We start from the raw sequence: 223,016 nt of genomic DNA on the forward strand, positions 1-223,016 counted from the left end.
TGTTGGTAATGCAGGCATGCTCGCAACAGTTACTCTGCTGTGATAATTTTAATTTTTGTGTGTTTCTTTTTCTTTTTGATTTGTCACTTTTTTACTGCATTATAATGAGAAGAAATTGTGTAGGGTCCTATAGATTCACTCTAGATCCCTGACAATGGTCTGTAGCAGTCATAGGGTATGGTCTGTGACATTTCATAACATACCAACCTACAAAAAACGAATTTTTTGTTTTACCCTTGCACATATAGACTATGTATGCCTCTTGCCCCTCACCCCTGTGCACCCACCACCAAATGTACACAAATATTGCCCTCTTTCACTCCCTCTCAGCCTCTCTCTGTTTTCACAATAGTTCCGTTCTCTATCCTGTGGATCTATGCAGAAGCCCATTCCTTTTTTGGTTGTAAATATGTTCCCTAGTATGCTGAACAATGTATGTCTTTGCGTCCAGGTTTCCTTGTGTATTTTGAGTTGATGTCATGCTGTTACTTCCTTCTTCTTCTTCTAAATCTTTTTTTATTTTAAGCGTCTGAAATCATTGATGTTAAAAGAGAATGTGGTGAGGTTTAACCAATAGACTTGTCCTCAGCTTTGCAACCTTATTGTGAAAGGTTCTGGCTCTGTTTGTGTGAAAGCGAAAGATTTATGATTATAGAAATGAAAAAGGTTCAAAGTCATATAGAAGTATCATTGCGATTATGATTATTATGATTACTATTATACTACCAGTATATTGTAATATTATAGATGCTTTAGTTCAAGTAACTTCTTTAATTTTTTTACAAACAACTTTGATGAAATGATTTATAAAAGTCTCACAAGTCATGATCTTTTCGAAAAGTATGAAAACTACTGCTACAATGATTAAAATTGTGTTCTGATGAAAATAAATACAGACATATAATCTGTTCCTCTGTTGTGCGTTTGTATGCTGTGACAAAGTTCCACTTTCAAGATGCAAACACAGCATTGAAGCAATAATATCTCAACATCTGACAAGTGTAGCATTCTCAAATTATGGACTCTGCTGTTTGACAACAATGATGCCATGTTCAGCAAAGGCAACATTATGGTGACAAGAGAAAGAGTAAAAAAAAAAAAAAAACTGAGAAATTGCCCCGCTTTAAGTAAATAACCTTAAGTGATATATAAATGAATAATCAAGAAGTTTTACTGTTGAATCAATAGATTATATGTTTGTTAATATTTTGTGCCCCTTTTATAACAATATTTGCTTTTCAATATTGGAGGATTTGCCTTGTTTTAGTCTGAATATGAAGCATTCAGTGGTGGGGCAGATCAAACAAGAAGAGGAGGGTAGTTCCACAGTTTAAGCCAGCTACAGACGAAGCACCCTTATATATCCCATAGAAATGCAGTGGAGGAAAGTGTCATAATCAGAGCTGTTCCTGACCTCCATGGGGCCCTAAGCTGACCCATGAACTGACCAGACAGCCACTTAAACCACTTTCCACACAGTCACACTGCAGTGCTTCTATTACAATCCCTCCTCCTTTCAAACAGTTCCTTGGTTGAAGAATGAGTAAGTCTATATACAGTGGTGGATAGTAGTGAAGTACATTTACTTGAGTACTGTACTTAAGTACATTTTTTGTGTATCTGTACTTTACTTGAGTATTTGTTTTTAGGACACTTATTACTTTCACTCCACTACATTTCACAACAAACAAATATTGTACTTTTGACTCCACTACATTTCTAGGAAGGTTGTTGTTACTCTTCGACTAAGCTTTGAAGTCAGCTGTTGGTGTTTTTTCTTTTCTAAATTGCGATTGGTCACAGGCTGTGTTCCTCACAGGAAGAAACCAATCACAGTCGCTCCTCTCAAATGGGATTGATGTAAAAGCAGAAATACGTCCAGGCGCTCTCTGTAACAAGAAAAAGCAAGCTCTCCCTCTTTCATTCAAACAAAAAGCGGTAATGGTGATGGCAGGAGAAAGACAAAATTAAATCTCAAGATATTATTATAATTATTCATTATTGCAGGTAGCTTTTAAAGTTGGATTGTTTTTATCAGGGTGAAAAATACAACATAATTCATGTATATACTGCCTCTGAGGACAGAAAGAAATCTCAGTTATTTATAAGACTTGGAGAACTCCTTACAGTTAACTTCAATCTAATTTTATGATGTGATTTTAATACAGTTACATCAGAAAATGACAATAGCTGTCCTTTTTGTTTTTGATTGCGTTTCTATGCTGAAGTTTTTATAGGTGTTTCTACAGGCTTTGTGTAGCAGAGTGGTTCTACAAGCAGGTCAGTGCATCATTAGATGGTTTCAGAGAGTTACAAGCTTCTGTAAATGCATCATGAAAACAATACAGCATGTATTGATATTAGAAAATGTACTTTGTAATCTGTACTTTTTAATACTTAAGTATTTTTAAAAACGTACTTTTGAAAACTTAAGTATTTTTAAAAGCAAGAACTCTAGTACTTTAACTGAAGTAAAATTTTGACTGAGCAACTTTCACTTGTAGTTGAGTAATATTTGACCAGGAGTATAGATACTTTGACTCAAGTACTGGGGTTGAGTACTTTGTCCACCACTGGACCTGCTGCACCAACAATGTTGAAGCCTTCCTCTAACTTAGACCAGGCGTGAATCCAGTCAGAAACAGCCATACAGGCCGCTTTTATTTATTTATTTATTTATTTATTTATGTATGTATGTTTATTTATTTTATTATTCTTTTTGCAGGGTGCCTAATACAGAACAAGGTGCCCAACCAAATAAAAGGGTTGGCCTGTTTTATTATCTCACTGATGATGTTACAGTTCACCTATTTTTTTTAGGTTATCTGAGCTCAGAGATGATGTCACCAGTTCAAAAGCATCAGCATGTGCTGTGACATCACAAATGATGACATCACAGATGATGACATCACAGATGATGTCACAGCTGATGACATCACAGTGATGTCACAGGTGCAAAAGTTAGTATATATAGGTCAAGCAGATGATTATAGACTAAGTTCAAGCCAACCCGCTCCCTTACAGGATGACTTGGGGGGCGGGTTGCCAACAGGCCCCGTGGCTACGATGGTTGTACTCGTAGCCTGAGTGTTCCGTGTAGAACACTCATAGGGGCCTGTTGCAGCAGGAAGGTCTAAGCCTTCCTCTGGCTGAACGCAACCCGTTCCCTTACAGGATGACGGTCAAGGGCAGGTTGCAAAGGGGGGTCTTAGGGTAAGATGGGACCTGCTGCACCAACACTGTTGAAGCCTTCCTCTAACTTAGACCAGGTGTGAATCCTATGCCCAGTCAGAAACAGCCATACAGGCCGCTTTTATTTATTTATTCATTTATTTATTTATTTATTTATGTTTATTTATTTTTTTGCAGGGTGCCTAATACAGAACAAGGTGCCCAACCAAATAAAAGGGTTGGCCTGTTTTATTATCTCACTGATGATGTTACAGTTCACCTATTTTTTTTAGGTTATATGAGCTCAGAGATGATTTCACCAGTTCAAAAGCATCAGCATGTGCTGTGACATCACAGATGATGACATCACAGATGATGACATCACAGATGATGTCACAGCTGATGACATCACAGTGATGTCACAGGTGCAAAAGTTAGTATATATAGGTCAAGCACATGATTATAGACTAAGTTCAAGCCAACCCGCTCCCTTACAGGATGACTTGGGGGGCGGGTTGCCAACAGGCCCCGTGGCTACGATGGTTGTACTCGTAGCCTGAGTGTTCCGTGTAGAACACTCATAGGGGCCTGTTGCAGCAGGAAGGTCTAAGCCTTCCTCTGGCTGAACGCAACCCGTTCCCTTACAGAATGACGGTCAAGGGCGGGTTGCAAAGGGGGGTCTTAGGGTAGGATGGGACCTGCTCAGTGGTGGATAGTAGTGAAGTACATTTACTTCAGTACTGTACTTAAGTACATTTTTTGAGTATTTGTACTTTACTTGAGTATTTGTTTTTTTGGAAACTTATTACTTTCACTCCACTACATTTCAAAGTCAAATATTGTACTCTTGACTCCACTACATTTCTACGAAGGTTGTTGTTACTTTTTGACTAAGCTTTGAAGTCAGTTATTCATGTTTTTTCTTTTCTAAAATGTGATTGGTCACATCCTGTGTTCCTCACAAAAGGAAACCAATCACAGTCGCGCCTCTCAAATAGGATTGATGTAAAAGCAGAAATACGTCCAGGCGCTCTCTGTAACAAGAACAAGCAAGCTCTCCCTCTTTCATTCAAACAAAAAGCGGTAATGGTGACGGCAGGAGAAAGACAAAATTAAATCTCAAGATATTATTATAATTATTCATTATTGCAGGTAGCTTTTAAAGTTGGATTATATTTATTCGGGTGAAAAATACCACATAATTCATGTATATACTGCCTCTGAAGACAGAAAGAAATTTCAGTTACTTTACAGACTTGGAGAACTCCTTACAGTTAACTTCAATCTAATTTTATGATGTGATTTTAATACAGCTACATCAGAAAATGACAATAATTGTCTTTTTTGGTTTTGATTATATGTCTATGTTGAAGTTTTTATAGGTGTTTCTATAGGCTTTGTGTAGCAGAGTGGTTCTACAAGCAAGTCAGTGCATCATTAGATGTTTTCAGAGAATTACAAGCTTCTGTAAATGCATCATGAAAACAATACAGCATGTATTGATATTAGAAAATGTACTTTGCAATTTGTACTTTTGAATACTTAAGTATTTTTAAAACATGTACTTCTGAATACTTAAGTATTTATAAAAGCAAGAACTCTAGTACTTTAACTGAAGTAAAATTTTGACTGAGCAACTTTCACTTGTAGTTGAGTAATATTTGACCAGGAGTATCTATACTTTGACTCAAGTACTGGGGTTGAGTACTTTGTCCACCACTGTTTATATAGCGTGGGAGGAGGTACAAAATAAATAAATATATAAATAAAAAGAATATTTTTGTGTAGAACCTCAAGATAAATGAATATTGATGTTAAAATAAATAAGACATTTTAGAATATATAAAATATATAAAATACTAAAGTATTATAGTGGCCTGGACAATGACTTAATAAACCTGCAGATATATGGCCAATACACTTGGCAGTATGTAATAATAGATTATAGGCTTTATATGTAAATTTACAATTAGATTTTGAAATTAGTCAAACAGGATAATGTTGACAACTCAAAATGTATACTCAAAACTAATTAAATCTGCAGTCATTAGTGAAAAACTTTGGTTTGGATAACAGCAGACTGACTGCACATGACTCTACAACAGGTGTGAACCACTCCGAAATTGTTTTCATATCTAAAAGAAAATACGAGAAAATTGGCGAATGCCACGAGCTCTCTTAAATCACTTGTACGTATCTGTTCGTACGAGCGGTTTTTGCATGAGGCCCATTGTTTGCAATTTGTTATCATCAAACACAAGCTGGTTAAATATAACATAGTACATTTACTCAAGTATTGCACTTGAATTTGAGGTACTTGCTCTCATCTCATGCAACTTTATACTTTTACTTCACTACACCTCAGAGGAAAATATTGTATTTCCCCACTATATTTATCTGACAGCTTCAGTCACTAGTAATTTTTCAGATTACAATATTTCATTCCCTTTCTGTCCAGTGACGACCATGTCCAAATTTGTTGATTTTTAATTAGGTATTTCTGATAAATGGATGGAGAAAAATTCTTGTTTGATTGTTTTTTTAAATTGAATTTTCAAGTAAACAGTGTCACATTTTGGACAACAGTTTAAACAACTCCAACATGTATAAACTAATGAACTAAGACACTAACACAAAATTAAATTCACATAAGCACACAAAAAGCAAAACAAACAAGCAAACAAATAATAAATAAATAAATAAAAGTATATATATTAAAAAATAAAATAAAATAAAACAATCAAATATCAAATAAATACATTTGTATACACCATAATCAAATTCACAGTCAACAGAGTAATTCTCAGACCCATTAAGAATGTCAGTATTTGCATGGTGTGTTCATTACTTAAAGGGTGGTCCACAGCGTACTCCAAATAGTCTCTCCACTTCGCCATGTATTTCTCAGTCCTGTCCTTAAAGTTGAAAGATATTTATTCAAATGCTGCCACTTTGTTAACTCTGTGAATCAGTCCTGAAAGGAGAGCTCACCTTCCTTTCTTCGGTTTCTCATTAGAATTTGCTTTCCCACCATCATTGTGGTTTGAATTAAGGCCTTGGCTCCATGGTGAGATGTCATTGGTGGGTCGCTGAGAACGTAAAGTCTTGGACAGAAGTCAAAGTTGGTTCAAGTAATGTTTTTATGCCATCATGAACCTTTCGCCAATAGCTCTGGATCATGGGACATTCCCAGAGTAGGTGAGTAAGAGTTCCTGCAGAGCTACAGCACTTCCAACAGTCAGCACTGTCCCACAATTTAAGTCTGAACAGCCTAGAAGGGGTCCAATAAAAGCAATTAATAATTTTAAACTGGATTAATCTGAGTTTGATGTCTCTTGATACCCTCTTAATGTTTTCAAATATATGATCCCACTCTTTCTCTGTGACGTCAATGTTCAATTCTGCTGGCCAAGTCAAATTAAGAGTATAAGATAAATTAAAATTCTCATATTTCTTAAGCTTAATAAACTATTTAAAGACCCTCTTGCATTAGCTGGTAAATGCATTGTCAGAAGGCTGTTTTCTGACCTCAGGAAAAGTTGAGTTCATAAAATATGATAAGTAAAATAAAAATGTTTATGTTCCTTGATTATTATTGGTGTGTCATTGGCTTTGAAGCTGTTGTAAAATATTCTGCAAACACACACCTGCGCTTATTGTGCCAAAGAAATAGTTTTAAAAGCATGAAAGATATATCATTCACCAGGACCAGTTTACGAAACACACAGTTACAAAATATACTTAAAGTATCAAAAGTAAAAGTACTCATTATGCAGAATGGCCCATTATTGATATTTATGTGATATAGTGATGGGTAGCCTGTGAATTGAATTGTCTAATCTTAACCTAATAATACATCATAATTTGTGGTTAACTATCAAAGTAAATAGTAACCAAAGTTATCACAGTAATGCAGTGAAGTAAAAAGTGCAATTTGAATCTGAATTGAGCTAAAATAGAAATAGAAAATGGCATGAAAACAAAAGTCTCAATAAGCACCAAAACTGAACACAAGTATAGTACTTGTACAGTACATGTACTTTCTACCACTGGTTTTATCCATTATTGTATATAAGAAATAACTGACATATATAATGCATGCAGTTCCACTTAAAACCATGAGATGGCAGGATCAGCACATTAGAAGGAGTGAAAGCAAGAGTACAAAAACACAGCAGAACCACGGAGAACATGAATGAATGCTCAGTGGGCATTTGTTGACTCAATTGTGTGCTTTATCTTGACATCAGCAGAAGGATTAGTGTATACAGTATCCACCAAGTGGTATTGATCTGTATTTATATACAGTATACTACACAGTTTAAGTATACTCTATACTGTCAGTCTGGAAGGAGAGATAAGCCAGAGGATTAGATATATCTTCCAGTCATATAATTCTGAAATTGCTGACCAAGGCCTGCTTAGGCCAGTTAGGTCAATTGCATACACACTCACCTTTAAATATTTAATGCCTCTGCACATACATTTATTCAGCAGTTTATCAAGCATCACTGACATTATGGAGTGAGTCCTGAGTTTGCATAATGACGTGTGAAACTCTTGGGAAGTGAAGCCATGGCCCATCAACTGTGTCCACCCTGCATGGATTAAATTATTGTGGGTCACTGAATTGGGCTGCCTGAGCTTTATTTTTAGGCTGTATTGCATACAGACAGACTCAAAATTCTGTGCTATTGTAACATTGGATTACAAAACTGAGGAACAATACAAATTGCATATTCGCATTCTCCTTCCGCTCTGTGCCAGCGGCCCTTCCACTTCGGATTAAAGCCCTCATTTCTATTTCAGCTTGTTGGGGGGATGATGTGCTCATCTGACTAATCCTCAACTAGCCCGCCAATAGTAAGCATCCAATATTCCACCTGTCATTCAGACCACATGCACTGTGTGTGTGTGTGTGTGTGTGTGTGTGTGTGTGTGTGTGATATATAATGATATAATGTAAGTAGATTGTTGATGATGATTTTCATCAACAATCCAATAATACAGTATAGGTATTTTTACTTTTAGAAATTTATGTCAGGATATTGTGAATGGGAAAAGGTGAGAAGACTCATAATTTCAAACCAACTGGCTTCACTGTTTTTTTTTTGTTTTTTTTTAGTTTTAAGTCATATTCAGAGTCTTAAACCTAAAAAAGTTTTGCTGACTTCTAATGTTTTGTTGCAATAATTTACTTTTCCTCTTTAGATAAACTTGAATCTTTGAGTTCTAGAACCCCACAAAATTATGCATTTCAAAAACTGTTCACAGTGAGCTGGGGTGCTTGAAAATTAAATGGTTGTAATTGAAAAGATCAAATTATTAACCATGATTTAATTTCACTTCAATGAGTTGGCAACAATTGTTTTTGTTTCTAAAACTCAAAGATTCAAATTTATCTAAACAAGTAAATTATTGTAACAAAACATTATTTGTAGGTACAGCTTTTTCAGAATGTAACACTTTGAGTTGGGCACAACACTAAAAAATCTGTTGAAGTAAGGCACCTTGAAATTTTGGTTCTTTTCTGTTTTCACAGTGCGTGTCTTAACTCTGTGCTGCTCTATACCCACCAAGAGAGGTCAGCACTGTACAGGTATTAAAGGAAGTGTGACATCCCATAAAAATTAAGATTGGCCTCAGTTATTAAAAGGAAAAATGTCTTTTACACACAACATGGGCCTTGGAAACAATAACTGCTAACTGCTGAAAGCGTATATGTGTTTTTGCTTAAAATCCCAAACAACCCTGGAGGCAGAAACTGGGCTGTGTAGTTGTGAGCAGAATCACTGAACCGAGCTGAGCTGAGCTGAGCTGAGCTGAACTGAGACATGTTTTTCTTGCATGCATGTTGCTGATTGGTTACAAGCTAATCCTTCAGCCATTTGTCAGTTCTGCAGGGAGCTTTGCCGGTGTGAAGAATAGCAGAAATAAAAAAAAAAAAAAAAAAAAAAAAACATTTTACACAAGCTTCAAATGCTTTTTTCACCATACAGTTTTGATTTAGCAGCAATTACTCACATTTCTCATGGGGCTGTTGCTACTTACATGTTTGTCATGTAGGTTTCTCTTGTGAGAGGAGAAATGTCATCCTGGTTTAATGTTCCACAAATTTAAAGCCTCTGAAGTTCTTATGTAACAGTCCCTCGTAATGTTTTTTGAGCCAAGTCTTTGGCGCATCCGTCTGTTTTTTTTCCCACTTGTTTTTGCAATAGACTGTTTGCACTGTGTATGTTAAGGTTTTATAACAAGAGGGAGGGGAGGAAAGCAACATTAGGATGGGGATTTAAGAAGATCATTTGCCACGGTGGAAACTCAAACCCGTCAGATGTAGCAGTGTCATTCACAACACTGCTGACATATGAGAAAAATGGTAGCTATTGATTGTGCTGCAGAGTTTCCTAGAGCATCAGTTTTGGTTACGGCTTAATGGATACGGTATAATTAAACAGATGCATAAAGGGATAGTTTGGATTATTTGATGTGGGGTTGTACAAGGTACTTACCACTGATCAGTATAAATGCTGACCAGCTGGCCACAGTTTGGAGGAGCCATGTGCTTCTGTCAGCAACAAAGGTTATAGTTACATCAATATAACTTTAAGTGTACAATATATTTAGAATATTTTCAACACTGTCAGACAGCCTTTCTAACAAGAAACCCAGACTCCATAGACAAAATCAGTCATTTTACCTCGCAGAACACAGGAGTTGCAGGTCTGCTGCTGTCTCAAACTGTTCATATGTTTGTGTTACTGTGCAAATTTGGTGAATCCAGACTATCCTTTTAAAACACCAACATCCCAAAATAATCAAACAAACTAACAGATCGAGGCAGCAGTACACCAGCAACAATCAGTATTCGGCAAGGCAAAATGGCTAATTTTGCCTCTGGGGTCTGGTTGGTCTGGAGAGAACAACATTTCAGTCATATAATGATGGTCTCCCATCAAAAAAGGCTGTTTGGCAGCAAGGTAAAGTGGTGAAAATATTCTTTAATATAGCATACACTTGAACTGATATTGCTTTTATAGAACAACCATTTTTTTTAAGAGGCTAAAATACTTTTTATTGCTGACCCTGTCCACAGTGGTACATTGCTTAGCTTATGTGCTGGTGCTCCTCTCTGCTTCCCCCAAGTGAGAGCTGCCAGCTAGCATCTACTGTACACTGACTATTGATACATACTTCAGACAGCCCCACTTAAGTATAATCTGAACTATCCCTCTCAGCATTGTTGATTAGATAAGCAGAGTTGGCCACTGGGCTGTAAATGTTGCTTACGACAACAGAGTGAGTGCCATTGTTGCAAGTGTCAGTCACAGGCAGAGAAGCCCAATTAGACACTAATTGTTTCTTATCGTTCATCAGATACTGATGAGGTGCATCCAATCTGTAGGTCTCCCTGGATTTTACTCAGGAAGGAGAGGGAAATCACCACTGGCAGCTAAACGTAATGACCTTAATAAAACCACAAGGAGCTACCTCGAGAATACCTGCCATTAAGTTCACTAGTGCATTGTTTCTGTAATTGGAATATGCATTGCTTATTAATATGAAATGACAGATGTGCATTTTTTACAGCACCAGGGAATGCAGAGTACAGTTTTCTAGGGTCATAGACTGCCAAGAGGTAATATAATGCAGGAGCTATTTACAGTACATCCCTTGCACTGCTCCTGCGTAATGCATCAGCAATGCAACCCTGACACCTTTAATCCTCGGAGGAGCTGCTGTGAGCTATCAAACTGTAGAAATCACAGGGCAGCCTTGCAGTCGGGTCTCAGAACAGAGAATGACAGAGGGGATATGTATTAATGCAGCTGAAATGAGAATACTTCAAACATACAGTCCAAAGCATTTAAATCCAGGGTGGATTATATGCATTGTGGTTGCCAGGCAGAGGAACTCTCTCCAGCATGCATCCCTCTCATATCAGCTGAACATACTCTGTGTACCTCACACCTCACATGTGCCTGCTGTATTCATCCCCCCACTCAATTTAAATCCTTTGACGTATAAGGAGAAATAATTAGATGAACCCATTTATAACTTTAGAACATGCTGGTTTTCATGCTGGTGCCACTTTTTCTCTGCACAAAACTGTACAACTCTCTAATTTAAAGAACATAATGTATTGTATTTTTATACTTTCTATAGTTTATTGTTAATCTTATATTTAGACTTCTTAAATTGCCGTACTTGCTCTCTTTATATTTTTCTGCTTACTATGTTTATTGTCATGCACAAAAACACAGACGCCACCATTGCACATAGGTGTAAATCTACTTGGCAGTAAACCTTATTCTGGTTCTGATCATCATTGGTCTCCATCTGGACCCATGGACAATGTCAAGTTCGGCCCTTGCATTTTTGATCCTAAACAAGATTTTGTTTGTGGCCCTAAAACACTCCCAACTGCAAAATGTCGCATACTGTTCATAACTTAATGAATGCACACACTTTGCTTGTTAGCTACGCCACTAATACAGTTATCTTGCAACATTAATGTTGTGTTTAGATTTTGAATGTATTAAACTGAACATAGCCACATTAATTTTAAACTGGCAAGTATTATTAAGTTTAGCTTGCTAACTAATTTGAATTACCATGGCAACACTTTGAGTTATTACCGTAAGCAAGTCAGCTTAACGTGGTACAAAATGTGAGTAGAAGGCCTGAAATTTCATTATTTTAGGGGCAAGATCACTTTGGTGTTGTCAAGTAAACACAAAAAAATTTAACTTCAGAGCTGAGGATGATTTTTACAACCATACTGTTTTAGTATTTCAAAATAATGAGAAACTTTCTCAGAAGATGTTGATTGAATGTTCACATTGAGACCACTTATGAATGGGATTTGTGACTATGGCATTTGTGACATTTGTCAAACTCTACAATGTGCAAATCATGGCCTATTATCACTTTGAAGTTTGACTAAACAAGCGCATCAAAATTTTTCAGTTGAAAGCCAGAAAAAGAAATCATCATTCACAGGACCTGAACAGCAGTCACCTGAATGAAAACACTGTTTCTAACCCAGTCAACCACCACATTCTGCTGATACCAGTGGTGCCTTTGTCTCTCTTTATACTACATCCTGCATCATGTGCCTTTGAAGCAGCTGGAACTGTAATCAATATGCCTTGTACATGCACATTAGCTTACAGCAATAAGCACAATAATTTCTTTATTAAGAACTTTTCCCTTTATGATGCCCTGGAAGCATCTTGGTGGCAGCAAATAATCTGTATATTTCATATTTATGACATTTTATATGAAACATTAAATGTGTTAAAATTACATCTTTGTGCAGACCACATTTCACCTACCAGTGACATATGACTACGGAGAAATGCCTTCAAACTAATCAATATCATCTCTCTTTCGGCTCATAACTGAATAAATTATCAAAACAATTAAAAAAATTTGTGTTTTGTGACATGATGTTGCTGTAACCATGTTTTAACTGGTTGAAAAGAGGGCAAAAAGAGGTCATGGACGACCAGACCGAATATCAACCAGTTTGCAATTAGAAATCAATGTTGAAATCCCGGTTAGTGCTCACTGAGTTATTATCAGATACTAAGTCATTATTTTCAGATAGTTACTCATTACCTTGAAAAAGTTTGTCCTCATAATCACTAATAGGATCTTCGTTTTTCATCACATTGGCAGAAATGAACTTCCACAGAGAGAGACAAGACAGACATGGAGAATACATAGAAGAGAGCGGACAATGCGGATATAGTTGCTTGTCACTGTTAACAGCAGAGCCAGCTGGCCCTATATGCACAATATGCATGTGGCATAGGGCCACAATTTTTATGAGAGGATGAAGCAGAACTAAAGGAAAAATAACATATGGAGAGGGAACAGGGTGAACAGTAATCAGGTAAACTTGTGTTTCCTCCTCTCCAAATTTGATATTATTCATGCTTTTTTTTTTTTTTTTAATTAATATTTTTGCTTTAATGTTACTGCTGGTGGCTGCTCTAGATTTTTTAAGATTGAGCCCATTTTAACTACTTTATAGGCCACTGCTGGCTAGTTTAATCAACAGCAATGCATCATGGTCTATAAGACCATCAAATGTCTGTAGTATCACTGTCCTGTGAGAGCCATGTACCTTTAAACATCAGAAAACAGCCTTTTTTCAGCTTTATGGATTACAAAGCACAGTATTTGCCTCTGGGATGTAGTGTAGAAGCATGAAACCCAAGTAAAGTACAACATAAGTACAGTATTTGATGTAAATGTACTTAGTTTACAGTCCACCACTGATTACAACTCTGAACTAATGCAAGATGAAAATTAATGACATTCACTGATGACTGATTCAATATGGACTTTAAAATCCATTAACTGACTTATTACCAAGCGGGAGACCCAAAGCTCAGTGTTATGTTTTGGCTTTTCTATATTTTATATATTCTACAATTTCTTATTTTTTTAATGTCAATATTCATTCATCTTAAAATTCTAACCAAAAATATTCTATTCCATAAATACTGTTTTTTCTACTTCATTTTGTAGTAATATTAGGCTTAATGATCAACGAAAGGTTATATAACCTCCTTGACATCTGTGACAACAGTACCCTTCTTACAGTTGTCCACATGAGCACTTTCTCATTCCCTCTCTCTTGCTCTTTCTGTCACACATAAAGAGCTAGTTTTCCAGCAGTTCATACCAGGCTTGAAATCTCACCCACCACTGGTTATACTGTACTCGATGTTGCAGCATAGTCAGTCATCCACATTGAAACACACAGGTTAGGATACCTCCACATTGGTAGCCAAATCTGGGCACAAGATACTAACAGTGGACAATAGCAAAGAAATATGCAGTGAACAATGGATATGATGGCGAAAATTTAAACGTGCAATCAAACTGTCAAATCAGCTATTGTTGTATCAGTGGAGACATGCATTTTGCCAGTGGATCTGTCACCTTAGAATGAGGTTTAAACTGTAATTATGAATAACATAATGAAGCTTAGAACTTCATGGTATTCTATTTATATACTTTGTCTGCCTTTTCCAACAGTAAAAGATTACTGGGGGCATTCTTTCAGTTTTGCCATGACCTCTGTGAGCCAATCATCCCTCGGGCTGTCAAACTTTAAAACTGTTCCTTTTTCTGCTGCCGTCAGTGGACATTTCGGTGTCAGATCGATGTGACCCTCCTCCACCCTTCCACCTCCAGTTTTCATCACATCTAGTGCCTGTGTGTTCTTGCAGTGAGCTCATTAAAAGTCCTGCTCCATATCACATCCATCCAGATCTTCAGCCACCCCTTCACCACCATCATCACCAGTAGAGTCTAGACTCCATGGGGGGATATCATGGAAACATGCTCACTTAAAATAATGATGTCACTATGGGGTCTAATCACCAAAGACTCAGCTTTCCTATTATGCACTATGATAAAAAAAAATAATAATTTAACTTCTCATCATGCCTCTTTTTCAATTAAGCTTCTCCTGATTGAAATGATAACTGCTTGTCATTTACAGGAGTAATACCAGCTTCAGGAGCTGCTCATTAACATTGTCAACCTGGTTGGAGCAGTCATTCCATTTAGCCACTGCCCTGGTGCCATATAATGCAGTCTTCATTTGTCACATGCTTACTTTGACATCAAAGAGGATGCTTGCATGGATGGTGCTGATGTCTGGTTTAATATCCATGTGGGTTTGTGTGTATTGTGCTCATACTCACTGGTTTGATGGCAGGACTAGCAGCCTAAAGCCTTTTAAGTGTCTGTCATTGAGAGTTTGCTTGGGTGGACTGAGACCCATCCATACAGACATTCCAGGCTTCTTCATAGTGCATTTGTTAGGTTCATATCTGAATCTGAAAGTGCTGAAACCAGTCTGAACAAACCAAATCAAACAAATGTTGAATGCGATCAACACATTATACAATCTAAACTAATGGACCTTCAGAGGGAAAATAAGCTTTTGTAGATACAGTTAATGACACCTAGCTAATTTATAATGGCACGTCTATGGTCCTGTGTGTTTAGTATGGCAAAGCTACCAAGAAAAAAAATAAACAGCAAGGGGGCTAAAAACACAATAGAGTATTTGCACCAACATCACAGTTTGGTCAGTGACCCATGCACGGTCATGTCGGAGATACTGGGATGTAAACAGCAGAATGGATCAGACACTGAATATTCAACTCCAGTCAAGTTCAGGATGTCTAAACCACAGAGAGAAGGACTTGGTCAGCAGGAAAGGCCACAATATTTTGAGAAATGAAATTCAATGCGTGGTGAAGATCTGTATGAGCTTACTTCCCTCTTGAATGACACACAGCTAAAGACCTTAAATGTCATAAATGTTTGGAAGCCACCAACCAGAAAGTGTGTGGGTGGCTGAGAGAGGTACATTTTAGACATTTAACTAAACATCTATCAGGATCATTCAGGATTTTCGTCTACTAGAACAATGACTCGAAATGCCGATCTGTCATAAACATATAAACAATTAAAACATCCCTCTTTGACCAATTTATTGATAAAGTCAGTTCATGAATTACTAGTTTCTTATTCTTACAAGCTAATATCATGTAGTTGATCAAAATTGACCATTTTGTGCTACTTCCTTCAAATGGAACTCATAGCATGTCTCATATAGGAACTCAGGATTGTCAGAGAATTTCCACTTACAAGGTTGTGAATACCAGGAGTGGGCATTCATATGAATTCTTCATGTGAACACGGTAGATGTGACCCTAATTGAAAGCAGCTAAAAATCAGGAACATTTGCGAGTTAGAATGCATTATATATAATCAGTACCACCAACATGGCCGACCTCTAGATTTATGAAAACACCACCATGAAAACACTCTATGGTGCACTTGCCTTAGCTACAGTCACTCAATAAAGATGATGAACAACAAAAAACACACAGAGACACACAAACACACCATTTGTTTCTTCTCGCTGTCAAAGACTTTATAAGAGTGGCTTGTGAGGGTATTCAAGCAAAGTATGTTCATATTTAGTAGCACTTAGATGAATGAAAGTATTTTATATTCACAGTTCTTGTTTCCCATGGCTACTGTCGCTGTGACTAATAGCAGATAGAATCAAACACTATGTCATGTTGGAAAATCTTGTGTATTTATGAACATGTGCACATAAATAAATCATTTTTAAGGGTGACACTGTAGTTTAAGGAGCAGTTAGCATGCACATTGAATCCATCCAGTGTGAAGGTCTGTTATTGGAGGAACAAGCAAATTCTTCTTCTTCACATCTGCTACAACTGGAGCCACAGCAGGAACACCTCATCATAAAGAGCTTACTGTTGTGTCCCATTTATTATCAGACATCAGCTGGTGTATGGGCTAGAAATCTGTTTCATAACTGGGTAGTTCAGTTGATTTGATGGGATTATCAAAGGATGGCACAAAGCCATTGAGAGTCAGTGGCATTATTACTGTAATAAACCAACATCTCATTTCATTTCAGGACTCTATTGATGAATGGCTAGGAGATACATACATTATAGACGTAGTGAAAGAAGCTTAGGGGTACAGATGCTAATGTGAAGAGCAAGTATTCAAAAAAAAAAAGATCAAATGATCAAAATGAGGATTGTGCATGTTTGCTTAAAAAATCTCTCCCTGTAGCCCCTGTATTTAGAAAATGACAGGCAAATCCCATCAAAAATGAGCTACCATGCTTTCTCAAACGTAGATTAAATGTGGTGAAGCCACATACTTGACAGGCCGACTGTGTCCATGAGACAATGGTGGACCAACCACACACACCTTGACACAGGTACACACACACACACAGCACAATCTGGGTGTCATTCGTCATTCTCATCATCTCATCACCATGGTAGCACCTCAAAGAGCTGGTCTGAAGCTCTGATTTGCGCTAAAAGATTCTTAGAGACTCACCATGAAGATGGGGGTCACAAAACACAGACAGATTTTAAACATGTATTTGCATTTTTCCCAAGATCTAAAATCTTTCTTATTTTAGACCTAAGAGAAGATTGTGTAGCTAAGTGAGTGGACACTGTTTCCAGACTATATGCTTCCACTCTGCTATGTTTGGAGACAAACAGGAGGAGACCCGGCATCAGACCCAGTCGGGCAGGCTTCAAGGATTATGCATCTCAGAGCTGTGGAAGTGAGATGGAGAAGGTTCCTGGAGGTGAGTAAAACAATTTAAAGCTTTGATAAAAAACCTCTGTCCAATCACTGAGATGTTGTATATTCCCCTATTTCTCTTACTTTCTGTCAGTTTTGGGTCACATAAACATGAAAAAATAGATCACTGAATCAAATTTTATTTTGATCTTTGAACTATTTCCCTACTTTTCCTTACTACACTGCTGATCGATGAATAAGACATTTTAACGCTGATGTCCGGCAGCAGTTAATTTTGTGATTACTTTTATAGCTAAGCAAGTGTGCCCGCTGTATCACTGTAGAGGTCACAGGCCACACAGATGGGATGGACAGAGGACTTAAAAGTTAGTGGGTAATGAGGTAAAATACTTTCATCTGTCTAGATCTCTGCTGCGGGATGGCTAGTTTTAGAACAGACTAATCCTGTACACACACACACACACAGACACACACACACACACACACACGTATATATGCAAAAAAAAGACACATTGCCATACCAGTGTAACAAGCAGTTTTTAGTTGTCTTAACAGGAGTAGAGAGATTTTATTTGCTGACACATTCAAATAAACTCAACTGTCTCTCACGCCTGCATGCGCATGCCCAGGTCACATAAAGCATCAGTGATTAGACCCAAATGGAGCTCATCGCTGACTGATAGCATCTGCTTCTAATGCCATCTGTCGCAGACATCAGCCATTGGCCCAAAGCATTCACAGTGAGACTTGCATAACGTTGTCTCTGCAGTGCAGAAACATATGAACGCATGTTTGCTTTGTTTTTGTTAACTCAAGAAGCAAAACTGTAAGATGGTTCCTAAAGACCCAGCACCAACACAGGTTAGGTGGTTTCCTAGTGTCACTGGGTTTTTCATGTCACAATAGGAAAATGCAGTTGAAAATAATAAAATTAATGATGGCTAAATTCTATTTAGCTGCTTCAGTTTCAGGGTCCAGGTATTGTGCATGCTGGCTCACTGTCATGCATACTGGGACACTTGAGTCATTACCTCTGCCTGCCATAAACCTGGAGGGGATCATGCGATTGCTTGCATGTGTTTGCATGCGTATGTGACCAATGGACGTGTAGCTTGTCTGCAGCTAATTTTTCATGCTACTGGACCAATCAGCCATTTTTTGTGTACATTCATGACGGTATGGGCAGTAAGGACGGTAAGGACCTCTGTGATTAACATTTTTGAAAAACCTTGAAAATCCTTTTTTATGGCTCCACACTAACAACAGCTGTGGCCAGAGGCATTATCTATTCACGTATTCTCATCCCACAAAATGTCACCGCCCCTCGGTGTCGGATACCCACATAGTCAGAAAGATGTTTGTGTGGCACAAAAAAATGCTTGGTTAGCCTTAGGATATGACCATGTTTAGAGTTACCATCACAAAAGTCACATGTCACTGAGCTGACTGACAACACGAAAGTGACATTCGTAAGTGATGTGTCACTGATGCAACTCAGGACACAAAAGTCACATAAGTAACGTTATGTACCTTACAACTTTCAATGACGTTTTGGTTTACCGTGGGACATGAACCCTGGCCTTCTGGGTGAAGTTCAGGAGTTTGTTTGAGACATCCATCCACCCAACCTCATCCATGTGTGGACTTTTTCCCCCTTTATTCTGTGTCAACAGCCCAGTGTGTCTTACACAGCTGCAGATGAGTTCATATTGAAAGCACCTGAAGAGCCTGGTGCGTCACTTTCAGACGGTTACCATCAGCGTCTGTATGAGTTGTCGAGAGGCAGTCACATTTTGTCAGTATGTTTCGGGTTGGGAGTGAGACAGGGCTGTTTCAGGCCATCCCATCCTAATGAATGTTTTATCTGAAGGATGCTGTCAGGGAATTACTTCAGATTTTGCGTAAGTGACCACTTTGACTCAAGTATGAACTGATTACATTTTGGTGGTCAAAGGTCAATGATCAAGATCTCTGTGATCTCATGTCCCGGCGATATCTCAGGAACACTTGGAGGGAATTTGGTCTCAAGGATGAACGGATAAGAATTTGATGATGAAAGGTCAATGTTACCTCATATACGTTCCATTCTTGCGAGCATGATAAATATGATAAAATCATGAACACACTGAGGGAATTTCATCTAATTTTGGGGTTGTCTGTCAGTGATCTGCAGTACTGAGTGCACTCTTCTAGTTGTTCATGTTGTCACTTAATGCTATGACAAGTTAAGAGAAAATGGGACGTTCACACAGGCTGGGGACAGAAAAATATACAACAATAAGCTAAAGCTTATGAGGAGATCAACATGAGGAGTTGTTGTGATAAATGGGACAAGTTACAAAAGTCATAGGTCATGGTAAAATGTTGAATATCCAAAAAAGAGAAAAAAAATCTTGGAATACAGGTTGCATGTTCTTAGCTATTTGCAACTAGTGATCTGGTCAGAGCGCTGACTTTATTGAGGTTTTATTTACATTAACCAAGAGCAACACCTGCATTTCTAAGTTTTTTAGCCTTCACTACAGTCTTGATATGGGATATGGACATATTATTAGTCTCTTGTTCTGGTAATTCTACAGTTAAACATACAATCTTCATTGTATTCTAAAGATTTGTATCACCAACTGAACATCCACTGCATTGTTAATGTATTTGATTGTTATTTTTCTTTTACAAAACAGCATTGTGACTCATTCCTTTTTCTGAGTCACTGTTACAGAATATCTTTAGAAACATTCATAACAACTTGATTTCCTCTCAGGACTTCGTCAACCACCTCAGATGGTAACCTGAAAAAAAAAAAGAAATTTTGATTTGTTTAAACACACAGGGCTCCGTTTCTCAGAATATTCTTAACACTACGTGCATCATAAATTGTACCTTAAGGTCTCCCTTAAGCTTACAGGCTGTTTCCCAGAGTTTTCTTAGGTAAGGTATACCTTCTGAAAGGTATATGAACCACTCGTAAGCTGTCCCTTAGTGATGCGCTCCATTCGCCAGGTCACAGTTTTAGCTTTATTAGGCCAACATTCTGCTTTTCAAATGACTGTTGCAGTATAGTGCACATCTAGGCTATTTGCACAAATTAAATCATTAGACTAAATTAACTTAATGAAAATTAATGTTTCTGAAAACAACATTTCTGTGCAAAAAACATCATAAGAATGATTTCATTTAATATGTGTATTCTTATCATGATGGTTGCCTAAAATGTAGAACCTATCCATAAAAATAATCCAATTGGTGAAAAATTGTGGCATTTTATTCTATTTTTTTATGTAATGGAGGTAACTGAGGATATGGCCTTTCTGACTGCCTGGTTAGACTATAGTGGCCTGTACCCTAGACTGACCCTGAGAGCTGAACACTACCAGCAGATGAGCATAGCGCTGACACAGACCACAAACGCAGGCATGAATGCAGACAAACACACGCACGCACACGCACACACACACACACACACACACACACACACACACACACACACACACACACACACACACACACACACACACATACACACTGCTGCTACAGGTGCCTATTATGCGACGACAACAAATTTGTAGTAGACATTTTGTTAGTATGAGAACAAAATCATCCACCCATTTAGTTATGTCATTTATTCCTGGCCTGTGGCTTATGTCCCAATTCATTGATGTTAGCAGATCTTCCTTAAGGGCACCTGCTAAGGGACAGTCTGGGAAACTTGTAGGAAAAGAAGCTCCTGTAGAATGCTAAGGTACATCAAAACTAGGAAACGCAGCCCTGGTCGGTACACGTGATTCACTTATAGCAGAAAGCTTGACTGCTTGCATGGTTTCATTAGACCAGCCACAGCTCTCGTGCTGTGTAGGCTATACACTGTGGCTGCTCAGGAACATGCCTAAGGGACGGCTGCCTCAGAAGTAATCAGCATCTGTGGCCTCAGGGGAACTGGTTCCAACAATGAATCACATACTGTAAATAACACAGCACACCAAGAGTGTAAGTAACCATCATAATAGGAAATGAAACAATCAGTCATGAATTTAATGGTTGCTCTGTCATGAACGTTTAATGATGATGTTTATCTTTCATCTGTCCTGACTTCCTTTCAGCATAACCATCCGCCTGAAAACCCTCACACATTCACATGCCAACAAATGTGTGTACTTCTCAGACTTGTAGCCTTCAACAGTTGATAACAGGATATTAACCTAATCATGGGGGTGCCACGGCAGAGCCTGATTAATTCATCAGCAAAGGTTGAACCTTCACCTTAGATCGAGTCATGACAGGTGTACAGGAAAGAGGGAGCATGACACTGAATATGACACGATGTGTAGAATGAGGAAATGTCCTATTATACATCTACAGTACTCTGGACATTTCCATATACCTACAAATTATGTCTATCCTGGTCAGCGTGTGATCTATGAAGATATCACATGATGATGACACTTTAACAATATTGCAAGTGTTGAATATGATAATGTTTATAAGAGGATACGGCTGTACAGCTTTTGATAATATCGACATTATCCAGCTTTAATTAGCTCATTACCATGCTACAGAAGACATAAAGGGATAATTCGGATTATTTGAAGTGGCGCTGTATGAGGTAGACTAATCCATACTCATATTAACAACAGTAGATGGTGATCATCATGCTCTCAGTTTGGAAAAGTAGCAGTAGTGTCAGAAGCTAAGCAATGTACTGTGATTGACCAGCAGCAAAACGTATTTCAGCCAGCTAAAGAAAATCAATATCAACTTAAGTGAACACCATATTAAGAATATTTTCATCACTTTACCTTGCTGTCAAACAACCTTTTCAGATGGGAAATCACTGTTATATAAGCCAAAGCTCCCTTCAACATTACCAGACTCCTTAAGCAAAAACTGTCATTTTACCTCGCAGACCACGGAAGCTGCTCATCTACCGCTGCCCCAGTCTGTTAGTTTGTTTATTGTGTTACTTTGGTGAACACTGATGTCACAAAATAAAAATAAACAATGATCGAGGCAGTGGTAGGCCAGCAACTGACTGTTTTTGTCAAAAGAATCTGGTGGCTTTGGAGAGAGGAGTATTTGGCTTGTATTATGGCAGTTTCCTGTCAGAAAGTACTGTTGTGTTGAAATCCCAGGAAAAGGTGACTGAGTACAGATGGCTTTCATGTAAGGATGGCCTCAAAGAATGATGAGTTGTGGATTTAGGGAGGGGCCCATAGGCAATGCTTGTATATGCACAGGGTCCAGAATGTTGTGTTATGGCCATGTAAAAGGCTGTCTGACAGCAAGGTCTAAATATAGTGTAAAGATTGGTTGGTGATGGTTAGTTATTCTTATTTGTGCCAGAAAAAGAAGACCTATGCTGTCATTTATTTTATTTAGTGCCATTAATGCCACTCTGAGCTGCAGATGATGCCGAAACAGAAAACTCTGCCCCTTAGTAATGAACTGTATCTTCAAACAATAAAGAAGAAGCAATACAATGTTCTGGTTTGTAAAATACAATATAATCATAAAAATGACAAAGCTGAGAAAACTAAAAATTTCAAGGCAGCAATTTACAATTTAACTTAAATTCTTAGGTTTACCTTTGAGTTTCAGGCTTGGAATTTTGCCTTGTTAAAGGTGGGCTGTGCTGTTCTAAAGAAAGCTCATTTGTATCTGAGCTCAACCAACAAACAAATCCTCCTTCAGAAGAATTATCGTCCCTTTCGCTCCGCCTCTCCTTCCCCTTGTTCTGTGTACAAGCATAAATGCAACCTGTTGCTGATCAGCTGGAATAGTGTGTGCTTCAGTCTGTGTCACTTTTGGTTTCCCATTTACTTAGACATAGACTTAGACATTCTAAAATGGTTTCAGTGTGATCATTCAAGTTAGCTTGGAAATTACAAACAAATTATTAATTAATGATAAAAGATGACTGACTTAATCTGGCAACTGTACTACAACTACAGCTGGATAGGCACCTTTAAAGCCTCATGTCCTGTATTTTTAAGACCCTGGATTAGACCTGACAAACCTTTTCTCTTTCATTTTTTCCATATACCCACAACTGTTCAGTAAATCAATAGGACATGGCCTCAGTGGACATCAAGAAGCATAATTTGTGATGCATCATCACTATCTTTCCTGGTGCAAGCCAACCACTAATTGCCCTTGTCCTCAGGACAGACATATTCATTTTCAATTTGCTTCATTTGATTACTGCTGTGTTACATTTTCTGGATTATTCAGCCTCTGCCTTCACTATGCATGTAGATGCAGTGAGCCACAACTTAAAGGTAGAATAAGTAGGATTTGTAAGTTGCTGTTTGTAAATGCATGAGACATATAAATGATTGTTGAGTCTCATATTGATGTTTTGGGTTGGTAAAAAGTCCCAAGAGCAGCCAAATAATAAATAATAGTGTATTATTTTTTGAGAAGGTCCTGCATAGTTTGCCTTTAAGACAGGAGTTGAAACAGCTAGTTAGTAGCCTGCTGCATAATCGATAGCTTTGTTAGGACTAAACCAACCTCACTGCTTCAGAATAGCCACAATAAACAGAGTACATACACAGGTAATGGAGAATTTTTACAGTGTGGAAAATTGATCCCTGTTTGCTTGGTCACAAATCTGGCAAAACTGAGGACGTAACAAGTAAGAGATAGTGAGTGGGCCACTGAACTAAACCTCAACAGGGTGGTGCAGGTCTTAAATGAGGTTTATTTTGCAATAATGACCCCATAACTTTACATTATTCTGCTTAATACATGGCTACCTATGTTTAAAATAATAATTTGAAACAAAATATTAATTTCAACATGGTTTTATCAATTTCTGAAATGATTTTATTGTTCCTCCAGAGTCTGTAATAAGAACTGGGTCCATAACAACAGTCTGTCGTACATAGCAATGGTCTGTTATACATAGCAACGGTCTGTTATAGCAACAGTCTCCTATTCAGAAGTAACAGGCCCTGAAATGCTGTAATCAACCAATCAGAATCAAGTATTTGTAACAAGGTCAATTAAGCTGCTGAGGAACCTGTGATGCCAGCAGTGGTTGCTGCCAGAACAGAATGTTAAACTCAATTTAACTGCTAGCAGAATGATGTAATGACAACGACACAGAAAACATAAACATAGTTATTCTGCTTCACTTGAGTCCCTGAACTCAAGAGGAATGGTAGCAGAATTGCTGTTTTCTTAATGCAAAGAAAATCTAATACAGAGAAAGCAGAGAACGTTCTGAATTCAGAAGCAACAATAAAGCCCTAAAGTTTGGTTCAATCAGGTTGATTGGGTTTTTTATTTTTCTTCCCATACATCACCTTGACAGGCAAGTGATTGTTGGTATTATTTTCCGATCTTTGGTGTTTTGATATCATTACATTACAGGCATTAGCTACAGGGCGGACTGGGGATGGTAGGAACCCTTTGAGCATCAGTAACTCAGCAGTTGCTCATGCTAGATCTTGCAAACTTAGATACACGAAAGCCATATTGGTTTATTCCAGTTAAATCTCACTTGAGCATATACTACACAATCACAGATTATTCAAATTAATGTCAAATACATTACCAAATACACCCCACTATAGGGGCAAGTTGTAACACTAACTGGGGAGATATCTAACAATGAGAGGTAATTTGCTGATTTGAAGATTCACATTATCCAATTTATGATAGATCTTCATTTAGGAATAAAGACTGTTAAAATAAAATGAACAATTTGAAGTGACAAAAACACTTTTTATGTGTCTGACTGTATTCCTGACTGTGCATGTGCCACATATGTAGGAGGCTGCAGGTTTTGTTGGCCTAGAACTAACAATGAAGACACTTGACCCACACTTATTTTTGCATTGAGTTGAAATGCTCATAATCTTAAAGAACTGTTTCACTTGAGCAGCAAGTATATAGCTAACTATTTTAGCTTGTGGGCTTAAAGGTAGCATGAATGCAAAACATCAACATTATGTAAATCCCAACCCTTGCATCTAGAATAGATGGTAGATAAATAATAATAATATTAATAATAATCTTGAACTTTCTTACCTGAAAATCATTATTTGGTCATAAAATCCAAAAGAAAGCTCAGGACAGGGACAGGGCTTTTCTGATTGGTCAAACTGACAGTGTTGCAGCTAACCCTGTGTTACAACACTTCCCACTCTTCCCAATTTAATGTCAGGCCCCAACAAAGAAAAAAAAAACAAAAACAAAAAAACACAAAATCCATGATGTATGATTATTGAATTACAGTTCAAAACACATCACTGAAAGTTAATGCACTCTGAACAGAAAGCGCTTTAGCTCTCAGTGGTGTACAAAATAAAAAGCAGATATGTTAAATGCAACTGCTGGCAAACTGTCACACAGCTCTACAGATAGACAAGCATATGAACAGTTGACAAGAGGCAATGACCAATATCTTAGCCAATGTTAAAGTTAATTCTGTGGGCATTAAACAATAGCAAAAAAGGCCCTTACATGTTTCAAACGTATCCAGGGTTACCAGACATGAGACACTCAAAACAGATTCTAATTGCACACTCTCACATTATACCTTTTAACACTTTGCAAAGCTGCAGTCAGTATTTCTTTTTCATTTCAGCGGAATCTGGACACCAACAGCCGTTGATCTGAGTCAGACTGAGCTATTTGCGGCATGTTGTGTTCACGTATATTAATGACGTAGTGTAGCGCAGACAGTCACTGCTTCACTCTATCTGACAGCTGAGTCTGGCAGCGCTCTGACAGCAATCGGGAGAGAATAGCAGCAAGTGATGATGAAGAAATGGCTTGCGCAGAAATTAGAAAAGCTGATTCTGTTTGAAGATCACAGTTTGATGACATTTGCACTGCACAAACTTAAAGTCCTCGACTCTGTCTATGTGACAAAAAGAGCATGTGAGAATGAAGAAATCTTGTTGTCAGTATGAACAATACAATATGCTCTCAATGTTAAATCCAAAACAAACTACATGTACACCCAATAAAAATAATTTATATTGGCTCAGCTTTGTGTGTTTAATACACCCAAACATCAAGACTATTAACACAATGAGGTCTGGAGTCAGTGCATAAATAACAATGGCAGAACTACTCTCAAGAAAACTCTCAATCCCTCCTCACAAAGCAAATGTTTGGGTTCACATTGGATACTTTACAATTGTCTACTTGTTTAACCAGCAGTCTGCTCTGCTGGACGGGCTGATGTGATTGTAAAAGAGGATTTTGGAGGCTTTCGGGCAGAGAGACCAGAATGGCAGAGCAGGGATTAATTTGGTGTTTTCATCAGCACGGCACTGCAGAAGAACTCTCAGAAGAGGCTCAGACTGCCAGCAAGTGTCTGAGCCGTCTTTTATTTAGCAACCAATAGGCTTTAAGTCTGGTTATTATACCCCACTTGATGGTAAGACTCTTGTCAAAAAGCAATGGGCACTAAACACTACTTCAGTCTCTCCTTTAATTGAAAATATCATTTCACAGAGAAATCTGACTGGAAAATTCTGTAAAGCATTTTATGATACCTGTGGCTTGTTTCGCAAACGAGTCCTCCTAATTAAACAAAACAATACGCTGCGTCCATGTCCAAAACATCATGTAAAATGTTTTCTCATCTGATGATCTCATCAGCAGGGCAACATGTTTTGTCTGTGCCTTCTAAAATGGTTTCAGGCACTGTTGAATAAAAAAAAAAATAGTTTGATGATGCGATAACACTGTAGGTTAGGTTTAGGAACACTAACAACCTGGTTTGGGTCAGTAAAGATCATATTTTGGATTAAAACAGGTACTCTGATAAAGATTAGGGAGCCATTGTGGTTTTTGTTACAATGATTACTTCATATAAGTTAAGAGAGTTTCACTGTTATGGATACAATCACAGGGGTGGATTTAGTCATTTTAGGGCCAAGTGCAAACACAGACGTTCTCCCTCTTTTTCTAATCCTTGACTCTATAAGCCAGGAAAATAAAGTTTTATTTTTGGAGGAGTGTGGAGGATGAATTGAGGAGTCTCACAGCCTGAAGGAGGAAACTTTTTTTCAGTCTGGTGATAAGGCAGTGGATATTTCTGTATCTCTTGCCAGACGGCAGCAGGGTGAACAGGCTGTCTTTTAGTATCCTCCCGCTGCCTCCTTTTTTACCACCAAAGTCTGTATGCTGTTTGAGTATATATATTGGAAGTAACTCACAATTACCTGCCTAAATAAATAAGAATATGTTTCTGTATTTTCTTAGATAATGGTTAAAATGATTAGTTTTTGTCTCTGAAATATAAACATCGACATTCAGTCCATTAAAAAGAGCAAACTGAGTACAGTCTTGAGGCAGTTTTGTGTATTCATCCAGACAACTATAGGAGAGCTCCACTGTGGTAACATGTCGACCTACATAAAGTAGTTAGCAAGCTAACGTTAGTATGCAGGAACATGTTCATGTGTTGCTAGGAAACAGTTCAGTCTCAGTCAACTTGTGGAAATAATTGTGTTGGCCAAATAAATGAGTAAAAAAAAAAAATAATAATAATAATCTCTTGTCACTTATTACTGTTAACTAATAAATGTCTCGAGGTCATGCATTCTTCCTTGTGTGATATTGCTTTAATTAATTAATCCTAAATTAAATAACTAGAAACATAACAACAACCCTGTATTTTGAAAGTGTTGCAAGTATTGCCAGTCCCACTGACAATCAAGCTCCACTTTGCAGCTCTTTGTTGTTTGTGTCGTTGAACCACTCGAGTGAAGCATGTAAAGAAAATATAATATCAAATAAGCTGAGGGATCCATGTATTTGTCTCAGGATTGGTGAGCTAAACCAGAGATAAAATGCAAGCAAATGCTGTCCTTCAACAAGCAGTGAGACAGAAACCTATGTCCATGTTGTTGTTTTTCTGTAAGGACTGGATACACTGATAATTTTGACCTGTCATTTTCATTCATGTTTTTGTAATTCTTCACAAACAAAGACAGCTCAAATTAACTGCAGACAAATAGGAAAAAACTGAGAGACGCACTTTAGCAAACAACCACATGATCCCTCAACCTAAACTGTAGTTCATCCTCAGAACAAATTGAATTTGAAAGGAGGATGACTGAAATAAAACAGATGTTTGTGCAGTGGTGTAAAAATATGAACTGATGTTATGAAATACTTATAAGCCGCTTGGTGAGTAAAAATAGCGACAAGTGTGTTTGCTTTGACCCCTAATGTGCTCAAAGTGCAGTCCTCCCCATCCCAAACATCCGCCAAATATCCGCTCTGGCAACACAGTTTGACTCTCTCCCTCATTCACAGCAAACATTCAGTTCATTATTCCAATGCTAGATTTTAGATCCATAAAATCTGCTGGTTGCTAAAATGCTCTCAGTATACAGAATATTTAAAAAACACATTTTGTTTAAAATACACAATTTATTTGAAATAAAAATCAGCCTACTTAAATGTTTTGGCCTTCGAGCCCTGACAGCCTTAAATGTAATTCACTTTTCTGTAACATGAAACAATGAGAGCTCAAAAGGAATCTCAAAGATTCTTACTTACTGTACATCCGTATTAACCATACTAACTGTTTTTATTTGCCAGTCAGGTGAATCTAATCAAAGCACATCATAAATCCAAGAACTGTGGTCGAGGCAACTTGATGTCATCCTTTTGAGAATTGACAAAAACAACTACAGCAGACTTAAAAACACAAGCAAACATATTCAACAATTATTTATCTTTATCTGGTCAGTGAATGGACCCCATATGCTCAAAAATCTATTGGATGCTACAGATTTGTAAGCCTAAGCCTCCCTGATTCGTTGGCTTTTGGAGGTGCACTTTTAATATACAATGGACTTTATATCCCAAAACAAATGGAAAAACAATGGAATCAAATTTGTTAAAGAAGGATGAGGTGAGGAAGATTGGTAATTTCTGAAATAGGTTAAAAAACCTGAGAATGAGACACATTTGGGGGTATCTTGAGTCCTAAATATGTAAAATGACTCCTTACTACTTTAAATGGTAAAGTGTTAAAGAACTCTGAGTCCATATTGTCAGATAGAGGCATGAATTTGCTTTTATCCAGTTGATGGTGTAGCCAGAGAAGTGATTCAACAAAATCTACCAAAGGAGTTACAGAGGTTTCTGGGTTGGATAGGTATAATAATGTATTATCAGTATAAAAACTAACAAGACTTCTCAGTTTTTCTATTTTAATACCTCTAATAGTGGGGTGACCCCTGATTCCTACTGTCTCCCTGTCTGACCCTGTGGTGCAGGTAAAAAGGCTCAGCTTTTTTGTCATTGGTGAGAATGGAGGATGATGGGCAGAAATATAGCATTATATAAAATATAATAAAATATAGCCAGACACTTTTAAAACTTAAAAAATCAGTGTCCATAGTTCCCAAACACTTAATGAGTATCCTTAAAAGAAAAAGTGACATAACACAGTGGTAAACCATCTTTTTTTTCCCAACATGTTGCAGGCATCAAATTCAGAATGAGTGTATATTCAGAAAAAAACAATAACTAAGTTTATCAGTTTGAACATTAAATATCTACTGTGTGTGCACTGAATCCAATTTAATAGAGGTCGAAAAGTATTTGCATTCTGTTTTTATATACGTCTTACACAGTGTCCCAACTTTTTTGGAACAAGGGTTTGTGCACGATGTGGTATGTGTGTATGTGTGTGTGTGTGTGTGTGTGTGTTTGAATATAAGGCAAAAGGCACTCCTGGATATGTTCCTATTTCTTGTGCTTGCTGTATTGAGCCACCAGTTAAGCCCTGTCAGATCAGTACGTCAACAGGGGATTCCAGTCAGTTAAGCTGCTGTGGGTGGACGCCTACCCGTCAAGGCTGAGCATCATCTGTGTCACGCACTTTTCCATCCAAAAGTGGAAACTTATTTAGTCCTTATCAAAGTCTGCAGTGTCACTATCAGTGTTTTCCATCAGACGGGTCGATGAGAGGTCCCAAGGCCAGGCTATTGTGTTGAGTAGTGGACAGAAGGTGGAGGCTGTGTTACAGTAAGTCTCCATGGTAGGTGTCTTGATCACCTGGGACACCACTAATATTCATGTCCTCGAAAAGCTGAACACTAAATACACTTATCTCCCATTTAGCTAAATGTAAATACAAATCCCGCTAATTCTGTCCTTATCAAATCATAGCAGAAGGAAGGAAAAGCCACAGTATACATAGCATTTATTATATGCATTTATTTATTTAAATTATCTATTCAACCAACTGTATTTATATCTGTTGATGTGTGTACAATTTTATATTAAAAAAATATTGAAAGCTTAAGTCTATGGCATTGCATATAGAGCACATAGAGGCCAGATTAATTTTTTTTTATTAATTTTATACACTTAAGTGAAAAACATAAGAACATAAGGAAATCCATAAGAACAACAGTAACAAAAAAGATTGTGCTAACTGCACTGTTCAGCTAACAGCCTGCCACCAGCAGGTCTGCACCTGAACTGAACCAATTTTCAACTGCAAAAATAAAACTACCTATAGAGATTCATCTTGCTTTTAAACATGAAGTTCAATACAGCCACAATACCCATCAGAGAAATTATTTTAAAAAAAACTTTATTTTAGCAACTGCAATCACACAAATTATAATAAATCTAGTGAGCAGGTGAACAGGACAAAAGCCAAGTGCAAGAAAGTGAAAACTTGCAGCAGTGAAATCAAATCAAACAGAAGCAGGAAGTGAGGTCAAATGGGTCAGAAATGGAAAATGCGGAGTCCAAATGTACAAACGGGGCAGACGGGAGGCAGAAAGATGAAAAACTAAGAAGTCACCTCAGCAGATGGCATCATCCTTGCTGCTTTTGCATAAGTACTCTGTTTTATTTCAGCACTGATTCTACGTCAAGTGAGAGGCACTGAGGGGAAGCCAGCAATTAGCGCTGCTGATAGATTTGATTACCTGAGCTGTCAACCTGCAGTGTGACTGTAAAAACAGCCTCCGGTCATCCATACCTATAAATGCAAAAGGAAAGGGGCAGAGGAGATGAGGAGCCCCAAGGTTAATTGATGGTTTATGAGCTCTTTCATGCCTGAGGCAGAAAGCACATATTAATGGTTAATTAAAACAAAATACCCTGGCCCTCATGCCAGTGACATTCATGGCTGGTCTTTGCTGCAACACATTGAGTTAATTTGTCTGGTCTTTGCTCGTGCATAAAGCATCATGAGCCCCATTTTTAAGCATCAGAATACAAACTTTTGGAGTCACATATTGACTCATATATTGAACTACTTTTCATTTAGTTTTTATGGCGAAACAGAGTTTGGATTCACTTTCTGTCACCAGGTAATAGACAAATATATCTAAAACCATTTTCACATATGAGTTCTAAACAATGTCTCTGCAGACTGTGACAATATCCCACTGTGTCCTTACACACATGTTGCACACAACAGGAGACTGTCTACGTCAGACGTGTTCTCACATGTCGGAAATGATCCATATGGAGGTGGTGCCTGCAGAGCGTGCAGGCGGAGGATGAGGACGTCTCATCTGTAATAATGACTGTTTTTGCGTTGATATCAGTACAGTCTAAGTCTCAAACTTAACTGTGATGGAAGTGGAGAAGGCAGTGACTCCAGCCTGCCTTCCTGGCAGGAGAGTTGCTCTGTGGTGTGCTATGATTTGCAGGACCTAGTCTTTTGTTTTCACACCACAGATGATGAATAAAGAAATGCATTAAAATGTGAAAAAGTGATACTCATGAAGGCTGATATTAATCGGCAGATAGTCTGTATGAAAACAAAATGATCAGTTAAAGAGTGGAAGGTCGTATACAGGCGAGCAGAAAAGAGACAAAACAGCTGCGCTGGGCAATAAACAAGATGAGATAACATAAGATTGGTTTGGGAAATTGTGCTAGATTATTTGTAAGATAAAATCTAAATACATAAAATGAGGAATTAAATCAGAAAAACCATAAAACTGCCATTTACTTTCCATAAAGAAGCTACATAAGTAAGGATTGAGCTGATTTTCTGTTTGTATGTATGCATTCCAGAGGGTCTGGAGAGTCTGCTCATGTATTACCTGTATTAGATGATGCCTGCATGTTTTGCTCAGTGCTAAATTAACTACTGATTTCCCTTAGGTAGAGACATTCTCACACTTTGATTAACATGTTAGAATTCAGCTTTGTCATTGCCATTTATCAGAATCCCACAGGCTGAGACAGAGACGGAGTCGATCCTGAACACATCCAGGAGTGCTGCACTTGCTTGTTCCTCCGTCTTCCTTTCCTCCCTTCTCTTAGACTACATCAGTCATCATTAGGGACTGAGGTGCAGGTGACATTGGTAATTGCATTTTAACTACTTTGATGAGATTAATTCTATACTAAGATGAGGATTTTCAGTGTGTTTGTGTGTCTGCACTTAAGCAAAGGCAAATATGGAACCATTTAGGGTGTGTGTGTGTGTGTGTGTGTGTGTGTGTGTGTGTGTGTGTGTGTGTGTGCACCTCTCTGGACACTAATTAATTCAATGTCAATTTAATCGGCTGGTTTTCACTATAATCAAATAATCTCGCTTAAGAGTCAGAGTTTCATTTATTATCTTTTATGTTTTAACCTTAAAGTTTGACTTATTTGATAAGGAACCTGACCCCTCTTTAAGTGGTATAATGCAGACATAGGAAATGAAATCAGCCTAACATTGTTTGAGCTGTTGCAACATCCATAGTGAATTTGATATTTCTCAATCCATTTACAAGGAAATGTCTTCCATGTAACTTTACTTGCTCCACAACAAAACTGTTCTATAGTGTTTTCATATGTAAATGTTTGTGTGGTGTGGGTACTATAAAGCAAACTATATGCTCAGGCAGTCATGCGTGATCAAATAGTTGAATATGAGAACTAGACACTGATCTTTCACACTATCAAGTTAAGCTAAACCACCTTCTTCACTCTGGTTTGCACATTTATACACATATATGTATACACATTTTTCCCAGTTCAGTTTTATATATGAAAATTCTGTAATCTGTCATTTTGTGAACATTTTTGTGAAGAAAACAATGAAAAGCATTAAGAGATTATTTATTTAGCTCACACTGTTGGTTTATCCAGCCTGGTAAGTAAGCTAGAAGAGTGCACTTAGTAGAGTGCAGATCCCCGCTAGGCAACAGATGGTGAGGCACCTACTGCAATGCTACCATAACAGCCAGATGCAGCCAGCAGAGATTTGCAAAGTTTAATATATTATTTTTTTGTATAGTGTAATGTGCATGGTTTCTTGTATGCAGTGTTTTTATCAGTGTGTGTATAGCATAGTCTCTGTTTAGTCTAAGATGCATAGAATAGTGAAATCACTACACTAATTGTATTTGAGTGCGCTGGGCTCATCTAACATCTAACTAGCCGATTTAAAAAAGAGTGGTCAATAAAATAAGTTTTTGTGTATAGTGTGAATCACTGCAACCACGAGAGGTCCTTAAGTTTACACACGGAGGAGACAGTTAAGTTGAAAAAAATAAATCCTTTTGGAGTGTGAAGGCACTAGTCATCTAATTATAGACAAATTCACAAAGAATCTAGCAACAGCTGTTGCAACAAGTCTATAATGCAACAAGGATATGCAAATAAACAAAAACGTACTCATCACTAATCCTGTCCCACAGCACATCAGAAAAAAACTATACCTATGACACATTATATAATTTAAGTAAATACCCATGATTATGTTTGTTTTTAAGGAGAAGTAATTTTAATGTATTGTGCTGCAACATATGAAGGCTGCACATGCCATTACTGATAGAAAAACATCCAAAAAGAAAGAAAAATGGTTGAAACGTGGAAACGGCTTCGGTGACACAAGAATTTCCCAATTTTGTGAAACTGTCTGTGGCAAATGAAGGTCTCTCACATGGCTGCCTTTTGGTGGCAATACGTGCAGCATGCCTAATTTAATTAATGATTAAAATCAGTGCAAAGATACAGATTTTAAAGGTGTGTGTCATTGTTTAATTGGTAATTTAGTTTACCATGATTTGAGAAAACCACAGTGCTGTGTGAGAGTTAAACCCCAAGTGTTACCATTGTGTACCTGCGATTTCAAAACTTTTAATTATCTTATTTATTGTCCCTATAATCAGCCTCTCCATCACATTACATTACTGATGATGGCAGCCATGAGTCTAATGCACTTTACCTTTCTCCCTGTGGAGATATCCTATTAGCATGATGAAACAACCTAAAGGTCACCTGTCTGTCTCATTGGCAGCTTTGCGTAAAGCCCTCCTGTCCCTGAGACTTCCTTACAACCCCCCCACCCCCCAACCCCCATGAGACAGCTGCCACTGCTTAATAAGGCAATGTTAGAACATGCCATGATCCCCACTCTTTACTTTCACAAATTATCTGGAAACCTGGCATACAAACATTTAAATTAACTCATAATTGAAGAAATATTATCCTCTGAGTATCAAATAATCACCCTCTTGAAAGGTGGAAACTTGTGGTCAGATGTTATAAGTACCTTTTTGAGCACCAACATCATTTTGCAATTGTTCCTAATGAGAAGAGAGCGTCCGTGGCAGTATGTAACCACCTAGAGAAAAGGCGCTGTGCCAAGTGTCTTTGTCCTGAAGGTTGATTGTTGATTGATTGTTATCCACAGGTACAAACTCTGCCATGCTAGGCTCAAACACTGAGTCAAACCAATTCAAACCAAGCAACAAATGTGCATGGAAATGAGCCAAAAAGTTACAAAAGTTACAGACAGAGGTGAAAAGTCTTCATTACCTCCACCAGAAAAGGGGCGAAAATTTCCATCACTGCCGATCAAAGTTAGAGTCAATAAATACCCCAGACTAGTGCAGAGTAATTTTATTCTTGGGGGGGGGGGGCTGTCCAGTGTAAATGGGGTATATTGTTGGCACAGAAACATGTGCAATGTTCTTTTGTCTTTTTTTTCACTGTATGCTTCATCCCATGGACATGAGGTCTAATGAATTCTAATGCAATCCAAATATTTTAAACCATATCAAAATGTTGACACTAAATTCAAACTATTCATGCAGTATACCACCAGTTATTCATATGTTCAATAGGTTCAAATACTCAAAGTTCAACAGCTAAAAAAAACATGGTTTCTATGTTGCACACCTTCTTAATGTTCTTAATGATGAAATTAGCATGTTTAGGGATTTACTGATGCAACTGTGAATATTTTGAACTTACTTGACACCCACTTGGTCTTTTCAACAAAAATATAACAATAATACATTTGTTAGCATTCAACAACTACGTCTCCCATGAGGCCAGCAGTGGGTGTCAGAATCTATCACCAAACAGAGGAGCTCAAGCACAATCAATGTGTCCAGTTTTCCTGAACAGGCAAATACTGTTATATTTATAGAAATTGAATCAGGAGATGCAATTGCCACCACAAAATAGCTCAGGCTATATTTGAATTTAATGACAAGAGATGCAGTAAGCATACAAATATGCCAAGCCCATTTACTCCTGCTGTTTATAGCACTTTGTTGCTGTAGAAGACTGAGGTAACATGATGAATATCACTGGACACAGCTGACCAAGCTGCTACAATATGTTTGTGTCAGTTGTAGACCTGTGTGTTAAGCCACTCAATCACCTTGCCATCCATCTTACTTACAGCTATTGATCCAGCTTAGATAAGTGAATTTATTTTTGTTTGGGGGTTTGCTTTGCCTTCATCCTTGAGCAGATGAGAGAACAGTCAGTTGCAAGCAATTTATTACCACAATTTACATGGATGTGCTGCAAGCTGCTCCTTTTTATTGATCAGATTTAACAGGTGTATAAGCAACTTGGGAGACCGCACAATTTGTATTTTTGTGACAACATGTTGAATGTGCCGTTGTCAAAACACTTAGCAGGTCTGGATTTGTTTGCAGACACATTTTCATTGCCCCTTTAATCTGGCAATTCATAAAATTCCACCGGTTTGATTTTAAAATACATATGTGCTTGTTTTATTTCCCAAATCCCACAGAATGCAAACTTTTTGATCAATTAAGTCAGCATATGACAGTCAGTGGCTGCCAACTCAATCTGAGCCATCAAGACTGACCAGGTGGCTGAAATAGTGATCTGAGTCAGTAGTCTAAATAATAACAAGCAATTGTTCAGATATTGTTCTAAGTGTTGCATGATTTCTATTCAGGGCAGTGCAACCGCATCTACAACAGTTCAAACAGATGTTAATTGAAACTAATCCACTGGCAAAGCAGAGGGATATGGCTTCACCTTGTCTAATGTTTACAATGCAGATCACTGACATTAGGTCTGGCAATCCAAGTAAATTTATTTAGTGCTGATAAAGCTAGTCAGCACATGAGAAATGAAGTTGATTGGAGGGATGTCAAAGTTTAAATCTGATCAAAATCTTACCCTATTGTCAGTGGTAATGATTGCTTTGCAGGTAAACCTATTAAACCCCTAAAATAAATAAAGAATAAAGAAAAGAATGAAAATCTGATGTTTTCATATCACAGATGACAAAGAAAGGCATAAAAACATGTCTTGCTAGTAAAACACACTCACATACTATTGTTCAACATACTTTTGTACCCCAGAGAGAGCAGTCAGGGAGAGCTCCTGCTGTGGCTTCCAGCCTCCCAGATGGGTTGTCTGTCACAGTATGATGTAGTTTTTCGGACACACATTGAACTAATTTTAGAAAACATATTACACCTAGCAAAATGAAATGCTACTTACATTTAAACTGAAGTGTTATTAACATTACAGTTGCCTTGGTCACTGACTGCCCCTTTGTCTGTTATGTTGTTGATGACACTACTGCAATGCACTGTGGGATATTTAAGCTGGTGTAGTGTCAGTGTTATAGTATAGTGATGCATACTGTTTTCCCAGAAACAGCATGGGAAAAGTGCTCACCCTGGATTTGCACACCTCTTTTGGTGATCTATGAGGCAGATCTGGGATCAACTGTGTATCTTTGCACTCTTAATAAAGTTCTACAAAGTTTATACAGTGTATCTAACATTTCAGGCAGGTATTTGAACCACCAGGAGTTCTGGGGTGCCCTTTACATCTTAAGTGAAAACTTGGCCAACTAAATTAAACTAATAACATGACACAAAATTGTCCATTTCCAAGCGGTTTCCTCTGTTCTGATATTCTTTGTCACAGATGCTTTCTTTGCACTGTTTCTCAGAGGTAAAGGATGTACCTTAGTCAACTGTGGAATCAACTTTCTCATGTTGTATTGAGTCAGTGAAGCCTCAGAGTCACTTTGCATTTTTCCCAACACACACTTTAAAAGAAAATTTGTCAGTTACTCAAATAATGTAATTTTGTACATAACCTATTGCTATTATCTACATTCTAGGCAGGAAATGCAAGGTTCCATAATGGATTTTTAAGTAGTAGGTGTGAGTTCACTTCTCTGTCAGGTAGGCTTTTAGCCATGTGGTAATATCTACATGGAGCTATATCCGGTCTGTAGAATCACTGTGCTCTGCATTAAAACTCAATCTTTTCTCTATTTCTGTGGCTCTCTTGAGTGCCCTGTTCATTTTTCCACCATGTTTTTAATGTGCTGATTAGGTAACAGAAGATGTGCATGAAGAGTTCGGGGCTAATCACCCCCTATGCCCCTTTTTCCTTTTTACAGCTTTGCTGTCTGTTTATTATAGGTTCCAGCCGTCTGCGACCCTTTTTTTCCTTTTCTGTTCCTCCCCAGTTGAATTTCCAAGTATGATGGCTGTATTATTCTCTTGTCACGTCTTGGTATAAATGGAAGAAAAAATCTGAAAAATATTCATGTACGAGCATCAAAGTCCAATTTAAGTGATACTGTCTTGCAATGTACTTTTTAATACCTTTAGGTTTTAAATAAGTCAATCATTATGTTGTTCAGCTAAAAAATGATGTTACAATTCCTTTACCACTTTGAAAATGTGGAGAGAACACGACGAAAAGTAAGAAAGTGAGATAACTTTTTCACACACAGCCGCCATGCAGTATATGTAATGATCCGATTACCTTGCTTTGCTTCATCTTGACTGTCTGTGGTTGCTATTTTATCATCATCATTTATTGTGTAAATCTGGCGTTACATTAAAAGTTAGTGCCCAGTCGCCGTTGTATGATGTCAGATCATTGCCTACTTTCTGAGTAAATAACAGTGTCAGTGGTCATCGTTATATCATATCATTATCATTTATTGTGTAAATCTGGCTCTCCTATATGAATCAGTGCCCAGATGTTGTTGTATCATATTTGTGTATAGCCTATTGTGTGTACTGTTACTCTCAGATCACCACTCTTTTTGTGAGTGTCACTGCTTTGTTTTATCATCACCTGTTTTGTCAACAGCATGTATAGTATCAATCTGGTTTTCCTTTATGAGATATATGTGCCAACCCACTGTTGTATGCGTGTTACCTATATTTTGTGTGTTTTCTTACATAATTATTCCTTTCACTGACAAAAATTAAGTGTTTACCCATGCATGCAAGTTATTTTTTGGGGTCATGATCATGTAAGAAAACATACAATGTACATTTTACATCATATATTATTTAAACAGATCTTTCTTATATGGGTAAAACTTGTGCATGTGAAACATGTCCCCACAGCTATCATGCCTACTTATACAGTTTTTTGTAAAAGCTTGTAAGTACACCCATTCAGCACCACCTTGGTTTCAACTGTTTTAATGGGTGACATCATAAACAAGTTTCCTCCATACACAGCTCTGTGTTGTGAATAAATTATATGTGGCTCACCCAGTTTTTCTTATGCACACCCAGAGACTTTTTTCTGGCTTCGCTAGTGCTGGAGACGTGTATGTGTGCTTCAGCCAAACGCAACAGTTGCTATCTTGTGCAGGCAGACCTATTGCACCACAGACTTTGTGCTTTGACCAGGATTCAGCCGGTCTAAGGCACAAGTGGTTTTGACTCAAATGCGCTATGCAATTTAAAGAAGGAGGAAAAATGACAGCTCTTGCAAGTTTACACGAGAATTCCAGTGAGAAATAGTGCCAGTGCGGCAACAAGTGGGACAAGTGGGAGGTCTAAAACTGAAGGCAAAAAGAAGGCGTGGCCAGACGCCTTTGCTATCTTATTGGCACATTGGAGTCAAAACCATTTGCGCCTTTAACTGGTTAAAACCTGGTCAAAGCATTAAGTCTGCAGCATAGGTCTCCCTGCATGTAATCAATCTGTCTGTAATTTTCCACATGGGTTATCAGACTTCAAAAACACTTTCTGATTCTGTTTCCTCCCTCCACAGTAGTGTTAGCAGGAACAAGGAGTGAGGATGGGAGGAGGAGATGAGAATGAGGTGAAAGAGGAAAAGGAGCCCAGGCAACAGCGAATCTGCACCTCACTCCAGCTCAGGTGGGTGTTCAGCTGGATTCACAGCCAGTCTCAGTCGTCTTGCCTCATAAAATACGTAAAATACGGTTCATTTATTGTATTACTTTTAACAGGCATTAATCTAAAATGAACAATTTACACATGAAGCATCCATGACGCTCTGCTGTCTCCATATATTGTGCACTCTTGCGCTTTGACTTCTTGAACCAGGAGATCTATCTCCTTGCTTGAAAATTTTTTCTCTTTGTTTCTTCCTGGTAAATCCGCTGTCATGCTGCCAACACCTGCACTCCTGGTGAACCTGCTTCTTAAAGGTGATGAGAGCCAACTTTCTGATTGTTTTATTACATGTTCAGCATGAATCAAACAAGTCACTTTGGTACAGCTGATAGGAGTATCCAGCTGTGCACTGCTGGTGCAAGGGGCCTGACAGGGAAGGATACCCCTCTGCTCCTGGCACAAGACAGCAAAGGTGAATTTGGACACACTTTGAATAAATTAAATCCACTGTGTCTTGTGCTTTCAACTTGTGCTTTAGATAGGGCCTTGAGAATCTGGGCCTCCCCACAGACAAAGCTTGGAAAAAAAGTAATTCTCTCTGTAGTTTACTTGCTTAGTTTCACTCAGTTCCTGGATAGGACTATAATTATGTATGTTATTTGATCCCATAGACACTTAGCAATTGACATAACATAGCATCATAGTGCTCTTTGACATAACTTCAGACTACACCAAATACATAAAAAAGAGTTTCTGATTTTAGGAAAGTGGTAAAATGAACAATGATGCATTTCTTACCGTATGCTTTTTTTTTAATGAATGGCAGACATAATGCACATGCTCTTTTATTTATCCAAACTGCCAAATAATTTTCTTTGCCTGGTAAGAAGCTTGCATCCCACCACACTGACGCAAACAAAAGATGTCATTTCCCTCTTTTTATCACAGGGCTAGTTGCTAAGTTACTGAAATCAAATAATGAAATGTTCCATTCAAAACCAAGTCTGCTGAAAGAAAGACTTCACAAAGCGCTTTGTGTTTCTCCTTTTTGTTCTCTGGGTGGTCTTGTTGTCCTCACCCCTGTAAACTGCAGCCTGCTATGTCAAAGTGATGTGAATCAATGTGTTGCTTTGTATGTGTGTCTCTCAGCTTGCCTGCCATTTAGAATCCACCCTGTGTCCATCAGCATGACTACCTGTCGGCATTTTTATACATGAATATCTTGTGGCTGTGGCAGCTAGTTATTTATACTGCTGGCCAATATCAGCACTAAAAGTAAAAAGGAAATGTATTTTTAGTGGATGTTGTTACTGTTTAACTTTACAGGATTACATTATACTTTATTTTATATTTTTATATAATTATCTCTTTGCTTTCATTGTCATAAGAAACTTTTTGTATCTGATGAACACCATTTTGTCAACTGAGGGCCAGTCAGATAGATGATTAAGATCACTGTTACTAAGAGATACCCTGAGACACAAAGTCTCAACAATTTCTCTTAACAATCACAAAGGCGATCAGTGACCGATCACAATCACTTCATAGCAAGAACAAGTGGGTCTGTAGCCTTTTAGTTGGTTTACTGCCGTCGGTTCTGTACACAAGAGTCTTGACATGTTTCAAAGAAAACAAATTCTTCATTCTTCATTCTGTACTTTCAGCTTTTTGAATCAGTACAGGGCACAATTATTCATTCATTATTATCTCTGCTAGGCGTAAGCAATGTGTCATATGTGTGCGTGTGAGTGTGTGTGTGTGTGTGTGTGTGTGTGTGTACGTGCGCATGCCTAACAGGGCTGGAGCTTGTACACAGCTAAATTCATGTCAACCATCAGTACTGTATGTTATTATGTGTTGTGAAATGTTGTTGTGTCTTGTCATTGTTGTTGTGTAGGGGCCACTGTACATCAGCCTAAAGGTTTTTGTGCACATGTATGACTGAATGCTCAAGGACATCTCGTGGTTGCAGTGATTCACATTTTTGAAAACCTTGAAAAACCCATATAAAACTTTTATACAACCTATACCACCCACCGACTCTTCACTAACTACGAGCACTGTTGAAGAGTAACTAGTTACATGTAACAAATTATGGTTGTCTGGCAGAGTCTTGAAAGAGGACACAACGCTGTGCTGTGGCAAAAGTTAAGTCCATTAACGTATGGACAACATGCCATCTCCCCAAAAATGAAGCCAAAACATCTTGATTGCCCCCTGCTGTCTGCAGAATAAGTCATGATTCATCACCCACTCAATTTTAGCAGATAGGACTAAATGATCAAAGTACATGTCAAATAAATCTTTCTAAAGAATGTTTTCTGTCATTTTAGGGTCAGCTGGGTGTATGGGCGGGGCCTTGATATTGCAGCTCCAACCTACTGCACAGACTATGTAATCAGCAGAAGATGGCGGCCCTTGTAGTATGGTATTTTGGATTCTTTTTTGTACAGTGGGAGGAAATAGGGATGCGTCATCCATCTCTATTTTACAGTCTGTGGTTGAGCCAGGTTCAACTTTTTTGTTCAACCTTGTGTTTTTCTGATGCAGCCCCCTGTGTTGTCACTCCCACTGTGTTGCTACACTGACCTCATTCAAATGAATGAGGAGGCTGTTTTTTTTTCCATACAGGGCTGCTGCCAATGTGAACACTGTCTCAGCCTACATGGCTATTGTAAAAAACAGACGCATGATGCCAAAGAATGAGAAGCACGTGTATGATACACAAATGTCCCAGAGGCGCTGATGAAGACCCCTGGGATGAAGTCTGTGATGATGTAAAGATGAGTGTGAGATGGAAGGTAGGCAGATGAGAACACATTAAATTGAATATATTTAAGAGGATTTTTGAGACCCTAATGAATAAATAAAACATCTCCACAAAGTACCATAACATCAGCTTTCTGTCTAATCATCCATACTAGCTGTGAAGAAGAGATTCATCCTATTGTCACTACACCATATGAGATAAGGCTCTTGTTTTGTGTAGATTTTTAAGTCTGGCTGAGGCGCCTATGAGGCTCCAACAGACCGAGTTCACCAGACCAACTCAGTATATCTTTGTCCAGGCAGTCTTGAGAAAGTTTATTGCAAACTGCCTTGGCAACAAAATGCAAGTACAGGGACTAGTAAGGCTCTCAACATGCACATGGACAAGTTAGTATTGTTTTAAGGTGGTTTTGAAAAGAAAATCAAACATATCCTTTAAAGCAGGCTTCATGTATGTAAGATGCAACTTATTATTACTTATTATATATTTTAGGATATGTATGCTCAAGTTCTCATGGGCTTCACAGCAAATACAATATCACACGTTCTGTGAGATCACTATTTCTATGCTCATTAGATGTCATCGGTGTGTATCTGATGTGTTATATATTTTTTTTTTCCTCTCTAGGTTAGCATTTTACAGTGTCCCTCAATACATCCTGCTTATATGGAGTTCACACGCTGTTTTCCAAAGATGTGTCTGCAGCCCTCATTTACAGCCAAGGTGTTAAGTTTGTCCTGTCATTGTGCAGATTTTCTTCTTTCCAGTGAGGCAAAGTCTGAATTCCCCTCAAACTCACAACATGCAATATGTCCAGAGTACACGGAGGGCTAGCGGGAGGAATTATTTCTGTCTCATGACATGCCCCATGGGACACACAGGGTCATAGAGGAACATGATTGCTCATCAGCCCCTTTTCACACAGAATAATGGACAGTTCTGCTCTTTTTTATTTAAATAACTAAACTGAGGCATTGTTTAGCCCCTTGACAAAGTCACTGCAAGGGTGTGTGATGGTGTGGACATGTTGCCACAGGATATAGAATAAAATGCAAACTAGGAAGTTAAAGGCTTTTAAGAGTCAAGAACACTGCTTTTATACTCCTTTGAGGAAAGATTGTGCAAATCTGGAAAATGATCAAGGCATCACTGTTTTCTCTGGATTCTTGTGAGGTTCTCAGTCAAATAAGCACAAAGCTACAAGCTGCATGCAACATAAATGTCAAAATCCAGCCCCCTAGACCAACACATAAAGTAGAGAGTACCAGCAGCAACAGGCTTGCCGGACTTTAAAGGGATATTTCACCCAAAAATGAAAATTCAGTCATTATCTACTCATTGTCATGCCGATTGTCAACTTAGCATGTCGGGGGTTTAGGCAACTTGGATTATACCAGACCAGCAGTATGGAGGCATGTTATGTTTTTTTTTTTTGTGTGTGTGTGTGTGCGTGTGTTTGAAAACTGGTCACCATTCACTTACATTGTTTTGGAGATTCTGCAATGCTGTTTTCCTGTGAAACCCCAGCAGTGTTTTGTAGATTTTTGAGGGTGAACTATCCCTTTACCTATGTTATCTAAATCTTACAACATATACCAGGTGACATCATGCTTGTGGTTTACTATATTTGTTTAGTTAGGTTTAGGCACAAAAATTACTTGGCTCCATTTGGGCAATAAAAATACTTGGATAGACTAAACCTCAGTCTCCTCGGTGAAAGTCTTTGTTTGTATGAGCCATCCATCCACACCACCTTCTCCATATGTGGACTTTCTTCCTCCTTATACTTCTCCTGTCATATTTATATATATTACTAGGTGTACTACAGGGTGCCACCTAACAATAACATATCAGTCACAATAAGCTGCTTGCATAATTGACCAACATGCAGGTTTTTCTGGTGAGGACAGGCTGCCTGTAGAATTGTCATGAAGATGGATATTAGTGATTGAGACCAAAATATATTTTTTTTGCACCAGGCTGTAAACATGTTCATTTCTGTTGTCAAGTTGGACAATTTAATGTTAAGGTTTATGGGGATTGATCTGCAGTGGCCATTCAGTGGGCTGCAGTTTTTCACATTTTTGTGTTGGCTTCATTGTCATCATCCATTTGTCACATGACTTATGGTACTTACTAACATATGTAACTTACACAACTTATGTAAATTTTGTAACCAACTTAACAAAACGTGATGTTTTCCTGAACCCTACCACGCAGTTTGGTACCTAAATCTACCCAAACTGCAATGGTTTCACAATGCCAACATTGCCAAAGGCTACAGTTACAGATGGTGGTATTGGTGAGCTGGGATGAGAACAGGTTGGCACATTCACATAAAAGGAGAAGTGCTTTCAGTATATTTCAGACACCATTGTAACGCAGGATTAATCCTGTAGTACAGTGCCCCAGCCTTTAGAGTGAGCTCTCACCTTACAGAAAAATAAAATAATAATTACAAGCCCACATTTCAATTTTCACTGTTCTCACATGGAGGAGATCATTTATGCATGAAATGTGACTCAGACTGGTGTAAGTGCCAGGCACAGCCAGTCATTGCTTTGTTGTGACATTTAATTTGGGAGTATTGTTGGTGCAACAGGTAGGGGCAAGAGACATTCAAAATCTGGTGATGTAATAATAGCAGTGATACATGCATCTCGTTCCAAAGCAATCTGCAAGCACAATAACCTGAAAGTGATGTTTCTGATAGTAATGTTCTTGGGTGATGGATACAACTGAGTAGTGAGACAAAACACTACACTGATGATGGTCGCAGGTTGTGTTCTTATAAATGCAGCAGGACACAGCTGCCAAAATACCACACTGACTACTCTAAGTTATATCCAAGTTTAATTTCTATAGTATTCTCCCTTGAGAAGATATAATATAATGGTTGATGAAACATGAAAGGTGTACTCACTTTTGTGACATACTGTATTTAGATTACAACAGTCACAGAATCAATTTTAAGATTTTGCTCACTACCGCAGATTCCCCAGATTACATTGCCCAATGAAATCAGATTAGACAAAAATTTTAAGTCACCTCTGAAAACATGTTTTAATCGACAGCCTATTTGTAAAATTCCATTTCATAAAAGTCAGTTATTTGTTTGCCATATACACATGTTTAATCACCTGTAACATTTATATTGTGGTTTACTGATCTCACTGTGTACATGTTGTTTTGTTTTGTTTTCATTTTTCCTTGCAATACAAACAATATTATATTATCATTATATTGTCTCTGTGTATTGACAACAACCCCACATACTTTAGAGGAGCGGCATGTTGGTCCATGGTATTCAGAGAGTGTGCGACCTCCTTGACCTTTGAGCCTTGGACTACAAAGAGATGGTTATTGGAGGATGCACAACAGGAGGTAACTGCTCCTCTAAATGTACTGCTTTTAAGCCACAAAATGACCCTCCACAAGTGTGGTAATATCTGCATTTAATGATTCAAGGAGAGATCAATATTTTTTTATTTCATTTGAGATGGAGACAGTAGCTGCTGCTGAGGAACCTGCAAATACTGCCATACAGGTGTTTTTATGCAAGTCAGACTGTGTCTGAATGACTGCAGCAGACAAGAACACTGTAATTTTATTGACTTGGACCTAAAAGGATTTGTGTCATTATTCACAGGTGATGAAATCCCTCTAATTCCACATTGATTTCTGCACTGAAAGCTCGTCCATTAATGAATTAGCCAGGCAGCGCTAATCCTCATCAGAGACACTGTTTTAGTAACAAGCACTACTTTCATCAATAGTCATCCATCACACAGAACCTTGCCATCTCTAATTCTATTCAATTATACACATACTGGTATCATCAATTTTAAAATCATATTTAGTTACTGAGTAGGGCTACTGTTTGAATTAATCTAATCTAAACATTCCAGCTGTATTTCTGTGGCCAATAAAGTGCTCTGATTGCAAACACGCCAATGCAAACTATGACATACTGACAAACAACAAACAAACAAAAAACAATGCCGCTGCAGGCGAGGAGTTTCAGGTCAAGGAGAATAGAGGAGTGACACAAAGTGAATCATTGTGTCACATATTGATTCCAACAGGCAGACGACATCTGCTCTGTGCACTTAGTCTGCTCTGTGCAGCATATAAAAAATAGTATCAGTGTGTACTTGAAGTTGAGGGGAGCAGAGAGACGCTTCTGGGACGTACCAAGGCCCTGCTGTTGGAATCACAAACACTGTGTAGAATGGCAGTGATCAGCTCCAGCTGACGTAGCACAGCTGCACCACGACGCTGCCATGCCTGGTGGAATATAGCCATAACTGCCGCCCAGTTTTTGAAAATGTTGAAAAATGTTGAAGGCCTTTGGTCTACAGCAAAGCACAAATATGTCCTCCTATAGCCTTGGCTTCTCTGGGAGATGGAGACAGGACAGCTGCACTGGACGGCCCACAGACATAGAGGAAGCAGAGATAGTTGAAATATGCTTTTAGGATTTGTAACTGACCCCAAACTTGATCTTGTAATACTACTTTTAGCCTAAAAGTGGAAAATACCTTCACAGTATCTCTTATAATTACAGTAAAACGCTGTCAATAGATTCTAAATGGAGGGGACGGTCAGGCTAAAGTTGCCAAATCAGTAAATCTTTGCTTAACTCTCATGCTTGAGCTCTTTCACTGTTGTGTGCGATGGAATGCTTTTGTCATAGTATTTGTATGTTTTACTGTCCATTAAAGCCAAGTGGTTGTTTCAAAGTACACAATATAGATTTATTTACATTTTATGTGCTGCTGGTGTTTTCACTGCCTATACAGGAGCTGTGTAAAGAGTTGCTATAAGCCACCATTAAGCTTCCTTTTGATTCCATTAAGACCACTCTGAGCAGAACTATCAAGTAAGCAAGAGAATGAGTGAGTGGCAACGCCTGTGCACTTTATCTTCTCAAGTTTCAACGTGGCCTTGTACTTCACTTAAAGTGCTCACAGGAGCTGGAATGAGATGAGGCTGCATGAGTTTGTTGTTCTTGTGCTCCCAGTTAAATGGTCAGTGAAGTACATTCAACAAAAATATAAAGGAAAAACTTTTGTTTTTGCTCCAATGTTTCAGGAGTTGACGTGAGACATCTAAGACATTATGTGCACACAAGTTTATTTCTCTCAAATGTCATTTGCAAATGTGATCAAATCCGTGTTAATGAGCATTTCTCTTTTGCCAAGATAATCCATCATCTGACATCTGAGGCATATAGCTGCTGATAACACAGCATGATGATTTCACAGGTGTACCTTGAACTGGTCACAATTTAATTTATTTCACATAGGGATACAAATACCAATTTTTTTCCCAGGAGGGCAAAGTCCTGCTCTGGCTCTGATTGGCTAGTACTCGGCTTGCTTTGGTCAATTAGGTTTAGGCATGAGGAGTGATTGGTTAGAGTTGGGGTCAGTATATCAGGGTAAGCCAATGAGCAACAGAGAAGAAATGGACATGAAATGAAACAACCATAGTTCACTGCCCAATAAATGTTTTTCTTCAAGATAAAACTTTCAGAATGGCCTTTTATTGTGACCAGTCCATATATATATACAGCATGTAGTAAATATAATATATAGTATATATAAGCACACAGTTCATGAATTATGAAAGGGGGCGTGGTTAAAATATAGGCAGCAAAACAAACTCTTACTTAAAAAGAATCGACTCCCACAACTGCCTAAAGCAAACTGGCAATGAAAAGGGCATGTCTACAGAACTGAACTGCCTGCTGTGACCAGTTAAGCCTCCCACAACAATAGAGTATGTCAAACAGTTCATGAGTTTTGTCATGTTACGTTAATCTTTTTAGAAGTTGTGCACCCTTTTGTAACAGGCCACTCCTGCTGCCATGCTACCTTTTTTACCATTTGGCATGAATATATAATTATACTGTTTTTTGGCTCATGACCAACTTTTCCAGTAAATCTATGAATCCATTTGGAAATTATGCATCTTTTTGTGATTGGCCACTCCCATTTTCACACCTCCTTTTTAACAGCTGGCATGAATACAAATAAACACCTTCACACAGACACACACTTGACCGACATGCCAAATTTCAGCCTGCTAGGGCAAAAACCGTGGCCATCAAAGGGTGGGAAAATTTTGTGCACTGTCCATCCAGTGGAGCAATCCACAGAGCTGCTGGTCACAGCTAACAAACCTTTTTGTGTACACAGAAGTCTTTGTTCTTTTACTTCAACTCATGAAAAATGGGAGCAAAAACAAATGTTTCACTTATAGTTTTGCTAAGTGCAGTTTTGAATTCATGAAAAGCATCCAAAGCACACAAAAATATTTATAATTAAAGCAAAACGTCAATGAATACATGAGGACATTTGGTATAATTTAACATAGAGACTTTATTAGAATGAAATTACATTGCACGAAAAACTAAAAGCATACAAAAAAGCAGTCATACCAGCTGGATAGTCAGCCAGTTGTACATACATACTTGTGTGTGTGTGTGTGAGATAAAGAGACAGAGACACAGAGACAGACATGGACAAAATGAGCATCTGTCAGATAGGAGGATCACCAGTTCAGTACACCAGCATAAAATCTCAGAGATCACATGTAACAAATGGCACAAAATCTGCCTCTACTTTGTGATGCCGGCTCCTTCTCTGACACGCACACATATACACACATACTCACACTTTCTATACTAAGAATATACAAATGCTATCCAGATGATCCTCGTGCCGAGAGATAGCACATCTCTCCCGTCAGCCAAGTCAGAAACAACGGATACTGGCTGTAGTGACAATCATAATAGCAATGAATCTGCGCTGTCATAAGGGAGGTAGACCTGTTGAACCTCCTCCATCTAGAGCATAAACCAGAACGGAAAAACTAAACATTCCAACCACGAGTAAACACCTAAGGCCTTATAGCGTCATAGCAGCACAAACATACTTGTCAAGATTACAGCATGGACACCAGCCAAGAAAACCACATTGACAATTTTTCACAGATTGTTTTCTCAAAGTTGTCACTGTTTCAGAAAGGACAGTAGTCACAGTAAGCTCTGTTATGGGAGTAAGTCACACATGTGCAAGTCAAAACTAAGTCTCAAGTCATAACCTTCATGTCTCAAGCAAGTCAAATCGAGTCCCAGCTGTAAGTCAGATAAAACTAGTCAATTCATTTCTCAGGTCAAGAAAGTCACAAGTCAAGTCATCCAAACTTCTGAACCGAAATTTTACATTCAGATCAGTTCAAGGAGAGCGGTCATGAACACTTAAGTTTTATTTTCAGTATTAACAAAAGTTGAAAAAACTGTTGCAGCCCACTCACATCTTCTAAATCTTATTGATATTTGACATTTTGTGGCAATCGGTAACAAGCCTCCTAAATGGAGAGTGGGGCTTTCAAATTAGAATACAGTTGTAAAGATATAACCTCTGGTCTAGACCGCAAACATCACATCAGCATCATGCTGATGTGATGCCAGCTTTCATGCCACATTGAAGTGTCTGTCTAATTGGGCTCTGTATTGTCCACACATTTCAAAGTGTCTAGCGACAGATGGGAAGCCACACTCTATGCAAACTGCAGTTTTCCTTTGATATGGGTAAATATTCTTGGTCTGGTTTTCAATCGACACAGTGAATAAGCACTGCAGTGTGTGTGCATGCAGTGGGTGTGGACGAAGATGTGAATGAAGGTGCTGGTGTGCTCAGAGCAGACAAATGTTTGCTGAGGGATTAAAGTTTAGCAATTAAGATGTCTAGTGGCAGTAAATGAAATGTTTGTCCATGAAATGACTGCAGAGAAAGTCCAGAAAGTTCCTTGCTTACCAGCTGCTGGATAAGGGGAAAGGAGAGTCAGTGGTTTTAAACCAGAGCAGGATGAACAACTCTCTGGCTTTGGAGCACACTCTGCTCAGGTTACAAAATGTGGAATTAAATATGTTCTCAGTGCCTTTTCACTGGGCACTAGCATCACGTTTATACACTTGTCTTTGAAAACATAGACTTGAAGTCTAAATGAACGCTTCAGCTCGCACGGGACGCACAACAGCTGCACTGTTAAAAATGAAAGCATTGTGTCACATGTGGAAGTAAAAAATGGGTCTGACTTGCTTGCAGTTGAGACAAGGGGTAAATATGTCTTTCTAGCTAATGTCTGACCAGCCAATAAGTTTGCTAAAGAGATGTATTTATGTACTTTTCTTTGTGGGTTTCGTAGTGATGGATGAAATTGGATGTTGCGGTGGTCACGTCACTGATTTCTGACCTGAAGACATTGCATACCACTGTTCTTTTCTCACCGCTGTCATGGTTTTTGAATCAAAATTTTTGTGTTTTTAGACTAGCACTGTCCATGATAGCTTACCAGATTTGCACACATCACACTAGAAATCACCCAATCATGTTTCAAAAACAAAATGTACCAACCAAAAAAGATACGTATATTTAATTTAAAAAGTCAGGTCCTTTCGAGTAATCTGTCTGAAGTCTATGTCAAGTCTCAAGCCATGTATACCCTGCCAATGTCTCAAGTCCTCAAATTCTTGACCAAAGTCTGAGTCAAGTCATGGGACTCAAGTCCCACACCGCTGCCATTTATCCACAGACAGTTGATGACGTCACGCCCAAACATGTCAGAATCCAGATTGGTTGCCTTTACCCATGTACTTTTCCATGGATGAGGAAACAACCCTGCCAGATGCATTCATCCACAGCTCTCATTTTGCCTCAAAGAACAGTGACTCATGTATACACACAGTAAATGCATGAAGGACACATGCGTACGCACACACACACACACGAACATACACATACTGTACACTCAAAACGCACTTAAGGCAATGGTGGCCTGGCAACTGTGACCGTTGGAGTAGATCTAAATGTGCCCTCGTATGCTTCTCTAACCCTTCATCCCTGTTCATCCCATCTGAGCCTACGGCCTGAACAAGCTGCTTAGAAACATGGCACACGACTACATTATACATCACAAGATCAGCTCTTTCCTTCACAGAACACCACTAAGCAAACTTATAAGAGTAGTTTCATATTTTTGACACCAGATTTCAGTACAATTCAGAATAACATGTATATTAATAAGGATGCAGATGAGCGGGTGTGGGTGCAGACATGGAGCAGATGCACTTTATGTTTGCATGTTATTAAAGAAGGCTTGTGTCTCCACAGTGTTGCTGACATTCACAGCAAGATGGCTGCACTAATCCAAAATCCGCCCCACAGACAGTAAACATCAACACTAATGAAACAATTCCCAGATGCTTGATATAACTCTCAGACGACACTGTCTTTAATCCTCATCATTATGGTCAACATTATTATTTCTACACTCACTCCACATGGATCATATTGATATGATGGCTGACATGACTAATATATCTTCATTACACTACAACCCTGAAGACTAGTGAAACATAACTCATGCTGCAATTTGCTGCGCATGTGCATGAGAGCTGTCAAATCTGTTCATCCTGAATACTCAACTAAGATGCTTGAGACAGGCTCTAAAAAGAAGCTACATTTTGTTTTTTCTATTTCCTTTCAGGGATAATGAAACCTTTGTTGTGCCAGAAATGAGATTCTCATTTAAGAAGTAAATATGTACAAGTAATTAAAAAGAGCAAGTCTGGATTAACAGGCTGGCAAAGCTGGCAGCTATCCCAGGGCTCCAGACCTCCAGGGGACCCAAAAGCCCCGAATTCACTGTGTTGTTTTGGTAATTTGATTAATTGCAAATATGTAAATTAATTTGCACCACTGAAGTACAATATCAACACCCTGCAGTATTACCTTATGTTGTGCCCATTTTGTAGAGTCAAAATCGAAATCTAGTTTTTGTTAGTGGTCAGAGGGGACCCAACAACAAATTCTTTGCCCTGAGGCCTCGAGACTGTCCTCCCAAGAAAAACGATAGCATCAGTCATTTCAGTGAGTGCCCCAGTGCAACATATGTTTACGCTCAAGTGACTAAGCCCTGTAGCAGCTGCAGTAATTTTGTGTAGATATTTGCATTATGGAAGTTGTGGTGGATGCATGGGTCAGGAAAATGTCAGACTTTAGCAGGGGAGACTGCTGTTAGTTTCCGATTGCAAACCAGCAGTTAACATTGTTTTTCATGAGCGTTTTTAATCATGACCACAATCTTCCCTTAACCAAGCATTCATTATTGTAACCATGACGATGAAGGTCCCTGAACCTTAGAGAAATAGCAATAGAGCTCAACAGTGACTGCCCAGCTTTGCGTTCATTCACTCCATGCAAAACTCACCACAACCCTGTATGTCTTGTCTTTCATGCTGGCCCTCACAAGCACTACACTCTAGTTAATGGCCTGACTTGTACTGATTTACACTTCTCTGTTTTGTGGTAAATGTAACATAAATCATTGTTGTCTAGGTAGAAACTCACTAATCATGTGCAGGTGTGGTAAACTTTTCCATGGTAACCACTCAGGATGTCGCTGTTACCCTTTAGGACTGTGGGTAGTGTAGTTCTTAAACATGATATGCAAGGTTAATATGCTGACTTGTGGCTTCTACAATAGCATATGCAATAATTTCACAATCTCATAGTTCGTGGTAAGTCTGCTTTGGTGGTTACAATATTACAGCTCTTAATCACAGTCCTCGATTCAGATGAATGGGATTTTCAGTTCCAGAACTTCATTATTCAGCTCTATTTTAACCCACACATGATCTTTTCCTAAACCCAGCTGAGTTGTTTTTGAACCTTAGCCTAACCAAACATTATCTATAACCTTGTCACATCATAAAACTGATTTGTAACAATTTTGGAAGGCACAGACAAATAATGTCTTGCATGGCCAATATATTTTGTCTTTTAATTTGGAGTATTTGTTGGAGGACCCCTAATAGGTTAATCCAAAAGTAAAAGGGACAGAGTAAGATTAGAATTTATGACTCTACAGCAAAAATAATATCAGGTCTCCAACTTTAAAAATAGCTTAAATTATCAAATACCTTCGTCCTAAATGGAAATATGAAACTGAAACTACCCCATCACATTACCAACCATTGCAATTACACTAGTTACAAAAGTTAAAATTCAGTTGGGAATCTGTATTTTACATTGCTGCCAACTCCACCCACTCAGGTGAGGAGCTGTATTTGCCATTCGACTTTTCCTTCTTGACACTGATGATCGAATTTGTCATGTATCCACCTGTGCAGCCCTGCCAGGCAAATTTACTCCTCAAATACTGACTTTTGCTCACATCAAACAATTATGACCTTGGCCAAACTGCCAACCCCCGTGCCCCCAGAGACTGCCTCTGCAACACCTGTTGACAGTGTCCTTATCATTCATGAGCGGTGCTCCCCCTGAGCGCAGCTGCACAATTTGTCAGTGACACTTGTGTCAAAGCATATAGGATCATTTGCTGTTACGCTTTATTTGAATGAACGGGCTCTAATCATGAGGGTGCTCTGCAACTGTGAGAGTTTAAGTAGTGGAGCCAGTAAAGCACCCAAAAGCCCAACAGACAGATCACTGAGATATGGGTACACATAATGCTAAAGGTAAGAGATGCCATCGTCACGGTAATAAGGTGCTAGAACAGGGGTCGGGCATGGTGGTGATGGGAGAAATCAATCAACACAACTGGTAACAGCTCAGTGTCGTTTTTGTGGAGAGCAGTGGGTAATTTAACCAGCAGCAGGGGCATAATAATCACAAGAATGAGTGAGGGCTTGTCACTCTGTAAAGGCCACCTCATTGTCTTGACTGATTGATTACTTGTGTGAATGTGAGGGGAGACTCTGATAGTAATCAGTCAACAGTTTGCACAGTTTGTAGTAGAGACTCCACTAACAATCTGTTGTATATTTACACAACACAGGGTTAATTACAACAACAGACATTTACATCAGTATATTTGTTCTCTTGCCGAAATCTCACTAAACCTTCTGCAAAATTGACATGCTCAGTGACAATGGACAGAGTGTCTCATTTGGATTAACTGAATATATATATTTTAAAAAAAACATATTTTCTCAATTACATTTGGTCTCCTCTAGTTTAAGTTTAAACTAGTTTAGTTTAAGTTTAAGTTTTATTAATCCAGCTTTTGAGATATCTAAGCTGTCTGTGGCATTTCTGTCTCTGAGATTTCTGCTACCACTGCAGTGCAATGGAGGCCGATGGAACGCCTCTTGTGATGCTAAATCATTGATTTTTACTTTTGAAAAAATCTGCATCAGTGTGTTTTTCTAGAAGCAATATCAGGATTTATTTATTTATCATTTTTTTTTACAGATAGAGAGGGTATTCATGCTGGAATTTGTGACTGAGATGACAAAGAGTTAAAGAAGCTAGCTCTGTTTTAGTCTCCACCAACCACTGAGGGAGACATCTTGGTCTTATACAGCTAGAAGTTCCTCCATTTTTACCAGCTAGTCACTAACTTTTTCTGCTGTTTGGCACTCAGCAGACAGTGTACAGATGGTTTATTTGCTGAGGACACCTGTCTACTGCAGCTTATTGATGAGACCAAAGTTATTGGCTGAAAAATCAAAACTATGATCCAAATTAGGCAAAAACTCTCTGTGGATTTGAGGGGTAACTGCAGAAATGGGTGATAATTCTGTGGGTTTGTCACTACAACTGAACATTTTCAAATTGCACATAGTAGTTTGATCCATTGTCAATATAACAATTATTATCATGAACATATTATGCCCTTGATGAATAACATTTCTTGATTTATGACTTTCTCGTATGTGTGATTTTGAAGAGGGTTTTTTGATCACATGTTATTTCATTGCATACAATATGGTAGCATTCACTAGTAACCTTTATTACTTCTGTTCACAATGACATTTATCTATACATAAGTAAAATACACCAATTAGATCCAACCACTTCCTTCTGCATATCTCTCATCAATGTTATTTTTAAATTGAGCTGTAGTTTTCATGCCAGAACCTATTATGAGCATCTATCTGTAATTGGTCAGGACCAAGTGCATAATAACCTGTTTAAGCTAGAGTGTGTGTGTATTTGTGGCGACTGGATGAGATGGTGGTGTGCTGGGGAGAAAGTCATAATGTCAAAACGGCCTCTGCGACACCGCAGGGAAATCAGTCTCTCATAGCTCTCCATAAAAAAAAAAAAAAAAAACACTTTGCCTCTCATAAACAACAACACAGACGGATATTGCAGTATTTTACTTCGTAGAAAAAAGTTAGCAGACACATAAATACCTCCTGGCTGTCGTATACTGCAGGAGAACTTCATTGACGTTAAAAAATGCCTGCATTTCCAAGGTTAAACAGGAGGACTGTGAAATCCGACAGGTGTGTCCAACCACAATCTCACTTTGATCTCCTGCATGTGCATATTTAAGATCAGAGCCATATGTACAGAGGCCTGATGCTCCTGCAACAAGTGAGATAAGAGTCATTTTGTCCTCCTCTCTACACTGGATTAAAGATGCAATATGTAGGAATTAAAATTTGAACTAATATTCCAAACAAATAGAGGCAGCATATCACCAGAGTAACGGCTAGTTGTAGCTGTCATTAGCTAGTTGGGTCAGTTGACTGTGCAGCTGATTAGTGGTCCTATTAGCTGACTCAAGTCTGCCTGGACAGGGAGGTTGGAGCACTGGGGGACTGTGGGTGTACATCACTAGCCCCCCGACAAGGATGAGGTTTATAGTGGGGAATGCTTCCAGGGAGCAGCATTTACTATACTATTGGACTATTGCTTGAAGTATGAAGTGGTATTTAAAGATAGGACAGGCTGGAGCTAGCTGGTTAGCATCCTAACTTCAATAGATATCTCTGCAACACAATACAGATGTCTTTGACATGAAGTCAAATTGTTGATGATGTTATTTCCTTTTTTGAAAGGAACTTTCATATTTTGTTGATTTTGGAGGCCCCTGTGGACAAAAAGTGTTTCCACAATAATAACCACAAAATATAATGTCAAACATAAAATTATCTAAAGAAAAATCTCCCCCTGCTTCTTTTAAACTGGGTAATGTACTACTCACTGTAACTTTGCCTGAGAAAATGTATCAAAGGCTTGCTTCATCTGATTTCAAGAAGAATCTGACTCGGTGGCAGCAATAATAATAATTACACAGAAACTAATCTTCTCGCAGATGGTCTCATTAATGTATGTAGGTTAAATAGAGGCAACACTAATAAAGTCACCAGTTAAAAACTCCTTGTAGTAGCTTTTAACGCTCTGAGGTTTCAGCTGAAAAAATCCTCTTACTGTCGTTTATTCTTCTGTAGTAATGCGTCACTATGATTTATATTGTGAACACAAAGGGAACGGTGCACACAATAAGCCACAAAAGCTGCAGGCCGATCCAGAATCTTCCAAAAAAAAATGCTCACAAAGGCAGCAGGCTATACATCTATTAGTTGAGAAACTGACAGCATTGTGGTTTGGTGTACTCAGTGAAATATGCTCATCCGTTCAGCCTGGCAGGGTTGAGGCTGTAACACAATTAGTGTGAGGTGAGCAGGGGAGCCAGAGTCAGGCACGCTAGACAGGACCAGACAAACAGACACCTCTGAAAACATGGCTGCCATTTTGAAGCCTGCAGGTGAGCTCAACAGGGACTCACTGAACTGAACTAAACTTAATTCTCCTGTTACCTCCGTCAGTACATATTGTAAGGCTGCAGTGAACTTCCATAGTGTCTTACAGTACATATATGGTGAACTAAGGTAAGCTACACTCATGTTTGATGTCACTGTAGGTAAAATTATTTGCTGGTTATATTAAAATCATATTTTGTTTTGTTGTCACCAAGCACTATATTTAACACAAAAACTACAACACAGTAGTTTCCATCACTGAAATGCAACAGAATAAAAAGGACCTATCCAAAACTATTATTCAGCCATATTGGTATGACTAAGGTAAACCACATACAGTAAATGATTTGGTTTATATCATTAGTTAAATGATGTATTCTTGACAAACACTAAACTTGCTCTTGTCCCCCCTCTTTACTTGGACATATTTTAAGTGGTCTTGAGTGTAGTACAGTGTCATAAGTTAGCTTGTAAGGCCACTGGTTGTAGAGTGGTAAACCTGACTTTTACTTGTGGTAAACTTGACTTGATTGATTTGACTTAGCAAAGGGTGCTGAGGGACTTCTGAGCTGTGGTTGGTTGTTTGTGCATTGTGCAAATCTGAGCCATGTCCTACTGATACTGTAATATGAACGTTTATCACACCATTAGTATACCAAACTATGGTCACTTACTATGTCATTTCAAATGCTGTGTGCATTAATATCAGTAAAATAAACCAACTTACATGTTCTAATAAGTGTCAGTGTGATATATAACATGTGAATATACAGTATTTCTTTATTATGCATTATGTTTATCTGTCAAAATTAAAGGTTTTGTGCTTATATGTATAGCAATATTCAGTGCTACAGTATCGGTATTCCATACCTTTAAAAGGACTGTCTGAAACAACTCAGTACCAAGTTGGATTGAAACTTCACCAGTCAAACAATATCCGCATTCAGTCCTTTATGTATGTATCTATTTATAAAGTTGTTGACATGTGACATGTCAACCCCCTACCACAGGAGCAACACATACAGTCTGTGTTGTGGTGGAGTCATGCACAATGATTTGGCAGAGTTGAGAGTTCAGTGTGCCAAGATGCCAACAAAACATTCAAAAGTGTGGCAATACTGCACGTCTGTGGTGTCTGAAAAAAATAAGGCAGATGCTATTTGCACACAGATTGGAATAGCCAACGTGCCAACGAATAGCCAAAGTTGGTATTTACACCTTGGTATATATATGGCCAAGCATGGCAGAGACAAGCACCCAGGCGTCCCCAACCACCCACACTATTTACACCTGGCGTGTAAATATGATGACATGATCTTTCCCTAAACCTAACCAGGTAGTTTTGTTGCCCAGACCTGACCAAACTGCAACTGAAAACTGAAAATAATAACTGTAACTAACAGTTATGTCACACTATCATACATTCGTCAAATAATAGTTGTTTAGGGCAAGAGTCACACCCCACCCTCCCCCAGGATAGCCCTGCACTTAACCCATTCATCCAGTGCAGCCTGTTATCAGCAGCTGGTCGCTCTTTATAAGGGGGTGAGGTATGAACAGTAATTCATACCTACAGATAGACATGTACAGACTGACACTCCATAAAAATCAATTCATACATCGCTGAAGGATTATTTTAGGAATGCTTTCATTTAAATGATGTGTATCAAATCAAAACTCAAATCTCCTGATATCACTCTAAGGGCACTGTTATCAGTGCTGGTGATACCAGCTCAGTGCTGTGGGGACTGCTAAATAGTCTCAGATTTCTATGCTCTCCACAAAGTGTTAAGTACTTATCAGCTAATTTTGTGCTGCTCTCAAACTAGAGTCCCTAATATGAGACACAAACACAATTCAAAGTGGCAAGTCACTGTTATCACATTTGCTACTCTGTTCACCTGCGAGAACACGATACAAAGATTGCAGCACACACAGAAAAAAACATCTCTGCAAACCTAAAAACACAAAGATGGCTAGCATCACAGTTTACAACCACAACACAAGGCTTCACCACTGCTCTGATCTAAGCTGTTTATACCACTGAAGTGTTTTCTGCGAACCGTGGAGCCATGTGGAACCGACTACCCACTCATTTGTTAGTTCCCATCTGGAGGAAATTCCTGTCTTCTAAGGAGGATTTTCAGTTTGTTTAAAAGATTATTTCCAGTGTTTAAACTGCACTTCCAAACCCCTCAGGTTACAATTTGCACATTACTTTGCTACATTATGGTGCCCATGATGAATAAAGCAAAACAACAGTAGACAAATATAACACAGTATTTAGAACCAGGCACTTAGTCCACAAGGCAACTGCATCACCATTATTAACACAGATAAACATTAACAGCTGACAGCAACATATAAAACAATTTCAAAATTACATAGCAAATGGTTCATCCTATTTTTTTATAGCTACACAATGACTACTAATTTATCAAACTGCTTCCCTCACATATCAAACAGCTCACCACAGCTCACATCCTCTGCTCTACTCACACTAACATGGAACCATTTATGCAGACAATTTGCCTTTGTCCAGTATGACAAGAAATTACTGTAGCCTCGTTTTTCTGTGCTTTCCTGTAAAGCTATGGAGGTATTTACTACTTGATTTAATTAAATAATCACTACATAAATGTACTCACAGTCATGGGTAAAGCTTCTATACTGTTACACTGTACGGCCTGTCTTCCTTCTCCAAATTACTGTTCCTACATGCACAGACTTGACCTAAAGATAGAAGATGTGGGGTGCTGTGTTGCCGTAGAAACTGTTTCTTCTGGACTGTGCCTGCATCCATCTGCCTCAGCATGTTCCCATGGTGCTGACTGTAGTGTAGCTGAACTTGGACATGGACGCTCCCGTTGCCATAACGTCCTCCTCGTTGTCCCGTAGCCCACGACGGCGACGGCGATGGCAAGGTGCGGCACAGCATGAGAACGTGGCGAGCAGGGCTTTGCGGAAACGCGTGTTCATGAAGCAGTAAATGATTGGGTTGACGCAGGCAGACGTGTAACACAACAAGTGGATAAAAGCGATGGGCGCCCCTGAGAGGGCCTGTTTGGCAGAGATGTCATCGAAAGCCCGCCAGGTGTTGGCACAGTACAGAGGCATCCAGCAGAGAAAGAATAGGACGACGATGACCACCAGCATGCGGATCACTCGCTTCTTGGCCTCCAGCTTGGCCTCGGACGTGTTGCTTCGCGGTCTCTCTGCCTTGACCGCCCGGCTGGATGCAGACATTGAGGACATCTCCATCGAGTGCGGCCGCTGAACAACAGTAACGTAGCAACCATCTCCATCATCACTGCCGGTAGACACAGTGGAGGTCAGTCCATTCTTCACATCTGCACAGGAGAGAGAGAGGAACTGTGAATCAAATTACACAAAAGTACATACTTTACTATTGTTTTTAAAATAGTAAAGTCAACTGATCCCACAGTATATAGGTAATATTTCCTTTTTGTGGCATATTTTACATTATTTTGAAGATATTGTGAGAGAGATAGTTTGGATTTTTTAAAATGGGATTGTATAAGGTACTCAACAGTTAGTGTATTATCTACACTACATGCTAGTCTACAGCAGAGAGGAGTATGAGCATGGAAGTTAAGCAATGCACTGTACTATGGACAGTGTCAGCAGCCATCTGTCCATCTTTTAGCCACTTAAAAAAAAGCTCCACCTGAAAAAATCAATATTTAGAATATTTTAACCGCTTTACCCAATCATCAGACAGTTTTTTCTTTTCTGTCGTCAAATATTGTTTTCTCTTGCTCAACTCAAAAACAGTTATTTCTCCTGTCAGAACACTATAGTTGGTGGTCTACTGCTGCCTAAATCTCTTAGTTTGTTTGTGTTATTATGTGACTTGGGTAAGTCTAACCTAACTACCTAACTTTTAAAACACTGAAGTTACTACAATATTGGTGTCACTGGTTTGTAAAAAAAACAAAAAAAAAACAAAAACAAAACATAATTGACCAGTAAAATTGTATCCTGCAGCCGGTTAATTTATGGAAATCTTTACAAACAAGCCAAAGCACCACAGCTCTGTGATTACACAAGCATCCATTGTGAGGTTTGTTCTGAGTGAATCATGGCTCCTAAAGAGCAGCAGCTCACCTTAATGGAAAGAAGAGTGACTGGCAATTTGTGCTGAGCTTCAGTAATCATCCATCAAGAGATATTGCAATTTACTGATAAAATCGAATAGTCCAGCTCTCCCTCTACAACTTACAATGAGTACATTAATAAAAGCCCTTAGGCAAGCAAATACAAACAGGAACTTGTTTTGTGGAGACTTTATACACAATTTGCCAAAGCACTTCTGGATTATTAAATCAAAACATTTTCTAAGAGGTTATTTTAGAAGTTCATTATCCTTTTCCCTCTGATTTTCTGCTTGTTTTTTGTTGTTGTTGTTTTGTTTTTTCACCACATGCTCTTTGTTTTGTTTTTTTAAACAATCTCTTTCTCTCTGAGACCAAACAGATGGTGATGTCCAGGCCTGCAGCTGCCAGTCAATCCCATCCTCTAATGGAGTCCCAGCAAACACACTGCATGCTGCTATCATCTCACACACACACACACTCATATGCTCACAAAAGGTTATGTTTCACTTAACCTGCACACATTACAATGATTGTAGCGCTAATGAAATCGTTGTCATCAAATTGAAATTCCTTATCGCTCAGATAAATCATGTGAAAGAAATGCAAATGCTGACATTAGGGCCTGGCTGGTGGCAGCTGAATACTGTGATTCAAATCAAAAAACATCATTAAAATCAAACATGAAATACTTCTTGATCAGACACACATATCTATATATTTATAATATGTACAAGTTATTGAAAATAAAAAGCTGAATGTCAGTGCAGTGACTTCTGTGTGCCTTGTTTTAAGCTGGTGTGTGCTGAGGTAACAGCATTACTACCAATAGCTTCCTTTACATGCACACTAATTTTCCACTAATATTCAGTAAATGGTAATATATTTAATATGGGTTATGTAAACAGCATATTCTGGTTTGATATTTTAAATCAGGCACTATTCTGAATGGAGCATAATCTAATTTAGACGTGTGGGATATGCTCGCATTATTCTGGTTTTAGGAGCATTCTTTGGACATGTAAACAGCATGTTCAGAATATGCGTCTCAGCTGGGGTTTTTACACCAGTTTGTGACACACAACCTCTTCTGCTCTGTGCTGTAAACAAACCAAATAGCCAACAGTTTGCAAGGCTGGGGGTAGAAACGCATGCACAAAAGAAAATCTGAAATTTGTGGTCGGAGAGAGAAACACACCTACTTTGAAACATTATTTTAAACATTTGGTATCAACATATTTGTATATCATTATTATTATTATCACTGACATGTGAGCCAAATTGCATTCTGAGACATTAATCAAAGCTGTACCGTGGTACTTTCTTCATGTTTTCTACATGTGATGTACATGGCCTCACCAGTAGAGTCTTTTTTGTGGCCCATCTCAAAGTGGATGCCTCTGTAAAGTTCCCTGGAGATCAGTCCATAGGCCACAATCATCACCAACCCTGGGATTGCAAACAGCACAAGCAGCAGCAGAATGTACCTAAAACAGACACATGAGAGAGGTTGAGATCCCAGTATCCTGGCATAAGGACAGTGGCGCATGTATTAATGTATAATCATTACCTGAGCAAAACTTTTTTTTTAATCTGATAAGAACAAAGAATATCAGCCAGTAAAATGTATTGTTGTTCTGAGGATTCTCCAGAGTTCTCAAAGACTGTCTACATTGAAAAATACCCTATCTATTATAACCCAAGTTGCAGTTTCTTCCTAATCCAAAACAAAAATGACATATGTATGTATTTGTTCAGTTTGTGCAATGTCAGTCAAAAAGATAAAGCTGAATGTTACTCATCTATTCTGATGTGAATATTTTATTTTTAGACATTTATACCTTTATTATGTTGTACAAAACATTATTTACTGTGGGGTTGCAACTTTGGAAACCGATTACACAGGGGCATCCTAGTGGCTTAGAGGTTAAAGGAATAGTTTAGATCATTTTAAGCAGAGTTTTATTTAGGTACTTATCAATAGTCAGTGTATTACCTACAGTGGAAGGAGAGAGGGGCCCCAGCATAGAAGCTACACAATGTACTGCTGTGGACAGTCAGAAACAAAAGGTATACTAGCCACTTAAAAAAGGTCCACCTAAAATAATTAATATCAGTTTGCACTACAATATTTTCACCAGTTTACATTGCCGTGAAACAGCCTTTTTTCCTACTCCTCTCTGCTTCTCCAACTACATTAGTTAATAAACTAACTACATATAGTAAGACTTTAGAGATTCTGGAATTACCTTCAGAACAGCTATACATATTGAAAATGTTTTTTGGTTTTTTTTCCCAAAGATTGCTGGGCATTTATTTTTCAGGGGAAAAAAAATGCTTTGCTCTGTGAGTCAGACTCTTAAGGTAAAATACTAGACACAAACTGAGTCTAGTACATTTTATATTCACACACCCATGAGGAAGCCTAAAATCTGATAAAGAGGTAGAATTAAACACAAAAGCCCTAACATACTGTACACACACACACACACACACCAAAACATTAGTTTCAACTGTGCATTCATACACACAGATAGAGTGAAATTACCCCACAGCCTGTTCCATCTAAAGTCAAAAACATAAAACACACTGAAACATCCGTCTGCTCTCTTTCTCTGCACAAATGTTTCCATGAAAACAGCCAATAGACAGAAAGTAAGAGCTGCTAAAAACAGGCTCCAGGTCCAAACATGGAAATAAAATAGATGATTCAGTGTAGCATGCCTTTCTGAAAGTACACACACACACACACACACACACACACACACACACACACACACACACACACACACCAGACACATAAAGTTTATGTGATACAAAACAACATATTGTCCAGGCAGCAAGCACTGAGAGAGAAAGAAAAAAACTTGCTGGCTGCAAGTTTTATGTTAAGTTGCATTTTATGTGCTGCTGTGTCCTCGGTTACCCTAGAAATTAAAGTGATAATGGTTACGTAAAGAAAAGAAAACAGCTGGTGTATTTATCCATTTAAATTTCCAACACTACCAAAGTGATTTATTTTCTTTTTGAACTGATCATCAAGAGGAAAAAACTATTCTCATTATAAAAAGATTGCTGTCAAGAAAAACAACCATGAAATGAAAAAATGAAAAAAATATATTCAAAATGAAGTAGTGTGGTGGCATTTGGTGAAGTGCCACATTATGTGTGCATGCATGCAGATGCGTGAAATGAAATGAATGAAAAACTTGTTGATTTTAGTTCAATATGTTTTTTTTATGTATGTCAATATGTTTTATTGTAAGTGCCCAGAATGCAGCCACCAGTTTCCCTGCAAAGTGGTGTCAGAGGGAACTTGTTTTGGTAAGAAACTTTTGCACACGGGGAGGCGAGTCCTGACATTTAAGTGTCCAAATTCCCACAAAAGTAAAGGTAATAGCTGCTAGCTTGTGTACCATTTGCAACCCTAATTTGCCATTTTCAGAGTGTAGATTGCTTTCTCAGAGGTTGATGTTGTTGTTTCCCCAGCAGCTTTGAAAACGTAGATAGCAGATGCTGGCTGAAACCGAGCAACCAATAGCAGGCTTACCTGCAGGGTGCATTCAGGGAGTCAGACTAAATTAATGTCAGTAACTCAAACAAAAACACTAAAAACATTAAATAGTTCAAATTGCACAAAAACATTTTCAGCTTTTTGTGCAGTTAAGTCTTCTGCCCTTTTTTTCATTTTACATCAACAGCTAAATATCAAATATTTAATTGTGATAAATATAGTGGGTTATACAGTAGCACTGTAAAATAAACTACAGTAACACTTTCAGGACAGTATAATTCTGTACTTTATTTTAAAGTAGGCTAAAAACTACTGCTGTTTGTTTTACAGTAATTTTACCTTTCTATGAAAAACATGAAATACTGCATACTTGTTGCCAGTACGTTACAGTTAATGTTACAATAAACACTTTAAAATGATTTTAACAGGAAAGTGTTACAACAATAATGGCTCGAGTTTAAAGCCTAAAGTGTGTGCGTGTAGTTTGGAGGGGCTCACTAATCTCTGTTTGCTCTATTGATTCATCATTGTCATTGGGATGTACTGAGCAGTGAATAACTCTATAGGATCATGGTGTGATGCACATTATAGTGCCATGTGTAATCACTGTTCAGCATTTTGCTGCTGGGGTTAACTAAAAGTACTTGAATATGTAGTACGTCATACTTGATGACCTTGAATTTTCAGCTAAACCTACAGTTTCCCTGATCTTCCTGTATGCAACACCCACTGACAGCGTGCCTTAATCCGGGAGTAGGACTTTCTCTCACGCAGCTTACTGTGACCTTTCAGTGGATCAATGACAAATGATCCAACAGCTTAGACAGTTTTTTTTTTTTTCTGTATTGCCCAATACATTTTAATATTAAACGTAATATACGCATACTTAAGATGCTTTATTGTCTGTTATGCTCAAAAAATAGCAAAATCTCACTATGTATCAGTCTAAAGCCTGGTATAAAACTAAATTAAATTATTTAAATGAGTCATATTCAGTCTCTCAGATATACCATTTTGTGTTTTCTCCATGCATATTTGATTTAATAAATAATAAAAATAAATATACTATTATTATGTTTAGTGCATTGAAGAGCTTTGCTGCTATATGTAGCCTTATTTGTTCTAATATGACTTATGACGGCTAATGTTAGCAAACCTTAGACAGATGCAGTGTAACTGACATTGATGAGTATGTTACTGAATTTATGGCTGTAAATTTACTGTGGATTTTCTTGTAATTACCATTCGCAGCCACAGTGGCTGCTGTTCAGTAAAAAAAATTTCATTTCAGTCTAAACAAATTGAGTTAAAGGACCAGTGTGTAGTGGTAGACAGAGTCCTGACAATGTGTACTTAAGTACAAGTGATACAGTAATACATCGCTAAAATATTATTCAATTACAAAGTACTTGTGTTACAAAAATACTTAAGTAAAAGTACAAAGTATTAATTTAGAAAACTACTCAGAGTGCTAGTTACTTTTTAACTACTGATCTGTAATGCATTATCAGTAGGGGTTTCTGTTTCTCCAGATGTTCAGTCTAAATTACCTTCAACTTGTTTACTGTTCTGCTCAGTGGTCACAGTCACCTCTCCAAACTAAGGTTTGAAAACTTTTTTGCATTTTCCTTAAACAGTATTTGAAAGTGCAAACAACTGATTAATTATTAATAATTTATATGATACAAGACACTTTTTTTCTCAGATTTTCAGGGGGAAGGGTGTTCAGTTATTACTGTCATAACTATTCAATAAATATCCTATACAAATTAATTTAATTGGTTAATTTCTTAACTGTGATTAATTAATTAATGATTGACCATTAACATCCTTACTCCAAACCTCTGCTGCTGCAGTGTTTTGTTTTGTTTTTTCTATCTCATGGTTTTCATTGGCTCGTTTCTAAGCAGCTACTAAAATGCACATGAAAGGTTTGCATATTAATTCAAACTGTACTCAGTACTCAACTATGATTTTAAAAGTAACTAAGTAGATTACATAGTGTAATAAAAGCTTAAGTAAAAGTAGATACTTGAAAATCTACTCATGAAAGCACAAGTGCACCAAAAAACTACTTAATTGCACTCACCAGGTCTGCTCAGCTGTTGCAAGGGGCCACTTGTGGCGACACTGGTGAGCGGTGGTGTTGTCGGGACGCTGAAAAGATTCCAAGTGACTGATGATTGGATAGGGGATCATGATGATGAAGGCCAGCACCCACGTAGCAGCAATCACCCGATAGGCATGGGACCGGGTTTGCCACACCCGTGACTTCAGGGGGTTGCAGATGGCGCTGTAGCGCTCAATCGCTATGGCAACCAGGCTAAATGTAGAGATGCTGACTGATATGCCTGTAGGAAAACAAAACAGATTATTTACTGTTAAAGGGAGGTAAACATGCATGCATGTGTGTTATCGGATATATTCTCTTTTGATGAATGAAACGTTATCATTGCTTTGTGCTCGGAATAGAATTTGCAACCATAACGAAAAGCAACAAAAACTTATTTGTTGAAGTGCACGGCATATCTGCAATAATAACAGAGAACAAAATGTGGTGCTCTGTGGAGATGTGCTTGCAAATTAATATAGTGCGAGGCGGGGAGGTGGGGATTGTTATCTGCGTCTTAGAAGAAATCACGTTGGGCTAGGCCACTGATGTGATCTGCCATCTCCCTCCTGACAGGGCAACACGGGAAATTACTCTTTACCTGCCTTATCCATGTCCTCACCGACTATACAAACTGTGTGTATGTGTGTGTGTGTGTGTGTGTGTGTGTGTGTGTGTGTGTGTGTGTGTGTCTGTGTGTGTGTGTGTGTGTGTGTGTGTGTGTGTGTGTGAGTCAGGACTTATGCGCTGTGTTGTCTGTCCCTATGAGAGCAGCGTTTGAGCAGATCCCGCTGAAGCAAAGAGCAATCAGCAAACAGTCTCTCCCTTGTGTTTGTCCACTTTCCCTCAGTGCATTGTTTTGATGGCTCTCCTTCACTCAGAGGGTCAGTGCTTTATTTAATCCGCCTTTTCTATTCAATTCTCAGGTGGGTTTTCTTCCAGGGTCAGCCCAGTATTCCTGTTTTGTATTTGTCTCTGGCTTTCACATGATCACAATCATGTATTGTTATTGTTATGTTGTTATTCTCTTTATTGTCTGTGTTTACTTCTCTTGCAGATTCTCATATAGTGCACTTTACAGTATATTTTTATCATTGCTTGCATTCCGCCTCATCAGTGAGTGCAGAATTTCATGTTTGTTGTGTTTATGGTGGTGGTTGTGGTTGTACATGTGTGTGCATCCCAGGAAAAATAGCCAGTGTTTAAGCTGGTGCTAATGAGGAACCTAACAAAGACATAAATACTAACAGGATCATTCTGCACAATGGATATTTTACTTTTGATACTTGAAGTACATTAAGATGCCATTAAGTTCAACTTCAATGTACTAAAAGTGAATATAGCAACTCTGAAACACTCAAAGTGGTATTTCAGCTTTACTTCACTGTATGTGTACTGTAAATTGTACATTAGTGTACTTTCATGGGTATAATCATGTTGTAATACACCATTATGATGTTTTATTAAAGTGTCCTTTAATTTCACTTCATTAGAAGTGTATTTATGTGTGCTCACAAAAAGTACATTTCATGATAAGCTTTTAAGCTGTACTTGAAAGTATTGCATGTATTTTGAAAAAGTAACTCAACTTAAGCACATACACTACACTCACTGGCCACTTTATTAGGTACATGTTAACGCAAATATCTAATCAGCCAATCACATGGCAGTGACTCAATGCATTTAGGCATGTAGACATGGTCAAGAAAACCTGCTGAAGTTCAAAACAAGCATCAGAAATGGGGAAAAAAGGTGATTTAAGTGACTTTGAATACCAGACGGGCTGGTATGAGTATTTCAGAAACTGCTGATCTACTGGGATTTTCACACACAAGCATCTCTAGGATTCACAGAGAATGGTCTGAAAAAGAGGAAATATCCAGTGGGCGGCAGTTCTCTTGGCAAAAATGCCTTGTTTTTTTCCAGAGGCCAGAGGAGAATGGCCAGGCTGGTTCGAGATGATAGAAAGGCAACAGTGAGTCAAATAACCACTCATTACAACCAAGGTATGCAGAAGACCATCTCTGAAGGCACAACACGTTAAACCTTGAAGCAGATGGGCTACAGCAGCAGAAGACCACACCTGGTGCCACTCGTGTCAGCTAACAACAGGAAACTGAGGCTACAATTCACACAGGCTCAGCAAAATTGGACAACAGTGGATTGGAAAAACGTTGCCTGGTCTGATGAGTCTCAATTTCTGCTGACACATTCAGATGGTAGGGTCAGAATTTTTCTGTAAACAGCATGAAAGCATGGATCCATCCTGCCTGGTATCAGTGGTTGGTGGTGGTGGTGTAATGGTGCGGGGGATATTTTCTTGGCACATTTTGAGCCCCTTAGTACCAATTGTGCATCACACCACAGCCTACCTGAGTGTTGTTGCTGACCATGTCCATCACTTTAAGACCACAGTGCTATTATGTCTATATGGACCAAAATCTCTGACGAATGTTTCCAGGACCTTGTTGAATCTATGCCACAAAGAATTAGTACTGAAGGCAAAAGAGGGTCCGACCCGGTACTAGCAAAGTGTACCTAATTAAGTGGGCAGTAAGTCTATACTAAATACAGGTCGTTTTTTAGGTATTTTATTTGCACTACATTCATTTTACATTATAGTAAATGCATTGTACTATTTGTACATTATAGTGTTTTTGCTTAAAAGAAAGGTTCAACATTTTTGGGAAATATGCTTGTTAGGTTTATTGTCAACACCATTACCACTTTCAGACATGACAGTGGTGTCGATCTTCTCATCTAACTCTTGAAAAGAAAGTAAATAAGTGTGTTCCCCAAATATCAAGCAATTACTTTCAGTAAAGGGTCTATAAAAGCACTCATTACCGAGAGGCATGACTGTCCCCTTGATGTAAACTCAGAATCACCTCTTACTCTGTTAAAGTGAAAGCACAAACACATCCCATTGAGAATCCACAACCTCCCGCAAATGGTTGAGATAATGAAAATGGTGTGTGGATGTGCTACTGTTCAGTGGTAATCTGTACCTTTTTGTAAAGGAAGTCAGACAACCTGTTAACTTCTTGATTGCTATTTGTTTCCACAGTTTTTGCAGCTCAGGTTCACAATTAAGGTAAATCAATAGAAGATGCATCTGAATAGCGTTTTAGTTCAGCAGCTGTGTAGCCCCCTTTTCATTTTCTATTGGATGCCAGTCGATAACCTCTCAAGGCAATATAGGATTAGCCTGATAAACAGACAGAAATGTCTTTTTTTTGTTTCTATTTACATCACATAAGAAGATGTAGGCAGCAATTCAGCTTTGTGAGGTTCGGGATAGCTGGTGATGCAACACCAGACTACATTTTTGTCTTTAACATTGATAAAAGTAACTAGTAAAGTTACTGTCAGATTGAGCGAATTTGCCAAAAACTGTAAAAGAGATTTGATGTTTTGATGTGCTAAGAAATTTTGGCCTTATAGGAGAAGATTGCACTCGTCCCCACAAGGAAAAAGATAAAAATGAGATGCTGCGTCCAACAAATCCATGAACATTATTGGATAAGATGATGAGTTCCTTTTTACATAATGCTTAATATTAAGCCATGCTTGTTTGCTTATGCTTATTCATGAAAATAAAACATGTAGGGCCCCAACTAACAAGGGTTTTTATTATCAATGAGTCTGTTGATTGTTTTTCAGCTGATTGAGAAAAAAATAATGGAAAATGTTTGAAAGTGTTTCCCAGAGTACAGTTCAGCATCTTCAAATTGTATTATTTTTTTCAAACTGGCAGCAAAAAAACAAAGATATCTTTAATTAACAATGATAGAAACAGTTTATAGCTCAAAACAGTGAGTTCACCAGTTAGCTCTCTGGCATGTTGTGTAGCTGTGTGAACTAATAATATGACATATGGTTGTAAATATTCATGAAAATGTTTCATGAAAGAGGTAATGGTGGATTCGCATAATTACGAGCTGCTGAGTCATAGTTATGAGATATGGAGGTTTTAAGATTAAAGTTTTTTTTTTGAGTGTCCATAGTTCTCTTTCTGTTGCTTGTAGCCTGCAGAGGAAAACAAAACCTTCTTCTCATTGATAGTATGAATAATAATAAAAGCCTGATTAAATTTACCATTTTTATATAAAATCAGAGTGTATCTTGGCATTGATCCTTGAAGGGAAAGTTCACCCCAGAATGAAAAATACGTGTTTGTCCTCTAGCCTATTGTACTATTTATCGATCTAAATTGTTTTCATATGAGTTATCTAGTTTTGAGGATATCAGCCATAGAGATGTCTGCCTTCGCTCCAACATAATGGTACTGTGCCAAATAAAACAACATTTTAAGAACAATGTCTCTCTCCAGAAATCATAACCCAGTTACTCAAAATAATCCAAAGACCTGGCCTTGAACAGTTTCATGAAGGAACTACTTCTGTTTCAACTAGAAAGAAAGTAGTTCCTACATGAAACTGTTCACACCAAAGTCTGTGTTTTATTTTGAGAAACCTGGTCATATTTTCTAGAAAGAGACCCTGGTGTTGATTTTTTTCAAATATATTTTTTGATGCTTTGAACAGCATAAGCCAAGTGTCATTCAGTTCCATTACATACGAGAGAATTCAGTCATTGCTATGACTGATGTCTTTAATTTATATTTTCCTTTTAAAATTACACCAAACATGTCCTTTCATATCTTGGCTGAAATTCCAATCAGCATGCTTACTTCAAACCTGTTGGAATCATATTTATTGTAGCAAATAAAGCAAATTTACACAATAATTACATGAATAATTTTACCCATATACTAAAATGCTTCTGTGACTAAGAATGACTAAGAATTGAAGAGGATGAAGATGAGATTCATCCTGCTTCTAGATTAAAACTAACATAGTGTTTGAGGAAGCAACTTTTACAATAGCTGTTCAGAAAACAATGTTATTGGTAATTTTCTTTACCTTTTTTATGTGAGTAAAATAAACTCTATAATAGAACACGTTCTTTCTTATGATTAGTTATTCTATATCCTCTGGGTAATTTATGCTTTCAATAAGATATCTGAATGAGTCTTCATTCTAACCACTTTTTGTTTTTTCTTGCCGTCTTATCACTAGTCAACCCTCCCTTTCCCTCACCACTCCCACTTCTCTCACCCATGAGGTAGGACACTATCTTGCACATGGCCGCTCCGAAGATGAAGTCCTTGAGGATGCTGGGAATGAGGGTGAAGGGCATGCAGAAGACAGCCATCATCAGGTCACTGACAGCAAGCGACAGCAGGAAACTGTTGGTCACGGTGCGCATGCGCTTATTGACCGTCAGCACCACAATGATGAGAAGGTTGCCGATGACACTCAGGAAGAAGATGAGTGTGTAGAGCAGGATCCTCAGCGTGTGGTCCCCATCTACAGACAAACACAGGAGACGAAGATTGTGTCACAGTGTGAACGTGTTCGCCCTGCTGACCCAACTCATCAGTTCTGTTTTACATGACGATCAATATGATCATGCTGTCCTTTATTGATCCTAACAGCCTTAAGCCGATAATCCTGTGTGTAACTATTTCTCACGGCTGCTTCTTTGTGTGTGTGTGTTTTTTTACTATACAGGTTGTGTTGCCCCTGTTGATGAACAGAGCCTGAGGTAATATGTGACACTACTCTGCTGCCTGCTGTGCAGTAGTACCATGTGGTGATTTCACTGGGCACATCACGTCTGCACCGCAGTTTTGATCCGTCCTCCACACAGCTTCATGCCCCACCAGTAGTGTTTGAGAAGTGAAGCCTTTTGCCTTTCTGATTATACTGACTCGCTCAGATTTTGAGGATTTGGTCATGTTTCCTTAATTTTTGTGATTCTAACGTAAATAAGTATGCTATGTAGTTAAATAGTGTGTTTGATGTCAGTTTTAATAATGACAAGTTTATACATGGTGTTTTATTTTGAAAATTGACCAGACTCTTAATGCTGTGTCTGTGTCTAACTTCCTGCCGCTCGATCTGCTCTGTGCAGCTTGACATCTGTCCATAGACTAGGCAAGTATTTGAAGCTGCTTCTGGGACGCTCTGTAATGCAGTGTTCGATTTTGACTACAACAGAGGAGGGTGTAAAGAGTTACAACACACATGGAGGAAAAAAAATCTGTTTTAAATTAACCAGTACATTTCATGGTCCTCTTTTTAAACTGTACTTCTACCCTTTGCTGGGTTAGCCTACATTTGCCTTTTAGATCTTATAAGGCTACTGCTAGTCTGCTCTAAATGCAGGGATTGGGTGTACAGGGGCAAAGCATGTGAGGAGCACTTCCACAACTTGCTGGCTGCCTGGAGGAAAAATAAACACCACCTATCTTTTCAACATGATGTGAGTCTGACGGAGCAAAACCCAGATTATAAGACACCTTCCAGCAACCATCCCTAATCGCACAATGTTACTGTACATGATGAAAAATACATATTTTTCCAGTTACATTTAGTGCTGTTAATCTATCTAGACTGTTTTGGTGTGAGTTGCCAAGTTTTGGAGATATAAGCCAGAGATGTCTGCCTTCTCTTGAATATAATGGGACTAGATGGCACTATACATTTTAAAAATCAATAGCAATGTCTCTCTCCAGAAATCCTGACCCATGCACCCAAGAAACTCCACAGACCTTGTTGGGAGCAGTTTCCTGTCAGAACTTCTTTCTTTCTGCAGTAGAATTTACTGGAACTGCTCACAACAAGATCTGTGGATTATCTTGAGTAAGCAGATATGTAATTTATGTAAATGTATTTTTTGACCCTTGAGCACCACCGAGTCGAGTGCCATCTAGTTCCATTATAATTGAGAGAAGGCAGACATCTCTATGGCAGACATCTCCAAAACTATCTAGGCAGATAGATAGCACACAGCACAGAGGGAAATTATGTATTTTTGTGGTGAACTATGCCTTTAAATTATCATATTCCTATAATATAACTCATTGTAACTCTTTGAAAAGGAACTTTTACCTGTAACAGAGTATTTTATCACTGTTTTTAGTTGGTACAAAGGCACTTCAACATAACAAATTACTATTAATTAGCTCTGTGTTTTCAATCCATCAGGGTCATTTGTACCAGTTCCTCTGCTGTGTATCAACTTCAGGTACCAGCATTCATATTTTCCATCCACTGTTTTTAATAAAAAATACTGTAAAAAACAAAAACTACAGCTTTCCAGCCGAAAGCCTGTCTGAGCCTTCAGCCATCAGCAGCTTCACTGGATCATATCCTGTAAAGTCCATGTTATCTGCTTTCTCTCCTATCTTTACCTCTCCCCGCGGTTAGACGCAACGCTTTTTAACGGGTTACCTACTGCGTCTGTTTCCCGGGGATTAGAGGCACCCATGTGCGCCATATCTGCAGGACACTAATCACAGCACACACATAAGCCCAAACTTCATTGACACAGTTGTAGAGGCATGTGCAACCAAAGACACTCAAGCTTTAATCCCCTGAAAATACTCCACCGACAGTTCCCTAAAGGCACTGCTAAATGACATTGACTAAAATCTGTAAATACATCAGGGAACATCTGTTCTATATTGCTATCTTTCTTTCTCCTCCTCTTTTCTTTTCGCTCACTACACTCCAGTTTCTATCAAGCTATTTTCACTGCGTATTCTGTCCTTGATCTTTACTCTTTTCCATCTCACATGTCTTCTGCATTTTATATTCTTTGCTTTATTTCTCCGCCCATTTCCTGTCCTTCCATTCTCCATTAAAAGCAGAGAAAAAAATAAACTGCCATGGCCATGTGCACATAGCAACAGAGCCAGCCACACACCTATGACTCATATTTAAAGAATTTTTCATCATTTATTTATTCAATCTTTTTTGAATCAGGTGATCTCATTAAGATTAAGATCACTTCTCTAATAGAGACCTGAGAGCAAGAAACAGCCACTAGAACACAATAAGCAAACTTTAAAAATACTTTCCACCACTTACAATTAGTGACTGATAATTCACAGTATTTTTGTGTAGTTCATAACTGTTCTAAATGGATCTAATCTGTCATCACACACTTCTAAAGACCATGTGTGTTTGTTATCACTGTGATACCATTTACTATGTTGATGCTCTGCCACGGACAACAGATCAATTTTACTACACCAGCATTTATATTCAATGTCAATGCAGTACTTGTTGATTTTGAAGCCCCCTGTGGACAAAAACAGTAGTTTGTTTGCTTGTTTTTTTTTTACCTTAAACTGCAAGAAAAAAAAAACCCAAATGAGTCACATATTCTGGATTTAGTACTTCAATGTCAAAAGAATGCTCCTAAAACCAGAATGATACCAGCATATCCCAGTAGAATATGCATCATTCAGAATTAGGCCCAGTTCAGAATATCCAGTCATAATATGCTGTTTACATGGACTTAATCAAATTCAGAATATTGCCATATTCTGAATATTAGTGGAAAACTAGTGTGCATGTAAACACAGCAACAGATGCAAATCATTTAAGGCAGTGGTCTTCAACAGGGGGTCTGTGACCCCTAGGGTGTATTCAGTTACTGCAGGGAGACTCAAAATTTTTGTTTGATCTATTTATTCCAAAAATATATTACTTGAAATTATGTTTGAAAATACACATCATCATTTTTTACGAATGCATACAAATGGGATATCTAAAGCTAAACAGAGATTTTACAAACAAAGATACTGTTGTAACATGCAGCTCACTTTCACATACAGTCAGTCTTGGATCACCTCTGAAATAATACAAATTACAAATTAATACAAATTATATTTGGTGTGTTTTGCTAGATGAGAGTAAAAACGATTTTCCTTCATGCAAATCACACCACCATTTACTTACTTTACTTTACTGTACTTCTTCAATATATTATAAGACAAATAACTTTTCTGTCTAACTTATTGCAATACACATACAGCTGATGATATGATTTTACTGAATCTCTAAAACCATGCAGACGATCCTGAAATCTGACATCTCTAATCAGATGGACCAGAGATCAACCAGGAAGTAAAAATGGAACAATGAAACTATCAGGAGAATATTTTCCGCTGCACTTAATGTGGACTGTGGTGGTTCTGCCCTTTTTTCTTTACATTCAATAAATAAATTGAAGAGTCTGCTCACTAAACTTGAAATACTAGATGGATGGAGTGAAGCCACTTGGGCCACACATAACATCGACCAAGTCATCCATCACAGAGAAAGTAATAAGCTTTTTTATACTTTACACACTTACACTTAGCACTAAAGGCTAGAGGATAAGGTGGTGTCCCCACCTAGGTTATCACCATAAGTCATCGCATCAGTGATCTAGGACACTGGCTTTTGTATGAAAACATCTGCTTGAAGTACCATATAGTTTGCCCACATGCTCAATTTGATAAAGTGATTAAAGCAATTCCCATATCAGTCAAACTATTAGTTCAAAACATAGATAGGCAGTCATGTGTGATAGATTTACCTGTGCTTTATTTTAATGGTCATCATTTTTTAACTGAGTGAAATTCAAATGAATTGATATGGAACCGCTTGAATAATGTACTGTACCCAATTTAATCTCACAGAAACTCTATCATTCAACTGTTTACAGACTGAGAAATTTAAAAAAAATGAAGAACCAAATATATCACTTACCCTATAAGTCCCAAAACGAAAGAAATACATTTTAAAATTCTAAATAATATTTATTCATCCGATGAAATGCTAAGAAAGATATTTAACATTGATCACAATAATTTTTGTTTTTGTGACACTGAAATTGAAACCACAGGATGTCCAGGGGTCAATGTCTTTACTCTATGACATTCTAGGAGGACTTGCAGGACTTGCTACCATCCAAAATCCCACTACATGCTCCTCTCACAAGAGAAAATATTGTGTTTGGTATTGATCTCAAGGACACTAAAGGTGACTTGATATTAAACAACCTTACACTCCTGGCAATTTTTTTTATCTACACATCTAAATGGAGGAAAATTAAACCTCACTTCTCAGTTACTTAAAGGGACCTTATGGCCAATCATCTGAGTGTTTTAAAATTAATGAAAGGAAAACACACCAAGTCTCTCCTCAAAACTTATGAAGAACTGAAAAAATTTTGTGACCCCTAGATCGACTTGATGCATTTTTCCTTTTCACAATTGATCTGCATTATAACATTAATGTAAAATTATTTTTCTATACCATGCCTTGTATGTTATTCCTCTATAATGTTTTTCTATGCCTTGTTGTAAATGTTTTTTTTTTCTATAATGTAAAATAATGTTAAAAAATTCAGTCAGCCATCTTGGAAAAAATATTTTTTTAAAAATGGTATCCCATAGCAATGACAAGATCAAAGAACAGAATGGAACCACGTTCTGATGATGTCAACAGTTCTGGAATGTTGAGAAGGCTATAAAAGGCCTCTCAGAACCAAACCTGCATCAGACACGATTTTCACTGTCGGGTAAACAGAGGAGGCAGAGGAGAAACAACACTGAGATCCAGCAGCAGACTAATCAAGCCAAGGATTTCGCCACCAGACGCCTTGATTTCTACCTCCATTCCCCTTGAGGAGGAAATAAGGTGCGAGTTTAAGGACAGCGAGGCAAGGCTGACCAGGGGTCGATCTGAGCAGAGGCTCCACTTGGACATCCACGTGGACTCACTGACTGCTCTCTTCAATCAGCTCCAGGACAAGCAAGAGGACAACAAGAGCAAAGAGCAGATGCAGAGTGAAATATGTAGACTGCAAGCACTGCTAGAGGAGGCTCCAGCCAAACATGACCACTCTGAACAGGAAGATACTGAGACTCTGAAATCATGTCTCAGGAAAATCTGCTTCATGCTGTGGATGGCTCAGAGCGACCTTGAGCATAAGATGTCCTACACCAAAGAACTTGAAGTCAAGGTGAAGGCGATGATGAAAAAGAACGAGGATCTTCAAAGTGAAGTCGAGGCCATGAAGTTAGAGGTCCGTGTTGAAAAACAGCTGTGTGCCATGGCTGAAACCAACATGGAGACGATAACTCATGGCAGCTATTTGACAGTGCAGAGTTTGAGGCACGCTCAAAGGCTGAACAGCTGGAGGCTGATCTTGTGTTTGAGCGGGATCAAGCTCAGAAGCTGCAAGCAAAACTGAACAAAATGGAGGATACTCTTCAAAAACAAAAAGAGGACGCAAAAAAGATGATGGAACGAGTCAAGGCTTCCCATCAGGCCCGGCTGGACGAAGAAAGAGCGCACAGCAGGAAGATTTCTTCTGCACTGAAAAATGCATAGGATCTTTTGGAGATTGAACGACTCCACTGGCAACAGGAGAAGTCCTCTCTGCTGAAGGAGGCGGAAAAATCAAAGACTTTCCATGCCGCTCAGCTGGACGAGCAGAAACAAGAAAACAAAACCCTTGTGGATGCTCTGCAGAAGGCTGAGCAGCAGTTGGAAATTCATCATGACCAGTGGCAGAAGGAGAATTCACCCCTCCTTCAGGCCAGAGAAGACCTCATAAAGACATCCATCCATCCATCCATTGTCTTCCGCTTATCCAAGTCATCCAGGTCATACAGAGACCGTACGGCCCTTAGCAGAGGGCCCCAAACTCCATACTCCCGAAGCACCTCCCACAGAATGCCACGAGGGACATGGTCGAATGCCTTCTCCAAGTCCACAAAACACATGTGGACTGGTTGGGCAAACTGAACATGAACCCTCAAGCACCCTGCGGAGGGTCCAGTGTTCCACGACCAGGACAAAAAGCGCATTGTTCCTCCGGGATCCGAGGTTCGACTATCAGCCGAATCCTCCTCTCCAGTATCCTGGAATAGACTTTACCAGAAAGGTTGAGGAGTGTGATCCCCCTGTAGTTGGAGCACACCCTCCGGTCCCCCTTCTTTAGTATTTATTTCATTTAGTAACTTTAAAGGTGTATGTCAGATTTTTTAAAGTGGGGTAATATTAGGGTTATATTCTTCTTTTTATCTTTTGGAAAGACTCAACAATCAGCTGTCTTCAAGCCACTAGTCCAAAGCGCCAGTAATGTGATTTAGATTAACTTCTAAATCAACTGTCTTACCGTTCTGTGATTGGCCAAAGTCGCCTGTCACAGATTAGATTCTCTGAAGCATGAAAGCAGAGCCAAGAGGAGGAGCTGAAGTCTAGTTTTCTCTCCCACTTAAATCACACTCAGTGCTTAAAGGTTATTATTGAACTTTTGCCAAGTGATGCAAAAAATAAACTGCCTATCGCACCCCACTGACTCTCCACATATTCAATGGCATTAAAGACATCAAACATAATACCCTTGTCTCTCTTTCCCAGTGTCACGTCTGTTAAAAGTAATCTTGAATCTGACTCATATTCATTTTCTGTAATCCACCTGGGATGTAAATATGGAAATTGTGCACAACTGGCACTTATCCATCTGTTTATCCATTAAGTTCAGTTCAAGGCGAGCTGTAAAAATTTGCCGCACAAGAGCTGGCGCGAAGTGTAAGAGGATGTCAAACATGAGATTTAGCATCTCCAAATCCATATGTGTAGATACGTGATTCATATATGAAGGCAGGATGATAACATGTCACTTCATTAATTTAATTCCCTTGCATCCATCCAGCCACTCTGAAATCTTTTTGTGCAGCTTGCGGGCCTAACAATGGATTTAGCTTGCTCAGCAAAAGTCAGTAAGCCAGTCTGACTTCCTCCGTCTTATTGTCATCTCTCAGAAACACATACAGTCGGAGTCTTGGCATCTAATGGCACGAGGCTTCACCATCTGTCTCTCACACTCCAATGCAAATAAAAAGCAGCAACCTCTAATGTGGTGGGTCCTGTTCTGCTGACAGAACATCAGGGTTTCTTCACCAGAACAGGCTTGCAAATAGCAGCAATTTAAAGTGTTTAATTTTGTGTGTGTGCGTGTGTGTGTGTGTGTGTGTGTGCATGCGCACATATATCTGCATGAGCATAATGAAAATGTGCAGACAGATGATTGGTAAGAGAGGAACCAACACTCACTCTTGCCTAATATGTATTACCCAGTCTCCTGCCTAATCGAAGCCAATTAGCTTTCCTATGTGCTCGCTAGCTGTGCAGGAACACTGATAACGCCCTCAGCACATTTACACAGTTCCTTCAGGCTAGCATTTCCAATAGCTGCTGCTGCTCATGTGTAGAGTGGAGACAGTCATATTAATCACCTTGCTCACCAATGCTCCACCTGCACTCATTAGACAATGTCACACAAATGAATATGTCTGCCATATAAAGTGGAGTACTCTTAATTGTTATGAATATGGCATCGGAGCAATGGTGCAAACAGAACAGCTGCACCACAACTATTTGACTGGGGGGAGCAAATGTGTGCTTTTGCATCCTTACATTTTGATTATCCAACTGCTTTTTTGAAGATGTGCAGCCACAGCTTAATAAAACAAAGCTTTAAAAAAAATGAACAGAATGATGTAACAAAATGATAGATAATGAATTAACGGTGTTATGAGTTAGTGTTTAATTCGGTGTGGTAGTGTTTGGTGAGAAATCATTCCACTTTTTCTCACACTAAAATAGCCTAGCTGATCAATGGGGACTGCTAGCAAGTTGAGGCAACAAAGTCCAAACTGTCAAGTGTATACAGACTTGCAGTTTATCTTTATTGATTATATTGATACTGAATTGACAAGAACACGGTCAACATATGATGCATTTTATTTTGTGTTTCTAGAGTTATGTATTTTTCCAGACACTTAAGAAACTACCATTTTCAGATTTTTAAAGGGAGTTTGGTGCAGTTTTTCACCCTCCAGATGAATTGTAAGAACTTGATGAGAATCTGACTTTTCATCTTGTGCCATTTAAATTTGTCAAATATTTTTTAGTTAATTACTAAATGCTTGCAAAATTAATGGGATTTCCCTTAGCCTCAGCTGTATCACAGGCATCGTCTACAGTCAAAGCAAAATATTTAAATCATTTGAATTGAGTTAAAAATAGTTTAAGATTAAAAATAAATAAATACTTAATACTTAAATACTTAATACTTAAATACTAATCTTGATGTATTAAAATAATTGATTGATTAAGGTCAATGAGATCTTTTTTTAACTAGGCTGAGGTAATAATGAAGCTGACTTTTTCCAAATAATAATGAGCAACTTTGGGATAGAAAAAATATCTGTTTTCATCACATTGTCTGGGCTTCCCTGAATAACTTATTCAGATTTGGGTGCATCCCAGGTCCACACACCTGCAGTTAGGCGTGGAAGCAGGAGCGCCGGTGTAGAACGCTAAGCAATGTACTGTTGTGGGCAGGGCAGCAGCAAAATATATTTTAGCCACTTAAACAATGTCCTTTTGCTGTTGGAGAAAGCTGTCTGACAGCAAGTTAAATCAGTAAAAATATCCAAAATATAGCATATACTTAAACTGAAATTGATTTTTCAGATAGCCCTTTTTTTTAAATGGCTAAAATACATTTTGCTGCTGTCCCTGACCACAGATTACTTAGCTTCCATGCTGACTATGGATAAGTACAGCCCCACTTCAAAAAAACCCAACTTTCTCTTGAAGTCGTTACAGAAACCGGTACTGTGGGTCATAGTTTCTAACTGTCACAAACCTCAGTCAGATAAAGGATCAATGAGTCAGATAGACTAGACTAACATATTCAACAAAATAGACCCTCTGCCCTTCAAAAAAAAGATGGTTTCACAAGGAGGTTAACAAGGGGGATGCATTTTGGTCGGACTTCCAGGACTTTCCTGCTTGCTATTATGTGATATAATCTTGACAGGACGGAGAATACTGATTCATTTTATCTCCATTCAATTTTATCTGCCATTTATGTTTAAATAGAGTGCACAACCTCCACATACTATCTCAGTCATGTATCTTCATTTTCATGTGCATACAGGATATCTGCTATGTTAGACTGTCTTGTGTATGTATGCTAAACATTTTACGTTAAGTTGTGCAAATGCCAACTCCATTAAAACTTTTCCACTTCATTTGTAACATATCATCGCTGATTTCACCATCCGTTTGAGTGTTGGATGTGAAAGATTTGCTGCTAACTGCTAACATCAAAATAAGTAAAGTTAACCACAGTGGAAGTGGCTATTATTAGATATGCAGTGAAATAGTGGATGAATTAATAATGAAGTTCGTACTCCACCCATGAATATTTAAGGCGTCACCATCTCTCTCAGACATTATATTGACTATGAATTAATCTCCCTGTCTCCATCTAATACATATGCATTTTGTGTCACTTTATATCCCAGTTGGACCTCTGTGTCGCTGCACCTATCAGAGACAAGCCAGCTCTGCGCCTGTAAGACCGCAGTATCGGTAAATGTCACAGCTAGTAGCTAATCCAGTATGGTAAATGTCATCTAAGCCTTTTCACTGAGCCAACTGCACGCCCGAACAGTTGATGGAGCCGCTAAACAAAACCACTTTCTGTTGACTACAGCAGCACACGAGCTACAGAGCCCCTGGACACGGCGGTCTGACTGCAAAACGACATGTTGCAGGTTGCTTGGCACACAGTGCAGGCATGTATTAAACACCTCGGTGCTCAACAGGCAGTGAGATGAGAGGGTGTGAGTGATGGAGGAATGAAAACCAGAGGAGGGTTTAATTTTTCGTCTAAATACTGTTTGTGGGGAATAAACTGCTTTGTGGTCAGGGATTGAAAATGTTGGAGGGGGTTGGTTTTACTGGAAACGACTGATAACTCCTCTGTCTTCATCATTTCCACAATAATGACCACCTACCAACTGACAGCACTTTTATTGAATCTAGAAATATATAGTCATTCAGCTGTGTCTTGTGCAGTAAACCAGGTGTGACAGGCTTCCTTTAAAGCCACTATAATATCAGATCTACAGCAGGAGTGTCAAACCATGTGCCATGAAGTACTTAGAGGGTCCGCAGGTTTTTCTTCCAAATCACCTGGGCTGCATCCTGTGTGACAACATTTTGAAAGGTGTTTGTGGTTGAACGACGAGTTTTTCCTCACCTCGAGATGTGTTCGCTCCATTTCAGTGGCTGTGTCAGGGGTAAATGCCAGTATCAATGGTGAAAATCTCACAAAGCAGTGGCATATTTAAACGCTGAAATGGTTCACAGACATATCAGTAGCTCATTGGGTGCATTTTGCATCATTAAAAGGGTACCCCAGCAATTAAAGGCTGCATTTCTATAAAGATAGGGGTCGTGGTCCAGACTGCGACAACAGTTGTGAAGGGAGGAGGTCAGGACCCAAAACCACTATGATGTTTCCCTAAACTTAACCAAGTCAATTTTGTGGCCAACAGCTTGGTTCTGTTTAACTTAAACATGAGAAGGACAGTACTGCTCATCTCCTGTTTGCAACCAATGGTTGTGTTATTAATGTTATTTATTTTTGGCCATGAACATCCCATAACCTTAACCACATAACAATGAAGTTACCCTTATGTTACTGAAGTATTTATTTCACCCCAAACCATGATCTCTGCCTTACCCTAACCATGTTCTGTTTGTGCCTAAATGGAACCAAACCTTAGCCATAAAACTCATTTATTTTTCAACAGTGCAGCGGTTTGTAATAATTTTGGATGGCATAGAGAAATTGTGTCTTTAGATCAGAGAATGCTTTGAGAGAGTGTGTTGTTTTAAAGGGCAATTACAAGCAATGTATGTTGTTGTTTAGATTGTTGGATTTTCTACATGTGAACATGACTCCTAGCTAATTTCATTGATTAGAAAACAATGTCATGCAGAGAGGAAGAATTAGCTAATTAAGAAATCCATATCATAAAAATAAAAACCTGCAGACTATACTGTATGTGTGGCCTGGAAAATTCATTTTTCTCCATGCCAGAAAAATGTGTGCGACTGAGAGTGAGTCTGACGGTGACAGAGCTCAATCAGTCAGCGTGATGGGCAGAGAGCGGAGATGAGAATAAAGGAGCAAACATGGAGAAGAAGTAATCAAATTCTTGAGTGACAGAGTGTGTAATGAAGGTGACAGCAGCTGTATGGGGTCAGACATTGTAATTTTTTCTCTTTAGAGGATGGGTGTGTGGTTGTGTTACAGAGATACAGTGGCAATGCTAAATAAAGAGAGACGAGGCAGTCACAAGTCAAACTGAAGATAAGTGATACTCTGTGAGTGACACTGTGTGTAAGTGAATGAACTAATAATGGTGCCGCATAAAAATGAATTAAGCTCACAATTTATCAATACAGCTGCAATCCTCATCAGACATCAGACACAGCAGTCTTGATCTGTACTTGTCAGATGTGTCGTCAGTGGGTTTGTAATTTGCAGTTGTCTGATTTAACTCTATACTTGAAATTAACTGCATGGCAAAGGTAATCAGATCCTTTACATTAGTAAAAGTACTGTATTAATACCACACTGTAGAAATACTCCAGTGCATGCAAACGTTCTCTAATGAAAGTGTCACTTAAGTAAAAGTGTGTTAAGTATGATCAGGAAAATGTATTTAAATTATCAAAAGTAAAGTGGTGTCTCCTTGGGAAAGCAGAGAGGAGTACAAGCCACTTAAAATAAGGCTTATCCTAAAAAATTAAGATCATTCTGAGTGTATGTTATATTTAGAATATTTCCACCTCTTTACCTTGCTGTGAGACAACCTTTTCCGACGGAAAACCGCTGTTATATAAGCGAATATCCACTCTCCAAACCAATCAGACTCCATGGGCAAATTCAGTAATTTTAGCTTGCAGAAAATGGGAGTTGTGGGTGTGCTGTTGCCTCATTCTGTTTGTTTGTTTGTGTTATTGTATGACTTAAATAAATCCTTTTAAAACAGCAAAAATCACACAATAACACAAACAAACTAACCTGTGTTCTGTGAGGTAAAATTAGTGTCTTTGCCCATGGAGTATATTTGGCTTATACTGGTGGTTTCCCATCAAAAAGGCTGCGAAACTGTGAAAATGATCTAAATATCATGTACAATTAAACTGTCACTCATATTTTAAGTGTCTTCTTTTAAGTTATTTTTTTCATTTGAAAAGTTCCTTATATGTTATATAAAATCTTAAAGACATACAATGCAGGTTTTTCTGAAAACAATGTAAAAATAATAATCCCTCTCAATCATCACTTATGACCCACTCGAAATTTGTGGTGGCTGCATACACAGTAAAATAATGAGGAAATAAAAGCAGACACCCAGCCCTCTGCTTTTATTTCCTCATTCATTTACTGTGTTTTGGACACTTTACCAACCCAAAATAATGGTATCTGACGACCTGGTAATGAGACTCAACAATAAATTTTGGTGCATTTACAAGCAGCAACTGACAAATCCTGCATATACTATCTGTAACGTGTAGCTCTCAGGAATAGTGGAGTAAGAAGTACAATATTTCTCTCTAGTGCAGCAGGAGTATAAAGTGTCATGAACTGAGAAGAAACAGGAAAAGTGCAAGTATCTCAAATTTGTATTGAAGTACAGTACTTGAATAAATGTACATAGTTTCATTCCAACACTGTAAATTCCTCATCGCTGGCAGGTGAATACAGTATCAACAGTGAAGAAGCTGTAATATGTCTCACTTACAATGTTTAACTGCAACACTCAGCAGCATAATGAAGGTGCTCAGTTTCTGTGTCTTTCACACACATGCACACACCTCATCAACACAGACTGACAAACAACTGTTGAGGGATTGAGTTGGATGAAAATAGCAGGTGTTGATTGATAAAAAAAAAAAAAAAAAAAAAGGTGGAGATTGAGAGTGAGAGGAAATTGCCAGAGTGGTGACGCACTTTAATGTTCCTTCATGTTCACAAGCTCAAAACAAGACAAGTCACTTTTATTAATACAGCCCAAGATCACAAATTTGCCTCACAGGGTTTTTTATGACACACAAACGCATCTGTCTCCCCTTTTCATAAAGTGCTCGGAAATGCTTTGGAAAAAGACAGATATTTAATAAAAACAGCAGGAAGCAGCAGCATGACCATGTGGCACAGTCTAGATATGAAGCCATCTGACTTTTCTTTTTTTATGAATAAATCCCCTGTGTGGGCAGGATTTGATTCCTGACTATGACACACACTCACTCGCTCTCTCTGCTCACTAAACCCTAATGTCACTGTATTTTCATTGATTTTCCCTTAATATAAAGCAAAAATAGAACAATACAACTTTACTTTGAAAAAGAGACTCAGTATCATATCCCTGTGAATTACTGAAGCCTATTCTGCTGTTAAAAGTATAATATGCAACATTTTCATAAAAAAAAACACACAATGGATAGACTCATATAAACATCATCACTTATGACCCACTAGAAGTGTGTGGCAGTGGCTGTATCAGAGACCATTATTTTGTTGTGCTCAGGACGTTTTACCAACCAACCTTTACCAAAATGACACTCAACAATCAACTAAATTTCTGGTGTGTTTATGAATGGCCCAAACAAATTCTACTGACTCTACCTTTAAGTGGAGTATCACAGTTTAAAGTTGACTTTTTAATTTTGAGACAAAATTCTTATTTTATCTGTAGCTGTCTGTTGGGAGTCCTCCCTTTCAGTTAGGAGATCATCTGCCTTTCAGCCAAGGAAAGCTGTGAGGAGTTAAAGGTAGAAGCAGTAGGATTATCATTTTGTGTTGGTACAGCATCTTGATCACAACAAAAAAATAAGGAAAAATTAGAAAATACAGGCAGAGGGTTGGGTCTCTGCAGATGTGGTTCCAGTGGGGAGAGGGGATATGATTAACACATCATTTTGCATATTATGTCTTCACAGAAGAACTCTGTGATATATTTGCTGTAATAAATCATATAATAATATATCATCAGAAATTGAGGAAACATGCTAAATTGAAATACCTGCTTCTCTGACAACAATGCTACAACTGTTGTGTCTTCCTGTGAAATTTATATTCCAGCTCAGAACTTAAGTTTTTGTTTGCCCGTTTTCAAATTAATGTTGAATGTTGCATGAAATTTAAGCAGAGTGTGTATTTTCAGAGCAGTGCCCGTTTGTATTCAAAACAACAGGCTGAGCTTCACTCTGACAGACAACTTGCAGTTATAAACAGCTGATCAACTTAAACTCGCCATCCCCTGTTATTGTCAAATTATAATGTTGCTCTCGTCTTGTATCCTGCAGCTGAGCTTTCCCGAGTCTGGGGAGGTCGGGGGGCTTCAAACATAGAGCCTTATATTAAATATAATTTCAACCTATTTAACATACAGTCTGTGGCTCCAACTTGCGGACGCATTTTTACCAGGCGCACAAATCCAGCACCTCTTAAATTACTTAATGCTCTTAAATCAGCTACAGTTGTGGTTACAGTCTCTCTCCACCCCTACACTTGTTGGGAGAGCTTAATGTTATGGTAAATTCTTTTGGCAAAGATAATCGTGTAGTGAAGATCTGGTATCGTGACAGTGACAATCTCAATAAACCTTCAGTATCATTTATTTAAAAGAAAGTTGGAATTAGTTGTCTTGCAGCAGAGTTGAGTTTTGTCTCCTTGGAGTTAAGTTCAATCAACATCTCTTCATAGTAAACGTTCCAATATTTAAGACAGACAGAAAGACATCCAATAAAAGCAGGTGATGAATGTTGTGTTCTCTGTGTCCGCTCACCTTTCTGCCTGACGCGCTGAGGTATGAGGAGTGTGGACACGTTGCCGTACGTGATGTCTGTTGTCTCAAAGCTCCCGTTACCGGCTCCGCTCTGCAGCGCGTCAGTCTGCGCTCCGATGCACTCCGGGGATGTGGCTGTCTCATTTCGCGCACAAAGCTCCATGTTTCTGATCTGATGTTGTCTCTAAGAGGTTACAGAAAGTTCGGTTCACACCTTCTGTCAGTTTTCGTCTGAGCCTCTGGTGTAGCAAAATAACTGGACTCTGCATCCATACTCCTTCAAGTCCTTTGACACCTGTCTCGGTCTTCAAAAAAACACTGTAGTTTGCTTCTCTATAGTTTATTTTCCGTTTTTACTGTGGATGAGTCTCACTTGGCATCACATCGGTGCGCACCAGGAGAGGAGCGCAGCGCACTGCTGCGCTTTGGCAAGTCAACCCAGAGTGAGAGAGACTGAGCGCAGAGTAAAGTGGAAGACTAATGTCATGTAGGGTGGGTGTTCTCTCTCTCCCTCTCTGTGCGTGCGCGCGCGTGTGTGTGTGTATGTGTGTGTGTGTGTGTGTGTGTGTGTGTGTGTGTGTGTGTGTGTGTGTGTGTGTGTGTGCGAAAGAGACGGGGGTGTACATCAATTCGATTAAAAACTACACTTATCCTATCGCATAGCCTACAACTACAAATGTGTAAGGAACATTGTTGTTTTTCTTTTCATAAAAATAATGGGGGGAAAAAAACATTTTTTTATATTTTATTTATTTATTTATTTGATAAACCCATATCTTAGCCCTATACTTAAGTCTAAACAATATTGTCATGTCATATCTAAATAGATGTAAGCTTCTTCCAAAAATAGCTTCTGCTCTATTATATAAAAAAGGGGCCTATAAATTAATGAGACTGTGAAGACTTCAGAGACATATGATGTTCGGTGTCCAGACATTCTTAACATTTTATCAGTCAGTTTTGCTTAAGTTAAATCAGGTCCAGGAACGTTTCCACTTTATTTGTGATCATCTCTGAAAACTGATGAAGAATATTCTGGGTTCTGTGTGGATTTTGCATGTTCCTCCCACTGTCCTTAAGCATGCAGGTTAATTGGAGACTCTAAATTGCCAGTTAAAGGGGTGATTGTGAGCGTGAATAGTTGCCCGTCACTGTGTCTCAGCCTGGCGACCTGACCTCTGGGATCACGCTCTCCGCCTCTCTCTCCCAGTCTCAGCTGGGATTGGCCCTGATGTATAGTTAATGGATGGATATGATGTCATGCCCCTTCTGAGAAGCGCCTGTAGTGATTTCACATGCGCACCGCCGCCCTCATGTGGTGTGCCAGTGTACCTCCTGTCCTGTCAATAAGTTGTTACAGAGACTGAGTGGATGAAAAAGCTTCTGGTCTGCAGAAAATATAAATACATGTCACATTCTTGTCTCAGTCCTTTGCAAGAGCACACGCTTATCTCGGGAATCAGTTCTGCACATTATATCTTGCTCATCGTAATCAAAATCATCATCACTATCCCATTAACTCCTCCTCTAGAAGAAACTAATTAAATCCCGTGATATTAAAATGCCTGCAATGGTTCTTCCACATCCTCTTGTAAAACTGTCTTCTATAGTCATTTGATTGCTCATTTGCTCACTCAGCAGCATTTTAAGGGTGATCTACTGTATTTCTTACCAACAGTCAAGGCTGAATTCTTTTAACCATGACTACAATCGTTTTCTCACTATAACCAAGTAGTTTTAGGCAGCCTAAACTTAACCAGGTAATACAATATTAATCAAAGTCATTTTGTTATGTCAGTCATTTGTGAGTATGTGTTTTGGAAGTCTCCATAGTGCAAATACTGCTGCGCTGAAGGAACTTTATACCAAGAAAAGGTGCATCGTTTTGAAAAGAAATGTAGCAAGTGCTTTCTTTCTGGTAGATTCTACTGCAGACAGAAATCCAACCTTCACCAAACTGCACACAACAAGGTTTACGGATTATTTTGAGTAAATGTATTTTTTTGGTGTGCTGAGCACTACAAGCTGATTGCCATGTAGTCCCATTATATCGGAGAGAAAGGGTAAACCTCTACAGATAATATCACCAAAACTTTGCAGCTCACACCAAAAAAATCTAGATGGATAAGTAGCACTTGTGCCAGAGGAAAATATTTATTTTTAATTTGGGGAATGAACTGTCCCTTTAAAGGATCTATTGGTGCTAAGAAAGCGACATGAAAGGAACCATATTATTATTATTTGCAATAAATACCTTTAGGAGGTCTGGACCCCCTGTTGAAAACCCCTGATCTATGGACTAGTGTTACCTTCATGATCAAAGTGACAAGTAGCAACACGTAGTCATGGAAGAGCAGGAGCATCACAGTAGTATAGTATAGAGCATATAAATAGTATGGTATTGTATAACTGTAATATTCTTATGATCATTCAGTGCTGTCTGTGCTGTTAAAAATACATCCCACTGACCCATTAAGGTTAAACCTAACCCTCTCATTGGACCATCCCACTGTTTAAAAATAATAAATTAAGACTGCCTATGCTAGAAAATGAGTTGGCCTCTATATGTGCCTCTGAATGAAATACTTAACAGTTCCCTGTGTATGTTTAGAGGTATTATTAGAGGTGTAAATAGGTACATTGAGTGACATAATTACACAATTTGAATCTAAACCAGGGTTTGGAACTGTTTCACCATGGATCTATAACTACTTTCTGCATGCCGGTGCACCACTGCACACAGCTGGTGCCCAGAATATTTTACCCCTGCCCCTCAAACAGCCTGAGTCTGCCACTGATAACTAGCACTGGCTACAGTTAGCTGTGGTTTGTGTGACTTACAAAATTCTGTCTAATTTCATCAGAACGATAAATGCAGGATTTTGTCCTGTCCTCACTGCACTCTCAAATCAGAAGTAATAGATGTCAGTGTGTTTCATGTTTTGGGAATAAGTGAGAAACAGCCAAAAATAATTCTATAAATATTGAGAGGAAGCAGGAGAACACCAATAAATTGTTAGATATGTTACCACTCTTTGTTGGTAAAGCACCCTGAACACAGCAAAATAATGAGAAAATAAGACCATGATAAAGGCGGAGAGCAGTCTGAAGATACAGCCACCACCCCCTCTTCTAGTGGGTTATAAGTGATGACTGAGAGGGATTAGGAAAATCCTGCAGAGTATACCTTTAAAATATTGGGATGATATTTTGTAATCCAGCTGTATTGAGCTGGAGGTGAGCCATAGACATAATATTTGTCTTGGGCCTGGACAGGTTACATAGTTGTTTTTCCTTCAAGGTAATGGAGGGACCGTCTCCTCTGTGCCACCTGTACATTTGGGAGGTTAAAATGTCACCGCTTTCTGAGGCGTGTTATTGCTGTGGAGAGCGGGGACCTTCGGCCTGGCCTCTGAATGCTCAAATGACTCCCAGAGAAAAAAAAAAAAAGAGCGGGCCATTATTTCAAGAAGCCCACCTCTAATCTTTCTCCTAGTCTAATTAGCTGGCTCAGGCAGGTCATGTGCAGAGCCACTTACCCCTGATAAACAAGCCATGTGAGGATGCCAATCAAGATGAAGAGAGACACTGGTGCTCCCAGTTGAGTGCAGTAATCACAAACTGGCATGACGTGTTGATTACCGACGCTCCAATGCAGATGGTTGGAGATAATCACTCCTGGGGTGGAACTTCACAGCTCACGCATGTATCTTCTGGTGTTATACTATATTACTATAAACAACACTGACATTAAGTTTCAAATCAAATAAACAACTGCAGCTCTGGAAGATTCCTCAATCCAGGCAGCCAGTGTCACGGAAATACATGAAACTCGTTCTTTTTCCTGGCAAACACAAGGTGATGACTGAAGGTAATGGATAGTAAATGCATCAGTGCTAAGCCGAGCTGAAGAGAATTTCTGTCTCCTTCCACTCACCTCATCTCCCCTCCGCTTGTGGCTCCTGGACCTCTGGGATCGATTGTTCAAACATGGCCTGAGGCCGGTAGTGAGTGTGGGGCTACCGGATTGAAGTGTGTGTGTGTGTATGTTATCATAGAGGTCAGAGCACCACACCATCAACAGTCATAAGTGCCTGGTCTGGACTCTGGAGGTACACACACCTGTATCCGAGTGTCTGTGTGTACAAGCAGAGTGACGCCCCCAGTCCTGCACAGATTCTGACATTTCCTGCTGTTGTTCTCAATTTGTGGCAAACACTTCAGCGGCATCATGTTTTTAAGTGCTGATTGAAAACAGGCATATTCACAGAACTAGGTGGAGTGTAACGAATTTACTCATTTTTTGTTCTTGTAAAGTGCTTATAATCAATATTTTTAGAATAAAATTGTATCAAATCACAATGAGAAAGGGGTACAGAGAATTATCACTTGAATCTGCAGCTCTTACAGAGCTTTACAGCACACTGCAACTGCAACCTGCTTGGAACCAAACAGCAGATAAACACAGTTAGAGACTAGCTGGTGAACACAGTGGAGCATATAGCAGGAAAAGAAGCAAATCAGGGAAATGAAAGAGAATGAAAATTCGACGTGCATTTACCAGGTGGCTGAATATTCCTAATCAATGATAATGTTGCTCCATAAATGCTTGGTGTGTAAATAAGCAACAAGTTCACCATGTCATAGAATGATGATATGTCAGACTCTGTTTACACGCTCAAAATATTCTGCTTTATGACCTTATTCTGAAAAACAAAATACGACTAAGCTGTTTACATGGCTGATAAAGATGAATATTGTTTACATGCATAGCTACGCTGATCACGAAAAAGTGGAACAGTTGGAGCCACGTGAGCCATTTTGCTTCTTTGCGTTACGAGTTTTCCTGCTGACCACAAACAGGCAAGAGGACAAGTGTAACAAGCTGAGGTAAAAACCCAGATAGAGATGCAGATTAAATACTATATACTCTATCAAGTTGAGAATATTGTCATATTCTTAATAATAGTGGAAAAGTAGTGTGTATGTGAACATAGTTTCTGAAAAAAATCAGTTCTTGCAGGTTTAAAGGTGGATCATTGTGTAGACTGATGTTTAATAAGAGGGTTCCTGCTCTATAAGACTGTGCAGCATCAGCATGTGGTGACTTGATACATATTTCTGCAGACTGAAGAGGACAGTAATGGATATCTGTCGATCTTTCCACCAGCAGTTATGTACATCTGTCGATATACATTACTGTTGGTGGCGGTAATACACTGTAAAAGGTAGCAGTGTGCCAAAAAGAGGAGGAAAAAATAATAGTGCACTAATGCAAGTTTCAAAGCATCAACTAAAAGGCTTTGCAAGTACTTTGTGAGGAAGGAAATGTTAGGTCTCAGATAAACACAATTTGTTTTTGTTTTTTATCAGAAACGCTAAATCATATTTTTTTAAGTACAATTTTGAGGTACTCAGTGCTGGAGAGTTTGGATTTTATTACTAAGATTCTGCGTTGAATTTTTTTTCTTGCAGTCATTAAAACAATCAGAAATAAGTATTCACTGAATAGAATTGCCACTGAGTGTGAAAATGTTAATGCATTCATGTGTAGACAGTGTTACAGTTGATCCAGGTGGTGCTCAGTCTGATTGTTTCCTGTTTACCTCTGAAGTAGCTAGTGACTATAACCAAAAACAGTGGAATATAAATAAAGTAAGCTCTGCCACAGCCTGTGGCTGCAGCATTTGTTTGTCTCCCTCTGGTCCTGATGGGCAGAGTCTATTAGTTCAACTGGGTGCACTGTAAGGATGATAACGATTAATCGATATTCAATCGTTAAGAATATGGTTGATCAAGCAACATTTAATCGATATACTCTAAAACAAAGATCTGAAATACAACAGATTATTTTTATGAGCTTGCTTCACATGCTATCCAGTATTCCAGTGTTTAATATGTGGGCCTTTACGCTGCAACATGTTTCATAGGTCATGTAATGCTGTCAGAGAATATGTGATATGTTGCTGTGAATTGAGGAGGAAATAACGCATTTGGTATTGCTTGGTATAAGCAAAATTTCTTTTTTTTTTTTTAAATAACGATTAATTGATTAATTGACCATTAATGTTTCCAATGATTGATTAAGGAAAGTGCTTGGAATTTGCAACCCTAGTGCTTATGGCTAGTCTATACAGAGTGCAGCTGCTGTAAGATCGGCCATCCGTTCCTGCTCTCTCTCTCTCTCTGATTCATCGCTGGCTCTCCATTTGCGCAGCATGTTTTGTTTTGTTTGGTTTAGTTTAGTTGAACTTGTCTTTATTTTACACCCTACAACACCACACAATTACACTTTCACACACACTGACTCACAAACACTACTGATCTACTGTTTCACCCCTCCATGTATTTCACTGATAATTTTTGTTTTCATTTATTGTAAAACCTTACTTGAATATGTGAGCTTTGATACTTTTTTCTTTTAGGAGAGCTGATACTTGTTCTTTTTACTTTATTTCATTTATTTGAAAGCTCTGGCTACTCAAGAAAGATTTTAGATCTGACATAAGATTTGAGATAAGCTGTTAAGTACAAAACTATTATGTACAGGTAGTACGGAAAACAGCTTGATGACAGTGTATTACATACCGAGATAAGTAACTTTAAAAATTTCTACAACCCACAAGCCTGTGATTCTTCAACTAGTCTCAATGCATTCAAATTAGATTATAATAACTTATTGCATATAGAGTTTTAAACCCCCTATAATGTAACAATCAGACTCCACCAATAACACAAAATACTGCTTACTGTACATGATAATGCATGATTTAAGGTTCAGAATAAGTCTGTTTATTTAATACTGAGGTACATTGCTGCTTGTACGCGTGTACCTTAAATATGCACACTTTTAATGCTGGACTCCTGTAATAGAGTATTTTTCTTCTGTGATATATTACAACCACTTCCCCATTGTACTGCACTGACTTCCTCTTCACATTCACTGTACACAGACTCGATGTGCATGCACACACACACACACACACACACACACACACACACACACACAAAATAACAAACACACAGACACAAAAAGTGTATGCATCATCAGACAAAATATAAAATATAAATTATTGCATTACTGCGTAAAAAAGTAAATAAATTGCACCTCTTCGACACAATGATATATTTTTCTAACCCAGGATGCATTGTTGGAGAATGTCCAGAGGTGACTTTCATGACGACAGTAGATGGCAGCAGCATGTCTGGCAAAGCATCTCGAGTCTCACTTCAACAGACTGCCATCTTTTAGGTCTTTAAATGGTTTCTCCTCAGTCCAGAGCAGGTACGTCTTTGTTTTGACTCTGTCTACTTGATGTCAAAAGTGTTATTGTTTTATGAAGAGAAGGTGAAGAACTGCTGATGACTGACTGGATCACAAAGTGCTGTTAGTTTTAGTCTGGTTTAATCTTTACTTTATTTGACAGCAGCAGTGCATATTAATAACATTTTTGAAAATATGCCAGTTAGACTTTCACTGTGTAAAGTAATGGCTTCCTCAGTCCAAAGACATGCATGCTAGGTTAATTGGTGACTCTAAATTGCCCGTAGGTGAGAATGTGAGTGTGAGTGGTTGTCTGTCTATGTGTCAGCCCTACGATGAACTGGCGACTTGTCCAGCGTGAACCCCGCCTCTCGCCCAATGTCAGCTGGGATAGACTCCTGCCCCCCGACACCCTTCAGGAATAAGCGGTTACAGAAAATGGATGAATGATAACTGAATTCTTTTGTGGAACTTTCTGAATGAGGAAATTGAACAAAGCAGTTTTTTTCAGAGGTTAATTGAAATATAATTTACAAACACACAGCTAACATCAGACAGACAGGCGGAGGAGCATCAAGTTGACGTTACTGTGAACAAATGATATCAAACTTGGAGAGGAGGAAACACAAGTTTACCTGATTACTGATCACCCCCTTCACTCTCAATATATAATTCCCTCTTACGTTCTGCTTCATCCTCTCGTAAAATTGACACTGACACCTGCTTTGACACTAAGGGGAGGCAGGGCCCTTGCGTACCTCATGGGGCCCTGTGCAACTTGCATAGTGTGCGTATACATAGGGCTGAGCACCTCTGCCCTCAGCACCTGACCTTTAACTTATACACAGTTTCTTGCATCTGTCCTTGCAATATCTGTATGCACATCGTTTGATCTATTTTTGTTACATTATGATCCTCTACTAAGACCAGATTTTACACAGTAGAGGTTTCATCTGTTTGCCTGCAGATGAACACCTTTACACAAGAAGCAAAACTCACCCTGTGTTCAGTCAAAGGACAGTCAGTAACCACAAAGAGAGAAACAAGACAGTGTATAGACTCAGAGAAATAATAAAAGTATAAACAATCCTTCACAGTGTACAATTATGAAACAGAGTCAAAGTCTTGTTGTAGCCATGAGCAATGCATAGTAATGAATTAACTTTTGCAGATTTGTTTTGCTTGGCTTTGGAGGAGTTTTGTCACCTTTGTCCCACCCAAGGATAGCAGTGTCATTATAAGCTTTTTTTTTTAAAATAACTAAAGGACTCTCCCATAGTTACCGATCGCAGAAATCATAAACTAAACAACACCTCAGCTGAACCTTGTGAACCTTGTAAATCTTTGTTTGAAAAATAAATCTCCATTTAGTCTCACTCAAGTAGACTCTTATTATTACTTTTGTATCATATTAATATGGAAAATGTGTTTTGCAAGAAATGCAAGAGGGCAAAGATAAAAATTTTGGTTTGCAAAGGTCTGTGGTTGAACTTTAAATGGTGTGCTTCCCAACTTATGTGTATCACTGCAACAACAACTTATGTTCATATTTCATCTGATATATCACCCCCTTGCAGTTATTGTGAAAATGGTGTGAAACACTTGTCCAGACAAATGTGCAGAACACACATGTCCGTTATGTAAAGAAAACTGACTAGTTAACTCAAAATCCCTCTCCAAAAATCAGGGGCTCAAAAAAGAAAAGCCAGTGTACAAAGGGAACAAGTGCAGAGAGGCAACATCCAAATTTATGGACAAAAACAAGTTTTGAACAAACAGGCAAAGAACAAAGTGACAAAGTTGAGGAGCAAAGCAGACATAGCAAATAAAAGTTTAGCTATCTTAACATTAACCTAGCACATTTACTTAACTAGATTTTTACGAAAGATGCCTCATAATGGCATCCTGCTGGAATAGCTGTGGATGAGGGGCCAAATTGGAAAAATTTTGTCCCCTCGTCCACAGTTGACCCCTCATTCAGCCCCTCTTCCAAACAGCAACTGTCCAATCGTAGATTAATGATAAAAAAATGCTGTGTAATCCCACATAAAGTGGGACACCTGTTCCTCTACATGTAACTTTACATATATCAGACCCTTTCATGGGTTGAAATGTTAAAAAGTCAACTGGAGATGGACTTCTCAGGAGTCATTAACTTACGTTAGCCAGCTACACTTGTAGCTTGTGTTTTGTTGGTACAAGAACATCCAGGATGTTTTCATGATACTGATAAGAGACACTGTAGATTTAACTGTTTGTACTCACTTTTGTTCCACTATCTTCAAATCAGATCTAAAGTACAATTAATGCAAATACATGTGCACATGATGCATTTCCCTCCATGTACTTACAGTAATAAAATAATTCCTGACACTGCTGATTTCCACCTGTGTCATGTACCTTTGATCACCAAACCCTGAGGACAGATCGCACAGGGCCGTCGCCTCCTGAGACATTCCTGACACGAGACACTGTTAAATAACTCAGCCTTTAGGCTCACCTTTGGCCTGTCAAAGTCCCTGCAGGCAGAGGGAGATGAGGAGGTGGAGGGAGAGGAGGGAAGGAGGAGAAGGAAGGAGGAGGAGGACAGGTTGAAGATAATAGTTAACAGCTAAGCAGTGACAGGTGAGCTCCTCCTTTGGACTGGGACGCTGAGCAGACGAGCTGGTGAGTTTAATTTAAGAAACATTTTGCTGTATGTAGTTTGACCCGAGATTTATATTCACATATCTGACAACTTTTGTATATAACGGGGGGGGGGAGTATATAAAGGCTCATTTCAGCTTGCTAAAAATATTCAACATCTCATACAACAGTGGCTCCTAATCAAGGGGTCGGCCTGAAGGGTTATGACATAGTGAGCAGGCAGGGAAACAGGAAAAACATATATTCTTTTATTTTTTTTTGAGACTTTCCTCTAATCTATGCTTTTTTTCTTGTAAATGACTGGATGATCAGATTGGGTCGGATAACTTGAAAATGAAGTCAGTTACTAAATACAAATTCTACTAGGTTTGTGTAGTCTGATTACATAATCCCGATTACATAATCCATTATTACCAAATTTCTGTTAACCACATCTTTGGGCACATCTTTACAAATTTGCATTGAGCAGCCGAGCACTGTTTAAGCCCACTGAACTTTATTTTAAATTCTTTCATCAGTTCATTTTATTTCAGTGTTGGGAAAATGTTTATAGGATCTTCTGTATATATGTATAAATTTAACACTAGAAGTGCCAGAATTCCCAAAACTGCTAGAATAGCAGTAAGCAGCCATTTTGACCTTTGGCGTCCAAACTCTATTATCTCTAATGATAAATACCAGAGTAAGAGATTAATTCATTTATTCTGTCAGTTTACCTTTTTAAAAATGAAATGACACCAAAATGTAAAGTTTGTAAAATGTATTTATATATTTATCAATACGCATGCCATCGCATGTAGTAAACCTGACTGCATATTTTCACAGCAGTAGGATAATAACCATTAGTGATCCAATTAAAATTTTAGATTAATCTAGAGTTACTCAGAGCAATAAACAGCTAAATGTATTAACTGTGATTTAATTGTAATTTTAACATTAGTAATAACAAATTTATACCAAAATAATATCTGAAAAAAAACAAAACCAAAAAGTGGAAACATTGCATTGACAGTAGGGTTACTTTCTTTTAAAATCTTAGCGCTTTAACACAAAAGAGTTATAGGTGCTGAGATTTTAAAAAAATGTTACAACCGTTCCTGGTCTTTATCATTTGTATTTTAGTCTCGGAAAATTGGAAATCAAGACCACTTGTGATGTTTTATTGTCAGAGACAATGATAATTGCTAAGCAACCAAGATGCACCTCCAACTATTCAAAAATAACAATAAAACAGGTTAAAAAATGATCATATTTTGTTTGCCTTATAAAAAAAAACATAAAAAAACAAAAATGCAGTGTTTGAATACATTTGTTGTTTAGAGTCAGTGTGCTCTTACAGAGCAGTAAAGTCTGTGTACTGAGGTTATTAGTCAGTAACAATAGTTTCTTTCTTTCTTTTGTTCTATTATTGTTTTGACAGCTTTGATGGATATTTGTCATAGTTACAGATTAACACATGAACACACACAGAAACAACACAGACAGAGCTGTCTGACACAAACATTCAGTATCCTACATTAAAATAATGTAACATAATGTCAGTCAGTCAGCACGTACACATCAGCTCACACACACCTGTCCACTTACCGGCACACACATCTTTCACAACTTTCCCGCATGGAAATTATAGTCTAATTAAAGGATTAAAGAGACATTCAAAGTCCAGTCTGTGTTTTAAAGGAGAGTTTGTCATGTCAGTCAGCTGCACCGGCTGCTATTAACCATTAACTTCCTCTAGTGCGCTGAGACATTGAAGATTAACTTTTCATCTGACGCTATCAGCACTTATATGACTCCTTTAGGTCACAGGTAATCTGTTACTTGTTTAAAAGGTGACAGTACTGACAGGAAAAGAGGAAGACAAAAGGTTATAAATAAGTCCAGCTGCAGAGTTGGACCCACAGGCGCAGCAGAGGACTCACAGTGTCCGTACATGGAGAAATGCTCTATTAACTGAGCTACCAGGCCACCAAATTAAAGACTTTCAGACTGTTCTACGACCACTGTAAATGTAATTTAAGGCCTGTTTCACATCCATAACTAGCCAGGGTTCAGACCTTTTAACCCACACACTCCAGTCAGTTGGCTGTTTCTCTAATGAAGTGTAACATGTCAGTCTGATATCAGACCAGTCCATGACCACAAAAAAGTACATGTATGTTTGCCTCAGTGTTTACTGGTTCAATGTTGATTTAATTTTGTAGTATACCATGATTTTTCCCTGACACACATTTAAAAGTTAGACTGAAGTTAATTCAACTTTATAAAAGTAACGTGTACTTCATGATTAAATTTTTACAACATTTCAAAATCCTAAGACATTTGAAGGCCTAAAATTCATTTTATTTGATTTTAGACATTTCAAGACTTAAAGGACCTCGTGTTTTTAATTAGGTCTATTTTATATAATCTTTTATTAAGATTTCATATATATGTTATATTTTTTTTATTTTAGATTATTTAAATAATTTGAATCCTTGTTTACTCTGTGTATGCACTCCTTACATATTTCTCTTGTATTATTCCTTCACATAATTAAGTGGAAGTGTAAAAGCAAATACTCTAAGTCAAAGTGAATTCAAAGGACATAAATGACAGGGTCCCCTGTATATTTTCTATCTTGTAAGGGGTCCTTGGCTGAGAAACCTTTGGTCTACTTCATATATGTTAAGAGTATTTTCTGTTTTATTACATAGATTTTGCAATTGATAGGCTATGGTAATATTTGGAAATAAATGTAATGACATCATCATCATCATCATCATCATCATCATCATCATCATCATCAAACTGTGTTGAATTTAATTTAAAATGCCAAAGGAAAAGAACATTACAACTTATTTTTTGTGTACGTTATTAACCCCCTCCTCCATGTTAGGACATGGCCGGGTACAAGCCGAGGGTGATTTCTCTGACCAAGAGGCCGGGTCATACATTTGGCTTCTTCTTGAGGGTGGAGCGAGGTGAGGAGGGTCACCTGATCCGCTGCCTGGAAATGGGAGGTCCAGCTGAACTGGCTGGTATGAGAGATGGAGACCGCATCCTGCGGGTCAATGGAACATTTGTTGATGGACTGCCCCATTCAGAGGTAATGTGGAATTACTGCAGTGCTTTAATTAAATCAATAAAAACTCCTGGACTGATATGGATGCCCTGAGATGACTACATGTACTGAAGCAAAAGGTTATCAGATGAATAAAAAAAATATAACTGAATACATCAATAAATAATGCTGTTAGTTAAATAATCAATGAAATGCAATGTAAAAAGAAATATAACACCTGACATTTTTCCATTACTACCAATCACTTGACAAAATAAATAAAATTAAAATAATACATTTCAGGTGTGGAACACATTTAATCATTTATCTAATCCCCATGCAAGATTTCCTTATCACCCCATTCAAAATGTTTGTCATATGATAATGAGATGAGCATATCCATGTTATTGGGCAACAACTTTAGCTAAGCACCACTACTTGGACCTTTTGTTTAGAATATTTGACATTAAGGGAAGAGACACGGTTACAGAATGACAGCCCAAGACTTATTTCCATTGTGGTTCTTAATGAAGACAAAAGACTTTGTTAGTGTTAGTTTGCTGGCCATTGCTAAAATGTTTTAGCTTCTATTACAAGAGTGGTGAGAAAAATTAATAACGTTGTGAGGGGAACTGCAGAAAAGATAAATGATTAAATATCTGTCGAGACCCAAAGGAACAATAACAAAACAGATGGGTTGAAATATAAAATGTGAAGCCATTATTATTCAATTCAAATATCAACTAATTGGTGGTGAAGGAAAAAAAAAAAGTGGATATATATATATATATATATATATATATATATATATATATACATATATATATCATGTCATTGTTATGATAGTGTCAGTCTTATGCACACTTCTTTATATTTAGTGTTACTAAGCTTTTTGCTTGTATTCATTTATTTGTTTATTTATTATTACACAGCTTTACTAAATACTCAATTCTGATTGGTCAATTCTAGTTGAGTTCTTTGGCATTCTAAGGCCTGCTATTTCTGTGTAGCACACTGTACGCAGTTGTGATCATAGACTCAACAAAACCATTTTGTGTATGTAATGATAATAATCAAAACCCCTCCGTTTTCCGTCAGGGTTCTACACCACCCCATCACTGCTTTATTTTAAATAAACCCCTGCTCACTGTGCATTATCCCTTGTCTGATAACTTTTTATTAAATTCATTGTCAGTTTTGGGGCTTCATAGGCTGATGGCATTATGCTGTGATAGGCATTGTTCTTAAAATCCATGTGTTTCTGTGGGACAGGTGGTGGACATGGTGAGAAACTGTGGAGCATCCGTCACGTTCCACATCCTGGATGAAACCTCTTACAAGCAGGCCAAAGCACAGGGAGTGAGCCTGTACGGCCCCAGCTCACCAGTGGTCAATGGTGTGGCCAAACACAATCCAAAACCCAAACTCTGCTACATGGTTAAGTCCAGCTCAGGTTTTGGGTTTTCTCTTCGCTCAGTCAAAGGTGAGCTGGCTGGCAAGGCGCCCTTTTTTAATAATTTATGAGTTGTAACTCATGCCTTTAGTAACATTTTCCATTTTTGAACAGATATTGTTAAATATCTTAAATACTGTTATCTATGAAATTTAAAATGGGAACAATTCCAGCTTGAGGTATTTTGACCATGGTCACTGTTGTAAACAATGGTGCAGATTGACTGATAAAATTTGGTACTGAGCAACTTTGTAAACCGTGTCAAAAAAAATCAGCGTTATAGTACCACAGTCTTTTCCTTCCTCTCCAGTCTTTAATGATATTGGTACACTATTTTATTTCAAAAACTTCATTCGGACAAATTAATTGTCAGTCTATGTAATTATACATTTACCTTTCCTCGTCTACCTCCTTCACTCTTTCTCCTGTCCAGCCGTCTTTAAAGCGGTCATTCATCCTTGTGCTGATGTGAGGATGGGTGAAGATCTCCAGTTCACAAAACACTCCCGGAGCTTCAGAGGAAAACAGCGTCCACTAGTTTTAAAATGTCTCATATATCTCAGGGCACGCTGCTTGGGCGAGAGCCTGTGTACCTGTTTCAGGCGTGTGGTGTAAATGGCGTCTTTTTGGGTCAAATTTTAATGTCACCGTTTACAGACACTTGGATTACACCACATGAGCAGTATAGAGACATTTTGGGTTTTTTTCTTTCTTTTTGGGTTCTTTTTTTACATTTTCAAAACTGTTCACCATTCACTTCAATTGTACTGGATTTGGCTGCAACGCTGTTTTCCGCTGAAGCTCCGGGAGTGTTTTGTAAACTGGAGATCTTCACCCATCCTCACATCAGCACAGGGGTGAGTAGATATTGAGTGAAATTTCATTTTTGGGTGAACTATCGCTTTAAGACAGAGTGGGGACAGGCCACCAAAACAGGGACTGTACCTGGATGTATGGTAAAGAGAAAAAAAGTGGCATATTGATAGAGGATGAAGAAAATCAGCCAAAGCAATTTACTAAACCTGATAAGCAAAAGATGTTCTTAACAATGGCTTATGAGTTATCCATCAAGTAGGAGAAAATTCTTTATTATAGAATGGTGGTATGATTGTTATCACACTTAATAGAACTGTCTCTGTAACCTCAGCTTAAATATCTGAATATTTGAATATATCTGCCTTTTTTTCTCCCTGTCTTCTATAACATCTTCTCTAGGCGAGCAGGGTTTGTTCATGTCAGAGGTGATCCTAGGAGGCCTGGCTCACAGGGCGGGGGTCAGAAACAACGACCGCCTGGTAGGGGTCAACGGGGAGAACATCGAAAACTCCACACACGATGAAGTAGTGGACAAGATCAAGCTGACTGGCAGCAGCCTAATGTTTCTGTTGGCTGATGAAGAAACAGTCAAGCACTACGAGAACAAGCGTATAAAGATAGGAGCATGGTTAGCCACGACCAAGTACCTGCCTCACAAGCCACGTTTGATCAACATCACCAAAGGATCTGACGGCTACGGCTTCCTGCTCAAGGAGGAATCCAGTCAAGGAGGCAAGGCTACAATCAATTATTACCAATAAGACATTATTTCACATAAAAGTCAATCATTCAAGTTATTACTTAAGTAAAAGTACATGAGTATTATAATTAAAATGTACTTAAAATATCACATGTAAAAGTATTTGTTCTGCTGATGAAATAATATATTTTACATTATTAGATTATTAATACTGATGAATCAACGTGCTAGTTAGTGGAACTAGTCTTAACTACCTTATACAGCGAAGTTCTGTAGTTTAGTCCAGTGATTCACAGCCCAGGGCTTGGGCCAGCCCCCTAAATTCCTATTAATATTTTAGACATTTTCTCTGGGATTTGATTTTTAGTGAAATATTGAATACTTTGATTTCTCTGGGATTCAAACTGTTATTTAAATTAAACTATCTGAAAAGTTTATGAGGGAAAAGTACTCAGAGGTTGTTGCTGTTTCCTGCATGGGCACTTTGAAAATACAGGCAGTGGATGCTATGATGCCACCTGAAAACAAGCATCTAATGACAGGCTTTTACCCACAGAGTAAATCCAGTGAGTCAGACTAAGTAAGTAAGTAACTAGTAAGTAACTAGTTACTACAGCTATCAAATTAATATAGAGGAGTAAAAACTACAATATATCTCTGAATTGTATGAAGGGGCAAAAAGACTGAGAAAAATCAAGTAAGTACTTCAAAATACAGTGCATAAGTAAAAGTATTTATTTACTGTCCACCACAGCAAATAACTGTTATTTTGACAAAGGAAAACCACAGACAGAAGGCTGCGTTTTAACGATGTGCTCATTAACTTCAGGCCACTTCATCAAGGACATAGACAGAGGCAGCCCAGCTGAAAGGGCAGGCTTGAAGGAAATGGACAGACTAGTGGCTGTGGACAGCGAAGAGGTGGAGAGCTGCAGCCATGAGGAGGTGGTGGACAGGATCAGACGGAGCGGCAACAACTGCTGTCTCCTAGTGGTGGACAAAGACACGGACCAAATGTACAAGCAGGTGAGTCAGGGTGCCACTGACAAACTCCAACATAGACTGCAGACAGGCGTCTATATCATGTCAATGCTTTGTCCCTCACAGGGGAAAGTGTCTCCTATGCTTTTCTGCGAGGAGATGCAGGATTCAAACTCACCGCCCAGTTACACAGAGGCCATAAATTTACCTGCTCCAGTGCGACCATCCACACCTGTTCAAGACAGGAGGGTGGAGGAGCTCAAGCCCAAACTGTGTAAGATGCAGAAGACCTCGGCCGGCTACGGCTTCCACCTAAATGGCATCCAGGGGGTGTGTGGACAGTACATCACTGAGGTAAAAATTACCAGAAGTGGTACCAAATACATATTTTGCAAATCACAAGTCAAGACAGACAAGTTCCAAATTAAGTCCTATGTCACGACAGGTGAGTTCTGAGTCAAGTCCCAAGTCCTAAACTTTGACATTTAAGTGTAAAGAAGTCATAATGTAACACTGAGTTTCCAGTGTCACTGATTGGCAAAGTTTTTGCGACTCTGCAGGTTTTTACCTGTTTTGCAAACTGCAGTTAGTTTTTTGTTGAACACCACATGTCTGAGTTCTTGCAGTGCAGTATTTTTCATCACTATTTCATTTCTATTTCATTTCTTAATTTTTGTTTGCAATTGAGTTTAATTTCAGTTATTTTCCAGAGGGGGCTTGCTTGTTTAAAATTAGGTTTTTTTTTATTGTTAAAAAAATAAGTTTAGTTTATATTAGTTTAAGTGTTAGTTCTAGTTTTTTAAATAATTATATGGGGAATATTTGTCAGGGACAGGCCTAAAGCTAAAACAAAAGACATTTTCTGTAGGCCTATATATTTTTTATTTTTATTTTAGTTAGTTTTGTAAGTTCACAAAATCATTTCAATTAGTTTGTTTTATCTTAAGTGTAGTTTTTAGTTTTATTTCTGTACAGGATTTTTTTTTTTTTGTCCACATCTAGTTTTAGTTTAGTTTTGTTTTTCAGGTATACCTGATGAAGGTCGTCCAGACTGAAGATATTTAAAAAATTAACAGAAAGCAAGACAGTGTGTGGGAGCTTTTTCTGTTTTTCTTCAACTTGAATCTTCCTCCTACGCACCTGTCATACTTTCAGGTGTGCAGAGACCTTTTTTAACAGTTTAGTTTTAGTTAACATTTTAGTTTTAACTTTGTTTCAGGTGGTGAAGAATGGAGCAGCTGACAGGGCAGGTCTGGAGAATGATGACATCGTGGTGGAGGTGAACGGAGTAAATGTGGAGCAGAGCAACCATGAAGAAGTGGTGCAGATAATCCAGAGCAGTGGTAGCTCTCTGGAGATGCTGGTGGCTAAGAAGAGTGTCTATGACCAGCTCAAAGCTAAAGGAGTGACCATCACACGCCTGCTCCTTGGGGAAACATCCTATGTTCAGGTCCACTCTGCAGCCACTCCTCAGATCAGCAGGGAAGAGAGGCATGAGGAAGAGGAGGAGGAGGAGGAGGAGGAGGAGGAGAAAGACAGACCTGAAACCCCCACAGCACCAGCAAGAGAGAGGGTGGGTGGTGCTTTTTAAAGGTCCAGGTGTAAGATTTCAGGGGATCTATTAACACGATATGGGAGAAATGTCATATAATATTCATTATATTAGTTTCATTAGTCTATAATCACCTGAAAATAAGAACTGTTTTCATTACATTAGAATGAGACATTTATATACAGAGGGTGCGGGCCCTTTCCCATGGAGGCTGCCATTAGGCACTGCCATGTTTCTACAGTAGCCCAGAACAGACAAACCAAACATCAGCTTTTGATAGAACCTTTGGCATTTTTCATTAAAAAAAAAAAAAATAGGTGGTCAATGTTATTAGTCACTGTTTCATTTATATTATTAGAATATAAATTTCAGCATCGTGTACCTGCACTGAAGTTGGGAATCTTAACTGGGAAATTCCATCCTATAATTCTGACTGGACTGCAGCACTAGTACAGTCTCATGGCTGCACACTCTTATAGGTGGCCATGTAGTTTACTAAGGGCTAGAATGATTGTATGTGTCATATCAATCCTTGTTCAACTAAAAGGTAGCATAGTAAAACTGTACATTGAGTAAGATAATTGTGATTTTATTTTTCCTCTCTTCCAGTCCTCATCATCCTCATCTGAAGACAGCGTTGACGAGAGACTCTAAGACCACCAAAAGGACCTGTTTCTTGATATGGCTTATGTCAATCTAATGTTGAGCCATTAATCTATCCAATTAATATTATAGGAGTCACAGATATGAAGGAAAGAAACAGAACAAAGACAGTAAAGACGTTTGAAATTCACTGTCAATATTTCAATCATAGCAGAATAGTTGCTTGTATTAAAGGGCTAAGTACAAAACATGTTCCTGATTACTTTTGTCTTCCTTTGATGTAAACAGTAGATCTACTCATAAATGAACTTGTGCAATGATCTGAGTAATGCCTTTCCCAAACCTGAGATTAACAATGTTACTAGGATAACTTAACTTACATTAACAATATTGATGTTGCCAGTAAATATAGTGGACTATATATATATATATATATATATATATATATATATATATATATATATATATATATATATATATATATATATATATATATATATACATATGTATTTTCTCTATGCAAAGACTGCTGCCTTTATTTAATGTTCAAAAAATATAACCTTGTTCTCATTTCTAGAATAAAAGCAAATGAATGACAATTTCCATGAACACAAATAAATGAACACATCTGAACTGACTTTATGGGTATTTGTTTTTGTTCCCAATTACATGTTATATTTTCTTACAAATAACAGCCGCTTCAGGACGGAGATCATGAGTCATACCATGATCTTTCCTTCATACAGTCCATCTACACTTCAGTGAAGTAAAAAAAAAAAAAAACAGGGATGTGCCGTGAACAGTACAGCTCCAGTGTGTTCAGACAAAACAAAGTAAAGATCATTTCAGCCAAAATAATAAAAATTTAAGAGCACAGAAAACAAGGTGTTTGCATTTTTGGAGTAAAATCAAATTCCCAATAGTACTATTTGTTCTGTAAATACTTTAATTCAAGTAAGTCCTCTTTCAAAGTTCTCTCATGTGCTCTGATAGTTCCCCATCCCTTAGATCCACAATTAGCCATTCCTGATTCAGGAACACACAGTCCATATAATCATGTCCCATATAAAAAGAAAAAGTGATTTCTGGATATCACAGAATTCCAGATTCAAAGTCACCCCAGGTGGGAAGACATGCAGTGAATCAGAGAGCCATGTGTTTCTCTGGTGCCTGCTTGTGGGCAAGATAAAGGAAGAGGATGCTGGACAGGGCGCTGACCAGGAAGATGACGTCAAACCAGCGGTGGTAGAAGTTGAACTGCAGCTCTCCCAGAACTTCTGTCACTATGGAGCGATACTCCAGCGGCATGCTCATACGCATCAGCAATACGGATGATACAAAATACATCCCCTGAGACACAGAAAGGAAGTTTTGCTTTATTGTTCTTTGTAGGTAATGTTATTAGACCATTATAAACAGGATGTGTCCAAGTATAAGTATCACAACTTCAATTTAAGACTTTTTAATGCCACTGTTTAATGACATTTAAGGCCAATTTTGTGCTAAAGGATATATAATATTAAAAAAAATAAAGATGCTTGCTTCCAAGTAAATACATACTATATGTGTTCAGTTCAAAATTATTAGTAAGGCAAAATGACAGTAACTATTGAGTTTAAGAACATCTGTCCAAATATGTTTAGTGTGAAAATAACATTTATACTATTTAATATCTCTTATTAAATACTTTGATTGTCAGAAATGAGGCTATATCAGGAAGAAGCCCAATTTCTATGCTAAAAGTCATTCAAACCCTTGTATTATTATTGTGGTTGTGTGTTTTAGTTTGTACATGGATTTTAAATAAGTGAATGGATGCTATCCTGTCTCCTTTAGCCTACAAACATTCTGTTATCATAATGAATCTAGTTGACTACCTTGTGTATATTAGACTTTTTACAGGTCATCTTTTTTCCCAAATATTTGCGGAGTTGGATTATTATTTACTCTGCAATGTTTTCTAAACATTATTTTGCCAAAACTGTCCCTCGTAATTATACTCTGAACAGAGAATACGTGAGGGATGTGCAATGCGAATCATCAGTTCAAGATGAAAGGTGCAACAACATGAACGAGACTTGCTCTGAAATACTGGAGATTAATGGTGAAACAGACGCACTGGAGAGAAGGTTCAAATTAGGTGGTAAGTAAACAGACACAAACTGAGTATAGCAAAAACCTAAAAGACTGTAACAAGCTAAGAGAGGCATTCAAATTCAACTCCTGTTGATTTCAACAAATATTAAATGTACTGGAATTCAAGACTACTTAATACTGTCTAAGGTATTATAATAGTCAATGTGAATTTCAGACTTCAGATTTCAGATTTTTTAAGGTCCCGAAGCCACCATATATACAGCAACACACTCACCATGATCTGAGCAAGGACAAGCACAATGACATTGGAGGACTTGCTGCTTGATATTGCATAGAAGAACTAAAAATGAGAAAGCATTAAATGTCGGGTTAAACAGACATCATTCAAAGAATTCTTACAGATTTATTAACTTCAAGCTCTGTAGGTATTTCAACATGTATGACGTGACAGTTTTACCTTTGTGAGGGTGATGAGTAACCCACGAATGGATGTAACAATTATTATTCCGACCAAGATGAAAGAGATGTGTTGGGACCAAAACTTTACCTGAGACAAGGGGAAGAAAACAAAAGAATATGAAAGGCAAAGCAATGAAAAATCAAGTTAAGTTTATTTATGGAGACCATTTCATACAACAGGTGTCAACTCAATGCGCTTCGGGGAAAAGGGAATTTATAGTAGGGACAGAGGATGACAACCATCAATGTGCATTCATCATTTATTCATTTAAATTTAACATTATGCCATCCCCTGTGAGTGTGAGCTATGAGAACTCAATCAAATAATTGGCTGCGTGGGGAAAAGATTAAAAGCAATCATGACCAGGTTTACTGCTGAGAGAGCAGGCAGAGAGATGATAATGGGCCGGCAATTATCTTTACAGGAGGCCATGCAGTGTGACATGTGACTATTTCTGCAGGTGCGTGCATGTGTGTGTTTGTGTGTGTATGTGTGTATGTGTGTGTATGTGTGTGTCTTACATCAAATTGGATGCCCAAGTAGTTCACTGTAATTTCAATTCCCCTCGTCACTGGATCCGTCTTTCCAACTCGGTCAAACACAATGTTTATAGTGGCCTATGATAGACAGAAAAGGGTTTTATTTTTTAGTTTTTAAATCACAAAAAACAGACCAAATATGATTACATAACAGGGCCAGCAATATCTGTGCGAGAGTGTGAGGGAAAGACACAATGCAAGAATAACAACTGTGAAGGTTCTCACCATGAAGATTTTCCAAACACAATAAATGGAGAAGAAGTAGCCGAGAAAGTTGAAGTATTTCCCCTGGAATGTCTTTGAGTACTCAATTCGCTCCTAAGATAAGGAAGGGTGGTGGTAAAGGATTAACAAATAATTTACTGTACATAAGGGCAAAAGGGTAAGTCCAAGTGAGTGTAGTGTATAGATAAAACTTTTTTTTCACTTATTGGTTCTCAGTCCAGGTCGCAGAAGACTCCTGCTTTCAGATAAACAATGTAATCAGGAATTAATTTGTGTGACAACCATTGATATATAAATGATATGAGTGGCTGAAAAAGGATATTTTCATCTGATCTGTATGAATTGTGTGATTAGCTGAGAGCAAACCTGACAGCATACTATCAGAATTTTTTAAATTAATTCTTAACTTTCTTTTATGACGTTATGTGATTACTATTATTAATATTATACTATTATATTGCTATTATTTATGTCACACATGATACCATATAGACTACATATTTAAAGAAGAATTTGAAAATGTAAATGCCAGTTGTCAGAACATAAAAATAAATATCTGTTAAGCTTTAAAAATCAATACTTGATAGTCTGTCAATGGCAAAGGCATCAGTGCTCCTCAGTGTGCTCTGACTGTGTCCCCGTTACTGGGAGGGCAGACCACAAACACAAACTGACTTGCGTGACAACTGAGGGGAAACACAAACAAGCATCCACACCTGTACCATGGTGAAGAGCTGATAAAGCCCCAAACTGATAACGGTCAGCAAGTGAGAATTTGTTTTGGGAGACGAGCCTCTGTTGACTGATAATCAGGAGGGACAAACAGTCCTTGGTAGTCAAAGAAACCACATTATACTTCAACTGAGCCTTTACAGGAGTCATAAAATAATCAGAGCTATCTCCTGTGCAAGTGAAGACCCATACAACAGTTTAAATACGCTTTAAACTGTGATAACAGATTTTGTTAGTTAGTTTGTTTTTTATTGTGTGACTCTGGCAAATCTAAATGGACCTTTTAAAACACTGGAGTCACACAATGACACAAACAAGCTAACTGAGTGAAGCAGAGACCTGCAACGTCTGTGTTCTGTGAAGAGTCTAGTTTGGAGAGAATGATATTTGGGTTATATAACAGCAGTTTCCTGTCAGAAAAGGTCTGATGGCAAGGTAAAGCAGTGAAAATATCCTAAATATAATGTACAATTTAACTGATGCATGCACATGTGTTACCTTGGTGGCTTGCAGGTCCACAGTCTCAAGAAAGAGTTGTCGACTCAGCTCCTCTAGAGCATCAACCTCCTGCTGGATCAGAGAGAGGTCTGGAGGGCAGAAGTTAAGGTTGACATCTACTACAAATACTGTAGATCAGTGTTTCCAAAAGTGTGGGTTGCAGCCCACCTTTTGGGCCATGAAGGCCCAAAGGGTGGGCCTTGAGAGAAAGAAAAATAAAATAAAAATACACTGTTTTTAAGTTCAGTTTTATCAAGTTTTACATTACCATAAAATACATATGATTCATTTTTTTAAGTAATCAGAACTATTAAAACAAAGTCATAGAATTTAAATTATGTGTTACTCTTCATTTAGAAGAACGTATCTTATATGTGATAATTGGTGTGATTAGTTTTGTGTGTTGATCAGAGATGTGATTAAAGGTTTGGGTGGGATGCAGAAGATTTCCAGATTTTAAATTGTGCTGTGGCATTCTTAGGTTTGTGAATGGCTGCTGTAGATAATTAGTACATAATTATCGACAGTTTAAAATGAAGACCTTTTATAATCACGTTCAATATTACTAATAAAAGATACTTTCACTGCCCGTTTGTGTAGAGGTAACACTCTTGATCATGCCCCAGAATCCTGTCTGTTTGTTCTGGTCTTCCCCACGCTGGTACATCTGCCTCCGTGTCATGGCAATTCTACACACACAGAACAAATTGTAGTGGCAAAATAATTTGTTTGATTCATTTAAGTAAAATAAAAAATAAATGCTCGTCTTTACTCACCGTTTCTTCTTGCTGACAATCATGTCCATTGTCTGAAGCAGACGTCTTTCCAGAGCAAGGATGTCACTGTCTGTTACATTTCTATGAAAGTAAAAAAGCGGGAAGCATCACCACAGAGGCAGCATGTGTCATACAAACAGGTATGCAACTGAGGATATTAATGTCAGACGCTGCTGAAGGTAATGTCAGAGAAAACACAAAACTGAGCTTACTGTACCTGAGAAAATAGGACATGTACGTGTAGGGACAGTTGACAGCACCAAACCCAGACAGCAGAGCCATGAGTGTGACTCCAATCACACCAACACGACTGATTAGCTGCTCAATGGACAGGATACCTGAACAAAAGACAACAACAGACTGAAAACAGCCACACTGTTCTTTTACTTTCTTTTCAACACTGTTGAATGACCAGGTAAAGAAATCTCACAATATGAGATACAGTAAAGGCATAAAGGAGTCCAAAACAGATGCGTGCTTACCATGTTTTGGACTCAGGATGGGGAATGGGTCTCCCAACTTCCAGAAGAAATACATGAAGGTAAACCACACCATACAAGCAAACAGAAGCCTCTGTCTCTGCACTACACAGACAAAAAGCAAACAACTTTGTGTGACATGATGTGTGTACTATCTGTAAAACAGCATCATTCATTTGTAGTTAGTGGGAGTAATTTATTGCTAGTGCTTAGCTAATTAGCTACACTCACACAGGCGTATGTTGCTGACAACAAAGTAACCAATGTAGAAAGGCACCACAAAGATTAGAACCAGCAGTATCACATACAGATTCAGCTTCCAGTGGAAATACCTGGAACTGTGGCAAAGACACAAGGGTTAAAATTCTTCATCTGCAACGAACAACAGTACAAATCTTCACTCTACATTTCACAGGAAATGTACTTACCTGCTACTTAAGGCACCCAGAATCTCAAAGATGATGAGCTCAAACATGGTACATGAAAAGGCAAATGTGACAGAGAAAACCACCTGGACGATGTATTGTCGCACCTGTCCACAAACACAAAAACAGACAAATCTTCCAGTGATTCATGTAGGACTACAGCTCTATATGTGATTAGCAGGTGAAGATGCACGCATGTGTTTTTCCTATTGAAATCATTCTTATGTCTGGGCAAGAAGTTAACACATCCATTGCAGTGATCATTCATAACTGAATGCCATGCGAGAACACTGTACCTCATAATCTTTGAACAGCTGTCTCATAAAGAATAACCAGCCAAATCCAAAGAACAGCACCTGTGCAGGATTAAATGGGAGTTATTTGGAGGCACATTATGTTACATTGTCATATTTTTTAATTTAGTAAATGGTCTTTACAAAATTACACTTCTTCTGTCTAAATTTCATTAAGCTAACAGGTTTGGGTAAATACAGAAATCAAATGATCTAACTAGAGTTTTTAAGCAACATCCGCAGTTTTTTTAATATAGGGATTTTTAATGGAAGACATTTTAACATGTCATGGTAGGAAATGCATTGGTGTAAATAAAATGAATGATGGCTAAATTCCATTTAGCTTCCTTAGCTTCAGGGTCTTTGTATTGTGCATGCTTGCTGACAGTCACATTGTCATGGCTTACTTCGACACTTGAATAGAACAGAGCCACTGGTGCTTTACCTACTATACTATAAGCAGTTAAAATGTTTGGTGTGAAAAGGCCTCTTTGTTACACACATTTTAAAATTCTGATATCACCGTTTTAAAACATCACACAATTCTCTTTACAAACTTGTCATCTGACACAAAAGTTAATCCCACATCCAAAATACACTAATGTAACCAAGGTACTACATACATGTCTTAACATTCTCCCACTAGAAAAGGATATCTGTGTCCCACCAAGAATACTTTTTCACTCATAACAAAATTACCTTAAAAGTACAGAAAATAATTAAACATTAGTTATTCCAGTAAACCTGTTTATATACATTAAATTAGGGATGCACACTAAGTATTGGGACCAAAAACTTATTGCCAAATAATGTGAAATTTATATTATTACAATAATTATTATTTATATTCTTAAAATTATAGCCGAGAAATAAAACTATTTTAGTATACGATGAGAGATTATGTCAAAGAATTTAATCTGAATTCTTAGACAAAGTGCTCTATAAAGCCAAAATGTATTAATGAAGTCTTCTGATGTCCTTTACAAGAGAAAATGAATTAACATTTGAAGGGTCATAAGTGATGAGAAATGGTGCGATGAGCAGTAAACACGGTAACATACTAGCTAACTGTTTTCAAGACGTCTTCAGCCAACTGAACTTATAGCAGACTTATTGAAACTTCTTGCAGAACAACAAGAACGCTGTACCTCGAGATAGTGACAGAACTGCGTAGATAATACTTAACATAACGTTACCTTATAACATGCCCTGGATATTCTTGTTCAGTAAAAGAAGTACAGGTTGCAATTTGTCAACTTTCCCAACTTATCATTACCTGTGAGGTGAACATGATAACTGAGTCCACCAGGAACGACATGATGATGTCTGTAAAACACCCTTTAGTCCACAAAAAACTGGTTTTACAGATGTTGCAGGGTCGACGACAGTTTCAGTTCATGCTGCTGTGAAAAAAACAATCACGCTTCAAATATTTTAAACGTTTGTTTTGTTGGTAGTGAGCTCATTTTAGTAGCATTTGTTATTCAGCTGTCATGTTCCAACGGCTACCCATGTAACTACGTCATCAAAATGAGACCAACACACAAACTTCCGTCGCGAAACTGTGACGTCTGACAAAAAAAACTGAAACCGAAGTGACATGCTTTGTGTGTTTCATACAGCACCATATTAAAACATTTCTAAATATACTGTGGAATCATTATAAGACATGAACATGGTTATTTTATTAGACGATGTGAGGATTTTTTTACGGGGTCGTTGTGACTACCAAGTCTAACTGCAGAGGGCGACAAAACAACAAATTACTGATTTTGCTATTTCTGCTTATCACCATCACCACCAAGAACAGCATTACTGCAACATGTAGTACTACTACCACTCAGAGCCAGTCCTGACCTCTATGGGACCCTTAGCAAAATTCTGCTCCTGGGCCCTCTGAACTGACCGGAGAGCAACGTGCACTATTTGCCACACAGTCACACCTGACACCCCAATGCTTCCACTACAATCCCTCCTTCTTTCAAACAGTTTGCTACATCTGTCAGTCAAAGACTAAGTATATCAAGAACAAAATGAGGTACAAAACAAAACAAAAACTAACAAACAAACAAAAAACAATATTGACTGAATAGAATATTTTTGTGAACAGTCTTAAGATAAGTGAATATTGGCATTAACATGAATAAGAAATTTTTGAATAAATAAAATATTAATACTGAAACATAATACTGAGCTTTGGGTCTGCTGTCTGGTAATTAATCAGTTAATTGATTTTAATTTCAATATTTAATTAATCAGTTATCATTGGTGAATGTCAGTCCATTCCATCCTGCAGTGTAATCCACCACTGTAATCAGAGGTGGACTTTAACTAAGCACATTTACTTATTTTATACTTTAGTTAAGTTCCATTTTATCCAACTTTGAGCTTCTACACTACATCCCAGAGGCAAATACTATACTTTTTAATCCACGCTGAAAAAAGGCTGTTTTCTGACTCATTAGAGATACATGTTTCTCACAGGACAATGATGCTACAGATATTTGATGGTCTTATAGACCATGATGCATTGCTTTAGATCTAACTTAATCAAGGAGGTGGCACTGTCCAAATCATCCAACCCACATGAGAAGCCAGACGTAGCTAGTTACTGTAATTATCCAGCAAAACAGAGACACCAGGTGCAGCTATATAAACGCAGGGGTGGGTGTATGGGGTGTATGCAGTGGTGGACAAAGTACTGAACCCCAGTACTTGAGTCAAAGTATAGATACTCCTGGTCAAATATTACTCAACTACAAGTGAAAATTGCTCAGTCAAAATTTTACTTGAGTTAAAGTACTAGAGTTCTTGCTTTTATAAATACTTAAGTATTCAGAAGTACATGTTTTTAAAAATACTTAAATATTCAAAAGTACAAATTGCAAAGTACATTTTCTAAGATCAATACATGCTGTATTATTTTCACGAAGTATTTACAGAAGCTTGTAACTCTCTGAAACCATCTAATGATGCACTGACCTGCTTGTAGAACCACTCTGCTACACAAAGTCTATAGAAACACCTATAAAAACTTCAACATAGAAATACAATCAAAACCAAAAAAGTTTCTGATATAATTGTATTAAAATCACATCATATAATTAGATTGAAGCTAACTGTAAGGAGTTCTCCAAGTCTGTAAAGTAAGTGAAATTTCTTTCTGGCTTCAGAGGCAGTATATACATGAATTATGTTGTATTTTTCACCCGAATAAAAATAATCCAACTTTAAAAGCTACCTGCAATAATGAATAATTATAATAACATCTTGAGATTTAATTTTGTCTTTCTCCTGCCGTCACCATTACCGCTTTTTGTTTGAATGACAGAGGGAGAGCTTGTTTGTTCTTGTTACAGAGAGCGCCTGGACGTATTTCTGCTTTTACATCAGTCCCATTTGAGAGGAGCGACTGTGATTGGTTTCCTTTTGTGAGGAACACAGGATGTGACCAATCACATTTTAGAAAAGAAAAAACAACAACAGCTGACTTCAAAGCTTAGTCGAAAAGTAACAACAACCTTCGTAGAAATGTAGTGGAGTCAAAAGTACAATATTTGACTTTGAAATGTAGTGGAGTGAAAGTAATACGTTTCCAAAAAACAAATACTCAAATAAAGTACAGATACTCAACAAATGTCCAAGTAAATGTACTTCACTACTGTCCACCACTGAGCAGGTCCCATCTTACCCTAACACCCTTTTGCAACCCGCCCTTGACCGTCATCCTGTAAGGGATGAGTGTTCTAGATGGAACACTCAGGCTATGAGCAGGATTGACGCCTGGTCACATCACTGTGATGTCATCAACCGTGACATCATCTGTGATGTCATCATCATGTCACAGTACATGCTGATGCTTTTGAACTGGTGAAATATTCTCTGAGCTCACATAACCTAAAAGAAATATGTGAACTGTAATGTCATCAGTGAGATAATAAAACAGGCCAACCCTTTTATTTGGTTGGGCACCTTGTTCTGTATTAGGCACCCTGCAAAAAAAAAAATAAATAAATAAAAATAAATAAATAAATAAAAGCGGCCTGTATGGCTGTTTCTGACTGGGCGTAGGATTCACGCCTGGTCTAAGTTAGAGGAAGGCTTCAACAGTGTTGGTGCAGCAGGTACCATCTTACCCTAAGACCCCCCTTTGCAACCCGCCCTTGACCGTCATCCTGTAAGGGAACGGGTTGCGTTCAGCCAGAGGAAGGCTTAGACCTTCCTGGTGCAACAGGCCCCTATGAGTGTTCTACACGGAACACTCAGGCTACGAGTACGAACATCGTAGCCACGGGGCCTGTTGGCAACCCGCCCCCCAAGTCATCCTGTAAGGGAGCGGGTTGGCTTGAACTTAGTCTATAATCATCTACTTGACCTATATATACTAACTTTTGCACCTGTGACATCACTGTGACGTCATCAGCTGTGCACATACACACATGTCACAGCACATGCTGATAAACCCTATATATATATATATATATATATATATATATATATATATATATATATATGTATATATGTGTGTGTGTGTGTGTGTGTGTGTGTGTGTGTGTGTGTGTATACATATATATGTATAAAGTATATTTGCAATAAAATTCTAGAATTACTCTAATGGCAATATTTAGAACACAGTGTGCCTTTTGTTCTGTATTATTATTGCAAAATAATAAATTATTCTAAAACTATTAGTAACATGACTAATGTTGTGATACCAAACAGAATCACGCCCAGCACCGTATAATGTAATATAATACGTTCATGTTCAACGGCGCTGCACAAACCCATGATACTGGAAGGTTCCACTGTTGTGTTGACGGTGTGGGTATTACATTCAAAAATCCGTATTTTCACCTACAAAGAGCCATGACACAACTCTTCCGGAGAGGCAAAATACCATAATTAAGTAAATCATACTTGCAGATATGTCTATTCATACCGCAAGTCACTGGCAGTGGTGTATTCATGGTTTAAGAAGTAAAAGCACCCCTACACATTACCATAATGTAAGGATGTGCTTTCCTGACGCGGAAGTGATTTCCAGCTGTCAAACAGATTCTGGTAAATCAGTTTTAGCCCTCGGTTGAAAGGAAAATAACTATCGACGTTACTTCAAAATGGACTGTCCACGCTGGCTGCCTCTGGAGTCGAATCCAGAAGTATGTATAAGTTATTATTTGCAAACTATATGGTTTTACCGAAGTCATTCATTCACGAGCATGTGAAAGCTAGCTAACCTACAGCTAGCAAAGAGAACAAAAGCTGAAGCCGGTGTGGTTGCTTTGATAAATCCAACAGCAGTTTGAATAATATTTTTCTGTCTTTTCGTTTCAGGTCATGACAAAGGTAAGCATTTTCTTGTGTGTTGACTGAACACCAGATTGGTCAGAAAAATCAACGGCAAAGCGACTTGCTGTGGGACAAGGCCTACCCAGCAGCGATGCGAAAATCCAGTGTAACGTTATCTTTCACGAATTCAAATAGTACAAGATTATGTGCTGCTGTCTGGTTAGTAGTGAAAGGTAACAGGCAACGAGGAATTCTACATAAGTATTAACAGAGTTTATTGCTAATTGGTAGCATGGTTAATTATATTGCTTAACATATGTATATATTTAGGTTTTTTTTAACCTTATTTCACGAGCTTCATACGTAGAACAAATAATTACATGGGGTTACATTTCATACATCTGCCCATAACATTTTCTATAATATCTACCTGACAATGTAGCCTCTGACCAGCAGGAAAGATTTACAACGTTAAGAACTCAACTGATGAAATCCCAGATCAATAATCACACTTATTACTGTCCACTGATAACAGTGTTAAGAGGTTGGATGGTTTCAAATGCAAAGGCAGTTCATTAGTTGAAAGTTGTCAGTCTCAATAGAGGACACTGGTTCTGCTGTATAGGTTAACATGAACTATGAAATTTGGTGCAAATTATGAGGATACATTAAAGCAATGTATGTTTGTTAAATTTCCAAATAATTAAGATTCACTGCAAGTGTATCCAATTATATACCGATCAGCCACAACATCAAGGCTAGGTATGGCTCGATATCACTTTTTTCACGTCTGATACCGATATTGATACTGAATCTTTGAGTATCTGGTCTGATACAAGTCTGATACAAATCAAAACCATCTTTTCCTTCTCTTAAACAACTAAGCTAATGACACATGTGATGCTTACTTAACCTAGCCATCTAAAAAACATCATGCTCATACTGTGAAACAAATACAGTTCCACATCCTAGCTACTGTTCACATCTCTCTTTACAGAATGTCACTCAAAGTTTGGTTAAGCATTTACATGATAGTTTAGGATAATGGATTCTTTTGGATTAGCCCCCCCCCCATTTTCCAATCCAGGAATTTTGGCCAGTATTGGACCGATACTGAGCATCAGATTGACTCATCCCTGAAAACCAGTGGCAGGTGAAGTGAATAACATGGGTTATTTCATTACAATGACATCTGTCAAGAGGTGCCATATACTAGGCAGCAAGAATAGTCAGTTCTTGGAGTTGGTGTATTGAAAGCAACAAGACAACACAAGGATCTGAGCAGCAAGGTCCTAATTGTGGTGGTTAAACTGTTGCACTGAAAATGTTCCAAGGAAGGACAACCACTTAACTGGTGACAGGGTCATGGGTGCCCAGGGCTCATTGATGAACACGGGGAGCCAATGTTGATAATGATAGCAAGTTGTTAGGACACACTGTGCATTGCAACTTGCTTCATATGGGGCTGTGTCGCTGCAGACCGGTCCTACTGCCAATGCTGATCCCAGTCCATTGCCAAAACTGCTTATAATGGGCAAGTGAGCATCAGAACTGGACAATGGAGCAATCCCAGAATATGGCCTGGTGTTTACAGAGGTTTTGTGGAGTCCAAGTTTCAACAGGTCAGAGCTGTTTTGTCAGCACAAGGGGGACCTAGACAATGTAAGGCAGGTGGTTTTAATGTTGTGGCTGATCGGTGTATATTCATTGTCAGTAAAAATCAGTTGGTAATCAGGAGCCAGCTATAACATACAACTTAACTTTGATTCAAACCTGTCAGATATTGTTAGGTTAGCTTTATGTCTTTGTATGCGTACACATTTACTCTTGGTTTTTGTGCAGTTTGTGAATTGTTTGGGTATGAGGCCAACCTGGCAGTTTGGAGATGTGTATGGACTGGATCCAGAGCTTCTCAGCATGGTACCAAGACCAGTTTGTGCAGTGCTACTCCTCTTCCCGGTGACAGAGAAGGTACTATTATTATTTTGGTGTAAAATGTATTAACCTTATGTTCATGAACCATAACGGCTGTTCCCACATTACGCATGTTTTGGCTTAAAGTTAATACAAGGAACTTTAATATTTTGCTGATTTTGGAAACTCCTCCACCATAACCACAAAATATAATGTCAAAAATAAAATTATCTTAACATGACTCTCCTTCTGCTTCCTTTTAACAGGCTAACATACTACTCACTTTAACTTTATCTGGAGAAAATCTAATTTCAAGGAGAATGACCTAGCAGCATGACTAACTAGAAACAGCCAATCATCTTGCCAATGGTCTTGTTGCTTATGTAGGTCATATAGAGACATCAGTATTAAATTGAGATGGTTTCAGAAGCATTTAAAGCATCCCTGTAGTTAGCTTTTAAGAATGCTGTGTATGCTGTTGTACAGAATCATGTCTGTGACATGAGAAACAATGTTCAACAAACATTTCTCTTCTTCTCTTTAATGTCTGTGCAGTATGAGTCATTCAAGGAGGAAGAGGAAGAGAGACTCAAGGATCAGCCACAGGAGGTCTCTCCTGACGTCTACTTCATCAAGCAAACTATTGGAAACGCCTGTGGAACAATAGGATTAATTCATGCAGTGGCAAACAACCAGGCACATCTGGAATTTGGTGAGTTTGTGTTACATCGTATTCAGTAGTAGGGATGTGAAAGATTCCTGCATTTACAAGTGCAGAGTTATAACTCAAGACTCATGACTGCAGAGTTGACTGTTTGAGGGTTAGACTTACTGTGAATTGACAATATAATACTATATTATTAGTATATCCATTAAACAAGGGGTTTATTGCATTTTGAGAGCAAAATAGTTAATGACATTTATCTTAACAACACAAGGGGCTAGTTTCACAAACAGGATTTAGATTAAGCCAGTAATGGGCCTTAATCTGTACTAAACCAGGCCATTTAAGTAGTTTTAATGAACATGGCTTAAATTTGGTGTAGTTGGTTTTAGACTGTATAGTCCTGGAGTCAGGTTAGTAACTAATGGAGCTCACAAAAAACCCAATAGGAATAGAAAACTCGACTGACTGACTGACTGCTGTGAATCTTTTGACAAAACAAAAGCAGAGGCAAAAAGAATTTGTTCAAAAAAACGTTAGTGAGTATGAAAAAAATAAGATTCAATTTTGCCCCACCAGTTGTTTCTAGCTAAAATAAATTTCATTTTTAAAGTTATAATATAAATGATTATTTATGTTGTTTTATTTGTGTCTGGTAAAATGCTCTGTAAGAACCACTCTGGTACCTCATTTGGTAGAGCGTGTGTGCCCCATGTACTGAGGCTGTAGTCCTTGTCGCAGCAGCCCAGGTTTGATCCCAGCCAGTGGCCCTTTGCTGTATGTCAATTCTTATGTCGACTCCTCTGTCTCTCCCTCCTTTCCTGTTTATCTACGCTTGTTCTGTCCAAAGCAGGTGACAGGCCAAAAAAAAATCTAAAAACTCTTTGAATATGTAGGGCCCCTAATTATTTTTCACGATCAGTCAATTGATTAAGGGAACTTGGCATCCTCGTATCATTTTGCAGCTTAATTATACAATACAATAAAATACAATTCATTACAACTGGTGTTTGCTTTAGGCCCATAGCCCACCATTAAGTTTCAGTTTTGTCCCTCCAAGAGAAAAAGTTTGAGCACCTCTGATTTAGATATTCCAAATAGTACACGTTCCCTCACTGACAGAAATGTCAAAGTTAAACCTGTCTCTTTGACGGATTAATTTAAGATTCAATTTAATCCTAGAACAGCTCTAATCCTCCCTCTTGCAGTTGGTTTATTTTAATCCAGAAGAGACAACATTTCTAATTATTTTACGATCAGTCAAGTCACTTTGAGTTAAGAACCTTAGACAGGCATTTTATTCTATCACCCAGCTCTAATTCCAAATACATGTTTGTGTGCCATTTTCTATAGATTTTACTGTATGCTGTTCTTTCTCCTCAGAGTCTGATTCTGCTCTTAAGAAGTTTCTTGAACAAACTGCTAAAATGACCCCGGAGCAAAGGGCCACCTTCCTGGAAAAAGATGAGGTAAGGAAAATCTTCTCTCAACGATGTGGCAATGAAGCGGTCAGAGATAGCCACACTCCTGAAGAAAAAAATAAACATTACATGAGGTAGTGGGGGTTTTTTAGTCAACTTTTCACAGAAAGGAATTAAGTGTTTGGGCTCAAAGGATACTTTCCATTCTTGTGATCAGTCAGGGGACAGATGAAAAAATGTTTTGGCCCCAGACCTTTATCAGTCACACAACAATCTGATCAGCATCTTATTTGTTGACTGAAGACACTGTGGAAAAAAGTCCTCCGAATCGCCTGTCAACTCTAGCATTTACAGTTTCATGTAACTGCAGTCTAGCGGTCATTTGTTAAATAATAATTGTGGCTTTGTATCTTGCATCAAAATAAATAAATAGATAAATGTGTAGGAGATTAATAAAATGACCATGAAGTAAAATATGAAAAAACAACTGTACTGACTGTTTACCCTGCAAATCATTGGCTTCTTTTCCTTCTTTCTTTTATAGAGTATACGTGTTACACATGAATCCAGTGCACAGGAGGGTCAGACTGAGGTTTGTATCGAGTTTTAGATGATCTGTGTTGTCTGAGGATACTATTGGCAGATAACACTACTAGTTTTGTGTTGAACTTTGATTATCACACAATCTAAAAGAGTATAACTCAATACAATGTTTATTTTTTGTCTGTTACAGGCCCCAAGTTTAGATGAAAAAGTGAATCTGCATTTTATAGCTTTTGTGAATGTCGGAGGACAGTTATATGAACTGGGTGAGTTAACCACTGCTGACGTATGCTCATATATAGACAATGTTGATGGTAACTACATCCCTGATTCCATAAAGGTTTGGACATTGTGTAAAACATTAAAAAACAGAATATAATGATTTCAACATAGTTTTTGAACTATATTCATTTATGGAGAATAAGACAAGATATTTTATGTGTTTTTTGTAAATATACCCCCATCCTGAATTTGATATCTGCAACATGTTCCAAAAGACAGCAGCAAAACAAGACTGGACAGATGTTGCATGCCCAAAAAACATCTGTTTGGAACACGCTGCAGGTAAACAAGTGACAGTATTCTGATTGGATCTGAAATGGCCACCGTTCAAATCTACAGAATTACTACATGAACTCGGGAACACTTTGAAACCATTGTTGGTAAACAGTTTGTCACTGCATCTACAAATGCAAGTTAAGACTCTACCATGCAAAGGTTCCATATATCAACAACATCCAGAAACACCACAGGCTTCTCTGGGCCCAGCCTCATCTGAGATGGACTGATGTAAGGTGGAGAAGTGTGCTGTGGTCCGATGAGTCCACATTTCAGATTGTTTTCTACATCATGGACATCATGTCCTCTGGGCTTAAGTGGAAAAGGACCATCCAGATTCTTACCAGCACTAACTTCAAAAGCCAGCATTCCTTCAGCATTTCAGCGTGATAATGCCACGCCACTGTCTGCACATGATACAACAGCATGTCTGCAGTCCAGACCTGTCTACCATTGTGGCGCAATGTGTGGCACATTATGAAGCACAAAATACAGAATGAATGTATATTTACAAAAAAAAAAGTAATCAGTTTGAACATTAAATCTATTGTCTTTGTACTGTATTCAATTGAATATAGGTCAAATTTTGCATTCTGTTTTTATTTGCGTTTTAAGCAGCATGTCAACTTTCTTGGAATTTGAGTTTGTAGAAAATATTTAGTAGAATTTGTCGCAATGTTGATGGTAATTTCTTTAATTCAATATTTAGCTGTGATTTGAAGCACATTTTCTTTTTTGTCTTCCTAGATGGCCGCAAGCCTTTCCCTATTGTCCATGGAAAAACTTCAGAAGATACTTTCCTGGAGGTAAGACGGCACAGAATAAAACAGAGAAATTGTCACTGAAATATGCTCTCAAGCTGAGTTTGCAAGTCATACTTTTTTCCTGATGTGTTTGATTGCACTGCAGGACGCTGTAGAGGTTTGTAAGATCTTCATGGCTCGCGATCCTCAGGAGGTTCGTTTCACCATCATTGCCCTCTCAAAAGATTCATACTGAGGAAACTCACCTGTCACCCCAGAAAACAAAGAAAACATGACTGCCAAACATTCTCAAGTGCTGACTTAATTGGAAATTTAGATTTTGCTTTTAAAATATTGCAAGTGAAGGAAAATAATAAAATGTCAGGGATAGCTTACTGAAGTAATGCTCCGTTTTTGTTATGCATCACTTGCTAAGACTTGGGTGAAATTCTAAGGGAATTACACTGCTGCTGTGCAACTAAAAGTATTTCTTGCTAATATCAAAACGTTTCAGTTCCCCACTGCTGAAACATCTCTAACTAAACTGCACTAAGGTTTGTTTACACGGCATGTTTGGCTTTCGATTTAAGAAAGAAATGTAACAAATTTTCCTCAACTCAGTCTCTTTTTTTACTCTGGGTTCAATGATAAATACTGTATGTAGTGATTTGTTTTTGATCATTTGTCTAACAACATGGTCAAAACCACCAGAAGAAACACGTTTTTGCAAGGCTTTAATTTCAGTCATAGCTTGATAGGACTAATGCTGTTGTATGCAGTAATGATGTTATGAAAAGCTTATCAAAAATGTCTCCTGTAAGTGAGGCTAGCTGAAAAATTCAGACTACATCGGTGTGGAAGGTGCCTACATTTTTGTAATAAGAATCGAAATTCTGTCAAATAAAAGGCAAATTTATTAAACATTTATCTTGTGGATCTTTTATGTAATACAAACATTTTAGTTGAAAGTATTCATCTGTTTACATTTCTGTAAATTTGACAGGTTTATTGTCATGTGTATACATCTTGATTCTTCTGAAAAGAATTTAAAAAATTTTCTGCCATGCTGTTTTAGAATCTCAGTGATGGCAAATAAAATACTATAAAGATATTAGAGAAGTCTGAAGTGTGAAACAGGCCTCTCCCCTGTGAAGACAAAAAGCTATTCATTTGAACGCAGCCAAGAATCTGTGCTTAAAGTTGCAAAAGATTCCTAATTTTACAGAATCTAATTTTCATTTATACAAGTTTATCCCATAAAATGGTCAAAACACCAGTTTAAGCAGTATATGTTTCCTCTTCTTGAAAAACTTAAAGGATAGATTAACAATTTTTGAAGTCTGTTTTAAAGCAATAGTCAGGTTCCTTCTTTTTCCATTAAAATATCCCTTCCTAATTCACTTTGAATGTAAATGATGTGGCACAAAAAATCTAGTTATCATTCTGTGAAAAAATACATTCCACAGTTTATCTGAAGCCAGTATGAGGCTTCAGCAGTCTGACTTAATCATATCAAGTGGATCCAAAATTAGTAATTTTGTATAAATGTCCCTGGACAGTGTTCCCTTGTTAAGCTGTGATTCAAGTTCGATTAATTCAGTGCAATGAATTCTTGCTCTTCGGCTCCCTCCAACAACGCTCATGTATAAAAGGAAAAAGATGCAAGTAAATCTAAGAAAGAGAATCCAAGATATATGGCATACAATGGGAAGACAAGAAATCAAAGATTGAATTTTATACCCACAAGTGTGGATTTGGTTCCTCATCACTCACAAAGGATCTTATCCATGCCCGTATGAGCCACAGGAATGATGACATCAGGCAAAACCTGTTTCAGTGCTTGTATGGACACCTGACTGTTGTTTGAAGACAAACTTCAAAATTTGTGAACTTACCCTTGAAAAACACTCATGATTTGATAGATCATTTGCCAACATTGTCTTGCATCTGAACATGAAACAAACTGCATCTAAAGTTCTTGACTTGTCTCTCTTTACGTAATGTAGGCCATCTCTGATGATCCAGAAACATTCTCAGTGAGACACAAATCATTATGGACACTTGACTGACGCAGTTTATATTGTAAATAAAACTTTGATCCGTCAATTTAAGTGTTCGTAGTTGGAAGATCATCCTACTTAATCTGTGATTCTCCTAAGTCTGTACTCAGAGCTGATATGATAGCAAGTTTAAATAGAAAAGTCTGCTCTTTGTGAATGTTTCTGTAGCGTAGATCTAAACACGTCTTTGTAATCATTCTGTACACAGACAGGTACTTGTTTGCCTTTTATTTATGTTGTGCTTCTCAGCAATCAACAGTGAAAAACAGAAATACTGTCTCTCTACTCTCAGTGTGAAATGTCTCTAATTAAGCCTGTAGAGGATGTAGTTCAAAACAAGAGCTGCATTATTCTCTCAAACTTTTTGTCTGCAGTTGGGTGCCCTGTACTTCTTGGGATAATGAAACCCTGGGAGGGAGTAGAGATGCTAGAGGGGTAACTGACTCATCCTCCTCCTGTTCCTTCATCATCACAGTCACTGTGGTGAACCTCATTCAAGGTGATCCTGCTGTGATGTGTTCAAATCCGCTTTAATCCAGTTTACACTGACTACAAATGTGAAATGAGTGACATGCTAGATTATACTGTTTTTATACAACAAGCTTGTTGTGTTTAACCATGTGGTCTCTAACAGCAGAGTGACACAAAGGGCTTTTCAGTCTGGTAGGACCATAGAGAGTTTCTGTCTTGTCCTCAGGCTTTTTACTTTGTTATATTTTACACAACAGGTTGACTTTTACAAACTCCTCATGAGTTTTTAATTATGTTAAATAATAGACAATAAGTAGATTAAAACTGGCATTATTTTCCTATAACCTACCCAGTGGCTACTGATGAAAGTTAGTTTATTATCTAATTATGGCACATTCAAATTGAAGTGTAAATGTTATTTAATGTAATAAATATGCAATAAGTATAGATTTCTTGAGAGGCTACTCATGGGCTTGGATGAATATTCAGATCCTTTAATTAAGTCAAATTAGAAATACAAAATATACTTAATTAGTCATACAACTAAAATTTTACTTGCTCATTAACAGCTAAATATTTAAGTATCAAAAGTACTCATTACACAGAGTACCCCCTTTCATTCTGTTACATGATACAGTATATTACATCTGTGGATTATCACTGATTTGTTAACTTGTAGCATGTAACAGTATTTGAATGTTGCTGGTCGAGTGAAGTTTAACAACTCTTTATAGCAGCAAATTGTCACATTTCTGAACCTGGAGCCATGAAATGTTTTGCATTTTTGCATTGAAATGATTATTATCAAAATAACCATAATTTTCAATCAGTTGACTAATAGCAACAAGCTGTTCAGCTTGTACTATTTTCATATGTTTTGTGTGCAAAGATATTAATCTGTCAAGTAACCAGTAACTAAAGCTGTCAGACAAATGTAGTAAAGTAAAAAGTATGTCTACCTTTGTAATGTACAGTGGCATGAAAAGACTCAAGTAAAGTACATGAAATTTGTCCTTGAGGAAATGTCTCAGTTACATTCCACCTTTGACTATAACAAGCAATTAAATGTAGCAGAGTAACGTGCATTTCCCTCTCAAAGTTATACTATATTGCTTCAAATACTTTTCTTACAATTAAAGTTACTGATACCACTTTACAATAAGACTACCTTTAGAAATTATTTATGATATCTTATAATTAGGTCATGAATTAGCTTGTAAACAACTGATAAATGAACATATCTCAATAGTCAAAAAGTTTAATCAAATTAACTTATCAAATTGTCAGATTCATACACTAAGGCTTTGGAAGTATTGTTTACCTTGACATTTTCATCATGCACCATTTTACACTTTTACATAGAGATCTTTAGAAATGCTGATGCATTTTCAGTAACTCATTGCTAAGATTAATTAGTAGTAAGTAGTAACTAGGTCTTGCCAAATAGTGAGCCCACACTGACATATGTAAGCTTGTGTTGGAACTTGTTCTGAACTCTTCATTAATGATTTATCCATCATTTATGAGGCTAGTCTTTTTGTAAAGTGATATATGAGGGGTTTCATCCCATACCTCTGACTATCATAGTCAAATAAATGTAGTGGAGTAACATGCATTTCCTTCTGAAATGTATTGGTGAAGAAGTACAAATGAGTACTGCACAAGTACAAGTAACTCATAGTTGTACTATAATTGCTCTCACAATTAAACTAACTGATAGTTTAATGTTGCACCATTTCTGCAGTGCAGACAAAGTGCCGCTGTGTGGCGCTGCAGGAAAGAGATTCGTCTTGAAAGGAGAGACGTACTTCTTCAAAGGACTCCAAACTTTTTTTTTTCACATTAATCTGGTGCTCAGCAGTCCACAGACTTCAAAATGATCAGATTTTGTCTTGAGGAACTGTAATGTGAGGATATATTGATGCTGGTTCTGAATTACACTTCTGTGCACACACTGTGTGCGCAGCAGTGGAAACCTGGGATCACAATAATCTTCCAGAGAGGAAAAAAAAAAAAAACACTACGAACTGGAGCTCGTGTTCACCTGGAAACCGCTCAGGGACCCGTGGGTGGTCCTCGGACTCCACTTTGGAAACCCTCCTACCAACTCATGCAGCTCAAAGCTGATGAAAAGAGAAGCGCCGGCCTCCACCGGGTCGACTTTGAAGACTTGTTTGATCGCTGCCAAGGTGGAGTAGACCGAGCCGCGCGTGAAGCCACCCAAAAGAAACAAACTCACAGGTGTGTCGGATGAAAGAACAGGTAAGAGGCAGCAGCAGGAACAAGATGATGCACCGGGAATGCGCTACTGTTACACCTTGCATTCATCCGGTGATGAGCTGATGGAAATGAACAATAGGACGCATATTTCATGAATGATGACTGTGATTACAAGTTCCTCCAGACTGCTTGACCAGTTTTCTCTCTAAGTGCGCTCATTGTGTTCATGTGTTTGTCTGAACTGGCCCACGTTTATGTCCCTGGACTGTTTAAATACGGGTCATTAGGAACCGATTTGGCCCGCGGTGCAGCTCGGATAATAAGTTTGTGTGATGGAGTGGCGTGAGCAGTCCGCTGTCAGCTGCGAGGAAGCCTACTTGGAGGCGCAGAGGTGGATTGAGGTGAGTAAAAAACTATTCAAAAAGTATCTCAGCGCTTTTCTTTACGCTTACTGACAAGACTACAGCAGCAGACCATCATACAGCAACACGGGGAAATGTGTTTTTGTGTGGATTTCTTCAGTTTAAATGCTGAAATGAGAGTATTAGGTTATTGTGGGTTTATGTAAGAAAGTCATGAGCAGATAAAGGTCAGTGGAATGTGACTAAACAGGGGAGACCAGGACTTCTTGCCACACTTGGTGCTTTCACGTAAATTTCTCAGTCTCAGTACATCACAGTCACTCATTTTTCATATTAAATTAAAAGAGGAGTCTGTCATAAATCTTAAATTATCATGATAGCTCATCAGAGATTAAGCAGACATACTAAATTGAAATACTTGCTGTTCTGACAACAATTCTACAGCTGTGTTGTCCTTTGAAATTTCTATTTTGGTCCATATCTTGTGTTATTGTTTGCCTGTTTAATGTTAATTGGAATTAAATAAAGGCTGAATGTTTGCTGAATGAGCAAGTATCTGTTTATGAGATGTAGAAAATGCCTTAATAATCTTTTAGAAGATGCAGATGTTTATAAAGGTTAAATTGAACAATATGTTAATGGACTGTGGCAGGCAGAGAGACAGTCACTCACTGAACTCAAACTCCAGAGTGTGTATTTTCAGAGCAGTGGGCCTTCATTTTCAGGAAAACAAGCTTAGCTTTACATTGACAGATGACTGACAAATATAAGCAGCTGATCACCTTCCAGGGTAGGACTCCTTGTTGTTATTCTTACTGTACAACGTTGGGCTTTTGCTCCTGCAGTCTTCTTACAGGCTGTCTGAGCTTCCTGGAGTCTGGAGAGGAGGGGTTGTGGGGAAACTACTCACTTCAGCAATATTTTCCACTTGTAGCATTGTGTTGGATGGTGTGCTGCCATTGTAGGTATTCTGTTTTTTTTTATTTTGAACCATTTTAACTGGCTTTCCTTTGTGCTTACTTTCTTCTTGATTTTCCTCCTTCTGTTTGCATCTCTACAAAAAGATATTTTATTAAATATCATGTATAGTCATGTTTTGACCAAATAATTTTTAACAAATTATTTACTTATTATACTGTGTGAAGCAGTATATCAACACAAAAATGTTTGTTTAGATGTTTCATAGCAACTTTAGCACCCAGCAAAGTTGACTTCTTCAGGGCCACAGCTGGATAATGCATACTGTGATGAATTGTCACATGTGATGATTTGCCCCAAAGCACTGAAACAACTTGAGTCGTGTGCTGCGAGCTTATCACGACATAGCTGCAGTACAGGACTTTGATTTAGGTTTCAAAATATACCTTTGCTCTTCTTTATTCTGTGCAAAATACAATAATTAAACTTATCAAAGTTTTGATACTAATAGTTACTTTTGAGATAACCTGCCGAAAAAAAGCTGAAAAATAAATAGCTAATCTTTTTGTTTATGATCTTGTTTGTTCATAGGCCTCATAAATGCATCAGTATTAAACTGAAACTATTTCAATTAAAAACTCCTTGTAGTACATTTAAGAAAAGGATCTGAATACTTCTTTCACCACTGTTAAAGGTATATTAGCCCACTACAAAGCTTCACTTTCCTTTCCAATATAGCCTTCATTTTTCCTTGAGTTTATGGCTGACAGCAGATGATCAGCCTCAGCTTCTTACCCCCAGGTTTCACATAATAATAACCTGGACCAGCAGATGGATGGAGGCAGGTGTCACCCTTGACCTCACCTCTCAGGTAGCTGGTTATTATTTCAGCCACTAGAAATCATGTGGCTTTTAACTACTGTAGGCGTTAGCCATGCCCTGTATCTTACCTGTGTCTCGCTCTTAAGAATACAGCTTCATGGACTTCACCCTATGCATTATTATTGGTTGCTTGCAGCCTCCAGACCTTGCCTAGACCTGCTCATAAGATTTTTCATGTTTCCCAGGGCTTTGAAAGCATGTAGCAAAAAATCAGCAGAGCAACCTGAGCCAAACTATTGTGCCACACTCCTACTGTAAGCACAGATCAACCCACATTGATAAATAGACTGGGTTTATGGTTTCCACCTTAATTACAGCACTTGCTATCAAGGATTTATTTTTAAACCTGAATAAATTATGGTTTAACTTCATGTTGCACTAAACCTCAAAACTACCTTGAAATTAAAGATATTTTAATTTTAAACCTCTCTTTGAACCTGAGTTTAGATTTTACTTTAAACCTACATTAAATTTAATTCTGTGGCCCCAAAAATTTTAAACTCCAAACCAGTATTAACTTTAAACTTCAACTTGAGCAGGTTTAACTTTTAAAATAGTTTTTTGTTGTTGTTGTTGTTGTTTGTTTTTTTAGATGAATTGAGAGAATAATCAGTTTCCTCAAAGAAACTTAAGGGACAGACTCAATGCATTTGAGTTTTATGTGTCTCTTCTTTCTTTCACTAGTTGATAATTTGCCCAAAGTTTTTCCCAAAGTAGGAGAAATTAGAGCTTCTTTGCAGAGCCATTTTGAGTAGACTAACTAGGCTGACTAACTTTAGCTATTTAGCTAGCGAACAATGTACTTTTTTAGCTAGCTAGCAAATATGTAATGTTTTCTTAACTTTTCAGCTAGCTAGCTACCAAATAATATAACATTTAGTTTATTATTTATTATTACTAGCTAATAAACAATACCTTTTTTAGCTAGCCAGCAAAGAATCTAACATTTTCTTAAAGAATACAGAGTAGCTGAAATGGTTTTTATGTCTACTAGGTCCCGACAGCACTCTTTTTATTTATTTATTTATTTATTTATTTATTTAATTATTTTGATTTGAGTAAGCAATCTCCATATTGACTGAACTCTATCTATTTTAAGTTTACATGTTTAAATTTGGACTTGGAACGGAGATTAGTTTTCAATTGTGCAACAGCGTTCTGCTTAATTTTAGTCCTTTTAAAACCAGTTTTGCTGAATTAAATTAATCACTGTTTGTGCAACCCAGTCCTAGCCATACACAGAATATTGAAATTGCTATTTGAAATGGCAACAAATCAAAACCTAAATGAGCAGTCACATGTTACAGCACATGTAATGTTTAAGACCATCTCTGGAAAAAGGGTTTCAACAAGATTCCAGCACTTTCAAAAGCAGTCCCTTTTTATTTCTAAAAGGTCAAATCTGAAGTTTCCATCCAACCTCCAGCCAGACTCTCATTCTTTCTTTTCTTTTTTACAAGCGACTAAAATTATGTTTCCTCATCTCGCAAATTCTCTTCCCAGCAGGGTGGCATGGAGCTGCTGCACGGCTGTAACTAAACAAATATTGTTCTAATTTCATGAGGGGTGGATCTGAATGCTTGTGATGTGACATCAGTGTCTCTCACACTTGCACACTGGTCCATTGTAGTGGCTCAGCTCGTGGACTTTGGTGGGGGCACGGTCTCAGGCAGAGGCAGGGAGATTAGGGAGGGTGAGCAGGAGCTTGAACAAGTTGAAAAGGTGACGGTATGGTCCATGATGCTGTTATTTTAACAGGAAAGGTATGAGAGGTTTGGCAAAGAGGAGATACAACAGTAATCAGAGAGCGGCTTCTGGCACGGGACAAACAGTTTCCCTTCAAAGAGAAAGTTTTGTGGCTATTGGATTCTGCCACTGAATGATTAACAAGCTGCTTGGCTTCACAGCACTTTAAACAGAGGCATGTGTGCACGGCGAGGTTGGTGGTATTGTTAAAAACTAGACTAAATGGTCTGGAGCCTGTCACATGGACGCATTCCTGCATTAGCTGCCATGGCTGTGAACATAGCCCCCTCAGAGCTGGCCAGCTGTCAGCACAGGGCGCTGCGTCCTACAACCACAGGGCCTAGTGGAATAATAGAGGTCCTTGTTAATTCAATAGAGAGGCTGTAAGTGTGACTCTTTGGACAATCAAGAGTAAGTGGCAGTGTTTATGCAACTTACAGGTCAGAGGATCACACATATGTGATATGTCTGTAAACACACACTCTTTATATAATCACGCTGGCTGCGTTGCACCAGTGAGGATTAATTTAAGCCTCTCTTTAAACCTCATTTTAGTTTTGACTCTAAACCTAGATGCACTCCAGTTGAAAATGTGATTTAGTATTAAACTTCAATTTGAGGTGGCTTAACTTAAAGTTAAGGGACAGATCAAGCAAATTTAAAGAGTTGTTAACTTTTTTGCTAGCTAGCGGACAATGTAAAGTGTTGTGAATTTTTAGCTTGTTAGCAAATAATGTAATGTTTTGTATACAGTGCAGCCCAAAGTTCCCTTCTCCTTCGTACTTAATAGGTATTTTATTTGCCTTACTTTTATTTACAAGCATCTCCATGCTAATTAAACTCAGTGGAGATTAGTTTTAATTATGCAACAGAGCTTTGCTTATGTTAAGCTAAATCTGGATTCACACATTTAACCTAGTTTTGCTGTATTTAAAGATTAAAACTAATCTTAGATTAAATAAGGCCTGATCTATACAACCCTGTCTCAGTTGTTTTGTAGTCAGCAATCTAATATTAGATTCTGTCTGTTTTGGTCCTTGTTTTGGGTTAACTGATGGTGATTTAGCAGAAGTTGGTTGTAATATTAATAAAACACAAGCGTACAGTTTCATGCCATTTTTTCTGTCGCCTCTTTTTTTTTTATTATGATTTTCAACAATTTGTTTTCTCAAAGAGTCTCCACTCAGGAACGTGCCACCAGAATACTTAGAATACCTCTTTAAACAGGTAGAGTCTCTCTACAGCCACTGATCTGCTTTGAGGTCATATAACAACACAGGCTTTTAGTCTGTATTAGATTTCAGCTCTGGTTTTGATTTGACTCCCCTGTTTTTGTGTGAGGCTGGTGGAAAAAGACTGTATTGTGTCCCACACACACTCAAGAAAGGTAACATAATCCTGTGGATTATTTGAAGTTTTGTTACTTATCTGGTTGTTGCTGTCATTTAACATTGACACCACTCGCCTCCTTTCGGTTTTGTTGTACTTTGTTTTGGAAATAAAGTAACACTATGCCACATTTTTGTAGTTGCATTGGATTACATCCTGAAACAGTGGAAAATTCCTATTTCAATATTCCAGAGCCGAACATTAAATCCTCAGATTTGTTTGTTTTGTTCAATAAACAGTCCAAAACTCAAAGATATTCCATTTATAATTAAATAAAACAGAGGAAAACAGCAAATGTACATGGTTAAGAAGGTGGAACCAGACAAAGTTGGCCATTTTTACTGGAAACAAATAGTCAGTTATTAAAATAACAAATATTGTGTTTATCAGCTAATTGATAAATTGACTAATTTTTCACCTCTTCTGAATTTTCTGAATGTTAATTACTCACACATGGGAGAGGTTCACCCAGATTACAAAGTAAAAGATATTCCCTGTAGTGTAATTAAAGCTCCATCAAGTAGTTCTGGAGAAAGATGGTTGATTGTTGACCACAGTGCGCTGGAGGCGAATTTAATTTTGTTTGTGGTGCTCACAAAACTGAAAAATTACGTTACACATCAACATAAAGATAAAACGGTCAGCATGACTCAGTACCAGTAGTTAGGAAATGTGTTTTGTTTTTGTTTTGGCTTTTTTGGCAATTTGGCACTTCTTAATATTTCTATCCATAACCGCTCGCTGTGAATTTCTGTTTGTTTTCCTCTACTTCAGCAACTTACAGTGGTCCTGCAGCCAGCGCTCATGAAGTGTCTTCTGTGACCTATGTCGCTATGTTGTTTTTCATACCAGGAGTTGTGTAACAGGGCCGATCATTAGTCACCACACAGCAGCGCCATTCTTGGTTTTTGACTGTTTTAATAGAGAGCAATTAGAATCTAGGACGCAGGCATTCAGATGTACTCACGTGAAGCAGGAGCTCATACAAGAGGCCATTCACTTGCAGTTACATATCGCTGTAGTTCTATTATTCTGATATGTTGATGCTGTTGATACTAATGGCTTCCACTGTGGGGTATTTTTCTCGAGTCGGATCATTGAATATTTGGATAATGTTGCAGTTGCCCTCTGACGACCCATGCCCTCGTCCTCTGCACTGCAGGGGGAAGAAAGAATTTTAGGAACAATTAGTTTCGGGGGTCTGCACCCGCACAAACCTTGAATACTGACTTGCCTCAGTGCCTTGCATGAATAAACAATAGCTAGTCACAAACCCAGAGACTCCTGGATTCCTCTGATAAATTGTGTTCTATTAGACACAATGTTTGGTTCATTGCAATAATAATAATTAATTTCACACATGCATCAGAACATTTTAAAGGGATAGTTCTGATTTTTTGAAGTGGGGTTGTGTGAGGTACTTAACTATAGTCAGTGTATTATTTACAATAGATGGCAGTCGGCAGGTATCCAGTTTGCAGAAGCAGAGAGGAGTACTAATGGAGGAAGCTAAATAGTATACTGCTGTGGACAGGGTCAGCAGCAATGTATTTTAGCCATGTAAAAATTCAATATAAGTTTAGGTGTATGCTATATTTGGCATGTTTTCACCTCTTTACCTGACCATCAGACCGCCATTTCTGGCAGGAAACCTCATTTACGTATATAAGCCAGATATCGTTCTCTCCAAAGCAATACTCCATAGGCGAAATAAATAATTTACGAGAGTAGCTGATCTACATCTGTTAGCTCGTTTGTGTCATTGTGTGATTAAGATAAATCCAAACTAATTCTTTAAAACACAGAAATCACAAAACAACCCAAATTAACTAACCAACTGAGGCAGTGGATGACCAGCAACTCTCATGTTCGGTGAGGTAAAAGTAGCAGTCTATGACAAAATGATATATATAAACTATAAAAACTATTCAGTTAAATTAATAATGTCATTTCTTTTGGTATTAAGGATGGCTGGGTAATATGTATGTTGATGTTGTCCATTGCCAAACCTTTTGATCATGTGACAATGCTATCTATGGTTCAGATTAATTTCTCTTTGACCTATCTAATTTCCCAATACAATAGCCTAAATAAATCATTAAACTATAAAATCCAACACATTTTTGGTAAAATATGCCTAATGGTATATCATAACTTGTAACTGGGGGCCGTCATGACTACCTTACATCTCTGAACAGTAGTTTCCCATCATTGAAGGATATCTGACAGCAAGATAAAGCAGTGAAAATGTTCCAGTTGTAGTTGTAGTAATTGTGCACATAAATGATATTCTGTAGGTAATACACTGATTATGGAAGTATATCATACAGCCCCGCTTCAAAAAAATCCGTACTATCCCTTTAAGAGCCTGTAATGAACTCTGAGGGCCACACTTCTATCTTTTACTGAGTAGGGAAAGTCATCATGAGACCTTCGACACGTACAGCAGTGCATTCTTGAGGGGAGCGAGGGTGGGTTTGCAGGAAGGCAAGCTGTTTTTGAAATCTCTGCCCCTGCCTTAAATCTCCCTGTTCAATCAGAGCAGCGGTATGTTGTTGCAGATTAGAGTTATTATCCCACATGGCAGGTTCAACAGGAGAGAGAGTGAGAGAGGGCACAGCAGGCTGGATCTGAGGGGAGTTAATACCTCTAATGATGACGATAGAGAGGAGAAAACTGTTCTGTTCCAGCCTGTTTAGTGCCAGCAGGTTGGGTGCCAGGGTGGGTCGCACCTTCCACACATGGATGAGGAGATAATATCTCAGTCATCCCATTCATTCTGTTAGGCTGATGTAACTCTGATAAGATGATCTGTAATCTTGGGGGGGAAACATCACAGTAACAAACAGTTGGAGTAAGTGCAAAGGAATCCAAAGTATTGTGCTGTTTCCAGTGGTGGAAGAAGTACTCAGATCCTATAATTAAGCGAAAGTACTGATACCACACTGAAATTATTTTGTCCTACATTCAAACTCTTACTTAATAAGATCATTTCACAATTATCAGCAAAATTGACTTAAAGTATGAAAGGTTAAAGTAGTCATTGTGCAGTAAAATGGTCGCTGTCTATGTTTTGCTATTATATCAGATGTTTTGGATCAGTATTTCTGCTGCATGAGTACATATGCTGCATTTTTCTGCTGTAGCTGTATAAGCTATTAAGCTAATTTTAACTGCTTTTAGACCACCGAGTTGTTTAATCTACAGCAATGCAACATAATGTAAGGTCATCATGCTTGGAGCTGTCCTGTGAGAAGTCAACCTTTCATGGTGTCAGAGAAACAGCCCTATTTACAGCTTTGTGACACTGCATTTCCCTGCTAATCCAAAACATCATTTTAAGCATCCGCTGTTTCTAATTTTAAATTTATTATTTTTTAATTCATATTGAATATTTTCACAGTTTTATCTTGCTATCAGGCAGCCTTTTCTCACAGGACACTGCTCTTCTCGTAGTCAAATATTGCTCTCTCCAAACCAACCAGACTCCAGTGGCAAAAACGGCAATCATACACTGCAGAACACTGGAGATGCAAGTTTACCAGTGCCTCGATCTGTTAGTTTGTTTGTATTATTGTGTGACTATGGTACTTTACAAGGTTAGTTCAGATTCACTGAAGTCACACAGTAACAAAAAAACCAAACTAACAGATTGAGGCAGCAGTAGACCAGAAACTCATGTTTTGTGAGGTAAAATTACTGTTTTATAGATAAAGCAGTGAAAATATTCTAAATGTAGTGTACACTTAAACCAATACTGATTTTTAGGTGGCAAAAATATGTTTTTTTGTTGATCCTGTCCCCAGTAGTACATTACTTTGCTTCCTGTGCTGGTTCCTCTGTCCACTTCCCAAACTTGAAGTGTATCAGCCGCCATCAACTGTAGGTAATACACTGACTATGAATAAGTACAACCTCATATTACATAATCTGCACTATTCCTTTAAGGAGCACTTAATCATTCAATTTAACAGAAAGATCAAATTCAAAATGACTACATTTGGAGATATATGGGTTCTCATTGAGCAGGGAGGTTATGAAATATTATAATCTAAAGCTGTCAGACAAATGTAGTTGAGTAAAAAGCACAATATTTGCCTGGGATGTAACTGAGTTGAAGTATAAAGTTGCATTAAGTTAAACTAATTAAGTAAAGCACATGAAAATGTACTTACATTCTACCACTGGCTGTCTCCACCTGTCTTGTTTGTTTGTGCGTGAATCCCGGCTGCTGGCCCCACACACATAGAACAGTAGGGGTCAGGATTTCATATGCCAACAGCAGCGCCTCACTGAGTATACACTGTACCGTAAAGTTTGTTTGCTCTGTGTGTGCGTGCATGTGTGTCTGCAGCTGTGTGTCTGTGTTCCTGTTTTGTGTTGTCAGTGTCTGGTTATGATTGTATTTTTGTCAATGAAGGGGGAGTAGGCCAAGGTCTGCGTCTGTTTAGTAAACAAAACAAGTATTCGCCAACAATAGCTTGTTCACACTGCAAACGCAGAAAGCCTGCAGACAGCTGCCGTGTCAAAACTTTAATCTTATTCATCTATTACTACATGGTCTAATTCTCTGGTATGATGGGTATTTGAGGATTTGGACATCTCAGGTTACCCAGGGCGTGGTGGTGTGAGGTGTAACATGGCTTTGTTTGAAAATAATAATAGTGTCCTCCACTCAGTCCATCTAATTGCTCCAGTCTCTCCTGCCATCCTCAAAATGATGGCCTGTACTTAACTATGGCAGTAATTGTCCCTGCTTTTGTCCCTTTCCCTTGAAAGGAAAAGGGACAAAAGCTTCAAGCAAGGCACACATCTGACCAACTTGGTTGGTAAGACTTGTTTGACTTGTTTTGCCTTGTGTGTGAGCGTGTGTGCGCTTTGGTTAATGCCTCCTGTCTTACCACACTAAATGCGTGCAGTGTAATATGTGTGCTTAGGTCCAGGGTGTAATATTTTCAGGGTTTTATTGGTAGAATATAGCTGAAAACCAATATAATATTTACATGTATGTTTTCATCAGAATATAATGATTTGAAAATAAGAATAGTTGAATTTTTGCTACCTTAGAATGAGCCTTTTATCTCGACAAGCAAACTCCATGGGCAAAATCAGTGATTTTGCCATGCAGAACATGGAAGTTGCTGGTCTACCACCTCCTCAATCTGTTAATTTGTTTGTGTTATTGTGTTGTGTGACTTTGGTAAATCTGAACTATCCTCTTAAAACACTAAAGCCTCACAAAAGCACAAACAAACCAACAGCCAGGGGGCAGTAGACTAGCAACTCCTGTGCTCTGAAAACTAAAATGACTGACTTCCACTATGGAGCTTGGTTGGTTTGGCCAATATTTGGCTTATAATGGTGGTTTCCTGTCGGGAGAGTCTGACTGACAGCAAGGTAAAGTGATGAAAATATTAGAAATATAATGTACACTTGAACTGATATAGATCTTCTAACTGGTGACATGCCACCCAGCATCTACTGTAGTTAATACACTGACTATCAATCAGAACCTCATACAACCCGAATAATCAAATAATCCAAACCATGCCTTTAAAATCAAACACATTATAGTATGTGAAGTTGGTGGAGCTACACAAAGTGTTTTCATGTTTCATAACATACTGTTTAGACCGAGCTAAAACCAATGCCTGTTGTCTAACACAGCGGTCCTGCAATAATGAAGAATTTGGTGCTGTTGCACTCTGTTGCATCACACAGAAAGTCATTTATTCTGTCCTCGTTGGGGTGGGCAACATAGTAAAAACACTTGTCAGTATATGTTTATTTTATTTAAGAAGGGATTATGCACATTTATTAACATGAGCATTTAAGTCCATCACTAAACTGTCTGAGACTTAATTTTCATGTGCAGTCTCTGGCAGGTTGATGGCCTATAAAAAACATGAAATAATACATACCTAAGCAAAACCAAAAGCAAATTGATGGCATGTAAAAAAAATAAAATAAACAATGCATACAAAAGTGCATAAGCACAAATAAAAACCACATCCAAATGGATGTTTGTGACAGGTTTGAAGAAATTCTTGAGTTCACAAGAATGGGACAGACATGAGGTCACTGTGACCTTGACCTTTAACCCCCCAAATTTCATCCCTGTGTGTGTCCAGCTGGTGGTACAGTAGTTCATGTATGCAAGAATCATGACATTAATGTACAAATGTGAGGCTACTGTATTTAAATTGTTCCTAATGTGTATAAAATTTGCAAAAATGATTTACTTTTTTCACTTGTGCAATACAGTATAATTCAACAACGCAGCAAACTCAGCCTATCTGCTACAATCTAAAAAATCATAAACTCATTACAGTGTGACTGCCAGTGTTGTCAAAAGCTCAGCCAATGAGGTTAGGTTTTCAGTTCTGTTTGTTTGTTTGGCTGTTACGGGATCATTTAACACGATATCTGAAAATCTGCTTCCAGTGAAATATGTTGGAAAGTTTGGCCATGGGTCAAGAAGCAAGTAATTTGTGATTTGTATGGATCCAGATCCAGGATGTTTTTAGATATTACAAAGCATTCATGAACATTGTGCTATTTACGTTAAGAACTGCACTCACAAAAATGCAAGAATTTTATGCATTCATTCTCCATAATTATGTATTTTGGTGAACATCAAGATGCAGACTAAATATTTTCTTAAATAATAAATATTTGGGATTGTGCAGAATTTGAATACACTCTCATTGATTTCTAATGTGACTATTTGTGTTACATTTAGTAGCTCAAGGATTGTAGTACAGAAACTTAAATCCTATATTGACTGTTTGGTAACCATGGTAATTAGGGATGGGACCTGGTTTAGGAAAAAAGCCTTTACAGATGAATAATTACTGTTCCTATACTAACTTAAAATAATATTACACAAGCATCCCAACTTCCCAAAATCTTACATAAACTCCAAACTTTAGATTTAAATTTAACTGTTAAACTGTCCCTAACTTTCACTTTTCAACATGCAGTTGTAGTTAACTTACTATCTAGCTAAAAGTAGTGTTCGCTAACAGGGGCTAACTGTAGTATATGCTAACAGTAACTAATGGCAGTGTTCACTGACAGTAGCTAATGGTAGCGTTAGTTAACAGTAGGTAAGAGTAGTTTTAGTTTTAGTTTTAGCAGTAGACTTAAGACACGAGGTTTATGTAATATGGCCCCGGGTACTGATAGGTTGAGTCACTGATGGTGGAAACAGTTCAGGAAACTCTGTTAAGGTGTGGCCATCAGCATGTATGTGATAACCCATAACAAAGTTCCAATTTCAAATGAAAACATAAGAAAAAGTCTTTTATTGCCTTTTAGAGGAAATATATATTGCATATATAAAAGGCTACAATTGGTAGACGTAAAAAATGTACAAACAAGTGTTATGTTTGAAGTCAAATATGTCGTTTGGTTGTGTGTGTGTACTGTATACGTGCATGTGTTTATGTGTGTAAGGCTGCACGTCATGCATGCAGTGTGTGGATGTTTGCCTGCATAATGACTCTTTGGTGTTCCTGCAGTAGTGGTTTGAGATCATGGGAAAGGCATGAGGCTATAACACGCTGTGTTCCCCTCAGAGCTCCAGATGCTCCCATAGCCTTGCGGCTTGGGCAGCCTGGCTCCAGCAGTGTTTTAACACAGCTCTCCTGTTTACCAGTGGCTTTTTTAGTGTTGAAGTGAGAAGAGCGGAGCTACTCGAGAGCTGCCGAGGGATACCTGAAGACACCGAGCTCAACTCTGTCTCAGAGACACTGTAGGAACTCAGGAGGAAATACCTCTGGCTTCCTCTGCTACTGTTCTCAACATCCTACCTTTCTTCTCCAGCCTCCCCACCCCACCGCAAACACACGCAGACCCTCCGCCTCCTCCTCCTCCTCTCCTCACCCAACCCCTCTCGCTATTTTTCTCAATGTTTTTGTATCCCTTTTTTTCCAGGCAGTAACCAAGAAAAAATTTGGGAGCAACGACTTCCGATCAGCGCTGGAGAATGGCGTTCTGTTGTGTGAGTAAGTACTCTGCTTTTCCCAGGCACCTCACTTAAGCCACTCATTCATATGGAAGCCCTCTGCTCTCCTCCAGGTCTGCACTCCAACGTAAGTGTTACTGATATTTCCCAGGCAGACCCCCTGCCGGGTCACTTGTTTGTTTGTCAGCCACATAAAGTGAGCCAGTGTTTCGAGGCAGTACAATAGAGGCTGTATTATGTAGTTATTTCCAGTGTCAGATCCTCCCTCTTGTTTGTGCTCTTGTTTGAGAATATGAAGTGTGATCTATTTCAAGAGGAGCAGTGTTGCTTGTTAGACAGATGTTACAGATCTGTGGACGGGCAGAGTGCCATCCTTACTTTAATGAGAGCTGTGTAGTGAATGGGAAGCCTCGAGCTGAAACCACATGGGAGAGCCAGGGCACCCTGCTTTCTCATTAGCTCCGGGTGCATGAGGAGTTTTGATGAGTTTGAGGAACAAATTTATCTACACAGAATTGCCTTTTGCATTGATTCACCAGAGTTGTGGAATTGTGGCTTTTCTCAGATCCGGGATGTGTTTGTGGGTGTGTGTGTGAGAGGGTTAGCATCATGTCCCTTTATACATGTGTATGTGGGCAGCCCCGGTGGATGGACACAGAGATGTGATTTGCACGAATCAGCAGGAAGCTGTAATTACCAGCAGCCCATGCAAGATCTTCCAAACCTCTATTGGCATCGGTTCAAAGAAGAAGCCCCTCATTCTGCTGATTTGAGCCTGACTCCACTGTTTGCTCACTCTCTGAGAACAAGTGAGACACTTTCATTTAGGGAGCTGTCTGTGTTTTCTCAGCATGAGGAAGAGGAAGACCGATTAAATCACTGTTACCTAGAAGCCTCCTTTCCCATTGTGTTGTGGTTATCACAACAGCTTGGAGAGGAATGTTTGGTGTGGGTCGCACACATGATTGCATCCTACTTGGCTCAAAATGTGTGTTATCTGATGAAATCATTACAGCTTTCTATTGTTTTACTGCTAAATGACTAACTTAAACGCGAATGCTTAACCCCTTATCCTATCCACTCCCAGTCTGTCTGCTGAGGATACACACTGAAAAACATCCACCTTAACAAGACTCAGTCGAGCTTTGAAGATGTTTGTGAAATATTTTTTTATTTTTTATTTCCAAGCTGTATGGATTATCTTGAATAACCAGGTCATGATTTTTTGAAAGTAACATTGCTATATTTATTTGGCACCACAAACTGAGCACCATCTAGCTCTATTATATTGGAGAGAAGGCAGACATCTCTAGAGCTGATATCTCCAATACTCTGCAACTCACACCAAAACAATTTAGATAGATAAATAGCACTACAGGCCAGAGGAAAAATGTCTATTTCTTTATTTTGGGCTGCATTGTCAGACTTCTTTCTTATACCAGTATTGGTGTCCCACCAATATTGGTATAAGGTCAGGCACTGCTAAATCTTTTGTAAATGTAAGTCAGGGGTTAACAACTGTTGTGTGGTGATGCCATTGTTATTACATAGGGGTGTAAATGTCTGAAAAATTAAAAGAATTGACAAGTTTTTCAAATCAAAAAGTAAAATACTATATATTTGTTCATTTCTGAAATTCATAAATTTTTTTGTGCACTTGTAGAATCATTGTGATCTATAAATTGTAATGCGTATGTGATGACAGTAGTCTGAATGTGGATAAAGTGAGACATTGTTGAAATTGCTGTTTTTTAATGGCTGGTTAATTAATTGTATACAGAACATACTTCTTGGGGAAAGTTTGGAGGCGCTATTTATAGGTTATTATGCAATGTTTTTCCTGGTTTTACTGGCCAACTTGAGATCAAATTGGGCTTTATGTGGACCATTAACTGAAATGAGTTTGACTCCCGTGGTTTAGAATTTTGATCACCCACTACTTTGACAAAACAATTCATTGTTTAAATCATTTTTCAAGCAAAAAGGCTAAACAATGGACTACTCCGGCTTCAAACTGGAGAATTTGCTGCCGTTTCTTGTCTTACATCAGTGGTCAGCAAACCTTTTCTTACATGCTGCCCTTCAGAAGACAAAAAAGTTCAGTTTTATTGAGTTTTTTGTATATTTCATGCATACAAATAGACAACTAAACATTTTCAACGTAATTGTCACACTAAGGAAAAGAAATAACACCTCTCGTTCTTACAGAAATAAAATAAAAACACATCTTAACAAACAAACAAATAAATCAAAACAGAAAACAATAACATAAAAACACACAGCTATTGGTGATTGTGAACCTTTAGACATGTTTTCAAATTCTCCTGCCTGGTTATGTAAGTCATACTCTCCAATACAATATAAGATGCCATCTTCTTCACCCATACATTTATCAAAGGTATATCTGTTTTTCCCCAAAGTAGCGCTGAATTACAATCTTTGATATGTATTTTTTTTTATATTGTTATGGAGATTTAGTCTTTTTTTACCTCTCAAAATCCTTTGAATAACACCAAAAACCTAATGTAAAAATAACCACTACAGTTTTTCTGAGCTTTTTCTGATATGTGTCAATTCAAGGTTTGTTTGGGGTTGTTTCGGTAGAAGCGAGCATGAGGACCCAGTGTGTTTACATCAGGGTGCAGCACTGGCCATTTACTAAACTGAAGCCAGGTGGCCACCATTTCACAAAGTCGTAAACACACAACACCGAGACTTCGCAACACTTTTTTTTTTGTTCATTCTGTGGTAGTTAGACCAGCCTAGCCAATGACCAAGTGCTTTCACTTACCCTCTGCTTTCCCTGATGTTCTCTCACTCTTTCTTTTGCTCACAGTCTGATCAACAAGATCAAGCCTGGTATTATCAAGAGGGTTAACAGGCTGCCCACTCCTATTGCTGGTCTGGTAAGTCTTCCTCTCCTTTTATTCAGTTTAAATGTGAGACATTAGATGTTGCATGTACAAACCTCAGTTCCAAAAAAGTTTGAATGCTGTGTAAAATGTAAATAAACACAGAATGCAAAGATTTGCAAATACGTTTTGACATTTATATATGTATATGTATTCAATTGAATACAACACAAAGACAAGATATTTAATGTTTAAACTGATGAACTTTATTCTTTTTAGTAAATGTGCACTCATTCTGAATTCGATGCCTGCAACACATTCCAAGAAGTTCTGACAGATGCATGTTTATTAAGGTTTTCCAGCTCCTTTCTTTTACACTTAATAAATGTTTGGAAAAATGAGGACTCTAATTGTTTAAGTTTTGAAAGTGAAATTCTTTCCCGTTCTTGCTTGATATACAGGTCTCTCAGGTCTCTGTCATATTTTGCACTTCATTATGCACCACACATTTTCAATAGGAGACAGGTCTAGACTGCAGACAGGCTGAACTGTAGTGGCCAAACTCTTTTACTAGAAAGTCACGCCGTTGTAACACATGCAGAATGTGTCTTGGCATTGTCTTGCTGAGATAAGCAGATGTCTGGATGGCAGCATATGTTACCAAAGATGCTTTGGTAACAATCTGCATGGTCCTTTTCCTCTTAAGCCCAGAGCACATCATGTCTATGATTTCCAAAAACAATCTGAAACATGAACTCATCAGATCACAGCTCACTTTTCCACTTTGCATCAGTCCATCTCAGATGAGTTGAGGTCCCAAAAAGGTTGAACAGCTCATTCTAGTTCTCTTCATGTAGTTTTGTCTCTTGTTATTACTGTGTATGTCATGTTGTGGCAATGTCTGTTGTTGATAGGTGTCTAAGAAAATATGGAAAATATCATGTATAATAATATTATATTTTGTCATACTGTATCAATCTTCAAAACACAGTATCCTGATATTGTGAGACATGCAAAGATTCCTGGCAGTGGCTAATTATGAGTTGTGTTTTAACCCCTGACAGTGAGATAATAGTGCTGTTACCTACCTTCTTCATATATTCTCCTACCTTCCGTCTGTTCTTTATACTATGACAGCTTTCCTAAAATTAGATAAAAACATAGCAATATATCATCTTGCTTTCAGTATCTCAGTATATCTCGATACATTGAATCATAACCCTTGTATCGTGATATGTATTGTATCATCAGATTATTGCCAGTACACTGCCTTAGTTGTAGTAAGTATGCGTTAAGATGTGAGTGGAACCAGTGCGAGGTACAGCAGCAGCAGCAGGAGTTGAGCTGACTGGTGAAAGGTCTGAGGCATGGCTGCCAACGAGAGCGAGGTGTTTGCCTCAGTGACTTGTCACTCCTCATTTCCATCCATGTTAATAAGTTCAGTGAACGTGGAGCTGCTTGAAAGGCCACCAGCCGCATTTGAGTGCACCCTAAATATGATGTCTGCCATGCTTGAGGCTGTGTTCAATCAAAATCACTCCAGACAAAAAGTCTTTGTGCTGGTATGATAATTAGGTTTTTGATTGAGTGACGGGAGGTCAGAAGGGGGCAGAATTCTGTTACGTAATAACCTGTCATTGAATTCTCAATCTCGTCACCTTTTTTGGCCAGGCAACGTCTTCAGATTTAAGCAGCTTGTGGCAGAGGTCTTTTGGGCCACAGTGGCTCGGTTGAAATAAATGTTTTGGGAGTGTCTGCACTCAAGTGCTCGGGAAGTAGAGGGTTGAAAACTCTACCTTAAACCCATCCCTCACAAAGCTCTCTCTTGTGGGAGTAATTGAGTCCAGCTGTCGAGGGGAATTATAGAGAACCCCAACCCTAACCCAGGCAGTCTGGGTGTACGTCGGTGGGCTCAGTAAGACTCAGCATGTTTGGCAGGACAATGACAAGTTTGTGGTAGAAGAATCAGACTGGCACTCAGGCTGGATGTAAACACTAAACATAGTATTTGCAGTCCCAAACACTGTACCATCAGATGTGTGTTTTGACATAAATCAAATCCTCTGCCATGTTTGTTTTGGACTGTTTATAATATAACTGGCGGGGCACCTGCTGAGGTAATGAGGTAAAGTATATCCTCCATCAGTAGCACTGGTGTGGTATTTCCGAGACTTGGACCCAAACCTGAAACCACCTGATCATAAATTCTCCAACAAATGTGAAGGCTCCTGGTTTGCCAGCGGCTATCAGTTACTGCCAACTGCATGGAGAAAATGTGGAGAGCTCTCCAAACTAACATTTCTCACTCTCACTGTGCTGTGAGAATAACTTTTCCCCCAAAGTAGTCAAGTAGTGTTGATAAGATTATTTGTTCCTTTATCTCTCATGTCTATAAATAGTGACACATCTGTTATTTAAGTGTTGGAATTAAAGGTATAGTTTGGATTATTTGAGGTGGGATTGTATGAGGTACTTATCCATAGTCAGTGTATTACCTACAGTAGATGCCAGTCAGTAGAAATCTACTACTGTGGACAGGGTAAGAAGCAAAACATATTTAAGCCACCTACAAAAGGCCCATCTAAAAATTCAATATCAGTTTAAGCGTACACAGTACTTAGAATATTTTTCCTTCTTTACATTGCTGTCAGACAGCTATTTCTAACAGGAAACCACATTTATAAAAGCCAAATATTGCTCTATCTCACTTCTATAAAGGTGGTTTCCTGTTGGAAAAAGACAACTAAAGGCAAGGTAAAGCTATGACATGTTCTAAATCTATACTTAAACTGATCTAGATTTTTTTTAGATGGTACATTTTTTAGGTGGCTTTAGTATGTTTTGCTGCTGACAATGTCCACAATGGTAGATTTCTCAGCTTTCATTTTGATACTCCCTGCTTCTCCAAATTGGGGCATGGGTTAGGCTTTTTTTCTTTACTCTGCTTATGCATTTAGATGAACCCAGGATGCTCGGTTATAATACCATTACACTATCCCATGCATCTTAAAGAAAATTGAAACTGTGATATACATATGAAAACTTACATTATACTATACCGTACAAAAAACTTAATTCAAATCTTTGCAGATCTTCACAGATTGTATGTGGCAGTTGTGGTGGTATTGCAGTAGGTGCTTCACTATCTGTTGCCTAGTGGAGAGCTGCACTCCACTGAGTACTCTGTTTTTTTAAGCATCAAATGTATATGTTTAGCCACTTGTCACTTCATAGTGCTGATTATTGCATGTACACTATCCATCTCCACTGAATGTTCTCAGAGAAGAAATTGGAAAAACACTGCTTTTCCTCTCCTCATTGCTTAACCTCCAAACCTCGTGGGAAAAAGAAAAACAGCAGACACAGATCTAGAGGAATGTTGTTGGTGCTTTTTCTGTTTGTAGTGCAGATACAGTATAACTTTAATCACTGCTGAATGAAAGCCTCTTTGTAAACACGCCTCATTAACACTCAAATATGAACATGTTCTACCATTATGGTCACAACTGTCATTACAGTTTTGCTATCTGAAAGATTTCAGCACTCAAATCGATACCAGGCTTCAGCTCTGGCAGAATAAAAAGTCCAAGGAGGGAAGAGTGGGAAAAAAACGGAAATCTCTGGTTTTGTGGAATATTTAGCAACATTGGCTCCAGACCCAGGCCTATTCTTTGGCTTTCCTTATGTCCAAGGGAATGTTTCCCATGTCAGCACACTCCTCTGCCTGTTGCTGAGCACTCAGAGGACTGTGGGTTTCGGTCATGGCACTCTGGTTCGGGCCTGGTTCTGCTTTTACCAGTGCTGGGCTAAAAGCCAACAGTTGTGCGGTGCAGCAGCCAGCTACTTGAGCGTGGGCCCTGGATGCGAGGCCCACTGGGTTGAATCCAGAGGGACAGAGTTAAAGATGACTCCATCGGCCTCTGCCCACCATAAATACACTGTAATTGACATGGTGCTGGATGTTCCTGCAGACACCAACTCCTTGGTGGGTTGAGGTAGCCGTGGGAGGAGATAAACAGACAGTTTCGATGGCCCTGAGGGTGTCTTTACTCATCTAAATGTGTGTGTAATCATCTGTGCAATGACAGGCATTTGACCACGTTTTGTTACTGTGTTTGTGTTGTAAGGGTGCATGTTATGACTGGATCTGACTGTTGGGACGGGATGGTCTTTTATTGGGCCGGTTTCAGGAGAGGCAACATTTCAAGTATTCCATCTCCTCTCAGTTTATTGTCACAGGACTTGAAAATGTGTAGCCTGATATTTTAACCATAGCTTGGCTAGGTTTTTTGAAGCACGGCCAGGGGTCAGTTGAGGGTAATTGTAGCGTATGCCCCATCTTAGACAAAGAATGTAGTGATAGAAATAGAGTGGACCACAATGTGACCAGCAGGGACGAAGATCCTTTTATATCAAATCAGACACCTTATGAGTCAAATCTTTCCGTTTTCTTGGTGTGAAGTGCTTAAATCAGGGTCCTCAAGACTGCATGAGAGGATTAGAGGCTGCTGGATGGTTACAGCATATTTAGCAGGATTATGTGCAGGCACAAGTCAGCATAACATTCCTTCAACATCATTATCTCTGCATGTTCTGGGACCAATTGTTAGGGGGGGTTGCACTGTGTTCATAATGTTCTTTGAGGTTAAATGACAGTCATACTTCAGTGAAATGAATTATTCTTTTATAAGGACCAATGATTATACTAGCTTAAGGTTTTTTTGCTTCACAAACAGAAGACCAGGGCCTAGAGTGCAGCAATAAAGCTCAATTGTCTTTTATGGTTTGAAATATATCAGAGTATAAAAATCTTATCTAGTGCTAGACTTATAACTGCAGATGCCAGGCGCTACTAGCTTATTGCAGATATATCGCTGTATGTGTCAGTCAATTAAAAACATTAAATTACTATGCAGAAATACCAACCATTATGTTGCAGGTGCAAAGTTTGTCCACCAGAGAGCACTAACAACTTTATCACTTTAAAAGATTACATGCTTAGTATAAATTGGGGTCACTTTGTCTCTGTTTCCTGTGTATGTAAAAAAAAATATCTATCTGCCAATTTATTTTGTTTTCTAACGGGTGGCATGGTGGTGCAGTAATGAGCACTATTGGCTCAAAGCAAAAAGGTTCTGGGTGTGAACCACTGACATGTATAGAAATGAACAACCCCAAGAGTGAAGCCAGAACATCTTGATCGCTCCCTGGTGGCTGGCTGCAGTATAGGTCTCCTGCCTCCTTAGTGTTACCAGATATGACATAAAACATCAAAGTACACATCAAATATTTTTTTTCTAACATGGTTCCTGTCATTTCATGTTTTTATCACACTGATGTATGTTCGAGCATTAATTTTTCTGATCAATTTGGTTTTAATTCATTATTTGATGCTATAAAAACTAATTTAAGATGTGACAGTTTGTTGATTTTGCAGGTCCCCTGGCAACATCTTTTAAACTTCTTGAAAATTAGTTTTTCTTTTCAGCAGAGACGAGCCTGGCACATAGCATAGATTTCGCTGTGTACAAAACTTGCTGAACTGTGGTTGAAGCACAAATCAAAAAGGGGCAGGACTTAGGAAGGGTCACTTGGTGACTCTGAATTGCCAACTGTATGAGATTTAAATGGTACAATAACCGTCTCAGAAAACATCATGGTATATGGTATAACACAATAATTGTTAGTTATAATAACCATTAAAGGAATGAAAACAGATGGGTTCTTCTCAGTTGAACACTTAATTATCATTTTGCAAAATATTCAGTCCTGACACACACTAAACTTTATATAAACCAGAAATATTTATCTAATAAAGCTAATAGGTCAGAATTCAATACCATAGATAAGCAAATGTACATGGTATGAGAAGAGTAAATTTTCATTTCACAGTATATTGCTACAGCCCTCGTGTCAGCCCTGTGATGAACTGACCACCTGTCCAAGGTCTAGTAGCTGGTATCGACTAAAGCCCACCACAACCTTTCATAGAAAAAGCAGTTATAGATTAATATGGGGATAAAAAGGATTAAAGTTTTATGAACAAAAAACTGATATCAGTATTAGCCTAAAAATCCAGCATTGGTCAGACAAGAATCATATCCAGCATGTAGAGTATCTGCACTTAAAAGTTACAGCTAACACGCTGAGGTGGGTTGTTAAGTTGGCAAGATGTCATATATACTTGGTTGTATCTGACTGTACATGCTGTGCACACTGAATTATCATGAATGTCCACTATGTTACGTGGACAAATGATGAGACAGAAGAAGGTCTGACTTACTGAATGAGAAAAAGCTTGCCATTCAGGAAATTTCATTATCATCTCTATTATTACCAAGACAAAGCAGAAGAAGAGGAAATGCCCTGTGTTATGATGAATGAAGAGTGTCCTCAGTGTTTGCTGACAAAGTAAGGGGAGGGGTGATCTTTGGCCTGTAGGGACCCACAGTGACCTGTAGCTCCTGTCAAAGTGCCGTTAAGGGACAAGCAAAGCTGTTAGCGAGGGATTCCTGCATGGAGAGGTCAGCTCTCTCCTGCCATTTGCTAATAAGCATGTTTGCCATTTAAATATAGAATGAGCTACCCCTTCATTATTGCAGCCCATGTTGAAGCCATGTGTCATTACATGAAACCTTCTTAAGTAGCGCTGTCCCAATGGGAAGTGCAGACTTACAAACAAGACACTGGGGATTACAACTGGAAAAGTCATAACCCCGGAAAGGAATGGTGTTTTTGTGGTTGAGGATTTGTTTGAAATGCATGAGCTGAGTGAGTATTTATAGAGCAAAATGTCTTGAATTACACTCACACATCTGTGCAAATCATGTGCACACACACAAACTTTATGCAATGTAAAATGATTGACATAGTTGAGGAGGAGAAACTGTTCTTCCACTCCCATGTCCTCTTGAGTTGCTTCAGGAAAAATATTTGTCAGTTTCTGTCACCCAACCTCATGTTTCATAGCAACCAAATGTCTCCAAAATATTCCGCCGCCCCACACATTTCACAGGTATTCACGAGGAGAAGGCTTGGCAGGGAGGGGAGGGGACAGTTTCAGGGTGTGAGAAGGGAGACCGCGGCAGGCATGCAGTTCCTGCGTGTGTCACTTTTGCACTCGCATGGCCGGTTGGGTGGGACTTGTGCACAGCTCTGATGTCATCCTTCCTGGTTTTAACTCTGTCCGCACCCTAGCCCAGCCCACAGGTAGCTTTGCTGCTGTCAGTCAGCTCCTGTCACGCAGCCTCTCCCCCCTTCATGTGTGTGTTTGTGTGTGCTCTGCCCTGGGTCGCTTCTAATTTGCTACACACACGCTCCTCCTCCCTGTCGTCTCTGTTCTCTGGTGGTATGAACTTTGGAAGCAATGAGTTGTAGGCTGTGTTCCTGCCAGAGAATTCTTGAGTGATTATTCTATGCCCCTGAAGGTGGACAACCCTCATCCCTGCTTTGTTCTTTGTCCAGGACAACCTTAACGTCTTCCTCAAGGCCTGCGAGAAGCTTGGACTAAAGGAAGCACAACTCTTTCACCCCGGAGATCTTCAGGACTTGTCCACGAGAGTTACAGTCAAGTAAGTTCTGATCTTCTGAGCTTTCTAAAACATTGGTTCTACTGTGGCATTTTGATGCCGGTCCCTGTCATCCACAGAGTTGAGGTCCACCTGTAAGCTTAGTCCAACTCATGTTTTTGACTCTTCCTTGACTGGCCCAGTTCTCAGTTTCTATTTATGCTCAATATGCACAGAAAGGATGAAGGTTTAATATAATATAATATAATTTGATACATTACAGTTTTTCCGAGCACATGTCTCCTCATGTGAGGCATATATCAAGCTGAAGTCATTAAAGGCCACTTCTATTTTGAGTGTCAGTGTAGTCTTGTGTTAGTAAGCACCTGTTTAAGCACAGCTCTGTTTCTTTAAAATATGATGGAGAGAACAACTGATGAGTCCACTAGGACTTCCCCCAACTAAAGATTTTCTTAATCGATCAATAGGCATTATTTCAGGGCATTAGTTGACTAATATTTGCACATTTATGATATTAATTTAATTATTTAAGTATATATTTTTAGGGCACAAAGCAAGCCACCTGTTTAATAGTACTGCCCCCCCATTTACACCTACCTAAGATCTGAACACAATGCAAGCCAGACTACCCCCAGATAGGGTCTGACAGATCTGATCACACTCTGATCAACACTTACACCTTGCATTAACATGTATTTTTTCTTATCTGGATAACGTGTACGGATAGAGATCACATTTTAATATCAAGTGTAAATAGGGTGAGAATCAGTATCGGTACAAGCATCAAAGAGATTTTGTCAATGAATTTCAAGAGCAAATAACTTTGTTGTTCAGAACCAGGTAATATATAACTTCCAACCTCTTAAAAACGAATGCTCAACATGGATGATCTCCTGAACCCGCTGTGTCTTCATCATCCCCGAGTCACGATCCTGTTCAGAGCCGCTGTCATGTTAAATCACGTCAGTATTACCGTTTGTCAAACTGGCCTCCGTTGTCTCTGAGGCTGTGTCACAGTCTAATAGGACTGCTAACTGAGCTAACTAGCTAATGGCAGTAGCAGTAGTGCACTGGTGACTTAAGTGTTACAGGAGAAAAGGTCTGTGTTGCAACAGTCCTGAATGAAGTCCAATTGAAAACATAGTCGCTTAAGACCCTTGTCAGCCACTAATGATTTAGTCGACTATTAGGGGGCAGCTCTAGATACCACACAGGCAAGAAGAGCAAAGGAAGTGCTCTCCAGCATGTCAAATGTTTGAACAAATTAATTCCCTTTAGGTCCAAATCATGACCTCAGTCACAAAACATTAAACATGAAAGTTCTTTTTTACTGTCAGACTCAGGTTATACATCTTATGTGTTTATGAAACCTAATAAAAGTGTGTAGAGCATGACAAAAATTTCAAGACTCTGCCATTGTTTATTATTTTTCAGTTTTATATAGATGTTCTTTTGTCAATTGCGTGCTAGGCAGATTTATGTGGTATGTTGAAGAACCTGTTCAGTTTCTACACAGGTGTGCCATGGTAAGGCCAAGAGCACAGTCCATCCTCTCCAACACACTCTCTGTCGCTGCACAGCACTGCTGTGCAAGCACAAAGAAAAGTGCTTCAGCAGCATTCCCTGCAGGTTGTTAAATTTGAACCATACAGGCTCTCAGAAGAAAATACATCACTTTAGGTGGCAAAATAATGCAAGGTGATGTCATGAATGCATACCAGCAACTCCTTCCTCTTATGTGAAGTGCTGGAGGTATGATGTATTTTTGTTGGTTAACCCAAAGGTTAGCATTACTCTGGTTCCCTCTACAAAAAGCCAATGGGATTTTTTCCATTGGATTTTGGATTAGTGCAGAAAAGAAGATCACCATCATAATTACATGTTTTGTTTGGTTAGATAATCTTGACAAATCATCACCACTTTTATATTTTTGTGTAAATGCAATGGCCAGAAGTAAAAAGCTAACTTTACGCCATAAACAAACTATGTTACACGATGTACTATGTTACATCACAACCTCTAAGTGACTGATGTTGCTGGTGTATAACGTCCTCAATAACCTCTGCAGTCTTATTTAGCCACTTGTTAGCAACTGCTTTTTTAAAGACGCATAAAAGCTTCAAAAATCATGACATGCAATTTATGTCATTGTACAAAATGTGAAAATCTCTTAAACTTTTAATAACCACAGACCTTATTTCAGGTGTCTTGCCAAAAACCCATTCAAAACACCCATTGACTTTGAGACAAGGGAACTAGAAGAGCTAATATGCTAACTCATGCCCTGGTTTTAGGCCTCATTCCTGCAGCTACACCTACATGCTTTTAACTCGGTTGATGCATTGACTGTGCACATCCTCAGAAATTAATGCTGCATGCCCAGAAGATGCAATACACAGATGAACAGGAGAGGCAGTGTAGGGGTAGTATTTGTGGACAAGGATGTGGGCTGGTGCATAATCATGTGGGACGAAAATGACGCAGCTCTTTCTGGCTAAAATAGCTTATCCCAGCTCTCTTCCTGGGGTGACTGTGGTCCGTTTGGTCTTGCTTGGTAACCATCTCAGTATCCTCTGCAGTTTGTCTGATCCCTGTGCTTCCTTTTCTGACATTAATGAGTATATTCCTGTCATCTATCATTTGTCATATTTGTTTGCTGGGATGTAGCTTTAACCTTTGTTCTCTAGCAACCACATTATGTGGTTTAAGTAACTTTATATGCATTAAACACTTTTACAGGGTTCTCGTTTTAAAATGTGTCAGATGGAAACATTAAAAAGTCAGCTGGAGACAGACTTCTTAGCTGACTTAAGGAGTAAGCATTAGCATTAGCTTATATTAGCTACATTTACAAAATCGAGAATCATAATTTTTGCTGACCAAATCCACAGCCATCAGCTAGAAATGAGAAGCTGCTTTTTGTTTGCTTCTCTGCTTCTCTGTGGAATCAAAGACCAAGTGTTTAAAAAATTACTGCCAATTTCACTGTTAAATCTGCCACCGTCACTGTAAACTGTATATTCAGTGCAAAAATGGAAAGTCTGACAGACGTAGCAATGGTAACTCAGGAGGGCAGGTCTTACTGAAGGCTCAGTTCCGTTCACTACGCAGCTGGTTGTCTACACCAATGTCAGGTAACAAGGCAAGTATATTTCCAGACTTAGTGTTGTCTGTGTTGTGCAGTTAAGCTCAGTTTGGTGTTCCTTTGAGATGCCGCCACAACCTTCAGGAACAATTTTCCCACGATCCACCCAAGACTCTGCCATTCTTCAGTAACACAGACAGTGGTGTCGAAACCACAGTCATTACACACATATCGAGGCTGATATAATGTACACACACAGGAATATGAACTCTAAATAAACAAATCTGCCTGCCTTTTATCAAGACACACCCTCCTCCCACAGCAGAAGATAGGCTGCCATAAGATACGGCAATATCATTCATAAACGTCTTATTCACTGTCATAAATACCAAGAGATAAATCTTTTATGGGCCATATGCCCTTTGCGATATCAGGCGTTTCCCCTGCAGTGACAACGTAATGTGACTAAAACTAACTCTGACATATTACCAACTGAGCAAAACAAGACTGTTCAAATTGTGTTTTCTTTCTTGGGATCAGATCCTGTGAGTGTACTGTGGCTCAGCTCCCTGCCACCATGTCAGCCAGCACGCGGGGGTTTCTTCACAGGGGCTATTCGCTCTTCTATTTTTAGGACCTGGGGTCACATTGACAAGCAGGATTGATTGGAATGGTATCAGGACTCAGAAGAGGAGCTTTTAATAGTGTGTTGTCTGCTCCCAGTACATTCCACCCACTGCATGGGGTCTTCAGAGTACACCTGTGTGTGTGTGTGTGTTTGAGCATGTGGGAAAGTTTGAGTGTGGTTGCAGTTGCTTTTGTGGTTGTGTGTCACTGAAATCTGTTCATTGAGGACAAAAGCCACAAATCCAGCTGAAGTGTTTGGTACATGAGTCAGTCTTGATGATTTGTACAGAGGGAAATTCTTCTTCAAATTGATTTCTTGTAAGTCACTTTTGTTCTTAAATGCAGCATATTTTCATTGGGCAAACTGTTGTTTTTGCTTAGAATTTGTATGGGATGAAAAATGTAGAGGTATTTTTGTGTTTGTGGGCACAATGTGGTTCCCCAGCTACTGTATTTTTAACTCATACAGAGAAAGAGATGGCACACAGAGAGTAACATGAGGAGATAATCCCAAACGAGGCTGCAGACATACAACCAATGGTCTCATTTCTGTTGCTTATCAGAGCCTAGGCAAATGAGCCACAGCGAGCACAGCACAGAGGGAGAAAGTTGTCTCTATCAGCTGTCTCTGCCCCTGGTGTGTGTCCAACCTCCACTCCCTTAAACCCAGTCTGACAGGTGCTTTGCTCAGCTTCCCTGTTCCCTGTTTCAGCAGCAGTATGGTTGTTATCTTGTTGGTGTTTTCACCCACTATTTTTATAGGCAAATCCTGTATCTAACACATAAAACACACATCCGTTTCATTGTCCTTTAAAGTTTATACACTTAAATGTTATAGTATAAAGAGATAGAAAGTTATACTTACACAGAGTATAACTTTTGTGTATGCATTAGTTTCCCTATTTGCAGTAGAGCTGCAAGAATTAGTAGATTAATCCATTAGAAATTTAATCATCATCTATTTTGATAGTTGATTATTAAATTTCCCTTTTTCCCCTTTTCCCTATTTTCCTAAGTTTTCCAATAACAGTTGAGCAAGCTTGACACATCAATCAGCTTTCTCCTTTGCTGTAAAAGGTCTTAAACTAGCAAAATGCTAGCTAATTAGCTTGCTCACAATTAGTGTGGATTAGCAAGCTTGTTAGCTAGCATTAGCTAATGTTCGCAAGAAAAACACTTAACTTATGAACAGTACAGAAACAGGAAACAGAAAAGGAGAATGCTGACAGAAGTAAAAAGCTTGTTCAACTGTTACTGGAGCACAGAGTTAAAAGGGGTGGGACTTAGGAAGGGTCAAATGATTAAAGGGTGTCTCCATCTGTTCTTTTCCAGGTTTTTTAAATGGAAATGCCCTCAGGTTTCTACTTGGAAGCTTTTTGTATTCCAAGGGTTTTATCTAGAACCCACTGAGGGTGTTCTACCAAGAACCCTTTAATATCATGGTACAAAGACCTAGGGGCGGGAATCTCTTGGCACCTCATGATTTGATTCAATTCCGATTCAGAGGGCTATGATGCAATTAAAAAATGATTGTCAATGCATTTTGATGCATCAGAATTTTGAGCTTTTAAATCAAGGGGTTTAGTTGCTCACACTCAGCCATCATCACCAAAACTCAGTTGTTACAGGTGATCATAATATTGAAAATTGGGTTTTAAATTTCAGTTTACTGACTTTTCTGCATTGGTTCTTAAACCTTCAAGGGAGAATCATATGCATCTAAGAATGGATAATTTCCCCCAAACCTTAAAATCCAACTTCATGAAACCAACATGAAATTCTTCAAACTCTTTCTTTCAAAAAGGGTTCTTTGGATGATAAGGGTTCTTAATGGAACCCATAGTGTTACAAAGAACCTTTTTGGAACCTTTTCTTCAGGAAAACCTCTTGGAACCCTTGTTTGTAAGAGTGTACTGGGAATCTACAGAATGATAAATAAAATAAAAAAAGAATGGACTAATCATTTCAGTCATTTATCTAACCAAAATGATTTTCTGATTCCAGCATCTCAAATGTGAGGAGTTTATTGTTTTCCTCTATTTTTACTGCTGCTTGAGTAAAACAAGATTTCAAACTCAACACAAAAAAAGAAACCTCTTGTTGATGTAGGATTGATTAGTGGTATTGACCAGTGCCTCCAATGTAAGAGAAATACTGAATTTCACACTCTGGCAGTTTGTGCTTGAAATATAGTTATTATCAAGACCAGTAAGTTTCCTTTGGCATGAAGCTTGAGGCAGATATTGGCTGAAGCAACATAGGCTGAGAACACAGTTGAATTCATACCAGTCTGTTGTTACGACAGCCATAAAAGATTATTGGATGTCTGTTTTGACCTTTGAGCTCAGCAGTTCTTGTAGTAGTGGCCTTACCAACGTCTGGAGTGCTTATTGCTCTATTGCCTTATGTTGTAAAACCTGCTTTCTGATAAAGACATTCATCAGTTACAAACACATTCAATATCCAGATTGTCAAATAGCATGACAGACTGCTTTAATAGACTGATAAGGCAAGACAGTGCGCAACTGGGTGACATGTTCTGGAAGATTTTCTCGTCACCCACGTGTCAGTGATTAAAACCAAGTTCAACCAACACCCAGGGGTGTAATACTGAGCAAACTATATCTGCTTCATCATTGGACGCTATGATTCACTGACTACTTTGGACCACCTCTGTCAGTTTTCGAACAGCTGCCCAGGAAATGAGGGAATTCAAGTGCTGCAGATGAATCATGGCTTCTGAAAGTGCTCCATTTAGCTTCAGCCACTTCCTTTAAACCTTTAGCTGCCAGGTGGAAATTCAGCAGCATTGAGTCAAGGTTGGACTAGGACCACAGCTCTGAGCTGACATAAAGGAAACAGTTGGGTTTTCCCTAATGACACTAAATGTCAGCTGATTGCTTTACACTTGACCACTCTGAATGTTTGAACAAGTGTAATTTGTCACAGAGATGCTTTAAGAGAAGATCTGGGTCAGGAAGGTGGAAATTGCAGCGTGTGGAAACGAGGATGTGCAGTTATTATACTGCAACATTGCACACTGGGCTGTTTTACTGTACTTGCTGTGGGACTCTCGTGCTTATTCAGCTTATTTCAGTGTGTAAGATACATGAACCTCGGATTTATGCTCCTCATAACTACAGTAGGCCTACATCATATATCATATATACTGTAGATGCTGTAAAACTCAGATGCCTTGAAGACCAAGTGTTGGAGTTTACTGGAGTACTGCACTTAAGTCAAGTCTAAGGTATTTATTCATTACTCTACTAATTCCATTTTATGCCACTTTGAAGTCCACTACATTCAAGAGGGAAGAATTGTACTTTTTACTACACTACACTGATTTGACAGCTATAGTTAGCAGTTGTGAATAACATTATACATTCACAAGATTTTACCATCTTATGAAATGTGACTCATCCTTAAACTGTTTTGTTTACATATTAAAGGTCCAAGGTGTACGATTTACAGGAATCTATTGGCAGAATATGACAGAAATGGAATATAACATTCATAAATGTGTTTTCATAAGTGTACAATCCCGTGAGAATAAGAATTGTTGAGTTTTTGATACCATAGAATGAACTTTTTATAACTCTGGAGGGTGTGGATCCTCCTCCATGGAGGTTTGTACTGCCCCCAAGTAGGGCAGAACAAGTAATTTTATCAAAATCGCAAAATGGCCTACAACAATTTTCAAAAGCAATTTTCAAATTGCAGAAGGTGCAATATTTTTATTAAAGATGAAATCTGCATCAAAATAACATTTTAAATTCAATATTATGGTGCTGGAGAGAAGTCTTGACCTACTGACTGCAGAAAACCTCTTTGTTTTGCACAGATCCCCACAAAATCCATACTATTTATATTAATAGTAAAATACTAATATCAAATATCATATCACAATTGAATATCAGTCAAAATAACCCTCAAGCCCTTTCCCAAAGTGGCAAAAAAAATCAGTTGATTCAGGTTTTAATGCATATTTCTCTGATAGTATTTCACTAGAGTATGTTTGCAGGACTTTTACTTGTAATGAAGCACTTTTATACTGCAGTGTTACTACCTTTACTGAAATAAAGACTCAGTGGCATGAGTCCAGCTTTTGCCCTGTGACCTCCAATAACTGACAGAACAAATCCCCCACTGCGAAAGGTCCAAAGTCTGATTCATTCTGAGTTTCATTAAGCAAATTATTGACAAGGGTTGACTGTTCTCCAAAACAGAAAACAAAAAAAAAAAACAAAAAAAAAAAATGCATAGGAACATTGTCAAAAGTCATTGTCCTCTGAGGAATGTCAGTGACCCTTTCTAAACAATAGATCAAGAGGAGGGGCTGTGTGAGGTGATTACATGATTAGGATTATGCAATAGCATCTCTGGCTCTAGATCAAACCAAATGTTTGAACTACCTGAAGGAATGTGTTGTTTCCCGGGCAAATTTGGACTGACCACACAACTTGTTATCAGGATTTATTTAAGACCAACGTATATTGCACTCCAGACCATGTATGTTATGTTGTTTATTTACTTTAAAATTCACTGTGAATGTAACCGTTCCTGTGAAGTCAAGTGTATAGGCTAACCCAGAGGAGACAAACGACATGCCCTGTGTGTTAGTATTTCGGGTGTGGTTCACTGAGCTGGCACTTCACGCTCTGGTTTCATGGTTTAATATATGGCACTGCCGTCACATCTCGCTGCAGTGTTGTGTCAACTGTGGGCAGATTGTGAAACCAAACGAGTTATGATGGTGAAAGGCCAATAAAAGTTTCTCTGCCAGTGGACATGGTCCTGGCTGTAAAAGGCCAACACAAGGGTTATATTTGTGCTCCGTAGTTGACTTGGGGAGAGAAATGCCAGCCTCACACTGTTCCCTCACTCACAGAGGCTGCAGTGTCTCTGATAAGTACGACACAATGATGCCCGACACTGTCTCACCCACAGCTGATTCCTCTATTCAAACTCTCCTTGTGTCTGCGTTCCTCAGGACTCATGATAGTGCCTGGGTGTGCCTTTAAATCCAAAGCATTTTATGAGAATGAGAGAACACACATGAGGAATGTGACATGTGTTGAATGCTGCAGAGCAAGAAGTGATCTTCATTGCACAGGTATGCGTCTGATCACACATGCACACCCACTAATTTAAAGCTTTGGGACTAGGTTTGTTTGTCTTATCAGTGTTGTTGTCTCAAAGACAAAGAGCTGTCTTGATCTCTTTGGTTGCTACGCATGGACTGAGACACATCCCGTGGTCTCAGTTTGGTCCATGTAGCTTCCACCTGTAGATTTTTTATCTTGCTGGAGATCTAGACATCATTTTGCTTGTGTTGTTGCACAGGGAAGTGATTGACTAAATTGGTGAGATCATTTTCTTTGGCTCGTGTTAAGAAGTTATTTGTCTAACATTTGAATAGTGGCTTATGTTTCTTTGGTTGTATGTGTTTCTTTTTGTCTCTGGTTTGTATTGGCAGTATAAACTCGGCAACTCCTTCAAGTCAAATGAAATTAATTTGGAGTTTTGGCACAATACCATCACACAGTGCTGTTGACAAGATGGAACTCAACCATGTTGATAAAGTGCTAGCAATTAAATAGAAACCTTTTTTGCTATCAAGTTTTGTTATCATGTTATTTTATAAATTATGGTTTTGATTAGGCTCCAATAAGTAATGTCACTGTGTGGAAAGTCTCAAGTCTTTGCACTCAAGTACCAAGTCAAGACAGGCAAGTCCCAGGTCACATCCCAAGTCCTACATTTTGAGTTTTGAGTCTTAAATAAGTTATAATGTAATTGTGATTTTCCAGCTTTTTTGGCTATGAAGCTAAGATTGATTAACCATTAGGTAACTATAACTATAACTACTTAATATCAGCCTTGACTTACTGTTCTTTGTACAATTTCAAATTGCATCTCCCTCTGTCATCTTTGAGTTTCTAGTCTGAAACAAGTCCTATGTAATAATATGTTTTCAGCTTCATTGATTTATGGAGTTTCTTAGGTATTACAAGAACGTTAGCTGACTTGTTAACTGTATTAGTCTTTGCCTCATCTTACCGTTGTTTGTGCAACTTCTAATGACAAATAAAGTTGGAAGTTGTTATAGCTCCATCCATAATTTTCAACCTGCACATTTTGCTTTCAACAATTCGATTTTTGTTGAAAACCTCATAGTTTTTGTATGTGAACACAATTATCTCAAGTATCTTTTTTTTTCCCAACTAGCACTCAGTAACAGTTTTTCACAGTTCTCTTCCGTAACTTGATTTGATGCTTTCGGATTGGTTCAAAACATAGTGGATCTGGAGAAGTCACAAATCATTGGTGTTATAGTTGAGTAGCAAGTTGAAAATCATCAAATATTTGACTCGAGTGTGACTCAGGTACAAGTCATGTGTTAAGTTCATACCTTATTTATCATTTATGCAGCTAATGTTGATGGATCATGTCACTGCTGTCTCATCCTGTCCACTTGTACTGTGTGGCTGATGATTGTTTACAGTGTGTGGCTTGCACCTTCGTACTTCCACTGGAAGTTAAAAGAAGAAGGATGTCCCAGATGATCAGTTGTCTCTCACCCTTTGACCTCAGCAAGAGAGTGGTGATGTGAAAGTCTGTGTAAACATGCAGAGGTTGAGTCTTATGGCTGAAATGAATGGCTGGTGGAAGTGGCGAGAGCGTCCTGTTAATTTGTCAAGCTGGAGGGGTTTCCTGTCAGAGCTCTGCATACTTACTGTACAGCACGTATACATTGTCTGACAGCGATCAGGTGTGTAAAGAGCTGTAAAGAGTAGAACTTTTTTACCTGTAACATAAGAAAAATAGAGGGACATCTAAAAGATTATCACACCTTCACAAGACAAAAAGGACTAGATTTTATTTGAATTTGAATTTGAATTTTATTTGAATGCCATTTGTTGGGTGTCGTATGTTTTGAATTTCTAGATAAATGTAAGTCGAATGTGGTGTTCACCATGTTGCCTTAATTCAGTGCACAATACACAAACACAAACGGCTTCCTTCTCCTTTCAGCACATGAAATACCAAATCCCCAATGTGATTATTTTAATAGATAATTCTGCTTCACAGAAGCTATTCCCAGCCAGTACTCTTTGTGCAGAACTGGTGTGTGACGTTCTGTTGATGATTGTGCTCAGTCATATGAACGCTCAGCTGATTCAAACAGACTACAGCAAAGTCCCGAGGCTCTGAAGTCCTGAAAATAGCCCTTATGTATTTTTTCCCCTGTTCAGCTATCACCACTAGCCATAAATGAGCATTACGAGAAGCGGTGTGGTTGTAGTTTTGGTACACAACTCCTTTTTTCTGGACCTGGCTACCACTGCTATAATCTTCGTCTTTGTGATTGTGTTCCAAGCCACACAAGAAAGGGCATTTTTTTCACCCACCTCTTTTATTGGGCCTTTAAGTTTGCAGTATGCCCAACTGGTAAACGTCCAGTTCAGTTTTCACCGTTGGCAGACTAGCATCTTGGAACCCCCGGGTGTGAGATGACGCATACTGGTGAGAAAGCTGATGTATTTTCCATCCAGTTAAATGCTATCCGTGGTCAAAAAAGTACTCAGATCCTAGTAAATCCTAATAAAACTACCAGAACAGCAATGCAAATAAACTTGCAAGGGAAGGTTCTGCATATAGTAAATGTATGTAAGTGTTATACTTATACTTAAAGTGGCTATAATCAATATTAATTATCTCTGCCAGGCAACTGCTGACTCCTCAACCAGCAGGTGGGGGTTGCAAGTCACTGATAACTGCCAGGCTAAAAACATGGCTTACTTAGTGTGTTGCAGGCTACATTTTGGCCTGATATGTTATGATCTACTAAAGTTAGGAATGTTCCAAGATGAATAAAACCCTGCTGCCACCATCTCTGCTATGTATCTACATGGTCTCTATATTAGAGTGTTCAAGGTCTGCTAGTAAACAAATGAGAGATGCAGTCAACAAAATCAACTGTAATTCACTTAATTCTAAACCACTTTTCTTGAAATCTGATCTGTTAGAAACCTGAAAAATTGAACATGATACCAGTTACTATTGGGGCTGATCTAATCACTTCTGTGCCAAAACACCTGAATAGCTACAACTTTCACTAGGACATGTAGGCACCAACCTATGAAGAGGCGACAAGTGTAAATTATTTAGTATTTCAGCTTTTGTGAGATTTTAAAATGTAGACTTATATATGTGTTACATTCTTGTATAAAGGCCTGGTTTCTTGTAATGTTCTACCACTAAATCAGGGGTTTTCAAAGTCTGAAACTTTGGGCCTCCCCTTGGACAAAGCTTGGAAAAAAGCACCTCCCCTTAGTTTACTTTCTTCTTAATTTTGCTCAAATCCTGGATGACTATGAGATCCTGATTTTGTTATCTGATCCCATAGACACTCAACAATTGAGCTAAAATAGTCTATTATTTACATAACTGGAGACTACACCGAATACTCAAACGAGGTCTGTCCCAAAGCATTTATTAGTTTCTGACTCTGGGAAAAACTGTTAAAAAAATCCCCAATACTGTACCTCTGAACTATCGCTTTGACCAAATCACAGACATTTAGGCTATTCTATATGAACAAGTTTATACAGTTAGATGAACCTAGGACATCCAGATACAATACCATTACACTACTGTATGCAGTGCAAATCTCCACTGGTTGCATCTGACAGTTGTTGTGACATTTGCAGTAGGTGCTTCACTATCTGTTGTAAACAAGCAATGGCTTGCCAACAAGTTCAACATATCAACAGATTGATAGGTGTTGTGTTCACCTCTTGTTTCTGCTGACCCCTACATACATAAACATGCATTACATTCTCAGCAGGTGCATCGGTTACAGCATTGCATGCTGGGAAGGGTTTGTAAGAAATCCAAGTGCTCCTGGGTAGAGAGGCATGTGTGACTATTGTATTACCACATGATAGCAGGAATGTGTAGTATGCGTGTGAAGCAGACTGTATATCTTCCGGTGTCATGTTATGGTTGCTGTATGTACTGTAGCTGTCTCTCACTGTTTACTGACCTCTGTAAACAGACACCACAGTCCACTTCAGGTACACAGTGTAAAGTACATGAGAAGAAGGTAATGTCAGGCTTGCAGGTTGAGACTGAGAGCTTTGAGTCTCGAGACTGAGCTGGCATTTTCCTGTGAAAGTGATTTACTGACTGCCAGGTCAGCTGTCAAACCCCAGAAATATGACTGAAATTCTGCATGACCTGAGTAGCGTGCTTGAGGCTTTGTTACACCAACAGTAGAGACCCGTTTGGTATTCAGATGTTAAATTAGCAGTTATTAGTTTTATCATTATTTCAAATCAGGGACAAAAACTCCTTTTGTGCCTCTAAACTTTAACTAAATGTTTTTACAGCTGCTTGATTAAGTGATTAGTGGAAAAATAGACACACACCCCTAACACTTCACTTTATTGCTTGCAAAGATTTTTTTTTTTCTCCTGAAATGTGTGTTTGTTTTTCTCTCAGCCTTTGTGTTGTGGTGTGAGAGTGAGCGAAGGGCTGGCAGTAGTCTGGATTGTGCTCTCAGTTTCCAGCTCTTTCACTGCCCAACACAGAGACCCAACAAGCATGCCCTCTGTTCTTTTATTGTCATTTTCTCTCTCACATTCACCTCTGTTTTCTGCTCTTTCTCTCACAGGCATCAAGAGACCAACAGGAGACTGAAAAATGTGAGTGGAAAAATATAAACAAGTTTATTTTTGTTTGTTTTTTCCTTTCTGAGAACTTCATTTGTTGGCCTGTCATTCAGAAATAATAAAATGTAGAACATAATTTTGCGTTAGTTAGTTCCCTTAAAGGGAAACTCCACTGATTTTTTTTACATAAACGGCTGTTTACAGGTTTGGAGAAATACTACTGCATACGTGGAAAAAGTTGTCTAATGTTTATTGTGGCTTTAGAGGAGGCTGTGCAAAATCTGCTAAATGTCCTCAAGTGAAAAAGGAAAAACTTTGGAGCTGTGAAGTTTGCCTGAGGCTCGCAGCCCCAGGCTACATTATCTACTACAAGTATAACATAACTTAAATCTTCTAAACTGTGTCTGGTTGAGTTTCATTGTTTAATGTGGGTGCCAGTTTTTGCTATAGGAGTACAACAATAAATCATTGAAATACTCGTTTAATTTTATATGTTAATTAGGGATGTCCCGATACAACTTTTTCACTTCCGATACGATACCGATATCGATCCGATATGATATCAGCACGAATCATAAATACTTTTATTACTTATTTTGTAGTGTGGAATGTTAGAAAAGGCTTGATCAAGTGATGTTACTCAAACAGAGAACAATAGTCAGCAACCAGTCACCTATGGGTAGAAGTGTTGGCATGGAAAATGGACTGCTTATCGGAGCGCTTATATCAGAGATTTTAGATGCAGTCCAATAAAATCCAATACTTATTTTTTGGCTGATATCTGACCGATATCCGATATCAATATCGGATCTGGACACCCCTAATGTTAATAGTCCCTTAAACATTTTCTGGAATTGTAAGATTAAATTTAATGGAGCAAAAACATTTAAATGTGTGATGGTAGCATAACATTTTGCTTTATTGCTTACACTCACTTTTTGGGGAACAGTATTTTTGGAAAATAAGGGGAGAGATGAGAGAGATAAAAGACAAGGTTTCACTGCTTTTGAACACAGCAATGCAAAAACTGTCATTTCACCTTGTAGACCATGGAAGTTGTTGGTCTGTGGCTGCCTCGATGGGTCAGAAGGACCTTTTCTTAAGTGGCTAAAATATGTTTTGCTGCTACCCTGTCCACAGCAGTACATCGCTTAGCTTTCTAAACTCCTGCTGCTTCCCAAACTGGGGGCATGATGACCACCATTTGCAGTAGGTAGTATACTGGCTATTAATAAGTACCTCACACAACCCCACTTTAAAAAATCTGAACTATCGTTTAAAATCTTAAGGCCACCAGGACACGTCTACACGTCTATTTATTTATGGATCTGCAAAATACACTGAATGCAAATGATAACATAATTCCCATAGCATCCCAGGATGTTAAAAGACAGACACAAAACATGTAACACAAATTCATTTGTCTACTGCTAACTTACAGTTTTGCCCATAAGTTTAAAAAAATAACCACAGAGTTTGAGATGTAAGGATTTAAATTGTTTAGTTTGAATGATTGTTTTTCCTACAGATGTCATGTTTGTCATAGATTCAGAATTGAATTTTCAACTGCAAGTGAAAGCACAGCATTTCTCATCACAGCTTCATCATGTTTGATCATCCCACATTACTTTTATGCATGTGGCCAACTGTTCTAACTTTGATGGTATAAAACCAAAGAGCTGACGTGTCAATTTGAACCGAATCACATATAATGGGGGACTGGTATTGTTGATGTGGCAATGATTGTTTGCTGTAGAGCGGCACGTTTACCTGTCCAGCCTAGTAATGCTCACACAAACAGCAACAGAGTATTCTGGATGAGCCTGGAAACAAGAGCAGAGTGATATCACCTTGTGTCAGTGGACTATCACAACAATCACCTGCTTTAGCACTGCACAGACCATTCAGCAGTTACAGCGCAGCTATAATCCAATGTATTCTGTCTGGTGGTAGTAACTAACTTCTGCATTAAAGTATGAATGCTTTATGTAATGATCTATTTTTTCTTCTCTGCAGGTGTTGATCACCATTTACTGGCTGGGTAGAAAAGCTCAGTGTGACCATTTCTATGATGGACCTTACCTGAATTTTAAGGCATTCGAGGGATTATTGGGCACAGCACTATACAAGGTAAAACTCTCGACATGAGTGGGTAATTATCCCATTGTGCGCTGTAAGCTGTCTTATTTACGCTGTCGTGAGACAAAAGCTTAATTTTCTTGTAGTAACCAGAAATAGCATGAATGAAATCCACTTTTACAGCCACTGCCCAGTACATTTCTGTATCCTCCCTGGTATGTAGACGATGTGCAGAAGAATGACTGTTAAAGGCCAAGGGGCCTCACGTTACTGGACACTTAAACCAAAGCAACATTAAGTCATGAATAACCTGATCCTTTGACTCAGCTATTTTAATCTTGTTTACAGCACGGCAAACATAGTCTGCATGTGTGAAAAGTAGCTGCTTCTTTTCTTGAAGAGGCCGCTTCCTCCCCCTGCTCATTCTCGTGTTGAATTTGGCACTTTGCTTTCACGTAGATTTATAGGTGGCGGCGGTGTTCAGGGCCCCTATAATTCAACTGACTGCAGGGATTTTCAGTAATAGCAGTTGGTTACCGCACGTCTTGTACGTTTAGCTATGATAATCCGAGTTCAGTGGTGCGGGGTTAGGCTGGGTTTAGTTTGTGGACTTGTATTGTCTGGTAGGATTCGGCGGATTACAGATCTGAAAATCATTTTATCTTTAAAGTGGCAGACAAGTTTTTGCTTGTCTGCAGCCATGTTGGTTGAAGTGGCTCCGGGGTTTGCTCATGTGTTTATGTGCAATAACATTGTCTTCATGCAGTAAACACAGTAATCAAGGGTACAAGGACGTGTTGGTTTTGACAGAGAAGGCAGTGAATAGAAAACAATGAGGCCATTCCAGTTAAATTGCAGCATGTATTTCCCCTCATAGACAGTTTAGGAGTGCAAGTTTACAGTAACTGCTACAGGGTTGGGAGGGTATACTTCAAAAATGTTTTCTGATGCAATTACAAATAACCTGATAAAAATGCAGTCAGTAATTTAATCTTTTAATCTTTGTATCACAATATAAAAGTAACGTAACTTGATTATTTTCCGTATCTATACTTTTGGATTACCTCAATACCATATTACCATATATACATTATCTAATATAATGTTCCTTTTCTACTCCTTCCTGTGTTAAGCACAAATGTAGGTTTAGATTAATAATAGTAATTATACGCATTTAAATGTATTTCGTTAAGTATGCTTTCAAGTAATCTCATATGAACTTATTCTTGGGCTTGTGTTTTTACCTACATACCATCCCGGTCACCAGCATCACCACATACAGTCACAAAATATTTCTCAGTAAGCAGTAGTAGTATTATACTAGATTTCTGTGCAGCTAACATTAGCAGTTGGTCTGTATAGCTAACATTAGCAGTTGGTGTTGCCTGTCAGTGTACCTTTAAATTAGACGTTCAGTTCTTGGATGATGACAGCATTTTAACAGAACTGAATCCAGAACTTTGTTTGCTTTTTTACTGTTCCTCTTTTCTGATTTAAAGATAAAATAATATTGAAATTTTCACCCAGTGAAGCATTTTTCACTAGAAGCCATGATAATAGATTAACTGTAAGATAAATTAATTTGAGACCAGAGTGGTTTTATGAAATGCACAAAGTGTTATAATGTGTGTGCACTGAGCATGGTAGTATATTCTTTATTTTAAAATGCACAATAAAATTATAATTATGCTAATAATCCCCACTGTACTAAATGTATCTGTAATGCAATTACATATTTTTTAATCTGTAACTGTAATGGAATACAGTAGCCTTTTTTGTAGTCATACATAATCCCATAAACTTGAACTGCAAGACTGAAAGGCCAGACAGTACAGACTTAACCCTCTACCTGAGAGATCTCTCACTCACCACACACACAGGAGCTAAATGTTGTAATTGGCACCCTATTATCTAACTGTGTGTGTTTGTGTGTGTATGAAAGGCTCTGCAGGAAACGTCCAGTCAGAAAGGCAGCAGCGTCAGGGACAGTGGTTTTGGAGATAGCTGGTACTCGGAGCGAGAGGAGCTCTACCATCTGAGAGGAGGAGGAGGAGGAGGAGGAGGCGGACACAAGAGAGAGGACTCCCTGGACAGTTTGGACTCTTTGGGCTCTCAACCCCACAGCGTCTCATCTGACACCACTCTTAAAGGCAGCAGCGAGGGTAGGAGACGTCATCCCATTTACATCTATAAACACTCATTCATCAGACATGTCTGCTATCCTGACAAAACCTGTAAGACTTCTTTTTCTTTTTACATTGTTGAAGCTGACTTTATGTTTTTTAAGAAGCCAGAGCATGTTTCCTTTTATTTTTGTGATAGTTTTTTTTTTTTTTTTAGTGTTATTTCAGATGGCCTCTCACACCCACACACAGAGTTCAGACTTTCTCTAACTGCGACTCTGCATAAATATTTATAATCATGTTCATCTGTCTAGAAGTTCAAATATTTGTGAACAGGGAAGATATGCTGTAACAGAGCCAGAAAGTTACCTCCCATTTGTGAAAACAAATGGCTATTGCCATCTAGTGGTAAGCTTCTGAAAGTGAATATTTTCGGTCACACACATAGCATAACAGATAATAGATGTGTATGTGTATCTACAGATAATTAAATTTATGACAGAATAGAATACAATAGAAAGTAAAATAAAACAAAAACAGTATATATATTTTTTTATGCACCTTAATGCCAAAAAAGATATATGCTGTGTAAAATGTAAATAAAAACCGAACGCAATGCGTGTGTTTAATTGAATACAGTACAAAGACAAGGTAATGTTTACACTGATAAACTTAATTGTTTTTGGAAATATATGCTCATTCTGAATTTAATGCCTGCAGCACATTTTAAAAAAATTGGGACAAAGGAAAGAAAAGACTGGGGGAAAAAAAGGACAAAAATAGAAATTACTACATGGGCTCTGTGACTCTTCTGAAAACCACTGTTGGTGATCACAGATTGTTGCTACATCTACAAATGAAAATAAGACACCAACATCCAAAGAGAAAGCCATATATCAATCTATTACACTGCTGACTTCTCCGGGCCGTGGACTCATCTGACATGTGATGTGATCTGACATGCCCACATTTCAGATAAATAGCTGAGGAGGAAAACAACCATCCAAACTGTTGGCAGCACAGGTTCAAAGGTCAGCATCTGTTATGATATGGGGGTGTGTTAGTGACCATGGTATCATGGCTAACTGTCACACCTATGAAGGTCCCATTGATGCTGAAAGGTATGTATTGGCTTTGGAGCAACATATGCTGCCATCCAGACAACATCTTTTGTAGGGATGTCCCAGCTTATTTTAGTAGGACAATTCCAAGACACACTCTGCATGTGTTACAACAGTTGAGTGTTTTCATAGTAATAGAGTTTGGGTACTAGGTGATGTATCAACGGTAAACATTTCCCTGTCCCAACTGTTTTGAAATATGTTGGATGAATCAAATTCAGAATTAGTGTATATGTACAAAAAAAACAATAAAGTTTATCAGTTTGAACATTAAATATATTGGGTCCTATCTTACACCTGGCGCATAGCCATTGTGCTGGTGACACAGGTGGATTTGATATCTTACACCAGCACAGTTGCTGTTTTTTGCCACATCTGCAAGATAGCAAATGCACTTGAGCCTGGTCTGTGTGGCCAGGGGCAGGAAGTCTAAAAGTGAAGGCAAAACGAAGGTGTGTCCCAGCGTATTTGATATCTTGTGCACGACGCTTTGGATTAAAAACCACTTGCGCCTTAGACCAGCTAAAACCTGGTCAAAGTACAAAGTCTGTGGCACAATTGGTTTGCCTTCACAAGATAGCACCCGACATGTTTGGCAGCTTGATCTGGGATGTTGTAAGATGTCTCTGTAAGATGTGGGCACAGTGTCTGATGTCCTCTTGCTTAGACAGCCTGAGGCAGATTTCATCCATTTCATTTTCCAGACTGGACATTAACAGGGAGCAGCCTTAACTCCAAGCAGGGTCAGCATAGCTCTTATTCTCGCTCTTCTCCACTCCTGCTGGGATTATGTGTAGCGATGTGTCCAGCTGGAGTAGCTGGGTGGTTGACGGATGCTGTGTGCATTGTTGATCGTCTAAAAGTCTGCACTCTATGCTCCCTTTTCCAATGTCTATGAGTGTATATCTACTACAGGTGACATGTGTTTCAGCAATAAAGCCAAAAAAATAACAGATCAAAACAAAGATGACAGCGGCGTTGACATTTATCGTCTCGATGTTGCCATGGAGAATATCTATCAATGCTAAAGCCTGTCTGTGATCTTGTTTCATGACACAAGTGCAGTGTACTGGTCAGTGGTCTCAGAGTGATGGTCCCCCCATGAAAGAGGGCAGTGAGACATTCCACAGCCATCCACACCGGCTTGTAAATGAGGAGGCCTCCCTTCCCCATCCCTGCACCCCTCTGTTACTCCTCCAGAGTCACGCCAGAACTCACAACACACTCCCCTCACTCTTTTCTCACCTCCTTTGTCCTTTTTGCTACTTCATTACCCTCATCAGACCTCTGCCTTCTCCTCTCTTTCATTTCTTTTCCAACATTCTTCATTTAATCTGTCTTACACTGTCCTCCCCCTGTTCTGTTCTGCCTGTGCTCCAGGTTGTTGCAGTGACACTGAGGCAGACTCTGTCTTCAGGATGGCTGACAAGGACAATATTAGTTACCGCAGATCGGTATCCCTCACACCCAAGTCCAGTACCCCGTTTAACCAGTTCCTGCCCACTAAAGACAAACCCTCAGGCTACGTCCCCGCTCCACTAAGGAAGAAACGGGCTGAACGCAATGAGGACAATCGGCGTAGCTGGGCCAACCCTACATACGCAGAGGAAGAAGGACCACTCACCAGGTACTGTTAGAATACACACAACAGTTAACACCTCGATCTGTCTGTAGGTGCTGTTTCTCATCTCAGCTTGTTTTTCATTCCTGTATTAAAGCTACAGTTGGTAACTTATATAAAAACACTTTATTTCATTGCTATGTTTTCTCAAATTCTCACTATATCCTGACAGTAGTACATGAAACAGATAATATATGTGAAAAAAGCAGCTTTTGCGAGAATCAGAGCCACCTTCCAATCCAAATGCCAGTATTTGTCGTTGGGGGTACAAGTGGGACAGTGCTAACTCTATACACTATGTCAGTATTTCTCAACCTGGTAGCCAGGACCTCAAAGAGGGTCACAAGATCATTTCTGGGGGTCACCAGACGGTTGTGGAAAAAATAAATGAAAAACATGTTATGGCAAACAGCACAGAGTGAGCACCAAGAAGAAGCTCTCAGTGAATTAAGCCTCTAAAAGACATTTAACACAAGGAACACCCGCTCAAAATATGGAGTTTGGAGTAATCCCTGAGCAGTCTCATGTGGACAGAGGGGGTTGAGAACACCAACCTGATTTGTTCTGGCGGAAAGGTTGAATCACTGCCCTATGTGACACTGCCCGTCCACTGAGCTGAAATGAAACAAGTGCACATAAATTAGGTAAATAAAAATAAAATAGTTGGTTTATTTCCTATTTGGCAACATTTATGGTTAGATGATGGCTCTGATTGCTTGTTTTTGTTCAGGTGCTTGTCATATAGATAGTATACGTTACCAAACTGAGCTTTAAAAGCAAGGTTTATATAAATTGATCTACAGTTATTGTGTTCATACTTAAATCCTTCGCTTGTCCTTCAATTGCCTGAAGTCTACATTGTCTCCTTTCTCATCATTGGTGTTTGTGGTACTGTTGTGCTGTCTGCGAATGGTCAATGGTGGTGTGTACCGGTGTCGTGTTTCATTTTGCATTGCTGTGGAATGACGACCTCAGTGAAACAAGGCTTTCCTCTGACTACGATGGCAAGAGTCAAGTCTCCCAGGGTGCTATGCCTGAGGCTCACCTGCAGTGGGCCTACGAGTATGACAGTGGCAGCGACTCGGACGCAGATCGACCAGACCCTGACCTTATTTTGGACGACCTGGCCAGCAGACGCTTCCACAGCCCCTCCCCAGCTCCTCCCACCAACTTTGCTGTGCCCGTTAGTCCCCTGGCAGTGGGAAGGGGCTCTAGAGGGAGAGGGGGCCCCTGGCCTAAGGTCACTATGACGCCCAGTGTTGTCCCTCAACAGAATGTGACCTTCCTCAGGTCAGAGAACATGAAGCAACAGTGTGACTTTGATGTGCCTGCCTGATAAGAGCAAACTAGAACGCTTGTCTTACCCTCAGTTTGCATGGTTCATTGTAACCATGAGCAACATCTTTGGTCGTGGTACTCTGCCTCTAACAAGTCTTCAGTTTGTTGGTTTCTGTTTGAATTGTTTTCAGATCTTAGCCGCAGCATGTCTTCATTTGCTCCTTTCATATTTTATGAACTTGAAGGAGTGGTTTGAGTTGGCAACATAACTCCTCAAATCAATTTTTGCCTCCTTTATAGTTTGGTTTTGAGCTTGTCTTGGTTTGCTAATCCGTGCATCATCTCATTTGCGATTGTTGTGCTCGAGGACTATGCTTCTCTTCATGATTGGCGTGCTGTACTGCTGCTGTAAAATGAGTCTGACACGTGTGATTGGCTGTCTGTCTTGAGCAGCAGTGGCATCAGCAGTGGGGAAACGCAGCCCCACGAGTGCAACTCCGTGAGGGTGGACCACCGCCGGGTCGTGTCCACTGACAGCCTGTTCAGGGAGATATATGGTGACTCTGAGGACGAGGACGATGAGGTGGGCTATGCTGACCCCGTCCAAGATGATCTCTACGCACGCAAGATGGGCGTCAAACTGCAGCCTGCTGGCAATGAATCTCATGACAAGTTCTTACCAAAGTTCTGGACCCCCGAAGAAGATGTTCACATACAGAAGATCAAACTGGGCTCACAGAGGAGACCCTGGTACAAGAAGATGCAAGGCTTCAGGTGTGTGAGGGCATGAAACAGATTATTATAAGGTGTGGTGTTATTTAAGGTACTTCGAAATAGTCAGTGTATCACCTACAGTAGATGTTGATCAGCCCACCCCCACTTTAGAGGAGTAGAGAAGAGTACCTGCACAGAAGCTAAGCAATGGACTGTTGTGGACAGAGTCAGCAAGGAAAGCAAAAATAAATATCAGTTTAAGTGTATGCTCTAGTGAGAATATTTTCCCTGCCTTTTCTGAAAGGAAAATGCACTTCTATAAACAAAATATTGCTCTCTCCAAAAACAACCAAACTCCAAAGGCAAAATCAGCCATTTTTCTTCACAAAACATGAGAGTTGCTGGTCTACCACTGACATCTTTTACTTTGTTTGTGTTATTGTGTGACTTTGGTGAAACTGAACTATCCTTTTAAAACACAGAACACAATAACACAAACTAACTAACAGATCAAGGCAGCACTAGACCAACAACTCTTGTGTTCTGCAAGATAAGTTATGTATAAGTTATGTTTTTGGGCTTTTTTGCATTTATTACAATAGGACTGCTGAAGAGCAGACAGGAAATGGGGTGAATAGAGGGGGGAGGACATGCAGCAAAGGACCGCAGGCAGGAGTCAAATCAGCGGCTGCTGCAGAGGACCAACAGACTCCATACATGAGGCGGACGCTCTACCAACTGAGCTACAGGGGCGCGACATCTGTTTCATTTTTGACCCTGTATGCAGCAGTGTTTTGCCTAGCTTTTGTGCTAGTACTCCTCCCCTCTTCTTGACTTCCATGTGAAGCAGCATCTGCTGTAGACAGTACACTGACTATTGTTAAGTACCTCATACAACCCTGCTTAAAATAATCCAAACTATGCCTGTGAGATACAGCATAATATGGAATTGTCACATAAATACACACTTTAAATAACCGTTTATGTTGTACAGAGTAACATCATAGATAAAATGTATTCCCAGCTTCTTGCACAATCTTTTCTTACTTTTCTAACTTTTCTTACTTTTTTGCTTTCCTTGAATTATCTTTGCATGCTAATTTAACCTAGTAGACCTAAGATTCTGAATTTTCTGTTCTGTTATTCGTTGCATTTTCTGTATAGATTCCTCCCACTTACTTTTCTTTCTCTTTCCCCTGCCACTATCTTTTCCTTTTACCCTGTCTGTACCTCTGTCCCCTGTCCTTCGTGTACCCTGCTGTCCTCGGCTGTAGCCATAAGAAGTCGGGCTCTTCGTCAGATGATTCAGACTATGACATCAGTCCTTGGCTCTCCTCTGCACCCTCTCCCTCCGGCACTTCTCCCTCTCACTCCCACACACATGAGGCCTCGGCTCACACTACCCTCGTTGTGGGGAAAAGGTCGATACATCTGCATGATTGTGACAATGAAGGAATGTTTTAGAGCATCTGGATTTTATAGGAGAAAGATAATTGGCTCCTGTTGGGGCTGAATATCTGATGAGCTGCTGTCTAACATAGCTAATGATAGAATACGCTGTCAGGTTGCCGTAACAGGCTTTATAAAGCAGTTTGGCTGCACTGACCTTAGTAGAAAATAGGCTGTGTCTCAGCATTATCCTATTTTTATTACAGCATATTCTAGTGACTTTGCTTTTTTTATAGCAGCTAGCATCGCTGTATTATTCCCTAGCAGAGTGATTGTAAAATCCTGACTTGATCAACATGTTTGAATCAAATATCACCGCTCTGGCTGCTTGATAAATCACTTCCTCCTTTTCTTGCTCTTTGATCCAGTTCACATGCATGCACTCATCACCTCTCTATCCTTTTCTCTCCTTCTGCCCACCCTGCAGTCCTCATATGCAAGCACACACTCCCACACAGCTCCCCAAGATACAGCCCCCTCTGTTAGAGACCCCCCCTCTGGTGTTCGCCCCAGTGGACCCCGCCTCGGGTCCCAGACTGGTCAAATGTAAGAGGTGGCCCCTTCTGGGTCGCCAAGACCCCCGGGAGCCCCCGGACCCCTTTGATTATGACAGCATTTCGCCTGACTTGGAGAACGATGACATGTTTGCCAGGCGAACCCTGGCCTTCCAGTCCAACACAGACTTGGCTATGATGAAGACTCAGCTGTCTGCCAACCGCCGTCTCTACTCGTCTGAGCCACAAATCAACATTGTCACCCAGCGACACATCCAAAGCAGCAACGAGGAGAGTGAATTCCCTGATATTGAGCAGGACGATGTAGTTTATCGTAAGGAGAAAACCCAGCAGGCTCAGGAACGACGGCCACTCTCAGGAGCCCCTGACAACTATGCTCCCATGCCCATCCCAGAGCCGTGGGCTCTGCCTCCTGATCTTAAGGCCAGACTCCTGTGCCCCCCATGTCCTCTGACCCAGGAGGCTGCAGCAAATAAGCAGAATCAGCTGGAAAAGGGAACACATCCTAAAAAAGATGACATGCTTGTTCGTAAACTTGGACTTTGTTCTGAAGAGAGCCAGGGCTCACTGAGAGGCCCATCAGCCAATCAGATGACACCCTCAGTACCTTCCTGCAGCGAGAGTGACCTGCAGAGAATGCAGGCGATCAGGGAAGCTAGTCAGCTCAGATATAAGAAGAAGCTCATGGTGGAGAGGCTGGCTGCTCTGAAGCTGTAAAAGCAGGTTTCTGTAACAGTGCCTTTTTTTCTCTTTACTTTGTCGACTTTTTCTGCCATCTTTTGTGTTTTTATTGTTTCTGTGAAAACTCATATGTGCCATTTCAGTCTTGAAATATTTTCCGTCTGATGGTGAAGTGGTCTTGACTGACTGTTGATCCAACATGTAAATGATTGGTCTGAAGGTCATTACAGCTCTTCTATGAAAACTAATACATGCCTTCAGCATTCACTTGGTCAGTAATGAGTATTTCAGTAAAACTGCAATGAAGGAGCAACAACAGCTAAGAACTTATTCTTGTTTTAAATGATAGTTGTTACCTTTTTTTCTTTACTAGTAAAAAACCTGTAATGAAAGGTCTGATGACATTGTCATCATACTGCCATAGATTATGGTTTTTTGCATGATGGCAATTGGGTTAATTTTACCATAGCAACCCATGGCATATGCCGAGTGGATGGCCTGGCTATATTGTATGTTGAAAATACTGCTGCTGTGTTTTTGAAGTGTGATTTTTGAACAAATCTCCAACGTCATTTGCCTTATTATGTGGTACATCACTAGCACTGGAAAACAGACCCAAAATCTGCATTTTATCTTTGGTTTTATTTTCCTATCAGACCGAGTTTGCCTGTGAATGGAAAAAAAAATATTAAAACTTAATAAAGAAAATAAGAGACTTCATGAACTTGTGATGAAATGCATTGAACTGGCCATTTGTTGATCTCACCTAACACCTACAGTAACATGGATATGACCAGAGTAAAACGTTGTTTTCCCCAACCGCGGGAACTTCACACTGACATGTAAAGCTCAAAGTGCAGCAGCGTGAGCGTGTGGAAAGGTTCAAGCTTGAGAAATATCCAAACATACCTTCCTGAACATGCTGACAGCACCGGGCAGGGCAATTAAATGTAGTCTTGCCTGTGGAGTCAACATGAAAGCCTATAGAAATTCCCCACAGCTCTGAAAGAAGATGTGACTCCATAGTAACTCGAACACAAATCTGTACTGCGGTGTTTGCACATGAACATGAGTGCACAAAGCAAGCATTTAACCTGAGTCAGTGCCATCTGGATCTACTTCACTTCCACATGTAAAGCCATGTTTCCAGTGACATCATGTTGGAGTCTTCAGAAAGGCGGTATTGTTTAGAGAGAGATGCATGTCTACACACCTCCCCAGCAAAATGTCAGGGAGAGGAAAGGTGATACTGTGCAGTAAGCCTCCTATATACACACCTTAAAGTCTAATCTCTTCAGTGTAGAAAGTGAAAACCAGCAGAATCATGTTTTAGCTGGGTATCAACAATAATATAAACAAAAATATAAACACTTTTGATTTTGCTCCATTTTTTAATGAGCTGAGTTAAAAAGATTTAAGACTTCTTCTGTGTACACAAAAGGTTTATTCCTCTCCAATGTTGGTCACTAATCTGGTAAAATCTGTGTTAGTGATAACTACATGAAACCTAACCAACCCAACCAGGCAACAAGTACTAGCTAATCAGATGTAGAACAGGGTGGGTCACGACTTTGCCCTACCGAGAAAAAAAATGTTATATGTAGCCCTCTGTGAAATACCCATAGTTCAGTGCCTAATAGATGTCTTTTTTCAAGATAACACTGCACATTTGAAAGTGGCCTTTTATTCACTGTGTTCACACAGCAGTGATTTTCCTCTGACATCACACTTAGGGTGAGAAGCTCAAATGTTGTGCATTGTTCCAGGTTGCGGGTCACAAAAATGTAGAGAATCTGACCAGCTGTCTTCATTTCACAGCTTTCAGATGGATCAGCAATAGAAAAAAGCTGGATACTAAAAATCTGGAGGAACATTGAGCATTCAAGCATAAATAACATATTTGATAACCAATTAGTCAGAGTAACACAACAGCAAACATTAGCAATCAGCCACTTCGTAGAGCATTACCATCTGATAGTGTCACACGATACAATAGGACAGATGTAAATCAATTTATTGGATGTACTCAAGCGTAAAATGTAGGCTAACATTAATGTCAGTTGTCTTTCTGTCTCTTGTCTCTTGCAAGACAGTTAACATTAACATTACCCTGCATTTCAAGCTTGATTACATCCAGTGAGTTTTACGTCTAGGCTTAAATAAATGTGTCCAAAATGTGTATCGATATTCCAGAATTAATTAAGTTATTCTACAATTGTATCATGTAACACTATCAAACAGTAATATTAGCCTCGTAGTAGTTGAATGCTAACATCGGCTGCTGGCTGTTGAAATGGCCTTCCAGATTTTTATTATCTATTGTTTTTACAGCTGATCAGTCAGGAAGCGATGAAATAATGACAATTTGTCAGATTCTGAACTTGGAACACAACAGTACAACATTTCAGCTTCCTGCCATGAGTGTGACATCAGAGAAAAATGGACGCTGATGGATTGTGACCAGTTCAAGGCACACCTGTGCAATAATCATACTGTTTAATCAGCATCTCTGCATGCAACACCTCTCAGGTGGAGGGATTATCTTGGCAAAGGAGAAGTGCTCACTGACACAAATTTTAACAAATTTGTGAACAAAATTTGAGAGATATAAATGTTTTGTGTGCCTAGAAAAAGGCTGAAACCTTTTATTTAAACTTGTGAAAAATGGGAGCAGAATCAAAAGTGTTGTACAGTACATCTGAACCTTGTTGCCTGGGGACGAGCTGGTCTCAGAGTCACTAATTGGCCTCGTGCTTTTGACTCAGACTCATTGTCAAAGGCCCATCTGCAGAAATGTGACTTTGTTGTCTGTGGTTCTCTCTGGTTCCCTAGACAGCGTCAAACGTCAGAGAGTATCGACGGGTGAGTTGATACGGGCTCCCAGGAATGTGGCACGTTTGCATTTGCTCTGGCCTCTTACAGTTGCACCTCGCTGCCCCCTGCTTTTGTGCTGCTGTTCTCACACTCTAGCTGCTAAATGCTGACACACAACACAGAGTATTGTATGGCACAGGGCCAAGTTCAGGGTGATGGGTGAAGGGGGAGGGGGTGGATTTGTTGCTCCACAAAGCTCTATTGACACAGCAACAAAGTGAGAGGATGCATACAAAAGCAATACGCTGGGTCATCCACCTAAACTGTAGTGTGTCCCAGTGAGAGTTATGACTGAGCACCCTGACAGCAATATGAGACACATGTAAATCTTAGCAGGTAAGTGAAAACAGAGAGTGCATTCTTCTAAAGGCTGTCAGCTTTGAGTGCTCTTTTGCATGATGGGGAGGGCTGTGAAACATGTTACTAACCAACTGAGCTTACATCACTCCACAGTTCTCTGTGGTCGACCCGTGCGCTGTGTTTGCAAACTAACACTTGGTTACAGGTTATGGATCTAATGAAATTTTATTTTCAGAATTCAGGCCAAATATTTGGAATTTATTCTGTCTATTTGAATTTTTCTACAGGTTTTGCATGCATTCTCGGAGTGGAATAAATTTTGCTAACTCTTTTATCCTGTTTAAAGAATATGCCAGGATAATGCAAACTAAACATCCCCTCCCCTCCTACTGATGCTCTGGGACTTTTTATAAGACTTTCTGCTTTGTTTTTGTTTTTGTTTTTTGTTTTATTTTTAACAGAAGTAAATCAGTAAGCGACATCCAGGTTGACTCCAACCTCATCCGGCAGAATCGCTATGAAGAGATGCAGAAGTACCGTGAGCAGATTAAGGAGAGTGAAGATAAATGGCAGGATGTGAGTATAACTGATATATGTAACACTGGAGGATATCAGTTCAATATATGTTCAAAAAGACTTAACAAAAGTTCCCTCTCAAATGGCTCTGGGGTAGATGAATCAAGTGCCCTCTAGTCTACTGAACCCGTTTTCTTTCACTGAGTAAAGTGATGACCCCTGACTAAGTGACAGATTTTATGGATATTTCATATTATATTCAATGCATGAGAAAAAAGGCACAGAACAGCTGATAAACTGTACAATTAACCCAAAGAGTGAACACAATAACAGCAGGAAGTTTGTGTAAAATGAGCAACTTTGATCAATTTTGACCATTTTCCTGTGAGGTGTTTTTTCCTTGATATTTTAGGAACCTTTGTATAATTTTCAGTCTTATCATGTTTTTCTTCTAAATTTGTGACAATCATACATACTTAATAGGATTCTTTTTGACACATTCAGTGTTTTCTTCTCCCTGACACTTGACCATTGTTCCATTAGCACTTTGGTTGTTTTAGCTGCGCACTTTTCTAATGCAAGATGAGGGTGTTTAGCAGAGAGTGAAGGCTCTGTGAATATATCTTGTATTCAGATCTTTAGCGTGCCCTTATCCTGTACATTTTTCATCTTAAATAATAATTACTTTAAGGGTAGTGGTACTGGTATCCTAATTTTTTTACCCAGCCCTAATATAGGCTGCTCGACCTGCTAGAAAATTAGTTGGTCCCTACATGCCTCTAAATGTTACATTTCCTGTGTTTTTTTACAGATGTATAGTAGTTGTTGCACTTTAAGTCGCATAATAAAACACTTTTAATCTAAAATGTAGATTAGAACTATTTCACCATAAATCTACCACGTAGAGCTGGTGCCGTTTCTGTTTTTTATTTTTTATTTTCTGCCCTTGTCCCTAAGACAGCCTGAGTCCGCCACTGAATCTTTTTATATGAATCAAGACAAGCTGACTCTGGCGGAAGGAAGTTTTTTTTTCCCCCACACAGAAGTGAGAGGTGAGCACATGATCTATGAGATCTGTGCGGCGATCAGGAGAGCAGGTGTTGTGGTGCAGTCTGTGGCTACAGGGTGAAAAGAGAGCCGTTTAGATAGAAGCCAGAGACGGAGGCAGACACTGATTGGTGCAGTGCTGCCCTCTGGCTATGGACTGTCCTAATTTTCAAATCACTAGAAACACCACATACTGTTTAATACTAATAATGTGAAATGGTATTATGATGTAATATAGACAGATGATGTTAGACATACATAGACATAAAAATAATTGGGCTTAATCCATATAAAATTGACTTAGGGGTGCAAGTAATTCCTGGAAAATGATTTTCAAAGGGCAGTGGTGCTCCAGTTTTAAACACTGATCTATTACTAGTTCATTCATAGATCCCGTTAGGTAGAAAAATTAAGAGTAATAAAAAGTTATTCACATATATATGTGTCTGTCAGCAATCTGATTGGTGTCATGGTAAAATAATGGAGTCTTAAAGCAGCATATAGGTCACACAGTCCCAAATACACAGGGGAGGTGAGCCGGGAGGAGCCTACAGCACACAAATAGAACACCTTCAAATGTAGCCCTTTCTTTTTTGTGTGTCTTTCTCCCTCCTTCTCAACTTCACTCGCTTCAGCTGTACAGTTAGCCATGCAGCTCAACCAGAAGAGAATACAGTACCGGTCTTTTTTATTGTTACGAAATGGTGCATGAGGTGATCTGGGCTAACTTTTGCTGCAGGACCTGAGCAAATGGAAGAGCCGACGCAGGAGTGTGAACTCTGATATGGTGAAGAAGAAAGAGGAAAGAGAGAAGATAGAGCAGATCACATACAGCAGCAGCAGCAGCAGCAGCAACAGAAGGTCCAAAACCTTCAAGGAGATGCAAGAGGAGAGGTAAGGGAAAACACACACCTCACCAGGTACTTTTGATAGTGCAAGGATTACGCATTATGTTATTGTAACACTAAATTCTATAGAATTTCTATTTTCTGATTCTGGTTTTTGCCAAGAACCAACAATTTGTCCCTCTGTTACGCCTTTTTTCACCCTTGGAGGGGGATCCTTTACTAAGGTAATAAAGGACAAGGTGTGTATGAGAAGTTTTGTGGTATTATTTCATTTCATCTCATTACATGTATTATGATTCAGGAAAAGGTTATAAGTAACATTACAGATGGTAAAATCAGTTATGATTGAACGGGTCTGACTCAGTTTAAACTGGTTTTATGCAGGTTCCTATTCTGCAGCACATAGAAGACAAAGTCACATTACAAAACAGAAACAGTCAGCAGAAACAAAAACAAGAAGCCATAAAAAGCAACGCCAACATTCAGGGAGGAGAGGACAATAGATATTATGGTTTAAATTAGTGATTGCAAATGTGTTCTTCCATTAGATAGTCTTTATACGCCTATTTGAAATGTGTGTCAGAGATTATTATTCTGATATGATATGGGATTTCATTCCAGATTTTGGTGTATGTGTGAAAAAAAGATCTCTGACCATAGCTGTAGCTTCATTATTTGTGTAGTTTGAAAAGTCATGGTGCTGGAATGTGAAAGTGCAGCGCAGTCATGAGTCCAAAGGGAAGGTTGGTGTGGATCTTAAAAGCTCTATTGTATAGTCGTGCTATTGGTTCAATGAATTTCTTTGCGGTGAGGGACCAAATTGGGAGATAGCAGGATATTGTTGAAAGAATGATTGCATGTAGATACGTGACAGAGACAGTATGGGTGAGATATTGTCTAATCTTGTTATAAACAGTTTATAGCAAGGATCAGAAAGAAAAATTACAGTGTCATCAGTATATAGTAAGCAATTAGTGTATTTATGTACATTGGGAAGATCATTTATATACAGAAGAAAAAGTAAGGGACCTAAGATGGTACCTTGTGGAACTCCGATATTACAAGTCATAGGGGGAGATGTTTTAACCACTGCTATGTAGTTAGGAAAAAAGCATCATTAGCACAGAAGAAGAGAGTTGAAACGCATTTGTTCAGTGAATTATAATAATGCAGATATAGTTGATCAGGTGGAGCAGAAACCATATAAGAAGTCACTGAGCAGGTTATTGCTTTCAAGGTGGTTGCTTAATGGGTTAAACACGGAGACAGCAGGATTATGTGTGCACGACTGAATGAGGAGACTCTGTAATTGTGCCTTCAGTCAGTGTGAAAGTGTAACCTAATCATGGCTTACAAAATGCCCCCTCCTTTCTCTACCCTCCTCTTTTCAACCTGCGCTCTTCTTTCTATTTTCATCCCCATCACCTGCCCCTTTCATCCTCCCTAAACTGCTCTGCTTTCCATCCTCGTCTTCACTTTTTACCCATCACTGTCCTCTTTTTCCTATTTACCTCTAAATCCCATCCCCTTTCTTTTCCTCTGTCCACAGAGAAAATAGAGGAAGTAACAGCGTTGGCAGTCGCCTCAAATCTCTCTCTTACCTGGACGACGACGAGGACGTGTTTGAGAAACCTGTAGTCTCCCCACGTACCCGAACCCTTCCTGTCAGGAGCTACACTATTGACACTCCTTACGATATCTCTGAACCCTCCAAGCCATCTCTGAAAGAAGACAAACCCCCAGCTGCGCCACCAACTACTGGCAGGGTCGCTTCCCCTCCCACCTCACGGGAAACTGACATTGTGGACAGTCCTGCAGGCAGCGACTTTACGACCACCACCACCACTTCCACCATCACTCCCAGGATCACTCCCAGGATCACTCCCACCAGCCACAGATCCTGGTCTCCAGCAGCTGAGCCTCTACACAGCGGTCCAGTCTCAGAACGCACCAGAACAGTAAAGACAGAGGACACCACAACTGTAATCTCTTCTTCCAGCTCCATCCAAAAGGTGCCCGAGCCAAGGCACCCATTGTCAGGCACACAGGCTGAGGTGGAGGCCCCTTCCTCTGGTTCTCTGTACAAACAACAACCACAACTCAGCTCAATGGAACCCAAGCCTCCTGGGGTGTCTCGGGTTTCCGCCTCCCTCCCCAGGAGCTACCAGAGATCGGATAGCGCACGTCTGACCTCAGTTGTCACGCCAAGGCCCTTCGGGACCCAGCCGTCCCGCATCACCTCACTTCCCCGAGCCTTTACAGTGAGTACTACATAATTCTACAGCTAAATACAAACTAGTGCAGTACAAGAGGATGGAGGGCGTCCAGAGTGCAGAGGGAAACAGGCTTTGTCTGAGAATCTTTGCTTTTTTTAGTCACGTACAGTGTTATTTGTTTTGAGCCCATCAGTGTTACCCAAGAGTCCGATCTGATTACTGTGTGAATAATGGATGAAGCCAGTGTTTTTATAATGCTAACTCAACTACCAGAGCTTCTATTTTCAGCTTATCTCACATTCATCACTGTTAAAGTTCTGGTGAAGATTGTGAATTCACTTAAAGAGTTGACAACACATTCTTAAGCTGATTTTCCCCCATTTTCAAGGGATAGTTTAGATTATTTGGTGTGGGGTATGAAGTACCAGTAGATACCGGTTGGAATGCCCCAAGAAGCAGAGAGAGTGTCAGCATGGAAGCTGAGTAATGCACTGCTCTGGACAGGGTCAGCCACTTAAAATAGGTTCACCTAAAAAACATCTGATATTGAGAATGTTTTCACTGCATTACTATTCTTTCAGACAGCCTTTCCTGATGGGAAACCACCATTATATAATGGTCTGTGTTCTGTGAGGTAAATTACTGATTTTGCCTTTGGAGTTTGGTTGGTTTGGAGAAAATTATATTGGGCTTCTATAACAGCAGTTTCCCATTGGAAAAGGCTGTTTGACAGCAAAGTGAAGTGGTGAAAATATTCAAATTATAGCGTACGCTTGACATTGATTTTTTTCAGATGGACATTTTATAAGTGGCTGAAATACCTTTTGCTGCTGACCCTTTCCACAGCAGTACATTGCTCAGCTTTTGTGCTGGTGCCCATCTCTGTTCTTTCAAAGTGGAGGTGCATGCGAAGATATTGCTTTAAGATCTTTTACGGATTCAAATTGATTGTATTATAATCAACAGCCCTCTGTTATTCAGGGCCATTTTACATTTTATTCTTAAGACTCAAAATCTTCTTTGACATTCTGCATTCATCAGATGGATGAGTCACACAAGCGAGTCAACGGCGACGTGGATGTTTCAAAGAAGTCGTCAGTGCCGAGCCGCTATCACCAGTTCATGACCTCTGAGGACGAGGCTCGCTCTCAATCCAGCTCAGCCCACAGCAGTGAAGATGAGGAGGAGGAGGAGGAGGAGGAGGAAAAAGGAGAGACCACAGCAAAGAGTGTCACCTCTACTCAGAGTGTCTCACCTGTCCCTCCTTCAGTCAAGAGTGAAGCCCCAGTCAGTCCTGCTCCAGCCAAAGAAACCAGCCAGGTACTCCAGTTACCTACTGTTCACAAAGCAGATCAGCTTATATATTGAGGGTAAAAAAATACATGTGTTACAGAGAGTGCTGGGCAACACTTTATTAGAACGGGTGCACATAAAACTGTCATTACACTGCTCTAAGCATATCATTACACCTGTCATGAACATGACTTTTTGAAAGTTAGAAACTGTTATCGTTAAGTTTCTCTCTGTCAGTTAACGTAAAGTTGACATTGTTTTAGATGTTTGTTATGACAACTTGACATTAATGAAGCTAATTATGTCCTTGTTATGACAATTTGACATGAGACTGTTATAAGAATGTCACTGATCACTTTCTTTACCTCAGCTTAAGTGGTACCATTTGGATTTGTCATAAACATGTCATTAAATGTTATAAGGCCAGTTTGACAACAGAGTACAGTTACAAGGTGATTTACAGAGCTACCTGACAGACAGGATGAACATTCAGATAAAGTGTTAGCAAATGCTGCACTGCAGACATTAAAGAACAGCAACAGTTTGGCATTTAATCAACAGCCATAAATGATTAATACAAGGTTTTCTTGCCAAAGCAGGTCTTTATACACAAAGACACACAACCTGACATACTGATCTCCAGAGTAATGGAAAGTCAGGACCACATTTCTGCATTTAAAGCTGTTGTGTGTGAATGTGAATGGCTGTTTTTGACCTTCACTCACATGTGTTGGTGTTTGGTTTCCAGGAGAGCTACTGTGAGATGCGGATCAGCCTGAACCAGAAGCCCAACAGCAGCAGAGACTTTGGCTTCCAGGCGGCCTGGGACTCGACAGGAGCTCGAGTCACCTCTGTCCAGCCAGGTAACAGCAGAGAAATACCTTCAAACAAAATGATTTGAATTGTATGGATAGAGTTTCCCATATAATACATGCTGGTCAGCCAACCTGGCAACTTTAAAGGGATAGTTTGGATTTTTGTAAGAGAAGTTGTATTTGTATGAGGTACTTATAGATAGTCAGTGTATTGCCTACAGTAGATGCCAGTCAGCACACCTCCAGCTTGGAGACACAGAGAGGAGTACATCATTGAAGCTAAGCAATGTATTGACATGGACAGGGTTTACAACAGAACATATTTTAGCCACCTAAAGATGAACAGCTTAAAATCAATATCAGTTCAAGTGTACACTAGATTTAGAATATTTTTACCACTTAACCTTGACATCAGACAGCCTTTTCCAATAGGAAATCGGCACTATAGAAGTCAAATATTGCTCTCTCTGGTTCAACCAGACTCCATTGGCAAAATCAGTAATTTTGCCTCGCAGGACATGGGAGTTGTAGGTCTACTGCCACCTTGATTGTTTAGTCTGTTTGTGTTATTGTGTGACTTCTGTGGTTTAAAAGGTTAGTTTAGCAACTTCCATTCACTGCACGGTAAAATTACTGATTTTGCCAATGGAGTCTGGTTGAACCAGAGAGAGCAATATTGGGCTTATATGTATCATCATGACATCAGCTTCCTGTCCGACAAGGTCTCCATGATGGTACACCTCTCTGCTTCTCCAAACTAGGGGTGTGTCAACCAGCATCAGCTGTTGGTGATACACTGACTATCAACAGGCACTTCAAACAACCCCCAACAACAACCCCCAACTAATCCAGTATCCACCTCTAAACTCAATTTTTCCTATTCTCATTAAACCAAGTGGAAAAAGATCAGTCAGTCATAACTCACTAAGCTGACCAGTGTATTGACAGAAACAGTACAGTGGTAGTACTGATAAGCAGTGCTCAGGCTGAGTTATATTTTACAGCCAGGAACTGCTGGTTAGTGTCAGCGGGGTTTCGAGTCCATTGCAGTGGCGATGCCAGACCTATGTAGGGCACAATCTATCTGGGTCAGATCTGCTGGGCCTGAGCCTCTTTCTGCTGAGATTTTCCCACCTTCACAGTATCTCACGCAGTTTAATAACATTTCTGTTATACTGGTAACACACAAACCCCACATCAATATACCAGTTCCAACCTACAGCATACTGAACTTTGTTCACTACAGTCTTTGTACATAATGTGTCAACCTCAAGTCACCCATTGTGTTGTTTCTTTATTTATAAGGACGGTACACATCAATTGTTATTCCCATCAGCTGGTTAATTTTCAGCTGCAGTCCCTTGACAAGATATTCTAAAACCATTGATGACAGGTTTTAGATAAACAAACATAAGACAGTAAGACGCCAAAATGACAAGAAGAGCAACACCATCATCATACAGCATAAGATGGAGTGGTAGAAAGGGTACTGAACATCAGTACTCAAGTAGAAGTACTGTTACATTACTGAAATATTAGTACTAATAAAGCTGCTGGTGTTAAAACATACCTAAAGTTACTACACAAAGTTTTTAACCGATCTCAATTTAATACTGATGTCTCTATATGACCTACATAAGCAAACAAGGCCATCAGCAGGAAAATGTGTTATTTCTATGAAGTTATTCTTAATGCTTGCCATCAGATTCTCTGTTCATATCACACGAGCCTGTGTTTACATTTTCCCTGGGAAAGTTACAGTGAGTTGTATGTGTTCCAGTTAAGAAGGATATTTTTGTTTAGATCATTTTATTTTTTTTTATTTTAGCGGTTGTGGCAGTGGAAACACTTTTGTTCATGGGCGCCTCCAAAATCAACACAACATGAAAGGTCCTTGCAGTAGCTTTAAGTAAAAGTACAACGTTTTCCTCTTTTCTACCTCAAAAACTACTCAGAGCATTAGTTACTTTTTAACCCTTGATGTTTAATGCATTATCAAAAGCAGGCATTCAATCGAAAGAGGTTTCTGTTTCTCTAGATCTTTAGTTTAAATAATCTGTGCCTTTTTTGTTTTGTTGGCTCATTTGCAATCAAATTCACTGGCAACAAAAATGCTAATTAAATGTTTGAATATTAATTCAAATTATAGGCCACCCAGTAGTAATTCTGATTTTTAGTAGTGAAGTAGATTACATAAAGTAATCCATACTTTTGTAAGAATAAAATGACACTTTTCAAAATACTCAAAAAAAACTATTCAATTACAGTAATGTGAGTAATTACAATTTGTCACTTCCACCCCTGCAAAAGACAGCATCAAAACTGTTATTGTATTTACTTGATCTGTTTACACCAAGATTCTCATCTCATCAAACCTGGAAGCATAGAGAGTTTTTTGTTGTTGCTACAGTGTTGAAATATGTTGAAGTGCAGTGTTGAAACTGTGAATGCTATATGTCAAGGATTTTACTGGTGAGACTGAAAACTGTAGTTTGAAGTCAGTCCTACAGTAGAAGTCAAAGGTTTTGAAAATGTGAGGCGGGCCTCCACAGGGGGTCTCCAAACAGTTCTCTAAAAGATGTTACATTACTTTTCAAAAGAAGATCACAGCCTAAGCATGTGTGATTTGATTCAGAGATACAACAGTTTGGGGGATTTTTACTCAGTTTCTCATAGTCAGAAAGTGATAAATGCCTTTGGACAGACATCTTTATGTATTCGGTGCAGTCAGAAGTTATGTAAAACAGCACTATTAGGCTGCCTCGGCTCAATTGTTGAGTGTCTATGTGATAAAATAACAATCACCTTTTTCCCAGATGTGTCTAAGGAGAGGCCCAGGTTCTCACACTTTGAAAAACCCTAGTTTAAGTCCTCATATCATGATAATTGCAAATTCAATTTCAGTAAAATTACTTAAACACCCACTGTTTATGTAAAAACAATGAGTTCAAGAACTTGCGATAGTCAACGATGTCACTGCGGTGGTAGAACTGGGTACTTTCATTGTGGCTAAATATGACGTGTTGCTGTGTGATGCGTAGGTTCCCAGGCTGAGATGTGCCAGCTTCAGGCCGGAGACGAGGTGCTGACAGTGAACAGGCACCAGGTGGCAGAAATGAGCTACACAGACTGGAAGTCCTGCATGGAGGAGGCTCTGCAGGAGGGCAGTCTGGTCATGGATATACGCCGTCATGGCAAGAACAGTGAGTCATCTGAACACTGTGTGTGTGTGTGTGTGTGTGTGTGTGTGTGTGTGTGTGTGTGTGTGTGTGTGTGTGTGTGTGTGTGTGTGTCTTTGTTTGCGTGAAAGCGGGAGATTTATTGAACCACTTTAAGAGTGCATTCCTGGACTGACAGTACTGCTTATGCTGCTTGTGTTGCTAAACAGTTTTGACATTTTAAATTGGTCCGTAAACTATTGTGAAATCATCCATGAATGATCTCATGACAGCTGGTGAAGGACCTGTAACTTTTCTTCTCATCTGACAAGGGAGGGCTGTTATTATGTTGACTTCAGTGGTTTTTATTTCTACTGTTTGTTTGTTTTATCCCGTGTGTCCTGTTTTTCCATATTGCTTTCTTTCCCCTTTTATTTCTAGTGGTTGTTTCTTCTTTCTCCCGCCTTTTCTGTCTCATCAGCATCTCTCTCTGTATCCATGCGGTGTTTTCCTTGTGGAGAACTAACCCAGCTCAGGTCCAACTCAGGCCCATGGTCCTCTGGGTGTTTTCACAGTGTTTGTATAACAGGCTTACTTATTCCAGCTAAGTCAGTGTCACCTTACAGAAATAATAAACCACCCAGAGTAGCTCACTTGATCTAACTCACAGTACTTATTGGTGTAGTTTAGTGGAGCCTCAGTGGTTGTGAGCCTGTTAAAAACACGGTGTGTGTGGGTTTGTGAAAGCTTTAATAGACTGCATGGCTGGGGAAGGTGGTTTCTCTGTCACCCCCTGCTGCTCTCTGTAATGACACCATAACAGCAACCTTGTCCCCTGCTTTGTAGTGGTCTCTATGCAAATAGACAATTCTTTGTCAAATGTTGGGATTCAGAACAGCTACTACTACTACTACTACTACTGCTACTACTACTACACACACACACACACACACACACACACACACACACACACACACACACTCAAGCACAAAGTAGAGCCTGACTGATCAGTATCAATATATTGGCTGTCGTATGTTTATCTGTATAATATATCTATATTAGGGATGTAAAGAGATGCCAAAAACTGAAGGTATGATAATACTGCAATAAAAAGTCCACAATGTGATATTTATCACAATACTAAAAAACAAAAATGACTTGAAAAAATTTACTATATGAAGAAATAAATCCGATGTGTACAGATTTTTTTATTCATAAAAATTAGCACTTTCCTTTTAACATGTTACTTCTTTAATAAAATAAACTTAAAGTATCCAGCCATGACCAAAGCATGTGCAAAACATGAATTGTCTTTGGCACTGAATACATGAATATGTATTCACTGCAAAAAAGTCCAATAATTGTGGAAGCAACTAAAAAAAAAAATTGAAACTGCAAAACTTATAATGCAGCATACAGTCAGTCAGTGACAAAGAAATAATGCAGTAGATATCGTCACAGTCCGATTATAGTATCAAGATGATTTTTTATTGCAATATTGTGGTATTCAATATAGATATATGTCAAACTTGATTTAAGAGGAAGGATCATATATACATAAAATAAATACTTTGCATTATTTTCTGTAAAAAACAAAAAACAAAACATTATGTTCTGAAAAAAAAAAAAAGAGTCATCTAATCATCTGGGGACGTAACAATATTCTGAATATCCTGATACCACAATAAAAAAAATGCTGTACTGGACTTTGACAGTATCTACTGTGTATATATATATATTACACATTTTATTTTATTATTTTTATGTTATTTGCTAAAAGTAAAAGTGCTGCTGACTGCTGCATTGTTTTTATTTTGAAGCTGCACACACATAATTCAAGCATTGATTGCCAAAAACAATTCATGCCAATTTTTTGCACATGCTTGGTTATGTGCAAAACACGGCTGGTTACTTTTATTTTATTTCGTTAAGAAATGAAGCAAAAGACCTTTAAATGAAAGAAAAACAAATTTTATACAAACAAAATATGCTGTACACACCAGATTTATTATTTAATATTAAATATATTCTCTTTGTTTTTTAATATTGCGACTAATATTGTATCTTGGACTTTTATTGTGGTATTATTTTACAGAGAGTCTTTGGTAGTGGTAAATCCCTAATATCAGCGTATATCGAGCAACATATACGCCAATACTGATATAGCTGTGATAGGCCAATATCAGGCCAATAATACTGGCCAACTGACATATCTGTCTGGCTCTAACCCAGACAAAGAGAACGTGATTTTATGTGCAAACACACATCCTATTTTTTGCCATTGCATTGTCTGCATGCAGACTGGGACAGAGATCAACCTTCCCTGCCATTTAAAAGCCATAAGACCATCAATCTGACCAGTACGGATCATCCGATACTTCTAGGTTCCCCTGACACAAACACTGTCAACTCCAGCCTGGATTTCACCTCACACACTTCCAGGGAAACACTGCCATCCAAAGAGGACCCAGCCCACCCAGATGTCGTAAGTGACCCAGAATCACCCAGGTTTGATCAAGTTTTATTCTTGTCTTGTTCCAAGCCGAGTGCCTCTTTAATGAGCGTCCACCCTGCTGTGTCTTCCTGCAGGATGTGGCTTCAAACGGAGTTAATGGAGGTTTCCGTGAGGAGCCAGTGACCATGAGGAACAAAGGTAAAGAGCAGAGTACACAATCAGAAAGGTTATAAAATTGATCCTGATGACTATTTCTGTACAGAAGCAGACCAGTAGGGGGTGACACTTTGTTGACTTAGTTTTGGAAGAAACATCTTTGCAAACACCAGATTATTGTGGATTATTGTGTGTTATGTAACAAAATGATACAGAATGATACTTTACAATAAGGGTCCGTTAATTATTGTTAGTTAATGCAGTAATAAGCATTAATATTAGTTGAATAATAGTTAACTAATGTGCCTAGTAATCATTTACTAATGGTATTCATTCATACATTATTTAATAATTTATATAGATGCTATTAACATTAGTTAATACCATAATAAGCAATAGCAGTTAATAATAGTTTATCTGCACAATAATAAGCATTGCAACAAGCAATGGCAACAAGCCATTTTATTAAGAGAAAATGATTTTAGAAATGTTTATTTAAGGGTAGTAATTAACTACTTACTTGTCCATCCTCCAAGTTATGACTTTTTTTGGTAAAGTTTGAGATCAGTGTTCTACATGTAGAAGTTTGCTACATTTTTGTTGTTCATTAAATTGTAGCCTAATGGAAAATTTGTTGTGCAAGCATTACTTAACTATTATTAAACATGTATTAATGCTCTTTGTGGCCCTTATTGTAAAGGATATTACTAAGATAGCCCCTAGTGAAACATGTCTTTCTCCTCTACTGTACCTCACTGTATCTCACTGTTCTCCATCTCTCATGTAGAGTCAGAACCCATATCTTTGAAAAACTTAAAACGGAGATCAGAGTTTTTTGAACAAGGTAAAAAAGCGCTGACCGGCTCGGGGGGATAATGATAATGAAGTCTGTGCACTCTGGTGGCTGGGTTCTCTGTGCTTTTGTCTCGCTAAATTCCTCAGATTTCCAAGGGACTTTTGCATGTTTCTTACCAGCCAGAGCCTCATGTTCAATTGATAAGTGCCCTGTTATCAATTGATTATGAGCTGTCAGGATGAAAATTCCTCCATGGCTCTGTTTTGGAGCTAGTCCTTTTTTTTTTTACAGTCTTGTCTGGTGCCAGAGCTTAATCCTTGTGCTGTGCCCCTTCCCTCCTTCAGGTGGCTCAGGGTCCAGTGTCAGTGCGCTGGTCTACCTCTGTGGTAAACAGGGTTGAGTGTGCAGTGACCTCCTCACCTTCACTTGGTACCTCCTGGGATTCTGACATGCTTTTCAAACCAAGGGAGTGTAATGATTTTTGGGGCAAATTTAAAGGGACATTTCACCCCAAAATAAAAAGTAAATTTTTTTTTCTGACCTGTAGTGCTATTTACTCATCTAATTCCTAGATTCTGCAGGATTTCTGGAAACTCCCCTTATTACATGGCTACTTACTTAAAAAAAAAAATCAATAATTTGCCATTACATAATGATTTAAAAATGATTTTATTGCTCCTCTAGAGTCTATGCTCAGAACTGCATCCTTAACAATAGTCTGTTACTCGTAGCAATGGTCTGTTATTCATAACAATGGTCTGCCATATATGAATAACAGACCTTAGAATGCTATTGACCAATCTGAATCAAGTGTTTAACAAAGCCTTGTAATAAATATCATCATATTGAAGGTTCATTTATTTATCATTTTATAACACAGGGTAATGCTAGTTGTAGTCCCTTTAAGCTATTCACGAAAGAAAAAATAAATAAATAGATTAAAAATAAGACATAAAAGTAAATTATTTTTTATGCTGGATGTGCCTACAGCCTGAGGAAATGTGATGAATAAACAGCACATACAAATCTCATGAGAGTTTTGTAAATCTCTCAAATCTTGTTTTTCAATCCTAGACACAACATCCCTCTCATGGTACACAAAGGAATCTCCTAAAATTTTAAAAATGAAATGAATTCATTTAAAACTTAAAAATACTACAAAGTTTAAAAAAAATAATAATTGAAGACGCAGAAGGAAACGTTGACGAGAGGCCCGTGCTCATTGCAGTGCAGATGTAAACATTAATGGCGTCCTCCTGAGCGGTAACATCTCGTCCATGAGAAGGTGCACACTTCCCTCTGCACGCTGATACAGTTGGTGGCTGTACCTTGGTCGAAAGAATATAGTTCCTGTATGAAACTGCTCACAACAAGGTCTGCGCCATGATTTCTAGAAAGAGACATTGCTGTTGAGTTTTTCAAATTTATTATTTGTGCGCCATCTAAATAAAAACTCTCTATATAAAAACACCTAAAAACTATATATATATATAAAAGTGATTTGGGGTAGAAATGTCCCTTTGAGGAATTGTCTCTTCACAAACCAAACACAGCTGGTTTAGCTTTGTTATTGTTTTTAAAGAGACATTATTAAATAAATAAAAAAAACTGCCTATAAAAGCAGCATGTTCATCTCCAAAGGCAGAACAGCATGTCAGACACAATGCCAGTGTACCAACCACAAACGCAGATCTTTGATTGTTGTGTTTGTGATATTTTTTTGAATGGTGTCCATGGCTACACTTTTCACTTTGCTGTGCATTCAGTTAAAAGCATTCCTGTTGCTCTATTAGCATGCATTTATTGAACCGTATGTTAGCCTCTCAGACTGGCTGCGCTGTATCCATGTACCTCTTATGCATGCTGCTTAAATATGTGTTTTTCTTCCAGCTTGTTTGATCTTGTCCTCACAATCAGGTTATTGATTTTCCTATTCAGGGTTGGCATCCAATGTAAATGTCAACAAGTGGGTGATCTTGAATTGAGAGAATCAATAAGTCCTACTGGGTGAAATGTGACCTTTGTGGCTCGAGGCTTGTTGAAAACATCAATTACTGTTGTGGTTTTAAATGTCAGTGTTGATGATGAATTAGTGCTTGACTTAAAAATCAAGTTGAAACTTTAATTAGCCTGTCAACTTTGTGTTGTTACGGTACAGGGCCTCGAGGTTAGTTTCTATTCTATTCCCTTTGCCAGAAGTATTGACTGGATAATTTTCTTTCTTTCTTTCCAAGGAGGATCCGAGTCTGTGATGCCAAATGTGAGTAGAATCATCAATGCATAAAGGACACTTTATTGTCTCTGTTGTATTTGCTCTTATACAGAATGACAACATCTCTGAAAGCAGATACCACAGTTATTACAAAGCCCAGACCCATTATTAAAAATCTCTGCATTGCAGCTTCAGTTCCACTCTGCCCAATTACTCAACTATGATTGCAGGGAGGTTTCGTTTTGATGCAGCTTTGAAAAAGGGGAAGTAAAATACTCAAGGGTCTTAGAATAAATTGTGTTTTATGTTGTGCAAATTGCCCTTTGAGATAAATTCATGATTTCAGGCTGTATAGAACAAATTGACTTGACAGAGTCAGTCAGGATGTCATACAGTTAATGCCTGATGTGATGCAGTTTCCTTTACAGTATATTACAAGTATAATAGTAAAGTTACTGCCAATATGTATGGAGGCTCAAGCTTTGCATTATAAGCTTCATCAGGAACAGGCCAGTGTGCCAGCTGATTTCTCAGTGGCATCAATTAGGAGATTTTCACACTGCACTTAACCCCACTTAACCCTGCTAGAAGCAATCTTAGAAATATCTTAACCCAAAGCTAAGAAAGCTTTCAAACTGGATCAGTCCTGGTGCAGGTCAAAGTGCCTAGGGCTTGCTAACTGTAGTCCTGAGTTTTTTTTTGGGATATCCCTTGAAAATGGACTAAACACTGGGCTAAAAGGTGTCAGTGTGACAATAGCCATGTGTTCCAGTGGACATTAATCCAGGGCTGGTAGAAGTGCAACGTGAATATTATGTGTGCATGTGAAAAGGGGTTAAAGTTAACCCAGGGTAGCCCGGGGACTAATGATAACTCTGAAAAGTCTGATGATATCACAAGCCTGAACAATTTGCTAGACTGAATGTACAAGCATGCGCTTTAATACTGCTTGTCTATCTTCTCTATCTGCAGATACCTGTTCCATCAATCACTCCATCTTCCAGCCGCTGGTCTTGGGATCCAGAAGAGGAGCGCAAAAGGCAAGAGAAATGGCAGAAGGAGCAGGAACGCCTCCTACAGGTACATAAAGGCACTCTCGTGTGATAGCCAAAAGGCACAAGGCAGTTCATGAGCCTGATTAGATTGGACTGTTTTTTTGGTTTCAGGGAGAGATAAAGATGTGTGTAATCTGCACAACAGTTCAAGGAAACGTTGTATTTTTGTATGATTTGACCAAGGGGAAGCATGAACATAAAGAAAAGAACAGGACCTAGGATGGAACCTTGTGAGACCCCCAGGGATTTTGTTATATTACAATATATGCTGAGATGTCATTTTATAAGATATACCTATAGCTAAAACTAATGCAACATGATCAATAAGTTCTGCAAAAATCCTAAATTCATAAAGGTTGCAATTTTCAGTTTCAGTTTCAGGTTCATTTTTAAGGTTCAGTTTTTGCTGAGACTATTTTCGTGCAGTGTTTATTCTGTAGTTTGTGGTGCTGTTAAATTCTAATGTGTTAAAGAAGTTTTACCATTACAGCAACAGGTAGACAAGAAAACAAAATACTAATTCTGTGTGTATCTGTGTGAGTCTCATCATTTCCATTTCCTTGAATTTTACAATAAAGTTTTTCTGATTGCAATAAAGATTAGGACCATATTCTATTTGTACTGAATAGGACTGCAACTAACATGGTTTTGCCATTAATCTGTTGATTATTTCTCAATGACTTAATTAGTTTGGTCATAAAATATCAGAAATCTTAGTTGCTCGGTATTTCTCAAAGTTTCACCAAATATGTTTTTTGTCCACAACCCAAGATATTAAGTTTATTTTTTTCTCTCTTAAAATATTACTCAAACAGATAAATCAATTATCAAAATAGTGGCCAATTAATTTAATAGTTGACAAATAATCAACAAATCATTGAATATTCACAAAATAAACAAAATGTAAGACACAATTTTCAGTATAATACATTACAGTTCAACATCACCAAAACCAACACCCACCAAAATGAAATGAAAGTTGAATCGACACCTTTCTAAATCAGTTTTACAAAAAATAAACAATACAGCCTCCATGAGGGGAGCATTTATTGAAGGGTTGTTGTATTAGATTCTATTAGCTTTAGCTAGATGTACCTAACAAACTGGCAACTGAATGTATAATATATTAATAAACAGTAACAGTACCAGTAACAAATGAAGCAACCTCACAATCTTGATATAAATTTGATATAAAATACCCATCTGGAAATGTTGTGTGTGTCCCGTCTGACGATGAGACGAGACACAGAGCTTGAAGTGAGAGGCCAGGAAGTCCTCACAATCAATGGAGGCCGCTCCTAATAGACTCAGGACAGACAGCTTTACAGTGCGCTCTCCCAGCTGAAAGTAAAGCATCTGTTGGGTATCCAACTTAAATGTAGTAGAATCCTGTCAAAACATTTTTCTGAGGGTCTATTTCTGGATGGAGATCAAAGGTGTCCAAGCAGAGCACTGATGTAGCTGGGAAGGCTTGTTACTCCTCCAGTCTTAGTCCCTCTTGGATACACGGCCTGATTTTATGATGTGCCAGGGAGACTTCCAGCCCTGGGCAAGCTTCTTTATCAACTTTCAGGATGGTTAGATAACATGTAGGTGAGCTTGAATTGTATAAAAATGATACAGCTACAGTACGATACCTATTTAGTCTTTGGGTGTCTTTTCTGTTCTCTTTATTACTTAATTCTTCCCATTGTAGTATATACAGTTTGGTAATATAAGTTACCATCACCACAGATTTGTGTAGGTATTTTGAATGTGTGAGCACGTCTTTCAATCGGTTGACCTTTGACCTCTCTCCCTGCTTTTTTCCTACAGGAGAAATATAAGCGCGACCAGGAGAAGCTGCAAGAGGAGTGGCTAAAGGCTCAGCAGGAGATTACCAAGAGCACAGATCAACAGGAGGTAATAAGTATTTTAAAGACAAAGGTCGGATTATTTGAAGTGGAACTGCATGAGGCACTTATCCATAGTCAGTGAGGGATGCTAAGCAATGTAATCTATAGTATATTGTATGTATTTTAGCCACCTAAAAAATCAATATCACTTTAAGTGTACGCTATATTTAGAATATTTTCACTGCATTTCCTTGCTGTCCAACAGCTTTTTTCTTAAGGGAAACTGACATTATATAAGCCAAATGTCATTCTCTTCAAAGCAACAAAACTCTATTGACAAAATAATTAATTATACCTCACACAACATGGGAGTTGCTGGTCTATCACTGCCTTTATCTTTGTTTGTGTTATTGTGTGACTTTGGTAAATCCAACTTAAATATTTTAAGCATCGAAGTCACACAATAACAAAGGCAAACTAACAGATTGAGGCAGCGGTAGGTAAGGTAAAATGTAAGTTGAGCTATTTTTGGCTTATATAATGGTAATTTTCCCTTTTAAAAATACAGAGAGACTTTGCCATTCTAATGTCCAGAGGCAGTGAGTTCCACAGTTTAGGGGCGTAAAAACAGATGGCGCTCTCACCGGTATGCTTATGGGATACATAAAGAACATTTGAAAGAAAAGCGGAGGAGGACCTCAGTGATCTGGCTGTAACATAAAATGAAAGATCTCTAATGTAGGGAGGAGCAGGGTCATTCAAAGCTTTCTAAACAAGTAAAGGAACTTTACAATCAATGCTAAAAGATTAATATAACTGGAAACTACCTGATACAACCTCACTTCAAAAAATCTAAACCATCCCTTTAATTTGTGTGAGTTATGGCCTAATACCTGAGACAGCTGGAGAGTGTTAAAAGGTGGCAGTAAGTTATGACTCTTAGTTCTGATTGTCTCTAAAGAGCTTCAATAGTGCTGTCGATTGAAATCGCTGTAATCATGCAGACGTTATGTGGCCAGGTATTGATGCTGAGTTTGGCTTTTGCAGGTCGATTGCGCATAAGAGCGAAAGTGAGAGCAGAACAATGTCTAATCATGTGGATATCCACACAGCACACACGACAAGTGTGGCTGGGCTTACTGTAATGGCAGAAGTCCTTACGGCTCAGTTTTGCAACAAAATCTCCCCTTTGGCTGGTTTGTCACCTCAGGGAATGACATGAGTTTCTCCACTGTTGTTGCACTTCCCCCTTGAGGTTCATAAAGGTTCAGATTACTTAATATTATTGTGTGTGAAACACTTTCCTCTTTTCTGTTCTTCCTCCTCTCTCTAGCAGCCCGGGAGCCTGGAGGTGAACAGCCACAGCATCAGCCCACACTCACCCCTCTCTCCCGTCAACCGGCCCACCTCTCCACCATGGGAAGAGGAAGAGAGAAAGAGGAAGGAGGAGCAGGAGCGCCAGAGGCAGGCTGAAGAAAGGAGGAAGAGGGAAGAGGAGGAGCGGGAGCTGCAGCGTCTTCAGGAGGAGAGGAAGAGGAGAGAAAGGCAGGAGGAGGAGGAGAGGAAGAGGAGGGAGGAGGAGGAGCTGAGATGGCAGCGGGAGAGGGAGGAGGAGAGGAGGCAGCAGGAAGCCGCAGAGCAGCAGCGCAGAGAGCGGGAGAGAGCCTTCGAGCAGCAGCAGCAGTGGTCAGTAGAGAAACTGCTCCTCCTACTAACCTGTACTCACACTTAACTCACGTCTCCCTCATCTGTCCATCACTTTTATAATAGGGCTGCAACTAACGCTTATTCTCATTGTTGATTTATCTGTCAGTTATTTTCTCAATTAATCGATTAGTTGTTTGGTCCATAAAATGTCAGAAAATGGTAGAAAATGTCAGTGTTATACAAAGACCAAGATGATGTCCTCAAATGTCTTAATTTATAAGCTTGAATCAGAGAATTTGACTTTTTTTTTCTTTAAAAGCTGATAAATCAATTATCAAAATAGCTGGTGATTAATTTAATAGTTGACAATTAATCAATTAATAGTTGCAGCTCTAGTTGATAAAAAACATAACCTGCTTTGTTCTCTGTCCATTAACATAAGTGCAACTAACATGTTTGCATGTGCTTTGTCCTCCACTTGTGTGTTATAACCCTCGTCCCACCTCTCTCCACGCACTAAAATTCACCCAAAGGGCTGGTAGCTCCCATGGCTTTGACAGTATCCAGCCTCCACTGTCCTTTACAGACAGGTTAGTACAGGAGCGATTCTATATGCATTTGTCAAACTGCATTGGCAGTCACACTTTAAACTAATACTTGCTTCTGAATTCAGCTAATCAGTGATTGGCACTAATAAATCCTGCTCCTACGTCATATTTATATGTGATATATATTTGATTCATAGTGTATTTTGATGAGCAATGATACCAGTATCTTACAGTGATTACTTGTGAGCAACAAGAATTATTGAACATTTTTGTGTTTTTTATCAACATTTTATTATATGATTGTATGCTGCTTATAAATATTAAATTGATGTAAAATGTTAGCCTCTCCACATCTTCAACTGCAAGTTCATGTTTTCTGAGTTTCTTCTATAATTCTCTACACCAGAAGGTGTCTTGGCAACACAATTTGTTCTTGCCTGAGTCGTACCAAAACTGCTGAAACAGTCTCTCACCCATATAATCCTGCCAAACGCCAACAGTCGTTTCTAACGAACAAGAACAATTTCTTACTCATGTGTTACTGTAACCTGATTACAGACAGTGTAGCAGTCCAGTAGATACATCATTTAACATCATGTTTTCTTTGAAGCAGTAAATCATGTTTTTGTTTTATTATATTGCCAACACATTTCTCAGTGCAAAACAAAGCTGGCACATATGACTGTATAGCCGATGTGTCCAGGTAGTCACTGCATTGTTTCATGCTGGCTCCATTCGGACCGAATCATTCCAACAATTTTTTTCTAACAATGTTTCTTTTCTTTTGACGGTCATGAAATTGAAAGTACTCCAGCAAGTGGGTTAGGTCTCCAGCTGAGATGCTGGAATTACCTGTGATCGGTCTGCAATCAGCAGTTTTCTATTATAACCTTTAAAAAACAAGGTTTTCTCTCTGGTAGTTGGCATATATTTGACAAAATATTTGAACACTTGCGTTTTATGGTGGTAACAGTGTTAAAAAAAAAGTGGTATAATCAGTGGCTTCTACGAAAAGATCAACTGTATGATTTCTTTAATTGCTTGGTTGTTTGTTGGTTAAATCAGGCTCTAACAGGTATTTTCTTTTGTTTGACAGGGCAAAATCGAAATCAACTCCCCAGCTTGATGGAGAGGAAAAACCTCACTGGAAAGGTCAGTTCTCTTGATATTATTTATTCTCCTGTAGTTAAGTGCTGTTATAGTTTATCTTGAATGAAAAAAGCAGTGGATCTGATGTTTTATAAATGAATGTTGTTGTACATATATATTGGCTGCACTCTGCTGTAGGTGTGCATGTACAGCCGGGGGGCATGGCTCACTGGCTGCTGGAAGAGCAGTTGAGGAGTGAACGAGACAAAGAGGCCCAGAGTCAGAGGGCTGCATCAGAGCTGGAGATGGAGAGGAGAAACATCCTCAATGCCATGAGATACAGAGAGCCAGAGAGAGGTGGGCTCAGCCCTTAAACCCCGGCCTCTCCGTTCAAAAGCCAGTCGATCTGCTTTGATCAGCCAATTCTGACATTTCTCCAAATCAGAACTTGATTTTAATATCTGATTAATCAAATTTTGAATCAAACAGCCCATCCACCAGAAAATTACATGCAGCAGAAACCACTAACTAATTGATTGCAGTGCATTTTTGCTCTTCCATGATTTAATTGTACTTAAAACAACAGTCAAATCGAATCAATAAATAATCTTACAAACCTAAATCTGCCTCCTGTTCAAGCTGCCCATGGCGAAACAGGGAAAGCCTACACTACTGTATTTTAATGGTGGTCATAATGGTGGTACTTGCAGAGCTTCATATTTTCTGAGGTGGTACATGGTATAAAAAGAAACACTGAGCTAGCTAATCTAAATCAATCATTAGTTAGTATATCTGATAGCTAATGTTAGCACAGCACTTATGATTCGTGTATATTAGCTAGCTAGTAAGCCGATTTAATATGTGATTATGTCACTTTTACAGGTTTCCCAGCAACAACTTCAAACTTTGGTTTTCTTTTCAACTTAGATGACGCTAGCATGTAGCACATTTGAGCACAGGAAAGGGGAAAGTAGGCAGAGGTTCTGCCAGGTACAAAGCTTGCTCAACTGTTATTGTAGCACAAAGCAAAAAGGGGCGGGACTAAGGAACACTTGGTTTTCTGCCATTTGTCAAGTCAACTTTTATTTACAGAGCATATTTCATACAAAAGGCGCAGACTCAGTGTGCTTTGAAAAATACATCATACATGAAAAAAGGAAATAGGATAAGAAGGTTTTACATAAAAGATATACGATAAGAGGGCATTGTTATTATTAATTTTATTATCAACACTTTCCCTGCAGGGATCAATAAAGTATTTCTGATCCTGATTGTGATTCTGAGTAAAAACAGAATAATGATTACAATACTGATTCTAAAATAAAAGTTTTACCCACTAAACAAAGATATTCATGATCAATTTTCGACTTCCCAGAAACTTTTCAGTTCCCCCAGCATCATTTTTAAGTTTATCTCTCCTCTCTGGGTGCAGTGACAGGCAGTGAGAGGAAGGGTCAGCAGCCCAACTCGCAGGCAGAGGCGGAGCGGCAGCAGATCCTCAATGAGATGAAGAAGAAGACTCCGCTGCTGACGGACAGCAGCTGGATCCGTCAGCGCGCCCCCAACAACGTCGTCAAGGAGAACGATGTGCCACCCATGCGAAGGTACAAGAGTGGTGGTGGTGGTTGGCTTTTTACACTTACTAATATCCTGTAACTTCTGTTGTGCTTAAAACATTTATTAGTCTGGCTACCACTCTCTGGCCTTGGCAAATTTGTCTGGACCATTAGTAATTAGGGATGTAATGATACCAAAGATTTGAGGTGCAATAATACAAAATCAATAAAAAGTCCAGATACAGTATTTATTGCAATATTAAAAACAAAAGGAAAAAAAGAATAGTAAATCTGATGTGTACAGAATTGCTGTTCATGTATAAAATAAGTCATGTTCTAAATAATACAGTTAAAATAACAAAATAAGATAATTAACATCACAGTAGATGTCATCAAAGTCGAGTACAGTGTAGAGACATTTTTAATTGTGATATTCTATTTATTGTTACATCCCATATTATAACATAAAATCAATTGCCTCTGGTACGGGTATTTGGTAGCCAGACTTTTTAAATGCCTCTACTAACTGGCTAACGTGGGCGTGGCATTGGTTGGCTTTGCAGAGGGGAGTCTCTTGACAACTTGGACAACTATAACTCCTGGCGCTCGTCATGGACTCCCAGAAGCACCTCTAATATCCCAAACTACACTCGGCCTCACTCTGCCCTCTCTGGCAGCACTTCCTTTTACGGTGGCGGGTCAGGGGCCCAGCGGCCCGGTTCCTCCACTCTACCTTCCTCCTACTCCATGGGCTCCCTCAGAGGCGGGGCAGGAACCCCCTCGTCCCCTTGGTCCCGGCAGTCGCCTTCTCCCTCTCCTTCTTCTCCGTCACCCACCCCCTCTCCAGAGCCCACGTCTGAGGCGGGCGCCCCTCAGCAGCGGAGCAGGTAAAATCAACAATGCTGCTTCACTAAACAGCCCCAAAAAGCTGCCTCTAACCTCTCACTGGTATACTGGGGTGCATAGTCGTAGTCCAGGAGGTGTCATCAAACTATAACTTTGAATGGGGAGTGGTGGTAAAGCATGACCAAAATGAAGATATTTCAATTGTTCTGCTTTTGATTGTGTTACAATGAGCTGTTTGATGTGTGATTTCTCCATCCAGTCACACCTGACAGGTCACACTCAGACTGTTCTCTGCAGACTTCCTCAGACTTTTAATTTCAGTAGCATGGACAGTATTGTTTTGACTTTGTGTGTTTCTGTGTTATTGTGCTGGCACTGACATTTTAAGAGTTAAAGGGATAATTAGGATTATTTGAAGTGTATTTTAGCCCCCTAAAAATCAGTATCAGTTTAAGCTGTATTTAGAATATTTTCACTGCTTTATTTTGCTGTTGCACAGAGTTTTCTGACAGGATTTGATAAGCTTAATATCTTTATTTACTAGTGCCAATCACTGATTAGCTATTTATTCTTGCTTAACCAGTCCTTTTGCAAAATCAGCTATTTTAACTCGCAGAACACCTCCTGTGTTCTACAAGGTAAAATGACTGAATTTGCCAAAGAAGTTTGGTTGATTTGGAAAAACTGATACCTGGCTTATATAATGGTTTCCCATTGGGGAAGGCTGTCTAATGGCAAGATAAACCTCATACAACCCCACCACAAATAATGCAAACTATCCCTTTAGGCCAAAAGTACACTTTTGTTTTTTGCTAAATTGTTTTCATTTCAGTAATATGTTAATTATAGATAAATAATAATTCTTTGATAATTTACTTGATACCTGTCACAAAAAATGTTCAGTCAAAAAACAATTTCTTGTTGCTGACTGAACAACTGAATTACTGAAAATGCAAAATATCATTGAATACTTCACAGAATATTTTAGCAGAGCTTTGATCATCAAAGAGTTTCTGCTCCATTTCAGCAGAGGACACAACTGGCCCTCATCCAAAATTAATATTTAACAAAAGGCCAATATTGGTCCAATTTGTGTTTGTAGCAAGCAAATTATTTATCAGTTTAACCTTGTTGTATACCAGTGTGAACATGTGTTTTGTGTGTGTGTTTATGCATTACATGCATGTGTTACGCATGTGTGTTTAACTCTCCAATCACAGCTTTGCGTTCTGTAATCCAGGTCAGTGAGTGGCAAGAAAATCTGTACATTCTGTGACGCCCCGTTGGGAAAGGGAGCAGCCATGATCATCGAGTCCCTCGGACTCTGTTATCATTTGAAATGTTTTAAGGTGAGAGCTGGGCTCCTGTCAGCCCCGGAGCATGACATCAGCACGCCTCGACCGATCCTCAGAAACTAACCTGACCACTCCAGACTCTTTCTCTTCTGTTACTAACCTGGTGAATCCTGGTGAATATCAAGGTCCTGATCCCAAAGATCATTTCTGTGCCAAATTAATCAACCACTCACTTTGTTTGTTTTCTTTTTTTTCTTTTCTTCCAACACTTATCTCTGGTTGTTGATCCTTCCTGGAACTTCACTTGAGTCTCCTGCATCTGAACAGTGCTGCCAATCTTTGTCATTTGACTCTCATTTATTCTTTTTCCTTCATGTTTCTCTTTCTGTACACACAATCAAGGGTTTCTGTCTGTCCTTGTCTCTCTGCCTTCAGATTTGGACACTTTAGTATGGTTTTAATCTGTTGAATACCTCTTTAACTCTTTGTTTTCCTTCCTTTTTCTCTTTCTTTGCACACATAATCAAAGGGCTTCTTTCCTCATCCGTTTGCCTTTGTTTTTGGTGGAATAGCTCTTTAACGCTTCGCTTTTCTTAAACTTCCTCAGTGTATCGACTGTAAGTCCGACCTCGGAGGATCGGAAGCCGGGGCTGAGGTCAGAATACGAAACAAACAGCTCTACTGTAACTCCTGCTACATGCGATTCAAAAGTGAGTGCAACATAGATCTGACTGGCATGATGACGTGTTGTTTTTGGCTCTCTTTAAAGTCCTGCTTGTGTTCTTTCATTAGCTGGCCAGCCAACCGCTATGTGATGTGACTGTACTCCAGCAGATTGATGAAGAAACTACTTCTGACAACAACCCATGAACGTTAAAGTGAACATTGAAGCCATTGCAAATAGCTGGGACACTTTGGTTTGGACATACTTCCATTTATGACTCTATAAAAGTTGATGAGAATTATATTTGCGTTTGTTCCGTGTGTGATTGAGAGGGTAAGCTTGCAAAGAAGTTATCTACTTTAATGTGTTTATATCATATTAAGTATTACAGTTGTACAAAGTGTAAGGGTTCTGCATGCACCAGATGTTTTTAAATGTTTTAGCCACAAAACTAGTCGAAAATGTTAAATTGTCTAAGATTTTCGAGGCAGATCTTCATAATGAGTTTTCAAGGAACCCCGCAGGATCGTCTCCTCTTGTTCATGCTTCTGGTATTAACACGTTCTGTCGACCAAGCTCTTCTTATCATGTCTATGTGCCTTTTCGTTTGTAACAGGGAGAAGTAATTAAGATTATTAGAATTCTTTCAAAATATATATTTAAAAGCATCTGCTTGGATCTAGCACTTGTCTGGAGTTTTCATTGATAGATGGAGGATTGTACACATTAGCAGGTTTCTGTGTGGAGAGAATATATTATACTGAATGGCATTGAGGCAAACAGTAACATTTGTAAATAAAATGACTAAATGTTCATCTCATGTGGTTTTGTGTGCTTTTTTACACTGTGTAATTGCGTAATTCTTAGTAATGATATTCCAGTATATGATGCAAGGCTTTTCTTGCCTCTGTAATCAGAAATCATTATATTCCTCTCTCCTGTCTGTCCCTCTCGCTCTTTGTTTCTCTGTAGCACCACAGTCGTAATGAAAGGAATTTCAATGAGCTTTTGTGCAGAGGTTCAGAGGACCTGCCTGCTCTGTGTTCTCCAAAGCCAATTTGTCATGCATATTTCATTCAGTGCGCATGCATTACGTTTGATTGCACTTTGATAAGCTATTTTCTGAATGTATTCTGTCATTTTAGCTGTTTCATGAAATCATATCTGCATAAACATACTGTACACTGAATATTCATACGAGGGAGCAGGGACGCTGCTGATTGTTCAGTTCACAGCTCCAGAATGCATCTGAACAGTAAGGTAAGAAGCTGTCCTCATTTCCTCCACGCTGAAAAATAAAGGTTTAAAAAGGTTCCTGAAGGGCTCAGGTTCAATCTAGAACCATTTGCTTTTGAAGAACTTTTTGTGTCAAGGGTTCCATTAAGAATCCTTTTCATCCATTTTATTCATTCATCCTTTTCATCATTCCTTTTTGGAAGAAAGAGTTCTTTAAAATTGTTAAAATTCTTAAAGAAGAGTTTGAAAGGGTTCTTTGTACCATATTATACAATGGTTCTCAGTAGAACGCCCTGGGTGAGTTCTAGATAAAACCCCTGGTCTATAAATGGGTTCTCAGTAGAACCTCTTGAGTGTGTTCTAGATAAAACCTTTGGAATATCAAAAGATCCTTAGTAGAACCCCTCAGGTGGGTTCCTGTTAACACCCTTTGAAGGTGGAAAGGTTCTGGATGAAACCATTACACCATATAAAGGTTCATGGTAGAACCTCTCACTAAGGGTTCTGTGTGAGAACCATTCAGAGATGGTTCCAGGTAGATGCAGGCAGGCTGGGTTCTGGGCAGCACACTCTGAAAGGGTTGCAAGTGAAACCTTTATAAATGGCTCTACCAAGAACCAAAAAGGGTTCTCCTATGGAGACAAGCTGAAGTACCATCTAGTTATCATCTTTATCTCCAAATATTACTTCAATTGAACTAATTTACATTTACAAACTGTTAGGAATGAATTGTGTATTCTTGAGGTGAAGCACAAACAGACCCTGGAGGGAGACATCTCAGATTCTGAGAACCCTGTTTTAGATTTTCTTGGCGTTCTCGTGGGGGAGAGATTTTAATCCTTATGCTTATAAAACAAGCGTGGCCTGAATGGCGCCGAGCAGAGTCGAGTTTCTGAGAAATATAAAACCTTTCAGGATAAGTATCCCATCTTTTCCCTTCCAAAGCCAAGGCCACAAGCAGCCTTTATGGAAGGCTTTGACGTGGAGAATCGAATGGCTTCTGTGTGCGTGTGTGTATGTGTGTGCGTGTGTCGGAGCTTACAGAAAAACATTATGCTTGGCTGCCCAGAAGAATAAGGTCTGTAAAGCGATGGAACACAGATGGAAGAGCTTAGATATGCCTGTTCTACCCTCCATCGAAAAGTCATTCCTGACTCTCACAGCTCACTGTAAGCTGCTTTTTAATGCACTCCCACTGGAAGGAAAGAGTTCACATTTTTTAGGAGATTTCCAGTCATTTTCAGCCCATGTGGATGATTTTTCACCTTACAATCAACACACAAGAGTGAGTCCAATAATCATGCTCCATTTCCACAGCTCAGTCCTGTTTTTATTAAGATTTTATTTTTAAGCTCAGGTGTAGCTGGGACTCACCAGAAGGGGGCACTGTGATGTAAGATTTATACTAAGAAAGACTGCAGCTGGATGAGAACTGTTGATGCTTGCACTTTAAAGCATGATATTTATCAGTATGTATTTCATGAGAAATATAGGTGCTGCGTCTGTAGAATTTAGCTACAGTAGTAAATAAATAATACAGGGCTGGGTGTGAGTTTGGGTGCTGGAAATCACTGAAAACACATGAATTGAGCATTTCAGACTACCATAACCAGGCCCTAATTAGGGTTAAAAAAAATGTTTATCATGTGCACGGTTACATTTATCACAATTCAAGCTCGTGCATCACTAACTAACTCCAGACTTTCAAAAATGTTCTTTGCTGTACATGTCCCCTCATCCACAAAGTCTTCTGTGTGGCGAAGGGATGTGGCGTTCTTTCTAAAACTCAGTGGGGACAGTAGATTTTTGCTGCAGAGACATCTTGATAAATTCAAACCAGCCTGGTTCGATCATACAGTACTTTGATAAACAGAGGACTTTCTCTCTCCACAGACTCTTTCTGGTTACCTTTTTGTTTTTAGCCCATTGCTTTTTTCTGTTCATTTTATCTCTTCACTACCCTCCTGCATTTTTTAAAATCAATTTTGTCTGTACTCATTGAGTTAATACTGTGAAGCGATTTTTGATATTTGAGGCAGTGTGATTTGTTCTGTGATTGAGGGGGAGAAAATGGAAAATTACATAGTCTATTACTGAGGGAAAAAAACATAATACAATATATTATATACAAAATATATTTTGTAACTTAAAGCAGGGACTGTATTTTTAAAAAGTTTAAGAATAAAACAAACAAACCAACTAAAAAACACTCAAAATTTAATGTGGTGTTTTTAAGGTTATAAAAGTACTTGGATTTTGAATAAAGTGCTTGAAACAGTCCAAGAGAGTGTGAACAGAACACTTTGTTCTGTTTTCCTTTGTCATTGTCAATCATAACTCATTTAATGTGATTAAAATGTGAAATAATCATTTTAAATTATCATGATATATAAAGATAATCTCTTTATTTATTTTACAAAAGGCTTCATTATAACCTGCATTGAATTTATGATGAGACAAACAATTTCCTTTCCAGAAACAATTTTATAGGCTTATATTAAAGTCCCAGGCTACGCTTGTTGTTGATCTATTTATGTTTTTTATTAGGCCTGTTTTATATTTATATTTTAGTTTTTATTTCTTATATATAGAGAGAGTTTTTTTTATTACTGTATATTATTCAAAATAATCACATTTTATTTTAGGGATTGACTGAGAGTGAAATGTGTGCATGAATGTTATGTGTATTCTGTATTGATATGGTACAATTTTTTTAGTACATGTTTAATATATTTGTAATACATTTGGCGTTTTTATCTCACATAACTAAGCAGAAGTGAGAGCGGTTACATAAAATCATTCCAAGGGACATAGGTCATAATAGGAATACAGAAGATGTCTTGAGATTTTGAGGTTTACTTTATTTTATATATTTATTTATAATTAATCAAAAATGACATTAAATTTTGTTTATGAGGGAAATCTCTACCTTCTTAATTAGTGTTCATTTTTCAGTAAAAAACACAAATTTGACTCACTTTGGCACTGTTTCATGTAAAGACAAAGCAAATCCTTCTGCCATTTGTCACCTAGAGGGAATGCCTTTCACACTTAAGAGAAGCCATCAGGCGCTAATTCACCTGCAGCTTGAACTGATGCTATAATTAGTCATGTAATTGCAGACCCTGTCTCATCAGACCTGTTGCCATGGCTTGCAGGCACCATGAATACTGTACTGCTCGAAGCGCTGTCATAAAGTTCAATTAACCACAGGGATTAAAGAAAATGGACTTTAAGTAAACCTGTAAATTCCCAGAACACCAGGATGAGTCTGCAGGTCTGTTCTCTATTCATGGTGGAATAGCATTTAATTCAAGTCAAGTCCAATTTTATTTATATAGCCCAATATCACAAATAACAGTTTGCTGCCAGAGGCTTTACAGTCTGCCCAATGTACGACACAGCAGTTTAATAAATCACTGAAAATGTGAGCAGGCAGTGGTTTCACAGATATAGAGACATTTCATGTGACAGTGAAAATACAACCTTTATAGTAGTTGTAATATATTCATGTACACTGCCTGTAATTACTTCGGCATTTACATCTTTGAAGGCTAAAGAACGAGTGCACTGGATTGACTTAATTACAGCACATCTGCAGCTATTGGAATCAATTTAACTATGTAAAGAGGTGAAGCTGAATGTAGTGTGTTTTTAATTTGTACTAAATGTCCAATATATAGGCCATTAAGGCTATTATGCAGCAGCATTTAATTCACATACCTACCTTATGCATGCTCACAGTTCACGGTTTATGTTAATTCTTTCTGGTGTCCTGTTCATGCATGTGCTCCTTTGTGCTTGGATTTATTTATTTTATTTTACCTTTATTTTACCAGGATGTCTCATTGAGATTTTTTTTAAAAAATCTCTTACAAGACAATATATTAAAATATAACATAATATACAACAATCCATATTAAAATGCTGGATTCTTCATGCTGCCCTAAAATTCATCAATTCATCTTTTCACAGCGTATTCCTGGCGCATGATGATGCATAAATGTAGTTTTCCCCAGATCTGTTAAACCCTGGGGTAAATTAAGCAACTACTCGGAGGAGTGTAGATGGTAACTACCAGAGCAGAGACACAGAGGAATGCAGAGAAGTTTACTCAGTATTGCTATATAGATAAAATATACCAGTGCTGTTGTCTGTGAGCGATCAATGATATTCAACCTACTAAATGCAGTGAGTGAGATACTTTGCATTTGTAATGAAACTTAGAAATGCATGGTTCACTGGATCAAGGCTTTGTAAAGTACAGGAGACTACAAGCATACAAAATATATAACCATAATCAATCACAGAAAGAAAAGTTAAAAAAAAAAAAAAGTTTTTCTTCCTGGCATTGAAACCAAAAACATTTGTTTCTAAAATAAAAGCTCACTTTGTGCTTTCTAACTAGATTTGCAATATTTATATTGCAATATTTTTTTACACAAATAGCACAACATTCGTCTGCTGCGGGCCACACCATTAATACAATTCATGTTGTTTTCACAGGATATGCTGTCAATTAACACATTCTTAAAACACATACATTTTCTTACATATAAGCTTACCCAGTACCAAAATTATGGACATTTTTGTCTTATTTACAAATGCTTGAACACAGCATGCCAGAAATTAAGAAATTAATCAGGGACAGGAGTTGGATGAGTACAAGTGCCTTTTTTTAACTGTATTTTAACACATTTGAAACCAAAGGCCATGTCAGCTGGAATTCTGTTTATCACTGGCAGCAATTCATGTTGCTACTACAGTAAAGCTTTTACTGCAGCAATTCTGCCACTTACTATTTTTTAAATGTAGGCCTATATTCTATCAAGTAAAGATGTCCAGTTGACTTTTGCCATGGAAATGGAAATATTTGTCACTCAACTAAAAATATAGTGTGGTTTACAGTGAAAAGAAACTGAATTATATATTTTAAAAAAACAAACAAACAAACAAACAAATAAAACAGCAGATTTCATATTGTCTATTGTATATAGGTAGAAACAAGAAAAGTAGTGCAGTTTTTATAATGTGATTAGCCGTTAGTGTTGAACGTGTTATTTTGAAAGTCATTTTTCTATGATTGACTATATTTCCCACTTGGACAGAATGCGCTCGTGCTCTGAAAGACTGATTTTATATTGAGTCAGGTTTGTGGTGTCTTGATAGAGTTTGCAAATGTAGAGAACATTTTTGGGCATTTTTTTTTCAAGTAGAGCTGATACTTAATTAACAAAATGTAGTTTTGAACAGAAAATTGACTGGCTAATTGTGTAATGAAGGTGCGTCTCTGCATGAAGAGTTTTAAAAAAGTACCTCAAGTAAATATCTTTAAAAAAAAACAAAAAACAAGAAAGGAATATGATAACTGTGCAAGACTCAAATATAATTTGGGGTAAAGAGTGCATGAAGTAAAATGTATGATAAAAGGAAGTGTATATGGAGGTTAGAGTTTTATTTATTCACTAGTTTGTTTGTTAAGTGTATTGAATTCTGTTTAAATGTGTTGACTCATACATAGCACTCTGGTGTTCTTATTTTGGTCCTATCCTGATGTACATAATATTTAATGGATTATCCAGCTGAATAGATGAGCTAAGTAAATTCAATTTCTGTTATGGTACTTTCATATCAATGTTACCTCCAAAATAAGTGAAAAGGGAAAATACAATAAAAACTTGGTCACAGAAAAGAAAAAGTATCTTAAGTACATAACACATGAGGGCACCCTCTCAGTGGATTTACTATCAAATGTGAAAAACTGCAGTATGACACAAACATGAGCGTCGGCAGTTATATTTTGTTTTGGGGCTACCTGAAGTATGTTAAATAAGTGTTAATGATGTGGAATAATTTACATACAACAATCAGTCAGTTCAGTGTCCTTCATGGGTGGCAAAGGTGGATATCAATTGTTGATTATCAGCAGATAATCTCTCCTCATCCGCAGACATGAAAACATTCATTCAAACTTGTAGAGAGATATTGATCTGTGACCTTTGGTTCAATGAGGAAATGATCACCCTGGATCCCTACTTGTCCTCATTATGAATGCTCTGACTCTAATCCCCAGCTCACAAAAGGGCAAAGGTGTCTTTAAAATAAGACTAGATTCATTCAGTGACTAAAGGCTTAAACCTAAACATGACACATTCAGAGCAGGTTAGTTCTCTGTAGATGATAATTAAACGTGACTCATCATGAGCAATGCTGTCCTTGTTTCTTATATCCGGATGTTACCGTTAGGACAAAAGAAAGCATTTTTCTCCAGAATCTTTGCGGGGAAAAAAAAAAAAAAAAAAAAAAAAAAAAATCTTCTCTGTATCTTTCTTCCTCTGCGTGCAAGAAGTCTCTGTGCAGCCATGTTAAAATCAGGAACAAGAACATCTGTGATTCCTCTCCATGACCTTAAAGAGCGCTCCGATTTATTTTCGTTCCTCTACTTAGTGGCTGAGGAGGGAAATGTATCACAGGCAACAAGATGCATTGGAGTTGCTTTTCCAGTTGGCAGGGAATCGCAAAGGAGTGTAGAAAGTGTTACATGGCTCTGAAATGATAAGACTGCACGGTCACAGCTGGGGCACTCTGATATGCTTGAGACTGCATTATGCCCAGGGTGACAGGGGACCATGTTTTCTGTCCTCATATTAATTCATCCTGCTTCAGTCCTATAGCTGAGCATGAGCTGGCATACTGATTCTCAGTTAAAGCATTTCCAGCTCTTTATCTGCCGTTTTTGTGTGTTTAAAGCAGAAGGGAAGATGAGTGGAGGAGAGCAACAATTTGCTGAGAATGAATACTATTAAATTGTACTCCAATTTCTATTTGGAGTCTCTATGCTGTGCTACCCATTCCTTAAAGCAGCAGAACCTCACAGTGTGCTGCATCTGTTCAAATCTTGTCAGTACCACTTTACAATAAGAATACCCTTATAAACAATATATAAATGCTTCTTAATTAGGTTATTAGCACTGTAATACCTTTTATATACACTTTATATAATAACAATAATAGTAATAATCTTAATAAAACATTAATAAACAATCATAAACATGTTATTACATAGTTTTCATACATTTTCATCCTATTATAAAGCATAAAATACATCAGTAATGGATTCAGAGGAGCAGCAAATGCCCCCATGTTAAATAAATGCTGCAAAAGTGCCCCCATGGTAAATAAACCACGATAAAGTGTCCTTTTAGGGTCCCCTTCCAATGGATAACTGTGATGACGTGCTCTCTAGGATGTCCTTCCAGTGGAGAAAATGTGATTAATTGCCACATAAGCTGCAATACATGCTAGAAGATGAGTAACCCGCAATTTCCACCAGCTGCGCCGTATTACACACAGTGGCAGTTGGAGCTATTCACAACCATTCTAGACAATGCTTGTGATTCCATCAGAAGCGCCGCAGTGTGTTTCAGATGCTTCCCAGAAGCGGCTTGGCGCTCCGCTCCACGGAGAATATGCACCAAGTCTATTTTTGTCGGATGCCGCATCAACTAGCACAGAGCAGATCGAACAGGCGTTTTCCAAAATAAAAGGCCTCATACAGACTCACGATCATAAAGACAGACAGAAAAGAAAGTATTTAAGCATGTAGCCCGCTTATCCATGGTAGAAGTACAAAGAGTAAAGAAAGAGGACCTAATCAACAAAATTTGAGCAAGTATACATACACACCGCTGCTGAAACGCTGCTGGTGATATTTGTGTGCAGCGGCTGTTGTCTTTTAGTCACATAATAAAACAATTTTAATCTAAACGAGGGATATTTAACCGTTTCATCTTTAATGCAATCACAGATTCTGTGATTGTATAGTTTTTGTCCAAGGGAGCTTTATTTGTTGTAGACATGTATGCGTACTGTGTATCAAGCTTTGAGAAATCTAGCACAAACAACCACTGAGTTACTGATACTTAGGCAAAAACTGTCACTACCATCCCTGGTCTCCCCTAACACATCACTCTGATAGGAAGACAGATGTATGACAGAAGCGGATGCAGTGCATTTCATTTCATGTCACTTACAGTTCAACTCAGTCACACCGAACAAGGCAGAATTTACTTAATGAGCTGCTACAGCAGGAACGCTGGTGGATGTGGAAAGGTGTACACGTCAGCTGCAGATGGGAACTGCGTTGTTTGTCTGTCACAAACCGACAGAGTCGTCATACTGAGGTTTATCACTGACCCCCATTACCCCCCCCCCCCTCTGCCACCAACCCACTGTCGTCACTTGTCACCCAGGATTGAAGTTAATTAGAATTTTATCAGAGGGAAACTTAAAAGAGAGGGCGGCACACTCTCAAATCTGCCCTTCATTTGATGTCGAGGGAATGATTTTTGACGTTTGCACGGTACACATCGCTACAAAGATAGATGGGGGGGGGGGCATGTTGGAGGTTCTGTTTGTACCTGCCACCCACAACATCCAGCCCACCGTCATTCTCTCATTAGCTGATGCAGAACTGCCCTTTGCCACTTAAATGCCATTACATAGTTCTCGCTTTGCCTATTTGCATCAGTTTGGCTGCATTATTTGCACAGGGCATACTAAAAGTGTATTATCAGAAGTATAGGCCTAACAAACAAAAAACTGATTATAACTGTGCACCCCTAATGTCTCTCTAGCTAATCTTACAAATGTTGCAGGTTTTTTGCCTTTAAATCAGAAAAGGAGAACACCCTCACAGTACAGTGTCAGTTCTGCCTTACAGCTGTGAAAGATGCAGTCATCATCCAAACACACAGCATCTTATTTAAAGAAACATTTACAGGTAAGATCAACCGTTAACATCAGCTACACAGAACAATCATTAACATTAACTACACAGAAGAACTGCTAATGTTAACTGCGTAGAACAACCGGTAAAGTTACATCACTTTAGTATTTTGATTCTTGGATTAGGTTACCACCAGACTTCAGAACAGCTTCTTTCCTGAGGCTGAGACTCCTCATCCTACACCATAATGAAAAGTTTGTTTTTATCACTTATTAATAAAGGATTGAAAAAAGGGTGAGAACAAAGGATGTGACATGTCCCATGCCTGTGTTTGCCTGAGACCCCAAAATGACTAAATCCACCCCTGCAATGATAACCAGGTGAGCTGTCCTGCCCTAACATATACAGGAGTGTCAGTGAGGTCAGATTTATACCCCCTAAACAGTCCTGAGAAGAGTCTCAACAAGTAACAGAAGCCAAAAAAAAAAAAAAACACCTTGACCACCTGTGTGCATGGTTTATGCAGGTTGGTAAATCATATCATAATGTCCAAATCTAAAAGTTTGTAGTTGTGATTTAGCATAACTTAGACAGGAAATAGGATGTACACGTAAAAAAAAAATTGGAAACTGTTGGTCAGGGCTGTTCATATTATCTCTAGAGGGTATACTTCTTGGTAGATGAGGTGAATTGTAAAATGTTATTTTTAAATTCCTGTTATGTCAAGTTTGATTATAGATATAAAGAAAAATTACACTCTTTCAAATTGTTTGTTATTGAGCTGCGGTTGGACTGAGATCACTAAATGTGCAGCTCCAGGACCCATTAAACATCTGTGTCACATACACCAGGCAAGGGCAAATGAGCAGGAATGAGAGTGGATTTGTGTGTGTGTGTGTGTGTGTGTGTGTGTGTGTGTGTGTGTGTGTGTGTGTGTGTGTGTGTGTGTGTGCGTGTGTGTGTGTGTGTGTGTGTGTGTGTGTGGTTATGCAGAGGAGCAGAGTAGACAAAAGAGAAGCAAGGCTGTTAAATTCATCTCTGGCAGGACTAGTGTTACACTCTACATGCCTGAGGGAGCTCTGGAGAGTGTTTGCGACTGTGCATGAGTGCAAGTCTTTCACCACTGGATGTAGTAATGCCAGGATCCAGCTTTGTTCCACTCTCTCTCTCTGTCTGTGAGTAGCCATATGGACAACTCAGTAATCCTCTGGAAAACCCAAAGCCAACCTGAGGCTGAAACAGCCCGATTAACACACACTGACAGCGAAACCATTTACTGTCTTTGTTTCAAATGATTATGTAACGCACAAGGATGAATCATGACAGGGACTGAAACGTATATGTTGTTTTGCTCGTATGGAACATGTAATACTTTGAAAGATATGTAGCCTACTTTTTGCAACCTGGTAAAAGATATTGAATAACTAGCGGTGAGGTTTACAAAATGGCTGTTGTAAATGTGGTGCATTTGTGGATTCATCTGCTTTGTTATAATCCTTCCTTTTATTTGGCCCAAAATAGGATATTTTTATGGAACTGTAACCACTTTAGGCAGAACAGTCTGTTATGCAGATTATGTAATGGCAAATGTTCAGTTCATTGTAACAGACAGTTTGGTTGCCAGGTTTTGACAGTTCAGATAATGCAGTAGGTCCTGTTTTATAGGTCTGATTACCAAACTCCTTTTATACAGCAGGATCAAGACAAGGTTAGTATTTTAACAGAGATTCCTGAGAGATCCACACCTTAAAGGGAAAATTTGGCACCTTTCATGCAGATGTCCAATCAATGTTGATGGTAAATATAAGAAAGAAGAAAGAAACAAGATGAAGAAACAAATAGCATTAGCATGGTCGGGCCCCCCCTTTTACAAGATGTCTTTAAAACCCATAGTCCACTGTTTTTTCGCCCACTGTATGTTGCTTTTGTTTCGTTGCTTTTGATGCTGAAGTTTAGATGGTTTTAGATACTCATTTCAGAGGGTCTTGAAGCTGAGAACACATTTGGAGCACTTGCAGACATTCTTACGTGTGGCAATAAATCCATGCTTTATGTATGCTGTATCATGTTTGTGAATTTTACTTGGTCAGGAGTTTTTCAGATTTTTTGCAGCTTAGCTTTTGTCAGCTGGGCTGTTGGTCTGCTCATCAAGTCTGTTCCCTTTCAAAAATGTGTCCATTTTTGTCAGTCAGCACTAAATGTCAGGAGCAGAGCTGCTTCATGGCAGGTGGCAGGTGGCAGTTCAGGTCAAAACAGAATCTTATGATGAATGTTTTGACTGACAGGCAATTAGAAACACGGGGCATGGCAAATAACAGTTTGACATGTTATATATTATTAGAAGTTATATAGTAATTCATATCACAATAATTCAATTTTACTAAAAATGTTTTTTTTTGTATTTTGCTGAGCCCCATGGAGGTCCCTTAAGGGGCCAGAGCCCCCACTTTGAAAATCACTATTATAGAAAGAGTCATGTCCTGTTGATGGTGATGTGTATTATATTGATAATGATTACGTTGCTGTGAAATGTTTGTCAATGTTTAATGTTCACTACACTGTTATAGACCCTGTGGGTTTATGGTAGACACGTAGAGCTAAAATGACTCACCTTGAGTAGGTACAAGGCCATACTGTGTTTATGTCAGCTGCTGATGTTTCTACGTTATATTGTATGGTTTTTGATTTTTTCCCATATGTTTTTTTTACGCTTGCTGCAGCACAAATTACCAACTGAACTGAAATGAATGAGTAGATGAATAACTCTGATTCAAGAATTATATAGTAGATAATGGCGAGTTCCTGGAGAACAGACTTCTTCATGATTATTAAAAAGGTTAGCGATGGTCAGGTAATCATGAGATAACAAGGGACCATGTAGTATCTACCCAGTGTGTTGCATCACTTTACTTGAGGGGGCACAAAAGGAGTAACTAATGAATTGCCAGGAAGTAATGAGTAGAGGTGTCTCAATTCCAATATTAAACTGAAAATCTATCAGGATTAAATCAGTCATTTAACTTCAATAATCAAAACCAATGGCTCAATCAGTGATTCTTCCAGTATTTTAGTTTGCTCTATTCCCAGTACATACATACATACATACATGCCATACATTATTATTGCCATATAAAACTACACAAAAAGTTAGGAAAGGATTTTTTGATTTATATCAGTACTTTTTACACACTCGTTTCCCAATATAGAGGAAAATGCTATACCCTGAAATAATTCCTTTAAACCCCCTCTGTCAAAGCTCACCCCAGTTTTTGCCGTTCACATTGTTAATGGATGGTGGGAATTATCGTGTGACATTAAAGGCTCTGACTTTTTTCAATCTGACGGCATCCAATCAAGTTGCAGGAGAATAATCAGAATTATCTTACTGAGCTCCAGTTGGAAAAAATGTTTGTGTACAAAAACTACATAGTGGTCAACAAAATATGATTCCAGTAATTATTAGGTCATTCCTTAGTAACACACATAATTGTTAAGTGTTATCACCTTTCTGTTTTTTGTATGTTTTTTTTTTTTTTTTTTTTTACTGCATTAATAAAAGAGTATTAATTGGAATTGGCTGAACACTCCACTGAAAAATAAAAGTCTCAATCATGAGTCAGAAGCCTTTTTTCAGCAGCTCAGTTGGACTAGCTCTCAGGATTTCCCTGTAGGTATGGTCAGTGAAAGATAATGCAGACCTGTCTTTGGCCTGACAAGCTCTTAAACCAGAGTATCACAGTTCTCTCAGTAAGATCAAGTTGTTCCGTGTCAGAATTCAAAGTTTTTTGCTTCTGGTTTGCGTGGAACAGTCTTTTGAAGAAGTGTAAGGAACAGACTGATGACACACCAGTTTGAAGCATATTTTTGTCAGCCCATCTTTTCACAGTTGCAAACGTCACTTGCACAAAGCGGCACTTCATGTGCCTGACAGTGACTATGTCATGTGACACACACGACTCATTTTCACCATATGTGAGTACATTTGTAGACAGAAATATAAATGTGTTCTCTCCAGTAGTGTACCTCAGTATCTAACACAGAGTTGCAGGTTTTGATTTTGAATTATGACAAGCATCTGCCCTTTTATCTCAGACATTTGTAATACGTATTTATGTCCTCAGAGTGTATGTTCTGGCCCGTTGTTGGTCAGGCTGTATGTCATTTTTATTGTTTGAAGTTATGTTGCTGCCCAGCTGGAGCAAAGGGTTTTCTTGCTCTAACAAATAACAGTTTCTTTTTGTGATGGCTTTCAATCTTGTGGGAAGATCCAACCACTAAAAACAAAAACATGTAAAACTAAGTTTTTGAAAAGTTTCTGTGTATATCTGTAGTGTCCTTGCTCTTCGTGGCTGGCTTACACAGGTTTATGTGGATGGGAATCAACGCCCAGTACCAATATCAACCTTTTCCACTGTTTCAAACTTAAGCAAATCATTTCCCTAAGCTGAGGGGTTTATTTGGGAGCATTGCATAAAATCTAAGCTGAATGTTTTCACAGCAGTTACTGTCATAATACAATGGTTTCACTTCACTCACATCATTGTTTAATGGTAGTAGACAGCAAGTATTAGCTAGCATCTCTGAAACTGACAACAAAGAGAAAACGAAAAGAGAAAGAAAGCCTGACTGGACAGAAGATGAGAAAGTTGTTCTCCTTGAAGGACATGGAAAGAACAAGCACATAAACCAAAGTAAATTTAACCAGATGTAACAAACACATGAGCAGAAGATGTGACAAAAAGTAAGGGATAGTTAAGACGTCTATCTTAAGTCTGACTATTTGTTATATCTAAGCCACAGTCAAAGTCTGTCTTTGTGAAACAGGCCCCTGATTGTTAGAGATGTAATGGGGAGATAGGCGATCTAGTCCATGCATTATTGTCTTCCTCAAAGGTACCTTTTGGACCAGAAGCCACAAGTACATCACAGATATTGCAGATGTAGATTAGGAGTTTTGCTCCGGGGTATATATACTTGGAAACCCTCAACTTATTGATCACATAGTAAAACCTGCAGGAAACTGGAGTCAAGCATCATGATTGGTACACGGATAATAATGAGAAAGTGGAAAGCTGTAGAGGACCTGTTATTTCAGGAATGGATCTCAGCTGTGTAAGTTGGCAATTTTTGAAAGAATATCTTACAGCCTAATAAATCAGGTAGAAAAATACAATGATAAATGAGTAATGTTTCTGCGGTTTCACTCGCTACAGGGGAACCAGCAAGCACACCTTTCTGAATAATAGGTTGAGTGATTTCATTCAGTTCAGGGCTTGTAAAAGTCACAGGGTAGGCTCATGTTTATCTGTGTGTTACCACATGTTGTGTGTTTGTAAATATACAGAGACTCTTGTATCTTGCTGAGACTCATGAATGTCAGATGTGACAATGGTGCAGTGCAAAGAAACTTATGGACACTATTTTAACATTTATCCCTAAAGGATTATAAACACTCATAACAGTGGTACGGTGGAATTTTATTTACATTTTATGTGAATTCTGTTATTTTCACTTACTGTAGTGTATTGGCTATTTATTGTCTTGTCCCTTTTTTATGTTTCATATTTTCAGTCAATTTTACCTATTATTTTGTCAGTACATTCTTTCAGTCTGGTGCTGGTTAGGAACTGTTTTGTTCTTGGTTGTGTGTTTTGATAAATGTCAAAAGAAAACAAAAAAAAAATCTTCAGGAACATTGGGTCTTATTTCAAGGAAAAACAACATATTTGGTAACTACCATTAGACAACAGGTAACATTAGCATTAACCACCTCCTATCCCATATCCCAGTACATAACTGTACTGTTAGCTCGGAGATGGTTAATGCCAACATTAGCTGCTGGCTAACAGTAGCCCATGGTTTATAATGTATATTGTATAATATGTAGTTTTGGCGTGAAAGAGTTTCACTATTCATTATATTTTTAGCTGCTGATCAATCAGGAAGCAGTGAAATGATAACAAGTGGTCAGATTCTCCACAACATTTGACCTTCCCACCCTGAGTGTGGTGAATTGTGTTTTTGTGGTTATTAATTCAGCAAACTGGCTAATATGTTATGTTATATGTTGCAATAATACAATAATACAACTAGTTTGTTGTTATGGATAGGTGCCATACTGATTAAGAAGGTTAGCTAGGCTTCTGTCAGTGTTGTGTAAATTAAATGTTTAGTTCTTTTTTAAATACAATATGATTATTTATCTTTGCTAATATGTTACATTCATGTTAATGTATATTTTCAGACATATTTTATTTTATGAACTCATACTTGAACGATTTTATGCAGCTCATTTTTTCCTAAGGCATCCTTAGATGAATATTTAAGGGAAAGCTTAGCTTAATTGGTTTAATTCAGCCAAGCAGTTATTTCTTATCTTGTTAATTGTAAGAAGTTCA

The 223,016-nt window shown here is 38.6% G+C and overlaps 5 protein-coding genes across 18 annotated transcripts; 3 read left to right on the forward strand and 2 right to left on the reverse strand.

The window, feature by feature from the left end:
* Window positions 1-59,256: 59,256 nt before the first annotated feature.
* Window positions 59,257-87,618, reverse strand: cckbrb (cholecystokinin B receptor b). Its single transcript, XM_084724017.1, has 5 exons — window positions 87,349-87,618; window positions 71,888-72,139; window positions 66,747-67,008; window positions 62,503-62,630; window positions 59,257-60,378 (listed from the first exon to the last, which is right to left on the reverse strand). The coding sequence occupies exons 1-5, from the start codon at window positions 87,509-87,511 to the stop codon at window positions 59,837-59,839; spliced, it is 1,347 nt and encodes a 448-aa protein (XP_084580143.1). The 5' UTR covers window positions 87,512-87,618; the 3' UTR covers window positions 59,257-59,836.
* A 9,551-nt stretch (window positions 87,619-97,169) lies between these two features.
* pdzk1 (PDZ domain containing 1) lies at window positions 97,170-106,647 on the forward strand. Its single transcript, XM_084724643.1, has 8 exons — window positions 97,170-97,279; window positions 100,137-100,346; window positions 101,574-101,784; window positions 102,970-103,302; window positions 104,100-104,296; window positions 104,378-104,605; window positions 105,471-105,824; window positions 106,413-106,647. The coding sequence occupies exons 2-8, from the start codon at window positions 100,140-100,142 to the stop codon at window positions 106,455-106,457; spliced, it is 1,575 nt and encodes a 524-aa protein (XP_084580769.1). The 5' UTR covers window positions 97,170-97,279; window positions 100,137-100,139; the 3' UTR covers window positions 106,458-106,647.
* A 374-nt stretch (window positions 106,648-107,021) lies between these two features.
* gphra (golgi pH regulator A) lies at window positions 107,022-114,446 on the reverse strand. Its single transcript, XM_084724644.1, has 14 exons — window positions 114,207-114,446; window positions 112,934-112,993; window positions 112,641-112,744; window positions 112,444-112,550; window positions 112,216-112,317; window positions 111,951-112,071; window positions 111,734-111,814; window positions 111,537-111,646; window positions 110,958-111,046; window positions 109,728-109,820; window positions 109,485-109,580; window positions 108,961-109,050; window positions 108,778-108,843; window positions 107,022-107,756 (listed from the first exon to the last, which is right to left on the reverse strand). Exons 1-14 carry the CDS (start codon window positions 114,246-114,248, stop codon window positions 107,550-107,552), a joined length of 1,368 nt encoding a protein of 455 aa, XP_084580770.1. The 5' UTR covers window positions 114,249-114,446; the 3' UTR covers window positions 107,022-107,549.
* A 5,615-nt stretch (window positions 114,447-120,061) lies between these two features.
* uchl3 (ubiquitin carboxyl-terminal esterase L3 (ubiquitin thiolesterase)) lies at window positions 120,062-124,987 on the forward strand. Its single transcript, XM_084724645.1, has 7 exons — window positions 120,062-120,190; window positions 120,689-120,845; window positions 122,181-122,266; window positions 122,763-122,810; window positions 122,952-123,027; window positions 124,067-124,125; window positions 124,229-124,987. Exons 1-7 carry the CDS (start codon window positions 120,080-120,082, stop codon window positions 124,316-124,318), a joined length of 627 nt encoding a protein of 208 aa, XP_084580771.1. The 5' UTR covers window positions 120,062-120,079; the 3' UTR covers window positions 124,319-124,987.
* A 3,502-nt stretch (window positions 124,988-128,489) lies between these two features.
* lmo7a (LIM domain 7a) lies at window positions 128,490-207,469 on the forward strand. 14 transcript variants are annotated; one of them, XM_084724647.1, is made up of 32 exons: window positions 128,698-128,855; window positions 129,101-129,214; window positions 142,049-142,119; window positions 144,916-144,985; window positions 152,396-152,502; window positions 165,855-165,885; window positions 167,869-167,982; window positions 169,874-170,093; window positions 172,556-172,802; window positions 180,266-180,295; window positions 181,069-181,183; window positions 182,910-183,064; window positions 184,568-185,279; window positions 186,276-186,554; window positions 187,276-187,390; window positions 190,384-190,545; window positions 192,801-192,985; window positions 193,090-193,153; window positions 193,899-193,955; window positions 194,252-194,293; window positions 196,142-196,167; window positions 197,092-197,199; window positions 198,990-199,076; window positions 200,343-200,695; window positions 201,190-201,246; window positions 202,301-202,356; window positions 202,492-202,650; window positions 203,726-203,897; window positions 204,413-204,736; window positions 205,936-206,044; window positions 206,598-206,700; window positions 206,783-207,469. In XM_084724647.1, exons 2-32 carry the CDS (start codon window positions 129,146-129,148, stop codon window positions 206,803-206,805), a joined length of 4,422 nt encoding a protein of 1,473 aa, XP_084580773.1. In that variant the 5' UTR covers window positions 128,698-128,855; window positions 129,101-129,145; the 3' UTR covers window positions 206,806-207,469. The 14 variants fall into 14 exon arrangements, with proteins under 14 accessions (XP_084580786.1, XP_084580785.1, XP_084580774.1 ...); XM_084724648.1 differs by having other exon boundaries at window positions 128,680-129,214; window positions 200,346-200,695; XM_084724646.1 differs by having other exon boundaries at window positions 128,713-129,214.
* The last annotated feature ends 15,547 nt before the right edge of the window (window positions 207,470-223,016 follow it).

The sequence above is a fragment of the Lutjanus erythropterus genome, chromosome 8 (genome assembly GCF_056507025.1).
Source record: "Lutjanus erythropterus isolate fLutEry1 chromosome 8, fLutEry1.hap2, whole genome shotgun sequence".
NCBI classification, from domain to species: Eukaryota; Metazoa; Chordata; class Actinopteri; order Lutjaniformes; family Lutjanidae; genus Lutjanus; species Lutjanus erythropterus.

Bases quoted from the DNA above. Each gene is read 5' to 3' on its own strand.
- cckbrb (XM_084724017.1), bottom strand. From the start codon at position 87,511: ATGGAGCTTTGTGCGCGAAATGAGACAGCCACATCCCCGGAGTGCATC. The intron at 67,009-71,887 runs GTGAGAGAAGTG...GTTTTCCTACAG, and splicing joins GATAGTGTCCTACCTCATGG to GCATATCAGTCAGCATCTCT. The intron at 62,631-66,746 runs GTGAGTGCAATT...TGTCTGTTTTAG, and splicing joins GCAACAGCTGAGCAGACCTG to GTACATTCTGCTGCTGCTTG.
- pdzk1 (XM_084724643.1), top strand. From the start codon at position 100,140: ATGGCCGGGTACAAGCCGAGGGTGATTTCTCTGACCAAGAGGCCGGGT. The intron at 103,303-104,099 runs GCAAGGCTACAA...CATTAACTTCAG, and splicing joins GGAGGAATCCAGTCAAGGAG to GCCACTTCATCAAGGACATA. The intron at 105,825-106,412 runs GTGGGTGGTGCT...CCTCTCTTCCAG, and splicing joins CAGCACCAGCAAGAGAGAGG to TCCTCATCATCCTCATCTGA.
- gphra (XM_084724644.1), bottom strand. From the start codon at position 114,248: ATGTCGTTCCTGGTGGACTCAGTTATCATGTTCACCTCACAG. The intron at 112,072-112,215 runs GTAAGCACGCAT...TCTTTTGTTCAG, and splicing joins CATCCTGAGTCCAAAACATG to GTATCCTGTCCATTGAGCAG. The intron at 109,051-109,484 runs GTAAGACACACA...CCCTTGTCTCAG, and splicing joins ACTTGGGCATCCAATTTGAT to GTAAAGTTTTGGTCCCAACA.
- uchl3 (XM_084724645.1), top strand. From the start codon at position 120,080: ATGAGGCCAACCTGGCAGTTTGGAGATGTGTATGGACTGGATCCAGAG. The intron at 120,846-122,180 runs GTGAGTTTGTGT...CTTTCTCCTCAG, and splicing joins CCAGGCACATCTGGAATTTG to AGTCTGATTCTGCTCTTAAG. The intron at 122,267-122,762 runs GTAAGGAAAATC...TTTCTTTTATAG, and splicing joins CCTTCCTGGAAAAAGATGAG to AGTATACGTGTTACACATGA.
- lmo7a (XM_084724647.1), top strand. From the start codon at position 129,146: ATGGAGTGGCGTGAGCAGTCCGCTGTCAGCTGCGAGGAAGCCTACTTG. The intron at 129,215-142,048 runs GTGAGTAAAAAA...CTTTTTTTCCAG, and splicing joins AGGCGCAGAGGTGGATTGAG to GCAGTAACCAAGAAAAAATT. The intron at 185,280-186,275 runs GTGAGTACTACA...TGCATTCATCAG, and splicing joins CACTTCCCCGAGCCTTTACA to ATGGATGAGTCACACAAGCG.